This window comes from Peromyscus leucopus, chromosome 2 (genome assembly GCF_004664715.2).
Source record: "Peromyscus leucopus breed LL Stock chromosome 2, UCI_PerLeu_2.1, whole genome shotgun sequence".
Lineage (NCBI taxonomy): Eukaryota > Metazoa > Chordata > Mammalia > Rodentia > Cricetidae > Peromyscus > Peromyscus leucopus.
This window is the reverse complement of record NC_051064.1, coordinates 64,678,231-64,966,588: the sequence shown is the minus strand read 5'-3', so window position 1 is coordinate 64,966,588 and position 288,358 is coordinate 64,678,231. Positions and strand designations below refer to the sequence as shown.

At 43.9% G+C, this 288,358-nt stretch overlaps 6 protein-coding genes across 14 annotated transcripts; 2 read left to right on the top strand and 4 right to left on the bottom strand.

The window, feature by feature from the left end:
- Positions 1 to 54,091: 54,091 nt before the first annotated feature.
- On the bottom strand, positions 54,092 to 55,540 carry Actl7b (actin like 7B). The gene is given in 2 exon segments (XM_028882977.2): positions 54,092 to 54,339; positions 54,342 to 55,540. Coding segments are annotated over 2 exon segments (1,251 nt in total). The 5' UTR covers positions 55,438 to 55,540; the 3' UTR covers positions 54,092 to 54,184.
- Positions 55,541 to 60,463: 4,923 nt separating this feature from the next.
- Actl7a (actin like 7A) lies at positions 60,464 to 61,999 on the top strand. Its single transcript, XM_028882978.2, has one exon. It carries the CDS (start codon positions 60,546 to 60,548, stop codon positions 61,866 to 61,868), a length of 1,323 nt encoding a protein of 440 aa, XP_028738811.1. The 5' UTR covers positions 60,464 to 60,545; the 3' UTR covers positions 61,869 to 61,999.
- A 6,548-nt stretch (positions 62,000 to 68,547) lies between these two features.
- Elp1 (elongator acetyltransferase complex subunit 1) lies at positions 68,548 to 131,997 on the bottom strand. 5 transcript variants are annotated; one of them, XM_037202639.1, is made up of 37 exons: positions 131,909 to 131,997; positions 128,996 to 129,155; positions 127,328 to 127,480; positions 123,053 to 123,134; positions 121,945 to 122,025; positions 119,697 to 119,782; positions 115,854 to 115,950; positions 115,505 to 115,595; positions 114,442 to 114,565; positions 113,459 to 113,552; positions 110,973 to 111,203; positions 109,709 to 109,879; positions 108,784 to 108,883; positions 104,959 to 105,141; positions 102,536 to 102,642; positions 101,678 to 101,781; positions 99,922 to 99,975; positions 99,726 to 99,831; positions 98,571 to 98,686; positions 97,562 to 97,635; positions 97,215 to 97,293; positions 97,047 to 97,126; positions 95,854 to 95,991; positions 95,664 to 95,749; positions 95,019 to 95,167; positions 93,591 to 93,714; positions 91,843 to 91,940; positions 89,799 to 90,000; positions 87,767 to 87,828; positions 80,495 to 80,557; positions 79,902 to 79,962; positions 77,745 to 77,858; positions 76,911 to 77,007; positions 76,023 to 76,150; positions 75,048 to 75,202; positions 72,923 to 73,037; positions 68,548 to 69,352 (listed from the first exon to the last, which is right to left on the bottom strand). In XM_037202639.1, exons 2-37 carry the CDS (start codon positions 129,143 to 129,145, stop codon positions 69,285 to 69,287), a joined length of 4,023 nt encoding a protein of 1,340 aa, XP_037058534.1. In that variant the 5' UTR covers positions 129,146 to 129,155; positions 131,909 to 131,997; the 3' UTR covers positions 68,548 to 69,284. The 5 variants fall into 5 exon arrangements, with proteins under 5 accessions (XP_037058534.1, XP_028738817.1, XP_028738814.1 ...); XM_028882984.1 differs by having other exon boundaries at positions 128,996 to 129,158; positions 131,909 to 131,996; XM_028882981.2 differs by having other exon boundaries at positions 128,996 to 129,158; positions 131,808 to 131,973.
- Positions 131,998 to 132,111: 114 nt separating this feature from the next.
- Abitram (actin binding transcription modulator) lies at positions 132,112 to 138,198 on the top strand. The gene is made up of 6 exons (XM_028882985.2): positions 132,112 to 132,360; positions 133,449 to 133,500; positions 133,997 to 134,126; positions 136,302 to 136,378; positions 136,478 to 136,547; positions 136,630 to 138,198. Exons 1-6 carry the CDS (start codon positions 132,246 to 132,248, stop codon positions 136,762 to 136,764), a joined length of 579 nt encoding a protein of 192 aa, XP_028738818.1. The 5' UTR covers positions 132,112 to 132,245; the 3' UTR covers positions 136,765 to 138,198.
- Positions 138,199 to 141,171: 2,973 nt separating this feature from the next.
- Ctnnal1 (catenin alpha like 1) lies at positions 141,172 to 194,482 on the bottom strand. 2 transcript variants are annotated; one of them, XM_028882986.2, is made up of 19 exons: positions 194,241 to 194,481; positions 179,225 to 179,414; positions 173,366 to 173,553; positions 170,273 to 170,392; positions 167,904 to 167,993; positions 166,475 to 166,645; positions 163,312 to 163,512; positions 162,199 to 162,285; positions 158,434 to 158,592; positions 156,445 to 156,537; positions 155,460 to 155,610; positions 151,403 to 151,440; positions 147,949 to 147,999; positions 147,699 to 147,853; positions 146,725 to 146,773; positions 144,695 to 144,751; positions 143,515 to 143,628; positions 142,836 to 142,919; positions 141,172 to 142,712 (listed from the first exon to the last, which is right to left on the bottom strand). In XM_028882986.2, exons 1-19 carry the CDS (start codon positions 194,376 to 194,378, stop codon positions 142,653 to 142,655), a joined length of 2,196 nt encoding a protein of 731 aa, XP_028738819.1. In that variant the 5' UTR covers positions 194,379 to 194,481; the 3' UTR covers positions 141,172 to 142,652. The 2 variants fall into 2 exon arrangements, with proteins under 2 accessions (XP_028738819.1, XP_037058533.1); XM_037202638.1 differs by lacking the exons at positions 141,172 to 142,712; positions 142,836 to 142,919 and adding an exon at positions 142,929 to 143,015 and having other exon boundaries at positions 194,241 to 194,482.
- Positions 194,483 to 196,315: 1,833 nt separating this feature from the next.
- Positions 196,316 to 278,504, bottom strand: Tmem245 (transmembrane protein 245). 4 transcript variants are annotated; one of them, XM_028882987.2, is made up of 19 exons: positions 277,907 to 278,504; positions 266,928 to 267,045; positions 265,340 to 265,441; positions 255,148 to 255,264; positions 252,219 to 252,455; positions 250,277 to 250,446; positions 249,229 to 249,252; positions 244,223 to 244,327; positions 241,121 to 241,203; positions 237,370 to 237,460; positions 231,177 to 231,275; positions 229,330 to 229,461; positions 228,076 to 228,111; positions 222,414 to 222,536; positions 222,132 to 222,277; positions 212,830 to 212,930; positions 210,700 to 210,874; positions 207,403 to 207,597; positions 196,316 to 201,136 (listed from the first exon to the last, which is right to left on the bottom strand). In XM_028882987.2, the coding sequence occupies exons 1-19, from the start codon at positions 278,471 to 278,473 to the stop codon at positions 201,091 to 201,093; spliced, it is 2,667 nt and encodes an 888-aa protein (XP_028738820.1). In that variant the 5' UTR covers positions 278,474 to 278,504; the 3' UTR covers positions 196,316 to 201,090. The 4 variants fall into 4 exon arrangements, with proteins under 4 accessions (XP_028738820.1, XP_028738821.1, XP_028738822.1 ...); XM_028882988.2 differs by lacking the exon at positions 249,229 to 249,252; XM_028882989.2 differs by lacking the exon at positions 228,076 to 228,111 and having other exon boundaries at positions 277,907 to 278,503.
- Positions 278,505 to 288,358: the final 9,854 nt, after the last annotated feature.

The following is a 288,358-nucleotide window of genomic DNA, read 5'->3' as shown; positions in this document are numbered from 1 at the left end:
CCAAAGCCAGGCAGGTCATGCCTTAGAGAGCCTAAACTCTTCTCTCTTGCCTAAGGTTAAGTCTACCAGTCTACAGAGTTCTGAGGGCTTAATACTTCTCCAGAAGATTCTTCCATGCCATCAAAGAAGGTTCCCTGGGCACATAGCCGAGTCAGCTGTGACTATCCCTGAATGGTAAGGTCACAGTCTCTAACTGCTGAATACCCAAGCAGAGCTAGGGGAAGAGGAATAAAGGATCTCTTACACTGACTGTGGACCTGGGGCAGCAGCTAAGAGCACTTACTGCTCTTGCAAAGGGCAGGAGTTCAGCTCCCAGCAGTCTCCGGTAGCTCATGACTACCTGCAACTCCAGTTCCAGGAGGTCTGGTGCCCTCTTCTGGCCTCTTTGGAGTTTGCACACACATAGAGCACATATAGGCAAACAAAACACTCATAAGTATCTAAAAGTACAGTGCAACTGAGGAAGACCCTGAAGTCTATCTCTGGCTCCATATGCACATGGACACATGAGCACATACTGGAACGAGGGGAGATAGGGAAAGGGAGGGAGACAGTATGTGTGTGGTTTACAAAAGAGCTGAAATCTGAAGAATGGCAAGAAAGTATTATTATGTTATAATGTAGTGTCAATAACATTACACCAGTGCAACTACACTTCATAACCCACGATTATTATGGTCCCCAAATCTGCCTCAAGCTACACTGTTTTTGGCATAACTCTTTTTAAGGCTTCTTCAAGTTAGGGAGGGATAATTTTGAAACCCATCTTTAAAGTGTAAACAATTTAACTGGAGACTGAAGCTTCCACATCCATTAACTGTTTTAGTTAGAGTTGCTATTGCTGAGATGATCTGGCTTACACTCCCACATCATAGTCCATCATCAAAGGAAGTCAGGACAGGAACTCAAACAGGTCAGGAACCTGGAGGCAGGAGCTGATGCAGAGGCCATGGAGGGGTGCTGCTTACTGGCTTGCTCTTCATGGCTTGCTCAGCCTGCTTTCTTATAGAACCCAGGACCACCAGCCTAGGGATGGCACCACCACAGTATGCTGGGCCCCTTTATATCAGCCACTAATTAAGAAAATTCCCATTCATGCTTGCCTACAGCCCTATCTTATGGAGGCATTTTCTCAGTTGAGGCTTCCTCTTCTTCAATGACTCTAGCTTGTGTCAAGTTGACATAAAACTAGCCAGCACAATTAGCCATAAATCTTTCCCAAGGTGGAAAAAAAAAATCACGACAGCATTTCATTTTCTCTGAGCAGGAACAACACGGAACAGCCACTACTCTGTATGACACCTTTACCCTTCTGTCGGTGGCAAAGTTTCACCCACGGGCATGCGATTTTTCTAAAGGAAACTTGAGAACATTATTTTCAGATGATCTTATTTTGGACAAACCCCTTCATCCAAAAATACAGTGGAAGATTTTTTTTTTTCCTTTGAACCTGGAAATGACTTTTTTTTTTCTTTCAGTTTCAAGAGTTTCAGACCTCATGGTTTATGTTTCATTCCATGTTCAGAGTGTTTGGAGGGTCTGGAGAGGTCACAGCTTGGAAAATTATACTTCAGCTCCTAAAATGAAGCAATGATTACCAACATCTGAGCTTCCAGGCTGCTGCGGCTGCAAGGACATTTCCATATGAGGGAGGGGGAAGGGACAGTCTTGCTGGGCCGTGGGTGGAGAGGGCTGAATCCGGAGAGAGAGGCAGATCTTTTTCATCCTCGAGGCTCTTTGTGCCAGCTTCCCTCCCCCACACCCCTGGTTTGCTGGCCTGACCTTTAAGGCCAAATCATATAGACAGACTCCAAGTTCACTCGGGGACATGTACAAGAAAAGACAACAAAACTCACATTCTTCTCCCCAGAATCTTTTCCCACACTCTGGGCTGTGGCCTGACACATAGTAGGCACCAAATGAAGTTGATTCAATGATATAAAGAAATGGGGGGAGAAGAGGGAGAGAAGATAGAGGGAGGGAGAGAAGACAGGAAAGAAGAGGAAAAAAGGAGGGTGAAAAGAAAGATTCTGAAGTAATTTTTGTGAGTTAGTTTTGTTGGAGGGATAGATGGTGACAGGGTCTTGCTATATAGCCCAGGCTGGCCTCAATTCACTATGCAGTCCAGGTTGGCCCTGAGATCATCTGAGTGATCTGAATTTTGAATAAATTCTCATATACACACTCTCTGTCTTCTAATTAATAAAAATTGAAATAATAAAAAATTTTAAATAATTATAATAAACTACTACATGGCAGGCACTGTACTGAGCTGCATTAGACATTAACTCAAACCTCACAACCACAGCAAGAGGCAAAAAGCATTAACAACCCTGTCTTCCAGGTGTGGGATCAGGTGAGAGGGTCAACATCTCGCACACCGTGCCCGGTCAGGTGGGGCCAGACTGTAAATGCCAGTCTCTCTGACGACAGCTGACTCTCTTCTCACCTCTTCCCTATTCCAGTCATCCTTTGTTCTCTGCTTGTCATTTGACGTAACGGTGGTAACGGGTGCAGAGCCTGGACGCACAGGTGCAAGCCTAAGCCAAAGTCAATTGCACGTCCCGAAGCTGGCTGACTGCCCACAGGTTCGTGGACTGAACTATACCCAGGCTACCCCTAATGCTCAAAGGGAGGAGGCGCCGGTAGGTAGAAGAGTCTATGCTTCGAGTGTCAATACAGGAAAGAATGTCCAAGGGACAGACCCAGTGTGGCCCCAGTGACAGGGACAGTGGGCTGTGAGGAATTGCGCCACCAAGGCAAAGATTTCACCCCGTGCACTACTGTAAGCCACTGAGGGGTTGGGGGCACATGAGCAACATGGAGCCACCCGTAGTTTTCAGCGGATACCCACCTGTTGCATAGAGATGAGCTGGAGCCCAGAGAAAAGTCCCTGGCTGGCTGTCACTCAACCACGCTCTGGCCCTACTCAGTGCCAAGGATGTGGATCCCGTGAGTGTGACAGAGCCTTTCTCAGCTTAACGAGCTCGATTCAGGAGCTAGAGTTCCCAGCAATCAGCAGTCACCAGAGCTGCCCTGAACTAGTGGCTTCCAGGATCAGGTCTCGCACCAAAGGATAAGGAAGCGTGGATAAGGAGCAGGCAGAGTAAATGTACGTTTGTTAGGGGGCTATAAGAAGACTCCCAGGGGTGGGGGGGCTCCAGGAAGGCTGCTGTTGTGTTGCTCTGCCCAGTGGCCTCTTCGGATCTTAGGGCAGGAACTGGATGGAGACTGAGATTAGTGATCTGGGGCCCATCACAGACAGAACCAGTGAAGAGTCCATATGCCCTATGCATGCTCCCTGAGCCCGACCAGAGAGGTGGTCACGTGTTACTTGTCCAGTTAGAAACACGGTAGCATGCCATGGCCCTTTTTTGCTCTAGGGTTTTCGGACGAGTTCACGATCCACCACAGGTCCTCGCCATCCTTTCTGCTGACTCCTGCCTCACCGAGGAGACCAGAATGTTTGGATCTGACGCCCTCTCCTTCTGGAGCTTCCGTGTCTGGAGAGGAAGAAGATAGAGGGCTTGGGGAGGGAGGGTCTCCGCGCTCCAAGAGGAGCCAGGGCTGCTTAGCGGGTTCAGGGGACGCCCCCCTGAGGGGGAAATGCTCCTAACTGAACACAGAGGCTGGACAAGAAACCAGGAAAGCTGGGGAAGGGGCGATTGATAAGCCCTGCCCCCACGCCACCCCCTCACAGAGGTCTGGAAAGACCTGGACTTTTCGTGCACAGTCTCACAGGGCCTGGACTTGTCCTAAAGCCTTTGGTGTCCTGGCTAGTTTTCTGTCCACTTGACACACGTTAGAGACATCTGAGAGGAGGGAGCCTCTACTGAGGACTTGCCTGCGTAAGACTGGGCTGGAGGCAAGTCTGTAGGGCATATTCTTGACTAGTGATTTCATGTGAGAGAGCCAGCACACCGTGGGTCGGTCCACCCTTGGGCTGGTGGTCCTGGGTTCTGTAAGAAAGCAGGCCTAAACAAGCCATGGAGAAAAAGCCAGTAAGCAGCATCCCTCCATGGCCTCTGCTTCAGCTCCTGCCTCCAGGTTCCTGCCTTGATTTCTTTCAATGATAAAACTGTGATATGGGACTCCAAAGTGAAATAAACCCTTTCCTCTCCAAGCTGTTTTTGGTCATGGTGTTTCGTCACAGCAATGGAAACCCTAAGACATTTTGTAAATGGTTCCTTTGATGATGGAGACCTCAACAGGAGTGAGAAATATTCACCGTGGATCCCCAACAGAGAGATCTGAGGTCCAGGGGCCATCTTCCTCCAGTGCTCAGTAGCTTCTACCAAAGACACACATACCACACCTAGCTGAGGATGCCCTCCTTCTCTGAAGAACCTAAGCCAGATGAAGCCAAATATGGTGGCACTCATTGGTGATCCCAGCACTTGGGAGCTAGAGACAGGAGGTTCAAGAGTTCAAGTCGGCATCAGCTATGAGGCCAGCCATTGCTGCATGAAATCCTACCTCAAAACAAAAAAAATAAAGGAAAGGGAATGAAAGGGGAAAAGAGGGAGGGAAAAGAAGGGATGGAGGGATGGAGGGAGGGATGAACGGACGGACAGGATGCTAGAGGATCATCATAATGAAGTTTTGGTGCAAACCAAACTCAGAAAACCCCCCACCCTCATGGCCCCCATCCAGCAAGTCTCCGCAGTCCCTCCACACTTACCTGTGCCCTCTTCTCCTCCACCTCCCTTTCCACACCCTGCTCTTTACTGAACTCAGAGTGCTGGGGCGGCAAGAACATAGTTCTGCCCAGAGATCCACAGCCTGCCTCCTAAAGCCCTGCCTCCCATGCATAGTAACTACTCTTCATTCCCAGTCCCTAGTGTTCACCACTTCCTGCCCCTGTCATAAAGATGGTGGGAATGCGCTTTGCAGATTCCAGACAGCATTGATGTGGAAATCTTCTGCCGTTTCACAAGATATTAATATTTTTCATCTCTGGAAGTTTTGAACAACTATACAATGAACATTTATCATATGCCTCCACCCCTCCTCCCTAGTGCCCCCACTTTTACTTATTTATTTTTGTTATTAATAATTCCTGGAGCCTAATGAGTGCTGTCCTTAAGTGCAGGGGTGTGTGTGTGGCCATCCAGTGAGACATGAGAGACATGAGCCACTTACTGGCAGCCACATCCCCAGAGGGGAGTGACTCCCCCCCCTCCCCCCGCAGCAACCACCAACTGCCCATAGCTCCTCTGATGGGGAGCGTGGCCTCGGGAGCACCTTTCCATGTTAGAACTCTGACTGGCTTGATCTTGAGCAGGTCTTGTACCATGGCCTCTGTGAGTTGATGTGTGAAACAGCTCACCTCCAGAAGTCAGCCCTTCCCAGATCTCCTCCCCATCCGCTGACTCTGGCCTCCTTTCTGCCCCTTCTTCCATGAAGTTCCCTGAGCCTATGACAGTGGGACAACGATATGATTCACCTGTCCCCAGCGGAACACTCAGACGTAGTTACACTTGGCACAAATTTTTTTTTTTTTTTTTTTTTTGGTTTTTTCGAGACAGGGTTTCTCTGTGTAGCTTTGTACCTTTCCTGGAGCTCACTTGGTAGCCCAGGCTGGCCTCGAACTCACAAAGATCCGCCTGGCTCTGCCTCCCGAGTGCTGAGATTAAAGGCGTGTGCCACCACGCCCGGCGGCACAAATATTTTTGTACTTGATTTGAATTCAGTCAAAGCTGCAGAGACACTGGCTGTCCTGGTACACGGTGTTTAAGGACTGTTGTAGAGACTATGGAAGTTTCCAGAAAATCTCTTCTGGAGCTACAGGACATCCCCTTCAGCTAGCCACTGAAGTGTCATGGAAAGTAGGAAGTCCCACATCACTTCAACTTGATTCCCAGGAACTTAAGTGTCTGTCGCTCCTCTAGTGCCAAGGACGCAGCTGTGTCCAGGGAGCCCTGCTTTCCAAAGGGCACTCTACAAAGGAAGATGGGCAGCCCCCACAGAGAGGGAAACAGCCAGACATTGTTTGCCCTCAGCATGGTGGGCAGATCCGGGGATGGCCGCATTGGCAACAGAGGAGGGCAGGTCCTGGGTAGAGGCAAGCAGGACATTCCTTGTGACAGCCGGACTTACAAAGGGGGCATTGTTCACTCCCTGCAGCTACACCTGTCCCCTTAAGGGTGGGGACAGAGGACAACTGAGTCAGGGAGCCCTGCAAGGGACCAGGGAGAAATTTGGGAGTTGGCAACTGGAAAAAGGAACCCTGGAGCCCCTAAGGGGCCCTCCCTCAGCCAGCCAGGCAAAAGCTAAAGATGTAGAAAAAGTCGAGCTCTGCCCTTGACCTCATCCCTCTCCCACTCGGAGGCTTTGATTGTTTCTCTTATTTCAGTCCCCTTTGCTCCATGCTGTGCTTTGGGCTGCTTTTTGTTTTTAAAAAAGTATTTTTTTTCTTTGTAAGCATTTATTTTGTACATTTCCCATTCCCCTTAAGTATCCTTTTGTAACCCAGTATGCCGACCATGCTAACACCATAAAGCTTGATGCTGGTCAGTTCGCATCCACTTCGGTAGCTGGCGAGGCTAATCCTCAAAAAGGAATTGGATGATGTGTAAGGATGATGTAGATGATATATCTGTTCTCTTTCTACTGAGACTAGCTCATCTGAGTATGCAGGACACGCGCACGCATGTTTTTCTGTGTCTCTTATCTTGTCCCCTGCCACACACACACACACACACACACACACACACACACACACACACACACACTCAATCGATTTAAAAGCAATTCTCTTTTCCTCTCCCTTTGCCCTTCTCTTTCTTTCTTCCTCTGCACCTTTTCCCCCCGCATGCCATATCAATATCTCACAGGGGCAGAGCCCAGGCGGCCCCTCCCCAACATCCTACAGCAGCGTGTGCCTGGGAAGCCAGGCCGGCTTCCTCAGCTCCCTCCCTCATCCTACTTCATCCCCTCAGGAAACACCAACCTCCTATCATGGGGAATGAGGCCTGAGTCTGAGGGAAGTGAAGCCTGTGGAGAGAATTGAGGGCAGGAGGGCGGCTCAAGGAAGCCAACCTAGAGCACAGACAGACCTGTGGAAAGCAGCCAAGGCGGGAACAAGTAAAAAGTCAGCTGACCAAAGTTCCGAGGCTAAGCTCTGGGGAGAAAAGATGAACGGATACCCTCAAACTACACAGAATGATGGGAAAGTCCATAAACTGACTGGGGTCAGAGTTCAGTCAGCAAGGAGTCTCCTTTCTTCACCGTGCGCTGCCCTGAGACCACACAGTCTCTTCAAAGCATCAGCCACAGAGCATCACCAGGTTCCCTCGCACTGAAGCCAACCTGACTGACGTGGACATCCGCGGGAATCCTGGAGGAAAGAGTGGCAGCGGTAGCGGGGAGTCAACCCTGGGTATTCATTGCACAGCCCGGAATGTACAAGGATAAGACTGCAGATTCAGAGAGCCGGCTCTGCCAGGGATTCGCTGCTGCAGAATCGTCCTGCTCTTCCAGTCTCAGTTTCCCCAGTTATAACGTGGGAGCTTGGAGCCCTCGGAGGGCCTGGAATAGCAGTAGTCTCTTGGGCAGTGTGAGCTGAAGTCAGCTCTTTGCCAGCTTCTGGGAGTCAATTGTCGAGTTTCCGGGAAGGCCTGGGAGATGGTTCAGCAGGCAAAGGCACTTGTCACCAAGCCTGACAACCTGTGTCCCATCTACACAGAATATAAAAAAGACCTCCCAAAAGATTTTAAGATTTATTTTTAAGGTAAAAAAGCCAATCCCACCGGGTAGTGGTGGCACACGCCTTTAATCCCAGCAGAGCTCTGTGAGTTCGAGGCTAGCCAGGTCTACAGAGCGAGATCCAGGACAGGCACCAAAACTACACAGAGAAACCCTGTCTTTAAAAAAAAAAAAAAAAAAAAAGCCAATCCCAACTCACCATGCGTACTCGGGTCAGTTTTAGCCTCAATATTGTAACCAGCAAGTAACGGACTTGCATCGACAAGGTAGGAGGAGCCCTACAAAGCCATGCCGCCACGCATGTCCACTCACCTCTGGTTGCTAGATCATACAGATGCTTAGAATAACAACAGCCCAGAAGCTGACACTATGGGAACAAGCAAACAAGCAAACTGGATGTTTTTCCTGGGTCGTCAGTTGTTAACCAACACTGTCCTGAGGGGGGGGCAACGGTAGAATGAAACGCTTCCAACAGCCACGGGTAATACAGGCAGGAAGGGTGAGCCAACTGCAGCCCGTGGAGTCTGAGGGAAAGACAGCCTGGACCCCCAGCCCTCTGTGACCAGGGCTTTTTGGTGACCACCATCAGATCTCACATTTGCTTTTCTGTGCCTGAAAAAGATCCTTTTTTTTTTTTTTTCTCTTCTCTCACTTGGAGCATGCTATTTCTGTCTTCACTGCTACCCCAGGCAGGACCAGAGCAACCGAAGTCTGCTCAGAAGCCACCAGGAGCCACGCTGTACAAAGCCAGCATGGCTGAGGGAGGGTGCTGTGTGGGAGGCAGGCCTTTGTGGAACTGTGGCCTCCACTGTGCTGGTGTGAACTTGGGGCTCCTCTTAAAATAGAACAAGGCGCATGCAGGTCTAGACTAGGCAGCAATTTTGGTTTTATGGAAAGCTGATACCCAGCAGGATGTGACCAACCCTGAGAAAGATTGTTTTCAGCAATTTGGACTCAATTAGGTAGGAAAAGTGGCTGCGGAGGAACAAGGACGCAACCAGAAGCTGGAGTGGTCTTAGGGGTCCTTGGAAGGGGGCCCTCCTGCCAATGCCCAGGCTGAAAACCCGGACTGCCTGGTCTTCTGGGGAGCTCGCTGAAAGTCCGCCTTCACTCTCTTCCAAGAGGCCAACTCTATGTCCTGTCTGGTGCCCAGCCCAGGGGAATCACCCTGTGCCTGCAGACTCCCTCTTGGGTTTGAATCTACTTCTGCCCGTTCATCCCCGTCAGGAAAACTCGAGGAGGCCAGAGAGGAGTTCCACTTTCCCCTAATTCCCTAGTTTCCCAATAGCACTAATGCTGGTGGTTGAGGATGAAACGGAGATTAGAGGCAGTTGGGTGGATGAACTCCAGGGGAAATAGGCAGAGAGAAGAGATGAGGCATCTCTACAGCACACTGCAAGGCATGATGGTTACAATTGATACTTACAGAAGTTTGTGCCCGATCATGGGAGAAACTCAACAAAAAAAAAAAAAAAAAAAAACACAATGAGCAGGGCCAGGGAGCTGGCCTCAGTCAGTGAAATGTTTCATGTGGGAGCATGAAGACCTGAGTTCAGTTCTCCAGCACCCAGATAAAAATACTGGCGCAGTAGTGCTCACCTGCAATCCCAGCACTCGAGAAGAGGGGAGGAGGCGGGGACCCCTGGAGCTGAAGGGTGGGCCAGCCTAGCGGAAGGTAAAATGCTTCATAACAAGCATGAGGACCAGAGTTCGGATCCCTAGAATCCATGTAAAAGCCAGGTAGAGGTGGCAGCTGGCCTACAATCCCAGCAGGACCTGGGAGGTGGCGCAAGGCTAGTCCAAACAGCAAGCTCTAGGTTCAGCAACAGACCAGCCTCTCAACACAGATGACAGAGAGTAATGCAAGAAGATGCCTAACATTAACCTCTGGCCTCCCTGCCCACATGCATGTGCACCCACCCACCCACCCACCCCCAACACACACATGTATGCACTTCTGCATACACAAAAAGAAAAAAAAAATCTGACAAGATAGTGGTGGCACATGCCTTAATCCCAGCACTTGAGAGGCAGAGGGAAGTAGATCTCTGTGAGTTCGAGGCCAGCCTGGTCTATGGAGCAAGTTCCAGGACAGCCAGAACTAAACAGAGAAACCCTCTCTCAAACAACAAAGGAAAAAAGGAAATAGGGAAGGAAGGAAGGGAGGGAGGGAGGGAGAAGAAAGAAGGAAAGAAAGACATATACATACATACATACATACATACATACATACATACGCGCACACACACACACACTTTGAGGCCTAAAGAAAAGTTTTTTAAAAATTCACACATTATGACATAAAACATTAACAAATCACCCCAGACTCATGGACCCACAATGTGAATTGGCCTCCTCTCCCAAAGCAGCAGGGCCTTCATTCCAGTCAAAAACGTCCCCCCAAGGACTTTTTGTAAGGTATGACTACAGATTGGCAGGCAGTTGTAAACACTGTTATAAAAGGGACACAGGTGTAGTAAGGCCTTTCTCCAGCACCAAGGCGGGGGCGGGGGGGGGGGGGGGTACGGATACACAGCACCAGAATACAGAAGACCCCTTATCCGGTTACGTACCAAGTTGACATCTTTGTGTGACTCTGTAGAACTGGCACTGACAGCTGCCCACCTGGTTCAGCAGCCTTATGTGTGCTCACTTGTATGTGCACGCATTCAGTCCTGTGCCCTTTAGCAAAGAGGCAGGCTCTATGTCTTCCACGGGCAAGATGTCTGTGTCAGGCAGTTTTCCATTACCGCAACAAATATAAATAAAAATTTAAATAAAATAAACTTCATATAAATAAACTTTAAAAAGGAACAGTTCAGAGACCTTTGGCTCAGGTTTGGAGGTTTCTGTCCACGACTAATTGCCCCATTATTTTAGGCTCACGGCAGTATATAGTACATCATGGCAAGAGCAAGTTATAGGAGGCCTATTCACCTCATAGAGAGAGAAAAACCAAGGTCCCACAACCTTCTTCAATGTCATGACTCTAAAAAGGGATCTAACCCCACCCTCACCCACCCCCACCCCCGCGTCCCTGCCTCCCAACTGCTCCACCACTTCCGAACAGCACCACAGGTCTGGGACCAAGCCTTTAACACAGAGACCTTTGGAAGACATTTCAGATCCACGGTATGACATCACAAAGATCCCTCCTACTAGCATTTCACAGAATCACTCAACAAACGATGGTACATCTAAAACACAAAACCCTGCCCAACAATAAAACACAGTCAACCTCTAAGACAAAGCACAACCTAGATGGACCTCAAGGACATCATGTCGAGTGACAAGGACAAGTTCTATAACATAGTTGAAATGACAAAATTGTGGAGATGGGAAACAGATTAGTGGTTGCCAGGGGCTAGGAAAGGGGAGAGCAGGAGGTGGTTGTGGCTATAAAAAACAAGCAACAGCCATTCTGAGCACAGGAGAGTCATGGGGATACAAGCCAGAGACTTGGGCTCTTAACTGCTTAACTTAGCAAGAAGCATCCTCACCCATCAGCCTCCACCCCTGCCCCACCCACCGCCACCCTCCACAGCTGGCTGTTACTGCTTTAAGGCCAGGGAGAGTGATGATGGCTTAGGTTTAAGGACCCTATTGCTAATGGCCTCCCCAAAGGCAGCCAGACACCCTGTCCTCTGTCCCACAAGCAAGGGGACTCACCCCTCCCAGGCCTCTCTGAACTCTCTTGCGTACTTCCTTGAGGGTCTAAGGGCCACTGGGTCCCCTGAGTGAATCCCCTGTCTCTTCAGTTTAGGGTTTTGTTTTCTTTGGTTTCCGTTTCTTCCCTGTATGTAATTCTATTAAAGTGTTAGGAAATAAATATGCTGTGGTGGACTTTTGAGGAGGCAGCTAGAGCACCTCTGGATTATTTTAAAATTAGAAGTCTCAAGCACACAGTGACTCCTGACATCATTCCGTAACAAAGGAGGATTAAAGGGCCTTGATGATCTCTCACGAACAGGCAACTCCCTGCTGTGCAAATAAGGAGTAAAGGTGCTTTATGACTGCGCACCAGGAAGAAACCTGTGCCTGGAGAGAGGCAAGCCATCCCTCACCTGACAAATGTACCCCGCCTGACCAGCCCCTGAGGTGAACTGTAAGCCAGGCCCTGCGTGGCCGCCAGGGACACAGACTGGGTAGTAAGTCTGTGTGTGGTAAAAATGAAAAGGCTTCTGGGGAGGGGTCACAGAGGGAACAGCCTCGGGAGAAGGAGCTCTCCAGGCAGAGGAGGGGATGGGGAGAGGGATGGAGACTGTGGCATGAGGAAAGGCACAGTTCCTGTGAGGAACTGGAGTAGCCCAGAGTGGCCAGGAACACACATGACAGGAGAAGGGGGTGCTGATGTCAGGGAGGGCCTTGTCAGTCATGGCCAAAGACCTGGCCACCGAGCAACCAGCAAGCATTGGTCATTTTGAAAACAGGGTGTGGACTGGTGTTTTAGGAAGAGCCCCTGGAGTGGCCCTGCATACACACATAAATTACAGGAGCCAGACGTTGCTCAGAGGAGCCGAAGAGGGGCCTGCAGCCTTCTCCGGTCCTGGCTCACAAGGATGCACTAAGGAACAGTCCCTGTGAGGGGCTTCATGGCAAGCCCTGCCTGTGATTAACCAGCCTGCCTCCATCTTAGACTTGAAAGCCATCTTATAGTAAAGACAAACTAGATTCATTCCTGTGTATGACTAAATCTGTTACTCAAGAACTGGGCTATGGGGCTGGAGAGATGGCTCAGCAGCTAAGAGAACTGGCTGCTCTTCCAGAGGTCCTGAGTTCAATTCCCAGCAACCGCATGGTGGCTCACAACCATCTACAGTGGGATCTGATGCCCTCTTCTGGCTTAAAGTCATACATGCAGATAGAGTGCTCATGGACATACAATAAATAAATAAATCTTTAAATTAAAAAAAGAAGAAGGAAAGAACTGGGCTATGCCCCATCTGTAACCTGAACTACAAGTGGTTCTGTACTGCCTGTTCCAGGAAATAGTATCTATGCCTTTGTTTCAAAGGGTTATTATGACCACCTTGTTATGACTACCTTGTTGTGACTACCTTGTTATGACTGCCTTGTTGTGACCCCCTTGAAACCATGTTTGTATTTCAAGAGGTTATTGTGACCAACTTACACTTATGTTCTGCTTCTGTAACCTATTTACCCGCTAAATCCCCCATTTGGGAACCCCTACTCCTAAACTATAAAAACCTTATCTTACCCACATCCAACGCTGATCTCTTAAATCCCACCTTTAGGGAGAGCCTGCCCTTGCACACAAATAAAAAAGTTTGCTTTAATTAACTTGGCCGTGATGAGTTAGGTTGATGCTCTTTCTCCTCGAACCTGTGGGATTAACACCTGCTCTTGTTGGGACACTGACTTGTCCAGCTTTGGGGGATTTTTAAAAATTGAAAGAGCACTGAACACAATGTTGGAAGAAGAGGTAAGGGCTCCCAGTTCAAGGCACTGCCCCACATGATGAAGCACATGCAGGCTGTGGAGATGCCCAGAGAGAGACCCAGCTGAATGTAGGCTGAGAGTCAGGCCTCTGGGGCACACATGATTGTGACAGGAGTACCTGACCAATGACAAATGTCTGCACAAACAGAACAGGTCCTAAGGGAAGATGCTGCCTGTAAGGCTCCAGAAGAGACTGTGGCAAACCCAAGGGAACTGCTATTTCCTCTGTACCTCTGGCCCCAGAGGGCTCATGATGGCAGCCACGACTGCAGGAGAAGACCCACAGCCATGCTCAGACAAGCACAGAGCAGATCAGCAACCTAGCCAAGCCAATCACCTCAGTCTACTTGAGGCTGCTTTACCAAACACTATCCGCTGGGGGTGGTGACTTCTGTAAAATAAACCGTTTCATTGAAGTAGAAACACGTATCAAAAACTGCACACAGTATGTGTACCACTGGATAAATGTTTGCAAATTCTTCAACCAAGATATAAAACACTGTTAACACCCTAGAACAGTGGTTCTCAACCTGGGGGTCAGATGACCCTTTCACGGGGGTCACATATCAGGTATCCAGCATATCAGATATCCAGTATAGCAGATATTTACATTACGATTCATGACAGTAGCAAAATTACAGTTATAAAGTAGCAACAAATGTAATTTTATGGTTGTGAGTCACTACAATATAAGGAACTGTATTAAAGGGTGGCAGCATTAGCAAGGTTGAGACCAGCTGCCCTAGAGCCACCTCCGTGCCCTGAGGAGGTGATGTTTGAGTTGAGACTCGACTGTGAAACTAAAAGCTTCTTAAAAGCCTGCATTTGGAGTGTATCAGCAGAAGACAAAAACAATTGAGGAGGCAAAGGGAAGACCTGGCATGTAGAGGAGAGGAAGGAAGACCAGCTTGTACCAGTCTACTGACTGAACATAGCAAAACTTGAGTTCTGTGTTTGTGACGCAATCACAACCCAGAACATCCAGCCTGGGTCTGGAAGGAAAGCATCACCATGGTTATTAACTGCTAGTCTGGGGCCAAGGAGATGGCGGGGGGGGGGGGGGTGTCAAGTGTCTGCTGTGAAAGCAGGAGACCTGTGTACCCACATAAAAGCTGGGTGTGGCAGCACACATCTATAACCCCAGCAATGAGGGCTGGGAGGCAGGAGGGAGGTGGATCCTTGGGACTTCCTGGCCAACTAGCCCAGCTGAAACAGACTTTGTCTCACAAACTAAGGTGGCAAGCTCTAGACCCACAGCTTGCGAACCAGCTTTGCATGGTAAGTATATTTCTTACCTCTCACCCAAGAAGCTTCTTTCAGCAGCAGACAGACAATTACATAAAAATCACTGTCTTAGCTACTTGTCTATTGCTGTGAAGAGATACTATGACCAAGGCATCTTATAAAAGAAAGCATTTCACTGGGAGCTTGCTTACAGTTCCAGAGGATCAGTCCATGACCATCACGGTGGGGAGCATGGTAGCAGACAGGCGGGCATGGTGCTGGAGCAGTAGCTGAGAGCTTAGATCCTAATCTACAGAGAAACAGAGGAGACTAAGCCTAGTACGGCTTTTGAATCCTCAAAGCCCATCACCAGTGACATACCTCCTCCAACAAGGTCACATCTCCTCATCCTTCCCAAAACTGTTACACTGTCTAGGGACCAAGTATTCAAATATATGAAATGAGAGGGAAGCTTCCTCCATGATACCTCAACAAGATGGCTATCTAAACAGGACCTGAACAAGGACAACTCTACTAAGACATGATAAATGTGGAAGGGAGTCTATCCAGGAGCCCTATACCTAGATTTAAAAAAAAATAGGCAACTAAGAAATGCTGAGATCTTGGGAATTAGTCTCCGCCAGGGTGAGCCTCTTAATAGTTATCCAGTACCAAGTGGCCATCCCTGAAATCATACACACAAGCATCTTAAACAGATTCAGCAGGTTGTATGCAGTGATTTGAATGAAAATGACCCCACAGATTCACATGTTTGAATGCTTGTCCTCAGTTAGTTGAACTATTTGGAATAATTAGGAGGTGAGGTCTTATTAGAAATGTGTCACTGAGGGTGGACTTTGGAGTTTCAAAAGCCCATACCAGGACCAGCCTCTTTGTCTCTCTGTCTCTCTGTCTCTCTCTCTCTCTCTCTCTCTCTCTCTCTCTCTCTCTCTCTCTCTCTCTCTGTAGGTTAGGATGTAGCTCTTAGATACTTCTCCAGCTCCATGTCTGCCCGCATGCCACCATGCTCCAAACCGTGATAATAATGGACTAATCCTCTGAAACTGTAAGCAAATCCCAACTAAATGCTTTCCTTAATAAGAGTTGCCTGCCTTGGTCATGGTGTCTCTTTAAATCAATAGAATAGTAATTAAGACACAAGTGGTGAGACCTGAAATCATATGCACATAAGCAACATTAAACAGACTCAGCAGTTCGTACTTACGCATTTATATATATGTATGCGTGTACATCTATATGTAACAATAACATCTAAAGAAAGAGACCATGAATTTGAGAGGAATAGGGGGGCATCGTGAGAGGGGCTGAAGTGAGGAAAGAGAAGCAGTGGGATGATGTAATCCTATTTAATTATAAAAATTAAAAGATTAAAAATAAACCTGATGGAAAATATAAAGTAGCAAGCAATAACTAAAACCAATCTGCCTCCCACATGTGCACACATACATGCATACACCACACATATACATTAAAAAATAATAACAGTAACTGCTAATCCAGACCCACCCATGAGTAAGCTGGGCCCTTAGGATTCCACAGTAGCACAGAGTAGAATGTGCCTAGCAGGAAAGCCTTAGGAGAGTCTGTTGACCGTGCATTGTCACCACATCAAAGGCAGGGCATACCCATGCCCATTGAAGACACCGCATCATCCACAGAAGCTACTAATCACTCTCATTGAACACACCCAGATTCCTTTCAGTCCATTGCTCTCCCATCACTTGGACAACTCACTAAATAAGAGTGTCTCCTGCTGGTTTGTCCAAATCCCTGGCCTTGGATCTTGATATTGTACCATTAATCATGACCATGTGTTGGAAATCCCAAGTTCTCCGAAAATTTGCATATAGGCCAGCCTAATTCCTAAGAAGCAAGTAAAGAAATAAACTTTCGAAGGCGTGTATCTACCAAAGGACAAGTGGAGCACCAGGAAAAGAATCACATCCAAAAATCTCAGAGGTGATAGCAGAAGGGAGCAGCCTCCAGTTTTCTGCCGGCTTAGTCAAAATGGTATGCTTTAAAATTGTTAGTATGTCCTCATACGAGCAACACTCATTGAGAACTTGACAAACGAGACTTCTGGTGAGGCTTGCCTTTTGCGCTGAGTGTATATGACAGCCCTGACCATGCTCCCCACTCCTTGCCTCCCACTGAGTCTCATTAGCTGTCTCTGTGACATTCTGTCTTCCACTGATGTGTCTATGTGCCAGCTCACATGTCTATTTCTTGTCTCCTCTAGGCTCTAAGGACCAAGAGAAACTTACAGTAAAACCCCACATGACTTATCCATCATGTCCACACTGTACCTGGCCAAGAGAAGTGACCAAAAAATGGACTGGTGGGTGATGTTTTTTTCTCCAGTCCTGTTGTACATCCCTGAGGGCTAGCATGTCTTGGAAGGAAGGATGGATAAGGACACTCCTTCTTTAGTCTATCCTTCCAGGGATTCTCAAGGCCTTGGAGGACTGCTCACATTCTGGAGGGATGGGATGGTAGTCACATACCTTTGCTGTACCAAAGAACTCTATGTCTTAGGTGGGAAACTGGCTGGGTTGGGCTGTCTGCTGTGTGGCCCCCCGAACGTCCACCCATCATGTGTCCTGTGGTGAATAGGATCCATACTGCAGTGGTGGCTGCAAAGTTGATGGGAAAACACATGCAGAAACGATGACAGAGTACTATAAATGCAGTGGAAGATCTTTACACATGGTTACTGTTGTTACAGAATAAGTTGAGCTATGGCTTTACCTTTAGTAGGACTCATTTATTTCTGGTAAGTATTGAGAATAGATAGCGGCAACGAGGATTTCCTCCCTTCTGTGCCTAAGGAAAAGTACAGTTGTGTGGACAAACTTCAAGGAGGCATGAGGGAATGTATCAGGCTTTTTTCTTTGGGGCCACCAACCAGCTCCAAAATCATGGCCCGGATACTTTAGTTTTCAGACATTAGTTTTGAATGCTCAGGCTAGCTTAGGCATGTTTCTGACTAGCTCTTTCACCTTCAATTAACCTGTTTCTCTTTATCTACCTTCTGCCTCGGGGCTTTTGACTTTTACTTTCTTTCTGTTTGTCTTACTTCGTGTCTGCTGCCTGGCGATTCCCTGGCATCTGGCCCCAGGTGTCACCCTTGCTCTCTCCTTCCTCTCCTCTCATTCCTCCTTTCTCTCTTCAAGCCTGGCTTTCTCCTCCTATTTATTCTCTCTGCCTGGCAACCCCACCTATCCTTCTCTGCCTAGCTTTGGCTGTTCATCTCTTTATTAGACCAATCAGGTGCCTTAGGCAGGCAAGATGAAACAGATGTAACACATCTTTACACAGTTAAAGTAATATTCTGCAGCATAAATAAATGTAACACATCCTTGCCTAGTTAAAATAATATTCCACAACAAGGGAACCTCTTAGGGTCCTAACAATGTTTGTGTTTCTTATACTGAATCTTTAGGCCATGGCGGAGGGCAGGGGGGATTTGTAAAAATTCAAGCCATAGGGCTGGAGGGATAGCTCAGCCATTAAAGGCTAGGCTCACAAGCAAAAATTAAGCCATAATATATGTTATGCTTTCCTGAATGTACATTTAACTGCATTTTAAATCTTTAGTTAGGCATGATGGCATATGCCTATAATCCCAGCATCAGAGGAGATGTGGGGCAGGACGGGGGCAAGAGGATGGGTTCAAGTTCAGCCACTTACATCACAACTACCAGGCTAGCCTTAGCTATGTAGCAAGATCCTTTAAAAAAAAAGAGGAAGGAGGGGAAAGAAGGGGAGGAGAGGAGGAAGGAAGCAAGCAAGCAAGCAAGCAAGGATGAAAACAAATTGGTTTTTAAATACGCAGCAAATCAGCCACAGCTCCACAGCCACTAATATAAAATCCTGTGAAAGGGATTCTGTGAGGCATCCTTAATTGTTGATATTTTCAATTTAGACGGTCAAAATTTTCCCCATGGGCTCTCTAGGGCTGACCTGATGGAAGTGACTCGGTGGGTCAGCAAACAGATTTAAAATTCCATTTACACTGCCATTGTGGAAAACCACTTTATCCCTGCTTAGGCAAAAAGTTCCTGATCCAAAGTGTCAAGGTAATTAATTAACCTTGGATCCGGCTGTAATTTATATGATAGAGACACAAACTGGGTGCATAAAAGTTTAACATTTCCATTTATTTGTGGATATTAACTCTCATTCAGAACAAAACTGTGTGTTTTAAAGCTTATACATAATTAGAACTGAACACGATCATATATGTGAGGCTAATCAACTAATGTGCCACATGTCTCCCACACACATAGAATGACCAGCAGTTTGTAATGTTCTCTTGCATTGGTAAAGCATTGCTTTGAAGGCATGAGGGCCTGAGTTTGATCCCTAGAGCTCACACAAAAGTACAGTATAGTCACAAATGCTTGTGATTCCAAAGCTGGGAAATTGGAGTCAAACATGACCCCTGGAGCTCAGAGGACAGCCTAACTGGTAAGCAGCAGGTCACTGAAAGACCCTGCCTTGAAGGAAGCAGATGATGATCCTGAGAAATGACACATGAGGTTATCCTCTGCTCTCCCTGTTCATATACATGCATGCCCATGGCACACATGTACATTCACACCTATATAAACATGCATACATGTACACACACAGTTTTAAAAAGCGATGAATTCATTCTATCCTTTAATGGAATTTTTTCCTCCATTGGTGTCAATTCAATGTCCCCATATTGGGGTCCTGGTTGAAGTTATCTCTGAGCCACCACCTGACCCCACAAACCAGACTCACAAGCAATGCTGCCCTCCAGAGACATTTGAACTTCAAATAACAGTCGTCACAACTAGTATTCACTGGTTCCCAGTAAAATCACAAGAAATTACTCATTTCCTGATGTTTTTAGAGTGTTATTTGTTTACTCATTCTCACCTATTTCCACAGTAGCTCTGCTTTCCTGAAATGTTTCCCAGTGAGCTAAGATCAAATGTGTGCTTTCACATTTCCTGTGGAAAACAACTACAGGAGTGTTTGGAAAGTGCCCAAATTTCTGGTTCCCTGGAGACAAAAGGCTGCTGACAAAATAAATAATAATAACAGCAAATGGTAAAGAAATGTGTTTAAGTGGGAAAGAGTTTTACTCTCAGTTCCTTCACTCCCAGATTCCATGCAGCGCTTCTCCTGATGGCCCCTCATGTCACTCATACCGTCCAGGAAGTGCCAAGGGCAGTCACTGAGTCTTCACCCTCTGCCTGATGTGCTAAGGAGAACGCCATCCCAGAAGACATGAGTTAGTAAATGAAAATCCCAGTACCAGGCATGGGTTACCTTTTCATGAATTATTGGTCATTAGAGGTCCCAGAGACACAAAAGGCAACACAAGCTATTGCATTGATCTTGCCTGGCTACCATAACTAGACAGTATTGCTAACGTCACTGGGACACAGAGAAATCACCCTTGAATTGAGAGAAACTCACTCCCTGCTGCCTAACTCATGTAATGCTGGAAGGTGCTTCATAGGCTGCTAGAGGTGAAAAGACATCAATGGTCTTACCCAGCACTTGACTCTGCATGTTACAATACTGACCTGCCTAAAATCTGTGCCTATTGGTGCAATAGTGGTATGATGGTGTTGAAAGTAACCAACTGCTTTCTGCCTGGATATGAGACCTGCTCCACAGTAAGGATACTGTAAACCTGGTCAAAAGCCCATGGCTGGAGAGATCTTATGCTCTAGGGGGAATCCTGCTATTATTGTTTTGCCAAGTGGTTGACTTAGTTAGGGAGACACCATGACCACAGCAATTCTTATAAAGGAAAACGTCCAGTTGGGGCTGGCTTACAGTTCAGAAGTTTATTCCATTGTCATCATGGCAGGAAGCATGCAGGCAGACATAGTGCTGGAGAAGGAGCTGAGACTTCTACATCCGGATTGGAGACAGCAAGAAGAAGGAATGGCACTGGACCTGGCTTGAGCTTCTTAAACTTCAAAGCCCACCCTCAGTAACACATTTCCTTCAATAAGATCACACCTACTCTGTAGTGGGTAGCTGTTCCAGCTTTGACCTGGAAGTACTACCCGCAATGAGGCTTCGGTAACTGTCACGCCTACAAGGTGGGGCTGAGACAGGACCCTGAAGACCCGAGATCCGGATGTGCTGGCTCTCTTGGTTCCTGGATCCTGGACACTGGAGGTAGACTGAGCCGAGTTCTCCAGAGAACACCGCCAGACTGCGCTACACCTTTCCCAGATCCTGTAACCTATCCCTCTACTTGCAAGTTACCCCACAAAATAAACCTCCCTTTTAACTACGTGGAGTGGCCTTAATACTACAACCAATACTACTCCAACAAGGCCACAGTTCCTAATAGTGCCACTCTTTACGGGCCTATGGGGGCCATAGTCATTCAAACCACTCCAGTGGTCATGCTGTCAAACTGTAGTCTAAATATTTATGTTTATAGCCACAGATCTGTGCTGCTCTCAACTTGGTTCAGAAATAACTTCTTTCTGCAGTGGGCTATAGTAAATACAGAGATTCTTAACTGGGCATAACTCTGAGTGTTCAGTTGTGGATGAGTCATCTATATCAGGCTCTCACCATCCCTGGTTCAAAGAACTTCATACAATAGGGAGATTAAGGAATTTAAGAGTCAGAGAGGGAGGAGACCTGCATAATGCTGAGTTTTGGACATAACATGGCTGTCACACACATCAGCTCACAGCAGCTGCAGTTACCACAAAATCCAGCCAGTTAAAATTCCAGCATGAATGGGGGAGGGGACCATGAGTCTCCACCTCTATTAGAGGAGCTATCAGCAGTCAGTTGCTGTTGATGTAAGGAGAGTTGCTCTCCTTTGGAGACTTGGCTTCTAGAAGGTTGTTCATGACACAGTGGATGGCCACACACCCATGTACCTATGGGCAACACTGGTTGGACTCAAGGAATTATTAATAACAAACAGAAAAGGACGTGACATTAGGAGGAAGATGGTTGGAGGGTGCAACAAGTTGGAGGTAGGGACTAGCAGATGAACAAGATTAGTATATATTGTATAAATAGATGAAACTTTCAAAGAATAAAATTTTTTTTTTATTTTTCTTTCATACAATACATCCCTACCACAGCCTCCCCTCCTTCCACTCCTCTCAGTTCCTCCCCACCTCCCTTTGCCCCCAGATCCACTGCCCTTCCATTTCCTTCAGAAAAGAGCAGACCTCCCAGTAACATCAATCGAACATGGCTTAACAAGTTGTGATAAGAATAGGCCATCGGCGGGCCGTGGTGGTGCACACCTTTAATCCCAGCACTTGGAAGGCAGAGGCAGGTGAATCTCTGTGAGTTCGAGGCCAGCCTGGACTGCAGAGTGAGTTCCAGGAAAGGCACAAAGCTACACAGAGAAACCCTGTCTCGAAAAAACGGAAAAAAAAAAAAAGGAGGCCATTAATCATGCTCATCTGTAATGTCAAAAATATACCCTCAATCACCATCCAAGAGATATTACCATCCAAGAGATAAAAAGAATGTTACAGGTATTAATAGGAACTAGGGATAGGATTGGGAAGCAGGGCAAGAAGGCTCACAGGAACCTCCACCTCAGTTCTTTGTCCTTGACAATTATCCCATACTCTTCATCATCTCGATTTATGGGGCGAACTTGGCCAAGAAAGGGCTCTTTAGAGGAATGAACAAAAATAAACTTTTATTTGTAGCTGTACTTTCTTCTCCCAAATTATAGGAATGTCTTCACAAGAAATATATATATAATATATATGTATGTATGTATGTATGTATGTATGTATGTATGTATGTATGGCCTTCCCTCAGGGCCACCCAGGATGGGATTCAGGAATCTAGCAAGGACCAAGTGGGCTTCCAGTGAGCAGGTCTCGTGACTGTGTACTACAGAGCAACAGCCTAAGACAGCTCCCCATTGCTAGTTCCAGGCTCTTGTGTAGCCACTCCAAAGCATTACGGTGGCTTCCCCGGACAGCAAGCAGATGTTCTATGAACTCTGCTTTCTTTGTCCCACAAAAGGATTTGTGCTGTCAATAGCATGCCAGTGACTTAGTATTTTCTAAGCAGTAAGATAGCCCGCTCTGCTGTTCACAGCACCTGTGAGGCTGCTACTGAAAGTGTTCTCCAGTAAGATGCTTGCCTTGCCCTTCCTCCAAGAATTAAGTGGGCACACAGAAAGGGAAATAAACAGGAGGCACTTTTATTTGCCAGCCGGGAACAATTTAAGCGGGAGAAAGGAAACTTGAGTAGGAAAGAAGGAGGGTGCCAACCAATCCCGAGAAGCCAGTGCTGTTACAGCTGTAAGTCCTCAGCAGGCTTTGGGGTGCCTAGCCAAGAGACTCTCAAGTCTTCACTCTTTTTACAAGAATGCTGGGAGCCTGGCCCCTAGCCTCATCCAGAGAGGACTTTGGCTGGGAGCTGGTCTGATAAAAACTCCTTCTGGGTGTGCATATGCAAATGAGGTACAGAATGAGGACCAATCAGGAGAAAGCTGTCAAACACCGGTGGAGAAAGCAAAAGTCTGCTCAAAGCTGAGTGAGTAACTTCTCAATCTGATCAGTGACTTGGTTCTTCTTCCAGCCTATGCAGTGGGAGGGGAGGCATCTGAGAGTGCTGAGCAGGAGTTTGAACCAGTTTCCGGTTGGGACATTGACATTTGTGCCTGGGCCTGATAAATGGAGCTGTCCTGCTGCCAGCATGGCCAGCTCATTCGTTCTTGGAGCCATTGAATCCCTGATTGTCATTGTAAGCTGTCGCCACCTCCAATGGTACCAAGGGCTTTTAGCATCAGTTTTGTCCTGCATCCCCCTCTTCAGCTGAGATGACAGCTAGGAGACCCTCCTACCCACATCAGAAATCATGGGTGCCTCAGACTAGGACAGCCAAAGACATCGTCTTTGATGTACAGCCCCCAAACCTGCTTTTGATCTACCCTAGCTCCTCGCAGCTGGACAGGCTAAAATCCGTACTGCTATCCTTGCGGCCTTCCCTCCTGGGTCCTCCATTCAAACTACCAGCCCGTCCATCGGCCCTCCTTTCCAGTCTCACCACAGGAGTGTCTCTTCAGGGTTGATACTCAGTCTCAGGATAGGGCTTCCTACTCCATCCTGGCCCCTCAACGTTACTTTCCACACCACACCCCAATGACACTTGTAAGTCGTGGTGTATCTGCTCCAAATCTTTCCGGGTTTCATTTTTCTTTTAATTTAACGTAAGTTTTTTTAATTGATTCTTTGGGAATTTTACATCATGAACCCTAATTCCACGCACCTCCCAATCCCCCCATATTCCATCCCCTCCCCACTGTGGCATCGCCCCAAAAGAAAATTTTTAAAAAAAAACAAGGAAACAAACTAACAAAAACAAAACAAAGACAAACAAAAACCTCTTCGCTCTTCCATCTTTCCCATCTCTCTGACACCTCTTCATTCATCCTGGTGACACTGGGAGCACGGTATGTCACATAGTATATCCTTTTGTCCAATCAGCTTTACTAGCAAATGTGCATTGCAGTGAGTCATTGGTCTGGTACAAGGCCTCTAGTTTCATCACTGGATCCTCACCAAAACTCCTCTTGGATATCCCTCGGCCACCTCAAGTCATGGAGATCCTGTGGATTTCATTCTACAGGACCAGTCCCTTCACAAGCTCCAGCAGGTCCTAGATGGGATATATATTAGGGTAGGCCCACCCAAGGACCAGCTGTGGGCCTGGGTGTTCGCTGAGCTGGTCAGTCCGGGCCTCTAGGGCCGCCCTCATCAGGTGAGGGGAGGAGTCAACTCCCCTATGCCCACACCATCAGGGTCAGTTCTACCTCGCCCTTAGGGAGGGGTGGGGACATCTCTCCCAAGTGCAGGGGGCAGGGAGCAGCTCTCTTGCTTCAGTGTCCAGGGAGGGGCAGAGCCAGCCAAGGACAGGCCAGCTCAACATGACCCTCTGATTTCTTCACGCACAATTCCTATGGCCCCCTGAGGTAACACAGGCTACAGACATCAACACAGACCCCAGCTACAGCAGGACCACAGACCCAGACATGGCCCTCGGCAGCAGCTCAGGTCTGGGCATCCTGGCTCCTGGTGGAAGCACCAGCCACTCAGATCAGAATGGCTCTGGTGGCAGCAAGGTCCCCTGTGGGAAGCCAGCTCCACATTTTCCAGGGTTCCTATAAGGAGGAGAAGGGATAAGAAAATATTAGAAAGATAGTGAAGAGGAGAAAGGCAGAAACACAGGATAGCTTCGGGAGGACCTGGGTCAATACCCAACGGCCCCTTCTGCCTCCTTGAAAGGGATTTTTATAACAATGCCAAGGGGCGGAGCAAAAGGCCTTCCCCTTGCTAGATCAAAGCACACTGTACAGCCAAGTGTAGACCCTTCCAAAGACCTGGTAACCACATCCGTGGTCAAATCATCCCCTTATGCAGCCCTGCTGGGTAAGGCAAGCTCAGATTTATGGACCCTGAGTAATTTGGGCCTCCACAGTCCCCTGACACCAACAAGGCCATAGGTTGTGGCCCCAACCTTGGACTTCCCAGTGACCTTTGGTGGCAAGACTTCAGCAGACTTGAACACAGACTCTGGCAGTAGGACCACAGGCCCAGACATGGTACTAGGCAGCACCTGGGTCTGGATATCACCATTGCTCAGGGTGTCAGTGCAGACCTCGCAGATCAGCAAGGCCAGCATGGCCCTTGGCACTAACATGGCCCCAGATCTCTAGCATCCAAATGGCTTTCAGTGGTAACAGTAGCCTCAGACATCAACACAGACCCTCACTGCAGTAAGATCACTGGACCCAGACATGGACCTCAGCTGCAGCTCTGATCTGAAGGTCTCTATGGTATCAGGTAGAAACACAGGGCACTCAGATCTGTATGGCTCCAGCTGCAGTACAGCCCTTGGGTAGCAACATGGTCCCAGGTGTCTCATCAGACCCCAGCCACCACATTCAGGGCTTCATTTTTAACTGAGATAAAATACCAGCATCCTCAGAATGTTTGATAACTGAGGCCCCATCTCTTTTCAACTTCACTACCTACCCTGCCCCACTCCCTGCTTGCCCTGATTTGGCCCCTCTGGACCCCTTGCTTTCCCTTAGAGATGGTAAGCATTTTCCCAGCTCTTCGCACTTGCTGAAATCCTCTTCCCCGTTTAGGTTTCTGTTCAATTATCACTTTGTCAGAGAAGCCTCCCTTTCGTGCCCAAAATAAACAGCAACTTCAGATCTCAGAAAATAGATAAGTCAGTAAAGGACTTGCAATGCAATTGTGAGGAGCTGAGTTCAGTCTCCCAGAACTCCCATTTAAATAAAAAGCCAGGTGTGGCTGTGGCTGCCTGTAAACTCATCCCTGGGGAGACAGATCACAGATCCCTGGCGCTCACTGGCCAGCCAGTCTAGTCACAGCAGCGAGCTCCAGGTTCAGTGGAGAGTGACTGAAAAAAAGTGTCCAGCATTGATGCTATCTTCCACATGCATGGATACGCACGTATACGTGCATGCATGTTTGTACACACACACACACAGAGACACAGCTCCAATTTCCTCCTCTCCACGGCCCCCTAATTGCTCCAGCTTCCTGCTCCCACAGAAGTTATGCCCATGACACCACTCACCTGGAGGAGCATGTATTTATTAACTTTTTATGTCTGCTTTCCACCACCAGCAGCATGTGGCTCTCTGAGGACTTTGCTTTAACCGCTGTTGTGGGCATTCAGTATTTGGAGCTGAATGGATAATAATTTCTGTTAAAATACTTACAAGGGCTCCTAAGCACCAATCAGGCTACACAAAGGCAAGTCTTCTGAGGCCCCTTACAGAATCTAGAAAACAGATTCTGAAGAGAGAGGCTCTAGCCCCTAGCCTCATCCTGACTCCTTTCAGACCTACCTTCTTCCCTATCTTTGATCGGGGTCATCCTTCCAACCCTTGGAGCCTTTCCAAGAAGACAGATGGGGGTAGAATGATAGCACAACCATTGTCATATATCAAGATTCAAGTCTGATGCACACAGGCACCAGAGCGAGACCCAGGGCTCCCAGGACTTCTGTTGTGACTGTGACCGCCAGACAAGAATGTCTGTCTCTGTTAATTTGACTTAAGCTCATTTAATTACTAACTTGGTGGTTTCTGCTCTCTGCTTAGCTGCCTGTCAAGTATGTGGCACTTGATAATTTAAGGGTTGGAATTTAGTCTATTTTTGCCATTGAAAAATCAGCCTGGAGCCAGAGTTTCCCTTTTATTTGGGAAGGCGAAACAGACGGGACATCAAAGGCAGACATACTGTAATTTCATCTTTTCTGATACATTCAAAGCAGGCCTTTGCACACTGGCTGTTTGATGGCACTGGCAGTCTCTGCTGGGCTGTAAATATGAAGTCTGGTGCATTCGTATGAATAGCTTTTGTCTTTTTATGTCCAGCTTTTGTCTAAAATATCACCCAGCAATGTTTGGTAGCCTTACTCAAAGGCAGCCTGGGGAGTTCCCAGAGAATGTGGGGAGTGGGCATGGGAACCTGGACTCTCCACGGCCTCTGAGATCAATGATTAATGCTTGCCTAGGATGATTTTAGCTGCCCTTACAGACTTTATGACATGCATTCACTCAGACCAGCACTTACACAGTAGCCCACAAATGTATGTGGCACCTCCTAGATATGCATGGTCTCTGTCATCAGGGAGCATTCAGTCTAATTAGAAAACCTAGAGAGAAAGATACCATCTCGGTCCACAAAACCACTGCAAGGAAAGTGTGAAGAAAGTGAGCCAGGGGTCGGGGGACAAGCAAGAGTAGGCTGACCGAAAAGATGGTGGAGAATTGCTAGGACTTTCGGAAGTGGTGGGTATTCAAAACAGAGTATGTTCAAAGGCCTGAGACAGGTTCAAGGGCCAGGAGAATGAAAGCCTGGTCTAGGCTTTGTATGGGAGAGCCTCTGAGAAGAGTGTGAAAACAGGAGACGCGAGGGAAGATGGGAGGGCAAATGGGAGCAGAGTGAGGTTTGACCTGTTAGGTTAAGCCGGTTATTCTGGGAACAGCTGAAGTCACTTGGTGAAAAAAACACAATAGAAATGACTGCGTGAAGGCTGGAATGTGGCTCGGTGCTAGAGAGCCTGGCGGACGGGCAAAAATCTCTGGGTCTGATTTAGTACAAAAGAAAAGAGAAAATGAAATAGCAGTGTTAACTAACAAAACATCAGTTAACTCTATTTCTATATCGTGAGTACTTGCGGCTGAAATCTGTGATATGTAGAGATGGTACATCGCTTGTCAAAGACAGTTTGTCCGAGTGGAGGTGGGAATTTGAAAGTGACCGATGGACTCCAGTGTCCGGCCCTTCACATCACACCGCTTTGCCAGGGATTAGCCGTTATCAAATGAGCTACTGGATAAGGACATAACCTGCAAACTGTAAAGCGTTCTGTAAATGTAGTCACTGATTTGGCCAGGTCTCCTAAACAGAAGATCATTCTTCATTGACCCTTGACAGTAAAACCATGAGCCTTTCTTCCCAGGCACAGAGTCAACAGGAAAAAAAAAAAAAGCTGTGGGAGACAGAAATCACTCTCAGGATGAAAGGAAATGAAGTCTTGGCTTCATGACTCACACAGAGGGACAGAAGGATGTGAAAATCAGAGCAGCCAGCCCTTCTGAAAGTTTAGCCTGTACTGGCACCTGCTGGCGCTCGAGGTGGATATGCCAACTTCCCAACATCCAAGAATTTCCCCCTTTGGAACAAATGCCCTAGGATAGTCGAGTGTGCGGACGGGCTGTTGGATCCGGATCTGGGTTGGGAGTTCTGTATCTGGAAGTCTTCTGTTATCTGAGATGCTGTTATGAGTCTTTGGAATAACCTCTAGCCTAGAAGTCTCTCACAGTAACCGCTTACTGAGACCTTCCTGTTGACATGTGCAGCTCTGAGGGTCTCTTACGGCTTCCTCAGAAGCAGGATCTCACACACTTCTGCAACATCCTCCTTATTTTACAGCTGCAGATAGCTGGAGGTCACTTGATCTGACCAGGATCATGCAACTTGACTGGTTAAGTTACAACCCTAATTAAGGACCAAAACACAGTTTAATTTATAGTCTTTCTTATAGTACCAGGTTGTTTTCAAGTTCAAAGCCTAATTCACCTGTGTGCTACATCTGTGATCCACTCAGTTCTCTTCTCATTGGTTGATTGATGGCTGGTGTACTCTGTGTGTCCTCCAAAATTAATGTTGGAAAACTGGTCTCCAGTAAGGTAGCATTGGAAGGTTAGGTCTTCCAGAGGTGAGAAGGTCAGTAAGAAGGCTTAATGTACTTTTTTAAAGACCAGGTTAATTACCAAAGGAGTCGTTTGTTAAGTGCTAAGCAAGCCTAGCCCCTCACACTGGCTCTCCACCATGATCCCACAGGCTCGTCGGTTCTCCACCATGTTTAACCCAGCACTAGGCCCTCACCAGAAGCGAGATGTTCATGCCATACTCGTTTTACTTTATCGATTTCCCAGTCTCAGAGATTCTGTTAAACAGCAGAAAATGAAGTGCCTTATTTTGGAAAAGATTTATGATGGCTGCCTTTACGCCCCTTTAACAGCTGTGGTGGCACACGCCTCTAATCCCAGCACTCAGGAGGTGGAGGCAGGTAGATGTCTATGAGTTTGTGGCCAGCATGGTCTACACAGCAAGTTCCAAACCAGCCAAGGCTACGTGTAGAGACTGTTTCAAGACAACAACATCCTTTTTCCAGTCCGGGGAAAACCTCTCGCACAAGGCGACCCTGTGCGACCGTGGGTGGGGAGCGTCAGGCTGGAAACATAAAAAACGATACTACCTCTAAGACCTGAAGACCTGTTTCCTCATAAATCATGCCTGAGGATTCTTGAGTGGGGGCTGGGGAGATGGATTAGCAATGAACGTGCCTGCCGCTCTGGCCTGAGAGGACTGGAGTTTGTTTGGTTCCAGCGCCCGAAATGTTACTCACTCCAGGGAACCTGACTCCCTCTTCTGGCCACCATCAGCAATAACATCCCTTTTTAAAAGAAGAATTCTAATTCCACTGACATGTTTTCTAAACTTACAGGCATGGAAACCTCTGACCTAGGTCACATGTCAGTTAATGTTTACTCCTGGGAGACCCTTCACCCTGAACGTATCCAGTCAATGATCTCAGTAACTCACTTTCTAGACCTCCATTGTAAGTTAAGAAACAAAAACTAAATACACTAAGTTGAATCATGGACAATTGCCAATATTTGACTTTTTTGACTTGCAAAGCTTGAAAAGATTCAGCAAAATGTATGCAGTGTTGTCCAGTAAGACGTGCCACCATCATAGCAAAGTAACTGGACAAGTGGCGGGGGGGGGGGGGGGGTGACATCTGCAGGCAGGCATCTGAGCACTTTTAAGTCATTTGAATGATGCTGAATGTTCTGAATCCCAGGTCCTCCCTGATTCCACGCTGGACTTGGGGTGGAGTTCTTCAAGATTTGCCTTTTTTTAAGAGGCATCTCAAACATTTCAATTCAGGGAGACAGTGAACTCAATGGGACCCCTCTAGGCTGGAGCATTTTCGGCTCCCAAGTCCTCAGAAGACAGCTCACATGGCTGCAGTCTCTAGTGTCTGTCTCTAAACAGGCCACTATGAGGACAGCCCGCAAGTGCATGCAGGGACACCACTTCCAATGTCACCTCTGTCACTTTCTGGCTCTAAGAAATCCTCCCAATGCCAACTTTTTGTGTGGATGACCCATCCCTACTCTTGGCTCTTTTTTTTGTTGTTGTTGTTTCCATTTGCTTGTTTTGTTTTCTTGCCTGAAGTTAATGATTATGGAGTGGACCTGGATGGCTTTCTGAACAGCCTCATGCGGGTCGTGTGCCCAGCCCTCATCCTCTACAGGCATGAAGAGGAGGCTCCACTGGGTGGTTGGGAGACTATTTATAAGCATGGCCATCTCGCGCATCTCAGATCCAAGCCAAAGCCTCTATGTTTCCGCAGTGTTTGTTTCGAGGCAGACTGGTAATGTTTACATAGAAATGGGTCTCCTCGGCTATCCTGTAATTTGGATTGTTTGCTTTTCTCATTTGGACTTCTTTGATGCTGCTGAAGAAAGAAGTCCACAGGAATCTGGAGAGAGGAAGAGAGTGGGCTGCAAGGGGGGTGGAGGAGGCAGCCATGGGGTCTACTCCCCTGCCTCTTAGCCCCCACTACAGCTTCCTCAGCTCTACTCCCTAAAAATGCCCTACCCCGTTGCTACTCAGGGTCTCTCCTGCTCTGCTGCTGCATCAGACAGAGAGTCCCAAGATAACTCGTAACAATACAAAGACTCTTTGCTTTTGCATCGGACTTGGTCTCTTGGTGGACTTTGGGGGACTCTGGGTACAACAGAGTCCTACTGTTTGGCCTCCTAGAGCAAGGGTAAAATGTATTAGTGTTTAGGGCTCAAGTTGAGAGAGTGTGTGAGTCTCACCTCCCGAGGTCTTGCTTCTTTGTGAATGGTGACGGTGCATCACCAGCAGGCCTGTAGACACAGTGACTTTCACAATTCCACCAAGTCGCCATTCACTCCACCATGAGGTAGCAAGACACCCTTTACCATCTGTACGATTCAGAACAGACCCTTTATCTCTGATGAAGAAAATGTGTCTTCTTTGTTCCCAAGGTATAAAAATAATAATCCACTCGTGTTCCCCCGGAAGTCCTTGATTCCAAATGTGAGGCCATTACCTTATAAGAGTCTCCAGAAACTTCCAACCCTCTCACATTCCCTCTACCTCACCTGTGCGCTTGGCCATCACCTATGAATTCCACTTTAACTTTCACTCAGGACCTTCTAAGCCTTGCTCTGCCTCTGTTCTTCCCCTGGAGGGAAGTTATAGAAGTTCATCCCACCACCAGGTGTGCACTCTGGGCAGGCACCTGCAAAGGTCTACAATAAGGCATGGCACGGTAGACTATGAAGGAGAGTAAGATATGAATTCCCCTTTAGCAAAACACTGGGAAGTCCACCTAATGGGAACACCATAAAGATGTTCAAAATGATGACGGCAACCTGGATGTATTACCAGGGGTAGACTATAGCTGGAGAGTTTTCTCTCCAGGTCCTGCCAAACCCCAACAGTCCGACAGCCCACTTATAAAATAAACACACAGATGCTTATATTATTTAAACTGTTTGGCCTAATGGCTCAGGCTTCTAGCTAGCTGTTCTTAAATCTTAAATTAATCCATTTCCATAAATCTATACCTTGCCACATGGCTCGTGGCTTACCGGCATCTTCACATGCTGCTTGTCATGGCGGCGGCTGGCAGTGTCTCCCTCCACCTTCCTGTTCTCTCAATCCTCCTCTCTGTTAATCCCACCTATACTTCCTGCCTGGCCACTTGCCAATCAGTGTTTTATTTATTGACCAATCAGAGCAATTTGACATACAGACCATCCCACAGCAGTAGACCAACAAGACACATTGTGGAACAAAAGACACACACTGTAAGATGATACACACCATGCTATCTTCTATGTAAGAAAACAAACTACACATATTTTAAATATCTACTCACACAAATGAACGTAAATACACAACAAAGGTTCCAAGGGATGTTTGCCAAACTAGTCTCATTGTTTACCTAAGGAAGGGGGTGGTTGAGGGGAATTTATGTGAGATGTTTTAATAGTTCTGTGCAAAGAATAATCTTCTATGAATCACATTTTTATTAACTTGAAAAAGACACAGCTCCTACAGAGAGTGCAGAAAAGGCATCCTGTTGTAAGTTGGGTCACAAGATACTTGGAGCATAAGGGTGGATCATCACACCCACCAAGAGAGAAGAGACCCAAAAGTAGAGCCCTAAGCTTAAGGGTCATGACAAGCTTCATGATTTGGAAATGAGACTGTTCATTAGTAGGTAAGATTATTCACAAAGATGTTAAGTCACATCTTATGCTACCAAGAATTTAGGCCAGGGATGGTGATGCATACCTTTAATCCCAGCACTCAGAAGCAGAGACAGATGGACCTCTATGAATTCAAGGCTAGCCTGGTCTACATAGACCAAGTCATCCAGGGTTACATAGTAAGATTCTGTCTCACAACAAACAAACAAAAAAAAAGAATCACTTAAATATCAAAGAAAAGTGAACTTAATACTATAGACATTGAAAATGTTTAGAGAACATGTAAAATAATGTAGAAAGTGCTTGCAATAAGGTATTGTGTTTTTGTAACTATTAAAAATATGTGTGCATATCTTAACATACCATTATAAATGACTTGATTACTAAATATGAACAGCAAAGTCTAAGGGAAAATACATGAAGATGTGAGCAATAAGTATTTTTGCAGTTGGAAATCTATAGTTCCACTCTATCTACTAAGAAGATATCTTTCTCATGATAGTTATTTGCAAGACAATTCTTCTAAAATTGCTATGTAATACTCATCCAAGGGGAAGAAGATATTTAAAAAATAATCCCCTTCCACCTCCAGGGAACATCATCATAATTAGAGTTCCTATCACAGAACCTGCCACACCTGGGACCCTTAATAAGCACTTGACTATGCCAGCATCTGAGTTTCTTTGGAAGTAGCTGAGACTCTGGGCCCTGCAATTCCATCCTGCCTGCTGGAGACCTTGCCTCGGAGCCTGGCTGGGGTTCCACAACTTTCCAAACAGCACTGCATGCTGGGTGTCAAGTGTCTAAACACATGAGCCTATGAGGAACACTTCACATTCAAACAAAAGCAGCTCCTTCACTGCAGTCCTAAATTGAACACTAGACTTTAAAAACAACAACAGCTCTGTCATCCTTTGGTGACAGTAGCAAGGAAGACTCAGACTAGGGCTGGGAAAGGGTGCTGGCCAGGGTTGTGGAAGGCGGGCACAGGAGCTGAGGAGCCAAAGGGCCCTCATCTTTCCCAGGCTTGCCAAGCAGAAGTTCAAAGACTACACTCATGTGTTGCTAGAGTTTTCCTGCCTGGTCCACAGTCAAGACAAATCTCTGTCACCCACCAGTCCCACAGCCACTTAGACCCAACCAAGTAAACACAGAGACTTATATTGCTTACAAACTGTATGGCCATGGCAGGCCTCTTGCTAACTGTTCTTATAGCTTAAATTAATCCATTTCTATAAATCTATACCTTGCCATGTGGCTCGTGGCTTACCAGCATCTTCACATGCTGCTTGTCATGGCGGCGGCTGGCAGTGACTCCCTCTGCCTTCCTGTTCTCTCAGTTCTCCTCTCTGTTAGTCCTGCCTATACTTCCTGCCTGGCCACTGGCCAATCAGTGCTTTATTTATTGACCAATCAGAGCAATTTGACATACAGACCATCCCACAGCACTCATGGTTTCTTTAGCATCTCTGTCTGCACAGACCCAGTTACCAAAGCTGCACTCACAACTCTAATCTGGCTGCAGGCTTCAGCCAGGAACAGAGCAGGAACCTGAGGCACACCCCTTGTCATTTGCCCACATCTTCATGATACCTGTCATCCCTCACCCAGAGGCTTCTTCCCCATCCAGTCCCTTATGAGTCTCTCCTTTGGCAACAAGTCCAGGCTGCATGGCAGCCCCCAGATTGCAAGGAGAGAGAAACAGAAACTACCTCCAGACAGTCCCACACCACTGCAGCTTCTCTTTGGCTAGAGCCTTGGGTAGGAGACTGAGTTATGAGAGCAGAAGAGTCGGTTTGAACTTGAGCAATGAAACCCTGCAATGCAATTGGTCAAGCCTGTTAATGAGAAGAACACAGAGCCAGCTGCAAAGGCTATAGAAAAAAAGATAGTTTTCCAAAAAAAGGCTCTGTAGCTGCCCAGCCTCATGCTGAATTCAGTGTAGGAGATTGCTACCTGAGTCCTGAGAAATCAGTGTTCTGAAATTGTGGCTGAACAGGAATATAGAGACTTCCTGTGTGTGTGTGTGTGTGTGTGGGGGGTGTGTGTTGTGTGTGTGTGTGTCCCTTTTGTAGAGGTGTGCATGTATGTATGCACATATTTTTAGAGACCAGAAGACAGTCTTTGGTGTGTTCTTCAGGAGCTAGCTACCTTGTTTGTTTAAGACAGAGTACCTCACTGGCCTGGAAGCCAGCTGACCAGCAAGCCCCAAGGATCCACCTCTCTCCTTAGCGATGGCTTTTTTATGCATACCACCACACCTGACTTTTTTGTGAGTTTTGAGGTAATCTTCATGCTTGCGAGGCAAGCACCTCACCAATTGAGCCATTTCTCGGGTTCAGGGATGGAGTGGTGCAGGGTGGTTTTTTGTTTGTTTGTTTGTTTGTTTGTTTTCGAGACAGGGTTTCTCCATTTAGCCCTGAGGTTCTGGAACTTGCTTTGTAGATCAGGCTGCCCTCAAACTCAGAGACTCTCTCACCTCTGTGATTAAAGGTGTGTGCCACCACACCTGGCTAGGAAGGCAGGGTGTTTTGTTTTGTTTTCATTGTCACAGTGAAGTACAAGTTTTCTTTCTTACTTTCTTTCTTACTTTCTTTTTTTTCACAAAAGAAAATATAATAAGATGAAGCAAAAACTACCATATTGAAGTTGGACACAGCAACCCAATAGGAGGAAAAGAGTCCCAAGAGCAAGCACATGAGTCAGAGACCCACTCATTCTCACAGTCAGGAGACGCATAAAAATACTTAGCTAATGGCTATAAAATATATACATGGAGGATCTGGCATAGACCCATGTAGGCCGGGTACTTGCTGCTTCAGTCTCTGTGAGCTCATATGCACTTTGCTTAGTTGATTCAGAGGGCTTTTGTCCTCCTGGTGTCCTCTGTCCCCTCTGGTTCTTACAGTCTTTCCACCTCCTCTTACAGGGTTTCTCTGTGTAACATTGTGCCTTTCCTGGAACTCACTCTGTAGCCCAGGCTGGCCTTGAACTCACAGATATCCACCTGCCTCTGCCTCCCGAGTGCTGGGATTAAAGGCGTGTGCCACCACTGCCTGGCAAGAATGCAGGTTTCTAAAGCATCTAAGTAAGAACTAGCTCTTGGCTGCAAGGTCTAACTCACAAAGCCAAAGAGAAGTGGCCTGGGTTTGCACCCCAGACACAGGTGCTGTTAAGGGACCTAACAATCCATGTCTTCATGTGCAGCTTCTAAGAGGTGAGACACCATCTCTGCTTTGCCATAATTCCTAATATTACTACTGGACACACAGCCCCGCTTCACCTCAACCTATCAAAATGACACCATTCCACCTAAATTTCACCAAAACAGCTCCCTTTTCCCAAATCATGTCATAAGCCTCCCTTGCTTGTTGACACACCCACTGTCCCTCTGCTGGGGTAGATGCTCTTACTTTAATGACCAGATAACCTGAGTTTATCAGATTAAGTATTTGTTCCTGGTAGATGGAGGCTAGTTCTGAGGCAGACAAGCATGGAAGACAACAGTCTATCTGGGGACCCTCATCTTTTTTGGGTTATAGACACCTGCTAGAGGCCATGGTGTGGGAGTCCAACTCTGACCTGTTGAAGGGTTCTTGGGGGGAGAAAAGAGGAATGAGGAAGTATTAGATAGAAATATAGATGTAGACAGAGAGAAACACAGAGACACAGGATAACTTTGGGAGGGCCCTTGGTCAATACCCAGTCACCAAAAATCTAATGGGATTTTTATACACTGCCAAGGGGAGAGGCAAAAGACCTCCCCCTTTCAAGATCAAAGCACAACATACAGCCAAGTGTAGACCCTTCAAAACACCTGCTAACCACATCCCTGGTCAAATCATTCTATTGTGCAGCCCTGCTGGGTAAAGCAAGCTCAGATTCTCTGACCTTTGGTAAGGCCTTACTAGGGAGCTTCTGTGGGACCTCACACCCTGGGAGTATATAGCAGATGACAACTAGTATTCAACAGGTTGACCCACCAGCTGAATAACTCTCTGATGGGGAGCGCCACTTAGCAAAGACTGTGGGGTCACTGACTGTAAGTGACTGGTTGTTTCTGTCTATAGTTTTTTTTTTCTCATGTGCCACTACATTTCTCCCTTAAAAACAGCTTAGGGTGTTTTCCCACTGCTTGTGTGTTTATCTTATGTATATATTCCATCACTTGGGCATGCATATAGCTGTGGATGGTCAGAAAGATGATTTCTGTTTAATGTGTATAGTTTTGATGAATAGAAATAAAACTAAGATATTTCTTATTACTCAGACTGACATAAGAAAATGACAACATCCTCAGCTACAAAGTCAGCTTTTTCAAATCCAAAATAGACTAGTTGCCCCAGGAGATGAATTGCACAAGGACAAGCTCCCAGGTGTCTGTTTGTTGAACCAAAGTCAGGCTGACAACATTAAGACATAAACTCCCTGAGGCAATTGATTTTCTTCACATACTCCTAACCTCAAGGTTCAGCCAACTAACTGTTTATTGTTTAAGTCCTGAATTTCAATGTCACTCTGTGTTTGGGAACCCTAACCACTCAGAGCTACGTGCCTGCTTTACTCACCATGCCCAGTCAGTGTGATATTCCAAGCCTGAGGGAAACTGTGATGCCTTATGTGTATTGGAATGACTCTATCTCTTATTGTTTATTCAAGAAATGTTTGTGACCCTTAAAATGTAACTCATATTTGTCCAGAGTTTTTGCTGTGGAAAGAGAGATGTATATGTAGGGCAGAGATGTGTGTGAGGAGGTAGGTAAGTGAGTGAGTGAGTGAGTGAGTGAGTGAGTGAGTGAGTGAGTGAGTGAAGTTAGAAGAGAAATGCAAGTTATGAGTGAAGAAACGTAGCAGGGTAGAGAGAAGTGTGGGTAAAGAGAGATATATGGAGAAAAGAAATGTGGAACTATGTAAAAAGGTGATGTAACTGTGTATAGAGATGTGTGGCTGTGTAGAAGGTAGATATAGCTGGGGAGAGAGAAGTAACTGTGTTAAAGAGAAGTAACTGTATGTAGAGATGTGTAGCTATGCAGGAGAGAGATGTATGTACGTAAAGAGAGATATGCAACTGTATGTAAAGAATGTAGCTGAGAGGAGACAGGGAATTTTCAGAAAGAGATTTTTTTCAAGATGAAGTAAAAAAGAAAGTTACCATCAGAAAGTGTGTGTTTCCTTATTTACCCCTCAGATAGAAAAGCCTAGTCCTCACCATATTTGGGAATTTTTTTTTTTTTGCATACCCTGGAGGTGGTCTTGGAACAGGCTCTCCAAAAGGATGCCAATAGACACCTTCCACTTATAATAATACATGTGGCAGCCTTGTTCCTTTACCTGCATGTACTATACACACATACTCCTCTCCAAACAATCCACCTAACAATTCAGACACCCTCAACCCCACACCGGCAACTAGGCCAGTGGTTCTCAACCTTCCTAATGCTGCAACCCTTTAACACAGTTCCTCATGTTGTGACCCCAACCATAAAATTATTTTGTTATTACTTCATGACTGTAATTTTGCTACTGTTATGAGTCATAATGGAAATATCTGATATGTGATTCCCAAGGGGGTTGTGACCCACAGCTTGAGAACCACTGAAGTAGGTACAAGCATCCCTTAGGAAGCTATTATTTAAAAAACAAAAAACAAAAAAGCAAAGCATAGGGATACTTAGGGCTGGCTAGTAATTTGCCAAAATTTGCCACTTGGACTGGCCTAGGATCTTTGGTGATGTCCTAAAATATCACCCAATTCCTATTGTACTCCCCTGTGATAAATTAAAGGATTCATTTCTATATCCTTTAAGTGGAGTTTTTCATCAGAATGGCCAGTCTGCTCTGTCCCAAGGCCGGCTCCCAAATAACAACATAGAGATTTATTATTAACTATACATGCTGGGTCGGTAGCTTAGACTTGTTTTTAACTAGCTCTTATAACTTAAATTAACCCATTTCTATTTATTTACTTGCTGCCACATGGCTCATGGCTTGCAGCTCAAGGCTCATTACCTCATTTTGTACAGTTCCAGTTTTCTCTGCGTCTGGCTGGTGACTCCTCAGACTCTGCCCTCTTTTTCCCAGCATCCTCCTAGTCTGTCTCTCCTGCCCAATCTCTTCCTGCCCAGGCTATAGGTCAGTCAGCTCTTTATTAACCAATGAGAGTAATACATATTTGCAGTATACAAAGATTGTTCCACAGCAATATCCCAAAGTGTTTTAAAGCGGATGGGAGGGGGCTGGAGAGATGGCTCAGCCATTAAGAACACTGGCTGCTCTTCCAGAGGACCAGAGCTCACACTGCAGCTCACAACTGTCTATAACTCCAGCACCAGGGAATATGACACCCTCTTCTGCTCTCTGCAGATGCTATACTCATGTGGTACACTATGCAGGCAAAACAGCCATACACATAAAAATAACTAATATTAACCAAGCAGATGGAGGCCTGTCAGTGGTGGTCTCAGGGCTCAGATTGGTATTTTTGCTTCCACACAGTCATTGAGGCACCCAGGTTCCTTCCATCCCATTGCCATCACCAAGGACATTATCCTTATCTGCATAGACAACATGAAGCAAATTTACACAGATTCAGAAGGCTGTGATGCTGCTGGGTGATGTATCCAAGGATCACTACTGAGCACGCAGTCCATCATGGGCTGAAATACCATTATAGGATACATAATACATTTCCTCTACTGTCTATTCCTCTCTATCTTACCTTGCCTGTGGGTTTCATAAACTTTTTTTTGGTCTTACTTATAATGTTTTTCTATACATTTGTGTAATTTTCTATTATACAACATAAGCATATCTAACAGACCACAGTGAACAGGTATCCCCCAAGTCTATAGACCTTCTTTAGTTAATAGTAGTTTGGTTTGCCTTTCTTTGATTTGCTATTGTTTTGTGTTTTTTGTTTTATAGGGTATTACTCTGTAGCCCAAACTGGCCTGGTACCTACTATATGGACTAGGCTGGCCTTGAAATTGGAGCAATTCTTGATCTTCCTGGTTCAGCTTCCTCAGTGCCAGGGGTACAGGTATGTACCACTAGACCTGGCCATGATTCACTCTTGAATCTTTTTATCTTTTGTAAAATTTGGGGGATTTCCACCACTATTTCTTTGAGCACACTATTGGTCACACCCTTTCTCTCTTTTTTTCATTGGAATTCTGATGGTAGGAATGTTAGATTCTTGGCACTCATTTTTTTACTTTCTGTTGTACATTTATTTCTATATTGTGGTGTGTGTGTGTGTGTGTGTGTTACACATGGCAAAGTGGGTGGAATAGGTGAGGTCCAAGGACAACTTGCAGGAGTTGGTTCTCTCCTTCCATGTTATTGGTTCTGAGGACTGAACTTGGGTCATCAGGCTTGACATCAAGCACATTTTGTTATTTATTATGAAGAGCTGTTTTCCATGAGAAAAAAGCCATGAGGCACAACAAAACCCACTATAAGAGTTTATTAGGGGAAGGGGGACAGAAGGGAGTACTTAGGCCTATTGAAAAATTGTGCAGGAAGAGGGGGGAAGGGTGTATGTGATCTGCTTTAATGGATTCCCCCACACATGCACATACAGGCTTACATAGCTATGCCATGTACACACATAGATTACGTGATCACACTGCTGCGCACAAATTATGTGACCACGTGGCACACAGATTACATAGTACGTAAGGCCCTGGAATGACTAAGCGTCTTGCCAGCACAAGCTCAGTCATGAGGGAGTGGCTAGGAATTCTATCACCTTTACCTGATGAACCTCCTCCCCACCCTGCCCCCATTCATTCATATTAAAAAAAATATTTTTTCTCTATGTTCCATTTCTATTAGTGAAATTATATTGATCTGTCCTCAATTTCATTGACTGTCTTCTGCCAAGTTTCTGAGCCCATCCAGTGAGCTTTTAAAGTTTGGATGTTATATTTTTCTATCCTATAATTTATATGCTTTTATAATTTTATTATTTGTATTTGTGTATTCATGTTTATTTACACTTGTGTAGAGCTGCTAATGTGTGCATGTGCATGTAGGGGCTAGAAGTTGATCCATCTTATTCTGTAGTTCTCTGCTTATTGTTTGGGACAGGGTCTCTCTAAACTGCCTGGCCAACAAGCACTGAGGACTTCTGCTCTGTCCCTCCCAGCCCTATTGGCCCAGGCTTTCATTGCTACCCCAGTCTTTTCTACGTGTGCTGGGGATCTGAGCTCATCTCCTCAGATGTGCAGCAAACTCTTTACCAACTGGGTCCTCTCCCCATCCCAAGCTTGATTAGCTTGATAGCTTTTTTTGCCAACATTTTCTGGGTTTGCTGATAATTTTCAATAGCTTATTGAATAATCTCATGATGACTGCTTAAAAACCCCTGTTGGGTCATCCATACCTGATTTATCTTGTTGCCTTTTCTCATGCTTATTGCAGTTTTCCTGGTTATGGACAAGCATGAGAAGTTTCAGCCAACTACAAAGGCTGCTAGAGTTGTCCTCAACTACAATGGTAGGTGGCAATATCACATCCTACACAAACGGAAGGTCACTTGAAGAACCCAACTCATTAGAAGATATACTTTGGGGTATGGTTCAAATTCAAAATTTCCAATATTCTCTCTCCTGATATCACATCACTTTCCAATATAAATGCTTGGTAAAACATACAAGTCTTACCCATCAAGAAAGATTTCCCAAGCCTTGGCACTCAATGTTTTTACTGAAGCTCCATTAGGTAGGCATAACTCATCAAATGCCCATATGGTTGACCTCAGCCTTCAAGTCAACTGACACATTAGCCCCAAGTCCCTTCCATAAATAGGAATGTTGATCTTTCTGGCATAGTGAATCATCACCCTAAGACTTTTGGGTGTGGCCAGCCAAACCCTAAGGAAAGGCATTGTTTTGAGGTAAGATATAGGTTACCTTCCACATGATAAGGCAAAGCTCAGACTTGCCTTTGAGCAAGGCCAAATTCCTTTTTTTACAAGATTGAGTTCTGGATGTTTTGATATTGTAAGACTAAGTCTTATTTACGTTCCCCCACACACACTGGACAGCTCCCTATTGAGGTAAAGCTTAATGACCATTTGTGCTGGAAGTTCAGCTCCCCACCCTGCCTCACTGACACTTCCATAGCAACGGTGAGGTGCTGACTCACACACTCTTGTCACCAACCAGCTAGGTGAATTTCATTTCCCTGTGAAAATGGAAGAGATGGCCCAGAAGGCTTCCCCAGAGCACTGGTTCTCAACTGGGCTACACGCAAAATTAACTGGGGACTTCTGATATCACACCAGGGGGACTGTTTCCACTCCAGACATTCTGATTTAATTCAGGGTAAACTTGGGCACTCCCCCAGGTGACTGTAATATGTCGCCAGGTTTGGGGCTCTCAATAGCTATAAGATCTACCAGAAATGTATTGAGCACCTGCTTCAGGCCAAGATCAAGCCTGTACCCATGATGCTTAGATGAACAAGTGAGGTCGCTGTCCTTTCTACAGAGTTTGTACAGGTGACAGAAGCCAAGGCAGACATGTAGTGTAAAGAAAGGGATAGGTGGAGGAAGTTGCTTGCCTGGTGTCCTAGTTAGGGCTGCTATTGCTGCGATGAAACACCATGACCAAAGCAACTGAGAGAGAAAAGGCTAACATTTCCTCGTCGCTGTCCATAATGGAAGGAAGTCAGGACAGGACCTCAAACAGGGCAGGAACCTGGAGGCAGGCACTAATATAGAGATCATGGAGGGATGCTGCTTACTGGCTTGTTCCTCATGGCTTGCTCAGCCTGCTTTCTTATAGAACCCAGGACCACCAGTACAGGGGTGGCTCTGTTTCATCAATCATTAATTAAGAAAATGTTCTACAGGCTTGCCTGCAGTCTGATCTTATGGAGGCATTTTGTAATTGAGGTTCCGTCCTTTCAGACGAATTTAGTTTGTGTCAAGTTGACCTAAAACTATCCAGCACAACTGAGCCCTTGTCACCTTGACACATAAGCACATCACTTTTCTGTCCTGGAACTCGCTTTGCAGACAAGGATGGACTCAGACTCACAGAGATGTACATGTGTCTGTGTCTGGAGTGCTGAGATTAAAGGTGTGTGCTGCCCCCACCCATTTAACACATCACTTTTAATTAGAACCTTCCTTTCTCATTTATCCCCAAGACGGCATGTTAATATTAAAACCACAATACAAAACATAAATCAAAGTCCCACATTGTTTACAAATTCAAACACATTAAAAGTTCAGGGGGCTGGAGAGATGGCTCAGCAGTTAAGAGCACTGACTGCTCTTCCAGAGGACTTGGGTTCAGTTTGCAGCATCCACATGGAAGCTTACAACTGTCTTGTAACTTCAGTTCCAGGGAACCCAAAACCCAATTGCAAAAACACTAATGCACATAAAAATTTTTAAAATAAATTAAAATTAAAAAAGTTCAGTCTCTTTAAAAATCAAAATGTCTTTTAAATGTTCAGAATCTCTCAACTATGAGCTACTACAAAGTCAAAATTAAATACTTTCTTACTTCAAGAGGGAAGAACCAGGGCATAGCCACAATCTGAACAAAGCAAAAACAATCTCTAACTTTGTAATTAACTCAATGTCCAATGCCTGGCATTTACTCAAGATTTTCTGGGCTCCTCCAAAGGGTCTGGGTCACTTCTTCAATTCCACCTTCTGCAGCACACGAAGGCTATCTCCTAAGGTCAGGCCAGCTCCACTCCACCCCACCATTGCTGCTGTCCTTGGTGGTCAGTCCATGGTACTGGCATCTCCAAAATGCTGGAGTCCCTTGCTGCAACTGGGCTACACTTTTACCAATAACCTCTCATAGATGTTGTGGAATTCACTCCACCAATGACCTTGGAATATCTGGACCAGCAGAGGTGTGGTTCTTCTGGATACTGCTTAAAACTGAGGAGGAGGCGTGTGCTCTCACTCTTGAGGTGGTCAGAGACCAGAGAGCTGGTTCCATTCACCCCCAAGCAGAACAGAGAACGATGAGAGCTGTTAACTTTGTTCTGTATCCGTGAGTGTATTTCCCCATTTTATATCTTTTTTTTTTTTTTTTTTTTTTTTTTTTTTTTTTTTTTTTTTTGTGGTTTTTCGAGACAGGGTTTCTCTGTGTAGCTTTGCGCCTTTCCTGGAACTCTCTCTGCAGTTAAAAATCCCAAAGACAATACAAGCTGGCCTCAAACTCACAGAGATCCGCCTGGCTCTGCCTCCTGAGTACTGGGATTAAAGGCGTGCGCCACCGCCGCCCAGCCCCCATCTTATATCTTAATAAATCTATTGACATCCTTAAAAAGACTCTTCTAGTCTCACTTAACAGGTGGCACCCAATGTGGGGCAGTGTGCCCCTCACAGCTACACACAGCTCTATTAACCTCCGCCAGCTAGTCCATACTGGCATGGCCTCTGCCCCGGGCCTCTGCAGCTGCTGGCACACTTCCCACACCAGCAATCAACCACCAGTCACCGTTTCGCACGACTCTCCCCACCTGCAGCAGGTTTGCTCAGACTTGCCCCAGAGGTTCACACATTCAGTGCATTGACCTGCGGGTCCTGCTCATAAAAAAAAAAAAAAAAAAAATAGATACGTAGTTTTAAAATAATAAAATTAGTCCTTAAAAGAGAATAAAGAAACATAAAAAAGTTATGTAAAGATGGAAAATACAGAGAGTCTGGATACTGTATATTATTGTATTGTCTTTGGGATTTTTAACTGCAGAGAGACATTTGAGTATAGGGCCTGCTAAGCTAAACCAACATATATATCTTTAAGTTACCTTGACTTCAAAATTTGGGTCTAAGGATATGTTGCTTTGGAAAAGAAGTTCTGCTTTTCTTTCCACAGAAGATGAGAAGCTGTGGATTCCTTCCAGGTTAATATGGTTCCATCAAGAAAGACCCCTTGAGAGGTCTCCAGCGGGAGCAATCGTCCAGATGATCCAACATCTAGAACTACTTCAAGGCAGCTGGCTAAGATGATCCAGCCTCACAGACTACTACAGTCAGGACATGACCATAATCCCAAATTTTCTCAGGGTCCCTCAAAGATTACCAACACCTCCACTCAGCAGGAAGTAGCCTAGAAAACCATACCCACATTCCCAAAAAATAGATTATGGTTGTTTGTCTTTGTTTAGGGGATTTGATTACAAAATGTTATTGGTCATAATCTCTTTCTAGAAGAAGAAAGGGGGATATGATGTAGAAATGATAGAAAAAAGGGTATATTATTGAATCTACTTCAATCCAAAAAAAACTATTAATCTTACATATTTTACATTAGTATGGATTTTGGTTTATTGATACAAATTTAATTTTATTATACTGTATGTATATTTCTAGTCTTTTTTAGGGTATTATGTTTATGCATCTCATTTAAAAATGTAATATATAATTTAAAAACACAACTTAATAGTCATCTTAATAGTCAAACTTATAGTCATGTTATGTTCTCTAGGTATAGGAGGTATTCAGATAGATAAGTAATCTTCAAACACTTCAAAGACCTACAGAATATGGCATTTAAAGAGTTCTAAAAAACTTAGACTTTGTATGACTATGGGACATGTCTGCTCCTAGCAGCACCAATCTACTTCAGAGAAGATGATGGGCATAGAAGAAACTCCATGTAGGGTTTACTTTCTTTGTGGCAAAGGTTAGCCACTGGGCATAAAAAGTGTCCTTGCCTTGACTGCCTGACAATAGGTATATAAACTTGAAATGCAGGACTCATAGCAAAGTGACCACTGAACTTTGCCAGAACAAAGTGAGATGGTCCTTTAGGTTCTTTGCAGAAGAAACTGCCAGTCATTCTGCAGGATACAGATGAAAAGCAACTGCTGAACCTTGCCAAGACAAGGTAGGACAATCTTTCAAACTTTCCTGCTTCTGAAAATGGTCTGTCAGATTCTAGGCCTGTAACCAAAAGTGGATGCCCCAATATTGCAGAGAAACATTGCGTGACTGTCCAGGCAGCCAGTTGTCTCTGTCATTTCTTGCATATTTTGGAAGTTACTTGTTTGTACTTCCTACTCACTCAGGTAATTATTTTCCTTCTCAGGTCTTTAATGGGGTTGAAGACTAGATACTTACAGTTACAGTCCTCTCCTATCTTAGCTAAGAGCATATCAGGTACAAGATTTAGATTCTTCAGGATAGGATAGCTATTGAAATAATCTCTGTAACTTGTCAATTACCTTTGCCCTGGACATTTAGTTTATGTTTTCTGTTTGATGTTGTTGTTGTTGGTTGTAGTCCTATTTTTGTTTGTTATTACCTTTTCTTTCTTCTAGACAATACTTGATAATTGTTCTTATTTTATATATAATTTTGTATTAGGTTTAGAACCTTCTTACTTAGACAAAAAGGAGGAAGTATTGTTGGAATTTGCTCCACCAATGACCTTGGGGTATTTAGCCCGATAGAGGTGTGGTTTTTCTGGGTGACTGCTTAAAACTGAGGAAGGGGTGCACGCTCTCATTCTCTTGAGGTGATTGGAGACTGGACAGCTAGTTCCATTCACCCCTGGGCAGAATGCAGGATGATGATGGCTGTTTACTTTGTTCTGTATCTGTGAGTGTATTTCTCCTCATTTTATATTTTAATAAATCCATTGATACCCTTTACCAGACTCTTGTGGACTTACTTAACACATAGGCTCTCTTCATAGTACCAACCTCAACTCTGCATGACCCCTTTAATCCTGCACCTTCATCAATGGCTTCTCTTGGCCTCTCCCAGTGCCAACCTTCAGCTACAGCTCCATCAAGCATCCCAGCAAATCAAAGGTTTCACTTTAGTGGTTCTTATACCTTGTTAATTGCAGCTGATTAGCCCCAGCTAACCAGAACCACAGAATCTTGATTTAAAATAACAAATGGCCCCCAATAGAGTCTTTAAACTTCCCTCTGAAACTTCACAAGCCAGGCCTCCACCATCTGCATTTTTCTCAACATCTTTTCTTCAAGACCCCACAGAACAGCTCACTAAGCTTTGAACACTCAATGGCTTTTCTCCCCAAAGATCCAAAGCCCTTCCACAAACATTTCCCAAACATGGTCCTGTCTGTCACAGCAATACCCCACTATCCTAATACCAATTTCTGTCCTACTTAAGGCTACTATTTGCTGAGGACAATTTTAAGAGCCATGCCATATTGCTTGCCTGAGTTAAGTTTCTGTTGTCCAGTATTGAGCCACTAACCAGAAACTTGTGACATGCCTGGACAAGTCCTGAGTTATTAGAAAATAACTTAACATTTCCTTATCTTTCTGCTACAGTGACCATTAGTAACAATGTTTTGTGGTTAGGTTGCTTGGTTGGGTTGCTTGGCAATTCAACAGTCCCCTGATCTTTTCCCAAAGAAAGTTTCCTGGTCTGCTTACTAGAAAACCCACCTGAGAAAAATAAAATTTTGCAGCTTGATCAGAATACTGTCTTGCTGTCAATTCTTTGTGTCTCTTGTCCCTTTCATTCACCATTCCCTCTTCTAGGGTCTCTGCTGAAGATCCCGCTGGCCAGGACAACTGGCACCCAGTGTGGGGCTCTGGGACATGGAGGAGTGGTGAACATTGTCACACACCAAGGCAGGCCTGCCTAAGAGTTGGACCACCGTGGAAGACGGCTCCACGAGCGAAGGTCCAGTCAGTGATCGCCAAGGAAACGCCCAGCCATGAGACAGATCCAGAGGAATTGCAAAACATGACACAAGGTAAGTTTACCATGGGACAACAATTTAATAAACAGGATTTGTTTATTTCAGGACTGAAACAGTCTCTCAAGACACAAGGAATTAGGGTTAAAAAGAAAGACTTAAAAAAATTTCTTGACTATATTGAACTATATCTGTCCTTGGTTTCCTTAAGAAGGAACCATAGATGAAAAGCACTGGAGACAAGTTGGTGACTGTTTAAATGATTTTTACCAGACCTTTGGTCCTGAAAAGGTCCCCGTTCAAACCTTTTCCTACTGGAATTTAATTAATGATGTCTTAAAAACTTATAATCATCTCACTGATGTTCAAAAATTAATTAAGGAGGGAGAAAAAGCCCTAAAAGTGTCCTCCTGTCCACCTTCTGTCTGTCATTCTGTCAGTATTAATATTCCTGAATCCTCCACGTCTAGTCTTCTGGCAACAAATAACCATCAGAGAAGAAAAAAGAGGAAATCCCCTACTCTGGGTCCACCTACCCACCTCTCCCTCAAAGGTGCTGGCCACTTATCCATCTTTAATGGCCAAGCTAATTATTAAGGGCAGAGAAACAAGTCGCCAATACTTTGGAAAAGATCCTGACTCCATAGTCATCCCCTATATGCGAGAACAATTAGATTGGCTGCTTCAAACAAATGATGAATGGCCCATTGCCTGCTCCTCCTTCCTTGGTACTATCGGTAACCATTATCCTAGTGATCCCTTGTTACAGTTTGCCAGAATTCATCTCTTTGTTTTCCCCAAATTAACTACCTCACAACCTATAAGGGAGGCTCCCCTGATATTACAGATGGCTTTGGAATTGCCGCCTATGTTGTGGGTGGAAAGGCTACCTCCTGCCTCTCCCCATATTCCTCAGGACAGCTTGTTGAACTGTCATTCAAGTTTTTCAACTATTTCATTCTCAGCCCTTTAATTTATTATGTTGCCCATTTTTTTTTTTTTTTTTTTTTTTTTTTTTTTTTTTTTTTTTTTTTTTTTTTTTTTTTTTTTTTTTTTTTTTTTTTTTTTTTTTTTTTTTTTTTTTTTTTTTTTTTTTTTTTTTTTTTTTTTTTTTTTTTTTTTTTTTTTTTTTTTTTATTTTTGCCTATTCTTTACTTATTGTGAAAACTGTTCCCTTTATTAAACCCTCTACCAATGCAGCTCCACTTTTTCTTCAACTGCGCTCCTTGATTATGGCTACACATTGCCCCTTTTTTATTGGCATTCTTTTTTTTTTTTTTTTTTTTTTTTTTATTGGCCATCTTCGGGCCCATTTAAAATTGCCTGGTCCTCTACCTGGAGGAAATGCCTTGGCTGATGTCACCACACAATTAGTTTTTCCTGTTCTTGCAGTTTTTTTTTATCTTTATCCTTTCTCAGGCTGCCCAAGCACACTCTCCTCACCATTTAAATGTTCATTCCCTTCGTTTGTTGTTTAAGCTTACCCAAGAACAGGCCTGAGAAATTGTTAAAAATTGCATTGACTGTGCTGTCTCCCTCCCGGTTCAACATCTGGGAGTTAACCCCCGGGGCTTGGTTCCCAATGAAATTTGGCAAATGGATGTTACTCATTTAATTGAATTTGGCAAACTTAAATACATACATGTTACAGTTGATACCTTTAGTGGTTTTATATTTGCCTCTCTCCAGGCCGGAGAGGCCTCCAAAAATGTTATTTCCCATATTTTACAATGCTTTTCCATCGTAGGAAAGCCTAAAGTTATAAAAACTGATAATGTCCCAGGATATACTGGAAGAAATTTTCAATCTTTTTGCCAACAACTTTAGATTAAGCATGTCACTAGCATTCCTTACAACCCCCAAGGCCAGGGCATCGTTGAACGTGCTCATCAGACTCTAAAATCCATGCTTCATAAATTAAAGAAGGGAAGCCTGTATGATAGGCGAGGCAATCCCTGAAATCTTTTACATCATGCACTTTTTGTCCTTAATTTCCTTACCTTGGACAAGAATGAAAGGTCTGCAGAGGATCACTTTTGGCATCCACAAACTCAAAGCCACCAAGCATTGGTCATGTGGCGAGACCCTTTAACTGCCCAGTGGAAAGGGCCCGACCTAGTCCTCCTGATCTGGGGTCGAGGGTCAGCATGCATTTATGACCAAACAGGGAGGTCCTCGTTGGCTCCCCTAGAGATTAGTTAAACAAGTCAACTCTAACCAATCATGCAGTGAAAAGGATAGCCCCTGAGGTCGTTTTCTCTTTCCTTCTCCTTGTTTACAGATGCTGATGAAGAAAAAACTGGGAGAATTTCCCTGGATATTCTGGATCTTGCTGCTGCCTGTACTTTCTTATCAGGACCAGAGACCAGTCAACACATCCCCATTTGCATGGTGCTTTTATTTGACTGAAAATTATACTAATTATGCTAAAACACAGACCTTTGGCCACCTATTGGCTACCACTGACTGCCCCTTGCAAGGATGTCAGAGTCCCATTTTACTCAACTTTACTGATTTCCATAATTCCCCCAGCAAGGTGGCTCCTGCTATCTGGTTTTTGTATGATCAGACTATCCACAATTGCAAAACTTATTTGAAAGAGAAAAGCGTAGGATGCCCCTGTTCTTAATACAAAATTCATGATGCCATTCCTCCTGCTAAGGGACAGGTAATTGGGAGAGAATGGAACGGCCCTAAATTTTATAAAACATCTACAGGATATTCCCTAGTGGTTTGGGACCCGTGGGACTCATGATGGACTAGTCCAGTAGAAAGAGCCATGTATACGGACCAAACTGCCATATGGCCTAGCTCCAGATTTTACATTTGGTGCTCTTATGTATAAGTACAATCTACGGTCCATCATAATATCCTTATACAAGAAAAAAATTTAATGACACACAACTATCATCCCCCTCCTCTCCATTTTCTTGGCTTTCCCTCCTCCGAGAAGTCCTTATGTTTGCCAATGTTACTGGCATTGGAAATCTCTCATCATGCTTCCTATGTGCAGCCTTGGGACGTCCTCCCCTGATAGCAGTATCCCTGCCTCACATCCTTAATTGCACCACCACTGATAATTCCCATGGCTTCCACCCCATCCCTGAAGTACCCTTGTTTCTTGACCCAGGCCGCTCCAAGTTTGATTTTTGCTTTTCCAGTGTTTCCCTTCCCTTTTGCAAGCAGACCGTATTACCCAATCATCCTCTCCACCACCACCACCCCCCCCCCCCGATTTTTCTCTTGGTGCAATGGCACTCTATCAAAAAATTTGACCATCCCTATCCCACAGGACATGCTCTGCCTACCCATCACTCTGGTCCCACAACTTATGCTCAGGACCCCTACGGAGTTCTTGGGATGGGACACCCCCCAACCCAAGCAAAAAAGAGTTGTCTTCTTGCCCCTTGTGGCCAGAATTTCCCTTGCCACCTCGCTGGTCTCTGCAGGCTTGGCGGAAGGAGTTCTGGGTCATTCCCTCATAACAACAGCTCACCTATCCAAGCAACTTCAGGTAGCAATTGAGGCTTCTGCAGCATCCTTGTCCTCCCTTCAGAGGCAGTTAACCTCTCTTGCATAGATTGCCCTACAAAACCGACGGGCCTTGGACCTGCTGACAGCAGAAAAGGGTGGGACATGCCTTTTTCTGAGGGAAGAATGTTGTTATTATATTAATGAGTCTGGAATGGTAAAACCCAGATAATAAGCTACATAAACTTAGCCTAGAGCTAGATAAGCAGCAATTCTCTGCTGCAGCAGATGACTGGTGGAGATCATCCATGTTCTCCCTTTTAATGCCTCTTGCAGGACCATTAGTCAGCCTTTTGTTATTTGTAACTTTGGGTCCCTTTATAATTGGCATGCTAATTCATCAAAAAACAAATAGACTCCCTGGCATCAAAACCTATACAGATTCATTACCATTGGCTCGAAATGCTGGATTGAGGATGTGATCCCTAAGATATTTCTCAGTCCTCTTCTCCTTTAGGAGCAGCATAAAGTCTGAACCTATGCTTATTGGCATCAGCTGGTATGGATACTGCTGAGTTCAAGGCCAAGCACTGCAGGAGAAGGCTGATTTAATAGCCCTTGGTTTGGATTCCCTGAGAGACAAACCTGACTTGCACAGAGGTTGGTATCTAGAGGCACCAAAATGCCTAAGCCCTCTCCTCCCCAAAATGTACCCTTTTTTCTCAAGCCCACAGTGGCTCTAGGAGGAGTCAGTTCAGTGTCTCCCCCAGCTGGTTAAGGTCCACCACCGTTCAGGTGGGCACACTCCCTCATAAAATAAAATAGAGGAGATGCCAAGGACAATTTTAAGAGCCATGCCATATTGCTTGCCTGAGTTAAGTTTCTGTTGTCCAGTATTGAGCCACTAACCAGAAACTTTTGACATGCCTGGACAAGTCCCGAGTTATTAGAAAATAACTTAACATTTCCTTATTTCTGCTACAGTGACCACTAGTAACAATGTTTTGTGGTTAGGTTGCTTGGTTGGGTTGCTTGGCAACTCAACAGTCCCCTGATCTTTTCCCAAAGAAAGTTTCCTGGTCTGCTTACTAGAAAACCCACCTGAGAAAAATAAAATTTTGCAGCTTGATCAGAATACTGTCTTGCTGTCAATTCTTTGTGTCTCTTGTCCCTTTCATTCGCCATTTCCCCTTCTAGGGTCTCTGCTAAAGATCCCGCTGGCCGGGACAACTATTGCTGTGATGAAACACCATGATCAAAACAACTTGAGGTGAAAAGGGTTTATTTGGCCTACACTTTATCATTGTTCATCAGTGAAGGAAGTCAGGACAGGAACTCACACAGGGCAGGAACCTGGAGGCAGGAGCTGATGCAGAGGCCATGGAGGAGTGCTGCTTACTGGCTTGTTCCTCCTAGCTTATTCAGCCTGCTTTCTTATTGAACTCAGGACCACCAGCCCAGGAGTGGCACCACCTGTAGTAAGCTGGGCCCTCCTACCTCAAACATTGATAAAGAAAATGCAGGCCTGCCTACAGCCTGATCTTATGGGGGGGGGGGGTTAATTGAAGCCCTCTTAGGTGACTTTAGCTTGTGTCAAGTTGACATAAAACTAGCCAGCACATCTGGGCATATCCAGAAGCACAGTCCAGGAGAACAAACAGATGAGTGGTGCCCAGGGAGAAGTAGAGCTTGAATATAGAAAAAGCTGTCCTGGCTGCAGGGAGTGGTCACCGCACTATTGGCTTGTCCCTCTAATGTCAAGCAATTAATTTTCTAGTTTGCTTGAAATATGCACAGGATGTACCATGCACTTTTCTGAGCAATTTAATAGTGTCCATTAGAATTGATCAGAGGATTTTTCAAATATGGGTTCCTTGTTTCTTCCCCAGACCTGGACCAGAGAGCAGGTCCATTCAGGTTTGGGTTCTGTTGTGGGTTTTTTTTGTAATTACCTCCACAGATGATGATCTACTCATACCCATCTCACCCTTTAAATAAGCTGGGGGAGGCTGATGGGCTCTGTTGGTGTAAATTTTCCCGCCATGGCCAGTGAAGTTACTCCTCAATACTTAACTATCAACTCTTATGAGCCGTTAAAAACAATCCCAGCATACAAACCACAGGCCACATCTCTACCTTCGCTTCCTATTGATCAGACAGAAAAATGTAATAGTCAGCCATAAAACTCTTTTTTAATAAAGATTTCAATAATTATGTATATGTGAGCATGTGTGCACAAAGGCAGGTGCCCGCCAGAAGTACTGAATTGCCTTGGAGCTCTAGTTACAGGAACCCAACTTGGGGCCTCTGAAAGAACGGCATATGATGTTAATCACTGAGCCACCTCTCCAGCCTACAAACAAAAAAACTCTTAATGACAAGCGTTGAAGTCAGGTTGATTTCTTAAAACACCTTGTACAAGCTGAGTGTGGTGTCACATCTTCAATCACAGTTCTTGGGAGGCAGAGGCAGGTGGATCTCTGTGAGTTCAAGGCCAGCCTGGTCTAGTTCCAGGCCATCCAGGGCTACATAAACTGTTTACATAAACTAAAACTAAAACCCAACCAACTAACCAAGTAAAACAAACAAAGAAACAAAAATCTTACACAAATAACACTTGGCACACCCGGGTTTGGTGAGGAGCGAGCAGGCAGCCTGGACAGGCAGTAAAGGTATCTTGCCATGCCCAAGTGGCAGGACTTCACCACTTTGTATCATTCTGATACTTGTTCAAGTCTCTGGAAGCCTCAGGTAAGACAAGAATCTCCTTTGCTAAAACATTGACCTTAATTTCAAAGCCTAAAACCCATTACTAAGAAATTTCAACCCATTTTTCTCTCATTATGTGAAAGCCATTTATATACTTTAAAAGAGAGGGACTGGTAATTTGCCCAAAGGTAGAAAGTCAAGGGGGCACTTTGGACACAATCGGAGACTCCTGCTTTGTAGGCAGGTGAATGTTAGACAAGCCTCGGCATCTTCGGGCCTCCCTGTCGCCATCTGTCTCACAATAGGGAGTCGCCTCTCTGGGTTTCGGGAAAACTCAAACGAGGGGAGGCACAATTGCTGCTCTCCAGACACTCTAAGCCTAACCCCGGGACAGGTCAGAAGTGAACATACGAGACGGTGATATCAGATGGAGGTTCACAGGTCTCTGCACCTCTGTGCTAGGATGTTTCAGACATTCTCTAAAACTTTGAACAAAATTCTCACATAGTCGTGCTTTTGTGAGGGGGGCAGTGGGGTACTGCTTTTAATATTTCACTAAGAGGCCCCTCCAATCTTGGCCCCTCCATGCACCTCTGCTGCAGAGGAGACTATTATAAAGGGCAGCTGGAGGACGGACACACAACTGGAACTGGCACCGGCAAGTGGAATGCATGGGCTCAGAGACCTAAAGGATCTGGGATTAGTTCACGCTGGTTTGACTCAGGCACCAGCCATTTTAACGAGACTCTCTCTGTTCCGGGATGGGCCACCTTCCAGCTACCTTCCTTTCTGGAAAGAAACGTTGCCACAGCAGCTGTAAGACAGCTTGGCATCCATCTTACCTCCCAGGAGACGGTACGTCTCACTTCGGAGGCACATACGCTCAGTCTAAGGAGAAGGCAGTTATCTCTAATCTCAACTTGTCACCACCTGCTATCCGGTTCGACCAAGAACTCCAGACCAGACATGATTGTTATAGGTTAAACTTTTATGTGAAATTCTGTAAAGGTATAGAGCAGCCCCCCGGGGGGCCTCTGCTTCCAGCTCTTGCCTGTGGGGCCGCCCCTTAGCACTTGCTGTAGATGGCTGCGCAGCCCCGCTCCTCAAACTCCTCCTTGCTGACCCAAAGCTGCTGGAAGGCCTGCAACGAGGCCAGGATGGAGCCGCCGGTCCACACCGACGTCTTCCTCTCGGGAGCAGCGGCCACCGTGGGGCTCTCCCCGGGCAGAGGAGACTCAGCTCCCTCTGGAAGCGCTCGGGGAAGCCATCCAGCATGGTGCAGCCACCGCACAGCAGCACGTTAGCGGCCATCTCCTCCTTGAAGCCAGTGTCCTGGCAGCGGCCCAGGCAGTCAGCCGTGAGCTCCGGGAGGCCCGGCTGGGTGTAGCCCACCAGAGAGGGCTTGAAGAGCATCTCGGAGCAGCGGAAGCGCTCCTGGCCGATGGTGATGACCTTGCCGTCCGGGAGCTCGTAGTCTACATGCAGCTCCTCAAGGCCCAGGCTCATCTCCTCCTCTGGCTGCAGCGCGGCATAGCAGCACTTCTTCTTGATGTGTTCTATGATGTGCAGGTGATCATCCGAGAACTTGTGACCTGCCTCATTGAGCAGCTGCATGAGATAATTGGTGAGGTCGCAGCCGGCATAGTCTACACGGCTGGGCAGGCCCGGCAGCAGGTCCCCCTCGGAGATGGGCACCACATGTGACACGCCGTGCCCGCTCTCCACCACCAGCCCGGAGGTCTTGCCATATGAGTAGATGGACAGTAACGCCTGGGAGGTCACGTGCATGGCGGGGATGCCAAAGGTCTCGAACATGAGCTCCGCGTACTTTTCTCGGTTGCTGCTGGGGCTGAGCGGAGGGTCGGACACCAGCACCGCGTGCTCTTCCGGGAGGATCTTCATGGCGGTGTGGAAGATGTACTCCCAGATGTTCTGGATGCAATCCCAGTCCACCACAACGCCGTGCTTCAGTGGGTTAACCAGCTTCAGAGATGCCTCCATGTTGAGCAACTCATGGCCCACGTAAGTCTCCTTGAAGGTGTCTCCAGCGTCTGCTGCCAGCTCCGCGCTGCGCTTGCCCACAGTAGAGGAGATGAAGTAGGTGGGCCTTGGCTCTCCAGCGTAGCCACACTTGCAGTACTGGGAACCCAAGTCAATGACCAGCGCCTTGATCTTGCGTATTTTCTTGGGCTTCATCTTCAGTTGAGTGGAACCTGTGTCCCGGATGCCAGCCTCAGGGACTGGCAGTGTTCCTGCCTCTCCAGGGTCGCCCTGGGCTGTGCCCATGGGCTTAGGGCTAGGGCTGTTCTTTGTCGCCATCTGCCTCCCTTCCTCGCCTTCTTACATCCACACCCTAGAGCTCCTGGGGAGAAAATGAGAGCCCACCAGCAGTGCCTTGGCAACCACTCAGGGTTGTGATGTCACCAGGAATGGCCCATTTAGATGGGGGGAGTTTGCTCTTTTCACCCTCCACACACCTTCCTAACTGGTTTGCTCCAGGACAGAGCTAATGACCAGGAGCTCTAGAACCCGCCACACTGGACTTTGGTGCTCTCTGCTCCCTCTCACATGTCCATGTCTGGCCATTTAGTGACGATTTTTTCATTCCTTTCCTCCTCTGCTCCTTGGCATTGATACTTTGTGCCCATACAGAAAGCCGGGCACAGTACTGGGTGCTTCCCATGTTATTTTGTGGAATCTTGGGGACTGGGCAGAGCTGCATAGAGGTTCAGAATTCAAGAGCAAACGGTTTTTAAGAGTGGTAATAAATACTTCAACCGAAGTTCACCTAACACCAATTAACAAGGTCTCCTAAAGACCTCTGCACTAAGTGTGATGGGTATGGATCAGTATGTCCAGCTGAAGAGATAATGGCCAAGCAGCCTCATACATGCATGTTAGGTGTCAAGGTGTGTATGCAGCACATGTTGGGGAGGAAGGCTGTCTACTCCTACTGGATATCCTTGGGAAAGCTGTGTACCTGTGCCTTAATGTTCACACTGGTGGGACTCAGTTGGGTCATATTTCAATGCACACTCTATGACCCTAATGAAAGAGTGCAAATCTATGTTCAAAACTAATTCTTCATAAGGTTATCTACTCATTACCTTAGTCCCCAAAATGAGGCAGAAGAGCTTGCCAGCCATCACAGCAGCAGTAAATCCTAGTAAAAACTAACCCGGATCGATGGTGTCTATTTGCTCAGATTTCGCTAGTACTTCCTAGTCCTGCTCACCTAGAACGGAAGTCCTTGCAATGGCCCATGGCCTGATGAGACTTGTCTGTAGCTGGAGTTTTCTCCAGTCCTGCCCAGCCCCATGGACCCCGCAACTGCTTATAAAATTATCACTCAGATTATTTTATAATAATATTATTTTAGCTTATATTAATTAAACTGCTCAGCCCTTAGCTCAGGCCTACCACTGACTAGCTCTTACACTTAAACTCAGCCCATTTCTGTTAACCTACATGTCCCACGTGTTCTGTGGCTTTACCTGTTGCCTTTACAAGCTGCTCCCTGGGCGGCAGGCTGGTGTCTACTCCTCTGCCTTCCTGTTCCCACAATTCTCTTCTCTGCTTGTCCCGCCTATACTTCCTGCCTGGCTACTGGCCAATCAGTGTTTTATTTATACAGAGCCATATCCACAGCACTTGTCTGTTCTCCACTACCAGCCTTGCTTCTCCCACCCACCCCATCGACATTTCCAGGCTCTTCCCCTGGTCACACAGGCCTTTGTGCAGCTTCTCTCAGTTGAGGTCAGCAATCTTCTATAAGGGGACAGTCACACTTATTTCCATGGAGCTTTAGGGCCAGTCTTCGTGATGCTGATTGCACTCTGTTTTTTATGGCCATGGGCAATTCATCAGTGAATGGGTATGGTTGCTTTAGTAAACGTATATACTACCACAGGCCACAGGCTGGACTTGGCTGCATCTAACTCCCCAGTCATGTGACTTAGCCCTCTGCACCTATTGCATCCCTAACACTCATGTCCCCCGGTCACCTCCTTCAGCTCTTTACACAACTGCTATCAGCTCAGGGAGTCTTGACTGTGCTGTGGATATTGCTCTGTGTGCTGTGAATGTGTTGCTCTGATTTGCCTGATAAAGTGCTGATTGGCCAGTAGCCAGGCAGGAAGTATAGTTTGGCGGGATAAGCAGAGAAGAGAATTCTGGGAAGAGGAAGGCTGAGTCAGGAGTCGTGAGCCAGATGTAGAGGAAGCAAGATGTAAAAGTACTGGTAAGCCACAAGCCACATTGCAACATATAGATGAATAGGAATGGGTTAATTTAAGATATAAAAACTAGATAAGGAGCAGATAGATAGATAGCAAGGAGCCTGAGCCATTGGGCCAGTTTTAATTAATATAAGTTTCTGAGTGATTATTTTAGAAGTGGCTGTGGGGTCCTTGATGCCGGGCAAGCACAGGAAAACCTCCAGCTACAAATGGTGTCCAGCAGCTCAAGTTTCTACCTGAAACCTGAAAATACTTAATAATCAATTATAAACAGAGCCAAAAACAGGTTCCTGCTTCATGTCTCATGCATGTGGTGAGACCCTGCAACATGATAGCTTGAGCTACAGTATGGCGTGTTCATGGCATGTGGGCTTGACCTACGGCATGGCTGCAGATTCCCGCCCAGTTACACAGAGGTTTCTGCAAGTCGCACATTACACTGTGTGGTGGATTTAGCCTTCACTAATATAAACAAACAAACAAACAAAAAAAAAGAAGAGGAGGTTTCTGCGCTACACACTGCTTTGATAGAGGCACAGACCCACTGCCTCCCAGAGTCTGGTGGTAAACGTAGTTCTGCCATGTTGGGAAACTGAGGTGGGTGGAGCATGCTGCAGTTCAAAGCAACAGATTCACAATAAGGAAGATTCAGATGGAACAAGACTTTAAATGGTTTACATTATGTGTAAAAATATATGTAGGCTTGAAAGAGAGAAGAAAATGAATATAGACAGTTATATAAATAGTTTTAAAAATAAAGTCTTTAAAGAGACAGTAAAGGTAATATAAAAAATAAGCCACGTAAAGATGGATATTACACAGAGAATCTGGATTGTGTTATCTTTGATATTTTTAACTGTAGAAAGACATTTGATTGCAAAAGCTGCTCAGTTAAACCAATATGTATATTTTAAAGGTATTTTGACTTCAAAATTTGGATCTAAGGATATGTTGCTTTGGAAAGGAGGCTCTGTTTCTGTTTCCACAGGAAACAAGAGGCTATGGATTTGTTCCAAGTTAAGATACATCAGGTTTGACCAGCCAAGACCCCCTGAAAGGTCTCCAACGACACCATGGCCTAGATCATCCAACATCCAGAATGGTTTCAAGGCAACTGGCTCAGACAATGCAGCCTCACAGACTGTTACAGTCAGGACTTGACCATAATTCTTAATTTTCTCAGGATTTCTATTAGATTGTTAGTGACCTCATCCAGCAGGAAGTAGTATAAGAAGCTATGCTCAAATTCCCAAAATATTGTTTATTAATGTTTATTTTTATTTAAAGCAGGTTGATTATAAATGCAATCTCTTTATAAGAAAAAAAGGGGGATAGTATAGATATGATAGGATGAAAGGGTAGATTAATGAACCTACTTTTAAAGAGCAACAACTTGTTTAGAAATTGCTATGGATTTTAGTTTATTGATACAAGCTTAAACTTAATTTTGTTATACTGTATATATATTTCTACTCTTGTTTGAGGTATTATGTTTATGTAACTCATTTAGATTGTAATGGATAATTAAAAATACAGATTAATAATTAGTCTTCTAGGATAATCAAACTTATAGTCATGTTAAGTTTTCTAGGTATATAATTCAATTAGGTAGGTAATCTTCACCAAAGACCTACAGAATATGGCATTTAAAATGTTTTAAAAATTTGGACTTTCTGGACAGTGAGACATGTCTGCTCCTGGCAGCACCAATTTACTTCAGTGAGGAGGATGGGCATCAAAGACACTCTATATGGAGTTTATCTTTTTATTGGCCAAAATAGTCATTTGGGCAAGAAACTGTTCTTGCTTGGACTGCTTGACAAAATGATATCAACTGGACTTGCAGAACCCATAGGAAGGTGACTACTGAACTTTGCTTGATGAAATGGTCCTTCGGGTTCCTGCTTCGCAGAGGAAACTGCCAGACATTCTACAGGACACAAAGAAAAGTGACTGAGAGACTCTAGGCCTGTGGGCTGAAGACAGATGCCCCGACTTTACAGAGGAACTTTGGATGACTGTCCAGGTTGCCAGCTGTCTGTCTACTCTTGCAAAATTCCCAAAAGTTGCTTGCATCCTTCTCCCATTTCTCAGGTAATATTATATCCTTCTAAGGTCTTTGATGTAGTTGAAGATTAGATAGTTATGATTTCCTTAGTTATGATAAAAGACAAATTAGATATGAAACCTTAGACCCACAAATATAGGATAGGATATCTTTCTTAATTTTGCCAAACACAAATAGACTAAATATTATATAGACTAGATATTGTAACTATAATTGTTGCTTGATAATTGTTTTGTTACATGTAATTTTACTATGTTAAAGTTAAAACCTTCCTTTTTGAAAAAAAAGAAAAGGGGAAGTGCTGTGGATATTGCTCTGTATACTGGGAATGTGTAGCTCTAATTCGGTCGATAAATAAAATGCTGATTGGCCAATAGCCAGGCAGGAAGTATAGTATAGGTGGGATAAGCAGAGAAGAGAATTCTGGGAAAAGGAAGGCTGGGTCAGGAGTCACCAGCCAGACACAGAGGAATCAAGATGTAAAAGTACCAGTAAGCCACAAGCCACGTGGCAACTTATAGATGAATAGAAATGGGTTAATTTACGATATAAGAACTAGATAGCAAGAAGCCTGAGCCATTAGGCCAAACAGTCTTAATTAATATGAGCTTCTGAGTGATTATTTTGTAAGTAGGCTGCAGAATTATGGGGGCATGGCGGACCCGGAGAAACTTTCCAGCTACATGTCTGAGCCACATCAGCACGGCCACCCTCTCCTCTGATTTTTCTCTAAACATTTTTCTAAATTTTATTTTTTGTTCAACAAACATCTTGTGTCTTTCCCCCAGCACACACCAACTAGAATGTAGACAAGAAAGGGCAGGACTCTGTTGCTACTTCTTCACTGTGGTATTCCTAGATTCCTTGCGTGTCATAGGCATTCAACAAACATTAACTGAATGAATAAATCAAGCTTAACTACAAAACTGGGTGGGGGGGCGGTCAAAGATAATAAATATCTCTAGTGTACCCTAACAAGGTCTCCAGTATCTAGAAAGTCTTTGGTCATTGGATTATGTCACAATCAGTGATGTCACTGTTGGGCAGATTCTCAAGCTGTTCTCTGATTTACGCCTTTCAGGCCTTGTAGCCAGCAGGATCCAGAGCTTTCTGAGGGCAGTATGTCTCTGGAGAGCATGTGGGCTCCACAGGCAGCAGACATAGGGGATGGGCCTGCCAAGAAAGCCGGCAACCAGGCCTCCATGCAGACACAGCTCCTCCAGACTGCCTCCCTAAAGGATGGCCCAGCAAAGAGGGCAGTATGGGTTCGTCGGGACAGTGCCGAGACAGAAGCCTCCGCTAAGTCAAATGGGTCGAAGGACAGGCCCAAGTTAGGGGTGACCAAAGCAGTGGTTGTGGACCTTGGCACTGGCTTCTGTAAATGTGGCTTTGCTGGCCTGCCAAAGCCCACTCATAAGATCTCAACAACAGTGGGCAAGCCCTACATGGAGACAGCCAAGACTGGGGATAATCGCAAAGAGACCTTTGTGGGGCACGAGCTCCTTAACCCAGAAATACATCTCAAGCTGGTCAACCCCCTGCGTCATGGTATCATTGTGGACTGGGACACAGTACAGGACATCTGGGAATACCTCTTCCGACAGGAGATGAAGATCGCCCCAGAGGAGCATGCAGTCCTGGTTTCAGACCCACCCCTGAGCCCTCACACGAACAGAGAGAAGTATGCTGAGATGCTCTTTGAGACCTTCAACACACCTGCAATGCACATCGCCTACCAATCCCGCCTGTCCATGTACTCATACGGTCGCACCTCCGGCCTGGTGGTGGAGGTTGGCCATGGTGTGTCCTATGTGGTTCCCATCTATGAGGGTTATCCTTTGCCTAGCATCACGGGGAGGCTAGACTATGCAGGATCTGACATGACGGCCTACCTGATGAGCTTGATGAACAGCTCTGGAAAATACTTCACTGAGGACCATATCAGTATTGTGGAGAACATCAAGACAAAATGCTGCTTCGTGGCCCTAGATCCCATTGAGGAGAAGAAAATCCCTCCCAGTGAACATGAGATCCATTATACTCTGCCTGATGGGAAAGACATCCGTCTGGGCCAGGAGAGGTTCCTCTGCTCAGAGATGTTCTTCAAGCCATCTCTGATCAAGTCCATGCAGCTGGGCCTCCACACCCAGACAGTGTCCTGCCTTAACAAGTGTGACATCGCACTCAAACGAGACCTCATGGGGAACATCCTGCTCTGTGGGGGAAGCACTATGCTCAAGGGTTTCCCTAACCGCCTGCAGAAGGAACTGAGCAGCATGTGTCCCAATGACCTGCCACAGGTGAACGTTCTGCCGGAGAGAGACACTGCAGTGTGGACTGGTGGCTCTATCCTGGCCTCGCTCCAGGGTTTCCAACCACTGTGGGTTCACCGCTTTGAGTACGAGGAACATGGGCCTTTCTTCCTCTACAGAAGGTGCTTCTGAACTGATGCAGCATGGCCACTGTGGTGACAGTGTGTCAGCTTTACTACATGAGGGAACACCTTCTATACATGGTGCTGAGCTGGCATGTTCATTCCTGTAGCATTAAAACCCCCTGGTGTCCCCTTCCTGGACAGCGTGTCTGTTTCCTGACATAGTGAGAGCCACACAGATGGATCATCACCTTAAATGATGCAGAAGCCTGGGAGCGGAGGGGGAGATGAGGACCAGACATGCGCTATGCTGACGTTTCAGGTTCTCTTGGCAGAAACTTGCGCTAACATTGTTCTGGCCCTTGTGAGATTCCCACTGTAGGAACTACTCTGTCGTTAAAACGTGTTTAAGGAAACATGTGATAAAAACAAGTTAAGAGTAAATGATGTTAAAGGATACAAAGGGAGCTGGGCAGTGGTGGCCCACGCCTTTAATCCCAGCACTCGGGAGGCAGAGGCAGGTGGATCTCTCTGAGTTCAAGGACAGCCTGGTCTACAGAGAGGAGAGAGTTACAGGACAGGCTCCAAAACTACACAGGGAAACCCTATCTCAATATATATACATATATATGTATATATGTATATATATATATATATATACATACACACACACACACACACACACACACACACACACACAAGGGGATCCCGATCCACAATTCCCTACAGAATACTGAATAAATTTAGTCTCCCACAAAGCAGCACTGTATTTCACATCTGACAGCAAACTCAGAAGGCTTAGAATATGCTGGTGAAGATAATCTACCCTGTTTTAACCTATTTTACTCCCGTTATGTCCCAAATCTGGTTCATAGTAAGCCACCAGGATGACTGGCTGTAACATGCCCCCAGACCTTGGCACAACCGATGGACACCATGATGTACTGAAGTACCATTCAGTCCTTGAACCCAGCACACAGGCAGCAGCTCCTGACAAAACCAAAACAGAGAACTAATCCATCGGAGTCTATCCTTCTGCCAGGGTCCCTCAATGTACTAACCTTGCTTTTCCGGCTTCTGTAGTTCCCTTCTGGCGAACTGTTCTTGCTGGGCTGTGTCAACACAGGATGTGGTTTTTGTGCTCAAAAACTCACCCTGAGAGAGGTTCAGTGCTACACTCGGGTCCCGAACACCCAGCATAGTTGTCAGCTAATAAAGACTTTCTGGCTTGACTCCATGTCCAAGTGGTCTTCTCTGGTGGATGCCTCACAATTCTGGGGACCCCAGCGAGATCCCCAGAGACCAGACCTCGACACACTGGGGGTCTCAGAGCCCCTTGGAGCAGGGAGGAGCTCTAGGGGATATTCAACCTGAGACATTCCAGGGTCCCAGGACACTCTCTGATTAACCATTGCCTAATGCCTTGGAGGGAACAAAATTCAGTCACCTGATCTGTCACCTCCAGAGTAAGTCTGGTTAGGGTGCCTTCTGTTTAGGACATAAAGGACAGGAAGGCTGCAGATGCAAACCCAGTATCTGGAATCCATGGGAGACATCACTGGACTCCCCTTGTCCATTCAGGTGTAGCTACCCCAATCAGTTTCTCTATATTGACCAGTGGCTTTCTCTCACAGCTGATGGAAAGCAGATACATGCTTCAGGATCTGGTCCCCAGAAGTGCTCCCAATAGCTACAACTGTGACTTCCAGCTCTTAAGCAAGAGGCTTTAAGTCTTACTGGGGTTCTTAGTCACATGTGTACCCTTGAGCATCTAGAAAACAGGCATCTTTACCATGCAGAGGCTCAAGAGCCACTCACCCAACTCCAGGTCTCCCTAGATGTCTTCACATAGAGAGCCTCACACGTCAGAGCCTGGACCCAGACTGGTGGGTCAGCGTATCTGACACCAGAAAGCTGAAGCAGGGAGGAAGAGACAGAGCAGTGGAAAGACATCTGAGGTCCCTTGGCAAGGTGACTAAGCCTGGCCCTGGAGAGTCAGAGATCAGACAAGAGTTGGGTACACCATACATCTTACCTCAGTTTCTTCTTAGACTATTCTACTGGCAAGAACCCATGAGCACTCACAAGGGACAAGTCAGGTTGATTAGATCCCCATCTCTCAATGCCTTAACTCAGTGTTGGTAAAGCCTATAAACCCTCAGAGTAAGTGTTCTAAAATTCATTAAAGGTTTTTTTTTTTTTTTCCAACCATAAATCACTTCTATCTCTGGACAGGGGTTGATGAGCCTGAGTCAATGAGCCCCAAAAGGGTGAAGGGTCTTGATGAGGGAGGGATGGGAAATATCTTCTGAAGGGAGTCTCCAGGAAGCTCCAGGCCTAAACACAAAATGTCAATGTAAAGCTAATACAACAGCATTCCTTCTCAAAGCACTTTCAATTCTCTCAGTGGATCCACCTGTCACTGTAGAAAAGACAGGCTTCACACATAGAAACACGTAACAGTTTAGTACTTTTGATGTCATCTAAGTTTAACAGTTAACTGGAGGTAACACAACAAGTTTGTTACTACAGGGATGGAAATATGTACTACTATTGTGGTGGTTTGAAAGAAAATGGCCCCCAAAGGGAGTGGTACTATCAGGAGGTGTGGCTTTGTTAGAGTGGGTATGGCCTTGTTGGAGGAAGTGTGTCACTCTGGGGGCGGGCTTTGAGGTTTCCTATGCTCAAGATACCGCCCAGTGTGTCAGTCGACTTCCTGTTGCCTGAGTCAGCTCCAGCACCATGTCTGCTTGCATGCCACCATTCTCCCGGCCATGATGATAATGGACTGAACCTCTGACACTGTAAGCGACCCGCCCCTCAATTAAATGTGTTCATTTATAAGCTACCGTGGTCATGTCTTTTAAGACAACTATCTAGTGAGTAGAGGCAGGGAAATTGAAAATACCCTGCCTAAATGCCATCTCAGGCAAAGAATGTCACTCAAAATGCCTATAGATAGCTCAGGAAAGTGAAGTTCCTTTGTCCAAGGACACTAAAGTTTGTGGATTCAGAACCTAAACCCTCGTCTTTATACCAAGATGTCTGTTGACATTTTTGAGTAAAAAGAGTAAAGGTGGCCTAGGGCCCAGGAAAGGGCTTGCGCACAGAGAACACATGGCTCAGGCGTCAGGAGCACCATTCAGTGTCACCAAACACACCAAGGCAGCCTTAGCTGTGTACAGGCTCTCAACCTGTGGGTCATGACCCCTTTGTATCAGGTATGTACACTTCATAACAGTAGCAAAACTACAGTCATGAAGTAGCAACAAAGTGATTTTATGGCTGGGGGTCACCACAACATGAGAAACTGTATTCAAGGGTCGTAGCGTTAGGAAAGTGGAGAACCACCACTCTACCTTGAGCATTTAGTTAGCTATATGTGGAGATTTCACTCCTCATCCGCAGGTGCGAGAGCTGAAGACTCCCGTGGGCTTACGCAGTATGGACTAGCCAAACAGGAGTAGTGGTTTCAGTGAGCATGGTCCTCACAGGCTCTTATGTTCGAATGCTTGGTCCCCAGTAAGTGGAACTGTCTGAGAAGAGTTAGGAGCATGGCCTTGTGGGAGATGTATCTCTGGGAGTCAGCCTTAAGGTTCCGAAAGTGCATGCCAGGCCCAGTGATGTAAAGCTCCCAGCTACTTTTTTAGCACCATGCCTGCTTGCCTACACCCATGCCCCCCACCATAACAGTGATGGACAATCTTCTGAATGTAAGGAAGCTCCCAATTAAATGCTTCTTCTGTAAGAGCTACCTTGGTCATGGAATCTTTTCACTGCACTAGAACAGTAAGACAAGGAGGGGGAAAAAATCTGACTTTGCTTTCCAACTTGCAGTCACCTTAAATTACTAAGAACTGCCAGGTTTTTGCTTTCTGTTTCTAAATGCCCTTCAACTAGGCTAAGTAGTGCACGCTAGTTCCAGAATTCAAGGGCTGAGAGGTTGGAGGCCTGCAGCCAGTTCAAGACCAGCTTGACCACACAGTGAGTGAGTTTCACATGCTCTTCAGGTATAACGTAATGGTGACAAGTTTTTCAAAAGTGTGTGTGTGTGTGTGTGTGTGTGTGTGTGTGTGTGTGTGGTGTGTGTGTGTGTACATAAAAATACAAAAATCATTTTAAATGTGTAGAAAAGTGCTAAGTTATATAAGTTATACTCATAAAGACATAAAAACATTAAGACTGGGAGTGATAGCTCACTTGATTTGCACGTACAGGGCACTTAGGGGTTCAAGACCCAGCACCACAAATTAAGAAGGAAAATCCCGGGCTGGAGAGATGGCTCAGAGGTTAAGAGCACTGACTGCTCTTCCAGGGGTCCTGAGTTCAATTCCCAGCAACCACATGGTGGCTCACAACCACCTGTAATGTGATCTGGCGCCTATTCTGTATACATAATAAATAAATAAAATCTTTTTTTTTTTTTAAAAAAAAAAAGAAGGAAAATCCCTGAACACCTCCAAATACTGGCTTCCATCCCAGATTTCAGAGTGTGAATGTGAAGTCTAATGATGTAGGAAGACGGCTCTGCAAGTTACCTGTTGATGGCTGCAGTACTGAACAAAGCTCCAGGACAACACAGGCCAGAGAACAACTCTTACTCAACACGAGCCAGAGAGATCACGAGTTTTTAAATATTGTGGTGAGAATCTGCATTGAGCTAGAGCCTAGGGGAACCATGTGTTTTCTGACAGCTTTCCCCAAAGTTACCTCTCATTTCTCTTGTCCCACACCTTATAGGTCCCTCCGTGTCTCAGCCTTCAATACAGAGGACCTGCTAGGCCTACTTAATCTCAAAAATCAGCAAAATTTACTCCTGCACAGATAAGAGTGGCCATAAATGGTACAAATTAGTTCCTGTTGCTGTAGTATTGTGTTTTTTGTTTGAGACAGGGTCTCTCTAAATAACTGTGGCTGTCTGTCCTGTAACTCATTATGTAGACCAGGCTGGCCTTGAACTCAAAGATCCCAGTGCCCCAGCCACCTGAGTGCTGGGATTAATTTAAAGGCATGCACTACCACACTTAGATGTTGTAACATTAAAGAAACTGAGCATCTGTGAAAATTTACACCATTGTCAGCAGGCACATTTACCCCCATTTCTAGTCTGTTAGCATGGATTCTTCACTGTTATCCAAAGCAAGAGCATTCCAATACAATAAATGTCATATAACGGATCCCTGACAAAGAGTCATTACAAAGTACTCACAGCCTTTTGAAACTGGCATCTAATTGTAGTAAACCCATTATGGGGTGAATCAAAAAGTAGATCTCTCCAAAGCACAGTACATTGTCTTCTTTTTCTATTCAGTGAAACATTAAAATATATATAGAAAAGTTGATTTATATAGCCAATACTCAGGTAAGTCTTTCTAAAATTACAATTTTGGGTAATCTATATACTGAGGGCCAAAAGCCGCATTTTCTGTTAGTTTACACTATATAGTAATGAAAGCCTGGTTCTGGCATTAAAAGCATAAGAGAGATTTTTAACTGTACTCCAGGATCGGTTATGAAATTCTTGTTGGGGAGGGATATTATTTTCCTAGGTGGTATACCCACGAAAAAATCCCGTGTTCCAGTAACTAGCTTTCCACAACTGCTCCTACAAGCAACCTGGAGTGAACTGAGAGGGGCTTCTAGGGAAGAAAAAAGATTTCAGCAGAAGAGATAGGGGATGAGAACAACTAAAATTCATTATGTTCATGTAGGAAACTGTCAGAGAATTTTCAAAAAGACTCTTATTAAAATAAATTGACCTATTTCTAGACTTGACGAAAAAGAGAAACTAATCTCATTCTTCCAAAAGCCTTTGGAAACAGAATGAAGCAGGTCAGTTAAACACCACACAGAAAGTGAACGAGTCTGCCTGGACAGACAAATAGGACTCAGGAAAGGAGGCAGTGTCTGGAGAACAAAGTAACCCCAACCCTGCTACCATACTACACCTGCTGTCTACCCCTTACTGAAGTGCAGGGCACTGTCAGCAAATTCCAGTCCATCCCAACCTACCGTTGATGATTCTCTAGCAGAATATACACAGGCAATAAAACAGTCTCTTCAACAGTGCAGTTAGGGGAGTGTCTCAGTTAGGGTTCTAGTGCTGTGAAGAGACTAGGGCCACAGCTACTCTTCTAAAGGAAAGCATTTCACTGGGACTGACTTACAGTTCAGAGGTTTAGTTCACTGTCATCATGGTGGGAAACACGATCATGACAGGAAGCACGGTGGCGTGCAGGCAGACATGGTGCTGGGAGGTAGCTGAGAGAGAGTTCTACGTCCAGATCTTCAGACCGTGAGACACTGGGCCTGGCTTATGCATCTGAAACCTCAAAGGCTGTCCCCATTGACACACTCCCTCCAACAAAACCACACCCACAACAAGGCCATACCTCCTAATGGTGCCTCCCCCTAAAACTATGGGGTCCATTTTCATTCAAACCACCACAAGGAGGTTTAGCCCAATTAAAGCTGGTAGCACATAACCTGGCTGAATGACACATTTAATTAAGAAAAGAATTTTTTTTTAAGATTTATTTATTTTGTATGTATGAGTGTTTTGCCTGCATGTAGCTTTGTGTACTACATGCTTGCCTGGTGCCCACTGAGGTCAGAAGAGGGCATTAGATCCCCTGGAAGTGGAATAAGAGAGGGTGGTGAGCTGCCATGTGGGTGCTGGGAATCAAACCCAGGTCCTCTGCAAGAGCAGTAATTGCTCTTCACTGCTGAGTCAACGTTCCAGACCCAAACACATTGAACTTTTTATTCTGCTTGGAGTTGGGTGAAAAGATGCCAGCCGTGCATGCAATCACATCGACTAAATGTTAGCAGCACTAACAGCCTGTTTTCATACAATACACTATGCTAGCAATACAAAACAACTTAGAAACATGATTCCACTTGTCTTCATTTTTTTTTTTTTTTTTTTTTTTGAGGTAGAATGAAATATCATTCCCTATAAACAACAGGAACTGAGGATCAAATCAATGAGAGTTGTCCAAGGTTGCAAGAGAAACCAAGCCTGGATGTAAGTTCACGATTTTTTGCTTTAGTAACTACGTTCTCAAATAGCACTAAATACATGAACAGCAAGTTGGGTTGTTCTGAGATAAGGTCCTGCTGTAGCCCACACTGGTCTCAAACTTGCACCAATCCTTTCTGCCTCAGCTTCCTGAGTTGCTGGGATTGCAGGCATGCCCCACCATGCCCAACTAAAAATAGCAATTAAAAAAAAAAAAAAAAAGACTGTAATATGTCGGCTAAAACAAAGGTCTGATAGTACTTCAGATGCACACTCAAATAAGACCCAGACTGCCGAGTGCGAGTGCTAGCTAAAGGCTGGTGCGCACAGCAGCTGCAGGCAGTTCAAAGACAGTCCATCCTCTATCCAGTTCTCACAGCCAGGCCTCTGAGGAGCGACAGCCAGAAGCACAACGAGGAGGGAGTGGGCAAATGGTCTTCCCAGTGGTCCTTCCTAACAGGCCAGTCATTCCAGCAGGCTCAGCTTCCACAGGCCTTTCTGGTCAATCTTTGGTGGCACGCAAACCCCAGCATCTGAAAGCAAGAATGGAAGAGAAGTGATAATGGGCCTGCTACCTTCCTAACTCTACAGGGTCAAAGCAAGCACAGCCTGGAAGCCCTGCCCAGAGAAGAGGGCGGGCATCAGGCTTCAGGCATGTCCATTAGGAGATTCAGTATTTGAACAGGGACGGGTAGTAGTCTTTTTTGTTTGTTAATTTTTAGATGTGTTTTATATTATATGTGAATGTTTTATCTGCATGTATGTACCTACACCATATGCACACAGTGCCCATGGAGGCCAAAGTGGGCACTGAATCCTAGGGAACTGTTTTGGATGGTTTGTAAGGCACTATAGGTGAACCAACCCTGGTCCTTTGCAAGAATGAATGCTCTTAACCACCGAGCCATCTCTCCAACCATGCAGTGTACATGTTTAAAAAATTGTCAAATTGTACACCTAAGATCTACATTTTACTATGTGTAAAGATTTCCTATATTTTCAGAATAAAATAAAACATGCCAGTATGTAACAGCAAGTCAAGTGAATGACAAAGTATAATAGAATTCTATGAACAGAAGAGTCAGCAAACTCTAACTTTTTAAAAGTAAAGTAGGATGTAGTTTCAGGTAGGGATTCTGTCATTATAACCTAAAACTTTGGTATTTCTTCATTTAGACTTTAGGAGTCTCTTATCTGACAAGGAATCATATATAGGAAGCATAGACATGAAAAAGGTATATATAAAGAGCCAGGTGGTAGTGGTGTACGCCTTTAATCCCAGCATTTGGGAGGCAGAGGCACGTAGATCTCTGTGAATTCGAGGTCAGCCTGTTCTGCAGAGCTAGTTCTAGGACAGCCAAGGCTACACAAAGAAACCCTGTCTTAAAAAACCAATATATATATATATGTATGTTTCTCTCATTTACTAATAATTAAATTTCTAGCAGTATATCTGCATATGTACTATTAAAATGATTTTAAAATATTTAGCAACATAACAAAAATCTTCAAGAGAATTTTTAAACCATGATTTTGTACTTTATACAAACACATGCTTATACAAACATAAATTAACTACAAATTGCCTGATCACAGGCCTGTGTCACTATTTGAGTATCAAATTTTAATTTTCTTCAATATACTTTGCAATCCAGATTTTCCTACTGACCATACAGTTTCTAATTACCCCTTACCTCGTCATTTCCCAGAAATATACCCCCCCACCAAGCCAAACTACATACACAAAGCCCACCATGAGTTGTGGTTATAAAAGACTATCAGTACCAAAACAGGGTTAAACAAGGTCCATAATTTCACAGTGGTTAACGCTTGAATGAGATTTTATCTTAAAAAAAAAAAAAAGTTATAAAAGAATCTACTGTCTTTTAAAAACAGGACATAATTAAACTATATTTGATTCTGGAGTTAACCAAGAATAAGTATAAAATGTCAAACTTTGGGCAGGAGAGTGACAACCTGGCCGACTGACAGCAAAAGAGGACGTGTTTTACATTTTCATGTTTGACTTTCATGAGGCAAGAAGAATCATTTTAATAAATACTTTGATGACTCTTCAGCGAGACTTTACCATCAGATCCCCTTGGGAAGCACTCAAAACCCTAATATCCAGCCTCAAGTCTGGAGCTTTCCCAGCACCACTACAAGCTATGTCATGAAATCCTCCACTTCTGCAAGACCTGCAATCAATCAATCAATCAGTGCCGCTGTATGACCTGTATGACTGTGTCCTACAGAGAATGACCTGCAGGCGTTGCCAATGCCTGCTGTAATGTGAATATATTCGCACCACTGTTAGCTGGGCAAGGGCAACGGGCTATTTTTTTTTTTTTGCTGGCTACTTTTGAATTACAACTTTCCCCCTTTCTACCTGTCAGGATTTGAATGTAAAGCCACCAGACCTACACATAACCTATGTATTTAAACAATTGATCCCAAGCTAGTGGCCGTGCTTTGGGAGGTTGTAGGACCTTTTGGACATGGGGCACAGCTGGCAGACACAGGAGCTGAGCTGAAGTGGGGTTTATGAGCTGCTATGCTTCTGCCTGGATTGAACCTGACCTTTCTGGTTCCTGGTTGGTGTCATGCTACAATCAGCTGCCACACAACCCTGCCACCATAGCAGCAAGCTGCTCCTACCAACATGCTGTCCCTGACATGATGGGGTAATTTTGTCACAGTGACAAGAAATGTAATTAAATACCACCCAAGCTTGGAGCCATAGGACACTGATGTTATAAACTCCGATGAGGAGCCCTCACATGTTACAGACTTTACAGAGAAAAGCAGAAGTATCCTCTGATGCTGGTCAGCCATTAGAAAAACCCAGGGCAAGGGGTGACTGGAGCTGTCCCAAAGGTCATCACCAGGCCAGCAGCAAGAGTTGGCGTAGGGAATAGAACAGCAAAACGGCCTTAGGTCTAAGACGAAGTCTCTCTTCACAGGACAAGTCTTCGTGTGGAAGTGTTGGCAAAGGTGGCCTGCCAAATCCCAGGCAGAAAGGAACAAGGACTGTAGTTCCCAGCAGATGAAACAAGATGACACCCAAGGTGCTGGGAACATGCAGGCCTACTCCAAATGTCATCCAAATGCCATCACAGCACAGCTTTTCTAGGAAAACCATTCCAGACCACTGCCTGTCACACCAGAGCAAGGAACAGCAGTTTTCAAAGGCAGTTAGCGTAGAACTTACCAACGGCTTCCCAGAGCCCAGGGAGGCTGGGATGGTGGGGCATCCACCGGAAGTGCACATACTTAGGTGCCGAGTACATGCCAGTGAATTTCAAGATGAAGCTTTGATGTTTGAACCTTTTAGGAATATGTCATGTAACTGAGAACCATCTCTCACAGCCAACAAAGTGTTTTAGGTTGAACTAAGCAGGAAATGTACAGAAATGATAATATTTAGATGTGCCTTCAAGTTCTAACATCAGTTGCAAGGTGATACAATATCCATCTCCTAAAAAGGTTCTGAAGATGGGAAGGGTAACTGCAATAGCCGAAATCCCAACTCAGAAGTCTCCCATGCGTATAGGTGTGCGCTTTTAGGCTCATGCTGCAATTGTGACATGCATATGTGCATGGATGGATACATGGGCCTGCAACTGTCACTGCATTTTTTTTTTTAAAGCAAAGTTATAGTTGGTTGAGAAAAGGTTTTAATTCAGATTGAAATACAAGCATTATGAGAGGGGGGAGAGATGTTAGAGACAGAATGGGCACAGATTTCTCAAGAGTTAATTTAAAAATACATAAGTAAATAAAATTTCATGTTGTGCCGGGAGTGGTGGTGCACACCTTTAATCCCAGCACTCGGGAGACAGGGATCTATGAGTTCAAGGCCAGCTTGATCTGTAGAGTGAGTTTCACGCTAGCCAGAATTACACAGTGAGACCCTGTCTCCAAACATACAAACAAACCAATACAAGTCATGTTGTAGCCTCCCCTCCAAGCCAGCACCACTCGAAGTATTAGCGCCACTTAAATGTGGCCTCAGAATTGAAAGGGATCCCTTACACAGCTGACCGCCCCAGTCACCCAGCCCTGTGCAGCACTGAGGCCATGTGGAGAGAGAAGTCACTTACCGAGAACAGGGACAGAAGGCTGTTGTTGTTGTTGCTGTTGTTGTGGCTGCTGCTGCAGCTGCAGCTGCTGGTAAGAGGCAGTGATGCTATTCACAGTGGAACTCGGGCCTAGGACCTAAGAGGAACACAGGTTAGGTGAGCAGAGGTTGTGCTTCAGATGGAGGCTGACCTACTGTCTCCACCAGGAGCAACTGAGGCTGCTGTCTTCTCAGCCATGGTACCGACGGGACAGCTTTCCCTTCCTGTGTGGCTGCAACACGCCAGCTTCTTTACACTCATCTCAGACCTCTAAGTCTCCTGACTCCAGAAACACGTAACAGAGGAGGAGGGGCTCTCAACAATACCTGCCTGGCCTTTTCCAAAGGAGCAGACCATAACCTACGGGGAGGGGAAAATCAAAGTCGATGGGACACACAAAGGATCCATTCTACTCAAAGAACTCTAAGAAGTAGTAATTTTTATATTAAAAGAAATACAGAGATGTGTCATAACACAGGTGGATTTCACTGGGGTCCATGCTGCAGCGAGCCTCTGGCAGAGACCAGCCCTCTGCTTTGCTCTCATTTAGCTTTGCCTGTGTCCCTGCCGAACACTGTCAGCAGTAACACCGTGAGCTCAAGAGCACTTAGTGACTCACGACACCTCGAACACGGCCCATTTCCATACCAACAAACAAAGCAAATATGCATATTTTCCCTACAAGAGTCACACAGTTGGTACCTCAGAAAGTAATGTGATCTGAACAAAAGTGGAGAGGCATTCTAAATCACTGACTTCAAAACACTGCAGTTTTGAAGATAACTGTATTTCTAGGCAACACCCATTATAGTAAATTCAAACATTTGTGGCATCCAGATTTTTAGCTGCTGTTTTGTGTGTTTTTTTTTTTTTTTTTTTTTTTGGTTTTTCGAGACAGGGTTTCTCTGTATAGCTTTGCGCCTTTCCTGGAACTCACTCTGTAGCCCAGGCTGGCCTCGAACTCACAGAGATCCCTGTGCCTCTGCCTCCCGAGTGCTGGGATTGAAGACGTGCGCCACCACCGCCCAGCTCTTGCTGTGGTTTGTAAAGTGCTCTTTACAAATATCCACCCTCTAATCAAACCTTCCAAACATTCAGGTAAAACACCCAGGGAAGTATCCTCAGTAACCTAGGAAATCAAAACCTAGAATCCAGCACATTTCTAGCCAGTGGAATGATCGCAACCTCCTGTCGCTAAGCACCAAACCCACCCTTGTACCCAGCCAGTGAGGCCAGGGCTGGGACATGATGCACACGCCTCTTCACCGGCTCCTTCCCTGTTATGCTCCACCAACAAGGGGGACTAGAGGGAGAGTGCAAAGCTGGAAAGGAGAGCAACATGTTTGTCTTGAAGGGCCATTCATTCCAGTTTCCATTCATCCTGAACACTTAAACTAGCCTCATCAGGACCACCACCCTCAATGCTCACTAACCAGCAGCCTCTCCAGAGGATGCAGACCATGGGCTTCTGACCTGTCACCATCCCCACGCTCTTTCCTTTCTTCCCTCTGCAGGGGCAGAAGCTACTTCTCTAGTCATTCTCCGTTTCTCTCTCAATCTCCTGTACTCCTCTTTTGCCTTTTCAGCCCTTCAATGCTTATTTAATCAACCAGGTATTAAACTCTCCGCGGGAAATGAACAGGTGTGGATTTTGTTTTCTTTAATGAACTCTGAGTGACAACCAGCCTTTCTAAATCCTAATCAAAACTCCACAGTAGATTTGAGGGCTCAAGTAGCCAGCAGAGGCCTAAAGACCAGATAAATGACAATACATGGGAATGCTTCATGGGACACAGAGCTCACCCCACCCCACCCCACCCCCCGCCTCCATGACTGCAGCCTAGGAAGGGAGCCATCGACTCTAATCCTAGCTTCCCTCCCTACTCCACTGTCACCGAAGATTTCCCATCATCCCTACGAGAGCTGCTCTATCTGAAAAGGAAAATAACAACCTACTTCATCTTAGCACGAAACAGGCAGACTGCTGAGGTGAGCACAAAGCTAAGGCCATTTGATCTGACACTGGCAGAGCAAGTCTTCTTTGCCTCCTGACTCTGGGGATGCCAGGAGAAGGGTGAGACTGCACGTGGTGCCCGAGGAAACTTACAGAGGTGACTGCACTCTCTTGGCCGGCCGGAGTCCAGATTTCTGGAGCTGCCTTCTCCAGCAGCTTCAGAGTGCTCTCAAAGGCTTTCTGCAATTCCTTTCCTTGCTCTTCAAACCCAAAGAGAAAGAGCACCCTTAAAAGAGTGTGCACTTCATCTGGAGAGAAGAAATACGGAAGCGGTGAGTTGTAGCCCCAGCTCCAGCTGGAATCATACAGTAACTTCTTTCCCAGGTGACAGTGTCTAGTGCCACCCTACAGATGCATTCTTCCACCCTCTTCTTCCCAAAAGCTAAGTACATAAGAAGGAAAGAGACACTGACTGAATGAGCAGAAAGCTGTGCTGAGCAGTCCCTGTTCCAGGCCTAAGTACTACTAACCTGCTCCCAGGAAGGCTTCTCTTTTAGGGGCTGGGAAGGGCTGACTTAGAAATGTGTATGGACATGAGCCTCCCACTGACTGGTTATTTCTTCCCTCTAACTCAGTGGTTCTCAACCTTCCTAATGCTGCAACCCTTTAATATAATTCCTCATGTTGTGGTGACCCTCAACCCTAAGATTCTTTTCATCACTACTTCCGAACTGTAATTTTGCTGCTGTTATGTAATGTAAACATCAGATATGCAGGATGTCTGACATGCAACCCTGGGAAAGGGTTGTCTGACGCCCCCAAAGGGGTCCTGGCCCACAGCTTATAGAATCACTGCTCTACCTCGAACACAGCATCACTGTTGCTTGTTGGTGTGTAAACATTTTATTTGTGAGATCAGAAGGCAACTTTCAGGGAGGCGGCCTTTCCTTCTATGATGTGGGTCCCAGGGATGGATATCAGATTGTCAGGCTAGGTGACAGGAATTTGTATCCTCTGAGCCATCTCAGCAGCCCCATGCTGCACCTTAACTACGTACACAGCATGCCGGTCTGTGCTACTGCTTGCTACTTTCTGTGGTCAAGAATCATGGTGAGCACTGAGATATACCTTTCAACTTCTCAATGCTCTGGACCACTTCCTTCAGAGCCTCCAAAAGCGCCAGGTCCTCTAGAGGACCCCCTTCTTTGAGGCTGTGCTTCTTCCGCTCTGCCTTGCGCCGGTTTTTAGATGACCTCCTGTCAGAAATGAGAGATGTTGAAAAAAATGTTCCTCCTGTACCTGCTGGCCAATACCTTCTAAGAAACAGCATTCCTGTCTGGGAGACATTAGTAAAGAGGTGTTATAGCCACATGTAACTAGTGGAGTCTAGGGAGAGGCAAATGAGGAAAGCTAAAGAACTCTGTTTCTCCCTTCAGTTTGGATTAAAATGCAGGGTAAGATCAGGGGTGATGGCATACGCCTTTAGTTCCAGCACTCAGGAGGTAAATAAAGGCAAGTGGATCTCTATGCATGAGAGGCCAGCCTGGTCCACACAGCAAGTACCAGGCCAGCCAGGGCTACATGGTGAGACCCTGTCTTAAAAAATAAAGGGCAAGGTAAAATAAGGTTCACCTGATAGCACATTGGAACAGTGAAGAGAAGAAAAAAAACAAGCCGGGCCGTGTTGGCGCACGCCTTTAATCCCAGCACTCGGGAGGCAGAGGCAGGCGGATCTCTGTGAGTTCGAGGCCAGCCTGGTCTACAGAGCGAGATCCAGGACAGGCACCAAAACTACACAGAGAAACCCTGTCTCAGAAAAAAAAAGGAGGAGGAGAAAACAATGTGAATTCTACTATAAGAAGCGAACTTTCCAAGGAGGGGCTGGAAGTCCTTGCATAGTGTACACTGGCCCTGAGGGACACTCTCTCAGCCCCCCTGCACTGTCCACCCTTGTAGAAAGCCAGTCTAGTATTCTGTCTCTGCACAGTCCGCACGCCGACTAGATCTCATACATACGCAGATACCCGGGAGGTACTGTGGGATGGTCTGCTACTCATCTCGCTGCCACTCTCCGAGAAGAGATCTGACTCTGGAGCATGGGCCACCTGGTGACCTAGAAAAGACAAACCAGATGCAGACACAAATGATCATACACTCAATCAGCACATCCTGAAGAATGGTGGACAGTACAGAGTGGATCTCAAACCGAGTAAGGCAGCACTAGATACACCAGTTATTCTCACGACAAACCTATGCTTTCCCACATTTCCTCTTTTCCTTTCTAGGTGGGAGATGGGGAGGAATTAGGAAACTCATTTTGGGAACACTAAGACATCACTGCTCTGGTTGGACGGGTCAAGGTGGGACTACTTGGTAGAAATTTTCTGATTTCTGCCTGGCTCTGGCCCTAAGCACTTCTCCAACACAGACCTTCTGCAATGTGGACTTTCAGGCAGCTAGGCCACAGCAAGAAAACAACAGGAGTAGCCTGTCCCTACTCAGCAACTCGTGTGGAGGTTTAACCCCCGACGGGACATGATGAAAGCAAGGCTCCGTGACATTCAGTCCTGCGTCCTGCTTCTTGTGGTCTGTGCAGCGAGACTGGCGTCGTTCTCTTTCTTACACGTGTACCTCTTGTCAGCCTGCTTTTCTGAAACAATGCCTTCCCTAAATGTTAGACATACGTTGGCACCAAAACATTGGTGCCATACCCTTCTACCTCCCAAACCATGAGCCCAAACAATCCCTTTCTCTTTATAAACTGACGCAGGCCAGCAGCACAGACAAGGTGCATGGCGCCCATCTCCCACACACCACCACGGTCTCTACGGGCTTCTCAGAGGCACTCACCCATATGCACCCGCGGTGCTTGTTTCTTGAGTTCTCGAACCACCAGCAAACGTTTTTTATGGCGAATGAATGTGTCTGTCTGCGAGTTCAGGAAGGCCATGTGATTTTTATGGGCTGAGGATGCAGAATGAAAAATACCTTGAGCATGATTGTTAAGCAAAGAGATAAAACTTGAGTGAAGGGGGTGTGATGAAGGCGGCTTAAAAGTCAACAGCAACAAAAAATGTATCCAGGTCTACCAACCAAGATTTTTTCATTCCATTAATGAGTTGGAGATATCAGATCTCAGAGTTCATCAATACTGTTGGGAACACGAGGGTCCTTGCACCCACAGACCCTCCAGAGAAACCAGAAATGTTAAGCACTCAGGATTGTCTTTGCAATGGACAAGATATAAAACCTGTTCTTCCATCCAGAAAGTTGGGAACTGGAGGTGATGAATAGCCCGGAGATCTGTGTTATCTGTTAGGTTAGGCTGTATCAAGCTTTCACAACCAGGACCAGAGGTGGCTAGTAACTAATCTAAATGACCTTTACATCACTTGTATAGCCAGGGGCTCCTCAAGCTCCCTCAACCAGGACTAGAGGTGGCTAATAGCCCAAAAGACTCCTACACTAGCTGTATGACCAAGACCAGGCCAGAGCCTGCCTTAGGTCCTGAAGCTAATACAAGTAGCCCATCTCCAGAACCCATCTTCTTGGAAGAAATGGCATGTACCCCGAGGAGAACTTTGATGTAATTATGCTCCTATGGGCACTAGGGATTGTATACCAGGAAATTTTCCCCCAAATTATATTGTGTTTAAACACGGGCAATAGAGCGCCTGGCATCAGGCTCCCTGAAATCAATCTGAACCAAGTTTTCAGTCTCACCTCTTCGAGGATCGCTGTCTGCCTTGACACCTGCAGAGACCCCCTTACAATACCACCCCAGAATACTCTCAACCACGAAATTGACAAAATCATGATTTCCAAAAAGAAAAAAGCAAACAAAGGGAGTATGCAGGAAGGTGCTAACGAAGGCAGGATGGAGGGAACCTAACCCATGGAAATGGCTATGGGTGTGGAATAAGGGCTTCTAATGGCCTCTGAAATTACTGTCCCCTGGAAAAAGCACTAGCAGAATAAAAGGAAATACAAATAAATTAAACTCTCTAAGGGCATAGAAGCCAGGCTCCTGCAGAAGAATTATCAGCATCCCCAGTTGCTGTTAATGGTGAGAACTGCCTGGATGATGGCGCAGGGTCGGGGAGGCTGCTTTCTATAGTCAGTCTAGATGACTACAGCAAACAGTGCAAAAGTACCCACAGCTCTAATCAGAACAGTCACGGGGAAACAGACAGGGTGAGAATGTGAGTGCACACAAACGTCACTCACCAGGCAGCCCTGCTTAAAACTGCAGCAAAGCCAACAGGAACTCCCTAAGACTTGGAGGTGGAATTGATGCTCTTCCCCACTTTGCTCTTAAGGGGCCCCAGAGAACTGAACATTCTGCAGCTGTTAGTTAGTTCTTCTGTTTTCTAGAGCCATGCACTTTATTTGCAAAAAGTGTTATCTTAAAAACTTTCAAGCCTACATGAGAGCCTGTCCTAGGCAAAAGAACACACCATTCTCCATCTATGTTTATCCATAAATAACATTTTACTCTATTTTGTCTGTCCTGTTTCTCTATAAATGCGTATGATTGTGTCCACACACACATCCTGCAACTTGTGTAGAATGTGAAATTAAATTGCAGGTGGGCACTTATCTTAACAATAAATAATAACACAGGAATAAAATACAGGGATGTCACCACTGATAAACTACTACTACATAATACAGTGCATATCCAAGTTCATCAACTATCACAAGCACAAAGATTCCCCACAACTTACCACTACCAACATGTGACCCACCTCAATGCCAGCAGCCTTCAGGTAGAGGCAGGCTACTGAGGCCAAAGTTTGCTCTAGCAAGGGACACTAAGATTATCACAGCTTTCAATACTCAAATCTCTTCAACGTCATCATTTAACAGCTTAACATATTCTTAAAAACTAGGATGGAGTCAGCAGAACATATTAAAATGTAGTAATATAAAGAGCCCTGTCCTATCCATCTCTTTTCCCTTTCCTCTTAATTCTAAAAGAGAACACCACCCAGATGTAATCCTCACCTTCTAAAACGGAAGGCTTTATGCTGGTTTCTATAATATCCAATCTGCTGTACTTGTATACCTAAGACGAAAATAAATGCAGTATTTTAAGGCAAGAATACTTCTACCCAATAGAGAGTTAAGACAGAGACCATTGCCAGAGGGGACAGGACATTTTCCTGAGAAGCAGGCTTCCTAAGGGTGGCCAAGGAAATTCAACTCATTTTAACAAGAAACAGCAGTATGCTGCATATGAAGGCCCAATTCCAAACATTATTATTATTATTATTATTATTATTATTATTATTATTAGAGACAGGGTTTCTCTGTGTAGCCCTGGTTGTCCTGGAACTCACTCTTTAGACCAGGCTGGCATCGAACTCAGAGATCCACCTTCCTGTCTTGCAAGTACTGGGATTAAAGGTATGCGCCACTGACACCCAGCTAAGGCCAGGTTTTTAAATGGCTTTTTAGATGCCGATTATCCTCAGGACTGGAAGCTGAGCCCTTTCTACTTAATGTCACTTACTCAGAAGACAAGGGGTTCCAACTGAGCCCCAGCTGCCCTCTCCCTCAGCACCCAGCATAGCAAAGTGTTTCAGAACTTCTCTTACCAGTCTCAGAGCTTCTTCCCAGGCAGCTCCCTCCAGCAGCTGGAGCACAGCCTCTTCATAATCCTGACAAGGGAAGAGTGAGGAAGAACACAGGGGAACGCAGCAGCCTCAGAAGCCACCACACAGAGCCCCTCCACCTTCCCAGGCAACCTCAGCCCGCACAGCTCCAGTTCTCATCCTCTTTCCTGTCCAAATACCTACTGGATATTAACCTCCAAAAATACTGGCATAAAAGACAAAGGGGGGTGAATCTTCTGAATGGTCACAAAACACAAGGCAAGCAAGTTTTCTTTATATCCTTGAACATCAAAGTCATAAGACAAGCCTGTCAAAAATGGCTCTTTCCCCAGATTACTGCCAGGCTTAACTGAAAACAAGACTACACCCTGAAATATGGTGAACTAAACAGTAATTTCCTAGTTGGCTTGTTTCTTGTTGAATTACAGTTCTTCACATATTCTAAGACATTAAACCATTATCAAATAAATACTTTGAAAATATTTTCTTCCACTCTCTAAGTTGTCTTTGTACATTCTTGATAATTCTTCATTTATATGGAATCCCATTTATAGGTTTCGGTTTTAGTTGCTGGTCTTTTGGTGTCAGATCTAAGAATACACTGCCAAGGTCTTGACATGGCTACCCCTCTCTTCCCCAAAGCATTTTATGGTTTCAACTCTTGAGATTAGGTTGTTGATACAGTTTGAGTGCCTTCGAGATTTTTTTTTTTTAATTCTTATTTTCAAGACATAGTGTCTCTGTGTAGCCCTGGCTGTCCTGGAACTCACTCTGCAGATCAGGCTGTCCTTGAACTCAAAAGCTCCACCTGCCTCTGCTTCCCAGGTGCTGGGATTAAAGGCCTGTGCCACCACTGCCTAGCAGCTTCAAGATTCTTACAGCTCGAAAAATACCAAATAAAAATTCACATTTTTAGCTTCTCTTGAAAGAGAAGAAACAGTAAACATATTTTTGTGTCATTTAAAAATGTCCTAGTTACAATATCTGTAAAGTTAGAATGTTCTTAAGGAGAAAGGGGAGCAATGGGAAATGCCCTCATCAGGATCCTTGCTCTAGTTTGTGACTGGTATTTACTGTAAATCCCAGAGCAAGCATCAGAACACTTAATAACCAACAGTGGAGACAAGACGGATTCATGAGAAGTGCTGAGCATGGACGGGAGCCAGAGCTCAATGAACAAAACCTCAACCTAAGCATGAAACTGCACAGAGATGAATCAAAGCAATGGAAAAACATGCCCCAATTGTAAAAAAGCTGGAAGGGCTGTATTCCCAACACACAAAGTCAACTTCAGAATCAAGTACTTAAGGAATTTTAACAGAAATAAGAAGGAATAGTATCTGTCATGATCATAAGCAGGCATCTACCTCCATCAGAGCTTGACAATGCAGGAAGCAAACACTTGCAGAATGAAAGAACAGGCAAAAACACTGGAAATTTAAAGACGTTTTCCTCCCAGCAACTCAGAGTATTTAGAGAATCAATAAGGACATAAAAAGCCAGAACAGCACAGTCAACTGACCTATCCCAATGTAACTAAGAGAACATCATACCATGAACACACACAACTTTTAAAAGAGACCATATTTTGGACTATCAAATGCTTATTTTTTAAAGCATCTAATCAAAACAGAAAATAGAAATCAGTAAGAGATGGCTCAAAAAATATCTGTGAGTTAAATAACACACTTTGGAACACACACAGGTCAATGAAGAAATCACAAGGAAAATTAGAAAACAGAGGCTCAACACACAACAAGTTGCACAAAGTAACTAAAACAATGATACTATTAATATTTGCTTAGGCTAGAAAGGAAGGGGGCGGGAGAGATGGCTCGGTTGTTAAGGGTGCTTCTCTGCAATCATAAGGACAGGCAAGTGGTGCCTTCCCACAAACACACAGACTACAGGTCAGAGTGGGTAGAGATGGGAGGAGCACCATGCTGGCTTCCAACCTAGCTAAGATGTGAATTCCAGGTTCAGGTATAGGTCCTGCCTCAAAGGAATAGCCAGAGTGACTGAGGACACCCAATGCTCTTTTCTGGCCTTGACAAGTACCCAAGCATACACACATGTGCATAACCTCACACAAAAACATACATGCAAAATAAATAAATAAATAAACAAAAAACTAGAAAGGGAAAGTAAGTCTGAAAACACCAGTGATTTTAAGCCCCAAGTTAAGCACTATCAGATTTTTTGCCCACGGATGGTGAAGCAAGTGCCACAGTCCATGGCATATTACAGCAGATGGCAATTAACAATTCAGATGCTAACCCGCCAGATGAATAACTCTGATGGAGGAACCTCGGCAAGCAAGGCTTATGGGGCCACAGACTCTGAACACTGGTTGCTTCTGTCTGTAATTTCACATGTGCAAAACCAGCTGTGGAAGCTCCCCATTACCATGCACTTTTATGTAATGTGTACATGTAATCTCATGATTACAACTCAAGCTTATGGGCATTTATTCTGTGGACGGCCAAAGTCAGCACGCAGCTTAACAGTTTAAAATCTCTCCTGGTAAGGGAAGGAAAATAGATGGTTTACAGTGTATGTAAAAATGTACATAGGTTTAGAAGAGAGAGGAAAAGGAGTACATGCAGTTATATAAAGAAAAAGATAGTTTTAAAAAAGTTTTCAAAGAGATAGTAAAATATAAAAGTTAAGCCACATAAGGATAAAAATTACACAAAGAATCTGGATACTACATATTATTATACTGTCTCTGAGATTTTTAACTGCAGAGAGACATTTGATTGTAGGGGCTACTCAGTTAAACCAATATGTATTATTTTAAAGGTATATTGAATTTAAAATTGGTGTCTAAAGACACGCTGCTTTGGAAAAGAGGTTCTACTTTTGTTTCCACAGAAGAACCTGTGGACTGATCAACCGAGACCCCTGGAAAGGTTGACACAGCCTGACAGATTACTACAGCCAAGATATAACTATAAATCTTGATTTTCTCAGGATCTGCATAAGATTGCCAGTGCCCCCAACCAGCAGGAAGTAGTATAAAAAGCTATGCCCAAATTCCCAAAATATTGTTTATAAATGTTTATTTTTATTTAAAGGGGGTTGATTATAAATGTAATAATCTTTCTAAAGAAGAAAATGGGATAATATAGATACAATAGATTTAAAGGATAGATTATTGAATCTACTTCTAAAGAGCAACAACTTGTTTAAAATGTTTTACATTGCTGTGGATTTTAGTTTATTAATACAAATTTAAAGTTAATTTTATTATACTGTATATATATTTATGTTTAAGATATTATATTTATGCAACTCATTTAAAATTATAATGTATAATTAAGAAATACAGGGGCTGGAGATATGGCTCAGAGGTTAAGAGCACTGACTGCTCTTCCAGAGGTCCTGAGTTAAATTCCTGGCACCCACATGGTGGCTCACAGCCATCTATAATAAGATCTGGTGCCTTCTGGTGTACAAGGATACATGCAGGCAGAATGCTGTATACATAATAAATAAATAAATCTAAAAAAAAACAAGAAATACAGATTAATAATTAGTCATCTATGATAATCAAACTTTTAGTCATGTTAGTTAAGCTTTTTAGGTATACAAAATATATTTCAATTAGATAGGTAATCTTCAAACACTTCAAAGACCTACAGAATATGGCGTTTAAAATGTTTCAAGAACTTAGACTTTTCTGGACAGTGGGACATGTCTGCTCCTGGCAGCACCAATTATTTCAAAGATGATGACGAGCACTGAAGAAACTCATTGTGGAGTTTGCTTTCTTTGTGGCAAAAGTTAGCCACTGGGCAAAAACATGTCCTTATATCTACTGCTTGACAAGATGTTATTATATAGACTGGACATGCAGGACCCATGGTAAAGTGACCGCTAAACTTTCCTTAAACAGGGCAAGATGGTCCTTCAGGTTCCTGCTTCACAGAAGAAACTGCCAGACATTCTACAGGACACAGGGAGAAGCAACTAATAAACTTTGCCAATATGTAAGACAATCTTTCAAATTTCCTGCTTCACTAAAAAGTCTGCCAGACACTCTAGGCCTGTAGGCTGAAGATAGATGCCCCAATGTTACAGAGGAACTTTGGATGACTGTCCAGGCAGCCAGATGTCTCTGTCATTTCTAGAATTATGGGGAGCTGCTTGCAATGCACCTCTTGTTTGCTCAGGTAACATTATATCCTTCTGGGGTCTTTGATGGAGTTGAAGACTAGATAGTTATAATTCATTTCCCTTAGTCATGATAAAAGATAAATTAAATCTTTAGACTCACAAATACAGGATGATAGAATAGTTTCTTTAATTTTGCCAAATTCCTGCTTCATAACTGTTCTATTATATGTAATTTTACTATGTTAAAGTTAAAACCTCCCTTTTTGATTAGACAGAAAAGGGAAAGTGCTGTGGGATGTCTTTCTGTATGCTGTGAATATGTGTTGCTCTGATTGGCTGATAAAGCTGTTTTGACCTATGGCAAGAAAGCTTATAGCCAGGTGGGAAATCCAATCAGAGATAAAGAGAGAATTAGGGCGAAGTCAGGGAGATGCCAGACCACCGCCCAAGGAGCAACAAGATGCCCGCAGACCTGTAATACTATGGCCATGCAGCAACAGATCGATTAATAGAAATGGGTTGCATTAAGTTATAGGAGCTAGCCAGCAAGAAGCTTGACCCACAGGCCATACAGTTTGTAATATAAGCGTCTGTGTATTTACTCGGGACACAGGTGGGAGAGATTCATCCTGACCTTAGGGCCGGGCAGGACCACAGAAACTTCTGGCTACAATCCACCTTGTTGCTACCCCAACATTTCATTCCCTCACTGCTATCAGAACCTAGCCCTTGGGCTTCCAGCATGAACTGAAGACCAGCGCCTCTTCAGGAAGCCTCCAGACCCTCAGTGCTCCCTGACTCGTGGACTGAGCGGCTAGTGGTTCTCAGCCTCTCCAGGATGAAGACCACTATTGTTAACTACCCAGATGGTCCTGAGGAAGGTCACCTAGTGTCCCTTCCTTTTAATATATATTCATTCTATTTGTTCTGTCTCTCTAAGGAATCTTAATACAACCAGTGGCAATTGTAAAACTCTCACAAACCAGGTGTGGTGGCTTACACTTGTAATTCTAGCACTTTGGAGTTAGAGGCAGAAGAATCAGGAGATCAAGAACAGCATAGCCTATGCTGAGACCCTGTTTCAAAAAGATAAAACAGTATAATCATAAAAATAATAATAATGCCACCTTCCTCATAAGCCTGCAACCTTAGTTTGTTCCCTGGGACCCATGGTAAAAAGAGAGAAGTACCCCCTGAAAGCTGTCCTCGGCCAAATAAGTACAAGTGCACATGTATCTGTGTTTGCATGCACACACACAAAAACAAACAAAACAAGAAAAGCTTTCACTTACAAAAGGCCAAAACTGTGCACAGCAGCAATACTTGGTGTCTACTGTGTGCCTCTGTCCTAACAACCTGTGGTCAAGGTCAGTACAGCTTCAGTACTTGGAATTCTACCACAACCTCACATAGCCACATACAATCTGCTGCAACTCAGGAAACCTCCAAGCTGCCTTGGTTAAAAAGAACTGTGTGGTGATTATTTGGTTTGTGATCTAACAAAAAAAGCTTGCCTGAAGATCAAAGTGCAGAACTAAGCCACTAGTTAGTCACAGAGGCTACGCAATGGTGGCAGACATCTTTAATCCCAGCACTCAGGAAGCAGAGGCAGTTGAATCTCTTTTGAGTTCAAGGCCACCCTGGGCTACACAAGATTGATCCAGTCTAAAAGAGAAACAGAGCCATGCAGTGGTGGCACACACCCTTGACTCCAACCCTTTAATTTCAGCATTAGGGAGGTGGAGAAGGGAAGTGATATGGCTGGTGAAAAGAGGAATATAAAGTGGGAGGAGAGAGAAGCTCAGCTCCCATTCAGTCTGAGGTTTCGGGATTTGGTAGAGGTAAGAAATCTTTCTAGTGGCTGGCTGGTCTGCTCTGATCTTTCAGCATTTACCCCGATATCCGGCTCTGGGTTCTTACTATTAAGACCAATTAGGATTCATGCTATTGTTTTTAAGAGAAGAATAAAGTACAAAAGAGTGGCCGCTGCTTAGTGGCCTGTTGTGGAATATTATTTTAAGATGTGTTACATTCGTTTATGCTGTATGCAACTAAGCAAATGTTCCACAGCATAAACGATGCAAAGTTGTGTTGCATTCTTTTATGTTGCATTTGTTTAATTCTGTGAAGCTGTGTTACTCTGCCTGCCTGAAACACCTGATTGGTTTCATAAAGAGCTGAACGGTCAATAGCTAGGCAGGAGGGATAGATGGGGCTGGCAGGCAGAGAGAATAAACAGAAGGATAAAAAGAGAGAAAAGAGATCAAGGAATGAGAAAAGGAGGAAAGAAAGACTCCAGGGCCAGCCACACAGCCAGAAACGGAATAAGAAAAAAAGAAAAATAGAAAAAGGTAAAAGCCCAGAGACAAAAAGATAGACAGGATAATTTAAAGTTAAGAAAAGCTGGCAAGAAACAAGCCAAGCTAAGGCTGGGCATGTATAAAAAAAGAATAAAGCTCTGTGTGTGATTTATTTAGGAGCTGGGCCCCCCAAAAGAGTCAAAGAGTAAAAAACAACCAACATCAGTGGCCTATCTTCTAATGGCCCTTGCTCACTGCTTCTGCTGTGGCAAAGTTAACACAGGAAGCTGAATGTGCTTTCCAGAGTCAGGTCACTAGCACACACTGTAGCAGAGCTCTCTAGTACCCTATCCACAGTCTATAATTATAAGCTAAGAATGTGTTATCAGAAGTGCATAGGATCCCAAGTACTTGGGGCTTTTCTTTTGAGATTTTAGAATATTTGCACACACACAATGCATTATCTTGGGAGACAGAAAGAAAGTCTAAGTAAGACAATCATGTGTATTCCTTACACATGACCCATATCCAAAACAATCTTGCAATTTGAATACACCCTGTCACATGTGGACAGGAACAGGATTTTAGCTCTGTGGCATTCCTATCAGTTTTCAAACCTGCAGATTTTGAGGCTTTTCAGGTTTGGATATAGGATGAGCAGTCTACTTATGAGACACACTGGACTAAGATTTTTCAAGTCAAATCAGCAAATGGAAGACCTTTAAAACCAATACCACCTCAAGATCTAACCACTACCACGGTTCCTTCAGTTTCACCATTAGTAGGTACAGGCAAGTCCTTTCTTGTTAATGTGGGGTGACAGGGAAGAGCTCACCTGGGCATACTGCTCCAGGACTATGGCCGCCTCATTGTGTTTCCTCTGCTCAATCAGCCTTCCTGCAAAGACAGCAACAAGCACTTGACAGCAAATGGAAACTGGCTTCCACTTCTGTCCCTATGATGCACCCGACTACAAGCTTCTGAGTTTCTCTGAGGACAGCAGGTGTACTACACAACATGAAGCACACACACACACACCCCACCACACCCCATCCAGTTTCACTGTGTATCCTAGGTGGCCATCCTGAAGCCGAAATCACCCTCTGTGACCTCGTGGGATGACAGAGGTACGCTACCATGCCTAGTAAAGGACTCTAAATTAATCACAGGATTTGAAAAATCACATTTAGCCAAAATTAGCTTTAAAAAAAAAAAAAAAAAATGCTTCCAAAGGCATGCATCTGGGCAACTAACTTGATATCTCTCACTAACATATTTCTTCCTCTGGTAAGAAAGAACTGTGATTCTCTGGGGGGTCCTAGATGGAGGGAGCTGGTACTATTGGCAGTCATGCAGTCCTTCCTTAGCTCCTACGATCACTCTAGCTGGAAACACCAGATTACAATAGGCACACAGAACCCCAGTGTTAGTAAGAGGCTGGGGAGGTTCATCTGTTCCATCCTATCCCCACTCCAGGACAATTACTAATGACAAAAGGCCACATAACTACCTCTACTAGTGAAGTGGTTACATTTTTTCCCCACCTTTGTTGGCTTATGTAAATTGCCTAAATTAAATGTGTATACAAAGTAACTGTACTGTATACGGTGGTGTGAATAAGAATGCCCCCCATAGGCTAGTATATTTGAATGCTTAGGGACTGGCACTATTAGGAGGTGTGGCCTTGTTGGAGGAAGTGCGCCCCCGGGAGTAGGCTTTGGGGTTTCAAAAGCCCAAGGCAGTCCAAATATTCTTTCTCTGCCTGCTGCCTGCAGATACAGATGTAGAACTCTCAGCTACCATCTCTACCCGCATGCTGCCATGCTCCCTGCCATGAGGATAATGGACTAAACCTCCGAAACTGTATGTAAGCCCCAGTTAAAAGCTTTCCTTTACAAGAGCTGCTGTGGTCATGGTGTCCCTTCACAGTAATAGAACAGTGACTAAGACACTGTACAATGACTTTTAAAGAGCCTACCTCATGACCTCTGCACCTTCTGCCAATGAACATCGCAATAACTATGCATATTCTACCGATAAGACAGGATGAATGGGAAGCTAAACTATAAGAAGGGGACACACACACACACACACACACACACACACACACACACACAGACCCTATAAGTTTGGAGGTTTGTTTCAGAACTGCTCTTGAGATTATTGACAATGTAGACAAGACTTTGTTAAAGAATGCTCTGGTTTGAATTATCTCTCGTCCCTAAAACTCATGTTGGAGAACAGAAAGGAGAAAAAGAAACACCAGCATGTCTTAATCTTAAGCACTAGGGAAATCAGAAGCCTATTGCTTTTCACAGGGTTCTTAACCTCTGTTCTACTCTCAGAAGTCAGAATACTAGCCTCAACTCCAGCCACTCAGCTGCCTCTACTTTGTTTCTGCATCTGGTCTTGTCCACACCAGTCCTGGCAACTATAATGGTTTACAACCATATATTGGCCACACCACAACAGCTCCATCCAAAACTTCATCTTTATCTTCTTGAAAGGCCAAGTAAGCCACACTGTTAGGTGTGACCACAATGTCTAAGTGTCAGTGAGTGATATGGACTAATTAACAGTGTAACTTGAGGCCGTTTGCAGGCACAATTTCCTGTCTTAAGAGACTGCAAAGCAACATAACAGATCTACCAGTACCCAGGTCAGAGAAATAAATTGCTTTTTTTAATATGCCAACACATTTGGAGGTGTTTGTGGGACTGTTGGTCTATTTAAAAGAACGTTCTAAGTAAGTCTGACCAGAATGAGCCTGTCTCAAGGAAGGTTGCCCTAAACTTATTTACAGAATTACCAAACAAAGCAATAAACGCAAACCTTTTGAAGAGTGAACACAGAATGGCCCTGCTCACCTGCCAGAGTTCTGGCAAAGCCAGCGATCTCGTCTTCGGTCGGGTGAAGCTGGGAAGCCATACAGAGAGCTTGCTGCCAGTTGCCACAAGCCAAAAACGCCGAGAGTGCCTTCTGGTGGGCCCCACATCGGGCGAACACAAGGCCCGCTGCCTCATACAGCTGCTCTTCCATCAGGTGCTCTCCATATGTAACACTGACCGCCTGCAACAAGACAGGGGGATCTGCTGAGGAAATGTGATCGTACTTCTTTACAGTTCCAATGGAGCGGCTTCCTTTTTCTACTCAAGACCTTACTAAAGATGCAAGATTTATTCACTCAACATACACTGAGTACCTACATATGCATGATTCTAGATGTTGAGAATAACAGTGACACACACAGACACATAAAATAAACAAACAACTAAATAGCAAAAGAAAAACAACAGCAGTCCATTTAAGCCTTTGTGCTACATAGAATGGACTTAACACAGCGTGGCCTATAATAAGTGGTAGAGGAAGATAAAATGCCCAAGAATGATGGGTATGCCGCCACCTTTGAAGGCTACAAGGAAATGAAGCTATGTGAAGAGTCAGACGAGAACAGGTAAGGCAAAGGGGCTATGTGGCAAGAATGAGCAAGGTAGATTTGGAAGTAAAGAGGTCAGTGTTGCTGGAGCTGGGAAAGATGAGAAAACAAGGACTGCCAGGCAGCCATATGCTAAACCCTGCACTGCTGTGGCTAGGGGTGAAGCAGAGACACAGGAATACGACACACAGTCCGTTCCCTTCTACAGGCCACAGCCCGCCCGGCAGAGACAGAGGACTACATCGTCAGTTTATTTGACCCCTAGTCTAAGGATGGTTTTCAAGGGCGACTCGAAAGTCTATGGACAGGTGGACTCAGGAAAGAACACAACAGAAGGCTGGCAGGTCATCAGACACCACATCTCGGGCACGAGCTACCGGTAACTGAACATACGAATGCCAGAAAGTGGTGCTAAAGAGGTTGGCATGTGAGGCTAGAGAGCTATCTCGGAGGTCAGGAGCACTTGCTGCTCTTGCAGAGAACCCAGGTTCAGTTCCCAACACCCATTATCAGGCAGCTGGCAACTGCCTGTAACTCCACTTTCAGGGGAGCCAACACTCTCTTCCGGCCTCTGTGGGCACCTGTATGAACCTGGTGCATATACAGAGGAGCACACACATACATAAGAATAATGATAATGACAGCAGTAATAGTAATAAACAGCTAGCAGGAGCTCTATCACAGAGACACGTGTGACGGCCAATCTTGGTTGTCAAAACACCTGGGAAGAGGGAACCTCAGCTGAGGAACTGCCTCCATCAGAGTGCCGGTGGCTATGTCTGTGGGGGCGTTTTCTCGATTTCTAACCGATGTAGAAGGAACCCGCTCACTATGAGCAGAGCCGTTGCTGGACACGTCAGCATGGGCTGTGTAAGTCGGAGGCTGAACAAGAGCCACTGAGCACACCAGCAAGCAGCATTCCTCCGAGGTTTCTGCCAGGGTCCTCCCTTTCTTCCCCGGGCTGCTTCTGGCCAGGGTTTGACCAGAGCATAGAAAGTAAATGCGAAGAGCATGCATGCACTCTGCAGACAGATGGACATGGTGATGACAGCAGCAGGGCCGAGGACAACAGTGAGGAATGGATGGCCCCTGGTGGTCACAAAGCCTGCCCTCAGCACCCCAGGCATGCCACTCTGCAGCTCTGACACTTCTGCAAGTTGTGGCCCCATCTGTAAACTGGGCACAACCCCCTATCAGGGGATAAGGATGACCACGTAACACATTTAACTTAGAAGCAAAGTACCTGGTACATTAGAAAACCTAAAGAGATGTTTATCTAAACAAACAAAGATCCCAAACTCCTGAAATACTGTTGCCCTTGCTAACTTTTCCTCACAAGTTCTAGAGGAGACTGACTGGATGTAGGACAAACCTTGAAGCCAAGGACAGTGTTTGGACTCAATGTGTCCTCACTTTCCAACTAATTCCCAAAGTAAAATCAGAGGACCTCATTTCACATTTCACCCACTACATACCTGGTACTGCAGTGATTCTGGGTGATATAACTTCAGAGCTTCCTTATACAAGTTTTTATCTTTTATCAAATTTAAGCATTCTGTGAAATGCTCAGGTCCTGTAAAAGTAAGATTTACACAAACACAGGTATAACACTTTGGAAGTATAATGGCTTTCACTTACGCCTATTTCCTAAGCAACATTTTGTATGTGTGCTCATGTGTGAGCATGCATGCAGAGGCCAGAGGACAACCTGAGGTCTTGTTCCTCATGTCCTCAGCTGACAGTCCTCAGAAGGCACTGTCCACCTTGTTTTTTGAGACAGGGTCTCTCGTTGTCCAGAGCTTGTCAGGTAAGCTAGGCTGGTTGGCCAATGAGACCCTGGGATCCTCCTGCTCACCTTCCTAGAGCTGAGATTACAAGCACACGCTATTAAACCAAGCTTTCTCATGAGGGTTTTATGGAATGAACTCGGGTCCTCCTGCTTACAAGGCAAGCTCTGTACTGCCTGAGGTATCGCTCTAGCCTCCTCCCAACCATGAGTCTTTACAGTCTCTACAGCTTCATCTAAAGAACAGCTTCAAATGTGAACTGCTGGTGAGCATCACTCTGAATTCTGAGGGAAAAGAAGTTCTACTTGGATAGGGTTACTCTAGGAACACTTGCTACACTCTGTTGCTCAATATTTTCTCACGCTCCTCCACAGGAACACCTGGGAGCTGATTAAATGCTCCCTTCAGGCCTCACTCCCATCCAGCTGAATCAGAATCTGTGGCTGGTATGGTGTTTCCCAAAATATTGTGCACCCTAATAAACTTATCTGGGGTCAGAGACAGAACTGCTACTAGATACAAAGGCTAGAAAATGGTGGCACTCACACCTTTAATCCTAGCACTCCAGAGGTAGAAATCCCTCTGGATCTCTGTGAGTTCAAGGCCACATTGGAAACAGCCAGGCATGGTGACTCATGCCTTTAATCCCAGAAAGCCAGCCTTTAATCCCAGGGAGTGATGGTAGAAGGCAGAAAGATATATAAGGCGTGAGGACCAGGAACAAGAAGCATTTGGCCTGGCTAAGCATTCAGGCTTTTGAGCAGCAATTCAGCTGAGACCCATTCTGGATGAGGACTCAGAGGCCTCCAGTCTGAGGAAACAAGACCAGCTGAGGATCTGGTGAGGTGAGGTAGCTGTGGCTTGTTCTGGTTCTCTGATCTTCCAGCATTCACCTCAATACCTGGCTCAGGTTTGATTTTATTAATAAGAACTTTTAAGATTCCTGCTACAAGAATCTCCATGGAAGTAGGAGATGAACGTACACTTAACAAGCATCACAGGTGTCCTCAGTGACAAGTCACAACTGTTCCAGCACAGGACAGGGGCAGTAAGGAGGAGCCCACAAGGTGCTGCTGTGGTCCTGCAAACCATCACTATAGGCAAGCAGGGTCTGTTTCCATTCCATATTGACAAACACTATGAAATGGGATTATCCAGTAGTTCTGACTGAAGCACTGAAGTAAATTTAGGAAGTGCTCAATCCTACCCCAGAAAGAACCTGTTCTCAGCAAGGGTACCCCCAGCTCATTAAGAGAGATCTGCTTTACCCTCAACCTTTCAGGGCACAAGAGTAAAAATAAGGTGAACAGGCAACAATCAGGTTTTCCGGAGTGGAAACTGAAACCCATCTGTCTAGGATAACCTTGTATCTTATAACTTGCCTAGTTCCAAAGAAGCCTTGAAGCAGTAATAAACACTACCCCCCCCCTACTTACCACAATTGCTGAGGTGCCCAATGGCCTTTTCGTATCGTTTCAAGTACTTGTCTATGGTGAACCGCTGGTAATTAGTTTCCATTTTCTTAAGTGCATTAAGAAATGGAAGATATTCCTTAGGATCCTAGAAAAAAGTTACCTGTGATAGTTATGTAAGACAATGAACATAGGAGAACATAATTCTAAATGTGTATTACAATACATATCAATTATATATAATACATCAAATCAAATCAAATTCTGGGGAAAATGCTTTCATATTTGAGAGTTATTAGTTAAAATTTGGAATAGTAATCATGAACCTCAACTCCTTCATGGCTGATATGGAAACAAGCCTGTAATCTGGAAGACAGTCAACAATGACCCGAAGTCCCTCCTAAAGGGCCAGGCCTGGCTCTCGAGGCCTCCTGTGACACAGCATACGTGGGAGTTATGAAGAGCCCACATCACAGCAAAGGGACAGTGTACTGAGCTGGATGCAAACCTATGAGGGCCTGCGACGTCCTGCTCTGCACCATGCCTAGTACGCGGGTTTTTCAGCTTCCTGGCTAGGGGCACAGGCTAGCGCAAGCAGAAGGACGCTGAGTCAGATTCCCCAGGACCCACCCACATAGAAAGCCTGTTATTCTGGCACTAGGGAAGTGGACACAGAGGCCTAATGGCCAGTCAGCCAACCTACTGTACTTAGTGAGTTCCAGGTCAAGAGAGATCCTGTCTCAAAAAGAAAAGTGTATGCACACAGAAACATACAGAGAATGGGGCTTAGGAGCACTAGCTGCAGTGTTGTGGAATATTAGTGTAAGATGTGTTACACTCGTTTATGCTGTGGAATATGTTTAATGATGCAAAGATGTGCTACATTCTTTTATGTTGCATTTGCTTAACTCTGTAAAGCTGTGTTTCTTTGCCTGTCTAAAACACCTGATTGGTCAAATAAAGAGCTGAATGGCCAATAGTAGGCAGGAGAGAGAAACAGGCAGGACTGACTTACAGAGAGAATGAATAAGAGGAGAAATCTAGGGAAGAGAGCAAGGAGCGAGAAAAGGAGAAGAGGACACCAGGTGCCAGCCACACAGCCAGCAACAGAGTAAGAAGGAAAGAAAGACATACAGAATAAAGAAAGGCAAAAAGCCCAGAGGCAAAACGTAATGAAAGAGAAACTGGATAATTTAAGTTAGAAAAGCTGGCCAGAAACAAGTCAGGCTAAGGCCAGACATTCATAAGTAAGAGTAAGTCTCTATGTATTTATTTGGGAGCTCGGTGGCAGGCCCTCAAAGAATAAAAAAACCCAACTACACTGTGGAGACCCAAATCTGTATCCACTCATAGCATTAGAAAAAGCATTGCTCTCTAAAGAGTAGGGTCCTACACTAGTATGATTATATAAATAAGTTTCACAATGGTGTAAAAAGTATGAACTCCACATACCTTTTGTGACTTCTCAGCTACCATGAGGACTAAATCAAAGTCATAGGTCCCAAGAGAATGGTCATATAGTTCATTGACATCTACCCAGAGTAGTAGGTACTTCAAGGCCTCCTCTGTACTCACAGACTCAGCAACAGAGGGATCATTTCCTGTTGGTGGTTAAGAAAACACAGGCTGGAGGTGGAGCTCAGTCAGTCAAGTGACATCCAGCACACATGAAGCCCTAGGCTTGAACCCATGCCATATAAAACCAAGTGTGCTCCTGTCATCTCAGTACACAGGAAGTACAGGAAGGAGGATCAGAAACTCAAGGTCATCTGTAGCTACCTGGTTTGAGTTTGAGGCCAGAATGAGCTAGCTACATGAGACCTTGCATATATATGAAAGAAAGAACGGAACAGTCATTTGGGAGAAACTACCGGCCCAGCAACCAAGTACTAAGATTTTCTGACAGACTGGGAGACAAGATGAACATATGCTTTCGACTCATTCATAAATGCTTTACACCCAAAATCATGACATTTGAAAATGGTGACCAAAAAGCCGTATGTTAATTCTGTGGCGTGCAATGACAGAGCAATGGTCACCGGCAGAACAAGGACTGCCAAGGCCAAGTCAAACAAGTGTCTGTGTGCAGGTCTCTACCTTGAAGTTCGTGTACCTTCTGCAGCACAATTTCCAGTTCCGGGGGAGTTTTCTTCACATGAGATGTGAGTATCGACAGGCAGTACCTGAGGTAGTAAGTGAGACATCAGAATGACAGGAAGAATAAACCAGACAAAGCCATCCCCACATCCTGTTATTCCAAAGATGCCAACAATAAAATAGTACCCACTTGTGAGGATTGATGCTCTCCATGGCTACTCTCATAGCATCACAAATAAGGTCAACTTTCTTCCTATCAGGATCCCTGGATGTCTGGACACCCTTGGAAACCGGTGGAGGGTACATAGTCTTTGTGACATCTTCTTCCCTAAGAACCAAAGGTATGAATAGGTCACTTACCAAACAGTCTGGTGATCCAACTACTAACATATATCAGGCAGGCTTATGAGACAATAAAGAAAAAGGACCTGGAAAGTTATTCAAGTAGTGAGTAATCAAACATATCCACAAAAGTCTTACTCAATAATGTTCATAATTTTGCTCACATTAACCTAAAGCAGGGTACAACCAAGGTGTCCAGGTAACCAGAGAATGAAGAAAGGGTAGTATAATTTACACATCAGTATACTATTAAGCAATTAAAAATGAATGAACTAGTGATGCATGCAAAAACATGGCTGAGCTCAACTCTGAAAGTGAAAACAGCTGTATTCACACCATAGTAAATACTTTCTGGCTACATTATGCAGTTAAACAGAAAAGGCTGACCTGTGCTGAAACATTGAACAGTAACTGCCCAAGAGCTGGGGCACAAGGACTAATGGAGAATAGATGTGTTGGATTAAATGATATGTAAGCATGTGCTGAAACTCACTGGATGGAATACTAGACATTCTGCAGCAGTTAACTACCCCACACTAAGAGTATAAAATGCGACCCAAGGTGAAGTAAATGGAGTGCTGTCTTCAACTTCCTTTGCCATCCATCTAAACCAAGAAGAGTGTGGGTGGGTCATGGATAGCAATAAAGGCATACAGAGCAGGACAGCAGGACTACAGAAACTGGGTGGGATCACTAGACGTTTCCAACAGTCAACGTCTTCCTAGCTTAGAAAGTTTTATTAAGGAGTTGGTGGGAAAAATCATCACAGAGAAAGGATCATATTTGAAGCCAATCTCATGAGAAGAATAGTTTTACAGCAAACCTAAGAAACAAGCCAAATAATAATTCAGGACGAGAGCTTTAAAATCAGTTTTAAAACTGCTGTTGCTAAAGGTCTAGAGCAAAAACCCTACTGAGCCCTCACTGTTACAATGACTTATTATAGGAAAGAGACTTTTGTTCTTCAGCTACATGGGTTTGATTTCTTTATCAAGAGACAATACTTAGAACATGATACTCATGTGTTATCAAAATACTTACTTTAGTTCTGTGAAAAACAAGTTAATATGATTTACAGAATCTATCTGCTTTACGAAGGTTTCCACATTTTCAAGAAATACCTATCAAAAACAAAATGTACAAGCACTTTAGTTCAGATCGTCTTCACTCAAGAATAAAGTTAAAGGACAAGTCAGATGCACACACTACCTTAGGGTTATGATCATAAATCAGATTGAGGTTAATTCTCAGTTTTCTCATGCACTCAAATGCTTCCTTAAACTTAAGTCTGCAAAGACAGAGAAAATAGATAAAAAGCTATTTCATGAGAAAAACTAGTTCCCTGGCCTAGTGTATTTTCATTACAACACAGACCAGCTACAACATGATTACAGCCCATATAATAAACAAGTTCTCCTGGTTTTTAGTCTGAAATTACAGAAGGAAAAAATAACAGGTGGCACATTATTGTCCTTTCCAAATGTATAGTTTAGTTACCACAGGAGCTTGGACTGTATGTCCTTACGTGCACACAGGTACAGTCACACACAGCTTACTTGTCCAGCCACTTCCGAATCTGAGCCAAGACCAAGGCCCGATGATGAACAACTTCCAAGTTTCCCCTTGGCATCTCAAAAGAAATCAAAACATCTCTAGTCAATTGGAAACCATTGAAGCAGCAGAATGCAGTTCTATTTAACTCGCCCTGAACCACCACAATGCTATAATAAATATAAATATAATGTAAAATTAATAGAATCCAGTTTGTGCTCAATGTTTACCTTGATTTTCAAGCAAGTTTCTGTAGTGGGTAGCCATTCCAGCTTGGATCTGGAAGTTCCAACCCCCATTGAGACTCTGGCAACTGTCACGCCTACAAGGCGGGGCCAGGGGAGGAGCCTGGAGACCCGAGAGCTGGATGGGCCAGAGCTCTCTGTGCCAGGACGCTAAATGGTGGAGGTTGACTGAGCAGAGCTCCAGAGAACACAGCTGGACTGCGATACACCTTTCCCAGACCCTGCAACCTACCTATCACTTAATTTGTGAGTTACGCCATTAAATAAATATCCTTTTAACTACGTGGAGTGGCCAAAATAATTTCACCTCCTCTCTTCCACTGGAGGCCTACACGCCACTGATTGTGCCGCCTCCATGTCTCTAGTGATCCCTGAGAAGTTCCAGCACATTTTGCGAGTACTCAACACCAACATCGATGGGCGGCGGAAAATAGCCTTTGCTATCACTGCCATTAAGGGTGTGGGGCAGAGATACGCTCATGTGGTATTGAAGAAAGCAGACATTGACCTCACCAAGAGGGCTGGAGAACTCACAGAGGATGAGTTGGAACTTCCAGATCCAAGCTGGAATGGCTACCCACTACAAGTTTCTCTTTAAACTTCATTGGTCAGAGCTTGTATCAATCGACACTCCTTCGCATAAAACCAACAGATAGCCAAGAAAAAAGGGTTTTAACCTGCTGAAGAGTGCCATAGTCTAAAATGCAGCTTGTCAGTACTCTGTGGTGGTGACTGGACCATAACAGGACGTCTGAAGAATCGAGCTTACCTGTAGTATAAGCTTTGTGTCCTGGGGAACAACTGTGACAATCCGTGAACCCCTCTCCACTTTCCGTAGAATTTCTCTATTGTCCTCATTATTACCACACAGACCAGCCTGTAACACTAAAAGTACCACTGCCTGAGACTTGAGAACGACCAAAGCAAGCCACATTCCATTCACTGCCACTGAAGCTGCCCAGCATCTGAAACTCAGTTCATGTCCAGTTCTTTGTTCTCCCACTCAGCCTCAAGATCTCTGGCCCTTCCTGTAACCTCACTTCTGGGAAGGGCCCTCTCTTTATAGAGCCCTCACACACATTCACATACACAGTTTCTTAAGCAATTCAAAAATACGGGGATTGGAGCAGCTTTTCTATTTCTTAGCATTACCTTCACATTATGGTATACTAGTGGCAGAAAGAGTTCCTGTTTCCAAGTCAGCAACCAAGAAAACAAACTGGCCTTTTGGAATAAGGACACACTGGGGAGAGGGGAAGGTAATGTAATAAAACTCAGTACTAATCCCCTACAAATCTCAAGGTGATGTCCAGAAGTACAATGGTAGCTGAACAATGAGAAAGAATCATTAAGAAGAGTTAGAGCATATAGCCAGTAGGGGATCAGTGTGGGAACTTAAAGTATTAGATGAGCTGGATAATAAAATTTCATGAAGAATTTTTTAGAATGTGTTACTTAAGTTAGGATTTATTTGTGGAGTCTCTAGTAACTGAAACAGAATGATTTAGCGAAGATACTATGTTGAGGAGGTTAGAGAAGTAGCCTGGGGTGAAGAGTATGCACTGCTATTTCAGAGGACCCAAGTTCAGATCCTAATGCCCACACTGGGTAACTCACAATTGACTGTAATTCCAACTTTAGAGCATTCAATGCCCCTGGCTTCCATGGATACCTGTACCCACACACACATACCCATACATAGGTGCGGGTATTCATGTTCGCACATACACCGACACAATGTAAAAAAAAAAAAAAAAAAAAAAAAAAAAAAAAAAACCTTAAAACAATACTGTATCAAAGAAGCTAATAAGTGAGCCTAGGACTCTGTGGTAAACAGCCAAAGTAGATAAAGAATTTAAAAGTCATCAAGACTTCAAGACACTGGAAAAAGGGAATACCTCCATTTTGTAAAGTAAAAGCTTACTTTTAAGTGAAGCATCCTTCAGGAAAAAACACTGGCAGGTATGGGAATGGGTTGTCAGCAGTAAAAACTCATCACGCACTGCAAATGATGTGATATTTGATGCAACCTGCAACAGACAAAACAGGTCCAAGGGGAGTTAGATATTGTACTTGGAAACAACACTGTGATAAGGATCTACCAAACCAAGCCTAGATACCTCAGTGCTATTGATGAAAAAGCGACACCTGTCAGTCAGACCAAGGACACACTCCTGTAAAGAAATGAAACTCAAATTACAAGCAACTCTACTCACAAGCACCTAAACCTATGGTCAGTTCTAGCGCTCTGTGATTCCCTACGCCTCTGTAATCAGGACTGAATGTAGACAGCTAAGCCGGGCTAGTGCCATGCACAGTGGATACACCACCATCCAATCAAACAAGCCACTCTATCTACTGCGCTCATTTTGAATCTGTCTCATCCTCTTCTTTGACGACTCCTCCAAAAGTCTATGTTGATCTCCCATCCTATTTCCATTCCTCTCCATCCTACTCCTCTGGGCAGCCAGAACCACATACCAAACATGAAGGAGAACACATCTCTCTGATGATTAAAAAATACCAGTAGTTTCATCCTTTTCAGAGAGGGTAAGAGGGTTCACTTTTAATTATTTATCAGATTAAAAAGAAAAAGTAGTGCTTATTTCTCTTCACTCCCAACATTTCTGTTCATCTAGGCCAAGTGAAGAGTCTTGCTGAACAGTGATTTATACTCCTGGCAGGGACACAGTCCTGGCCTCTGCCCTGTGCCACCTCAAGTGGGAAGGACAGCATCATACCTCAAGCAGAAGACCTGAGCCAGGATGTACAAGGAGGCTGTGGCCTACAGCATCTGCCTTGAACTGTCATGTACTGTGCCCATCTTTCTAAACTCAAGGGTTTTCAAAAACCTTCTCCTGGGACCACTCTCCCTTTCTAGGAACAGCTTTCTCCTCTGTGTCTCAGCACACTCACCACAGCAGTCTCAGAGACTTTCTTGAACTATCATCATTATAACTATTATCCTCTAGTTATCCCCAAACACCACTGTTTGCTACCATCATACACTGTTCCTTGCCTTCACTCTCCTGTCAAAAGGAATGATTCTATTTATATCAAAAGAAGGTGTGGTAGTTTAAATGACTATGGCATGCATAGGCTCATATATCTGAATATTTGGTTCCCAGTTGGTGGAAGTGTTTGGAAAGGATTAGGAGGTGTGGCCTTAATGGAGGAGTTATGCCATTGGGGGCAGGCTTTGAGGTTTCCAAAACCTAGGCAATGTCCAGTTAGAGCGCTCACTCATGCTCTCTTGCTTGTATTTTCATATTCTCTCCCTCTCTCTCTCTCTGCCTTGTGGTTGTCTCAACATGTAAACTCTTAGCTACTGTTCGGCACCATGCAGGCCTACCTACTGATATACCCCCACCATGATGATCATGGATTCTGCTACCCTCTGGAATATCAAGCTTCCAAATTAAATGCTTTCTTTTGTAAGTTCCCATGGTTATGGTGTCTTACCACAGCAATTGAAAAGTAACTAGACAGAAGTTGTTTTGTTTTATAACTACTAAATCCTACAACTCATCAAATACAAATATTCTAATATTTATGAATGACAATCTGTTGAATATTATTCTTCAGAATGTATACTTTCATCATAAGGTACTTAATAAAGCTTTGAGTACTCTGTGAGATATGAAATTGGCTAATTACACATATTATCTCCCTAAATTCTCTCCTGAATGCTGAAAGCCTGACTTTCCCCTTTCCTATATGAAGAAGGTGGAGGTCAAGAGAGAAAGATAATTTCCTGTCACTGCCCTGGGATTCAGCGGCAACGTAGGTCCAGCTACACAACCCATGCTTTTCCCCCCGATGCCCTTGGCACTAACTATTTATTCTTCACAGTCAATTGTCCTGTGCGGTGTTTACCTGCCCCCCAATCACGGCCACTTCCATCTGTGTGCATGGATGAGCAAATCGAACACGAAGTCCTTCAGGGCTCTTCCATGGTTCCACAGCCAGAGACGGTGATTCTGTTGTAAGATTAGCAAATTTAGTTTACAAATAGCTCATCAGCTCTTTCTTGTGAGGCGTTGAAAGAACAAAATAAACAACATCCCCATCTCACCCCCCAAAAAGGAAACAAACAAAACACAGTATGCAATTTGGATTTCTCTCCATTCATCAGGATATTCCAAACAGGAGCAGACTAGGCCCGCCAACACTGCTCTCCAGCATGGCATCCTGGGGCAGCAGGCTTAGCCGTTGGGTGGAGGCGTAACTCAGCAATACAGTGCTTGCCTAGTGTGCAGGAAGCCCTAGGCTGGAATCTCAGCATGGCAAACAAGCAAAAGTCAACTAACAACCAAGTAAAGTAAGTCAGATTCATAAAGACGAGCACCACACATTCTGTCTTATACACAGACACTAGACTTTAATCTCTATAATGTATGGAGTGTGGGTATAGGTCATGATACCACGAAGGAGATCAAGATGGGAAGAAGAGTCCTGGAAGGTTGGAAGAAAAAGGAGGGTAACAGAGTACAACTGACATAAAAGCAGGAGGGAGGGAGGAGACCACCAGGAGGAGTGGGGAAGGAGGACCAACAAAAACAATGCATGGAAATGCCATAATGAAAACTATTACTTTGTATGCTAAAAAGAATAACTAAAGACTGGGAATAAACGATCTCCAATAATCAAGTAGCACTGACAAGATACTCACAAGTACATAGTCTCAAGAATTATTTATTTCTATGTCTGCTTTCCTAAAATTCTGATACTCACCCCAAAGGCATCTGAGCACCTGGCCATCAGCCAGCTGTACCATTAATGACTTGGTCTTGGAACTGCAATATAAACCAATGACGACCCCATCCACTAACACAGATGAACTAAAGCAAAAAGCAAGCAAACAAACAAAACAATAGGAGGTAAGTATAAAAGAGGCAATCTTTCTTAAAAATGGAGACATTTCACTGATTTTGCCATAGTGAAAACTAACAATGACCCTTGGGGATACACTGCCCGAGTCAATATAATACATAAACTCTTTACACAGAGTGCAAGAGTCACAGATATAGACAGACAGACTGACACACTTCTCAAGAGCCAGTAAGCTGGCTGTCTACCCTAGAGGAACAGCATTCCCACTCAGGTAGTAGCTCATTATAATGTACTGCAGTTTATTGATTTCCTTATGTATTCTTTTTTGGTATGTTTGTTGGTTTGTTTGATTTGAGACAGGGTCTCATTATGTAGCTCTGGCTGTCCTGGAACTCACTATGTAGACCAGGCTAGCCTCGAACTTACAGAGATCCTCCTGCCTCTGCCTCCGGAGTGCTGGGATTAAAGGCATGCACCACTACACTCAGCTTCCTTATGTATTCTAACATTTAAACTACATCACCTGGGCCTGGTGAGAACAGCCTGTAATCTCCCAGCTACTTAGGGAGCTTAGGAAGGAGAACTGCAAGTTCCAGAGATGCCTGGGCCATTTATTGAAATCCTGTCTCAAATTTAAAAAAGTAAAAAGAACACTGAGGAGGGCTGTAAAGATGGCAAAGAGATTTAGAGTACTGGTTACTCTTCCACAAGACCCAAGTTCAGTTCCTAGTACCCTCATGGTTGCTCACAATGACCTGTAACTCAGTTCCAGGAGATCTGATGCCCTCTCTGGCATCCATGGGCACTGCACGTGCATGGTGCACATACATTCCAAACACCCATAAACATAAACACAAACATAAAGAAAAAAGAAGGCTGAGGATATATGCTCCCTAGCATATTCAGGGCCTACATTCAACCTTCAATACCACTAAATACATAAATAAATAAATGACGAAGAAAAATACAATTTCTTAAAGGAGAAGGAACCTATAAAAACAAAGCCATTGCTAGGATTCTATTCAAGGACCTACCTTATTTTTAACTAATCTTAAAAAAAAAAAAAAGAGGGAAGAGAAGTAAACTCTAAAAACAGGTTCATTTCTCCACCACCGACCTCGAATTTTGTGAGGGACAAACTACCTTCCAGAGATTGTGAGAAGATGGAGCTAGACAATGGGACTGGGTCCTGCTTGAGCAGACAACTCAGTTGATTCTTTACACCTCAGAGGCCAGTCCTCAGGTGGAAAGTGCTGACAGCACATGTCAAAGAGTGTGTACACAGAGGAAAAGTGAACTCCTGCGGGCACAACACACGAAGAGCATGCTTACAGTGTGCAGCCACCGTGAACGCAGGCTACCGACAGTGCTTAACTGACCGAGTGGCATTCCATCTCTCAAAGACATTAGTATTTTATATAAACAAAAAGCAGTCTTTTGAGAAACAAAAATTAAAACAACAGAATCATAAGTGACTTTCTTACTTAGATCCCTAATATTGAAGAAGTTAGAAACTACAGAAATGTAGACATTTCTACTCCAAACTGTGGTGTTTATCAGAAAGCAGGGTTCTGCCGAATTCAGGGCAGCATGTATCTCCTGCAGAACACAGTCAACATGGAGATCTTCACTGCAGGCTTCTTCAAGACAGCATGAAGCTTGGTGAGTTACCATCAGAATGTGATCTAATAGGCAGGCCTTTAGTTACAAATCAATGTGAAGGGTAACATGAGCACAAGACTAAGCAGCCAGTCTTCCACTGGGAACCTGAAGTATTGTGGGAGCTGGCCAGACATTTTCTCAACTATCCCCCAGAGCTTGAATGACAGAAGATTCTGCAGTTGTCAACACTGTTCTATGACACAGATGAAGTCATGAATCAAACAAGCTCAGGCCCAGGGCATAGGAACTGACAAAGAAAGAGGCTTCTAGTGTAAACAAAGCCACACACAGAAGAGGAGGGCCAAGTTTGCTATTACTACTTAAAAATAAACGTAGTTATGTATGTTTCTTTACTACATTGGCCCATGAGAACCGACCACTGTAATTACCTGTTAAAATCAATTGTAGACTCTGATGATTACTTTATGAATAACTGGACGAATACGTGGATACTGATTAAAATACTTAACAAATGTTTTGCGCTTCTGATATGCTCCTTTTTACTACTTCTTGACACAGTTTGGACCCACTGTTTTGACATGACACAAACTACACCCCGGCCTCTTGCTCAAACTACACTCCTCAGCCTTGCCCACATCCATACACAGTGTGTAACTTCACTGCCAACGTTACAGACTGACTACAGGGATGGACCATCATACCTGACATCCAGCTGTCCTCGCTCGTCCTCCACCTCCGAAGGGGCCACAGTCATACGGTGAATGACAGACTGCAAGCTGCAGGGGCTGAAGCTTACGGCCAGGAAAATGTCTTCTTCAATCCAGGTGAGAAAGCTCAGTCGCAGTGGACTTACCTCCTCATCCTCAATGTTCTCAAACTGAATTCTGTTTCAAATATTCAAGAATATCCATGATAAGAATAAAGCTTTAACTCACTGAACTTTAAAACCTTTCCTTATAAAGGAAAAATACAGCCAACTCCTTATTCCTTAGAGAAACAGACCCTGAGCCACAGCTCTGAATAAACCATCTATACCAACTGCCACTCTTAATTCCCTAAGACTCGAGGAACCACGGAAGAGGAGCCTGAAGAAAGGAGCCGGAGGCTGGAGTGCTGTTGTCTTCTGGACACGACGTGGCCATTGCAATCGTGGATTCAAGCAGCAGTGGGCCTGCCAGTCACACCTGCAGCAGAGGGGACGGGCGATCCCTAGGCCCCACCCTCCTATGGAGCCAGTGGCCGCTGACAGTGGCTGGGGCAGCAGAGTTGCTCTTCTTTGAGGATGTAGCACCAGGTAGGAAGCCCATGGTCCAGGGAATGCCTCTGTACTCATGCACACATGGGCATCACTAGCTGGACTTAGTAGTTATACAAAAGAAGACATAAAGGTAGGAGGATTACATCTGGGGAGGGAACGACGAGGCAAGAGTTGGAGGGAATCCAACTGATAGATAGGATTTGATAAGATATGATCATATTTCATTGGATACATGCAGGAAAGCCTCAAGAATAAACAAAAAAGCCCTATGCTAACACCAAATACCAGAGCCCTCCAAAATAATGTTTGTCTGACTTAAGAATGTAGGATTTGCTGGGTGGTGGTGGCACACGCCTTTAATCCCAGCACTCGGGAGGCAGAGCCAGGTGGATCTTTGTGAGTTCGAGGCCAGCCTGGTCTACAGAGCGAGATGCAGGACAGGCACCAAAACTACACAGAGAAACCCTGTCTCAAAAAACCAAAAGAAAAGGAATATAGGATTTATTTTAAGTACACTTTCTCATATCCTTAGATCTCTATATTTGAAGAGTATCATTTTGAAATTGGCTATGTAAGAAAATTCCCCACCCTTGTGCCTAAGCTACTGAATCACAGGGCCCTCCCAAGTCCACAATGACCGGCATATAAACCGTATACCAGCAGGCATCTGCCTCACAAGACAGGACCCTTCCCGAAGCTCCTCACATCCAAACAACTAATAAACGGGCACAGCTTCCTTGCTTCTAACCCTCTCCTGATCTGGGCATTGTTTTGTCACCTCTCAAAGGAGAACTCCTGTCCTCTGGGTCCAGTGGAGGTCAGCAGTAGAGACTTAAGAAGCAGGCCTGTAGCACCATCTGCCTGTTCAGCCAGCTCCCCCTCAACTCTGTCTCCACTGCACACGGCTAGCCCAGAGTCCTTGCCACACACGCCTTCCCGGGTCTGGTTTTCACCAGCCTCCTCCCAATTCGTTCCCAATCCAAATCAGTTCTTCCCTAAGGATCAAAATGAAGACTCACCTCTCCTATTTTCTCTGAATGACTGACTGACCTTCCTCTTGATTTTTTTTTTAATGGGGGGGGGGAGCGGGTTTCGAGACAGGGTTTCTCTGTGTAGCTTTGGTGCCTGTCCTGGAACTCACTCTGTAGACCAGGCTGGCCTTGAACTCACAGAGATCTGCCTGGCTCTGCCTCCCTGAGTGCTGGGATTAAAGGCGTGCGTCACCACTGCCAGGCTCTTTCTCTTGATTTTTTATATATTCTAACCCAGGCTGTGTAAATGATGGGTCATAGCATCACATGGGGTCATATTACTGCACATGAGGACTGGAAGAAAGAAAGAAAGAAAGAAAGAAAGAAAGAAAGAAAGAGAAGGAAGGAAGGAAGGAAGGAAGGAAGGAAGGAAGGAAGGAAGGAAGGAAGGAAGGATAGATAAATGGTAAAATTACATGTATGACAAGGAACTGAAGCTGTACTCTTTTATGTGTCTATCTGTCCTGTGTGTTCACGTACAGGCTAGAGGACAACTTCAGGTGTCATCCTCAAGAATACCATTCGCCTCCTTTAAAACAGAGTTTCTCACTAGCTGTGAGCTCACCAATTAGGACAGACCACTTGGCCAGCGAGCTCAAGGATTCCCGTCTTCCCACCTCCCCAGAACTAGGATTACATGCACACACCACCAAACCTGGCATTTTTATGTAGTTTCTGGGGATCAAACTCAGGTCCTCAAGCTTGCCAGCCAAATACTTTGCTGGCTGAGCTATCTCCCCACTCCCAAGGAATTGTTTGAAAATAAGTTTATGATTATCAGTAAATGTTTGATTTGTACACTATTTTATCTATCTATATATCCACGATCACATAAAACTTACTTAGTAAAAAAGGGTTGTGAACTGAAGAAGTTAAGGAGCCCTGTTCTAAACTGCCTCACTCTGAATCTGAATTATATCTCTGTGTAGTGATTTCAAATTATATGTTAAAATTTGGATCTGGAGCTGGGCAGTGGTGGCACATGCCTTTGATCCCAGCACTTGGGAGGCAGAGGCAGGCAAATGTCTGTGAATTCAAGGCAGCCTGGTCTACAGAGTGAGATCCCGAACAGCCAGAGATGTTACACAGAGAAACCCTGTCTCCAAAAACAAACAAAAATGGATCTGGACTACTCCCCAGAAGGCCCCTGTGTTAGGCTTGGACTCTAACCTCTGTAACAGAGAAAGAACAGAATAAGGAAATGAGGCTAGAAGTTTTAGATCACTAAAAGAATGCCCTCACCTCAGAGAGGTGTGACTCTAGTTCTCTACCCACAGCGACCATGAGGTGAGTGGGTCTCTTCCATCACATGCTACAATCATGAAGCCTGTGCCAAAGCCATGAGGCCGACAGGTTGTTAAAACCCCAAGCCCTGGGAGTCAGACTAAACCTTTCCTTCTTAAGCCGCTAGATGTCTGGCATTTACTGCGGTAACTGGAGAGCTGCCTAACAGAGTGTACAATGATGGAATATGAGCCCTTTAAAAGCTTATCAGCATTCCATACACAGGCAACAAAGCATACACTTCCTTGAAAACTAGGTATGTATTAAATATACGACTCATACCTAAAATCCCTTCCTACTTTCTCTCACTTGTACTTGTTTCTATTAATTCTGTACTGGGTGTCCCTGATAATTAAGAACAGGAACACTCCAAACTGAACAGAATTAAGCCCTGGCTTCTGCAGTCAGCAGGTCCACGATCTTGGGTAACTCTGTTCTCTTATTTCTTGGTGCTCTGTAGCCAGTACTTAGGATCTGGCTTCCATGCCCTTCTGAAAATGCCTCCAGTGGGCCGGAGTTAGTTAATTACTCCCACTCATTTGTACTGCTGTTTCAAAGGGAAAGTGTGCTCTGATTTCAACCTGAGAGTCTAAAATGACAACACCCAAAAAGAAATCCTGTAATCTGGAATAAGACCAGGATAGAAGCTGAATTGGGTCATCCACATACTAGCACCGTGTATATGGCCATTTATGTGAGGGAATGCAACTGTGCCTTGGTGTCTGTCCCTCCATCTTCCTGTGGGAGTCTCCCTAGAGAACAAAGCAGTTGTAGGAAGAAGAGTTTCCTTGCCACCGGAATATATGGCACACAGTAAAACTAAGTGACTGGCTTCCCTCACCAGGCTCAGCCGGTGTACCTACTTCATCTTCCCCAGGATACAGGCTGGATGAATTCAGGACAGAATGATACCTAATTCCACTCCCAGAAATGCAAAATATTTAGGAACCCACATGTATCTCTTTTCCAGATGAGGTGTTCTAAGGGGAACTTTAAATCCATTTCCACCCACAGCTCCCAGTTTCACAGTGGGATCCATGTTTGGCTGATCACCTAGAAAACAAAAATGCACACATCATTGTAGGCTATTTCTCTGAAGACCAAGAATGTAGGGTCTTACAACTAGTGGGTTCTAGAAGACAAATGAAGCAATCTAAGAAATAATGACATTTCAATCTCCTTCTTGAATCACCACATATCTTTCAGGCTCAATCAAAACCTGCTTTCCATCAATACCATTTCAGCTGCAGTTCTCACCAGTAAAGACAACTCTTTAGCAGGGCCAGGGGAGGGGCTACCTTTAATTTTGCCAAATACAAACAGACTAGATATTATAGACTAGATAGTGTAACTGTAATTCTTGCTTGATAATTGTTTTGTTATCTGTAATTTTACTATGTGAAAGTTAAAACCTTCCTTTTTTTTTAAAAAAAAAAAAAGGGGAAGTGCTGTGGATATTGCTCTGTATAAATACAATGCTGATTGGCCAGTAGCCAGGCAGGAAGTATAGGCAGGACAAGGAGAGAGGAGAATTCTGGGAAGTGGAAAGCTGAGGCTGAGAGATGCTGCCAGCCGTGCCATGAAAAGCGAGATGTAAGGTACCGGTAAGCCACGAGCCATGTGGCAACTTACAGACTAATAGACATGGGTTAATTTAAGATATAAGAACTAAATAACAAGAAGCCTGCTGCCGCCATACAGTTTGTAAGCAATGTAAGTCTCTGTGTGTTTACTTGGTTGGGTCTAAGCGGCGGAACTGGTGGGTGAGAGAGATTTGTCCTGACCGTGGGCCAGGCAGGACTGGAGAAAACTCCAGCTACACTTCTGTTCTGGAGCAGGGACTGCACTGAGCTCCTTGGTCAGGGTGTTTCCACTTACCACACTTGTAGACAGAAATCTGGTTACTGTCATCGAGGACAGCAAGGTCATTGCTCTTTCCGAGTTGAGCACAGAAGACGACTTGGTTCACTGGATGTGGGATCTGCAGCCGGTAGGTACACATGGGAGGTGGGATCACAGTCTGCTGGAAGACTGTTACCAACACTCTGTCTGCACAGTGAAAAGGAGGATGAGCCATGTGGATGTTCAGTGTGTAAAAGCAGACAGGAAGCCTCACTGAAAACCTAACTGATAACTGTGTTAGGCAGCATGCTGTAGCTCTTCACAATAACTTCTGGTGTTTTCTCATTAATAAACTTAGAAACAGTATGGGTACGTAGAGCTCTGTCTGCACCTGGCAAGTGTGGCCTGCAGACCTACATTACCCTTGAAAAATTAAGGTGCTAGGAATCGGGGCAAAACAAGCTCAACGTTCCAGCTTTAAACCTGGGTCTGTAAGGAAGAGAGACTAAACTAGAGTAATCTATACCTCTAAAACCTTAAGGGCTACAATTGGGAGGCTGAGGCAGGAGGGAGGGCTGCCATGGGTTCCAGGCGCCTGCTCTACACAGGGAGTACCAGGGATATATACCAAGACTCCTGCTAAAAAAGACCCCACCCCCAAATTTCTATGTATAAATTAGTAATAAGGCATGACTAAGTTCTCTGTACAGAACATGATTCTAGAAACCAGTATTAAAAGCACTACCCAGAACATTTAGTGCCAAGTATGTCTATCTGCTATCAACAAATTGTCTATGGCTATTTCAGTCTGCAATCCAGCTCTCCACCACTGATGCCTACATGTAATTAAAAACACCAATTTTCCTCACAGGAGATAAATGTCTAGGATTTGACTGAGAATCCTAGAGAAAGAGGTAGTTTACTGTGCTTAAAATAAAAAACAAAGCCAAACATAGTGGAATGCATAGCCAATACAAGGCTAACAGACCCCACTGCCCCACCCACATGGCTTCACTCTTCTCTGCAAAAGGAGAAAATCGTTAGTCTTCAACTTCAAAAGCCAGACAAGTCAATGTATAAGGCTATAAATAATAAATATGGTTCAACAGGGAAGTGGGATGGGTGGAACTTGGGTTTTCAGGAGAGTACATGTTCTATTTAATGACTCTCCTGGCCATCAGACATCAGACTAACTAAACAACCAAAAGGACGATTTCCCCACTGTTCTGGTTAGACCAGCACATCTGCAGGCCCTGGGTCAGGACCCGCATGTTCATGAGCACATTTCCCAGAAGCTTACTTCCATCAATAACAGCCACATTTGCCATGTCACTGGTACTATTTCCGGAGCTCCGTTCAGTGGTCCAGTGCCAGTCACAGCATAGATAACGCCAGCCCTGACAGAGAATATGCAGCCGGCACGGCATCACCGGGTCCCATAGCAGAGACACAATCTGGTTCTTCCCACTGGTGCTGAAGGGCAGGCTTTGCTTGAGATACCAGTGATAGTTCCCCATGGTCCAAAGCTGAACTGTGTGGAGAAAAGGAAAGGAAGGCCATCAGAAACCAGGGAACCAAGAGGCGACAGGGGTAGCTTTGTATTTTTCCAAGAATTCTTCCTGTTTGGTCTCTCCAAAATAATTATATAATAATCAATGTCAAAAGATAGCTAAGACAGTATTTCAGGACATTTTCCCCATGCAAAGATGAGCAAGATAACCAGACTAAACGTACAGCTATGCATCACACTGTGGGGATATTGTCTGAGAAATGTGAAGTCCATAGGTATCACCAAGTGCAAGCATAGCAAAGTATCCTCACACAGAATAAAACAGCTACAATGCCCTGGGGATGCAGCCCAGTGAGACCAGGGCCTAACGTGGTCTGCTGTAGACAAAGTCCTTATGCGGCACACGGTTGTGCCAAGGTACTCTAGGCAGGTTCTGGACCAGCATCACTATGGGTTTACAATGCCTGTTTTCTCACAGTGCTGTGTATGCAGTTATGTCCCAGGCTATCTAGTATCAACCAATATTCAGCTGACTGAAGATTAATATGCACTTAATCATCCTAATATGTATTACAATGACCAATTATGTCCAAGCTGGTCTTTATCAATAGAAAACACATATAAATTAAGATTTTAATTACATGAAAGAATTTATTTGAACTTTGCCACTAATTCTTAACTTAGTGATCACAGAAAATGATGCTTAGCTCTCTAATCACACCATTACAGTGTGTCTAAGTGGCCATGGGCTAGCAGGCTGAACCACAGGTTTATGTAACGGAGGGAAGATACTATGAGGACTCCTGTACTCTTGTTAGCCTGTGTCTGTCAGTGTCCTTGCTTTACATCTGGGAATCACTGGTCTTTGAGTGGCTGCATAGGCAAACAACTTGGAAGTCTGGGTCTGTTTGGTTTTGAAATTGTTATAAGGCCCTGATTAAATCCTGAACATCACCAAAAATAAATAGTTAATGTCAACATATATTCTCTCTCCCAAAACAATGAGTCCAATTCTGAGATGAAGGCTTAGCCAGGGTTAAGAACTCCTAAAATGAATGAATAAATGAATGAACAAACTACTCAATTACATTTCAGATTAAAAGTCCTGCTGATTAATGAGTTTGAAAGAAACTTAGAAAATAGACAAATAGACAAGCTAAAAGATTTATGAACACGTTCACTTCACTGCTGTTGATGATGAGATATAAATGTCTAATAGCAAAGAGTTAATTAACTGGCACAGAAGAAAATGACACAGTAATCTAAAATGATATTGATGTGTACATGGAATGGAACCTTGCTTGTGATACAGTGTCAAAGCAAGTCATAAAACAGCATGTATCGGTGGGGAGGGGTATGGAGGGAAGAAAAAGAAGGGAGAAACACTATAATTAAAATACAATTTCAAAATAAAACAGAAAAAGTCAGCATGTATCAGCCAGGCATGGTGGCATACACCTTTAATCCCAGCAGAAGCAGACAGGCAGATCTCTGTGAATTAGAGACCAGCCAGGTCCACATAATAAGATCTGCTTAAAGACAAAAAAAAAAAAAAAAAAAAAAAGGAAGGAAGGAAGACACCATTTACTTTAAGCAGGGTTGGGCTTGGCTCAGTGACAGAGGGCTTGCCTAGGTAGTCTAAGCCCCAGGGTTAAGTTACCCAGCACTGGGGGGAAAAGAAAGTAAAAAAGACAACAGACTTAATCCTAAGTCTATACTTAAATATATATACCCGGACATCTTAAAAGCTACTCTCATGTGCAACCTAAATCCACTCACTCCTACAGCATTTCATTTTCTGCCCTGATGACTATGGTTATAGTTTGTCTTTGCTCTGCTAACATGTGGTGCCCTGGTCCAGCAATAATCTAGATGCTGCTCTGAGAGACTTTAAATAAAGTGATTACCCCCACGTGTAAGAAGCCTTAGAAACAAACCAGGATTCCCAGGAGAGAAGGAATTCTGTCTCAATACTGCAACACAAAATTGCCTGAACTTACAGCCTGCCACAGAAATTCAACCCTCCCCTCCCCTACACACACAAGCCAATTCCTTAGACCAGAGCCAGCCACACCCCTCCTCTGTCTGTAACTACTGGTTCTGCTTCTCTAGAGAACACTGAATAATTCATGATTGACCCCTCTCCATCAGCATCTACCCACTTCAGGCTACCCTGAGTTCACCAAAGGCTGAAGGAGGAAGGAGGAAGGAAACCCCACAATCTTCTACTTTGATAGAACATATGAACATGAACCAAAGTTCAACAGCTATCATACCATAGCTTTTCAGAGTACAACTGTCCTCCATTGGAAGCTCTTCTAGCCACACAGCAAGCACAGAGGAATCTGCATTCCATAGCAAGTCATTTACCTGGTAAGGACAAAAGACACCCCAACTTTCAGTTATTTGTCAACTTTAAACTCTTTACAATAGCTGAATTCCTTACACACATAAGCCAAATAACTCTACAATACTAGAGCTGACCTCCAGCTCTGTTACTGACCTAGAGTTGTTAAACTGATTTGTGAAACTGTTTTTATAAAAAAAAAACTTAAAATATGCATTATGCTTAAAAATCCAAATACAAATGTACCAAAAAGCAATGTAACATTTCTAGAAAAATCAAGAAATTTGACAATTAGACATAGTAATACCTTATATTAAATCCATTATTATATTAGTCATACATACTCTATTAATAATTAATACTAATTATGCTATAATATAGAAAAAAATATAGTTCAAAAAGAAAACCTCTCTTAAAAATTTACACAAGAAATATTATCCTACATAACTTTTTAAAAGTTTACATAGTTAAAGATTTCATGTATCTCCACCCAAGACTTTAATGGTACATAGCTGTTTAATGTTTAAATATCAATCACTGGGAAAATTAGTCATCAAAATAAATAGTAAGCACTAGTGTTTCTACTTTTCTTTTTTCAAGACAGGATTTCTCTGTGTAGCTTTGGAGCCTGTCCTGGCACTCACTCACTTTGTAGACCAGGCTGGCCTCGAACTCACAGAGATCCTCCTGCCTCTGCCTCCCGAGTGCTGGGATTAAAGGTGTGCGCCACCACCCAGCGGTTCCTACTTTCTTTCTGTGGTTTTTCTTAGCAGAGAAGAAATGCATTTCTGTTCTAAAGTCAAAAGCCATGTTTTCTACGTCGTAGCCTCAATTCATGACCTCTATCAAATACAAACTTCTGCAGCTGAGGAGAGTGCACTCAACTGGATGACACAGAGTTCAGACACCTACTTTTACTTCATCTTTGAGGAAAGGAAGTTTAAACTGTCCATGAAGAAGTCCATTTTTCTCAAGAAACACAACATCTTGATGGTTGGGCTTGTCTTGAGAAGATGCAATCAAACTGCCTGAGGGTCTAAAGCAAAGTCAAAGGTAAAGCAGTCAAAAGTTCACCCAGCAGACTAAATGCAGGGGAGATTGACACAAAAGGTTCTTAGTTTTTCTCAGCAGGACAAAAAAAACCCAAAAAAAAACTAAAACCCCCTTTTCCAGTAAGGTAGGTAGGTGGGTGTGCAGGTGGGTAGGTGTGGTGTGGGGTGTGTGTGTGTGTGTGTGTGTGTGTGTGTGTGTGTGATTCCAAGGAAGTTTTAAGCTCACCATTTGTGTACTGGCAAGCAGTTCAGCCCAGCATGCCATTTGTGTACTGGCAAGCAGTTCAGCCCAGCAAGTAAGAGGAAAAAGCTACCTGGTCCCAAGGCACCATGTGCACACAGTCTTTCTGATTCAAACTGCAAATGAATGATTTTTTTTTTTTTTTTAAAGTACATGTTCTACACCATTTCAGGCATAATCTCCTAAGTAAGCCTTTTCTTTTTCAGTCACATGACTTCCTGCTCAGGCAGGGACAGTAGCATTTCTCTCTTGAAATCATCTTAGTCCACTTGCCTCATTCCCACTTCTCTTCAATGTTTTAACTCAAATGCTTAAGTAAAACCCAGTCCCACTCTGTCCTGGTAGGAAACAAGATGTCTGCGGCCTAGGAGGCCGCCTGGATTTGCATAGGAGATGCTGCTCAAAGGTGGCACCAATTCCACTCTACTGCATGCAGCCAAAATGGCAGCAGGTGAGTTGTGATCTGCACCAAGGAAGCCAAGGGAAGGTGGACACTCAAGCTTAGCCTGCAGCTTTCTCAGCAGGCAGACCATCTGCTGTGGGAATGGGTCCAGAGGAAAGCAGCATTTTACCCGGGTCTCACAAAAGCCCCCCAGTCCCAGGGAGCCTCACACACCAGGACTAGACACATCTAGAAGGGATGAGAAAGGAGGAAGAGCCCTGGGCTCCTTCTCACACTCACTTCCAAGCCAGGGAGGGCCCCAGTCCTGGCACAGGCTCACTGGTTGACTGCAAAGCAAACTCCCGGTTCCACACTCTGATCTTCCGAGACCCTGCAAGGGAGGTGAGTAAACAAACACACACTCAAAACATAACGCTCATGCACACCTTTCCTACACGTTCAAATCTGTACACAGTGGGTGCAGCCAGACCAGACGCCCTCAATGCACTCTTCTAATTCCTAAGCCACTAACATTGAAGGCAGCATCTCTTCCCTACTCTGTGGAATTAATACTCTACTCAAAGCAAAAGGAAGACAACTTTTCTACATTTTAATTAGGTAAAATTTTAAGTGTAATTTAGCTCCATACCTGTTTGTGGGCAAACAACACTCACAGCAAAAAACTGCCCATCCCCACGCCAGCTAATTCGTGGTCTGTGGTCATCCCAGGGCAGGGCAGACTCATGCTAAAGAGAGAAACACCAGTGTTACTGGGGAACCAATGCTCCCAAGTCAATCAACCCTTGGCCACCAAACAGTCAACTTTTATACAATGTTGAAGCTCTCTAGAAAATGGCCTCAGAGACTCTCCAGGAACCCTTCTAGAAGGGCTCTTAGTCTTGGAAATCAAGAAAAACTTAAAAACAAAATAAACATAGCCTTCCTTCTTTGGGCATGAGATGTGCTACAAAGACAGGCATTAACTACAGTCAGCAAAGGAAGCGGTTATGAAACACAAGGAATTTGTGTTCTGTTGACATGGTTTTATTTCATGTGTAAACTTCCTGACAGGACAGAGTAAGGACACGGGGCAGAGAAGAACCCTCAGCAGGACACGGATAAAGCAACCCTGCCCTCTGCAGTATGGGCTGGAGAGAGGTCCCCACTGCCTCTTGCATCCCTAGCCAAAGCCATGAAGCAGCCAAGGCTCTGGGTGAGAGAACGGTGAACACCAGGGCATACCTCACATCCCAGTGGTTGCTCCATTTCAAAATGCTGCTAGCTCTGCTCGGCCACAGACGAGATCTGGCTAGACTATACCACATCTTACTACGATGCTGTCCTTTGGTAGAGAATACAAACTTCCCCTAGGCTGTTGTCTAACAGTTTCCTCCAAGACGAAGCACTCCTTATTGCAGGAAGCTCCTTCAGCAGAAAATGTTAAAACTCAAAATAGCTTCAGGAAGTTCCTGAAACTGACTAGACTCACTAGGCCCCTCCCTCCCAGCAATAAAAGCTGAAAGTCTCTCTCAGACAAGCCAAGCTACAAAGACGACTCTGAGACCAGACCAGCTTGCTGGGGAAAGGAGAAGCAGCTGAACTGCCTGGAGGAGGTCCAGACTAGTCACCTGGAGTGGACACTCCCCCAGCTGTTGAGTCACCTGCAGGCTACCCAGCATGCTCCAGGTTTCCCAGCTTTTGTGAAGGTCAGCCATGTTAGGGTGGACCTTGGTAATACAGCTGTCTTTGAGTCATTTCTGCTCCTGTAAATAACCCCTTACCCCTAGTCCTGTATGTAAACCAATACAATTCATTGGTTCAGGGCTGGAGACATGGCTCAGTGGTTAAGAGCATTGGCTGCTCTTCCAGAGGACCCAGGTTCAATTCCCAACACCCACATGACTGCTCACAACTGTTTGTAAATGTAGCTCTATGTGATCTGACACCCTCACATAAATATACATGCAGGCAAAAGCACCAATGCACATCAAATAATCATTAAAACATAATTTTAAAATTCACTGGTTCCCCCAGTTGAACTTTGGTGGTATCCCTACTTCAGTCTGTTGTGGGATCCTTATCTAGGGTGAGTAGACACGTGTTGTGCCTCCCTAGGAAGTTTTGTCATACAACAGGTTGAGGACTGAAATGTATAACACAGACTGCACCTGTATGTAATCAAAGATGGGGCTGAAGAAATGGCTTGGGAGATTAGTGGGTAGCTGTTCCAGCTTTGACCTGGAAGTGCTACCCCTAGTGAGGCTTCTGGTAACTGCCATGCCTACCTATGATGAGCCCCTGAGGTGGAACAGAGATGGGAGCCCTTAATACCCAAGACTCAGATGTGATAGCTCTCTTGGTTCCTGGTTATCCTGGATGCTGGATGGCAGACTGAGCAGAGTTCTCCAGAGAACCCAGCTGGACTGCACCTCACCTCTCCTGGATCTTGTAACCAACCCCTTTACTGGCTGTAAGTTACCTCCAAAATAAACCTCCTTTTTAACTACATGGAGCTGCCTTGTTAATCTCCACAATATGAGGGTTAAGAGTATGTACTAGACTTCCAGGGCACCTCGGTTTGGTTCCCAACACCCTTGTTGCATGGCTCACAACCACCTCTAAGTTTGGCTCCTAAGGATCCAATATCTCTGGCTTCCACAGGCTCCTGTACTCACATACACATATAGACAATAAAAACAAAAATCAGGACCGAGAAATGCAAAGAGCAAGCAGGATGTTCAGCTATCCTAGAGGAATAGCGCCTAAGAACTACAGGAGATTACGCTGCCTCCTGTTCAGCCCAAACCCTGGCAGTCTGCAGTTCTTCCTCACACTCATATCTGATCCCTACCCTACAGCTGTTCCTTCTAAAGGTTTCCAGAGCCGACACTCCGCATCACCTACTCTGAAAAGAGCTTCCCACACCACTCCTGACGCCCTCAGTCTACAGAACATAAGAGACAGAGTGCAACAAGGAACAGGAACCAGAATCTGCTGCTGTGGAAATCCCCAGCAGTTCCCTATGTCACACGCAGTAAAGACAAAAGTGGCACCACTGGGCGCCAAGTATGCCCACCCTCCCACCCTCCATTTCTCCGACTCTCCTCTTCCATCCTTCCTCCAAGTCTTCTTAGCGTCCTTAGCAGTGGTGGTTCCCTCTGCCTAGAACACTCCTGCATAGTGACAAGCTCATGCCCCCACTTCTCCAGGTCCATAACCAAACACACCTTCTCGGCACGGATAACCCCAGCTTTCCCACTTGCTGCGATCCAGTACTCCTTATTCTGCTCCATTTCCCCTCACAGTAGTCTTTACTCCCTGAATGTCATATATTATTGTCTTCGTTAGGGTCACTATTGCTGTGATGAAACGCCATGACCAAAACAAAGCAGCTTGGGGGAAAAAGGGTTTATTTGGCTTTCAGCATCAAAGGAAGTCAGGGCAGGAACTCAAACAGGGCAGGAACCTGGAGGCAGAAGCTGATGCAGAGGCTATGGAGGGATGCTGCTTACTGGCTTGCTCAGCCTTTTTACATAACTGAAAACCACCAGCCCAGGGATGGCACCACCTACAATGGGCTGGAGCCTCCCCCATCAATCACTAGTCAAGAAAATGCTTGTCTACAACCCAATCTTATTAAGGCATTTTCTCAGTTGAGGCTCCCTCCTCTCAGATGACTTTAGCTTGTGTCAAGTTGACATAAAAATGTCCAGGACAATTACCATCAGCTTAGTATCTGTGTTCTCCCAGAGTGCACATGCCAATGCAGGTAGCAGTTTTATTTCCTATCATGCATTCAATGCCTCCCACTAAGTGCAGCATATGTAAATCCTTAGTAAACATGTTTTAATTAGAGATGGAACTCATTAAAGAAAGCTAGAAAACATGACGTGACTTCACTGAGTTCAGCAAAGTGCCAGCAGGAAATGCTCTAAAGGTCAAGGCAGTACAACCTAATACCAAACCATCCCCATAAGTATAGCTTCTGAGTGAGCAATGGGTTTTTTATTTGTTTTCTTTTCTTTTTTTTTTTTTTAAGATTTATTTATTTATTATACATACAGTGTTCTGTCTGCATGTGTCCTTGCAGGCATGAAGAGGGCACCAGATCTCATTACTGGTGGCTGTGAGCCACCATGTGGTTGCTGGGAATTGAACTCAGGACCCCTGGAAGAGCAGTCAGTGCTTTTAACCACTGAGCCATCTCTCCAGCCCCAAAATTAAATTTGTTTTCTGAAAGCTGTAAATTTTAAGTCAAGACAAGGTCTTTAAGAAAAAAAATTAATGAGCAGAAGTTATAGTATCTACTGGACAGTAGGTAAGATTGGATACAGTACATTAGAAACAAAGAGAACAGTATGTCTTTAGGCTAACTCACTTCCTGAAGGTACTATCAGCTAGCACTTTATTAAACAGAAGAGATACTGGCATTACCAGCCTCTTAACTGGCTCTGCAGTGCCCCAGTGGATGGGAGCACTGAACAAACCTTACCATTTGCACCGGGAAGGCTGCTTGCCTGCCTTCTGAGCCGTGGAACTGCGTCTCCTTGGTGCCCCATCCAATGGTGACAAACTTGCCTAGAGGAGCGTTCAAGAACAAGAAGACAGCAAAAACAGATGAAATGAAATCAAACAGTTCCACTCATTCTTCATGAAGGTGGTCACTGACAACTCAGTCAGCTGAGGATCGGTCATTAGGTTAAAAACCGACCTTCCCAGGGATATACAGCAATGATTGGAAGAAGCGAAAAAGCCCTTATCTTGGAAAGTGTGACACAAGTCAGAAGTCTCCCAAATGATTAGTTAGAATGAACAGGGAAAATTTATAACATACGTCCATGAATCACAACACAAATATCTCAAGACAATAGCTAGGAATGAAATTCTGATTTTTAGCTTTAAACCAACAAACTAAGCTTTGTGTTGATGGTGGAAGGGGGGTTATAGGTCATCAAATGTCATTCCTCCAGTGGACTCACCTGAGACTGGAAATTGCAGAGTTCCACCAAGACCCTAGACTCTTCTAGCACTATCTGTATCTGATCCCTAAACAAGGTCACAGACTGGAGGGATTATCTATACACCACTGATTTGCATTCAGAGCACTGCATGTATGTACTCCACATAGTAAGCCTTCACAGCCATGAAACACATCCATGAAAGACTTCACCATCTACCACCTACTACCAGCAGGTCGCCATTTTCCTTCTCGGTTACTGGCATGGCATCCTTATTCTCATCCCACAAACTTCTGGGTGGAGTCACAGTAAACTCTTTTCTTCTGCTATCCAAAGCCTATGCTGGTATTTCTCATGTTAGATACGGATAAAAGGAAAACCACAAATGTGTATTACAGAAGTTTCTGAGTTAATTGTAAAAAAATGTACTGATATGCTTAATGAGCACCAGATTTTTTCTGAATCCATTCCCTCTTCTAGGCCCACACTCACCTACAGGAACCTACAACCTTATCACCCTGTCTCCAATCTTAACACACACACACACACACACACACACACACACACACACACACACACACACACACGTCACTAAGAGCAGCCTTACAAGAAACAAACAAACAAACAAACAAACAAACAAAATGACCATGGCATATGAACCCTGCCCAAACTATTTAATCCTGCACTCCTGTCCTAGAACCTTATCATACTGCCTTATGCCCAGGTCCCTGAATAAGCCATGATGCCTAGATGGAACAACTGCCTTGGCCTAGTCCCCTACTCTTAACCCTTGTCTATCAATTATCAATCACAAGATAACTGGGACTCAGCTCAAGTCAGCATCTAGAAACCTTCAATTTCCAGTGACGCCTTCTCTTCTCTTGTGGTTACTCTAATGTTTACACATCAAATCACTACTGAATCTGTGCCATATGCCCTATGGAAAAAGTGAAGGACTTAATAGTGTTTCTAGCCTCCACAGAATTCCTCAGTTTGTTTCTGAAGATTTAGACAGAAGGCACCTCTAATATTTTGTTTTGTTTTGGTTTTTGACGACAGGGTTTCTCTGTGTAGTCCTGGCTGTCCTGGAACATGCTCTGTAGATCATGCTGGCTGGGAACTCACAGAGATCCACCTGCCTCCGTCTCCTGACTGCTAAGATTAAAGGTGTGCATTACCACCACCCAACTCTAAAGGTATTCTTTGAAGGGATGAAAATAGCAGTGTCCAAATGCTATCCTGGAGATGGCGAAGTGAGAGGTATGAAATTCCACCTTAGTAACAGTTCATATACCATCCTTCACAGTCCCTCTTCAATCAGGTCAGCTGCCCAGGGACTTCAGGTGCCAGAGCTCCTTACAGTCCTAAGTTCCTCCTCCCTCTACCCCAGCAATGCACTCACAGCCTCAGTGGCCAAATGACCTTGGCCAAATCTTAGGAAGAGGAAAATCTGACCGCTGCAGGAAAAACGAAGATTCTGATCTAGCTGGCAGGAAGAACACACTACCAAAACACTTTCTTGCAGTCTACTAAACTGTACTCCAAATACGCTCTCCTTATTCTAGCTTCAACAATTCTTTTCCTATAATTCTAGTCCAAGTAGAATCCAGGAAACCGTGAGCACATAATACTAAGAAAGTCACCTCTCAGATCTGAAGACACATTACAGGTATGTCTGTTAGGAACTGGGACAGACTGAAGATCTTTGACAAGTATTGTGTATAAGAGAATGAGTAAAACTCTGGAACTTCAGGTCACAGAATGTTTCAGAGCAATGCTTACCTTCACCAAAATCATCCTGGTGGATCTGCTGCTCTGTGATTACTTCAAAGTCTTTTGTCATCATAATCAGGGTCTGCTGACCTTGGGGAAACAAATCAAGAACTTTTTTGTTCATGGAACAAATCAGTCATTCCAAGTGTCTAGAGCATTGGAAGATACACAGAAGATGCAGAAGACAAAGTGATATTTCGAACACCACTGTCTCAATAAGAGGAGGTACAGTTAGAACAGAGTAGAGAGAATGCATACATACAAAATGCTTTGAAACACAAGCTCTGATAGGCCAGCCACCCCGTGCTTATTCTTAGCTACTGACTGTATAAAACCCACATAAGAGTCCTCAGAGCCCTCTTCTACAACTTTAAAACTCCCTAGTTTTCCAAGACACTTCTGCAGACATAAACTGAACTCATCTGGAAGAAAGAATCTCAAGGGAAAGGAACACCAGGCACACAAAAGAGCTGTGAAGAAGCTGTTTACTAGACAGGCCAGACGGCTCAACTTGCCACAGGCCTGACAAGCCGAGCTTGATCCCTGAGCCGCCATGGTAAACTGAATCCTGCAGGTTGTCTTGTGACCTCCACCTCCACACCGTGGCTTGTGCACCCACACCCACTGCCTTGGGCTTACTGTAGAGGTCCCTGATTAGTAAAATGAATCTAAGAGGCTCATGCAGAGTCTAGTGAAGTTCTGTGAATGTATCCCAAAGATCGAAACAGGCCCACGAAAAAGGGGGGAAATCTGTGGGAGTTAAGGGCTTAAAAGAGGTTAAAACTCAGCTGCACCATGCATACAAAATCAATCAATGTGAAGGAAAAGCAAACCTGCTCATAGCAACCCTTGCTTTTAGAGTGGGTTAAACACTGTGACACTGATTGCTCCAACTGTGACCTCAGCGGATTCCTCAGCTCTCACACCTGTTCCTCGCCCCCAGGACGACAACGCTCCCCAAACAACCGGTGTGCCAGCCGAGGGATGAGACTTAAGAACACAGTAACTTGACAGTAGAATCTGCTATCCCTGTTCCACGAAGTTTCTGAACTAAAGCGTCTGTATGACGTTAGAAGCAAGTTTTACAGTGTCAGGCAGGCACCCGTGAAAAGCTTACCTGTGGCAAAAAGCACCAGTTCTTGATCGGGACTCCAGCTCATAAGAGAGATACCATTGGCCACACTCCCAACACATTCCAGCTGCATCAGAGAATATCGTAAAGGGATATTTAGAACACATTGTCTCAATAAAGATTTACTATGGACTCAACCACAACAACCAAAATGTAAGAACCCGAAGGTGGAAAGATCCACCAGATGTGCATTCAGGAGCAGTTGTTGAGATACTAGACACAGAATTAAACATAGTGAGTAGAAGGGACACGATCTCATGAATGAGGTCAAACAATGACTCTACAAAAGGCTGCTACTACCAAGGTCCTTGGGAAATAAAGTGAATCTGAGAGCAAGCAGAGGCTTGGGAAGTCTAAGAGAACTCTGTGAAGGTCTCAAAGCACAACAGTACGACCAGGAGAGAGAACCATCAGGGGAGCCAGTGTAGAGGCCAGCCACAAGGCTCAAAAAGAGGTTAAAACTCAACTACAACTAGAGCCTAAAGACACAAACACAGGCGTGAAGGTCAAAGGTGAAAGGGACTTTGGGAAAAACAACCGATCTCATCAGTAAGTAGGGAACATAGACTCTGACTTGTGACAGTGAGAAACCACAAAGAAGAGGGATCTCAATGGAGATGAACAAACAGACTAGGACTGGCTCAGGAACCATAAACCTCTCAAACACCTGGAAGGAAAGCTCCAACTTTTAAATGGGAGAAATACCAGTTGCTGTATCCATGACTGATTTTGACATGTCTCACCATGAATGAAGAGTCGAGTTTCCTAACGAATTCCAGGAAATGGTTAGGCGTGAAGGTGTGCAGACTACGAGGGTCCCAACTCTACCTGATAACTGTGATGCTGACGTAGCTCCTTAAGCTCTCTAAGCTGCAAGTACTTCTGAGCATGAGAAACAACAAGCTAGCTAAGTGAAGAGTAAATAAAAATTGGCATTAGCTGGGTGTGGTGGCGCACGCCTTTAATCCCAGCACTCAGGAGACAGAGGCAGGCAGATCTCTGTGAGTTCGAGTCCAGCCTGGGCTACAAAGCAAGGCCCAGGACAAACAGAGCCATTACACAGAGAAACCCTGTCTCGAAAAAACAAAATTAGTTAATTAATAAATTGCACTAAAGAACCTCAAAAAGGGCTTTTTGGCATAATAAAAGCAATTAGTAATTGCAAGCTGTAACTATTATCTCACTGTTAGTAAGACTGTAACTCCTACGACACAACAGTGCTTAAGAGATCACAACTGCCGAGGAGCTGTGGTGCCACATGCCTTCAATTCCAGCACCAGAGGCAGACTGCTTGGAGTTCAAGGCCGGGCCGGTCTACAGAGTGAGTTCTAGCACAGGCAGAGCTACACAGTGAAACCCTGCCTTAAAAAAAAAAAAAAAAAAAAAAGGGCGGTGGGCACACGCCTTAATCCAGCACGGAGCAGAGGCAGGCGGATCTCTGTGAGTCGAGCAGCCTGGTACAAAGCGAGTTCCAGGAAAGGCGCAAAGCTACACAGAGAAACCCTGTCTCGAAAAAAAAAAAAAAAAAAAAAAACTAACCAAACCAAACCAACCAAACAAATAAAAAACAAAAAGGAGAGAGAGAGAGATCAAATTAACGGGGTAATCTTTGTTATTGTTCCTGTTCTTGAAATAATGGCAATTCACCTGCCTCAGTTTTCTAAGTGCTGGGACTGCAGGCATGAAACACCATCCCCAACTCCCAAGAAATATTTAAAGGAGATGAGGAAATTATATTAAGAAGGGAAGAATAGAAGCTCAGTGGGTATTAAGTGCTTACTGTACAAGCCTGCCAACCTGAATTCAAGCCCCAGAACCTGCCTGGACAGAAAGAGCTGACTCCCACACACTTATCTTCGACCCTCCACATGTAGCACGGCACTGCTATTCACACACTCACATTACACACATTAATAAATTAATTTTTTTTTAAGAGAAGGGGCTGGAAAGACAGCTCAGAGGTTAAGAGAATACTGGCTGCTTTTCCAGAGGACCTGGATTCGATTCCCAGCATCCATATAGCAGCTCATAATCATCTGTAACTCCAGTTCCAAGAGATCTGTTCTACAGACACCAGACATGCATGTGGTGCAGACACATGCAGGGAAAACATATATAAATTAAAAAAAAAAAAAAGATACTGAGAGCTGCTTGGTAGCAAAAGACCATGGAAGTATACAGCAGGTGCCATCTAGTGTTCAGAAGGTCAACCTATCAGAACTAAGGGTTCTGTTAGAGGAAACTATCATGCAAGGTGCTATGGAATTACTGCCTTTTGAAGAACTGGCTGTCTCTTGTTATAAACTTCTTGTGCAATAACAGCTGTGATTCTCCCCATTTACGGTGCATCTCCATGTTATGTGTATATGTAATCTCACGATCGCATCTCAATCTTAGAGGCACAACTTCCCCTATACTTTTGAGGTAATTGGATAACTTTCCCCAACTGTGTTTATTCATCTGGCCAGGGCCATTCTCCAGACAAAAAAGTATTTCAGAAAAGATTTTTTCCAAGGACAAAACTGCACATAGATAAACATTAGCTCATCTCACTTACAGGTAAGAGAATATATAACCACTAACAATTAAATCCTCAACTCTTTACCTTCATCCCGGGTTATTTACACAAGACCCTAATTTAAGAGACTTACTGCTCACATTTCTGGGATGATGTTTTAGCCACCTGCTAGTTACTAAGTTAGGCAGTTACTTCCCACTACCAAAGGAGAACGCCCACAAGGCCAGGGGGCAATAGGCGGCAACCTTCATTTTTTTGTTCAAATTAAGATATAATCCTCCCGCTTTTATCTCAGCCAGATGCTATTCCTAGATTTCCTCTTTAGTAATTACTCAGAGCAAACGTGCTTTTACTAACCAAATGCTACATGCTATAACTTAGGTAGGTTGCTTAGCAACTGAGCATACTGTCCCCTGCCCTACCAGAAAGGGGGGGGGCGCGCTAAGGAAAAAAAAAAAGTTTCATTTTACTAGTGACTTATTGACATTTACAGCCCGCTAACATTTTACCTAACTACTTCTAAATTATAGTTTGAGCACACAAGTTCCTTTTTAGAGTTACCTAATTATTTTGGCCTTTAATTGATCCTACCAGAGAACTCCCCTTTAGTCACTCCCCTTTTGGGTTGTAATTGGAAGATGACAATTATTGCTTTATGTGTGGGTCCTTATCGCCTCTCTCTGCGACCCTGAAAACTTCAAGCCTCGCATTACTGCTTGTGTGTGTATACCGGCTCCCCCCGGCTCTGGAGGAACTTCAAGCCTCGCATTACTGCTTGTGTGTATACCGGCTCCCCCCAGCTCTGGAGGAACTGATTTGGAGGAACAAGGCTGAGCATGAAGACAGAGAGAACCAGGGAGAGAAGAGAGAACAGCAAGAGGGGCTGAGAGGAGCTAAGTGTGAGAACAGAAAAGAAGCTGTGCAGATAAATTCGACTAAGAAGAATAAAGTGAACGGACTAAAGAGCTCGGTGTGCTTAGATTCATTGAACATCCCTGAGATGAGAATCCTAGCCACCTGTAGTTTCTGTTCTGGACCCTGGAGAAATCTCCTCAGGGCAGGTACCTGTGGAGAATTAGAAAAAAAGATAAGAAAGGCAGGCCAGCACTTAAGAGGCAGAGGAAGGCAGATCTTTGTGAGTTTGAGGCCAGTCGGGAAACACAGTAAGACCCTGTCACAAAGAAAAAGAAAGAAAAAAGGGGGTGAGAGAAAAGAAGTAAAAAAAGAAGGAATGAAATTCAGAAAATCAGCCTTATTCTAGATAAAAGCAATAGGCTGCAGCCTATCTCCCCTCAAGTCTTAGACTCTGGTTCCAGTATATTACTATATAATATAATTATGTATTATATTATATAGTAATATATTACATATACAGATTGCAGTAAATTGTAGTGCTTGAATCAAGGGGCTCTAAATTATCCAGTCCGAATTCATAACAGAAAACATGAGTCAATTAAAGAAGCCAGACTTCCTCAACGGAGAAATCCAGGTAAGAGTTAGCACACCACAAGAATCGTAAGTTTTTATTCAACGTTTAAGTTCTAATTTGAAATATCCCAATTGTCCTGTCTGATTAATAGATGCAGCAGACTAAATTAAATTTGTTTTTTAACTCCTGAAATACAGGTAAGGCCATTTAATTTCCGGTGCTCAATACCGTGGCTATAGATTAGAAGACCTCAACACAAAGCAAGTAGCTCAGCTCAGGCTACCTGACACTTCCGCTCACTGTCCGAACCCACCTGGTGTGTGCTGAGATTGCAGAGCAGGACTTCCCCGGAGGCGGTGGCCACACACACGGACTCCTGGTCCAGCAAGCCCTGAATCCCCACAATGCAGTCGCTTCCATCCTCTGGAAGCGGGCCTTCTGCCACCAGAAGAACTTCCGTCTTCACCTTTCACAGAAGAGCCATGGCAGCAAATTAGTGCTTACCGTCAAGAGCCCGCGGGTTTCCAGAAGTACGTTTCTAAGAACTCTTTACATATGAGATGATGTATTTATCACACCGTTTATGTGCACGAGCGTTTTGCTGAATGTACATGAGTGCGCCGTGTGTACAGCTGGCGCCCTCGGAGGCCAATAGAGCGTGGGATTCCCTGGAACTGGAGTTACAGACGGTTGTAAGCTGCCAGGTGGGTGCTGGGAACCAAACTGGGGTCCTCTTTAAGAGTAGCCAGAGCCGGGCGGTGGTGGCGCACGCCTTTAATCCCAGCACAGAGGCAGAGCCAGGCGGATCTCTGAGTTCGAGGCCAGCCTGGTCTACAAAGTGAGTTCCACAAAAGGCTCCAAAGCTACACAGAGAAACCCTGTCTCAAAAAATCAAAAAAAAAAAAAAAAAGAGAGAGAGAGAGTAGCCAGTACTCTTGACTGCTGAACCATTTCTCCAGTCCCTAATGATTCCTTTATAACATAAAAGCTTTCCAAGTATTTTCCCTAGATTAAAACTCACTTTCATTTCAGAAAAAAATACAATTCTATTATTTTTTTTTTTTTTTTTTTTTTTTTTTTTTTGGTTTTTCGAGACAGGGTTTCTCTGTGTAGCTTTGTGCCTTTCCTGGAACTCACTTGGTAGCCCAGGCTGGCCTCGAACTCAGAGATCTGCCTGCCTCTGCCTCCCAAGTGCTGGGATTAAAGGCGTGTGCCACCACCACCCGGCACAATCCTATTATCTTTAACAAGAATAGCTAATGTAACCGTTTTTTTGCAAAACAAATGCAAAAACAAGTATGGTCTGTTTAAAAATATCCAATAAAAAATAAAGCTAAGGACTATATGTTCTTTATTCACATTTGTTTTTCAATGGGGAGCTCAAATCCAGGGCCTCAACCATTGGGCTACAAGCCCAGCCTCCTAATGCAGTTTCCTTAGAGTTCTACAATGTGGGCAAAGACAATAAATCACACCTAAATAAAACACGAGTAGCAACAAATAATCAAAGGAACATATCGGAATCAACTTACAATTTCCAGAAATATTCATGGTCAATTCTAGCACTAAGGACTGGGATTTTAGTCAGTTTGGCTTAGAAGTCTAAACATGCTTTAAAAACTCTACAAGTCTGGGGTGGGGAGTTTCAAATGACATAAAAGCTCCATGGACAATATTCATGTACATTCCTAACTGATGACTATTATACTGCAAATTCACAGTAGGCAGGGTAAAATATGAGTAGGCATCCACATAAAATAGAAGGTCAAAGCTTTGCCAACTTACCTTACAAAATTAGCAGAGTTAAGAGTTGGCTACTACTAAGTTCTACCTAGTAAACCATCTACGAACAGCAAAGAGGATGACCATGTAGGAATCTGTAAATTACTCTGGATATAGAGGGGCTAGCAGGGAGAAGGAGGTTTGGAAGAAAACAAGCCCAGGGCCAGGCCGGGAGCTGGCATCGTCATCAGGGACTTACTTCTCTTTTCCAGGGATCTACTTCAATCAGTCCACGTTCTGAGCCAATGAGCACTGTCCCCCGTTCAGTTCGGAGAGTGAAACAAGAAGGTTTCCCTGGTGCTTGAATGTCCCTAAATTCCAGTGTCTGGAGCAACTTCAGATTTCTCATGATGAAGCAACTTCTGAGGAAAAACAAACCCCCCTTGATGAAACATGAAAGAGAGAGGACTACCTTAACAATGATAAATGGTCACTCATATCAAGCATGATTCAGGGAGTAGAGACGGGGTCATTAGTATAACAGGAGTCCTATTTATCTGAACACACCAGCATATACACAATCACTCTCTTACTTCCTAAAGGTTCCAGCTTTACACAGGGCTAGAGTGGAGATGAAATTACACATTAAGGCTGGAAACATAATCAAATGATAACACAGCACAGGCTATTACTGCTGACATGATCCAGTCACCATATTCCACATCCCTCTCCATGAACTTGGATTCTAGTCATCAAAATTTGTGCTGCTCTGCATCCATAGAATCCAGGATACAAATGACAGAGAGTAATAGCAAATTAAGAGAACTCACTTCTCCCCATTATCCATCTGTAACTATGACTACCATCCCAGCAATGGGCCTTTACCTTTACAGGGACCCTGGGTACCAATCTCTGGTACTGCCAAAGCCAGCTTCATCATGCCGCCCCTGAGGCAGGAGCATTAATCAAGCATGCTACATCTCCAGACACAGAAATCCAGCCCCAGGCCTCATCCTGAGTTTCTGAGTATCGATCTAAAGTCTGGTTACTAGTGTTACAGGAACTTTCTACAAATGTGAGGTCCTGATGATGCCAACCTCTGGCAAGTGTCAATCCCTACCCACAGGGGTTGCTTCCTCCAGCATGCCTTCTAAATTACTTCAGCGTTCCCTTCATTTTTTCTTCTCCAATAGCTGTTTAATTCTTTACAATAAATCCTGCTGAAATACTGTGTGGCCTCTGCTTTTCTGACTGGACCCCAACTGATAAACACAGTAAAACAATTTGAGTTTTTAAAAAGCACTGAGTTCAGGTGTTGTATGATATTTTGTTTGTGTTCTGACAAAGCTTGCCTGGAGATCAGAGGGCAGAGCTAGCCACTAGTTAATCATAGAGGCCAAGCCATGGTGGTACACACCTTTAACGCCAGCACTTGGGAGAAGGACTGGAGTTCAAGGCCACCCTGGGCCATACAAAATTGAACCAGTCTGAAAGAGAAGCAGAGCTAGGCTGTGGTGGCTCACAACTTTGATCCTAGCACTTGGGAGGCTCGGCTCATGCCTTTAATCCCAGCACAATCAGGAGGTGGAGAAAGGATCTCAACAGCCCATTCAGTCTGAGGATTTGTAGAGACAGCCCACCCCCACGCCTAATTCGGTCTGAGATTTCGTAGAGGTAAGAAGTCTCTAGTGGCTGCTGCTCTGCTTCTCTGATCTTCCAGCTTTCATCCAGATATCTGACTCTGGGTTTTTATTATTAAGACTAATTAGGATTGCGTTATATTCAGGTTTGGAAAGATGGCTCAAAGATTAGTACTAGCTGCTTTTCCAGAGGACCTGAGTTCAATTCCCAGTACCTACACAGTAACTAACACTCATCCGTAACTCCAGTTCCAGGGGAATCCCATGCCCTCTTCTGGCCTCCAGGGGCACTTCGTGCACATGGTACAAGGCAAGCCCATTAATCTCCCTAATGCCCCAATCCTTTTAAATGCCCCATCAAAACTAACTTCTCTGAATCGACATACCCATAAACCCCACTCCTTTGACTTCTCAAAGGAACACAGTCCCGTACTTTCCTCAGTGCTTTCAAAGTTAGGAAAAGAGTATCTTCCAAACACTTCTAGGATCATAACCTGTTAATATCCTTCCTCTGGCACCTCCAACTCCAACTCCCCTGGCTCCATGAATTCACCTTTTCCCCATCCACATATGTGCTACAGGTCCTATCATACAACTCTGATCATGTCCTAATATTCTGACCATTGTTCCATTTTCTCCCCCTTGCTCTTCTTCTATCCACCTTCAGGCTAATCATTCTCAACAGGACACACACTAGAAGGATAAGAGGAAGATTATATATACCTAGTTGCAACTGAACAAGTCCAAACTGAGCATTAAATTCATTATCTCCTAATGTTATCATAAGCTGGCCCTTACAAGCACATGAAATGCAACCTGAAAAAAAGAGAACCTGCTACTCTTTAACCAAATAACTGCCTCACCCTGGTTTGTCACCTTGTCACCTGTTTCCACAAGCTAAAACTGTCTGCCTCTTTCTCATTCACTTTCACACTGAGGTATCCACTGACTGTCTTCGCGGCTCTCAATATACAAACGAATCCTTTACACAATACCTACGATCCGTTATGTGACTTACATCAAAATTTGCCAAATGTTAGGCCCTGAAGACAAAAGACCACACAATCACTGCCACCACAGAAATCACGGCTTAGGCACGCCAGCTAAGGAAGCACGGGATACACTACTCCACAGAATAGTGGCCGATGACAAAGGGGACCCGCAGCACGGCACTGAAGCCTCCATTACCTATCACCTTCCACGGCGAGCTAACCAATTCCTGACAGAGGTTTAATCTACACGCTGCAAGGAATCCCGCAGCTGGAGGACCGGACCCTCATCCCCGGCAGCTGTGCCCTGCAGCGGCCCACGATGGCCTCGGGAAATAAGTGTGCACAAGGCGCGTGGATCTCCCCATGCACTAGGATAGCCCCTGGACGAGCAGGACCAGGCCGCGCGCAGCGGCTCGGACTGGCTCCGGCGATCGCTCACCCGAGACGCCCTCCCGAGACTGCGCCCTCGCCTCCGAGCCCTCACGACGCACCAGGTCTGGGAGGGAACCGCCACCGCACACGGGAGAAAAAGACACGCACCACAAAGGGGCGAAACCCACGAACAAGCAGGACCAGCGAGGCGGCGCAGACGCGGCGTCACCAGCCAGGCGCGCTGGCTTGACGTCACCACGTGGGTGTGGCCGAGCGCGCCTCTTCTGGAGCTCGCGGCGGTGCAGACCCTGTCCGGCCGTGCTGTCTGTAGTTCCTCGGCCCTCTGGCTCCCGGTTGTGTGTGTCCCACTGTTGGGCGTGGGTCCCAGAGCACGGAGGACTGGTGGGGCGGGGACTGGGACGGGGGGGGGGTGAGATTGGCGAGCTGCGCGCGTGCGCACGAGCTACCACGCGGGAACTCCATCCGTCTGGCCTGGACCCTCAGAATGGAAGAGATCGGATGCCCGGAGGCAGGGCTGGCGGGGCCAGAGGTAGCCACGGCTACTGAACCCGCGGTGCCCTCCCTGGTGGATCGATACTTCACTCGCTGGTATAAAGCCGGTAAGTGCCGAGTGATGGTGAGCTCTGCCCTACCGCACAGGCGGGATGCCGCGGGGACTCCTTGCTGCGCGACGGGAGCCACCCGTGCCCTTCCCTGAGCTTCCTAGTGCCAGGAATACAGGTTTGCACTGTTGGAGACCTGAGGTAGGCGCATCTGACGTGGGAAGCGCAGTGCAACGTGTGGGTTGCTTGCAGGAAAGGACGTAAACTAAACTAAGGAACCCCGCGTTGTTCTGTCTGTCTGGGCTTAGAGTGCCTAGTGATTGTGTGCCTGTGGGGATCAATCCTAGCCCGAGGCGGGAAGAAACCATACTCTGGAGAGAGCATTAAGTTTAGGAAGCAGTATCTAGTGTTTGTTAAGAAACCGCTCGTATTGTCCACTTCGAAGTTTCGAAGTAGGCTTCCCAGGTGTTCTGTTTTGTGTGCCCAGGAAATATCGATGCCACCTTTGGGAATTCTCTTACCACTACTAGGCTTTTTAATTCAGGGAAACTGGTGGATGCACACACGAACAGATATGGGCCAAATTTAAGACAAGCAACCTTCCTCAGGACTGAATTATCCAAAAATGTGATTTTTATTCGTAACTCTAAGACAGCCCTTGGGGCTGGAGAGATGACTCAGCGGTTAAGAGCATTGACTGTTCTTCCGGAGGACCTGGGTTCAGTTCCCAGCACCCACATGACAGCTTCCAACTGCTTGTAACTCCAGTCCAGGGGAAATCCGATACCCTCACATAGACATATATGCAGGTAAAACACCAATGCACATAAAATAAAAATAAATCATTTTTAAGAAAAGGCGGCCCCACAAAACAACACCATAATGAAAACAATGTGGTGCGTATAATAGTGTTTCTCTAATAGAAATAATGGGTATACTCACCCATTTTAAAGTGACAAGATGGAGGCGTTAATAACCGTACCTGCCTTAACATTGAATAAATGATTCTATCTGGATTAGGCCACTTAAACACTTCATGGCCTTTTATTCTGACCACTGTTGTCAGCGTGAACTATCCACAAACCAAAGAAGGTAGTCCCATGGTAATAGTAAATACCAATTCAAGAACTCATTTATTCCTCCAGATGTTAAAGGAAAACCCTGTGAGGACCACTGTATACTACAGCACTCCAACCGGTAAGCAAATCAGGGATTGTAAATTATCAACACCTTTCTCTGGTAGTTGGCCTGATGTAGTCTTGAGGTGGATATGAGCATTCATAAAATTGTCTTCTACTGTGTTGAGATGGTATTATAGGAGTGTGGTGGCAGGTAGAAGTCTTGTTCAGTTGTTTACTGCTTAGCCAACCACTGAAGTACCAGAACATGGGAAATGGGTCACTGTGGAGGCATAAGCCATGGCCTGTGTACACAGTCATGCCTTGTTTCTCTGGTACCCTAGGATTACCTAAAGACTTGTGGTACTGTTTCCTTTCCTGGGAAGGAAATTCAGTCTTATTTTCTCCTCTTCCATTATTACACTCCCCATGCTACACTTAGGCTCCATTCGCAGCCAAGAGAGAGGAAGACTGGACAGAAGGGCGTCTGGCTGGTCACTGCTCTGTAGAATACTGACACGGGAGGAGGTGTCCAGCCACCCGATAACACAGGACTGACTGTTTTCTCCTTGTAGAATATGTGTCATCACACTGGCAGGATCCCATCCCGTTCTTCAGAGTGGCAAAACTATTCAGAGTGTTTCTTATCAGATCAGTACCAACTGCAGCAGGCTTCAGAACAAAGTCTCTGGGAAATTTAAGCGGGTATGTTCCTGGAATTCTGTGATTTTTCTTTCTTCCTACTGAAATGTTATATCTATATTCATGTGATAATGGATCCAGTTAGCCGTGAGCAGACTTTCTGGCAGTTCAGTGTGATTATTTTCAGTAAAACCAACACCTACCCCCACTCAGAAAACAGGTATATCAGGAGGTAGGTATACTGTCTACCATAGGAGATTCTGTGCTCGCATTCTTATCCCCAAAGACTTGAGATGGAAGATGGGCCTTTACCTGGTGTCCCAGCTCTTGGGTAGCTGAGGTAGCACAATTGGAAGGAAGTCTGAGGCTCTATAGGACTGTACAGTATGTACCAGACTAGATAAGGCTACATACCAAAACTCTGGAAAGTCAAAAAGAATCGCAGCTCCAAACTGCCTGTGTTCACTCTAGAAGAAGTTTGTAAAAAAGAGGGCCGTGCATGAAACACTCACTTGCCTGCTTATAGGTATTTGTCAAACAACCCCTGCTTCACCCACCTCCCCGAGTGTCTGAAACAATGACCACACATGCTGTCAGGCAGGGTATTAAATATGGCACTAATACTTAAAAGGCACGTATTTCAGTTAGTTTTCTGGGGTTTATTTAAACATATTGTTTTTATTTTTATGTGGATGTATGTATGACGTGTGCAGGAGCCTGCAGAGTTGAGGGGAGCTTGGCAGATCCCCTAGACCTGAAGGTACAGGTACTTGTGAGCCACCATGTGGTGCTGGGAATTGAACCTGGGTCCTCTTCAAGGGCAGTAAATAGTCTAACTTTTGAGTTACCTCCCAGCCCACTAGTTTTAACTCTTAGTTAGAAATGAACTGCTTCTTCAAAAAGTCTTAGACGTTGACCCTGTAAAGAAGTTCCTTTACCTATTAATTTCTAATATAAAAGATAGGGATCTTGGCCGGGCGGTGGTGGCGCACGCCTTTAATCCCAGCACTCTGGAGGCAGAGGCAGGTGGATCTCTGTGAGTTCGAGGCCAGCCTGGGCTACCAAGTGAGTTCCAGGAAAGGCGCAAAGCTACACAGAGAAACCCTGTCTCAAAAAACCAAAAAAAAAAAAAAAAAGATAGGGATCTTTTGGATATCTTTAGTTTTTTGTTTTTGTTTTGAGACTGGGTCTCACCCTGTAACCCTAACTAACCTGGAATTCAATACACACACACACACACACACACACACACACACACACACATATACTAGGCTGGCCTCAAACCAGAGATTCATTTAACTCTGTCTTCTGAGCACAAAGATCAAAGGTATATACCACCACACTGCTGTGGGATGTTCTGTATGTCCTGTGGGAGCCCGTTTTTGGGTTCCTTGTGGCTTTACCCAGCAGGTCCGCATAGAGGATGATTAGGACCATGGGCCTGAGTGCAGGTGTCTGAGATGGTCTGCACTTGGCTGTGCTGGGGGATGGTCTGTATGTCAAGTTGCTCTGATTGGTCAATAAATAAAACACTGATTGGCCCGTGGCTAGGCAGGAAGTATAGGCGGGACTAACAGAGAGGAGAAATAAGAGAACAGGAAGGCAGAAGGAGACTGCCTGGAACCGCTGCCAGGACAAGGAAGATGTAAAGTACCAGTAAGCCACAAACCACGTGGCAATGTATAGATTTATGGAAATGGATTAATTTAAGCTATAAGCACAGTTAGCAAAAAGCCTGCCACGGCAATAGAGTTTGTGAGCAATATAAGTCTCTGTGTTTACTTGGTTGGGTCTGAGCGGCTGTGGGACTGGCGGGTAACAAAGATTTGTCCTGACTCTGGGCAAGGCAGGAAAACTCAAGCTACACCACACCCCACAGAAGACAGGGTTCTTAATGAAACTAACTATGTAGGACATCGCTGCCATATCATATTGAATTGTATATTGCTTGCAGTGGATTATCCTATAGGTTGAAATCTTTATACCTGTCCGTATATAGATTTCTCATTTGTAAATGAAAAAATACATTATTAGACTATAACTAAACTACTCATTAAAAGATGGTACCTAGGACATAGTAGGTTGTTATGTTGAAGTACATGAGTAGTTTTATGTACTTATATCATTTTCCTGTAAGACACCAGAGTTCCAAGACTAGAATCCTGTTTTAATAGTGAAGGGTATATCAGTGGAAATGGGAATTCACAATTAATTTGCATCTTTCCTCTCGTTACCCAGGGGGCACAGTTTCTAACAGAGCTCGCCCCTCTGTGTAAGATATACTGCTCCGATGGAGAAGAATACACCATATCTAGGTAAGCAGTGTTCTAGCCACCGGAACCCAAATGCCTGTGTTCACGATAGTAAAAATTACTGACAACATTTTCTGTCCCAAAATTCTTTTTCAAAAATAGCTGCGTTAGAGGTCGACTGATGGAAGTGAACGAGAATATTCTTCACCAGCCATCTCTTCTTCAAGAGAAGGTAAAGGAGAGGTAGGGGAAGCAAGCCCTGTGCCCATGCCCCCGAGACCATCTCACAGTCCCACGGGCTGCTGTCTCCCCAGCCGTCCACCGAAGGCTACATCGCAGTTGTGCTCCCCAAATTCGAGGAAAGTAAAAGCGTAACGGAAGGGCTGCTGACCCAGCAGCAGTATGAGGAGGTCGTGGGGAAGCGGAACAACGCCACAGCCACTTCCTGAGCCTCAGACGGAGGGACAGCATCGGCGTCTCGCCCTGCCCGGCCCCACCCCTCGGTGCTCCGAAGAAAGCCAGCCTATGGGAAGCATCGCTCACACGGCCCCAGGAGAAGCGTCCTCCTTCACCTCACCTAAGCCCCCTCCTTTGTCTGGATGTCACAAGCCTGGGCTCCCCGTTTGTAGTCAAGCTCTCCGATCTGCCCTACCTAGGTACCGTTGGGTTGGGACGTGCAGTTGTGGGTGTTCGTCCTGCACATATGTGTACGTCAGAAAACAACTTCAGATGCTTTTTTACTTGGTGTTAGACAGTCTCGTTGGCTTGGAACTTTGCCAGACAGCTCATGAACTTCCAGGGAGATGCCCATCACCTCTGCCTCCCATCTTGCAAGGCCAGTATTACAAGTGCACACACCATAGCCAACTCTTATATGAGCCAGAAAATCCAAACTCAGGTCTTCATGTGTTCAAGGTTCATGTACTCTTCAGTTGCTATGATAAAATACCATAACCAAAAGCAACTTCCACAGGAGTTTATATGGGTTTGTAGTTCCACAGGACTAGATGTCCATCCTAGCGAGAAGGCATGGTAGCAAGAGCAGGAAGCTGAGATCACATTTCCACCATACACAAAATGCAGAGAGTAAGCCGGAAGTAGGGTGAGGTTATTAACTGCCCCTGGTGATGTAATCCCCCAGCAAGACTTCTTTTCCTAAAAGTTCCACCGACTGGGGACCAGCTGTTCAAATACATAAGTCTGTGGGGGTTATCTTTTATCATTCCCCCACATTCTTCCCATGATGCCTTTACACCCATAGCCATGTAATACAAAACGCAGTTAATGCAATAATCAAAAGTTCCCATAGTTGTTACTGTTCTGAAGTCCAAAGTCTCTTCTAAGACTCGGTGAAGTCTCTTGTGTCCCACTGTAAATCAAGAGACCAGTTACACACTTCCAACACACAATGGCACAGAATACACATTCCCATTCCAAAAGGAAGGACGGTGGGCATAGTGAGGAGATACCGAACAAAGGAAGACAAAAGCCAGCGCGAGACACCAAACCCTGCGGCAGCATGCCCAGTCTCTTAGGTTTGGTTCAGAGGGATTAGTCGGCTGCCTCCAGCATTGCGGCCTACAACACAGGTATTTGTCTGCAGTGTTCTGCTCTGTGCAGCTCTCCTGGCACGTGTCTCACAGCTGTGGGATTTCCAGTGTCTTGGGGCCTGCACTCTAACCCAGGTTTCACAGTCACAGCTTCACTCAGTGGCCTCCCTCTCATGGCCTTCTTGCAGAAACTCCATCTCTACCACATGTTGCCTGCCCTCTGACTTTCTGAAGCCAAGAAGGAAGAATCCAGCTTCCTTTAATTCTTTTTGTTTTTTTGAGACAGGGTTTCTCTGTGTAGCTTTGGAGCCTGTCCTGGATCTTGCTCTGTAGACCAGGCTGGCCTCGAACCCACAGAGATCCACCTGGCTCTGCCTCCCGAGTTCGAGGACTACAGGCATGCGCCACCGCTGCCCGGCTCCTTTAATTCTTTTATGCCTCCATGCTCGTACCTTGTGGAAAATACTTCAGAATTAGACTACCAGCTTTCATCTCCTCTGATCACATCCATAGCAGCTCTTGTAGTTTGTTGCTTTCTAGGAGCACACAGCCAGGATTTTAGGCGGTCTTTCACAGATTGGAAGTTTATCTGGGTGGAATCTTGCCTTGGCCAGCTGTCCTATTGTTCCAGTGTAGAGCAGACTTTATTTTAAATTTTATATGGATTTTTTTTTTTTTGGTATGAGTGCTCTATCTGGATGTATGCCTGAATGTCAGAAGAGGGCATCAGATCCCATTATAGATGGTTGTCAGCCACCATGTGGCTGCTGGAATTGAACTCAGGACCTTTGAAAGAGCAGCCCATGCTCTTAACCACCAAGCCAGCCCTAGAGCAGACTTTTAAATAGCACTAATCTCTAGTAATGACAGCCTTTTCCAGCACGTGACTTCCTTGTGCTCTTTTCCTCAAGCTGCACATTTGTATTTCGGCCAGACGTTTTCACTGGTCAAAGTTACGCTATCTTAAAATACCTAATGCCAGAGATAGTCCATTACTTTTTCCTGGAACTCTCTTTGGAGACCAGGCTGGCCTAGTCCATTACTTTTTAATTCAGCGTCATGTCAGTTCTCAGGACTTGGGTAGAAAGTAGCCAGATTCTTTGTCAAAGGGGCACATAATGGCCTCTAGAGACATTGTTTCTAGGAGCCCAGCTTGTATTGTCTCTGTTACCTGCTGCACTACAGGCCTCTAGGCTCAAATCAGGAAGTCTTGTTTCACAATGCTGTCAGCATTCAACCACTTTTCTGGCCCAAAGTTCCAGTCTTCTAAGTTCTTCCAAAAAAACGTGGTCACATTTTTTCACAGCAGCAGCCTCACTTCTTGGTCCAAAGGTCTATATTAATTACCTATCTGTTGCTTTGATAAAACACCGGGACCAAAGCAACTTTTTGGCTTGTAGTTCCAGGGGGCTATCTGTCCAGGAGAAGCTGAGATCAGACCCGCACACCCTGGAGGCACACAGGGAAGTGGGGGTGGATGGAGGCTATAAACTCAGAGCCTGCCGGGCGCCCCCCCCCCATCATGCTTCCTCCAGCGAGTCTCCGCATCCCCCCAGCAGTGCCACCAGCTAGGGACCAATTGTTCCGAATACATGAGACCATGGGGGACATTTCTCATTCAGTCCACAACAGGAGGCAAGCACTTTCCTGACTGAACCATTCTCTCAGCCCACTCTGTTCCTCTCATTTCTCTAACAAATAGCAAAGAAGGAATATTTTTCTGATTAAAAAAATACAAGCTCTTGAGAAACATTTTGAAGAGTTTTGCATTCCTGTTACCTGGGAATAAATAGTGCCTGCTTGAATGCTATGTAGGGCACACTTACTGCTTCTGCCTCAACTTTTGTTTGTTTTTTTTTAAGATTTTTTAATGTGTTTTCTTGCATGTTTGCATGTGCATTGCATTCATGCAATGCCTGTAGATGCCAAAAGAAGACACCAGACTCCTTGGAATTGGAATTCCAGATGGTTGTGAGCCACCATGTGGGTGCTGGGAAGTAAACCCAGGACCTCTAGAAGAGCAGCCAGTACTATTAACCTCTAAGCCATCTCTCCAGCCCCTTGCCTTAATTATTTTTTCAACAATTTAATACTTTGAAAAAACAAAATTATTGTCCATCCTTCACAAATCTGCTTCAAAGTGCAATGGGAAAGCCCAGCCTCGTCCCCTCTGCTGTGGCTTTTTCCCTCTAGGTTGCTGGAGGGGCAGGAATGTGGAGTCTGCCTTCTACTGTACATGGAAAAGCTTTGAAAATGTACAAGGGCTCTTCTAGCAAATGGAAGAACTGCGCCACCTTGCTGAGCTGGCTCCTACAAGCGCATGGCGGTGACTCCATCTACACATTTTACTGACAGCCGCTTTGTCGTAATGAAGGTGTTCGAGTCTCACCCAGAGGCACAGATGTCTTAGAGCAGAGCAAGGTTTCTACATTGTCTACGTTAGAAAAAAACAGCTGTGAAGTTGTGGGTTTAGATTAGACGTTTACACTGAATTTAAAACAAAAAGACCTTAAATCATGAAATGACTGTCATTTTCCTGTTTTTAATGAAATGATTTTAAGCGTAACCAAAAAAGTTTATTGAGAAGAAAGAAGTAGCTCCCTGTAACTAGGAGGGGTTAAAACTGAATTTCCTTGAAATAAAATGGTTTTACACAGATGAAAACCTGACTTGGAAGTTCTGTCCTCTCGTGCTGTTGACGTCATGTTACCCTGTTGCTTCAACCCCCTGGGCACCTCTAATTCTATTTTCAGGTGTGTAAAGGTATTTGTAATTTCCCTACAAATATTTGTATGGAAAAAAATTTTTTTAAAGATTTATTTATTATGTATATAGCATTCTGCCTGCATGTGTCCCTGCAGGCCAGAAGAGGGCACCAGATCTCATTGCAGGTGGTTGGGAGCCGCCATGTGGTTGCTGTGAATTGAACTCAGGACCTCTGGATAGCACTCAGTGCTCTGAACTGCTGAGCCCCTAGAAAATTTTTTTTAATATATTTAATTCATAAGACAAACCTTTTATAACCTGAGTGTCAGCATGACTATCCCTTAGTTACACCATCAGACTTGACAAAGACTGTGAGTTACTATCTACAGGGACCACAATGGGATGTAAATTAAACACACAGCAATAGATCCTGACTTCGAGTGGCAGGAGGATTCTAAGAGACTCGTGCTGTGAGAGTCTGTGTCTGTTTCACGGGATGTATCTTTCTTCACTAGTTTTATTACAAGTTAAAAGGATGTTTTGTTTCACAGACGAAAAACCATGCCAGAAGTACTTGAAAATACAGACATAAAACAGTACAGGTTGCAAGGGCACCTTTAATGTTATTACTGACCAGTATGCCCCACCCCAATTTGGTTAATGGATCAAAATTAAACTAGTTGGTACAAATTCAGTTACTGAACATAATTTTTATTGAAGTGTACATTATCACATGTTTAATACTAGTTAACAATCCCTATTTTGTTAACAAAGATAATGTCATTGTTACCACATACCCGATGATCCTATCATCGGTTTTATTGAGGGATCTGCTTTATTACTAAAATATTTACACTGAGAATCCAGTGAAGTTAGCATCCTTCTTCTCAGTTTAAAGAGAAATCACAGAATTTTCACTCGTATGAGTTGGTAACAATTCTGAGACTATTTCACAGGAGATGGTTGCATTCATTTCCTCTTAACAGCAGTCTGCAGCAGCATTCCACTGCTTTTGAAAAACTGGTTGTGTTAACATCTCTGATGGGAGCTAAAGAGATGAGAGTTCTGTGCATCTTCCTCCCTCAGCCCTTGTTCTGATACTCGGGAATACAGCAGATCAGCTGAACGATCTCCTAGGCGATCTTGTCCTTGCTTTACAACATAGCTTATAAGGCAAACAGGTTACCAGCAGAGTCAATTCCCCAGCCCAAGAAAAAGTTTAAACCCGAGAGTTAAAGCGTCTAAAAATGAGCATTCCAATGCCAAATACATAAAACACAGTGCACAGGTATCTGGAATTTAAACAGCCTCTTGGTTCTAATTTTCTGTCTTCTGCCCCAGCCATTCCATCAATACTGAAAAGGATAGTTCAAAACTGTGTTTTTAAACCAGTAAAAAATACTTAGGATTCCATCTACTATCCAGGACTACATGGTCAGCTATACATACTACAGCTAGAATAAAAAGCCATTTCCTCTTCTGGTTGCTCCACGGTTCTTTGGAGTGACTTCTGTTGTCTTCCTTTCTGAAGCAGGGAAGGGACAGATGTGGCCTAATGACCTTACCCGGTGAGATGCTTGTTAGAAGCAACAGTGCTAGCAGCGATGTGACCAGGCATCTGAGGGACCCTTAGCCTGCTTCAACAAGAACTGAAAAAGAGTCCACAGGTCTAAGAAAACCTCTGCATTCAACCAGGTCACTATATAGTTTCTGCTGAAATTAGTGTTGTAGATAATCAGCTTAAATAAAACAGTTAAGGATGCCAAAGGGGCGTATGCATTCACGATTGCGTCTTTGGGATTCAGCTGTCATTAAGACAGCTGGACATTTGGTGTGTGCTGAAGAACACCCTGAACACAATGTCTACTTTAAAATCACACTGCCATTAGAATCTTAGCAACTGCCACGGCAGTGACTCTCGTTAAGCTTTCTAATCTGAAGATCAGAAGAAAGAAAGATTTCAGCATTCTCTTTAAAAAAAAAAAAAAAAACCGATGAATTTCTGAAAATACAAAGGGTCATTTGCTTTTTAGAAAGGTCAGCTGTGCCACGTGATACTCAAGAGATGAACTGCAGGCTGCTCAAGTCTTCCCATCCATGGTATCTTTATTCGCCGTGGACACCCACTGGTTATTTTCCACCTGGAGGAAAGCGGTGAGACAATTAGCTTGTGCTGTTCTCTGAAAACAAACTTCGAAGTGACTGGTGCACACACTGTCATTTTCCATTGAGAAACAAAGTTGAATACAGAAAAACCAGCTCACCTTCTTCAGTAGCTTATAGCACAGTGACAGGAGCTGGACCACGAGAGCCATCATGGACCTTATCTTTGTAATACACTTGTCAACCTATGGTGACAAAGCATGTGTGTCATCCTAAAAGCAGTACTTCAAAAACATCATCTACTTGGTTTTACAGTGGTGAAGTTTCTCCATCATGGAAATCTAAGAAATCATCAAAGGTATAGATCAGGATACCCGAGGTGACTTGAGGCTCCAGAACATGGGGAGCACTGACTGCCTGGTCTCATGCCTGTTTCATGGAACCCCAGGAAGGAGGGTGGAACAGCAACTCTTCTCCTTCAGGCTATGCATGAGCTTCTAAAACACTCCACACTACAGTGCACCCCCTACTTGGCAATTCTTTACATTCCACCCAAGCTCCTCAGATATATTTCAGGAGCCTCAACTCCAAGGCACTTATGCCATAGAGAGGTAAGGACAAGAGAAGCATGCGGAGGTTCCTGCTCCATGCTAGGGACTAGGCTGCAGCCTCCAGTCTAATTTTGGTGACCTGCTGCTCTCTGGGATCAGTTAGAGAGCAGCTGCTTTCAGACAAGCATGAAACACTTGCTGTGCACGTTAGTACGAAGGGCTGGAGCTACTGATAAAGAGACGTGAAATATTCTCAAGTGTTCCCCAAATAACCCACCCTCTGCTTTACCTTTAGGAACACTTTGTTCTGCAAAGATGTCTTAGTTATTGTCTGAAGCTGGTGGCATAGAGGAATTAGCTTGTTTATTTCCAGGAGAAGCATAAGTTTGTCATCATCTTTCAGCTGAAATGTAATTTAGGAAGTTATTGCAACCCCAACAAAACTCCATCTTGTATACTTTTTATTTTTCCCCTTTTAGACAGCATCTCACATGGAGCCCTGGCTGACCTGGTACTCATGATGTAGACCAGGCTGGCCCTAAACACATCAACACCACCCCTGTCTTGGTCTCCTGAGTGTTACACCACACCTAGCCTGTATCTCTTTTCTTTCCTTAGTGCTTGATTTTTTTTTAATATAAAAATAAGAAATAACTCAAATCTCATAGGATGTCACTAACAAAATCATGAAACAGTGTTTGTTTGTTAATAATGTACAGTTTCCACAAATCATGAATATTTGTTATTCTTTGTCTTTTGTGGTGCTGCAGACAGAACCCAGGACTTTGTGCATACTAGAGAAGGTCTTCCAATGGGTTAGATCCATCCCCATAGGAATATTTGTAACTGTGGTGATATAGTGTCCCTCAATATATTGTGCATTCTAATAAACTTATCTGGGGTCAGAGGACAGAACAGCCACTAGATAGACATAGAGGCCAGAAAATGGTAGCACACATGTCTTTAATCCTATCACTTGGGAGGCAGAGATCCATCCGGATCTGAGTTCAAAGCCACACTGGAAACAGCCAGGCATGGTGACTCACGCCTTTAATCCCAGGAAGTAATGGCAGAAAGCAGAAAGGTATATAAGGCGTGAAAACCAGGAACTAGAGCTGGTTAAGCTTTTAGGCTTTTGAGCAGCAGTTCAGCTGAGATCCATTCGAATGAGGACACATAGGCTTCCAGTTTGAGGAAACAGGATCAGCTGAGAAGTTGGCCAGGTGAGGTTAGCTGTGGCCTGTTCTGTCTCTCTGATTTTCCAGCATTCACCCCAATACCTGGTGCCAGGTTTGTTTTTATTAGTAAGACCTTTTAAGATTTATGCTACATATAACCACACAAAAATGTACACAGTGTAACAAAAACAGGATAACAAGCAAATGTTCTCTGAATTTGCACCTCGCCTATCTCATGTGTTAGTAATATGCTTCCAGTGTGGCTATGTGAAGACAGACAGACATGATTACCTGTTTCGAAAATGACTGTACATTTGAAGTAAGCTTTAATCCCTCTGCAGCAAAAACCTGGTAGAGAAGGAAAACAGTGCTAATCAAGATCATTGTCTTCTGGATGGTTGGTAAACAAATTCTCAATTATTTCACATAGTTGAAAAATAACCCAGACATTAAGAATCAGCCCTGGAGCTCCTAACATTTTTCATTATACCACAGGAAGCGCTGGAATCAGAAACTGTCCCAGACCTAAGACAAAATCCAAAGAGAGGCACCTCTGTCCCTATTGACATCCATTATTCTGCAGAGCCACACAGGCCTGGGACCCACAGCCACACAAATTCTCTGTTCCTTTTGAAGGGATCCCCGGCTCAGTTCCTAAGATCTCCAATTACAGAGGGGAATCATTTTTCTTCAGGGTGTAGCCACTTGCCCATGATTCAGTAAATAACCTCACACCTGGACACATGCAAGCAACCCCAATTAAACAGTGGGGTATTAAAAAAAAAAAAGACATGAAAGTAGGAAGGGCATGACCTGGGAAGAAGAAAAATTGAGTTCCGGGGAGGGGGATAAGAGAAAGGAATGCAGGGGGGAGAGTAAGGTCAAGATCATTATATACATGTATAAAATTGTCAAAAAAATAAGTAAGACATTCTTTTTTGTGAATCCTCAAGTATAAGAGTCACGAGTCATCCCGGAGAATGAGGACAAGTTAGAATTCTGCTACTTCCACCCAACCATGACCAAATTTACTTCCAGACACATTCCACACCGGCTGAGAGGACCAATCCAGACTGTTACATTTTGTTGTAATTTTCAGATTTTGTCTGTTCACCTTGCATTTTACATTGAAGAGAACAGAACTATGGAGAGGAGTGAAGATCCGGGCCAGACAAGTTCGAGGACCAGTCAGGACACATTAAAATGCAGAAGACTTATTTCCCTTTACAACTCCACCTCGGGCTGCAGCCAGGGCTCAGCGGGCAAGAGCGCTTGCTGCTCTCTCAGAGGACCCAAATTCAGTTCCCGCACCAAACAACCACAGCCACCTGTAATTTCAGCTCCAGGGAATCTGTCACCCTCTTCTGGCTCCTGGGGACACCTGCACAGTGGCATTCACACACATTCATGCACACACACAAATAATAACAACCATAATAAATCTTTTTAAAATGCTACCATAGCAGTAAGGGATGAAGACAGGTGTACCTGGGAACAGTAGTAAGGCAAATATCAGAATGATTTAGGGAGAAAAATGGTCCTGCTAGTAAGCTAGATAAAGAGTATGGAAGAAGAAAGGGTGGATTTTGACCTTCTAGTCCCCAACTTCCTACCTTGCCATTGCTGGCTAACAGATTTCAAGGAGCAGTAGCCCTTTGCATTTGTCCCTAGCCCTGAAAGGGGAAGCAGCAGGCTTTCTCTTAGGTCGGGTGGCACTGAATGATTCCTTCCCCACATCCCTCCTCATTCCACATTCTCACAGTTCTCACGGATGCTCTGCTGTGTCTGATTGAATGTCACACTTGTAAAAACACATTAAAGCCAGGAACTCCCCAAACTGTCCAACCTGACACTAGCCTTTGCATCCAACAAGATGCTTGATTTCCACCTTAAAACCTGCTCTTCTCCTTGGTGTTCCCCACCTCAGTCAATGTCACTACCATCTACTGCGCTGGGTAGGTCACAACCCTTTTAGACGACAGTTATATCATACCACTGCTTCCCAGCCATGAGTGCCTCACCAGCACCACACTTGCAAAGGGACATTTAGGCTCTGCAGAGACACCATGCCAGCCACTTCACTGTGGCTCCGCACTTCGTCTGCATGGCCGCCTGACTCTTTCAGGTCCATCTCGTACCCTGGCCATTGCACGAGTCCTGCCTCGGAAATCCTCTTAGCCCACATCCCCTTCCAACTCTCTCCCTTCAGTAACGCGCCTACCCAAAGGCGCCTCAGAGAAGTCTTTCCAACCACCCCTCACCTTCCTCTTTTTATCTTGCATGATCTTATCACTCTGAGTACTTGTGAAAATAAAACATACCTCTAGGAAGTGAATTAAGTCCTGTGATGTTTTCAGTGGTCCCTCTCCTCTAAAACAGAAGGAGTTATAAGAAGATAAATATTACCTGGACATTGGTTTACGTAACATTTATGTCTTAGAGCATTCTGTATGTTATCAGAACTCAAATTTTTAAAGAATAACATGAACACACTGATAATGTTGTGACTTTATTCTTAAAACAACTTTAACTGTTACTTCCTAAGTTAAAATTATATATGTTAATTTTCAATGCAAAGAAAGCTGAAACTGGCCAGTTAATAGAGCTCTTTGTCCTTTTCATTTTGCTTCATGAGTAAATATATAAGATCTGATAATTCATCTCAACCAAAACACATTTCTTATGCAATCAAAAGAGCAGACCCAAAGTCAGGAAGTCCTCAATTCTAATTTCAGCCCTGGCAGGAACTCAGCGGCAGCTTCAATGAAGCATATAGAAAATTCCAGTTCTAAATGTAGAAAGTAATCATAATACAATTTGTGTGGACAGTTTTATTCAGGAGTTTAAAAGCTACCAAGAATTAAGAACTCTGAAAAAATGAGAGGTAAATTCCAACAGAATGCATAAGAGGGGGGTGGTCTAGACACAAATCAGAGGATGTACACTCCAGTAGCTACAACTGCACTTTTATATTACAGATACATCCCTAAGTGAACAAGGCATTCTGCATTCATGTACTACAGGAATACTGTTTTCCTGAACCTTAGTATTTCTGTCCCCAAACCATATATCCCAGCCCACAGAGCTTCAGCTAGCCTCTCTCCCTCCATGGAGTTGTCTTTTCTCAGCTTTTCAAAGATTTATTTCTTCAGGGTTCATGCCTATAATCCCAGTACTCAGGAGCCTGAGACAGAAGATTACTGCAAGTTCCAGGCCAGCCTGGGCTGCAGTGAGACCCTGTCTCAGAACTTCTGAATAAGCAACTATGAAGACAAATCAAACGTGACTGCATTACCTAGTAAACAAATACAGGGAGTAGGCCATCCTGGACATGTTCCTGCCGTGTCGAACAATCTCGGTCTCCTGATCCCCCCACTTCTCAAGTTCACGGTCGGCATCGGAGGTGAGCAAGGCAAGCGTCAGTCCCAGCTTTGCTGTCTTGGCCTGCTCCTACAAACACAGTCCATCACAGTCTGTCCTTGGAAGGCAGATATCACAACTCTGTCGGCATTGATGTAAGACTGCTACACAACCAAGGAGCTTACCTCTGAATCAGGTTTGTCAGGCTTTAAGGATTTCAGGTTTGCGTTATTCTTCTGTGACAATAAAAAGATTAGAAAATCTTAGCATGTAATTGTGAGGAAAGATAGCAGTAATAGAAAACATATGAACTTGTGACGGATCCTAACTTTACCAGACCCAGCAGGTAGTTAAATTGCAGTTAACTATACTTGTAAATATTCTACTAGGTGGTTTCTGCTCAGAGCAAGTCATCAGTTTGGAATTCAGGGCCAGGGGCACAAAGGTGAGGGTCAGGTCCGGTAGTCTGTTTTCTGTATTTCAAGGTGCCCTCCTCTTTGCACGAGGTCTTTAGGGGCCTCGAGACGACACCTCACATATTCTCAGAATCCACTGATAATGTCCCCAAAGCTCCCTGGCTTCTCTGCTATAATAAGAGTACTGTAACATTTGAGTGATTCTGGTGAACTGTCTATTAAAATGAATCACTAAAGGTTTGGTAAGCACTTTCCTACTGATTCGGACTCTATAACCTAATACCTTCCACTCTCTGAATTCCAACACCCTAGTTTCAAAGCCACCACAGTTGCTAAGCCTGAAGCCCAGGATGTGACTTTACACTTTGATTTAGGATGTCACGTGAACCAGTGCTCAGTGGTCTCCTATTTCAGAAAGAGCACGTTTGTTTTCACATCACTATTGAGAACTCAGTGCATTTCCTCTAGAAGGGGAGAAACCTATCACAGTTAGGTCACCAGGCTAGTTCACAGGTGCATACCAGTTAACATCAAGAACAGAGAACCACAATACGCCCTACCACTAACTATAACAATCTGTCTTTGGACTGTATATTCAAAAGTTCCTTGCAGATGACAGCCCACGGTGAGAATTTCTCCTTCTCTCAGACATGTTAGGAGCTCCCATACTTAGAGCAAGAGTTCCAGGACAGGATAGGCCAGGAGAGTCAAAGTGGCCAATAGCTGGAGAAAGCCATTGGTCCAGTGAAAACACATATCCAAATTACACACACACAACACACACACACACACATACACACACACACACTTACCATGTATTTACATATACATGTAAAATGTGAATTACAAATAAACATTCATGTGCCTGTCTAGCTTTAAAAAAAGATCAAAACTTAATTTTTAAAAACTTTATGTGTATAGCTGTTCTGCTTGCACGAACGTCTGTGCACCATGTACACACCAGGTGCCATTGGAGGCCAGGAGAAGGCACAGATCCAATGGAGCCAGAGTTATAGCGGTAGTATATAACACTAGCCACTGTGCTTAACCACTAAGCCATCTCCCGAGCGCTCATCACCACACTTTTCAAGTACATATACAGGTACCCCTCAATTTAATAATGGGATACATACTGGCATAGAGAAACTGTGCTGCCCTACACACACATGCACACACACAAGCACAAGCCTGTGCTCATGAGAACTAAACTGACTCCTCCTGGGTGTCACTTGGTCTTTAGTTTCTTCTTTGGCCTAGTAGACCACAAAGCAATATGTGAAGAAAACTCAGCAGCCTCTCGATGCTTTTAGGTTTTATTTAGACTTTACTCCTTGTCTTTTGCATATAAACTAGCTGTGTTACATGATTTTTATTTTTAAAAATTTAATTACAAAAGTTTTTAATGAATGTTAAGGGTAAACAAACCATCTTTAAAATGTGGCCATGGGACTAGCATCATAGCTCAGTGGGCAAAAGCCCTTGCTTGCTGCCTGGCCTGACAACCTGTCTGTCCCCAGGACCCACATATCAGGAGCAGAGAACAACTCCTTCACACTGTCTCTGGCCCGCACAAACCTACCATGGCACATGCTCACACTACCCCCACCCCTGCCCAGAAAAATAAATATATGTATAAAGAATGAACAAATAAAAATGTGATCAAGCCTGCCACCTAGTGGACACTATTGGGAAATGCTATTACCATCCCCAGACATCACCTATCTTGTTACTGACCATACTGTCTTCTGAAACCATGTGCTCATCAGCACTGTTACTATTAATAATAGTTAACAAATTCTCTCTCCTCTCTTTATTTTCTTTTTATACAAGATTAAATATGCACTATCTAATATAGCAGCTGTTAGCCACAGTAAGGCCAGTCTGAATTACGATGTGTTATATGTGTAAAATAACCCCAGATTTTGAAGATTTAAGATGACAAAGAGGCTAAAAAGTTTTCCACAGTTCCATGTTGAGTAGTAAAATGATAATGTTTGGGACATACTGGGAATAAACTATCATATGAAATGCACTTCACAAATTTTTCTTTACATAGCTACCTAAATTTTTAATTAGGTATGTGTCTGAAAGACCATCCTGTCTTTTTCATTGATGTAATGATTCACCCAATTTATTTTGTGGTTATCAATTTGGGGTCAGACAGGTCTAGACAACAGAACTACACAGCAAACAGGACGTTTCAACCCCTCACCGTGTGGCTCATCATTAGCACTTTTTCCACCCAGTGCCCCATGGGACACCTGGCCAACAGGAACTGATCAAGGAGCATTTGATGACCAATCCATTTGGTTGTGGTGGCCTGCTCTATACGTGAGACACCAGAGTCCCCCTTTCTTTGTGACTGGGGACATGGTTTTAACTTCATGCTGGGTGGAGTCTTAAGTCTTTCACTTTCTCGTCTGCCACCACGGTTTCTTCTCTCTCGGGATCTACTTCTGCAGTCTGGTTTTACTTGTTTGTGGCTCCCCCAATTCTGAAGTTTGGCTATCAGGGCATTTGACTGCTTTAAAAGACTAGTCCTCATGATAACTGATATTTTTCCAAAGTCTCTGTTTTCTAAATATCCTGCATCATATTCACAATTATAAATGCCATAATGTTATTTACAAATGAATCATTGAGTTCACCAAAATGTTACATAGATAACATGATGTTAAAATGCTAATTCCTAAAATGGATCTTAGGACCACTGTACAGCTAATTTATTACTCTTTATTTTCTTTCTCATGGCATGTTTTTGCCTATGTAGAAAGCATAAAAACATTTTTTTTTTGAGACAAAGTCTCAACTATGTAGCCCAGGAATTCAGTATTTTGACCAGACTGTCCTCTAACTCACAGACACCTGCCTGCCTCTGCCTCCCAAATTCTGGGAATAAAGGCATACGCTACCAAGTCCAGCAATGAATGTCTTTATATACAGAAAATGATTCAACATTACTTTGCAAACTAAACCAAAGATATGAAAAGAAAGCCACTTTCCACTTTCCACTTTCCACAGTTCTCTCAACTACCAAAGCCGAACACAAATATTAAGAGTACAGGCCACACGTAGTCTGCCAGCCAGAGTAGTAACTGAATAGTGGACACTGACTCTCCTAACTTTCCCCACTGCTGAAGGAAGGGAGTAGCAAAAAGCAAAAAAAAAGCACAATTTAAATTCTGAAAACGGCCTTTGAAGCGTGCAGGGGTCCTGTACTTACCATGGGCTTTGGAAGCGAAAGATGGTCGTACTTCTCTCCTACAAATAACATACATCATTTAAGAACTTTTTCTACTGATGCAATTTTATTATTCACGTTTGGCTTTTAAAATCGCAAACAAATATGACACATTGGTTGTGATAATCTACACTGTTGATTATATGTCATTCAGACATGACAGCCTGACTTGGCTGGCAAGCATGAAGACGGTCAGCTCCTGCATCTCCAAGGCACCTCCAACGCCAGAGCTCGTCCCAAGCAAAGGAAAAGGAAAAGCAGAATGTGTCATTGGGATTGACTTCCATTTCCTGGTAGCCTCGCTCAGAGTGATCCTTCCCCCAGCCTGGTGCTCCCAAAACCAGAATCCTCCCATCAGGACCAGTATCTGTGCTTTTTCCCTCCTCCACATACCAAATCACATCATCTCCAACTATGCTCACTCAGGGACAGGACAACCCCGTGAACAAGACAGGAGAATGAAATAAAGCACACAGGTCGGGGGCTGTGAAATGACGCACAGCATGAAGTGGATAACAGGAAAGGAGGGCAATCTACAATGTCCATTCCACGCCTGCCCTGTCTGCCATTTTTCTGGCTTGCAGATCAGTTTACAATACATGATTTGTTCTTGGTTTTGTTTGTGTGTTTGTTTGTTTGTTTGGGACAGGGTTTCTCTGTGTAGTCCTGGCTGTCCTGGAACTCACTCTGTAGACCAGACTGGCCTCGAACTCAGAGATCTGCCTACCTCTGCCTCCCAAGTGCTGGGATTGAAGGTATGGGCCACAATACTCAGCTTTGATTTCTTTTTTAAAGCTAGTTTGTGATAGCTTAGGTAGGAATTTAAGATAAGATTTGTGAAAGAATAAATTTAAAAAACAATCCAAATAGCATAAAGAATCAAGATTAGAAACCCACATTCACCCATGTTGCTACTTTTCAAATACACTTAGCATTAACATTTTATTTTATTCATTACTATAGTTTATTTATTTATTTTAGGTTTTTTGAGACAGGGTTTTCCTGGGTAACAGTTTTGGCTATCCTGGAACTTGCTTTGTAGACAAGGCTGTCCTCAAACTCACAGAGATCCACTAGCCTCTGCCTCCTGCTGAATTAAAGGCAGGCATCACCGTGCCCAGCTTAGCATTAACGTTTTAGTGGGGGGTAGGGGGAGCCAGTTCTTTGAGTGTCCTGGTTGGGTGTTTTTGGTAATTTTACACGTTACTTTTGGCTACAGTATTTATCACATCAATACAAACCCTAAGACTTTTAGAAACCATCTTTACTTAATAGAATATTTTAGTTGTAAGAATAAAATAAATGAGTATAAATTTTTTAAAAGATTTGAAAAGCAATCACTGAGGTTTTTGGTTGTTGGTTTTGCTTTATTGTTCTTCCTTGTGGTGCTGGGGATTAAACCCAAAGCCTTTTGAAAACAAACCCCAACTATACAACTAACCTGAAGCTAGGCCGGTAACGGCTTCTTTTTCCCCTTGTTTTAAACATGTATCTACTTGTGTGAGTGTACATGCAGAAGTCAGAGGACAACCTGTGGGGATCAGTTCCCTCCTTCTGCTTGGTCATCAGGCTTGGTGGCAAGTACCTTAATCTGCTAAGTTGTGTCGGCAGCCCAGTCTGGCTAACAGACTTCTTTTCAAGGAAAAACGAGGTATGTTCAGCTATATATAATGCTGACTTTAGATTGAAATGATAATGTGTGTGTGTGTGTGTGTGTGTGTGTGTGTGTGATTTTTCAAGACAGGGTTTCTCTTTAGCCCTGACTGTCCTAAACTTGCTCTGTAGCCCAGGCAGGCCTCGAACTCACAGAGATTAACCTGTCTCTGCTTCTCAAGTGCTGGGATTAAAGGTGTGTACCCCCACTGCCCAGCCAAAATTTCTACACTTCCTAGTTCTTTTGTTGTTGTTGTTGTTTTGGTTTTTTGTTTTGTTTTGAAACAGGGTTTCTCTTTGTAGCCCTGGCTATTCTGGAACTCAATCTGTAGATCAGGCTGGCCTAGAATTCGAGAGATCTGCCTGCCTCTGACTCCCCAGTGCTGGGATTAAAGGCCTGTGCCACCACAGACAGGCTAACTTTATTTTTTTTTTTTTTAAGACAAAGTCTCATGTAGCTCAGCTGACCTCCAACTCACTATGTAGCCAAGGATGACCTTGAACTTCTGACTGTCCTGCCTCCATCTCCCGAGCACAGGGATTTACAAGCAGATGCCCTCACATCCAGTGTATGCAAAGCTTGGGGATTGAACCCATGGCTCTGTGCATCCTAGGCGAACAGTCTACAAGTAAGCTACATCTCCAGTCCATGAAATGATAACATTTTGGGTAGAATGTGTTAACTAAAACACTAGTATTAAAACAAATTTCACCTTTAAATTTTTTTCCTGTGCTCACCAGGGCCGGTTTATTACCAGGCAACTTGATTCCTGTTTCCTTTGGCTGAGGCCGATCTACAGGATGAATTGCTATTAAGGGCCATTTAGTGGAACTTGAAAAACAATGATCACTTGGGTAAGTTCTTTAGAACATCAGAATTGCAGGGGAATCTTAAATTGTTTTCTGGCCTTGGATTTGGGAGGAAGGAGCCGCTTTCCTGCCTCGCCTCCAGCCTCTGACATGCAATGGTGGACTGCGAGAAGACTGACAGCAGATGGTCCTCAGGTCTCCTGGAATGTCAACATTTACAGCACTGGAATCGAGTCTGACTCTTCAGTCTTGAGACACCATAAAGAGGGTACAGTGGTTACTCAGGCACAGCGGGCTTGCGAAGTAACCTGTGTCATCTAACCTCGTGGTCCTCCATTGTTGCCACAGCCCTGAAATGCTGGCATTTGCCTTCCCAGAGAGTTGACAGAAGCACCATCTCCACGGCTCTTGTGTCTCTCACACAACAGAGCTGAAGCAGACTACAGTGTCGAGAGAACTAAGCACACTGGAAGGAGCTTTGGCCCAAGTTAGTTTGCCGCCATCACCATCCATCCACCTTAGAGTACTCGCCACCTGGTCAACCCCAGTGATCTCTTAGTTCTTATTTATTTGCTAATCCAATGTAAAAGGAAAAGAAACCACAGTGACTATGCCATCCAAAACCAAGTACAGAATTCTCCCACTTAGTCGCAGCCTGTCCACGGTGGATGGTGGGAGAGGACAAGAAGGCCACGTGTGTGAACACTTCAGCACCCGTCAGCAATGTAAAGGAATATGTATTTACTTTATGTGTGGGAGTGTTTGGGCTTCGTGTAGTCTGTGTACACCTATGCCAGAAGAGTGTGGGACCCCCTGGACTGGAAATAGAGATGGTTGTGAGCCACCATGTGGGCGCTGGGAACTGAACCAGAGTTCAGTGCTAGGGAGAAGAGCAGCCAGTGCTCTGGACTGCTGAGCCATCTTTCCAGCCCCACGCACCAGCAATTTTTGGTTTGTTTTGTTTTGTTTTTCCAGACAGGGTTTCTCTGTGTAGCCCTGGTTGTCTTGGAACTCACTCTGTAGACCAGGCTGGCCTCAAATTCAGAGCAGTGCAGTGCAGTGCAGTGCTGTGCCGCTTTACATGGTGTACAAATACCACTGAACTTACCCACCAGGGGCAATGTCCCAAGTTTATGTAGTCATCAGGGAGAGAGATGCCACCCAAGCAAAAGGAAGGCATTTCGAAAGTTAAATAATACATTCATTTCATTATGAATTCAGTAGAATTAAATCACAGAGTTTCTGTATTGTACAGAGCTTTTGTACTAAAACTAAAGAAAAAATGTAAAAGAAACAAAAATCTGGCTTGATTTCAGTAGGAAAACTAGAATGCCAATTTAGATATCTACTACACTGTAGTCTAATAAATTGTATTGATTAGATACTAAATAAGAACAAAACAATACTCTTGTCATTTCTATGGGAGACATCTTATTATAAAAATAACCCAGCTGGACAATATAAGAAGATAATTTTGTATCCAGGGCTTAACATTACAAACAAAACACGAGTACAGTTATATTAAATAGTCCACAAGTAAGAGCTCAACCACTTCAGCAAGTGGACAGTTTCTCACCTCGTCTTCCTCCAAACACGTCACTGATCTCTCTGAGCAGCGCTGCCACGTCACTAATCTGAGACTCCCAAGCCTCACAAAACACGTCCAGGTTTTCCTTAGCGATTTTGCTAGACGGATGCAGCGTCAACGTCTCTGCAGCAGAAATGATCTAAAGGGACACCGGAAACATGGGTGTGAGCTTTTAAGTCTCAGCCCTCAGAATCAGACTGGACTTGATTAAGCCTTTACTGCTGACTTTTGACATGGCTGATTCTGGTTATCAGTCATTAATATCACTAATGTGTGTGTCATCTGCCTAACTCGAGATAGTTATTCTGCATCCAACAGAATCTTGTTCTAAAACTAACACTGAGGCAAACACTGGAGAAGAAATCTAGGCTCAAGAAGGGGGGAGGAACGAGAAAAAGAGAAGAGGACGCCAGCTGCCAGCCACCCAACCAGCCAACCCAGCCAGCAACTGAGTGAGAAGGAAAGAATAATATATAGAATAAAGAGAGGTTAAAAAAAAAAAAAAAAAAAAAAAAACAGAGATAAAACGTAGGTAAAGAGAAACGGGATAATTTAAGTTAGAAAAGCTGGCTAGAAACAAGCCAAGCTAAGACCAGGCATTCATAAGTAAGAATAAGTCTCCATGTATTTATTTGAAAGTGGGGTGGCAGGCCCCCAAAGAATAAAAAACAAAAACACAATAGATATCTATCTTTGTAGGCAGGCGTATTATAGTGACCTGCATTGCAAACAGCTTCATTTAAAATAGATATAATTTAGCATTTCAGTTAAATGAGGCAATTTCCAGTTTGGCGGAAAACAGATGGGCCAGTGGAAGAGCAGTATGTTCCAATGCATTACAGACAAAAACCCGGGTACCCTCTTCCTCTCAGAGACGTGGCTCACTGAAGTAGACCCTTCTGCTTGCCTCCTCACCGTCTGTTACATAGTCAAATAACACACCCATAGAAAGAATAGCCTGCCATGTCCGTACCTGTTGCCCAGTCACCTGAAATGTCTCTTCTGCATGCATGCAGGTTATTTCAAGGGGTTCCGTGCCAGACACATGCCGCAACAACCGACACATCTGCAAGAGAGCATGTCCGCAGTTCACCTTCCACAACCTCCCACCCTTCTGATAAGGAAATGAAGTTTACGAACCTAAGAATGAATTCGTACATGACTGAAGGCCAAAGTAGGAACAGACATGGGCGGAGCGTACTGCTTCTGCTTCCTATCTGACTGAGGGAAGGTGGTCACCAGACGTTAGAACCACAGGGATCCTTTAAAAGGTCCAGCAGAGGGCATGCATTTGCTGCATCTGGCTCCAGAGTCCTGCTGCTCAATTGTCAATTATCACAAGCTACCCTTCTCTCGGGGCTGATCTCATCAGGGTCAACTAGATGCACACACCTTTCTTCTTTGAGAGAGCAATGGATTAGGCAGACTGGGTATAAAGAAGCAGAAAGTCTCCTTTAGAGAAAATTAATGAGCATCATGAGGCTTAAAAAGGAAAAATTTAAATTTTTACTCTTTAAAAGTTTGTTATAGGTTTCCTAAAGTTAGTTTCTCTACAGCCATAACATTTGGTTAATACATAGAGCAGAATCAGACTTATTAAATAAAGGAATTATATATAGCCACTTTGAGAATGTTCCTTAGGTTTCCAGATTGCTATATAGACAAGTAAAAGAGAGAGAGCCAGGCTCAGTGACAGCATCACCTTTGAGGATTGTTGAGCAAGGTACAGGCCCTCTGAATAGGTGAGACAGTTGATTGGCTTGATCAGTTTGGGAGGCAACTAGGCAGTGGGACCAAGTCCTGTGCTCATTGCATGAGTTGGCTGTTTGAAACCTGGAGCTTATGCAGGGACACTTGGCTCAGTCTGGGAGGAAGGAACTGGACCTGCCTGGACTGAGTCTACCAGGTTGATCTCAATCCTTGGGGGAGGCTTTGCCCTGGAGGAGGTGGGAATGGGGGGTTTGCTAGGGGTAAGGGGAGGGAGTGGGAGGGGGGAGAACAGGGGAACCCATGGCTGATATGTAGAACTGAATGGTATTGTAAAATAAAATAAAAGGAAAAAAAATGTAAAGACTATTTGTATGTATTGGCAGACAGATCTCACACATACATTCATGATTAAATGTTTTTCTTCTTTTCTTTTCCTTTTTTCTTTTTTTGTAAACTAGCAGATACATGGTAACATTTTCCATGGCAGTAGAATTAGAATATCCATTAAGATGAACTGGAATTATCCAGCAGTGGCAGGTGACACTCAACCAGAGTTAGAGTAGAGTACCAGAGGTTCAGGGAAGGGACAATGTGTCTTTCTTCTGTCTTCCCTTACCTACTTCCTCCCTTCTCAAACCTGCTTCCTGCCTCAGGAGGCTAACTTGGGTTATCCATAGCAGTGATTGGCCAATGGGAAGGAAAGAAATGGACTTCCCTTCCATGTTTATTGGGTCATCTTGGGCCAACTATGTGCCTAGCCCACAAATCTATTCCCTGTGAGGGAGTTCTCAGACGGACTTCAGGTTCTGCCTCCGTTAACTTGGGCTGGCTCCTCATTGCTGGCTACACTTCCTGCACTCTTGTTTAAGCTGCCCACGACTGTCTTGAGATCCTGAGCCCAGCTCTCTTAGTAAACACTTGTCACAGCATCCTAACTTCATCTCTTTCTTGCTGAGAATTCACCATATTCCAACAGAAACCGTGTTACTCCACTGCATTACCCCAGAGACTCATCTGAGAGAACAGAGAAAAGATTTACAATGTATTTTGGGGTTCTAACATATTTTATTGTTTTATTTTAAAGGTCAAACTATTGTAAAAACAGGATAGATATGTGATATTTTTCAGATTCCGAAGAGAAGAGAGAATGCTCAGATAAGTCAGCCAAAACCCGTATCTGTTAATATTCTCCCCTCATTTTGCTATTGTATTGTGAACTGCAACTTGTTTAACAAGCAAATTTGCTACTCACCTCAACAAGCTGTTCTTTCTGCTCAGAGAGTTTACAGGCATATTCAGCCAACGCTTCCAAATTTCCTTCTACTCCAGTAAGTTTTAATGCTTTTAAAACCACATGATCAGCGTGGAATTTTAACAGGTCGGCTGCCAGCTGCATCGCTGTATGATGAAGCTGAAGAGGAGGGTGGAAGGCAATCAGGGCAGGAAAATGAACAAAAATGTTTATGACCAAGCCCCTGAGGAGAGCTTTAATAACTACAGAAGAGAAACCCAAAGCGTTCCACCTATCTGTTGAAAGTGAAGCATCCCCTGTGGGCACAGGAGCCCCAGAGCACTGGGAAGCATCTTAGTCCTCACATAGCAGGGTGATGTCAGTTCACACAAGTCATTGGTGCCAGCAGCACTGCTGTGTGAAGAAGATGCCCTGGCCACTCAGCGAAGAGACCTAGGGCCCTTCTTCATTCTAAGCAGCTAGGTCTCTCTCACATAGCTTCTCTGCCATTGACATGCTTTGGCTATCAACAAAGATGGTGAGAAAAGGAACAGTATTAAGAGTTTACTGTTCAAGGGCTGGAGAGATAGCTCAGTGGTTAAAAGCACTTCTGATCCTCCAGAGGATCTGGGTTCGATTCCCAGCAGTCACAGGGAAGCACACAACCATCTGTCAATCCAGTCCTGGGGATCTGACACCCTCTTCTGGCCTTTTCAAGCACCATGCACACACTGGTGCCTAGATATACATGAAGGCAAAACACTCACCGACACAAAATTAATGTTTTTTCCATGTTAAAAAAAAGCTTAGTGTTCAGACTACTAAAGGAAGATCTGATAGTGACCTATGATTAGGAAGCAGTTTTTTAGGGGGGCTAGTAGTACAGTTCAATCAAGGCCTGGATTTAATTCCCAGTATTGAATAAAGAAAAGAAGAAACACTTGGGGTTAGCAGCCCAGTGGCAGAGCACCTCCCTGATGTGTACAAAGCCCTCAGTCCGATTTCTAGCACTTAAGAATACTATTTAAGGGCTGGAGAGATGGCTCAGCGGTTAAGAACACTGCTTGTTCTTCCAAAGGTCCTGAGTTCAATTCCCAGCAACCACATGGTGTCTCACAACCATCTGTAATGAGATCTGGTGCCCTCTTCTGGCTTGCAAGGATATGTGCAGACAGAACACTGTATACATAATAAATAAATAAATCTTAAAAAAAAAAAAAAAAAGAATACTATTTAAGTACATTTCTGAAAAAGCATCACTGTGAGAGCTAGGCAATTAGGTACTGGATAAAACCTGACTAGATACTTTCATGACAGAAGCTTGTAGAGATTGGACACCTGACAAGCAGGACCCAGCGGCTGCCCTCAGGAGGGAACCTTCTGTGTGTGGTTGTTCTCCAAGAACTCTGGGTTCCGGCAGAAACGACACAGAAAGGACAACACGGGCCTCAAGTGGTGGTGGACACAGGTGGGCCTCATTTTCACTCTCACTCACACTAGGTCTCTTCAGACAGCTTAACTCTAAAATCCCGTGTGTGTGTGTGTGTGTGTGTGTGTGTGTGTGTGTGTGTGTGTGTGTGTGTGTGTAAACTGTATGGCAGGAGGGTTGGGATTTGCCCAAAAAAGTAAGTTTTAATAGAAACATTATTTTAAGAAAAATCTGACTTTGAGTTAAGCCTGTTAGAAAGAAGCACTTTCTTTTTTCATGGAAGGAACTGGATGTCAGTTCAAATGACGGGACTTTGTATAGAATAAACAGTGGAGCTGTCTGCATTTATCAACTATCAGAATAATCACAGCCAGAGAGACAGTCAAATGTCCTTTCCTGTAGAAATGAAATGCCACCAAAGACTTTCAAAGGACCTTGTTTAACCCGCAGGGCCTCAGAGACTATCTAGCCCTATGCCCCTGTGCAACCATCCACAGTGCCTGAGTGACTTGCGAAGGTCTTCTAGCTCTTAGAAACATCCCGAGGACAACTCACTCACAACAGAAGAGGAAGAAATCAGGACAAATACTCTGTCCCTGCCTGCAATGTCCAAGAGCAGTTTCCCGGAGTCGGGTCTCTTAATCTGACCTTACAAGAACTCAGGGTTGATGTGGCAAGGAGGCAGACCGTGGGAAGGGATCCTATTGTAGAAGGCTCTCAGGCTGCACTCATAGTTCAGTGTTTCAGCATTTAATTTAATCTTAATATGATGAAATCAAACAGTTGGGGAACTCACATCCTTTAACAGGAAGCTTAAAGGAAGTCTCAATAGAGCGGTCTCTGGTTAAGATGTGAAAAAGGTCACCTGTATACAGGGCAGAAACAAATGCCCAGAACCCATTTCATTCTCCACAGACTTGGACCAGCTTCAAAAGCACAAAAGAATGAACAAAGAAGAGATAAGGGTGGAGAGGTTTCTGTAAGGAGGGTCTGAAGGGAACAATTTGACATGGAGTTGCAGTATTGTGCTGTAGGAACATAGAACTTCTGAAAAACCTCAAAAAGCATTCATAAGAGAGAATGTCAGTGTACTGTAGCTACAGTATGAAGTCATAGTGTGATGGCATCTGTCACTGGGCTATAGCTCAGTGGTTGAGCGCTTCCCTAACATGAACAAAGCTCAATTCCCAGATCTGCATAAACCAACAACAAAACCTGGTTTTAAATTACTACACATAAGAGCACAGGTCACAGCAAACCTTCCATCCTCAGCCTCCCATCTTCTCTATTGCACCACAGCCTGGCAAAAACCAGGACCCACAGCGACAGCACAGGAACGCCAAAGGAAGTGATCGTGTGGTCCATGAAGGTTCCAGCAGGGGTTGGGGTACTATGGAATTGTGGGGAAGTCCTACAGCCATGAAAAATGCTGACACTAGAAGAAATGTTCTGATTCTTTCCTGAAAACAAACCAGAGCTTGACCCTCTCACAAAGGGCCAGACAGCAAATATTTAGGCTTTGCAGACACAGAGGCAGCTGTGACACAGAGAGAGAACAGCTGTGTGTCACAGAGAGCGAACAGTTGATACAATACACACACATGTGCAAAGTGCGTTCACGGACAGTGGGCACAAAACCAGATGGCTGAGTGGCAGCATGATTAAACCCGGCTAAAAAGTGACCATAGGACTTGAAATTCCAAGTGCCCAAGTCAGTCATGGATGAACACATTTTCCTTCTGGAACAAGGAAATCTCCTCAACTCAAGGACGTTGGAAGAAAACCAACTTTAACTTCAATGAGGCATAATTACACACAGAATGCTCCCAGTTTAAAGGCACAGTTTGAGGAGTTTTGTTGATACTTCAGTGACTAGAACAACTCCACCACACTCAATATTTCAAGTATCTCCATGGCTCCAAAGTGATCACCTTTGCCCTTTTGCAGTAAATACCTCAAAATCTCTGATCCCAAGAAGCCACTGGCCTGACTCTTCCTCACCAAGGACTTTTCTAAATGGAAGCACACGCTTGCGCGGTCTTCTGTGCCCACCTCTTGCACTCAGTGTGCAGTCCGCTTTGTGAGTCATCTTACTGCTGGGAAGTATTTGGTAGAGCAATCATCAATTCGCCTATCAGTAACCCTTGTTGCTGGACATCCAGGTGGTTCCCAGCTATTGTGAAAAGGGCTGCTACACCTATTCATGCGTGAGCTTTGAGAATGACAGTGTTAATAAGTGTGACTTCACACTAATGACCAGAGGGAAAAGTCAAGCACCGTGTGGCCACAGGAACGCACTAATGTACACGGGCTTCCCATGTGTCCTACAGCATGAGGCTAGGTGTCAGACTCCTCACCTCTTTCCTCAGCTCATTGAGCCCGTGGCTGACCTTCAGGACAGTGAGTTCCAGCTCCTCGGCAGCACTCTTGGTCTTCCTGCTTTGCTGAAATGTTGAGAAGTAGGCACGTAGGTCACTTTACCTTCTTAATCTCTTACCAATTCAGTTTTCACTATAAATTATAGTACATTTTAATACCACTGGACTATATATAATAAAAGTACTCTTGTTTGTTTTTGTGGTGCTATGGATAAAACTCTAGAGGCCAAGTGCTCTACCACTGAGGTATACTCCCAGACTGGTTGAAGCATTTCTTTAATTTACCTGTTTAAGGTTACAGCAGAAAATAGAATTTGAGTTATTCCATTGCCTTTTCCACACCAACTATAAACAGGTGAATTTTCAGAACCAAAGTTTCTTAATAAATTTGTGTCTAAAACTAATGTCTTTTATTCCCCTCCACCCCTGCTCCTGCTTCACTGCTATGAGACTTGGGACAAACTTCCTGTGTTGTCACACTTCTGTAGTTTCACCCACCCTGCTCGAACAGCCTCCCGTGGTGAAAGCATGCACTCAGGCCTCTTTAGTGGCTGCCAGCTGCCTTAGTTCAGGAGTCTGTATGAGAGTGACAGACTCTTTTACCTACAGCTAGATCTGCTCTGATCTTCATTGCCTCCCGACCCCAATAAGCATTCTAAAATATTGTCTGTACATCAGCTGTCCTGGGCGTACTGCACATCTGAATGGCACCAGCAGCAGACTCATGTTTCAAGGACCTCTAATAGATTTATTCCTCTGCTCTCCACACTAAAGAAGCATTAAGAGGAGGAATTTTCCAGAAATGAATATGGCAAAAGAGTGGGGAAAACAGGGAAACTATAGATGATGATGATGGCACCAAATCCAGCCTGGCCAAGAGGAGAATCAGCAGCCTGAACATGGCAGATGGCAGGTGCTGTAAGCCACACGGAAGCACAGTTTAGCCCACTGGGATGGAGAAAGGGGATAAGGCATGCTTGTCCTGTACCAACCAAATTCATAGCCCTGTTGGTTGTGGTACCTTCCACACCTCTCTAAACATTAAGTGAAAAGCTATTGCCCAAGATTTACTCTAATGAACACAGTGCTTACAGCTTGCATCCACACGGAAACGAACTGTTGCAGTTCTGTTCTCGCCTGAGTAGACAGCTCCAAGATGCGTTCCCTGTGCTCATGGCTGGTGTAGGCAGAATCGGTGAAGTCCTCCACACGCTCCAAGATGACCTCCAATGCAGCAGAAAGGTTCTCCTTGGACTCAAAGTAAAGATTCTCCCGAAGAGCTTCAATATTCAACTGAGGGCAAAAGGCATGGAAAATCCATCTAAGTATCTCCAAAATGGGCTACAAGTTCTAACAGTGTCCTGGAGATGCACTAGAAAGTCCTTTTCAAGGCTTAGGAGTATTGCAGCCTCCATCCAATCGTCACGATATTCTCCAGTTGCCTGGAAGGCCACTTTGTTCAAGAGTCATCAACAGCTGTTAATGCAATGACATTGCCACAACATCAGAGAATACTAAGGCAGAAAAGGCACCAATGTGTGGAATTGGTAGAAATAACAAACCAGCCTCCAGGTGAAGCCTCTGCAGCTAGAAAAATGCTTAGGCAAAGTTCCAAGGAAGTTTGCACTCAAGTGCGGTGAGCTGAACCGCAGGAGGTAGAGCACAGTGCTGAGGGTGATGGGGCTGGAAAGGGCATCAGGCTTGCCTCTGCTCACCCAGAACCTCTCCCAATCTCCTAACAGATTTTGCATTTTGTTTTATGTCCCTAATAGCACACACTAGCACAAACATCCTCTACCAGAAGGACCATATCACCTTTCTGAACTGTAAACCTGATAATGCCACATGACCTTTCAGTCGCTCCTCCCCGGCTACAGAATCAAGGGCTAATGTCTGGCATAAAGGTCTCCAGAGTCTTCTCTGCACTCACTACCCTGGCAGCCTATCCTTCTTCTGGAGACTCTAAGGGTTCTCTCACTCCACCTACTCTGGTGCGTAGAGTTCTTCCAGTGTGTAACGGACTCATGGGAAATCCTTCTCTCTTGACTTACACCACTGCAACCTTAGCCTCTAGCCCATGAACTCTTTTAAGACACAACCTGGACTCAGAGACAAAAGGCAGTAATGATCACGACTGTGGTCACAATTAGTGAATGCACTGACAGGCACACCCATGTAGACCTTGCACTTTAAATTCCCGCCACAGTTATCTCAAAATAATCCTTACACAGGCTCCATTTTAGCACGACCTGTGAAACACCAGCTGGGGAAAGTCAAGAGGCCAGAGGGGAAGCGAGTGCTGCCCTTCTCTGGGCCTGAGTTGTGTCTGATCATCACTCCAGCCTGGGGAACTTTCTTTTTAGTTAAGTAGTAACATGAATGGAGGTTGTTGAATGACTTAGCAAGAAAGATGCATGTTCCCAAGACTGATGACCTGAGTCCAGTCGTCAGGACTTGCAAGTTGGAAGGAGAGAATGGATGCCTACAAGTTGTCATCAGACACACGCCCTGCACACACACACACACACACACACACACACACACACACACACAGAATAAATAAATGTAATAAAAATGTTAAAATAACATGGATAATAAGCAAGGAACAGACAATAATGACTTGAGAATTTAAATAACTGAAACCTAAAAGTTAATCATGTGCAACTCACATTATTTATGTTATTGATCTTTATTTTCATTTTAGGCTGTGTGTGTGTGTGTGTGTGTGTGTGTGTGTGTGTGTGTATGCGTTTAAAAAGCAACTTAATAGAGTTACATTGGTCCTTTGAAAGCTATTAAGCTCTGTTTACATAATATATGGCCACTTACAATACCAAATAAAAAGTATTAAATTTCTCTCTACAGATTATATTTTCCATCCAAAAGAGACCAGTGTCAAGTCAGGCATAGTGTTCCATGCCTGTAATCCCAGCACTCATAGGGCTGAGGCAGGAGGATAGCATTCTGAGATCAGCCTGAGCTACACGGCTGGGTCCCATTCTGGGAGCACCTTCTTACGCAACGGTCAGCAGAGAGAACAGTTCCCCACTGCTTTTTCACTCCCTGCTCTGACCTGGATCTTCACACAAGGTCGCGGTGCAGTGAGACAGAAAGAACACCATGCCTGACTCAGCTCTGCTCACACTAGGTGTGCCACCCTTAGCATATCAGGTGACTTTTCGGGGCCTCCCTCCGTTTTCTCATCTGGTAAATGATGCTGCATCAGACAACACTATAGGGCCCTCTTGAGGAGAAGTCAGACCACCTGGAGTCAGATCTCAGCTCTGGTACTGAGGCAGGAAGTCCTTCTCAGCTCTGTCTCTCCGACTCCCTAACAGCATCAGGAAGAGAATGGCAACAGTACTTGTGAGGGTCCCAGGCGTCCACACATTTAAAGCACTCGGACTGAGCTGGCACAGAGGACTCCGAATGTTAGTAGGATTTCTTTTAGAGCTGTTGCTACTGTTACAGTCTCCATGTGTGGATCCTATCACACAAGGAAGAGCAAGGATCCCAGCAGAGATTGTATGCTGCTTGTGATCATCTGCAGAAGGCTCTACATGAAGGAGTCTGTCTTTAATAGCAGTTCAACAGGGCTGCTGCTATAAACAAGGGCCTGTATTGTCTGTCAACATAACCCTGAGCCCATATTACTCACTGTCAGGTTTCCACAGAATGGTATTACATTAAAGAAATATATTTGATTTTTTTTTAAATGTGTATGAGTGATTTGCCTGTATGTACATATGTACACCAAGTGCATGCCTGATGCCAGGGAGGCCAGATTAGGGCATCAGATCCCCTGGAATGGAGTTACAGGTAGCTGTGAGCTGCCATGTAAGTGCTAGCAAATGAATTGGTCCTCTGCAAAAGCAGTCCATGCTCTCAACCATTGAGCCAGCTCTCCAGCCCCTGAGATATATTGCTTTCTGTGAAGAACCACTTTATTTTTTAAAATTATGTGTATGGTGTTTGTGTGTGTGGAGGGATGCACATGAGTATGGGCACCCAGGGAGGTTAAAAGAGTGTGTCAGAGTCCCTGGAGCTAGTCTCATGCAGTTGTGAGGCACCCAGGATGGGTTCTGGGAACCTAACTTTGGTGATCTTCAAAAACAGCAGGCACTCTCAACCCCTGAGCCATCTCTAGACCCCAGAAGAAGCACTCCAAATCATTACACAAAACATGATCACTATGCACAATGATGCTCTCCTAAATGACAAAGGGAACAGAGCCAAAGCTGCTCTTCATCCTTACCTTCAACTCTTTAATCCCAGTGAAAATGCTGATAGATGAGCTGTCAGTCCCTCCGCTCTGCTTGCACTCAGTCACGATCTCGATGACCTTATCCAGGGCCACTCTCATCCGGTCAAACACTCCTTCTTTGTTTTTATGGGCTGAGTCACAGCTGGGATGCCTGAGACATGTCTTCCCAACAGTTGAGGTTTTTATTTTAATAATAACTCGTATCGTAACACATTAAAATCTTACAGAGAACATGCCATGCTAATAAAAATGGTTCTTTACCCAAATCTCCTGGCTCCCCGGCTCCCCCAGCTGCCTCTCCTCACTAGTGTGGAAGCAGGATGAGTAAAAAGCGACAGCAAGGTTAAGTGAACGACCAGAGAGAAAAGCTGCATCTTCAAACATCAACAGTACATTCGTCTTGACTTCAATGATGGAAAACCCGGCATCGTTATCATGATTAAAAGTGTCTGTTAAGAGCTGCCTCACACATGCAAGAACAAGAAAGGAATGGAGAAAACTGAACAAGGTGATAGATGACTGTGGCTGCATCGTTCCCTTTTAAAACGTGATGCAAATAAAGATCTACTCCAGGTTTTAGATTGAACAGAACATCTGCCTCTGTTTTTGTGCTTTTGCTGATCCCAGGGCATCAGTAAATACTCCAGAGGAAAAGGCAGTTCTCTACAAACTCCTATGGAGACATTTACCAGCTCGTCCCTGAACTGTACCACCTGGGGCTTAGGAACACACACTCCTGTGCCATCATTTTATAAAAGTGGAAATAGAGCCGGGCGGTGGTGGCATACCCCTTTAATCCCAGCACTCGGGAGGCAGAGCGATCTCTGTGAGTTCGAGGCCAGCCTGGGCTACCAAGTGAACTCCAGGAAAGGCGCAAAGCTACGCAGAGAAACCCTGTCTCAAAAAAAAAAAAAAAAAAAAAAAAAAGTGGAAATAGAAAGGAGAGGCTGTAAATTCATGGAAGAAACCAAGGAGGCTTCATTCCACATACTCCTCTAGTTGTGCTTAACCAATCCTGACTTGCTCAGCTTTTACTAGATCGTGTGGCCTGGCAAATTCTGCAGTGCATTACGGGGCCTGGCAGCCTCTGTTCGCAGTACTTGATCCCCTCTCTTCTGCTTAACTGCTGAGTCAAAGCGGCTGAGATTCAGGAGCTGGGGAAGGAAGGTTAGCATTCACTATACTAGAGACAGATTTGACTTGGTTCTAAGGTACTGTTTTCATCACTTCAAAAATGCCAAGTAGGGAGGGCTGGAGGGAGGCTGAGTGGTGGAGTACATGCTCAGCAGGCACAAGGCACTCTTATGCAGTCCTTTGCATAAGAAAAGAATAAATGAAATAAAACGTGAAGCTCACACAGTTGATGCATTTGCTCAGGTTGTTCTCATCGTTGACTCAGATGAGTAACACAGGCGCTTACCTTTGAAGCTGTGAGGAGCATCATTGTGCCCTTTTCAAGCACGGCCCTCGCCACTGCCATTCTGGCCTTTTTCTTTTCATCTTTCAAATCCTAAAGATGAAATCAAATCACTGGGTAGTCTAAGACATATCAGCAACCTGATCTTTTGAAAAACCATTCACTCTACAACAATGTCCAAAAGGCCAGTCACACTGCTCAGTACAGAAAAGAGAGGAGCCAGAGAAGTTGGTTTCCCTCTCTGAGGTCATGTACTGCAGTCCACATGTCTGTGTTACCATCTGCCTCCTCCCACACCCTCTGAAACAGAAGTTCCATAGGGCAGGGACTTTGGCTTCCTTACTGCTAGGTCCCCAATACCTAGAGTACTCCAATTTCCAGTAAGTTATGAGAATCTGCTGAGTCTGAAGAGGCTAGATGATGGCTATTTTCAGCACATTCTGACCAAATTAAGAAAGAAAGCGCTCTAACTCTGGAAACAAATACTAAGAAAGTGAGCCAGGCACAGCCCTTACCAAACCCCAGTGGGGGAAATACCTACTACTCTCTATCTGATGAGTCAAATTTAACAGGTATTCCTGCCAGGTGAGGTGGCGCACGCCTTAAATCCCAGCACTGGGGAAGCAGAGGCAGGAGGATCTCTATGAATTTGAAGATAGCCTGGTCTATACAGTGAGTTCCAGGCCAGCTAGGGCTATCCTTCAGTCAAATGCACAAGTTTAAGAGTTGATCACAGTCTTATTGGACCTGGGAGAAATATTCTCTACCAATATTCTACAGACCAATTTTATTTTCTTTTTTGTTTCTGAGGCAGGGTCTTGCCATGTAGCACAGGCTATCCTGGAAGTTACCAGGCAGGCCTAGGTTGGCCTCAAAGTAATGGTGATCCTGTTGCCTTAGAATCCCAAGTGCTGGGATTACAGGAGCAAGCCACCATCTTGGCTCCAGACCGAATTCCTAACTACAAATCAGAATAACAGTGGAGGTTCCCCATTGTGCGGCCAACGGGAAACACAGCCAAAAGAGCTACACAGGCTTTGGAATCTGAGTCACAGTGGCCCAAGTGATCAAAAAATGTTAGATGATGATCTGTCATAAAAATACTTAGGCTAATAATCTTTATAGGGGAAGAGTATGGGGAGGGCAGAGGGAAAGGTTGATGAGAGAAAAAGAGAAAGAAAAGAAACCAAAGTATGAAAGGACAATGCTGGCAGAAGAGAAAATGAGACAAGGTGTTACTCAGGTGGCTTTTCAAAATTTGTATTTCATTTAATTGTTGATTCTGTGTTTAAGTGCACATATGTGGGTATGTCTGTGTGGCTGTGTATCTGTGTGTGCTCACATGCATGCATGGGCATGCACATGTCATAGCATTCCTGTGGAGGTCAGAGGACAACTTACAGGAGTTGTAATCTCCTTCCACCATGTGGATCCTGGGGACTGAACTCAGGCCAGTGCCTTTATTCACCCAGCCAGCTTGCCAGTCACCTAAACATTCAGTTTTTTTCAGAGACAAATACTGCTCCTCAGCCTGCCATTTTCCAGGCCAATGTCTGTCTCCCAACTGTAGCTGCAACATGGAAAAGCTCATGTCCAAAACTGAAGGAGTGGCCTGAGCAAGGATGTCCAGATCTCAGTACCACAGGTCAGGCCTGCTGACATGATGGATTCATGAGCAAACAAACATCCCAACCAGAGAGAGTCTATTCTGACATGCTGTGGTTTGACATCCTCAAACTTAGAAATATTGGTCTGAATTGGGGAGCAGGTCTCAAAGAAAAGACCATGAGCTGCAGTGGAAGAATGACAGGCTTTAGGAGTAGAGGTAACCAAATTCCATCCACTAGCAGAGGGACCTTAGACAAATCCATCTCGGGTTTGGTTCCCTGATGTACAAAACACTAATATCAATACTCAATTTGTAGGGTTGCTTTGAATATTAAATGCAATCATGTATATTACATACCTAACATAGTATAGCCAGTGCAAATAGAACAATAGCATGTGTTCTTAGTATTAATCTAGTATAGTAAATAAACAAATATATAGAAAATATTCTAAAACTACACATACTAGTTCAACTTGTCTGCCTGAGCCCTGGTAGAAGAGCCAAATGGAACACCTCATGAAAGGGAAAGTTGGCCTTCCACACAGCCAGACTGTTCCTAGTGCAGGCATTATTAATTGCCATATATGTACAAAAAGACACATTAATCTACTACATACCCTGGATTACTTATAAAGGTTTTTAAGACCAATATCATAAATTTAGTGAGTAAAGAAGTCAACTCAGTAATTAAAAAGATCTTATTTCCACCCAAAGTAAAAGGTACGCATTTATCTGAAGAATTTTCAGTGTGGTAAGGACATACATTTTGTCTGTCTCCCGTCAGATGCGCAAACTCCACCATTTCATTTCCAAACTGACTGAATATCTGGACAAACTCCTGAAAGCTGTTTACTTTCTCTAGTCTCTCCATGGTTGCAAGAACCTGCAAAACAGAAAATACAGTATTGTTGGGCAATTAAAAAGACACAGACTGAGACTTCCAGAGCTGAGCAGAGTGAAGGGAAAGAAGAAAAGCTCTAAATTCTATGGGAAAGCTGAGAAAAAAGAAAACACACACACACACACAACACACACACACACACACACACACACACACACCCCTCTAAGACATAAAAGCTGGTTCAACAGTTAGAACCACTTAGGGAATTTGACTTGGTTTTAGGATAAGGAGATGTGAGTTTACTTATAAATTCAAAGGAAGAAAAAAATTCTTGACTAAATAGTGCTTAGGGAGTTAAAAGCATCTGCAAGAAAAAGATGGGTGAAAAGCAAAGGGCAGCCTCAGCACAGAACCAGCTGAACCTCTGGGCTTAGGGGCTGCGCGGGGCAAGGGATTCTGAAAAGGAAAAGCACACTGTCCGGGGTGAGCCTGCATTTCTAGGGGTCTTCCTAGGCAGGTCCCTGACCTTCCCTATTGGATTAACCCTTAAAGAGGAGACAAGGGCGTGTCTCTACCTAGAGGTAGATTCTGTTCTTTGAAGGGTCTCTCAATGTGACTTAGGCTAGTCTGAGACTCACTATGTAGTCCCATAGTCTGGTCCTGAACTCATGGTGATCCTCCTGCCTCAGCCTCTCAAGAGCTGAGATTATAGGCATGAGAGCCACCCCCAGCTCAATCTTATCTTTTAATAATAGTAACTCTTAAGGGAGCTCTGTGCAGGCTGTGTTAATCACCTCTGAAGGCAACTCCTACAGTGACTTATTGGCCTTTGAATAGATGCTACCTTGGGAAGACTCCACCAACTCTCACATGAATACACTGGGGCCCAGGGCCCCCAGCACAGGGCCATGGAGGCTCCTTCAAAGCATGTCTGAGCATAGCAGTAACAGCAGTTCTGCCCATTCTTTGCTTCTTCACACTTGGCTTCACGAATGAGATCTTCCTTTGTGTATTTGGGGGGTTTTGTTTGTTTGTTTGTTTTGTTTTTTGACACACAGTCCCTAGCCTAGTCTGACCTCAAACTCCCTATGGAACTGAGGATGATCTTGAACTTTTTTCATTTGAAGTATTTATTGGTATAAGTATGTATACATTCATGTGTGTGAATAGATGTGTGTACAGATACACATGTGTACACTGATGTGAAGGACAGAGCTGGACGTTGGGTGTGTTCACTAATCCCTCTATTTACTGAGGCAGGGTCCTAAACCTGGAGCTCACCTATTTGGCTAGTCAGGGGCTGAAGAGATGAGGCAAGCTAAATAAACCTCCCATCTTTATAAAGAACCTAGCCGTAGGCATTTTGTTACAGCAGCAGACAGTTGACAATGATAGCATAAGAACTAAGAAGGCAGTGAGGAGAGAAAAAACACACAGAAACTATCCAGGTCATTGAACTAGGACTAGAGGAACCCCAGTTTTGAAAGAAAATGGAGGGAGGTAATCCACAGAGTCAGGAGTAGGATGGGGGGTTAGGAGTTCTCAGCTGAAAAACTGTTTTGATCAGTCAGGCACTGCTGTGCAGGCGAGATCAACTGCCAAGAAACTTTGGGCAGTGAAGAGGGAACAGAAGAACATGCACAGTACAACCAGCCGAAAATGCTGCTTCCTTGACATAAGAAAAACAGTAGACAAATGTGAAACATATTTTCTGATAGTTTTTTTGTAAAATAACTGCTGAATTTTGGCCAGAGCAAGATAGGTTAGAAAAACACAGATATCCTGTGCTTGCTCATTTTCACTGAGGCTATGGAGAGCATTTGGCCTGCTAACCTGCCCAGGCAGCTCAGGAAACATAAGCAGTTCCACAGATAAGGAAGCCGGCTCACTGAGCAAGGCCTCCACCTCGAAAAGACAGGAAACTCTTCCTTTTGTCTGTCGCTTTCTCCGACTTCTTTTTCTCTTTAAACTTACACTTTTTGGTTTGCTCAACATTCCTGAGGGGTGGAGGGGGTCAACAGGGCCATCCTCAGATCCTACTGAGAGGATGCATCTCCTCCCTAGAACATTTCTGGGGGTGGTGAGGGGGTCAACAGAGCCACCCTCAGATCCTACTGAGAGGATGCATCTCCTCCCTAGAACATTCCTGGAGGGGTGAGGGGATCAACAGGACCACCCTTAGATCCTACTGAGAGAATGCATCTCCTCCCTAGAACATTCCTGGAGGGGTGAGGGGATCAACAGGACCACCCTTAGATCCTACTGAGAGAATGCATCTCCTCCCTAGAACATTCCTGGGGGAGTCTACGGGGGGGCACCCTCAGATCCTACTGAGAGGATGCATCTCCTCTCTAGAACATTCCTGGGGGATGAGGGGTCAACGGGGCCACCCTTAGATCCTACTGAGAGAATGCATCTCCTCCCTAGAACATTCCTGGGGGGGTCTACGGGGGGGCACCCTCAGATCCTACTGAGAGAATGCATCTCCTCCCTAGAACATTCCTGGGGGGGGTCTACGGGGGGGGGCTACCCTCAGACCCTACTGAGAGGATGCACCTCCTCCCTGGCTGATTTGGTTGCTGTCCACCTCACCTAGGGGAGCATCAACAGAAAGCAATGCTGCTTAGTTCTCAGTGATCGGGGCCACTGTCCGAGGGAGGGCAAGAGTTTATCCATTCTTTACACTTGCAAGTCTTTAGAAATATTTAAGGGCTCTACCTATGGGAGCTTTGTAGCTGTGGATAATTATAGTTTCAGATAATTTCTTTTTAGACGGGGTCTCACGTAGCCCAGGCTGGTCTCAAACTTCTATGTAGCTGAGGCTGGTCTTGACCTCCTGATCATCCTGCCTGCATTTCCCAAGTGCTGTGATTACAGGTGTAGGAACACCCTATTTTAAACTCTGCGCAATGGGTGCTATAAATAATGAACTAACACGCATAGCCAACGATCTGGGTGTCACCTCCACAGGATTCTGAGCCACCCTGAGACACAAGCACAGACATGAGTGAATACCTTGTTTCTGGACGTCACTATCTGCTTGATGACGACGCGGTCCGCCAGCAGCAACACCTTTGTCACCGAGGACAGCAGCAGCCTGGCGGCCTGCACAACTCCTGTTTTGTCTGTCAGAATTGTGCTCTGGCCATCCGAGTCCAGATGATTCCATCTGGCCACATCCGTGAGTGCTGCAATTGTTTCTCCTAACAAGAAAGAGGAATGTTCTGTTGGGAATAAAACACTCGAACAAAAAGCTAGACTTTTATCTCATCGTGACTACAGCATGCATGGGAACTTCAGGCACAAGAAACAGCCCTGCCTTAGAGGGCTCCTGGGATGCTTTCTAGCAGAAAAACCACACACACACACACACACACACACACACACACACACACACACACACGCCAAAAAAAAAAAAAAAGTATACTCTTCAGAACCATGACAAACTTTAACCTGGTCAGAAAAACACAATTTGTCTTTCTAGTAGTTTGGCCAACCACACAATCTAAAAGTTGCCTCTGTGCAAGACAGAAGAAAATTCCCAGGAGTTAAGAACCAGAAACCTAAATCCAGAGCAGTGAGCAGGACACAGGTGCCCAGGCCTAGGTGAGGCCCCAGAGGGGGGTGAGGAAGGAGGGGCACTGTGGATCACCACCACTGTCTGGATTTGGAGGGACATCGAAGGACAGGAGAGAGACAAGGCTTTGGGGCTAACATCTTGAAAAAGGGGAGGTGGCGCTGGAAGAATGAATTATAGATACCTAAGGAATCTGCCTGTTGACCTGCCTGGAGACAGGGTAGGGAAAGTAAACCAAGTAAGACCCTTACCCTTGAGAGTCCACACCCTGGCTGACCTTTGGGTTTGTCAATGGCAACTGATATTGTTTTTCTTTAGTTCAGTTTTGTTTTGTTTTACGGCAGGGTCCTCACCACTACATAGCCAAGTTTCATGGCTGGCCTGAAACTTGCTATGTGGACCAGACTGGCCTCAAACTCACAGCCTCCCTGTGCTAGGACTAAAGGTGTACACCACCATGCCCAGCTTAATTCTTTTAAAGATTCTTGTATTGATTTTTGATGTGTAAGGATATTTTGCTTGTGTATGCATGTGTATGCCCCATCAGAGGAGGTGTTGGAAGAAGTGTGTCTGTCACTCTAGGTGTCTTTGAGAGTTGAAAGACTTCCGTCATTACTGCTTCACTCCCTCTGGTTCCTGCCTCAGGTCAAGACGCAAGCCCTTGTTCCCTGATCCTGCCTCACACCTTCACTCCACCACCACGGACTAGATCCAGTCCTCCACTCTTTCTTCTCTCAGTTAGGTTTCTAGAGACACCATGACCATGGCAACTCTTATAAAGAAAACATTTCATTGGGTGGTAGCTTACAGTTTCTGAGCTTCAAACATTATCATTATGATGGGGAGCATGGCAGCACGCAGGCAGACGTGCTGGAGCTGGGAGTGCTACATCTTGCAGGCAACAGGAAGTCAACTGAGTATCTGGACAGTATCCTGGGCATAGGAAATTTCAAAGCCCGCCCCCACAGTGACACACTTCCTCCAACAAGGCCTTACCCACTTCAACAAAGCCACACCTCCTAATAGTGCCACTCCCTATGAGATTATGAGGGCCAACTACATTCAACTACCACACCTTGGTCATGGTGTTTTATCACAGCAGCAGAAAAGTAATTAATACAATGTGATTCTCTAAAACTCCTTACTGTTACAGTTAACAAGATTTTAAAAATAATTTTGTTTAAGATAAATTTTGAAGTCCTAAAAATATGTATGTCTAATGACTGACTTTCTCACAAAAGGTTGTTGGTTTTACTATATACATAAAATAATGTCTTGGCCGGTAACATAAAAAAACTTAAGTAAAAAATATTAAAATCTCTACGGCCAAACCACAGGATACAAAGCAGTTAATACTTAGAACAGCCAGTGGCTAGGAAAACATAGACCAGACTGGAAAAGACAGACTTAGAGCAGGGCGGCTGTCAGTGCAGGGGAGAGGACTTCACAGAGGCAGCCACAGGACATAAAAAAGAAAGTGATTTAGGAGACAGGGAGGAAAGAAAATATAAACCTAGGAGCTGACCAATGATAAGAAGGAGAGAAAGAAAAAACCATTTCAAAATTATAAACCAAATCGTTTAAAGACAGTCGAAGACTCGGGAAGAAATGACAAATTTAGCTGTAGGCAGCAGAAATTCAAAATGATACAGGTACACACAAAACACAGGTCACTAAATATGGACAGCTAACTGATGCTTTACCAAGAAATCAAAGTTTATGGTAGCCAGCCTCCAAAGAGCTCTACCTGCTGGTGCCCATATCCACCAAGTGTCCTCTCCCACACTGTCCTCAGATGGTGGGCAGAAGAGGAGGTACGCCACTTCTGAAATTGAGCAATCAAATCCTCTCAGGCCAAGCCAGTGAGATGGCTGTGGGCAAGAGCACTTGCCATGCAAGCCCAATGCCCTGACTTTAATTTCTAGAACCATGATAAAGAAAACTGACTCCTAAGAGTTGTCTCTAACAACTCTCAGGCCACACATACACACACACACACACACACACACACACACACACACACACACACACAATGAATTTTTAAAAACTGAGACCATCATCTTGTTTTCTCTCTCTCTGAAGGAAACCAAGTACCAGGTTACAGGCAGCCTTACTACAAAGAGATCCACATGGTGACCAATAGTCAACCAGGAAGTGAAGCCTGCCAGTGCCATTGGGAGTGTGCAAAACACATCTCCAGCACAGTGAGGCCTGCAGATAACTAAGGCTGGACAGACACCTCCACCCAGCATCCTAAGATGTGCTGACCCAGGATGGCCCGGGAAAGCCACGTCCGACTCCAGTCTGAGACTCTGCTGCATGGAGGGTAACTTGCGCACAGCAATGGACACTGCTGTGTCACTAAGTTTTTATGGCAAAATCTGCAGAGGACAAATGTGCTAGGAACTAACCCTTATTGTGCCGGAAGGAGCAGAGGAAACGGCTGAGGTCCTGGTCTAGCAGCAATAGCTGGAAGAAAAGATGTTTTCTTTGTTCCCCTGGAAAATGTCCATTTTTCCTATCACTCTTGGCCACCAAAGGCACCGCAGAAGAGCCTGCGCAGATGGCATTGTTTAACCACTCCTTTTTCTGACTAAACCCTGGGCATTCAACAAATTAGTAAGTGGGAGGTAACCCCCGGTCCCCTGCAGAACAGGGTCAAGTGTCTCCTTCCCAGCATAGCTCTTCCAAGTGTAGACCGCAAAGAATTCCCAGAAAAGGCACAAAGTTTACAGTTTCATGGTTGTCACTTCTAATTTATTATAAGCAGTGAACTAATATAGTCCCTTAGAGTGAAAACTCTAAGACACTCTAACAAAAATATTTACTGAGCTGCCATATAAAACATAAATCTTGACAGGTAGTCAAGTAAAAAGTAAAAACAACAGAGGAACTCACACAAGAGAAAGAATAAAATGTAATAACTATGACATGAAAATTTGTTGAACACTCATTTGCACCAAATGCATACACACACATCATGTAATGCCTCTACAAATATGAATAGCCCCATTTTCCCCTGAGAACACTGAGGCTTGCCCAGTGTCTCTTCGCCTAGTTGGAGGAGGTGGGACTACAATGTAAGCCATTAACCCGGAAGCTCTAGGTTTTGATCACTGCTTCATATTCTTGCCCTCAAGTGTAGGGCACACACTGCCCAGGAGAAAATGGCCACTGAGGGCTGACTGAGGCAGCAAGCCTTCAGGAGTGCCATCTTCACCTTCAATCGTCTGGAGGATGGGGGTTCCTTATTATGTAACTTCAGGAGGCTCACAGTTAGGGGAAGGGTTTCTCACAGGATCAAGAGGCATGTCTGTCGGCTTAGAGGAGATGGTGTGTGAGGCCCAGACCACCAGAGGGGCTTGCCTGGTCCTGGGCTGGGGCTGCCAGCTCACACTGAGGCCAGGTGACAAAGCCGAGGAAGCACAGGACCTCACGCTGCTCCTTCCCTGTATCCCTGCCCTGCTTGCTTATCAGGAACAACTGGAGAACGAAGCCCTTCTGCTTTCTCCACATTGTCCACTGTACTCGGTAACATGCTGTGTTAGTGCCCACGGAATAACGTGGTGCCAGGAAAATAGGACTCTCCTCTTACAAACTGGTTTGTTTCCTCTCAGCAAACAATGAGGATTATATAACCCTCTGTTTCTCACATTTTTGTCTTGCTTTCCAGGAAGCACAAAGATAAATTGCATGCTTAATTAAATATTCATCTTTGCCAAAGATTCTGGTATGTTTTTTCCTCTTATCTTAATAGATTCATTTACCATCTCTTTTATTATAAACCAATTCAAATCCTTTTTTATAATGGGAAAAATATAAACTACAAATAGGGTAAGGCCTTTTCCTCTGCTTCTCACATAAAGCTGTTTCCTAAGCCAACAAATGTCTAGAAGCCAGAGTCAAGCCCGAGTCCCCCATTCCTCTAGTGAACACCCTCAGTCTATCTATTCAGCAACATCACCAAGTGTGCTTGGCACTCTTCCTGCTCTCTGTAACTCTACCACACTGTGTTAGCTGTTTCTGCTGAAACACAGCCTACCTGCAGTCTTTTTTTTTTTTTTTTTTTTTTTTTTTCCTGGAGCTGAGGACCGAACCCAGGGCCTTGCGCTTGCTAGGCAAGCGCTCTACCACTGAGCTAAATCCCCAGCCCGTACCTGCATTCCTAAGCCTCTTTGTCAACCTCTCTTCTGTGTATCGCCCACCTCAGTTGTAACCAGTGAATGAATCCTGTGTTTCAGACTTAGGACTGGAGTCAAGAGAGGCCCAACATCCCTGAAAGCCAACTCAGATCACTAATGTTCTAGGATATCTCAACTTAAAGCAAAACTAAAGTATTCTGTCAAGGACGTAGCTTGGTGATAGCTTGATGAGCTAGGAACAGCCCAGGTTTCAATCCTCAGCACTGCAAAAAATGAACAAATTCTTAAGTTTTTCTGGGTGTAGCGGCACACACCTATAATCCTAGCACTTAGGATCCAGAAGCAAGAGGCTCACTTCAAGGTAAAAGCCAACCTGGTTTATACAGTGAGTTCCAGAACAACCAGCTACATAGTGAGACTACCTCTAAATAAATAAATAAATAAATAAATCTCCTATAATATCCAGAACAATGAAATTGGTATAAATAACCTTTAAAATAAGTATTCACAGCTGGGCATGGTGATACACTCCAGCACCGGGGATACTGGAGCAGGAGGACTCCCAGAATGTTTGAGGATAGCCTGGGCTATGTAGTAAGACCTGCCTCAAGAAGGAAACAAGAGCTGGGTGTGTATGGTAGTTTGAATGTAACTGATCCCCAAAATTTCATAGGGGGTGCCACTATCAGGAGGTGTGGCTTTGTTGGAGTGGGCATGGCCTTGTTGGAGGAAGTGCGTCACTGTGGGGGCGGGCTTTAAGGTTGCCTATGCTCAGGCTACTGCACAAATACTCAGTTGACTTCCTGTTGCCTGCAGGATGTATCACTCTCATCTATTCCTCCAGCACTACATCTGCCTGCATGCTGCCATGCTTCCCGCCATGATGATAATGGACTGAACCTCTGAAATTGTAAGCAAGCCACCCCAACTAAATATTTCCTTTATAAGAGTAGCCATGGTAGCACATGGCTTTAATCCCAGTGCTTAGGAGCAGAGGAAGAGACAGGTGGATCTCTATGAGTTCAAAGCCAGCCTGGCCTACATAGAAAGTTCCAGGCCAGCAAGGGTTACATGGTAAAACCTTGTCTCCTAAAACAAAACAAAACAACAACAACAACAAATAAACAAATAAAAGGTAGATAAACATTCACATACCTGCTTGCTTAGCTTCAATGCAGGCAATATTAATTTCTTCTTTCAAATCCCAGTTTTCATTGGCTATAGCTTCCCCTACTTTAACAAATCTTCCAACTGCCAAGTTGACAGCTTGTCCCACACGCTGTATTGCTTGCAGAGTTTTATCAGACTTTTTGGTATTATCTTTATGGTTAATAAGTGTGGTAATCTAAAAATAAAAAAAAGCAACTTTTAAAACTTTTATCCCAATACTCAAAAAAAATATATATCACAAAGGTCAAGAAAATTAAACCCAGCTTAATTTTAATCAAACTAACCCAAGAGACTAAATCAATAGCTTTAGATATCGCAACCCAGGGGCCAGCCAGCAAAGCATCTTGCATCATTTCTCAGGACAATGCTTCTACTAACTGTGATTATGAGTTCACCTGAGGGCGGTTATCTGGAACATACAGTTCCAGATGCTCTCCAGACAGTCCAACAAATCTTAGAGACGTAGGAACAGGAGGGGCAAATCACAGGTTCAGCACTCACAGACATTTCCTCGGCTCCACCCAGCTGCTCTGAGTAAAGGCATCACCTCCCATTGCATTCCAGCTCACAAAGTTAAGTGGGGTACACAAGATGACTTTCTCACTGGAGGTATAGCTCAGCGGCACATGGGAGGTTCAATCCCCATCACTATAAAATGATCCTTTAGCCACACATGTTTACTGAACTCACTAGCAGCTCTAGAATGACCAGGGTAATCTACTCTTTTAACCCAGTTTTGTTGTATCGGCAGCCCCACGGTACATGAATACCAAGAGTTTTATCATTTGGTTTTTAAGCACTGAAATATAGTATAAAAGGTGGCATGTACAGATCATTAAGACAAACGAAAATCTTTAAAGTATCTTAGAAAAACAACACATGTACAACACTCACATTCAAAATACTTATTTAAAAATGTTAGATGAAAAACAGATACCAACTAGAGAATGTATACTGAGTTTCACTTTGAAATAATTTATATGGAATGATAACAAAGACCCAAACAAAATACTGGAGAGATGGCTCAGTAGTTAAGAGCACTGTCTGCTCTTCCAGAGGAGCTTGATTAAATTCCCAGCACCTAAATGGCAGCTCACAACTGTCTGTAACTCCAGTTCCCAGAGGATCCAACGCCTTCTAGACTCTGTAGGTACCAGATATACAAATAGTGCTCAAACGTACATGTAAGAAATATCCACACACATAAAATAAAACTTAAATTTTAAAAATGACTCAAAACAGAATATAAGAGGAAAGCATTCTGTGCCAAGCATTTTCTAAGTTAAGGTATTAAGAGCTTAGAATGAACAGAAATGTCTAAATTTGAATCTTGGGGTAGCCATCACACTTAGAGATGAGCTAAGTGATGCAGAGAAATGTACTGAATGCCACTAAATTTCTTTTATTTTTGTGTATGTGTTCACGTGTTCATATGTGCACACATGTGTGAGCATGTGTGTTGAGGCCAGGGTCGATTTGGGGTATCTTCCTCAATGGCTCTCCACCTTATTTTTAAGACAAGGTCTTTCAGTGAACCCAGAGTATTCTTCCACTGGCCCGGCTGGCCAGTGAGCTCTAAGGATCCTACTGTCTCCATCCTCTTCCAGGCACTGAGGTTCTGGGTGTGTGCCACTACATCCAGTTTTTCAGTGGGAGCTGGGATCCAAACCCAGGCCCTTATACTGGTGGTGCACACTCTACAGCACCAAGGTATCTCTCCGGAGCCCTGCCACTAAATATTGTCAACGACAACCTTGTTCTCCAACACACGTTTCACATCTATTAGATGCCTGGTTCTCAGGGTGTGTGGTGGTCTGAATGAGAGCGCCCCCATAGGCTCACATATTTGCATGCTTAGCCCCAGTTGGTGAGCTGTTTGGGAGGATAAGAAGGTGTGGCCTTATTGGGGGAGGTAGGTCTCTGGGGGGTGGGCTTTGAGACTTCAAAAGTCCGTTAGAGGCCCAGTGTCTCTCTCTTTCTGCTGCTGCCTGTGGATCAGGATGTAAAGCTCTCAGCTCCTGCTGCAGAGCCAGGCCAGTCTGCTTCCTGCCGCGATGATCATGGACTAACGTTCTGCACTGTAAGCAAGCCCCAATTAAACGTTTTCCATGATAAGAGTTACGTTGGTCATGGTCTCTTCACAGCATCAACAGTCACTAAGACAGGACGCACGAGTGATTGCGACATACAGTCCCACCTCCAATGTTTGCAGTATAGGAGAATAACAGTTCAATCACACAAAATATGTTTCCTAGGTGAAGTAAAATTCTAAGCAATGAAAAAACAGCAATGAATGATAAAGAAAAGGTCTGGGCTACATTCAAATGTAGAAACACAGTAACCCTATAAATAGAAAAATAACTATAATGTATGTGCTATACAAAATGTATGATATGATACTGTACCCATGAAGCCACCTGAGATTGACTGCTCTTTCTTCTCTGAGGAAGTGGTACTTCAGCCTAAGATCAAACTGTGAGTGGCAGGCTGGCAGCACCAGGGATGATGTATTTCAAAGAACAGAACCTAAGGGGTGAGAGGCTTTGGGGACAAGCCTGTCCTGTCGAGGAATGAAGTAAGGCCAGAAGTGGTTAAAACAGTGAGCAAAGGGACAAGCGTCAACCAGTGCCCCGTGATGGATGGCCAGGAGCTGGCCATGTAAGGCTGGGAACTGGAGCAAAGAATTCATGTTTGCAGCTGGGCGTGGTGGCGCATGTCTGCAATTCCAGAGAAGTTAAGGCAGAAGGATTGTGAGCTGTAGGCCATTTTTGAGCTACAGAATGAGATCCTGCTTCAAAAAAGTTTTGTTCTGTGCATTACTGGGAGCCACAGAAAGGTTTTTATATGGGAATGTAGTATAATCTCTGTGGTGATTTTGAAACATTCATAAACTCCTTCAGACTTTTCCTTCAAGGAAGAAGGAACTGTTTCTCTCCCAAGTATAAACTCACTTCTGATAAACAGATAGCAATGAACGTCATGGTGCATTTCTGGGCAGGTTTCAGGATATTGTGATGTCCTCTTTGTCTCTGTCTTTCCTTGTCTCTGTCTATCTCTGTCTGTGTGTGTTTGTGTGTGAATCTGTCTCTCCCTCCCTCTCTTTCTTCTTTTTCTTTTCTTTCTTCTTCTGCTGCTTCTCCTTTTACTTCCCCCTCCTCTCCTCTCTCTCTCTCTCTCTCTCTCTCTCTCTCTCTCTCTCTCTCTCTCTCTCTCTCTCTCACACACACACACACACACACACATCAATCACAGGAACAGGAAGTTCACTGCCCCATCACAGCTGCCCCACACGGAGCCACTGAGGAGCCCTTGAGGTGGGGAATCGCTACCACAGCCAACAGCTGTAGCAGAACAGAGGCTTTTTGCCAGTCAGATGAGTGAACACAGTGGCAGACTCCCAGGCCGGTTTAAGCCTCTGAACTGCCAGAGGCCCAGCTAAATATCTTTATTTCAGTTTTGTGATGGCACTTGGTCCAGAACCATCAGGTAAATTACTACAGAATTCTTAACTCACAGAAACTAACACAAATATTTGTTGGTTTGAGGTGCTAAGTTTGGGGTGATTCGCTAGGTATGTAAGATGTCCCCCACAGGCTCATGTGCTTGAACACCTCATCCCTATCTGGTAGCACTTTAGGAGAAGGAATTTTGCTCAGGAAAGTATGTCACTGGGAGTAGGTACTGAAGTTTGTCTATCTATTTGAAGCAGGTTTCACTATGGACCCCTGGCTGGCCTGGAACTTGCAGAGCTCTGCCTAGGATCAGAGACGTGCACCACCACACCAGGCTGGCATTGCGATGTTATGCTCTGGTCCCACTTCCTGTTCTCTTTACTTGGGGACTGCCCTCACTCCTGCACATGCGAAGTTCAGGGTCTTGCATCTTACATCATCAGTGCCTTAAAAGCCAGACGCAGACCCTACCCTCTCTCTCTGCTCTCTCTCTGTTCCCTCTCTGCTCCCTGCTCTCTGCTCTGCTTCCGCCATCTTTCTTTCTCCCCAGGCCTGGCTCCTCCCTCCCGTCGCCTCCTTCTTTCTAATAAAGCTCCTTGTAACTCTGGTAGTTGTGGCCGTGGCCGTGGCCTGCAACCAGCGCTGCCACCGGCGCTGTTTATTATAACCATCAGGGACTGCCACTGCAAGGTGACATCATTCCCCTGCTGCCACTCCTTCCTTGACATGTGGGCTTCCTGGAACTGTAAGCTTGCTTTAATCAGGGTGTTTAAGCACAGCAATAGAAAACTAGTGAAGGCATTGTTCATTTGTTGTTGTTGTTGTTTTGGGGGGGACAGGGTTTCTCTGTGTAGCCCTGGCTGTCCTGGAACTCACTCTATAGACCAGGCTGGCCTCAAACTCAGAGATCTGCCTGCCTCTGCCTCCTGAGTGCTGGGGTTAAAGGCGTGCGCCACCACTACCCAGTTTGAAGACGTTTTTCTTCATCAATAGATAGGTAATACAGATTTTGGTACCCAGATCTGAAGAGATGCTGTAACAAAACCCAAACTTTGAGAGGAACTTTGAAAGTGGGCTGTGTGAGTGACTTTAGAGGATGAGTCAAAAGCCCCAGGAATGCTTAGACACTGCACAGAAGCGGGTGACTTTAGGGGGGCTCTCGTAGTCAGTTTGGACCCCAAAACAAATACTTTCAGCTGGTCCTATACAAACTCACTACTTACAGTTCTACAAAGCCCAGGTTCAGGTCTCCAGAACACTCTGTGTCTGGTGAGGGGCAGGTCCTCACGGATAGTGCTCCTGGCTCTTCACTTGGTAGACCATGCAAACAAGTTCCTTGGGCTCCACCCTAAAGCATTAGTCTCATTCACGACTTAATGGCCTCCCAAAGGATTAAGTTCCAATATAAGGATTTTAAGAGGAAACCAACATTCAGACCACAACAAAAGTGTAGGCAAAAGCTTATTAAGCCGGGCGGTGGTGGCGCACGCCTTTAATCCCAGCACTTGAGAGGCAGAGCCAGGCAGATCTCTGTGAGTTCGAGGGCAGCCTGGTCTACAGAGTGAGATCCAGGACAGGCACCAAAAACTACATAGAGACAAACCCTGTCTGGGGGGGGGGGAAGCTTATTTAAAAAAAGAGGGAGGGGGAGCAGGAAAGGGACTAAGGTGATGTCTCAATAGGTAAAGTGTGTGAGGACCTGAGTTTGGATCCTCAGAAGCCACGCAAAGCCAGGTGTAGTAATAAGGACGCCTGCACTCCCCAAACTGCTATGGGAGATGGGAAATAGAGACACAGAATTCCTTGAAGATCATGGGTCAGGTAGCCTGCCCACATAAAGGCAAACAATAAGAGACCCTATCTCCAAGATGAAAGGTGAAAACAGGTATCCAAGATTATCCTTTGTCTTCCACACGCACACTGTGGTACATGCATGTACACACTTATACACATACACACACATTGAATCACATACACACCTTCCCCCGACACACACATAGTTTTTGGGATTTGGGGTTTTTTTTAAGGTTAAAAACAAAACAAAAAACCTCAGTAGAAACTAGAACAAAAGGATCTTTATTAGGTAATGACAGAAAATCATCCTTAACAACAGGGAAAATAGAAAATATCCCTCAAGAATTAGGTGGTCTAGCTAAGGTGATTTGAAGGAGTTTGAAGGGGCTAATGGTTGCAGTAAAATATAAGAGAGCAGAGAGAAGTTAAGTAAAACAGTTAAACAAGATCAAGCCAGAACTTGCTGCTTCTGAAAATTCTTCGCCAGATGGCACACCACGATAAAACTACAAATGGCTTAGAGGCAAAAGCGACATCTAAAGCCCAGTCAAGAATGTCAAGTCTAAAGATGGCGCTAAGGGGGAGGCTGTAAAATCAGCCTCGGAGCTGAGGCCTTGTCCTCAGCTGTCCCGAAGGAGTCAAAGGCAGGGAAGAGCTGACCTCCGCACAACTCCGTGGGGATGGCTTTGGGCTAACGCACTGAGCGCAGCAGCATGACTCAAAGGACAACAAACAAAATTAATTACACTGGCAGAAACACCACCCGCTTGGACTTAAAAACAAAGAGGATCAATAGGAAATGAAGGATTTCCTTCTCCCAAGCTCCCACAGGCTGAGAAGACTAGCTACAAACACTGTCCTTTGTGAACAGGGTGACTGAGAAGGGGATGCGGGACTTGAGTTTAGTTAAGGAACTGCCAACCTGGGTCCAGGTGCACTTTAGGAAGCTGTAAACCAGTGGTTCTTTCTCTCCTTGGGTTTTTTTAGCATAAGCTTCCAGGTCAAAGCTGGAATGGCTACCCACTACATACAAATACCCTGTGCTTCCTATTTTTCCTATAGCTAGAGAGAGAATATGTCTATCTTTAAAAAACTCATCTGGACCAGATTCCCAGGTCAAGCTTTCTGGGGAGGTTGTCTACAGGGGGGAGAAGGTAAACAATTTACCACAGAGGTTAGAGAACTGAGTTCTTTGCTATTGCTGCCTACAAGAGGCAAAGTCTCCACCTCCTTCCTTGAGGGCAAGCTAATTTAGTCGCTTCTAGCAGAATAAAATAGGATGGAGCTTGAGAGGTAGAGTGCTGGCCTAGCATGCACCAAGCCCTGGGTTCAATTCCCAGCACCACACAACAGCGCTGTGATGAACAGGCCTGTAATCCCAGCACTCCAGACTTGGAGGCAGGGGGATATCTTCTACCTAAGCCAATAGAGACAGTGTGCTACTCTAGAGGGTAAAGCATGAAGTCACTGCAGTTCTATCTCCTGCTCTCTACCGTATTGACTCTAGGGGAAGCCAAGTGAGAGGGGAAGGCGCTTGACCAGCTCCATGGGAAGAAGGCTCCCTTGATGAAGAACTAAGGCTTCTTGCCAACAGCTAGCAAGAGCCACAGAGCCACCCAAGGAAGCTACTCTCAGAACCTGACTTACTGTAATCCATTAAGTTTGGGGGTATTTTGTTAGGCGAAAGTAAACATAATTTCAAATGTGTGTTTTGAAGTAAATTCTCACAGTCACAGAAAAGGATAAAAAGCTAACTGCTTTGGTTTTTTATTCATTTATGTATTTTTGGTGGTGAATAAGTGAATAAAATATATTTGATAGTAAATGTATACACTCCACACCTTCAGAATGGCTATTCTAACAGTATAGAGAAGTTCATCAAGATATATAGAGTTTAGGTATGGTTAATTTTGCTTTTTGGGTTTTTTTTGGCAAGATTTTTGTTTTGTTTTGTTTTGTTTTTTGTCTCACTATGTAACCCTGGCTGGCCTCAGAAATCTGCCAGCATCTCTCTCTCAAATACTAGGATTAAAGGTGTGTGTCACCGTGCCTTTTTAATACATCTAAAAAACAAGTAAGCCCCACCAGTCCAGAGATGTCCAATCATTCTTGCTCATTTCTTGATTTCAGAGGGACAGATCTTTTCTTCAGCATAAATGTTACCTAGGAGCCCATTAGGTAGTTGCATCCGAGAAGAATCACTAGAGTAAATTGTGAGAACGGGCTATGGTGCTGCCAATGGTAAGTAGGTAAATAGGAAAAACACCAGTGTGGTCCCGAGCTTGGACTAATGCAGGTCTGTGAGGAGTCCAGGACTGTCTAAAAGGAGGGGGTATGAGTACAAACTCCATCCGTACCACTTTAGTCCTCCATACCTGGCCGACACTGGGATACTCTCAGAACCACACATAGAACAGAGACCTTGACCACTATTTCAAGCTCTCACATAAGATATTAAAAGCATGAAAACAAAGAAAGTGGCTACTTAGAGTGGTTGTGCGGCCTCATTCATAAAGTGAAATCCTAACACCACTTATTAGAAAGTGAGCCATGAATTATAAAGGCCATGAATTTGGAGCGCCTATGAACAGGATTCCCTTATAAAGGAGAAAGCAAAGGGCCCCTGCCCTTTGTATCTCCCATCAGGACAGGGAAAAGACATCAGTCTAGTCAAGGAAGCAGGTAGTCTCACCAAACACTGAATATTGACCACCTTGTTAGACCACCCAGTTGCCACAATGTGCCAAAATAAATGCCTGTTGTTAGAGATGTGTGTGGTTCTATTGTTCATTTGTGGGACTGAGGTTTGAACAGTGCATCCCACATGCTGGGCTTTAGCTTAGTATTGCTATTACAGCAGCCCAGAGGAAAACATTCTGCTCATTAAATTCTGTATTTACATAATGCTTAAATTTTCCAATTATAAAGAACAGATCCTACAATTGGGCTAAAGCACCAACTATTGTTCAGTTCCCAAACGAGCGTTTTGCTTTCACTCCAAACATCCTCCCTAGTGCATTCTTAGGTGTGGCTGTCTTCCTCTTACTGGAAGCATTCTGGAAAATGCTTATTCCAAATACAGTCATTGAAAATTGATATTTAGAGGAGCTAAATCAATCATAAAATCTTTACCCAAGCATCTACTTAATCCTAACACTTTCAAACTTTAAGGAGACAGCTTCAGGGCTGGAGAGATGGATGGCGAAATGGTTAAGAGCACTTGCTGCTCTCCCGGGGCAGCTGAGTTCAGTTCTCAGCACCTATGTCAGGCAGTTCACAGCCATCCATAAGTCCAGCTCTAAAGAATCCTAACCTCTAGCCTCCGTGGACACTTCCACTTACTCACATGAGCATACCCACAAGCAGACACACACACCTACACAGAATTAAAAATAATAAAAATGAACTGTAAAAATAAGAGAAAGCACATGTATTGATTATTCCCAAAACAAGAAAGGGGGTAAATGCAGAAAAACTTCAAATAATAATTTGTAATCCTATAATCCTGTGAAGGTTTTTTTTGTTGAATTATTCCAATCCTGTTTTATATGTACTTAATATACTTTTTAAAAATTGAGATTGCATTGTAATATCCTTATGCAAAATTTAAGATAGTCTTACCTATCTTAGATTTATTAAGCACAAGAGTGAGTACTAGTGTCTATGTTTTGCATACATTCATTTAGTGCTTACATTTCTAGCTTCTATTAGGTATCTACCTATTATTACCTTCATTATACAGATAAAAAGCCTAAAGTTGGAAGAGATTAAGAATATGCCCATGGGCCGGGCGGTGGTGGCGCACGCCTTTAATCCCAGCACTCGGGAGGCAGAGCCAGGCGGATCTCTGTGAGTTCGAGGCCAGCCTGGGCTACCAAGTAGTCCAGGAAAGGCGCAAAGCTACACAGAGAAACCCTGTCTCGAAAAACCAAAAAAAAAAAAAAAAAAAAAAAAAAAAGAATATGCCCATGGTCACAGAGCCAAAAAGTTGCCTATACTCTTAATCACCATGCCTCTCTTACCTCCTCAGATCGAGGGGGAAACAGTGAGAGAGCTTCCAAAGTTGTAATATGCCAGATACAAAAGCTAGCTATTATTCTTGAAAACTAGGAAGAACAGTAAGAGTGACCACTTAGAGTTGCCCTGACAGACATATCTACAGGATGTTCTAGAAAATGCCTGAATGAGCCAGAAGGCAAAGAAGGCATTCTGTGGGGGAAGGATGCTGATGTGATCCAGTGAAAACTCCGGTAGGGAAGGAAACATGAACAGGGCTTACTTGAGACCATCTGCCTAAGCTTCATGAAGGACAAACAAGCGCATCCGCGCACTTAAGAACACGGACTCCAACCACACTGCCTGGGTTGGAGTCCCAGCCAGGATGCAGCTAGTTATCAGCCTTTCTGTGATGACCCTCATCTGTAAGAACTGGGACGATAACATGCTCAGGCTACCCTGTGAAGTAAAGGAGTACATGTAAGCCAGCGTACTTAGAATAATGTCATTTACATAAAGAAAAAAAAGGAAGAATAGTGTCAGTTCTGTTCTGTCCTCGTGGTTTGGGGTGTTCTAAATTTTTAGAACTGACGTTAATACTTGATTGACAGGGGCTTTCTTTACCTGCTTAGTGGGGAGACAAGAAAGCAAGTAAAATGGGAGCCGGGAGGAAAGCAAATATAAAGTCCAGTTCTCTAGGACCTGAAGAATAATTTAAATCCTACTTGGATTTAGCTCCTCAGTAAGTCCTCAGAATTCAGAATGGGAGCTGGCTAATTTGCTGCACAAAGCATGGAAGTGAACACACCATTCAAGGTCAGATTCTTCCCAAGAAGGCAGAGGCGGGCACTTTCACTGGCTTCCAGCCTCATTTTATCATCTGAGTTTTCCTTTATCTTTGCTCTCAAAAACACACTCATATCCACTGCCTCAATCAGCAAGGAAGAGAAAGTCACTTATCTACTCTCTTCTTCCACAAACCGTACTGAGACAAAGACTCGGAAACACTCCCAAGGCGAAGAAAGATGGAGAGAACCAAGTGAAGCTACCTTAGACAGGAAAAGGGTCCGCTGACAGGATGTCTGGAGGGAAGGCCGAGGGCAGAAGAGTGACATTCGGCACCAGGGTGGAGGCATCCTCCCTCCCTCCCTTGGATAAAACTCCAGAGGAGTGGCAATGGTGACAGGAAGAATGAAGTGACATAAAAGGGGTGGAAGTAACGCTACAGAAAACATGCCAGGTTCTCAGCCTGGAGCTTTAAAAAGGTTTAGATTATAAAACGTGCGACATCAAAATCCATTGTGGTGGTACCCACCTACACTCCTAACACTGTGGTGGTACCCACCTACACTCCTAACACTGTGTGTACCACTACACTCCTAACACTGTGGTGGTACTACCTACACTCCTAACACTTGGGAGGTAGAGACAGGAGGAGGGTGGTGAGTTTGAGTCCAGCCTGGGCTATACAGATACCCTGTTTGAAAACACTAAGAGTTGGGGTGTAGCTCAGTGGTATAGTGTTTACCTAGCTCTCATAAGACCTTGGGTTTGACCCACAACAGAATCACAGCTGTGGCTCGGTCATTTTACTCATAGACTCTCACTAGCTGAGCCCTGCACAGTTTATTTAAACATCCTATTAAAAGAGATCTGGTAGTTTTTAGTTTGGGACCTTGCAAAGGAAAATGTTGTCCATACTTGTATTCTACTTCTCTACTACACAGGGTTTCTCTGCAAGTACTCTGCAAGAGCTGAACTGCTAGGGCATTGGTAGTATCAACCTTTTTCTTTACACGGGGTCTCATGTCACTCAGAATGGCCTATAATTTAATAATTCTCCTGCCTCAGTCTCATGCGTATGGGGATTACAGCCGTGGACCATTATGCCCATCCTCTAACTTCAGTTTTTCTTTTTCTGAGATAGGGTCTCCCTGTGTAGCCATGGTGGCATGAAACTTGCAATGTAGACTAGGCTGGCCTCCAAGTCTCAGTGATCCGCCTGCCTCCAATTCCCAAATACTGGCACTAAAAGCGTACACCACCACATCTGGACCCTGTAGAGTAAGTCTACACATCTTGCTTTAATCTGGCTATTCTTGGTTCTTTGGTTCTTTGGTCTTTCATATAAATTTTAAAAATTACTTTAGTCAAATCTTATTCCAAAATCTGTTGGAATTCTCATTGGAACTGCATTAAATTTACAAATCAATAGGAAAAGCCAAGAGCTGTGTCTTTAGAATTCTATTGATCTAGGCATGAATGCAGTACTTTTCTCTCAGTCACTCCGATCCACTCTGGCTTTCAATAAAATTTTCTCCATAGTCTGATATCCTCTTTGCTACATATACATGCATATCTTTCTAGTAACTTTGTATATTACAGTCTTACTATAATTAGTATTTTTTTCTGTTTATTAATGTAGAGAAATGCAACTGACTTTAGTACTTCATATTCTATGAACTTGCTAACTATCTCTAATTTGAGATTCTATATTTATAATTATAACACAATGGGACTTCTCATTTTTCTTTTACTATCTCTGTACCTTTTGTTTCTTCTCCTTGTCTTATAGAAGGGCTGGAATTTCTGGCATAGTTTGAATAGGATCTATGATAGCAGACACCAGTTCTTGTCTCTACAAGAACTTATAAAGAAATGCATCTTTAAATTTGACTCTTGCTATAATGTTTCCTGTAGATACCCTTATCAGCTAACAAAGGCTTTTCCAGCAACGTGTTTACTGTGTGCTCATGCGTCTGCATGCCTGTGTGTGTGTGTGTGTGTGTGTGTGTGTGTGTGTGTGTGTGTATCTATGCAAGTACTGATGCCTGTGCATGCGTGTGGGGAGGCCAGAGATCAACATCAGATGTCTTCCTCAACGGCTCTCCACATTGTTCTTTAAGAGAATCTCTCAATGAACCTAAAGTTCATGGACGAGCTTCTCAGCATGCAACTCCACACCCCTGCCAGCTTAGACCTGGATGCTGGGGATCCAAATTCAGGTCCTCATGCCTGCACAGCAGGTGCTTTACCCATAGGCCATGTCCCCAACCCTTCAGCAGCATTTCCCCCCAGTGCTGAGGACTGAACCCGGGACCTCTTGCCTGTTAGACAAGCATTCTTTCCATTGATCTACATCCCCAGCAAGGAAAGCATCTCCTACTACAAGTTTACAAAATCATTTTGTCATAATTAGAAGCTGGATGGGAAGCAAAGGTTCTTTCTATATCTATTGCTGTAAAAATACTTCATTTCTAGTCTGTGAAGACAGAATACATATTTTTCTGATGCTGACAAAAACCTTGTTTTCCTAGAATAAAACCAAGAAGTCAAGACTTTCACTGGGAGAGTCAGCAGTGAAGTAATACAAAAATAAAAGCCGTTAACTTTCTGTTGCACGGTGCTAATCTTGTTTACCTCAAACCCTGTCTCCTTCACAATGCCATCCCTGATTCAAGCATCTGCGCTCTCAGAGCATTTATTATTGATGATGTGTATTTGATACTTGGCATGTGCTTGCTATTCTATACATGCCCTACCTCCCAGCTAAAATATATGCCCTTTAAAGAGCAGCAAACTATTAAGTATGTAATAAATCCTTGGTTAAAGTACTTAAAATATCCTTAAAGAGAGGCTAAGTCTCCGGCCAGTTTTAATATCTTAAACTCACTGAAACTTTAAAATCAGTTTAAATTATCTTTATGTACTTCCCTGACTTGTTAATCAAACATTGTAACCATGCTTTATGCATCGCTTGATACTAAGGGGAACTTAACTATGTTGAGGACAGCCTCAACCTATCAGTTTAGATAGCCCTAAGCCTATCAGTTGTAGAAGTGTGACAGAAATACAACTGTAGTGTGCAGAACCTCAGCTATGAGCCTGAATAAGCCTTCAAACCAAGTGGGGAGGGGTGTTTTCCCTTCTAGTTACTTTTTAGCATGTTTCCTCTTCTACTCTCCATATTCCAGAATAAAAAATAAAAAATAAAAATAAAGCTCTGTAGCACTGGCAAGTTTTTAGCAATGATCCTATACAAAGTTACTGTTTTCCCAGATTGCAGCTCTCTGGCTAGTTTTTCTACTGTGGAACTTTTTCTTTGTAACCACTCTGCGCTGACCTCACCACCTCCTCTAATCTCTAGAAGGGACACAGGAGCAGCTAAATCTGACTACTGGAGCCAAGCTGCCTGGATTCAAACCCCAGTTTGTTATTGAAGAATTGAAACCTCTAATAACAGGTTAATTGGTCTAACCTTCAATTTCTTCATCTGCCTCATGAGACTATGCATGAATCTCACCTCATGGGTGGGCAAGAAGTAAATGAGTTAGTGCCGGCAAAGTGCTTAGAACACAGCCTACAGCTAGTATTAAGTGGATGGATAAAACACTATCAATTTCAAGTCTCTCTCTCCTCTCTCTCCCCTGTGAAAATGCTTCGGCACTTCTCACCACTTACGGATTGTGGTTGTTCTGTGGATGGGTGTGTGTGTGGGGGGGGTACTCCGGGGTGGAAGGAGGTGTGGACACTGGAAAGAAATGACAGCACTCTTTCCATTGATCCATACATCCACTACTCAGGAAGAGGAAAAGCCACGGGGAGTGCCAGGGCTAGTCACCACTGTTCCACTAATCACAGGATGCAGGGAGGAAAAGAGGGACATTTACTTAATTAGTATTACAAGAACCTAGGGGGACACATATAACTACAATTTTCAAATATTTTCGGGACAGGGCTGGAACAGAGGCAACATTTTAACGTCTATGGAATAGTGACAACTCCCCTTCACTAAAATCGTTTATGAAAGGCATTGGTGACCGGGTGTTGAGGTTGTTGTAAGAAAAGATTTTTTAATTTAGAGTCAGATAATTTAAGATTCTTCTACCTCTAAAATCTTGGTAATCCTGGCATGAGTCACCAAGATGTTACAGCTTAGTATGAGTCACACACATCGCCAACGCGCTGCCAAAGACAAAATTCTTCCCTTGGTGTTTGGCATAGTACCACAGCTGTAGGTGAGGAATTCTAGCCCTCGGGTTATGTATACCTCAGCTCCGAGAAACAAAACTTTTTTTTTTTTTTTAATTAAGCACATCACTTAGCTGATTCTAGACTTCTTTTATAACCCACAAATACAATAATGCACTAATCCCAACTGAGACCTGGCAAAAGCGTGTGCATCGGGATTAAGCCTCAAGCATTACTTCCCATCAGTCTGCAGAGTCCAGGTAGACAGAGGTGGGCAGGCAAGTGGCAGGGAGGGACAGGACAGGTGGCCAGAGTGGGTGGGAGTTGGGCGAGCCCACACACGGCCCAGGGAACGGGACAAAGGCCTTGGAGAACATGCCGGAGTGGGAGGCAAACTGGAGTGCCCCAGCCTGAGTCCAACGCCCGGGTCTGGCCTGGGATGCGGACAGCGGCGGCGGCGGACTGCGCAGCTGCAGCCGCCGCGGCTCTAGAAGCCAGGGGACCCCGCAGGGATCCCACCGTCCCGCCGCTGGGCCTCCCTGGGCAGAAGCCGCAGCGCCAAGCGAGTCAGGCCACCTAGGCCGGACAACGCACCTGCTGGGTTCGGGCGCCTCACCGCGCGCCCAGGAGTGGCCGCCCCGCCCCGGGCCCCCACGCCAGTCCCGCCGCGCCGTCGCCGCGCTCACGGAATGCGGGACAGCGCCGCCTCCCGCCCCGCCGTGCCGGGCCAGGGAAAAGCGGCAGCCGCCATCGCGGGCCGCGCACACGGGGACCCGGGGCCGCAGTACCTGAGAAACCAGGGGCAGCAGCGTCTGCTCCACCGAGCGCGTTCTGATCTCCAGTCCCGAGTCGAAGGCGAAGCCAGACGCGTTGCAGGAGTGGACAGCTCCCGCACCGCCGCCGCCAGAGACCGGAGAAGCGGCCATAGCCCTCCGCCGGTCGTACAGCCCGCTGGCCGCACCAGTGCGGGCCCGCCAACCAGCCCGCCGGTCGCCTGCCGCCTCGCGGCACCGAGGCCCCACCCCTAGCCCTGTGCCACCGCCTCGGCCCCGCCTCCATGCGACCCCGGGCCCGGTAGCCCCGCCCCCAGGCGGGCACCACCGCCTCGGCCCCGCCCCCGTGACCCACCCCAGCCTAGCTAGTTCCGCCCCAGCCACGCCCCCTCTTAGCCCTTCCCACCTGTCCCCATAGTCTGGAGCGCAGCAGTGGGGGCTCATCAGCTCCGCCCCTAGGGCGGCACGCCCCCTCTAACCCCACCCCAATTCATGGAAGCCCCACCCACCCGCTATTGCCCCACCCCTCGAGCTCCTTCTCTGCAGGCCCGCCCCCTGGGCCGCACCAGCGTCTCTTTCCTCTGTGTTGTTCCACAGCATATTTTACCTAAAGCAGGAGAAACAAGACACCTGAGGGCCTCCCTATGTTCACGTAGCCTCTTACCAGAAGACAACTGTTCCCAGCAAAGCTTCCCACCAAATCCATATGCCTGTATTCTCATAAATATTTCTACACGCTTTGATGGGGTTGAAAAGGGTAGGAAACGGAGTAGGGATTTAGCTCAGTGGTAGAGCGTTTGCCTAGTGCAAGGCCCTGGGTTCCATCCTCAGCTCTGGAGAAAAAAAAAAAAAGAGAATTGTAGGAAACCTCTGTCCTGAGATGGCAATTCTAATTATCTTTCCATGGCTTCCCGGGAAGGTCCGCCCCATTTCCCCTTCACTCCTATTTTCTGATTACATATCTCTTACAAGGAGTTGAAACATTTGATATAATACATTCACATGTTATCTTGATACTCAGCAAGAAGGTAGTGGATCTTGCAGGCAGTATCTTTAGAATTCACCTTCAAGAGAATTAAAAACAAAAGTGTGCACTGATAAATACTGTATCTTTTAAAAGTGTCTTCTTAGAATTATTTTTAATATTAGCCAAGAAATAGCAGCGTGTTAACTGCTCCTTGAATGAAAAGATTGTGTCTATTTCTGACTGAAGTCACTTAAGGCTATGCATCCATTCTCTCAGCCCAACCATGAGCTCACAGAATCCCTGTGATGAGGGAGTGCCAACACTCCTTTTCCTCTGGTTTCCAGGAATAAAGCCAAGGAAGGCTTTTAGAAGCCTGCACCTTAGGAAGGATTCTAAACTTAAGCAACTGACTGAGAAGCATAAGAAAGTATTTTTGAAGGACCATAGCTACTAATGCGCATCTATGGGGCAAAAGGAATCCGAGACTGGCTTTCTCCATCAAGTTAGACTGAAGGGGCTCAACTTGCAGTGTTTGAAGGCAAAGTTGCAGGGCTTCATCTGCCAAAGCAGCACAGGCATCCGGTAATGGAGACAGCAAAACTTAGGCTGTTCTTCTTCCAAAAGAAGAGCTCCTGAATTCAACTCGTCTTCCAATTCTTTTCTTTCTTTTAAACTGTGTTTGTATGTCAGAATGTGCATGTGAGTGCAGTACTTAGAGGGCAGAGGCATTGGATCCCCTGGAGCTGGAGCTACAGGTGGTTACCAGCTGCCCAATAAGAGTGTGAGGAACCCAACTCGGGTCCTCTGGAGGAGCAGTATCTATCTACCCTTAACTCCTCAGCCCCCTCTCCAGGTCCCTGTCTTCCCATTTTTACCTTCACCACCATCCTCACACTTAGCTGCCTCTCTCCAATGCACTGAGGACTTCTGCCTCAGCTATGGACCCTGTGGCCTCTTTAAGGTGCAAACATCTACTCCCAGACAGTTGCCCTCATCTAAGATGACCAAATTTCATAAAAATACCGGCACCAGTATCTATACTGGCGCCAAAGGTAGGATATGCAGGCAGAGTCTGGATAAAGATCAGATTTCTCAAAAAATAAGAGGCTAAGTTTATCACCCGTTTCATCCAACATTTGTGACTTTATTTCAAAATATAAATATTTTACATTTTACAAAGATGTTACATCAGTAAGTTGTGAAAGCAAATTAAAGCTAAGAAACAGCATCTGTGTAATAAAGGATATTTATTGTTGCATTTGAATGCTATTTTTCCTGTCAAACCATTTCTCTCCTTCGCCTGAGAATGCAGAGGTGATACATTTTCAGAGTTAAATAATTACAATGATATGTTCCATCTTGGTTTCACAATCAAACAGTATTTGAAGTACAAACCAAGTACCTGAACAAGTAGCAAGGACTGCAAGGACAAAGAAGGGTTTTCTCTAGGACAGCTACCGTAAGAGTTACACTTCTGGGTCACTCCAATACAAGAGAACTTGTACTTCACAATAAGCAAAACCATGGTTAGATCTGTTTCCATACCTTCATCATATACATAAAGCTAGAAGGAAAGACCAGTATCAAGAACTTTGGACTTGGAGTCAGAGATTCTGCAACCAAATTCTGGCTCCATCCTTTTGTGATCTAAACAGAGGAGAGAGGAGAGCAGGAGAAGGGAGAAGAGAAGGAGTCAACAACAACAAACTTCTCCAGTGCCTCGTCTGTACAATGACTGTAACACTATAGCTCACAGGGTTGAACCCAAAGGTGCCTGAAAATATAAAGTGCCATACAAAAGCCTGCTAAGATGCAGTATCAACGCCACCAGTGTATTTGCACATTAAGTGATTCTTGGATAACTTGGATACTGATCTTGTGTGCCACAGGTGGGAAAGGACGTCCTCCTTGTAAGCACAACTCTGGGCAGCAATGTGCCTACTTTCTGGTGTCTCACCAGACTGCTGGGACTTGTTGCCATCCCTCGGTACCACAATAACACATGCACTGCCAGTATTTTCACTAGCAATTGTCTTCTACAAGACCTGTAAACTTGATCAGAAGCTCAAAAGAACCCAGGGTCTTTTGAGATGCTCAGAGAGAGGTTGGGGGTAGAGGGGTAGGGGACAACATACTGTGAAACACTCTGTCCCTCCTAAGTTCACAATGTGTCATGGCATAATAAACACTCCGACATCTCAGGAAAGGAAATACCTTAGCATTCCTCAATTTTAATTGACCATAGAATCTCCCCACCCCAGCAGTTTTTCTCTTACAACTCCATTAATTCTGCAAACAACTGCTATTATAGAACTTTCTCTTCTTTTTTGACAAACGTGGTTGAGCTATGAGGAAAAGGGAAGAGAAGCAGAAGGCGGGCTGAGAGGGAGAGGATCTGTACTCCACTCTGACGTCTGTTGTTAACTGGCTCTGTTACATAAGCTATTTTACCCATAAATTTGTTTCCTTCTCTAAAACAACCATATCATCTCATTACAACAGCCCATTCAAGCACCAAACTTCTGTGGCAGGTAAGAATCTTCATCTGCAATTCTCTCATGTATTTTTAAGTTATCAAGAAAGCTGCTTAATGGCTTCAGATAGGTGTTTTTCCCAGACCTTAGAGAGTTAACGAAATGAACACATTTGATGGCAAGATTAGCAAATACAAAAAGCTGATAGTAAATAAATAAATAATAGTTGTTCTTTGCAGGAACAAGAATTTGGAAGGTATGTGGCAATATACAACTTTCACTGTGAAATGGGCACTCAAAGTCCCATTGTGATACTCTTGGAAAGGCTGTGGGAGACCCTCAGAAGATATTGACTGGAAGGTCAGGACTGAAGTACAGGAAGTCCTGAGGGTATTTTCCCATCAACTGGGTTAAAACCTCTTGACAGTCACCTAAATGAATGTATTCTAGTTTAAGCCCAGTTGGCCTTGAATTCTCAGCATTGCTTGCCACACTTCTGAAGCAGGTACCTAACCCCAGTGGGAAATGGAGGAATGCAGAAGTCCTGAGAAAGCATGGTGAGTTCTTCTGAAGGCCAAGGTTAGCCAGAAGACTGCCCTGCACTGCTTTACTGCCTGCACACTGGTACAAGCAGCTGTCATGCCTAAAGTCAGAGTTTGGATACAGGGTCTCAACATAACACATCTTGGGCACCTTTCCACAGTCAAGAGTCAACACAGAGTTCATCTCAGAGTCCAAAGGAAAGCAGCCAGTTCTTGAAGAAGAAGGATTAGGAGACTCGCAGTTTTAATAATATCTAACACTGGTGGCCAAAGAGGCCATGGATCATGTCTAAATATAAAAGTGTGGGATTCAGGCAGGACGTACATAACATGGAGTTTATGCTTCCAGCCCCGCACCCATTCTCTCTTATCAAAAGTAGGAGCAGATGGGTGCACACAGCTTTTCAGTTCCCCTTGTACCCATTCAGTTTGAAACTGTCAGGGAAGGAAACTTGAAACTAACCCTTTATGTTCTTTTACATTCCAAGATGCTAAGGCAGATCTCTATCCCCAGTTTCACGGAAGCTACTTTTGCTGCACAGATGCATTCTATACACACACTCCTCTGTCTCTGACTCTGTCTCTGTCTCCCCCGACCTCCAGGGGAACTTCTTCCGGGTCAAATTCCCATGCTAATTCTTCAGGGTAAGTTAGAGACTTAAGCTAAAGACTCCTTGTCATGCTATCTGCTCCCTATCTGTCCTAGGAAAATTCTGTAAAACCTCCTCCCTGTGCCTGACACATGCCAGGGTACTTTTCTAGTTCTAACCTACCCAACAGGTGGCGTTCCTGTATACACTGTAGCAATGGAGTGGTTCTGGTTTCCTGACCAGGACTGTGTGCCTCTGTGGGGACCTCTGCTCCTAAAATTCCAGGACAGGCTTAAGCCACTGCCACTATTTTAGGGAGTTCAGTTTCCCTCAAACAACTTCACATTCAGATTAAGAACTATCCTACCAACAGCTATGAATTAGCTCAAACTTAGGTTTTTGCAATTTTGCTTTTACATGGCTAAAAGCACATTGGAGCAACATAATTTGTATATGCACACAAACCACTGTATATATTTGCCTCTTAGGAGTACTGCTAATTATAGCTATAAACTTATCAGATTATAGTAAACAAACACAAACTGGGTTTCTCTCTTCAGCCATTTTAATACAAGAAGTTTAGATTTAGTATGATACATGATCTGGCTGGTGCAGTGCTTAAGGTGAGAGAGGCTGCCTCAGGAGTCATCTCCCGGAGCACCCTGTTCAGTCCCTGGCATGGTGCCTAGAGTTTACTAACACTCAAGAAATGTGTTAATGAGCAAATGAGCAACTGATTAAAGAACAAAGAAGTGATTTAGTGGTCAAATCTAACAGGCAATGGAATAACAGGCCATAAATGTTGAAGGATTCATGATACAATCAGGAGGCCTGCATGTGCTATACTATACACAGCCAAGCCAAGCAGTATGTGGGGTTTATCACAAACTTAGTGAGATGTTTTAGGGAAAATTAATTTTAGTCTTAAATGCTTTCAAAAACAAAAACAACAACAACAACAAAAAAACAACACAAATTTCTTCTGCTCTACATTCCCTTGGGGCACAGACAGGGTTAGTGACTGATCAGCTGGGAAGGACACAGCACTAGGAGCTGGCTCTTCTGGCCATGTCATGAAACAGGACAAACTTTCTGTCACTTGTAAGGAATGAATGACAACACCTGGGTCACAGGACTGGGAAACTGCTGAAGTCCTAAGAAATGTGTTGCGACAGAGTCGGCAGATGTGAAGTCAGAAGACAGGAGACCAAGTCTTACAACACTTGGTACCTACCGGCTCTGCACTGGCCCTGTCCTGAAGCTTAGCACCCCCACCAGGGTGGCAGTGTGGAGAATACAGAGCCGCCGCCACCGCGAGAGCTGACGGGAATGCTTGTGAAGGACTATGCACAAGGATGGAAATGTAAAGCACTGTGCTGGCATCTGAGATCTGCAGAAAGTCACAGCCCAACTCAGCAAGCGCTCGGCTAGAGTCACATGTGCAAGGCACTGTGCTAGGGGCAGAAACAAAAACAAAGTCTGCTGCTAAGTAACTTACTGGTAGAGTTCCCAGTATGGAACTGGGGGACACACAACAAACACAGGACCACTACACCTGAGAGAGAGTCTTTTCTTGTAAAACAGTTAAAAGAAGAAGCTGACACATGGATTCTATCACATAGTTACTATTCATAGCAGCTCAACAGGATCTTCATCCAATGTGGTCAGGAAAGTTGTAGAAATTTGGCAACCTTGAAAGGAGGGGTGAAGGGGAGGAAGGGAGAAAGAGCTCTCCTCGGACTGCTTCTCCTCTGGTCACAGCACACTAACACCCCCTTCACCCCTAAGACTCCTTTCTTCTCCAAGAAGGGGATGATGTTATTCTAAAAGGGTATCAGACTCATTTTCCTGCTTACTAAGCCTACTCCAAGTGAAAGCCTCATCACTGAAAAGGGGCTACGAACTCCTAAGGCAGGAGGAAAACTACACTGAATATACTTTCAATAGCAGGTATTTTGGAACCCTTACGGTAACTTAATAAATACACATTGCAGTAGACAATCAGTGAGGGCAATTTCAAGCCTTGGTACCAGTGCATGAACTGCAACTGTTCAAGCCATCTTAGTGTGAGCTGTGAGCTAACACAGTGTTCAACTCAAGCTGGGTTTAAAACGCAAAGCAGCCTAGAGCGAGTACTCCTCACTTGGTGTTCTGCATGTAAGGCTGGGAGGCTTCTGCTTCTTTTCTGGGTGCCCCTGCCTGCCAGACACAGTTGACAGGACAGAGGCCACAAGTGGGAGAATTCGCTGTCAAGGTGGAACTCCCCAGAGAAGTCACTGCAGTGAAGCCATGTCAATCTCCTGAAGATTTCAGATCTTCAGAGATGTCACGGAAAGTCCTAAAAAAAAAAAAAAAAAAAAAAAAAAAAAAAAAAAGACAGAATGATTGCATTTGCTTTGGGAAGGGGCAGGGATAGTAAAACCACAAGGAGAATGTTAGAAGAAAGGAGGGAGGGGCAAGCCCCGAACCAGCTACCATACAGCATTACCTTATTTCATTACCTTTAAGAGGGTAGAAGAGATTACAGTCACTATTTTTAGTACTTTTACAAGATTGTTTCAAAATCTACTAGCTAGCCCTTATTCATAACAAACAAAAACCCAGTTTTGGGCTGAATCCATTATCTTGGCTTACAAGATGTTCAGAGAAGTATTGTGAAACTTTGGGCAGTGCCTTGGCTCTCAGAACTTCTAACTTGCTGGAAAATGGATACGATGATATTAAAGAGATTAAGTCTTGCAGATCGGAATAAATGCTGAGTAGCTAGACTCCTGTTAGGAAGTAGGAACCGGGGAGCAGCACAGAAGCCACGCCCCGCAGGGCGGAGTTCCAGGCAGAGGTGGGCGGGCATTTTCATCACCTGCCTTGTACTATGGCTGTCCTACATGAGACAGGCTAAGTGAGCACTGCCAAGTGCCAGCTGGTGTCTTGACTGGAGAGAAAGGTCTGCGGCACAAAGGCTTCTACCTCAGGACAGTGGTGGCTAAACACCCCTTGATATGACTGACTGGCCTGAGTCATAATGTCACCCGGCAAAGCTGAGGTGCTTACAGACAGCCAAACAGGCAGGTAGAGCTTATTAATAAACATGAGCTCCAGTATCCACCTTAGAAAGCCACAAGTCAAAGCTAGCAAAGCATTCTGATAGGGAGAGACTGGATTTGGGCATTTGTTTAACACACTAGACCTGGAATGACCCTCTGGACTTCTTTTAAACAAGTAAAAAATAATTTGTCTTCTTTATGTTGTTTTGAGTTCAGCTGGTGATGGGTGATGGGATTTATTACTAGCATTGTTACTATTATTGAGGCAAATTTACCTGAAGTGAAATATATATGGATGGTCTATTAGCACCCACCTAGAGAGAAATCATACTACTTCTCCTTAACAGAATCACTAGGTAGGAATACAAAAGACATTTGACCCTAAAACACTAGCATTTTTCAAAATCAAAAAATTTGACTGATGTATGTAGATGCCTCATGTGCATGTCTGATACCCAGAAGAGAGCATCCAATTCCCTAGCACTAGGGTTCCAGATGGTTGTGGGTAACTATATGGACCTAAAGCTGGGTTCTCTGCAAGAGCAACAATTAGTCTTTACTAAGCCATCTCTCCAGGCCCTCAAGAGCAATTTCCAATTTACATTTAGTCTGTGACCATATAAACACAGCATGTTATATCACTGTTCCTCTTTAGATTATTCTCCTCAAAGTCCAGCAAAGTGAATTTTGTTTTTATAGCAAATCAGCCATCAGATACCACAAAGTGCTCCATGTTTTCATTAGAAACAGAACCAAAAGACCTCACAGTGTTAAGTGCACTAAGTCCAGGCAGCAGTGTGAACAAAGCAAGGACAGCACAGGCTTTTCCCTAACAGGTTAAAAAGCAAATCTAACTTCAAAAGCAATCCCACAATCCTGCAACCTCCTCCCAGACGCCTTTAGTGTTAACCATTTTCAGTCCACACAAACACACAGGATAGATAAAGGAGGAATAGGCTGAAGTACAATGCACAAAGTCCTTCAAGGTCAAGGGGAAGAGAGGCAAATGTTACACAAGAGCTACTGTACTCACGATGCTCAGTTGTCTGGAGGCTTCAAAGACAGTGACCTAAGCCCCCTGGACCTCAGAACATGAGGACTAGGTAAGTCTCCTCTTTCAAAGGCACAGGTATGAGGGAGAAACACAACTCCTGGCTATGGAGCCCAGGGCTTGGAAAGAGTTTTCATGTTATATGACCAAATCCCCCATGAATACAAAAACACCTGGTGACAGATCTGAACACTGAAACAAAAGTTTCCTTAAATACTTCTGTTATCATCTTTTGAAAAAAAGTAAACAAAAGATTTGCACCCATCTATGTATTGATCATCTCTCAGCAGTGACACTATTCCCATTTCTGAGCACTGTATTTGGCAGATCCCCAGCCTCTATCCAGAGTTCTAACAAGCATGTGTGTATGTGTACATGGGGTAGGGTGGGCACTCCCCACCTCTGCCAGAACCATGGCTGCAAACAACTCTTTATGTAAATATTTCTTTGGGTGTTGTCCAAGTTTGTGTCTTTGAATTTGAAGAAAGGCAAAGTCAGCTAAAAACTTTCTCCAACAAACAAACTCAGGTAGAGCTTTTGAAAAGCCCTGAAAATGTTTTCACAACTAATGATCTATAACATTTCTCAAAATCCTATCGATTAATTTATCCTTTGGCATCTTTAAAAGTTTTAGAGAAATCTGTACGTTTAAATGAAACATAACTGTTCATTTCTCTCATTTATGAATGAAAAGTCTGACAAAAATGTATAAAAAAAGATTAACACTGTGGTTGACTGGGGTTACCCTGGTGACTTACTATTCAATGCTGCCTCCTGGCACAGAAAAGGAGAACTTTCCCAGGAAAGAAAACAAAACTGAAACAAGCTTAGAAAACAGTTCCCAAACAGTGACTAGAAACAGGACGAAGGGGACAGACGACAGACAGACAGACAGGAGGCTCTGGTAGCTACAGCAGACCCAAGAGACAAGCCAGCTCAGATGCTGGTGGCTCCAGGGTAAAGGGGACAGGTACTGAGTGAGGACACACAGGGAAAATGCAGTAGTTGATTTGCTCTGGGTGACAGAGAATATAGGAAAAACAAAGACAAAGACAACGTTAGTACAAACAGGTCAGCTTGCAAGCTTGGAACAATGTGACCATAGGCAACTTAACATCTCTACACTTCTTCATCTAAGCATCATGGGAACACTAATAGGTTCAGAACAGAACACCTGCAGAGCCAGGCCTGATGCACGCATGCCTTTAATCCCACAACTCAGGAGATGGAAACGGGTGGATCTCAGTGAGTTCCAGGCCAGCTGGGGCTACATAGAGAGACCCTGTCTCAAAAGACACACAAAGTTTTGATCATGGGATTCAGCACACAGTAAGTCTCAATAAATGTTATAAGTGTCATGTGTATTACTACTTAAACAGCCCTTTAAAACTGCCCACTAAAAGAATGGTGCATCCAACACAGAATGCCAGTACAAGCACCTATTAATAGCTAGGGGTAGGTGGGGTGAATCCAACAGGTAACCACTGGCACTTGGTCACCCTGAAAAGCAGAAATTCCAAGCAGTAGTAGAAGGAGCCTCAAACAACCTAAATTCACTCAGCAAAATCCCCTAAGGTTCGGAAGTAGGTACCATGAGCTAGCCATGAGAATGGTGTGTGGAGCTAAGCAATGACTCGCCACTCATCTGCTAAGAAAGCCTAAGACACCACCTCCCCTCCAGCATCCCCACTCACTTCCGCCACACCAAGCAGCAGTCCCTTCTTCCCCTCTCCTTGGCAGAAATTAATTTCTTTTCTCTGGAGAAGGGAGAGTTTTGGACTAGGAACGGCAGGCAGATCTGCAAGTGGGGCTATGTACTAGCACAGGGTACTGAGCTACAGCATCTCTGCATCTTCAACCCATAGCCCCTTCCCTGCTCCTGGCTGCAGCTGGGCTTGCTACCTCCAACCAGCAGAACTGAAGATCTGGGAGGAGTCAATCACCCCACAAAAGGGACCAAAACTCACAGCCATCAAGGGCTGCACAGGTCAGTGAACTTGTCAGATAAGTCACACACATAACAACTAACCTACAGCTTCAGTGGCTCACTCTTAACATGAGCCAAAACTCAGAAACCTTCACAGTCTGATACCTTTTGTGCAGAGAAAAGTCAAAGCCTTTGTTTTTCACAATAAGCACAACAAAACTGTTCACAAACATGAATGACTGAAGGAAATAAATAATGGTGGCTATCTATTAGTCCTCACATCATCTTTCCCAGCAACCCCTGCTTAACGATACAACTTCCTACTTCCAGGAGAAGAGAAAGCAGTCTCTTTTCTCTATACACTGGTTTCTTTTGTTTCATCTTAAAGTAACTCTTGTTTTATATATTAAAAATCATTAGACACCCCACCCCACCCCCCCCAAAAAATAACAGCAAAACAGATAACAAGATCTGTGGTTCCCTCCCCAGTGCTCCGAAGAAGCTATCTATCCTCCACTCTGCAGGTTCCCGAGCACCTGCTACTGAAGCAAAAAGCAAAGTGATGTGGTAGTATAGTGCACACCATAACTCAGGAACCTGAGTGGTTCCACTCGGGTGGAACGTGAATTCAGCTGGCCTGAGCTCCACAGTGTGACTGCCTCAAGAAAAGAAGAGGGGGGGGGAGGGGAGCCCCCGGGGAGCTGGGGGGGGGGGAAAGATCTAGTCCAAGTGTTGTCAGACCCAGTTGATGAGGTCTTCGTCAGTCACCTAAGGAAACTGACTTTTCTTAGCCATCATTAAAGGGTGCATTTCGAGGCAGAGGCAAGTGGATCTCTGAATTCCAGGCCAGCCAGGGCTACACAGTGACATAAGGAGATCCTGTCTCAAAATAAAATTATTAGCTCCAATGGGCTCCTGAGCAGCTGACTCCAACTCAGAAGCCACTGTGTTCACTTCAAAAGATATGCTATTTAAACAAGATGAGTAGCCCATGCTTGAAAGGATTTTACAGAGAAACACAAAGGTGTAAGTGGACTGTCAGATGGAGTACTCAAACATTAGAATACACAATGACATGGAAACCGGTGCTTTCCCCCTCAAGACAAGCTGGACAACACACTGAGGTATCTAGAAGTTTAAAAAATGTCATCCTGAAACTGTTGCTAGGCTGTATAGCCGCATACTTTACATAGAAAAGTGTTAGGATCCTGCCCTCACTCCTCCAGGTCTGGTGTCTTACATCATCAGCAGCTGTCATCAGCAGCTGGGTGACTTGGACCTCCACCCTCTCTCTCTGCTCTCTCCCCCACCAGGCCTTCCTCCCCGCCCCATGACTTTTCTGCCATAATCAGCGTCACCAACCAGCGCCATTTTAACTATCAGAAAGTCCATGTTGTAAGGTTGTCACTGTGTGATTCTGGGACAGTGGTCACTGTGTTGCCCAAACTGCTGTCAGAGTACTCAAACTGATCATCTGCCTGCCTCTCTCTCCTAAATGTTGGGGTTATAGGTATGAGCCAACACCCTTGGCTTACTTCGCAAGTTTCTAACATTAAACCTGATACACAGTAGACATTCCACTTCTAGGGATATAAGCTAGTGAAATACAATTCACAACCACCAGGATGTACACACCAGATAACTAACAGAATCTTGTCCTTTTTTTTTTTTTTTTTTTTTGGTTTTTCGAGACAGGGTTTCTCTGTGTAGCTTTGTGCCTTTCCTGGATCTCACTCTGTAGACCAGGCTGGCCTCAAACTCACAAAGATCCTCCTGCCTCTGCCTCCCAAGTGCTAGGATTAAAGGCGTGCGCCACCACTGCCCTGCATCTTTTTTTTTTTTTTTTTAATAATTTATTTAACTTTACTTATGTGCATTGGTATGAAGGTGTCAGGTCCCCTGGAACTGGAGTTACAGACAGTTGTGAGCTGCCATGTGGTTGCTGGAAATTGAACTCAGGACCTCTGGAAGAGCAGCCAGTGCTCTTAACCTCTGAGCCATCTCTCCAGCCCCAGAATCTTGTCTTTTAACAGCCATAAAATGACAACTATTTGATGCCTTTCAATACTACACTAAAAAATGAGAAAAACAAAACAAAACAAAACATACTGACTGTATGTCAGAAAACATGAAAAAGAATGAGTATCACAGGTAAAAACACTGACCAAACAAGGCATGCCTCAGAAGTACACAGTACACTTTAGACCACATTCAAAACTATTCTGGCCAGGTGACTGTGGTGCACACCTTTAATCCTAGCATGTGGGAGGCAGAGCCAGGCGGATCTCTGTGAGTTCGATGCCAGCCTGGTCTACAAAGTGAGATCCAAGACAAGCACCAAAACTACACAGAGAAACCCTGTCTGGGGGGGGGAGGATATTCTGAAGTGACTACAGTCTGAATATCAATACGCAGAATATCTGATGCTGAGAATGTTCTGGAAACCTTAAGGACTAATGGAAATGTTGCAAGGATAATGAGTGCTCAGAGACTTTTACTCCGCCAAGTCTAGATACAGCTAATCACTGAAAACAAGAGCAGTCTATGACTACACATGGTTACCATAATGCTGCTGAACTCACCGCTGAGTCTGAGCAGGCCAAGGTGTCTGGTTTGGTGTGGGCACTGAATTCGTGGGACTCACTAGCATGGCACTGTAGATATTGGAAGCAACCACAAGGATGCAGAGAAGTATGGGCCCGATGATTGCTCCTTCCAGGCCCAGGTAGTACGCTCCACCTGCCACGGCTAAGCCCGTCAGGTAAGGATGACCTCCTCTGAAACAAAGAGGACACCAGTTCATGTGACTTCTAATGAGCAGCAGCTGAGGAGTAAACCCCAGGTACTTTCTAACCCAATGTCGGTTCTCTCGGATTTCAGGCTTTACTCCACCACCAGCTTCTTTAGAGTACGTCAATGCAAAATCAGAACGGTATAATAACATTGAGAAACAAGAGTTTTCTTGCAAATGCACCCATAAGTGACATATGCTTCTTCTTACAGGACTAGCTGGTATCAGTAGTTTGTAACGTTCCACACAGCTTCCTGAAGATTACTGCTGGCTGAAGACCGGTCACCTAAGATGCCTGCTAGGTTTACTGCCTTTAAGGGTAACAGTGAGTACAATTTAGCATGCATTCAGTTAACTATGGCTTCTTTAATAAAACAATAATTATAGTTGTAAAAAATAGTAACGTCAATATTCCTATTCTTAGTTTAGACCTTTGGCAGCCTTCGAAAATACGGTTAGCACAGGTGTAATAAAAGGCCACATAAGGAAGGCATCTGTCAACAAAGGCCAAGACTTTTATTTCACAGGAGTCATAACTGTCCCGCAGCTTATCACGGCATCTTATCACGGCATCGCTGGCATGATGGGATGGAGGGAGACAGATACAGCAGCACAGCATAGATAAGCCCTGACCACTGACGTCAGAAGGATGAAGAAATGGCCATGATCTGTTTGTTTCCAGTTTTTAAATAACACAAATGAGTGGAACATTTTAATGAGGGTAAATAATTACATACGCAGGAAGGATGTTTGATAATATATCACAGTTTACAAACAGATACCGTGGTAAGTCAGCCTTCAGGAAACAAATACATGATGTTCATAATTTAGCTCTCTTCCTTCTTCCAAAAATAGATTTATAGCAATGGCCCACATATGTCACATAGACTTTCCCTAAACAATATGTTTGAAGAAAATTAAACAAAAATTTAATTAAAAATACAATTTAGGGCTGGAGAGATGGCTCAGCAGTTAAGAGCACTGACTGCTTTCCCAGAGGACCCAGGTTAAATTTCCAGCACCCACGTGGCAGCTCACAACTGCCTGTAACTCCTAGATCTGATACCCTCACACAGATCTTGCAGGCAAAACATCAATGAACATAAAATAAACAAATCAACATAAAATAAATATATATGAAATTTACACCAAACTTTTCATTTCCTAATAACACTGATCAAATAAAGTATTTATCAAAAAAATCACACATAAATCTTAAATTATAACCCTTAATATAAAAAATGTATAGCAAAGCTTAAATATATAAAGCACAAGTGTAAATCATATCCTGTTTAAACCCATTAAAACCACACAGTACTGGTTCTGTGGTTGGCTGTTTGAGGCAGAGTCTCACCCTGCTGCCCTTACTGGCCTGCAGCTTACAATGTAAAACAAATGGCTTTGAACTTTTGGTGACTTTTCTGCCTATGCCTCTCAAGTGCTGACATTACAATTGTGCACCACTAAGCCAGGCTTTTTGTTTGTTTGTTTTTCTGTTTCAAAATTTTGACTTCTGTGTATGTGTGTATGTGTTTGTTGTATGGCTGTATACCAGAAGAAGATCTTGGATTTCCTAGAGCTGCAGGTACAGATAGTTGTGAGCTGCCAAGTGTAGGTGTTTGGAACCACGCTCAGGTCCTTTGGAAGAAGAATACACATCTTAACCTCGGAGACAATTCTCCAGCTCCAGGCTCTGCTTTTGACGCTGAGACGGGATCTTAGTGTGTAGCTCCAGTGGGCCTCCAACTGGACGCTGATTCCTGACCGCTGGGATCACAGACCCCGGTGATACTTCCGGTAATTTCACTTTTCCTTCTCAAGCTGTAGGCATAGAAATTCCCCTCTAGGATGGAGAGGAAGTTGCCTGTTTCATTTCACTCTGGTTCAATGGGGTTTCTGCATGGTTCCAAATTATTTTCTAACTTTAATTTATGTATGAGGAAATAAGTCACCATACAACTTAAATTCAGGAAACAAAATAGCTGAAGACAGCTGTTTCTAGAAGCTGAGGCCCTGTCCAGTTGGCCTTTAGATTTTGTTTTTCCTTTTTTGAGATAGTGTCACTATTTAGTCCTGGATGGCCTCGAACTGGCTATGTAATCCAGGCTCACTTTGAACTCAGAGATCATCCACCAGCCTCTGCAGTCAGAGCTCGGACTAAAGGCGAGGATCACCATGCCTGGTATGGTTTTAAATCCTCCTCCTCGTCTCCCACTCCACAGGCAATCAACCCCACTGTATCTTTTATTTATTGACAGTCCACCGAATGAGGACAGATGTGAGCCCCAACTGGAATTACAGAACTTAGGAAGCTGAGACAGGAGGACTGTGAATTGGGAGGTCTAGCTAAGCTATACAGTGAGAGCCTTCCTCAAAACAATAAACGTCATAATAATGAAGATAATAGATGCATTAACTGTCCATAATAAATGGGTTTCATAGGCCATATTCTGAATTTTAAGTCACAGATGGAAATCCATTTGGTTGGGACTGAGATTCTAATGAACAATGTGAATCTGGACACATGTGACAACCTGCTTGAGGACTGGATGCAATCTCTATACAGGTATCAAAACCTAGAAATATAGATCTTTATCATGTCATCAAATTTTGACTAGCTTTAACTTGAAGTTGTGTTCATCATGAACCATACATAGCAGATACTCTATGAATGAAGAGCACAGTCATTAGAGCATGCTGAGATTCACCTTATGCTGGACACACATATTTGTAGACACACAATTGCATAATCATTTTCTCCAAAGGCAAAACAGCACTGAAATAACTAACTCTACTGTATTTAAATATTTTAGGTATGCCTGGTAATATTTCTTTCCTAGGCCAAATGCCACAAAAATCAAAACAGAATTATGCATAATTTTATCTTAACTTGGGCTTAATAAATACTTACATATTAATTACATAATAACAATCATACCCCTATCATAGCAATATTATTCTACATCCAAATTTCACTGTCAGAGGGATCACAGAAGGCTACCCAACAGAAAAATTGTGCCACCAGTCCTTCCCCATCTCTTCCCAAAATCAAACCCCCTATGACTTAGCAAGAACTTGAACCACTTACCCTGAAATGTCAGAGTAGATTGCAGTGTCTACGAAGTATGTCGGCAAGAGATGAAAGACCAGGAGCAAGATGGCCTTACATCCTAAGCCTTGTGTCAGCCACAGGTCTAGAACTGCAGGTACTGCTGCCCAGTATGTCCCCAGAAATGGCACTGCTCCAAGGATTGCTGCCAAAGCTAACACACGAGTAAGGGAAAAGCACATCAAAGTCACTGGCAAAACAGTAACAAAGCAGCAGAACCCAAGCTCTTCCTCTCCCTCCCAAAAAGAGAGCCACTGCAGCTGGAGGCCCAAGTTTGGTTTCCAGTACCCACATGGCATTCACAGTCACTGTAACTCCAGATCAGGGGATCTGACATGCTCTTCTGGTCTCTGCAGGCACTGAACACATGTGGTACATACACAGCCACACACATAAAATTAAAAAAATAAAATAAAATCATCTTTAAAAACCACCCAAACAACCAGGCAGTGGTGGCTCATGTCTTTGATGCCAGCACTTGGGAGGGAGAGGCAGGTGGATCTCTGTGAGTTTAAGGCCAGCCTGATCTACAAAGTGAGTTTTAGGACAGCCAGGGTACACAGAGAAACCCTGTCTTGAAAACACACACACACATACACACACACACACACACACACACACACACACACACATCACTCAAACAAGTAAATGAATACAAGCTTCAGTTATATAGGACTGGTAGAGCCTGTTTAACTGAACTTCCTAGTTAAATAACAGTTCACTATTTTTTTGTTGTTGTTGTTGTGAGGGAGGCAAGGTTAAGATGGTTTCTCTGTGTAGTCCTGGCTATCTTGGAGCTCACTCTGTAGCCCAGGCTGGCCTCAAACTCCAAGATACGCCTGCCTCTGCCTCCTGAGTACTGGGATTAAAGGTGTGCTGCACCACCACCACCACCACCACCACCACCACCACCACCACCACCACCCAGCTAACAGTTCCTTATCTAAAAAGTTGTTATAAATTATTCTAATGTGTCTAGCTTATGTTCTTTTTTTGTCTAAATGATTTAATTTTTTTCTGTGCATTGTTATTGTGTCTGTGTGAGGATGTCACATCCCCTGAAACTGGACTTATAGACAGCTGTGAACTGCTATGTGGGTGCTGGGAATTGAACCCAGGTCCTCCGGAAGAGCAGTCAATGCTCTTAAACCCAGAGTCATCTCTCCAGCCCTAGTTTATGTTATTCTTAAGTGTTAAATCTTACTGTCCTATGGCTAAAATCCAGTTCTATAAATATAGCTGTAGGACACTTAGCAAAAAGTCCTGACCCTCAAGTCAATCCAAATCTCAAGTTGAATTTTTATTCTTTACTTTGATACTAAAAAAAAAGTAACTAGATATAACAAAGTCCTGTAAGAGGACTTTACTTCAAGCTCGCCCTGTCCAAAGCAGTCCAAGCACTCTCCTCTCTTTGGCTCCCTTCAGACTAAGAGCTACACAGATGTGGATTCTTGTTCTGGTTCAACCATTAACCATTTGGGTGACCTTGAATAATTGGTTTTCATCTATTTGTTACCTTTCCTGCCTGCCTCAAGATGACCACACAATAGCTTCGTGTGGTCTCGGTGCATGACACTCAGAGGGTGGGTTCCTAGACAGCTAAACGGGAGACGGAAGTAGAAGAGTGACAGCAGAGCTGAATGTGGAAGGCAGGAAGGAGAGTTAAGGAAACATGACAAAAACAGAAGGAAAAAGCGGAAGGGGTTCTGAATTCACCAACAAAAGAGAAAGAACAAGCTTGTCATTTGTCTGTGTGGTGCCTGTCGAATGAAGTGCTGCTCTGAGAACAGATCACAACAGGCACAGAAACATGCATCCTGCCCCTGGGATGTTATCCCTCAAGGGACAAAGTGATGAGATAACAACCTGCTCACTGCCTGCCAATTAGTTCAATTAATTTGTTGAGTGCCATCTATGTGCCCAATGCTGTGCAAAGTGCGAGGACATCTACTCTTTCAACACTTGCACAGGACTTTCTGTGCAAGGGGTATTGTTCTGGATACAGGGCTACAGCAAAATACAAGTGCACTGCAGACAGGCTGATCTAGACCAGACCTGTAGCCACCAGACTGCGTATCTTAACTCTGAAGTTCTGTACACGGTTGTTACCTGACGGTATGAAGACAATATTGATGCCAAACACGGTGTGAGTCAGCCAGGTGTACAAGCCATAGAAGCCAGCCATTTTGAGGGAAGCATCGAATACCCCTCTAGAAGACCCAAAGAGAAAAGAAAAGGTAAACAACCCCAGCATCATGTGATGGTCCAGAAAAATCATCACCTCTGGGTTTCTGGTCACTTTATTCCGTATCTGGCAACAGCTCATCTCTGAGAATGCTATTTACTTTATCACACTGGAACTTGTATGTAAAGCTGCTCTTTACATATCTCTCTGATGAGAAGATATGCAAACAACAATGCTAAAATAGTTTATTCACTGAAATAACTCACCAACTTTATACTCCTGGCGGGGAGGGGTCATATTCAGGGCCCGTGCATGCTACACAGCACTCAACTGAGCTACAAACCCAGGCCCCAACTTTCCACTTGTTTGGTTTTTTTTTTGGTTTTTTTTTTTTTTTTTTTTTTTTTTTGGTTTTTGAGACAGGGTTTCTCTGTGTAGCCCTGGTTGTCCTGGAACTTACTCTGTAGACGAGGCTGGCCTCAAACTCAAGAGGTCTGCTTGCCTGTTTCCTGAGTGGATTAAAGGCCACCTGGTCAACTTTCCACTTCTGAAGCAAGTATTTCCTGGGTAACAATTATATTTCATAAGTATAAATAGCATGTGTCTAAAGACAGAATTAAATTCTAAGAAACCCAAGCTGCATCCAGTCCACATTTAGAAAGAACAAGTGAGGCTGGGAATACAGCTCAGTGGTAGAACACTATTGTACCACACTCCAGGTCCTGGGTTCAAGGCCCAGCACAGAAGGGAAAGAGGAGTAAGATGAAGAGGAGGAGCGCAATGAGGAGAGTGAGCAGGGAGGTAACAGAAGGGGAAAGGGAAGGCCAGAGAGGAGTGATGAATAATCTACTTACACTCTGACAAGTTTTCTTTCAACATTTCATACATTTGTTTATGCAACCATGACTACAAAGTAACTTCTGGTATCAAATGCAAGTCATCTGGGGAGATGCACGATTATTAACTCCAGAGTGAAAGTAGGCATGTAACGTGCAGTTAAATCATCGGATCGTACATGAGGGTGCTTAATTTCTGCTTCTCCATGGGGAGAATAAGGCAGCCCTGGGTGGAAAAGGCAGTAACCTCAAGTAACCTTAGGTACTGTAGAACCATAAAGGCCAGGGCTCTGTAGGGGCGGACATTCCCAAGAAGGTGAAGCTGTCCCTGAAAAAGAGGATGGCAGCAAAGGTGTCGCTGTACACAGTTCTTCAGAAAGCAAAGGAAACACTCCCAGGAGGCAGGCTCCCAGACCAAAGGCTAGATCTGTAGTCTGGTAACTGTCATCTACTGGGACTCTGAGACATGGTGTTAAAGAATAGTTCCCCATCTGAGAAATCACTGCCACCTTTACCAATGGCATCACTCAAGAATGTGTCATGTGACTCTCACAACAAAGACCCAGATTTAAATATATCAAAAGACAAAAGTGGGGAGACACCCCATAGGAACTGAAGAGTCCCAAGAGAAAAAGAAAGAATAGGGAAAGGACAGTGATGTCACTGAAGCATGGGTAAGGAGAGAATAAAGACAGGGAGAATGTCTGGCCTGGAAATGTAAATCAAGAGTGATGGAAACAACTGAGAGGAGGCTGAAATCAGAGACAAGGCTTAGGAGGCATGAGCTGCAGCAGTCTAATCACAGGAGGGGAAAGGTCAGCCTCAAGGGGCAAGCATGGAGAGGAAGAGGAAACAGGCTATATTCTCAGTAGACCTACAGACAAGGATACATCAGCCAAAGAAGGGATGGAATCATTTGTGCGGTAGGAGAAAGTCACCAGAGTGGGAAAGGCTGTGGGTGTGGTCTTACCTTACAAGTTTTCACTGTAAAATTAAGTTGGCATCAAGGATGCAGTAAAGTATCTCAATTGAGGCCCTAACACCGGCTCACCCCAAAATAGACCACTTGTGGGACCAGCACAGCCTCTTTCTTTCCACCTTGAACCAGGGTCGTATGAAACAGTCTTTACAGCAACTTTTAGCTAATCTGTAGACCCTAAGTACCCACACTACACACTGTTCACACTTACCATGCATATTCTGCAACGCACTGGGGACAAGATAACCTCCTGCCTGGGCTGCATTGCTCATGACCTGGCACATATGCATTAACAAACAGCAGAGCAGTACACTCTACAAACTTACCAGGAGAGAGAAAGTTTTAATGCCCTCAAGTCTCCCTTATATGGTAATATTTTATTTGTGCTGAAATGTGATTTTATTTGTATGTTAATAAATAAAGTTGCCTGGAGGTCAGAGCTAATAGCAAGCCATTTAGCAGAAGTTTGGCAGTGGTAACACACGCCCTTAATCCGATCACATGACAGGCAGAGTCTGTGTGTTCAAGGACATAGCCAGCTTGGTGACACACGCCTTTAATCCCAGTACCAACCACAGAGACCTGGAGGTCTGTATAGACAGGCAGTGATGAAGAAGTCATGTGGTTGGGTTTAGAACTGAGAAGGCAGAACAGAAAGTCAATAAAAAATACAGATCCACAGGAAGTAGGTCTTTTTCTCAGGGGAAGGACGGCAGCAGCTGGTAAGCTAAAGGCTATTCGCTAGTGCTCTGACCTCTTGGCCTTTTAACTCTTTATTTGGCACTGTGTTTCTTATTTAATAAGACTGTTTAGAATGACATCTACACGCTTACATCATTCAGAAAGACCACAGTCCTGCTCCTGTCTTCATTTTAGGACTTCTGCCCTCCCAAGCTAGGAAATGTATTTTTCTTTAAATACTGAGTTCATGATAATTTGGTATACTATCAACAGGAAGCGAATACAACTTTATTATTTAAACTGTAAAGTAAAGGTTATATGAACAAGAGAACCTGTAATGCTCATCTCCCAGATTCAGAAGCTGAAAGGTGGAGGTATAGCTCAGAGGTAGAACACTCACCTAGCACATGAGGCCCTGGGTTCAATCACCAACATTTAAAAATAATCATAATGCATTTATAATTAAACCACTACAGTACCCACCAAGGACCAGATATCACAGTCCAAAAAACAAAATGTGAAGTACAGTCTAGAGCTGCACATGGACATCTATTATATGATAAAGCACATTTCATAAACACAGGGAATGTAGCTGAATAGCAGAACCTGTGAAGAACATGTGTAAGGTGCGTATGCGTGTGTACACTCAAAGACTGATAGTAATTTGCTTCCTAGTCAAAGAAAAGTTTGTCTGGCACTAATGAACTACACACAATCGTGCACAATACAGTTAAATGAGCCAGCAGAATACAGTTTCATCATTGTAAGAACAAAGTTTATAATGAAAAGTCACTTCATTCTATTGCTGGTGCCAATTAATCCACATCTTTTTTGGATAGCCAAATGCAATGCACACATTCCTACCTTCTTATCAAGAAAAAAAAAAAATGGTATGATACACGTCATCTAATCTTTCAAAGATCACCAGACTCAGACTTGTGGCATTTCTTAACCAAAACTGTGTAACATCTGTGCTCTCTGATGTCAAGGTGCCAACAGGCATTCCCTTCTAAACTACTCACCATGACCAAACACCTGTAAAGGTTGAAACAAAGTCTGCATCATGGTCACCGCCCCAATAATCAGGTGCTACCCAGTGTCCCTTCAGACTTCAGACTTCTCTTAGGGAAAGAGTTGTTGCTTGTGCTCAGCCTTCTGGAACCATTTTATCTCTGATGGAAATTATGGAATTAATGGGAATTAGTTCTTTAACTGTGTCTCTAGGCTTTCCTAGCACTCAACAATTGACAAGAATCAAATTCAGAAAATGTTGGAAGTTCTCCCCTCCCCTCACAGTTCACCTACCAATGGAAGAAGAAACTGACATTAGCCATTGAGGTGTCTTAGTTCTAACAAGACCACTTCCCTCCCTCAGACTTTCAGTCATTACAGACTTATCTGACAGACGGTCCCCGGTCCCACCCACGCAGACATCACAGCTCAGGCTCCTCAAAGACAGGACACAGTACTCCAGTGCAGCTGTGCTCCATGTCCACAAACCTGGCTGTGGAACAAAAGGTGTGCACAGCCAGCCTTCCTTCCCTCTCTGCACCTTTGTTTTCCCTAATAATCCGAAGAATATTTGTACTGAGAGACACTAAAGGTGTGGGTTCCACGCCTCATTCACACACATGTCTCAGCTGTGAGCCCTCTCCCATTCCTGACCAACAGGAACTCGTCATTTTTCTAAACTAAGAAGAAACAGACAAGACAACTCTGATCAGTCAACCTGCTTTCGATGAAATGAAATCTGAAGCAAGTTGTAGAATAAGAAGGGCAAACCACTGCTCAGAAGTGCTATGTACTTGGAGTATACAATGACACACGCCACAGACAAGAAAGCACACATCTAAGAAAACAAACAGAAAATCCAGTCCAAAATCACACCCCACCTACTCTGCATTTCTGTACATTACTTCCACCTTCCTCTCAAGATCAAACAGAAAGAGCACCAAACTATCCTTTCCCCAGGAAACATCTACCTATGGGTACTCCACCTAGGCTACCATCCATCACGGGTCCTCTATCCCCAATATAATACAATGTGCCTCAAACAGAGAGTTAGCTAGTGGAGGGACCAAGAGCAGCAAGAAACAGCATGTAACACTGACTGGGTATGGCGCCAGCTCCCTTGATCATGGGTGGACCAACGTTTCTTCCAATTCAAATACTGCAAAGCAGAAATTTTAGATTTAACAAATTTAAGGTGTGAGTCAACCCTGAATGTAGTCAGTCTATCAGACCCATTTTTCTCAACTTGGATGAGCAACAATGTATTTCTAACAAAATATTTTAATTAGAATATAAACAATTATATTGAAGAGGCAATGCTATTGCACAATTAATAAACTATAGGATAAACATATACTGTAGAGGTAAGAGGGAAATCCAAAGCTCCCTTTCTTGCTTTATTGCAGTATCTACTTTAGTCAGGAAGCAGATGCCCAGATCTCCTAGTCCACCTGTACACCTAACCTCTGACATCACAGCCCCTCTCCCCCTGTCCTGCTTCGTCTGCCTCAGAGACCAGCTCCACATCAATGCACAGAAATCCAGCAACAACAGATCTCTAGTGTGAGAGTCAAGGTCACGGCTGTGCACTTGGACCCAGATGCTGCCGAGCAGTCCTGGGAAGCAGAGCTTGCACAAGAACAGCTGAGAGTCACAGACAGAAGCAAGCGTTCAACTCTGGACACCATCTGAAGACTCTGGCAGTAGTGACATACATTCCTTCAGAACTTTTATATCACTAATACTTACTAATATACATTTTGTAGCCTTACTGATTAGGAATGATTCATGCTTAAAAATTTAAAGGTTTTTAACTACGTAAATAATAGTAGATATTTATGCCAAAAACTTTTATTTTAAGCTCAATAAAACAAATATAGCAAGTATTACAATGAAAAACCACATACAAGACAAAGATTTTTAAGGATATTTTCCTTTGAAATTAATAAACATTCAAGTATATTACACTAACTTTAATCACTCAGTTAAGAGGCATTATTTATTCCAGATAATTTAATTTCCTCAAATATGCATAATAAATTCTGTCTCTTTATTTCAATGCTACAACATCTCAAACAAATAAATATCCCACCCTCTATTTTTTTTTTTTTTTAAGATTTTCTTTGGTCATGCTATGTAGCTCAAACTAATCTTAAACTCACTATGTAGCTCAATCCTCCTGCCTCAGCCTCCCAAATGGTAGGATTACAGCCATGTGTCACCACATCCAGCTGAAAAACTTTAAAAAAAAAACAAAAACCATTAGCCAGAGGGTAGTGGCATATGCCTTTAATCCCAGCACTGTGAGTTTGAGGCCAGCCTGGTCTACAGAGTGAGTTCCAGAACAGCCAGGGCTGCACAGAGAAACCCTGTCCTAAAAAATAAATAAATAAAATAAAAATGTTAGCCGGGTGGTGGTGGCGCACGCCTTTAATCCCAGCACTCGGGAGGCAGAGCCAGGTGGATCTCTGTGAGTTCGAGGCCAGCCTGGGCTACCAAGTGAGTCCCAGGAAAGGCGCAAAGCTACACAGAGAAACCCTGTCTCGAAAAAACCAAAAAAAAAAAAAATGTATATATATACACATATATGTATAATATATACACACACACATAAACATTTACACATATATAAATTTTATACTCATTGTCGCACATTCTATTCTAAATGAGTATTATTTACACCTTTAAATCTATAGGAATTTCATTCAACCAACAATTCATTCAAATTTGAAACTGGAAACATCAATTTACTTAAAGAACAACACTGACTTCTTAAAAATAATACTTTCAATTTTTCAGAATTGGAGGGAAGAGGTAGAAGATGTCCATTCTCTGAATCAAATCTTACACAATGTATATTCTCACATTTAATTCATCACCAGGAGTTCCACCCTCCAGCACGAAAAAGCTGTAATCCCAGCAAGCAAGAGCTATACCCGTGTGCATGCACTCACGTGAAAATATCACACACACTAAATTGCATTGAGGCCGTGACAACATGCAACTTAGTAATGTGCAATATCTCCACCAGAGCAAGCAGAATGGGAGCATCGGGGAGAAGGGTGTGATGTGGACATTCGGGGGACAGCATGCTGCCAAAGGGAGGAGAATGGCTGGGGATCCAGGATGCATGCCACTAACTCACAGATCCTGAGATGCAATGGAAACTCAATGACGAATGTACTCAATTGGGAAGAACGTGGATTTAGAATTAAAATGATAAGGTTCAAAATGTCAAGGCCACAATGAGCACAAATGAACCACACAGCTGAGGGCAAGGCTCCAGGGACACACTTCCACCTGATCATGCAATGAAGCCCCCAGCTCACTCCACTTGTAACTCATTAAAGGATCATATAATTAACTTAATGATTTTTCACTTGACCGTACACTGATGAGCAATCACTATTTATAAAATCGGTGTCACTAAACATTTACAGAATAAACTGCAACCTTCATCTACAAAGAATCATATTCCTGCTTGAACAATCCTTCAGAATGAAAATTCTTACTCAGGCTCTTAGACATGGCTCACTGCCGGCCACCTTCCCTCCTGAAGACGGCTGAGAGGATCCCAAGCAGAGCCTGAACATGTTGAGCCAGTTACAAGCTTGTGAAGAAACAGCACACAGGGCTGGAGCCTGCAAAAGCCCATCTTAGTCACAGCTGAAAAATGCTGTCTGAGATTTCAGCCCGCCTACTTACAAGCTTCCAGACCCAACAGGACTACAGTGCTGATACTAAACTCCCCTTACTCCCCCATATTAAATGATGAAAACTGGCATGGTACTCAGGAAACAGAGAGAGAGAGAGGAGGATATCAAGTTCAAAGCCAGCCTGGGTGACAAAGCAAGATCCAGTAGGGAGAGTGAAGAAGTATCCTGCATAAAATTAAGCAACTCAATATCAGTCAGAAAGCTGCTCGTTCGAGAAAGCAGCCTAAGAACGTTCCCAAACTGTAATCTGAGGAAGGCTGTTTCTGTGAGAACAAGAGTGCCTATGGAGGCTCCTGTGGGAGGCTGGAGCGCTGCTGGTCTTTAAAAGGTCTTCCTGGGCAGTGCACCTGTCTTCCCACACAGCTCAGCCTCAGTCATCCTGACAGAAGGACTGGTGCCAGCCCAAATCTGAAAAGGCTATTTCAGTGGCTTTACGCTACTAGGAAGAGCGCAGGGTCTGTTTTGTTTTCTTTTGTTTTTTCCTTTGGAGAGAAGAGTATTTGCAAATGACTTTTCTAAAGTGGGTAAACAAAAGCTAGCCTATTGTTGGAATTTTCATCATTTTACTCCTCCAGTAAGGATGCCAGGTCACACCAACTTGGAAGATGCTAAAGCTGTCTGTCTAAGGACAGTCACTTTGGAAGCTGCAGTATTAGATGATGCACTCCCAACATTGAATCTTCATATGATGGCTCTGCACGGACATTCAAAGGCACCAGACAGGTGATAAGAACAATTTTTCAAAATGCCAAATGACATGTGGCTGTGTGGCGCAACAGACAGTGCACTGGACTTCTAGTGATGAAAAAAAAAATGCCAAATGACACCCAATTTGATCAAAGAGGGAAATTACTGATAAAGACCTTCTCCAAGCTTTGCAACTAGGAATAAGAAGAAAAGCCGGCAGCATTTCCAGACATGATACACTTTCGAAGTACACATACTTTTCTGGACAATAACTGAGGGTCTCCAAAGACCAAAGCAAGTGTCTCCCTAGCTGTAACATGAATACAGTGGAAAGGTAGCCAAGGAGAACTCAGAAAGGATTGGCAGGTCAGTTCAAAGTATCTGTGAATGACTATTTCTAAACAATGGCACCTTTTGGAAGTATGTAGAAACAGAAATACCCAAGATTCCACTATGTAAGTGAGTTTAAGAGCACTTAGCTAACAACATGGTATCACTGGGCATCTATGAAATAAACTGCATTTTTCATAATTGTTTGCATACGCCTTAGTAGAAAGAAGGGTCTGATGGGCGTCACAACTATTTAAGTAGTTAGGTAGCCACAAAAATAAGTAATAGTGTCCTCTTACTAGGCAATGAGACACAGGGCAAGGAAGGAGCTAAAGAGGCCTAGGCTGCAAATGGCAAAACCCTACTAGAAATACAGGAAAAGAAAAGGACCAAGGAGCCTAAGGGATGTAAAAGTGAAAGAATCTCAGTTAGAAACAGCCTGTAATACAAGGACTCTAGAGGCATGCTTCATAGAAGTTTTTGGCCAGATGCAATGCAGAGACTTGGAGATAACTAAACACTGCATTTCTAATAATCATCTTATCCCTGCAGAGGGCACCGCTTGGAACAAAGAGAGAGAAGACACAGGGTCATCTATCCCTAGCCTAGATCCAAGCTAGAACTCCTGAGAATAGAAAAGGGTCCGAAGGAGGTGAAGACTGTGTGATGAAAGGGGGGGGAGGGTTCTGAGCAAGGGACATGATGATGGAAAGCAGCCTCAGGGCCTGTTGATGAAAAGCCCATCTGCAGACAGACATCATATCTTTGTAAATCCCAGGCAGCAGAGTAGAGTGGCAAACTCCTGAACTTTTCCTCAAAACATGCGCACTGCTCTAGGACCCTCTTCAAGTGGGATAAGGGTCTTAAAAACACCAACATCCTTCACTAGTTTAACACCGAATATGTGCATGAAATACAAGGAAGGTAACTGGGATGTCATGGAAAGCTTACAAAAGGAATGAGAACAGCATAAGCCTTGTCCCTACCTGATAGCTTCTTCCACAGACTGGCCAATAATATTAGAAGAAGGACCTGGCTGAGACAGTGGTGTCAGGCTTATCACCCACTTCACTGGCTTGTAGTACTCATCACTGGAACTTAACAGATAAAACAGTGTGGTCAGGAAAATTATCTGCAAAACAAAGGACAGTATCTCCTAAAAGATCACATTTGGGAACCTACAGAAGAAACACATGCACAAATACAGAGCCCAGAAAAATGCTGCAATGCATAAAGAAATACAGTGTGTGATATCTAGGTGTACATACCAGGGAAAGCACGAAGTTGAGAAGGGCAGTGCCACTGTAGAAGAGGATGGTCAGCAGTGTGGTAACCGTGGTAAACAGCAGGCTCACGTTCCGGCTCATAACAATCCACAGGGACTCCAAGATCTGATGGAGAGGGACAGCTGGGTTCAGAACTAATCCTCATGAAGGAAGTAGCTACAGCCATCTAGTGTGCTTTTAGTGCACTGTCTTATTAGCCATGATGGAAAAGGTAAAAAACTGATGCTTACCTTAAAGGTAGAAAACAACCAGAACATCTCTGCTCAATAGTAAAGAAATTGGCTAAATAGTTACAGTGAATCCACTCCAAATAACACTTAAAATAGTAAGGCAACTTTCAGAGACATTTTACTATGTTTTATATTCTATTATGCTGGCTTTTGTTTGGTTTGGTTTGGTTTTCCAAGATAGGGTTTCTCTGTGTAACAGCCCTGGCTGTCCTAGAATTTGCTTTGTACACCAGACTGGCCTCAAACTCACAGAAATTCACCTGCCTCTGCCTCCTGAGTCTGGGATTAAAGGTGTGTACCACCATGCCCAACTTCTCTTATGCTGTTTTTAAAACACAGAATTTTTACATATTCTACAATTTTTAACTGTAAAAGACAGAACAAATATGTATGTCTACTGAAAAATATGCAAGCACACATTCTATGACTCCATTTATTTTAGAGGATTATAAGTGCAGGTCACTCATCAGATTAGCTGTCTATCCTCTAGCTTTACCATCTCCAATTCAAATTCAACTATAAATATAATGTATTATTCCAATGACTTGAAGTCACAATGGAAAAGATGAACAGACAGGATCAATGAATGACAGAGGCTTTCCTGGGACAGACTGAGACTAATCAATTCATCTATTACCTACCAACTCATGAGAGCCAGTTATCAAAATGGTTTTGCATATATTAGATGTAAAATATGACTAAATAAAGATGTCAATGTCTCATCATGCCTCCATGTTTTCATTTCTTGTCCCTTCATCAACTAAAACCCCTTATATAATGTCTGTTCTATTCTTCCTCCTAATAAAAACATGGAAGCAAAATGATAAAGAGGACATGTTCTGTTGTAATTGTTAGATGCTCCTGTGAACAGTGCTGTAAGGGAAGCAATATGGAAGGCTTTATCTCAGCGTTACAGACATATGAACTCAATCACAGAGGTCTGCTGCAGCTGGGGCAGTAACCCTGACATCTGCATTTCACTCTGGTGCCTTTCTAACACGGCAGATCTGGTCCTGTCACATGCTCGAGTTATGGCATGCAGTCTATGCAAGGCCTGTCCATTCCTTTCCCACCTCAAATATATCATTTATAAAGGACATTCTGTTGCTCTCAGAATGTCTTGTAAGCCTCAGCTCAGTCTTCATAAGAGAATTCAACAGGCAGGCTTCATTTACAAAAACTCCTTACAAAAAAATCTTGAAAATACTTCATTATGCCTACAAAAATATGCATGATTAACTGTTTGACCTTGTGGGATAAAGAATGAATGAACAAAGCCACTGATTCTAAGAGACAAATGCCTGTATTTGTAATTTGGCAAGCATCCTTTCAGGGGCCTCAGTTACTCTGGAATTTTTAATCAGAAAAAATTTACATAGTTTCTGAGTCACAGAATAGAAAACACCCTCCTGCAATTCTTAAGAAATTAATCGAATACAGCAATTGTAGACTGGAAGTCTCCAACAACAATCCAGTAACCTTTTTGACTTGAAAGGAAATCAACTAGAGACAACAGAGAAGACAGTTCTGGAATGTTAACTCAATCATCAAAGTAGAATTTTAGTTTAATCACCAGTCTTGCAAAGGAGGTTATCATTAAAGGCAGGATCAGTAAGAAAGCCCAAAAAATTCAGAAAAGTGCAACAGACTCATAGAGGCAAAAATGCAACCCAACTCAAAAATGGCAAACATGAGCCAGGACTGGCATTAATCTAATCAACAGTGGCAACATAACCAAAAAGATGCCTAGAACCAAGGCCCTGGCCATGGAGTATAAGCCCAGAAGAGACTGACAAGCAGTTAAGCAACCTGGTCAGAGAAGGCAGTTAGAATGAACAAGGAGCCTCAGCATCCTCCTGCTTTGCTGCCTCCCTCCTCAAGTCTACTGCCATCCAATCACCCTTGGCCTCTCATTTGGCTTCTCGGGTACTTCTAGCTCACCTGCTATGGAACCCAAGAAGCATAAAGAGGCAGCTCCAAGAAGCAGGAAAATAGAATACTGCAGTGATGCAGCGGTCAAAATAAGAGAGTATCTGTGGTGGTTTGAAAGAAAATGGCCCCCATAGGGAATAGCACTATTAGGAGGCGTGGCTTTAAAGTAGGTGTGGCCTTGTTGGAAAAAGTGTGTCAGTGTGGGTTCTCCTTTGCTCAAGCTATGCTCAGTGTGATACACAGTTCACTTCCTGTTGTCTATGGATCACGATGTAGAACTCCCGGCTATCTCTCTAGCACCATATCTGCCTGCAGGAAAACATGTCCTGCCATGATGATGTCAACCTCTGACACTGTACGCCAGACCCAATTAAATGTTTCCTTTATGAGAGTTGTTGTGGCCACGGTGTCTCTTCACAGCAATAGAAACTCTAACTAATACCATCTCTCTCTTGCAAAGATGGCATTATCTCCCTGTCAGTCTAGGAGCCCAGAGACACACACGTTACATGAGCTTCACTGACCTTCTCTGGTTCATCTGCCTGCTCCAGCCTTATAGGAAGGGAACTACACCTGGAGATTCAATATACCATTTCAGCTCTGCCACTGTTCTTTTAGGGCACAAAAATAATAAAGGCAAGCTGTAATATAGCTCTTTTCACTAGTTTAGTTGACAAGCTAACACAAGGCTATATTCTAAAGTAGTGATAAAGAACTTCAAATCAAAAAAAAAAAAAAAAAAAAACAATTAAGACAGGGGTTGAGGATTTAGCTCAGTGGTAGAGCACTTGCCTAGCAAGCGCAAGGCCCTGGGTTCGGTCCTCAGCTCCAGGGGAAAAAAAGAAACAAACAAACAAACAAACAAACAAACAAAAGAACTTCAAAGCTGGTCTGGGGACATGGAGAAATGGCTCAGCGATTAAGACCACACTGGCTGCAAGCAGGGCAGTGGTGGTACACACCTTCAATCCCAGCACTCAGGAGGCAGAAGCAGGCAGATCTCTACGAGTTCTAGGTCAGCCTGGTCTACAAGCAATTTCCAGGACAGCCAAAGCTGTTACACAGAGAAATCCTGTCTAGGAAAACAACAACAAAAAAGAGCACTGTTTGTTCTTAAAGAGGATCCAAGTTTGGTTCCCAGCACCCACATGGTAGCTTACAGCCATCTGTAACTCCAGTTCCAAAGGATCTGATGCCCTCTCCTGATTTCCACAGTACTGCAAACATACATGCAGGGAAAACACTCATAACACATACAATAAAAATAAATTAATCTTTAAAACTTCATTCATTCAGAAAGACTGAAAAGGGTAAAATATACCCAAATACCAAATAAGGGTGAAAACAATGACCTAGGAGGAATCTGAATGTAGGGAATCTCCATGTGTTCTGAAATACCCTAGGGGGAGCTGAGGAACTTGCCAAAAGATCCAAAAAGAAAACAAAAACTGGGTGTGTAGAGCAAATCTTTGATCCTAGCACTTGGGAACCATAGGTGGGCCTATCTCTTTGAACATGAAGCCAGCCAGGGCTACAAAGGAGACCATGCCTCAAAAAACAAGTAAAGCAAAGGACAAAAAAAGACAGAAAAGTATGAAAAGAGATCCACAGCTTTCCTGGGGACAAAACATGTTCTGGAAGATCACACTATGCTATACAAGAAAAGAAAAACTGAATATAAATGTGAACTGCTTTACTATCGCTGAGTCTGTTAATAAAACAAGAGCCATTTCATCAGTTCCCCAGGAACTTGAGAGTAAATTAGAAAATATTGATAAAACATCTAGCATGATACTTGTCATAAACCAGGAGATGGCTCAGTGGATAAAGTGCATAACCCAGTCTGGGTCCCCGCAACCTAATAAAAAGTGACAGAAGAGATGGACTCTGCGGAAACGCTCAGCTCAGAGGAAAGGCACAGCTGTGAGTAAGTGGGGACATCAGTCTAGAAAAGACACACAACAGCCTCGCTCCCGGCAGACACTTCTTCAAAAGTGCAGTGACACTTTAAGGTACGACACTGAGAGCTTTCGCTGAATACAATCTGAACTCCCCCTTTAAAAAAAAAAAAAAAATCATGGTTTTAGAAATTTGAATAGGTGGTGTTAAGTTCTTTTGTTCTCAAGAGAGAGGTGGTGATCTCTTAAGAAGGTGATTTATAATACTGTTCAATAAACTCTCAGTATTTTGAAGGTACACAGATATGAACAAATAAATATCCTGAATAAACAATGTATATTACCAAAGCATACAAGGGTAAAAGAAACATCTTTAATCAACATTGGCCAATGGCTTCTTAGAAACCAGAATATAAAAAGCTTACTAACAGCTTCACACCTCACCCTCCACAGGTCTTGTGAAAACAGCACCTGCTGAGTTCTGGATAGTAACAAAGACCACCCACAACTACAAGCTGGAAAAGCTTCCTTTTCTCACCTATCTGGATAAGCTCTTGAGTGGGGTGCTCAGCTCCTGGTCTCACTGGTGAGCTTCCTTCTGCCCTACTGTGTGAGAAAGGAAGTTCATCCCATGCACTGGTCAAAATTAACAAATCCCAATAGACTGAATATAGAGCGAAGATGAAATTCAGACATCAAATTGGTCTGTGCAAATTAAGAGGGCTTAATTAACTCTCCTCCAGACAGTTTTCTACAGAGATAACTCCCCAGTATTTTTTCCATCTTAGAAAACAGTATTGTGTGTTTGTGCACATACATGTGTGTAATGCATGTGCTTGTGTACGCAAGAGAACGGAGGCCAGAGGCTGACATCAGGTGTCCTTCTTACTCTCTACTCCACCGTTTGGAGACGGGGTCTCTTATTGCACCAGCAGTGCATGTTTCCGCAGACAGGCTGTGAGCCCCAGGATCTGCCAGTCTTGGCATCCCGCTCCACGCCCCCAGCACTGAGGTTAAAGGAGTGTGCCTCCACCCCCGACTTTACATGGGTACTGAAGATTGGATTTCAGGTCCTCATGCTGGTGCAGCATGTTTCCAACTAAGCTGTTTCCTCAGCCCCAGAAAATAGCATTTTAACACACTAAAGTATGTTTTTCATGATATAATAAAAAATTATTGAATGAATACAAAAATATGCACTTTGAAGTCCAGTACTAAAACCTTTGAGAACCACTGGGCTAGTAAAAGCAGAGGGAAGGGCTTATCAAAAACAGAACAGTTGGGTATACTGTCAAGTGCCTGTAATTTGAAGAACTTGGAGACTAAGGCAGGAGGTTTGCTTGAAGCCATGAGTTCAGGGTCAGCCTGGGAACAAAAGTCCCCACTCCGTAATTAAGTAAGTTATTAATTAAACTATAAACAAGAAAGGCATCATTTTTGAGATTTCAGTCCAGATTGTGAAGCACCTCAGGTGAGTGAGAGGAAAGGAAGCGGGTGAGTACAGGGAGGTGGCCGAGGGAGCCGTGAGAAACCATGAGAAGTGTCAGAAAGCACTGTAGGCTTGGGAGAGAGTCACATCTTTACCTTCATCTTCCATATTTGGAAGCCAAAAGATAATATCTAAAATGGCAAAACAAAAGAGCAACATAAACATCACTTTAGCAACCCAGAGGAAAACAGCAGAGAAGACTGCCTGCAGCAGACAGCTCTTCCTGAGCCCAGTGTGCGGAGGAGACACTGGCGGCCCTGCTTTCAGCTGTGCGCACGGATTGCTTCACTCGGCTTCAGTTCCTTAACACCTAGGACCGCATTGTAATTCAGTGAACATCACACATACATTCACAAGAAAAGGCTTCTCTGTGAGAAGTCCCATGCTAAGACACTTGACAAAAACAGCTCTGGGGAATGAAGGGAGGTCATTAACGCCGCCCAGCGGTGGTGGGAGGGTACAAGGCGGATGGAGTACAAGGCGGATGGAGTACAAGGTGGATGGAGTACAAGGTGGATGGAGTACAAGGCGGATGGAGCACGGCAGGAGCTGGGAAGCCACAGTGGAAGCCTTTACAGTCTGTGGTGGTCTGAAAAGGAACCAGAGGCTCATGTGCCTGAATACTCAGCTCAGAGTGAGTGCCACTATTAGGAGGTGTGGCTTTGGTGGAGGAGGTATGGCCTTGTTGAAAGAAGTGCATCACTGTGGAAGTGAGCTCTGGGGTCCTATATGCTCCAGTTATGCCCAGTGTGACACAGTCTTCATTCTCTGCTTGTGAATCAAAATGTAGAACTCCCAACTCCTTCTCCAGCACCATGTCTGCCTGCACACTACTATGCTTCCCACCGTGATGATAATGGACTAAACTTCTGAACTGTAAGCCAGCCCCAATTAAATGTTTTCATTTATAAGAATTACTGTGGTCATGATGCCTCTTCACAGCAATAGAAATCCTAAGACATAGTAAGTCCCTCTAATGGAACTGGACCCTATTTCCAGTTGTCAATGGTTTTATCAACCAGAAAAAGAAAAAAAAAAAAAAAAAACCAGGTCTATCTCTAAATGGTCCAGCTGAGGACATTCTGGTGACCTTGAGGGATGAGGACACCCATCTAAGACCCCCAGCCCACAGGCTTGCTCATGTGCATCAGGATTCAGTTTTTCTCAGGTGTTCTCACCACACCTGAGGACTGCAGCTTCCAGACAGCTTTCTAGTTTAAAGTTCTCAGAGCCTGCACATTTCACAGTATCCAAAACAGAGTAGCTGAAGAGACTGACGTAAGAAAAGCTAGAATTACAACTTCTGTTTTTATTCCACGTTCAGTGCAACAATAACTACTATGTCTTACCGAAAGAAACGTTTCAATGTTCTCATGAACGAAGGAGGCAATATCTTGCCAGTCCAGAATATCTCCCAGCCAGCTGTTCTGACGACTCACATGCATCTTGTGCCCTTTGTGCCTTCCAGAGTGTGTCACGTTCTATGGAACAAAGTCAGTGACATGTGAAATAGCCACCTTAATGCATCCAAAAGATAAATGTCTTTTTTGTTTTACACCTGCTTATACATACTTCAGTAAGTACTCACTTATGAAAATCCTTACAAATTTAGATATCAAGTAAAGGCTCCACATAAAGACTGGGAGTCTAGTACTTCTGTATTTACATTCTAGGTACTGGGTCTAGCATGATACACCTGCTTCCCTCCTAGTTTTGAACTCACAATACTTGTCCGTGTGCACCGCACCCAAAGAGTTCACATACATCTTCATTTCCCTCAGCTCCTCCACCTTTCCTTGGTTTCCTACCTTTGCCTCCTTCTCCTTTCTCAACCATCTACACAAGGTAAGAGCGGAGAGAGAGGAGACCATTTCAAAGAACCAAACACATGGTGCGGGGTGTCAACTTTGTCTGTCTGTCTGAAAGAAATCTACATGGGCACGAAACACTGAGTTTGAAAGGGAAATGAAGAAACAAAATGAGGTTAACTTCAGAAGCAAGCTCCACCTTGGAGTGTGGCATGCTTTCTCAGTCTGCGATACTGTGAGGGTAGGGAAGAGAACACGTCACTTTCCCATGTACAGACCGGCACTCCAGAATCCAGCCCTCCAACAAGAATGGGGCTCAAACAGGGTGAGGGCAAGAAAAGCTACCTGGTAGGAAGCTCCAGAGTAAACACCGGAAACTAGCAAAACTGTCCTACTTGCTTAGCTCTCAGAGAGAATCAGAGAAAATACTTTCATACACCACTATTAGCTTTAGCTCTCAAATCTTTACCACCAAAGGCAGTCTCATTCCCTCAACTCATCTCAGGGCAAGACTACACACTGGGACACATGTCACTAAGCAAGAAACTGGAACTCAGCCACCCTCCTCTTGCATGCTCTTCCTGGGAAAAAACAGGAGTTCTGCCCCACTGTTCATAGAACACGGCCCTCACAGCCCACTAACCCTAGTATACACAGCACTAGCTCAGCAGACCCACTGCTTTCCAAATCACTGTTATGCTCAGTGGTAGCTGCACTTGTTCTTCCATAGACTACGTAGATATAAGCAATACACAACGCTGACTGGAAACAAAAAAGTCTCTGAACATTTCTGTCTCCTCAAAGAGACAGGTTTTCAATGTCTAGAATTTACCTGCCCTAACAGGAGCCACTAGTCACACGTGGCTACCAAAGACTCAAAACGTGGCTTGCACTAAATGAGCTGTGCTGCTGGTGAAAAATGCATACCATAGAGTTCAAAGACTTAGTTGTTTTAGGCATAGAAAATATCAAATTTGTTTTTATTAGGTATATACTGATATGGGAGTGGGAACACTGAATTAAATAAAATATATTAAAATTAATCTATGAGTATCACATATGTGGCTTGCAGAATCGTGAGTATAGCTCACTGGCAGATCTTGTGCTTACGTGAGACCTGGGTTCAATCTCCATCACCATAAATAAATACATAAATGTGGCTTGCATTACATCTGCACTGTACCAGGCTGCTGCAGAGGAAGAGGTGCTATGATGTGCACAAAGAATGGAACACTGATCCCCAGAGAGACTAACAGAGACTAACTAACCACCAATGGAAGCTGACAAAGGCTTGAGTTCTTGCTCCTGGAAAGTTAAGTAATCAAGTAGTCTACGAAGCAAAACTGTGTTCTCATTTACTATGGAAACTCTTAGCTACAAGAACTCACCTTTACAAACCAAGAGTGATAGAGTCTGTCCCACAGCTCCAGAACTTGCTTCTCAATCACAGCTGTATTGTTCACTTTATCTCCTAGAATTTTGTGAAGCTAAGAAGAAAATACAAGTATAATCTGATTAATAATTTACATGACAATTTGGTATGATTAATACATGCTGAGTCTTTATTTGTCCCAAATCAAATTAAAATCTTTAAGTACTTAAAAATCTCTAGTCACAGTATGTTATTTTCTTAAAAGATGCTTCCATGTTCCAGTAAATTCCCCATTTTCTTCCTCATCCTCTCACTTCTCTTCCTAGGTCTCAGGGCACACGAGAACAATGTAAATGAAAACATAGTTAATGACCTATGTGACCTCTCCCACAGAGGAAAGCCCTTTCCTGGCAAGCCTAGTGCTCATCTACTACATTCAAGTCTTGCATTACTCCTCTCTAGTACAAGGGTTACCATAAGACTCTCAAGTAGAACTGAGGACCTGACACGCGAACACGACTCTTTCCGAGCCGGCTGAGACAGGCCAGGACTGGCAGGACCGGCTTCTGGGAACCCAACATGGGGCAGCACAACTTTCACTCGTATATCTCATCCTATTTCCTTGTTAGAGCCAGTTTTAAAGATCTGAGGAAACATGTCAGCGGGAGATCACTTGCCTAGCACGTGCAGGACACTTGGTTCAATCCCTAGCACAGGCAAAAAAAAAAAAAAATTTAAGACAATTTTATTTTTGTCTTATGTGTGTGGGCAGGCACAAGGACATACATGCACATGAGTGTAGAAACCAAAGGTGAACACCTGGCGTCTCCGTCAGTCACTCTCCACTTTTCTTTCTTAGGGAGTTTCACTAAACCTGGAGCTCACCAGATTAAACCAGACTGGCTTGTCAGTAAGGCCCAGAGAGCCTCCTGCCTCTACCTCCCAGCACTGGGATTACAAGAGCTCACTGCCACACATGTGCACACTGGCTTTTTCTTCTTTTCTTTTCTTTTTTTTTTTTTTTTTTTGAGACAAGGTCTCTCTTATTTGTAGTCTAGAGGTCCACCTGCTTCTGCCTCCAGAGCACAGGGATTAGATGCGGGTCAGGATTTCTTTACGTGGGTGCTGGAGAGCAAACTCAGGTCCCCACATTCGCACTGCAAACACCTGACAAACTGAACCATCTCCCCAGCCCAAAAACACAATTTTAAAAGACAAGAATTAGTTTGTAGTTTTATTTTCTTAAAACAACTTCATTTTTCCCATTTCCTCAGCAACTTCCTCTCCATTTACAGAGATAAAATTTAAAATCTGTGTATGTTTTGAATCTTAAGCATCTAATCTTTAGTGTTTGTAAACTTCCTAAATTCAATGGCTCTTATTCATTTATTAAACGCACTGCTACTTAATCACCACTCACAGATGGATATACACATAGTCCCAATTTTTAAGGCAGTCACCGTCTTTACATAGAGTTTATTCTTCACATCACCAATTGCAAAATAAATGAACAGGACTCAAGGAAAATAATGGTGCTGACTGTGCACTGCCCAACAACTTTCTAAGGGGTTGTATAAGTAATACTTTTGAGCACTATATGGAAATCAATTTTCCCAAGGCATTATGAATTAACTGAAAACCTTAAAGATAATTTAGCAAGCATTAAATGGGAACCAATTATCTGTTCTTTGTTCCTTTAATGAGAGAGCTGATTCTCCAAAGTGGCTTATTATATGCACTTAGGCACTCAGTTGCCCACCTAATGTCAGTCTTATAAATACTTGAACCAGTTATCATCCATATCTGGTGCAGATATCTAACCTTTTATTAAAATGACTTACTCATTTTAATGAGTAAAATCAGACACAAATTACTCATAATAAATATAAAAGCCACCTATCTCTGAAAAGCATTTTGTAATTTTAAGTGGTTTTTACCTACATTGTGTGATCTTTGCAAGCACCCAAGAGTAAAGAGAAAATGACTTTGTAGGTCTGGGGTACAGCTCAATGACAGAACACCTTCATGATTTCCTAGGCTCAGACCAGCAACTAAAAAGAAAGGTACTTCTGTCAGTCTAGGAAGAGAAGACTGTTTTATAAAGTATCTAAGAAGTTCAAGGTCATAGCTAGGTGTGCAGAGCCAGTACTGAAATTGCCTAATACAGGACATGGAAATGTAATCCAATAAGCCCAGTCTTAGGGAGGCTGAGACAGGAGGACTGTAAGTTTCAAGCCAGACTGCTCTATACAATGAAACTGTCTCACAAAATGAAAAGCTCTCTCAAGTGTAGCCTGTGTGACCAATACACACAAAGAACACCTCACAGAGGATGCTGAGCACAAACATACATGTTCCCTTTAGTTACTTCTGTCTCTTAGGACATGACGGTCAGATACTCACAGGCCTCCTCCTAATTCTCCATGACAACTTCTGAGAACCCCCTGACCAGAAAAGGCCTAAAGTGGTCAGTCGGTCTCTGGGAGACATTGTCCACAGAGTGGCCTCAGTGCAATGAAGCACTACTTTATGCTGCCATCTTGCTTGGAACCCTAACTTCCAGTATAACAATGAATGATTCTAAAACACCATGAGTAAAAAATAATATTGCATAATTGCACACCATGTTGTACAACCCTCTAGAAACCCATGGTGCTGTCAACCCAGCAGAACATCACCAAGAGACCTAGAACACTGCCCTACTATGTTACAAAACACTCTGGGAGACACAGGAAGACTAGAGTCTAATGTCCTTAGCACTATCAGCAGACTCACTAAAGCCCGAGTATCCTTTAGAGTCCTCTTTGGCTCACTGGGTCACTCTCTGTTGCAGCCACTCTTCACACTGGCCCTCCTCACCCTTCAACCATGTGCTACCACTCAAGAGCCTGTGAACGGAATCTACTCACAGTCGATGCGTCTTTCTCCAGACCTTCACCAACTGCTTGCTCATTGGTGTCTTAACAGAAATGCTGCTGCCTCACAGAATTCTCTGGACATTTAACTAAAGCATCGCCTTTTACCACACACTCGTTTGAGTACTTTAAAAAAAAAAAAAAAAAAAAAAAAACTGCTTTGTTTTTTGAGACAGGGTTTCTCTGTGTAGCCCTGGCTGTCTTGAACTTCCTCTCCAACCAGGCTAGCTTCAAGCTAAGAGATGTGCCTGCCTTTGCTGGGATTAAAGGTGTGCACCACCACCATGCCAGGCTAAGCACCTATAATTTGTGTTTGTTTATATGCTTACTACTCATCTCCTCTACCAGTGTTAAGACTCTAGGAGGCTGTTAACTCTGGCTCTCTGCTCCCCACCCACTGGCCTGAACTGGGTCCAGACCGGTACTTCCTTCTCTTAGGGTCAAGGCAGAAGGACAGAGGAAACAGCGCTGATTCTTCTGCTGTCCAGGTAGAGCTTCTCCAGCTGGAAATTTGGGAAGGGATACACCAAACAGGAAGGATAGCTCACGCAAGGATGGTGACGGCAGCCAACGGAAGACCCACAGGGAACACAGACTAGGACACAGGAGACAAGCCTGACAAGACAGGCTGGAGAAGCTGGAACCTTCAGTTGCCTCTGCTTTTACCTAAATAAAAAATTACCCTTCTCTCTTTCTGGGCATGGCAGCTTTCCTAGCTTCAACCTTTCTAGACTAGCTCTTGAACCCCACTTCTTATGATTCTTAGCTGTTCAAGGGTAAGGCTTATTAAAGTTACACCTGTAGTTCAATGGTATTTTTAACAACTGCATTGAGGCATGATTCACACCTTACAAATCACTCATCTTAGTTGACAAGTCAATGGTTTATGTACATTTATAGTTACTTAGCCTGTACAGTTAATTTTTACCACCCATTAAGTAATCACTCCCATTCCCCTCAGATTCACCTGTTTCTGGGACCCACTACTCTATTTTCTGTTTACAGATTTGCCACTGAAGACATTTCATGTTAGTGGAATCATATGCATGTATTTTATGGCTGATCCTTTATTTATTATTATTACTATCATGTATGTTGAGAGGGATGCCATGCACACATGTGGACATTGGAGGACAACCCTATGGAACTGGTTTTCTTCTCCCACCGTGTGGGTTCTGGGACTCAAACTCTGGTCATCAGGCTTGCACAGCAAGTGTATTACCCACTGAGCACCTCACCAGTCAGTGCCTGGTATCTTTTCCTTAGCATTATATTTTCATGTTAATACATGTTGTAACATTTATCAGTATTTCATTTCTTCATCAAACTTACCACCTTAAAGGCAAGGGCTGAAACTCAAAAGCTGTTCTGTCTCTGTCACTCTCTGTGTCTGTCTGTGTCTATCTGTTTCTCTCTCTCTCTCTCTCTCTCTCTCTCTCTCTCTCTCTCTCTCTCTCTCTCACACACACACACACACACACACACACACACCTCATACAAGCATGCACAGATACTCATACAATAACATATCACACATACATGGAATAAATTTATCATATTAAGTTGATTATCTACCAGTTGCTGGACATTTGATGGCTATTATATACTATTCCTCTGTCTTCTAAGTCAGGACCACAAATATTTCATAACTTCTGATATCAATGTCCTCAAGTGCCTTCACTTTTAGACTCTTGAACAAGAGGTTAGATAGCTATTTCTTTTCTGTAAGTAGTCTGAAATTTAGTTTTTAATCTAAGATGTAATTTACCCAAAATTTCTTTTATCTTCTTACCTAAAAGGCAAGAATGTCAGAATAAAAACTTCTCCCAAATATATAAATCAGAATAAAATGCTATATTTTTAGCAAAATAACACATGTATAAAAAGCTGCAAGCTCTTTCCAAGAGCTGACTCTTTCTCCTATGACAGTTCTGAGATCTATATATACATATCTATCTTGCTTGTTCATCAATTTTTTTCAGTATTATCATGTGCTAACTAATCATACTGTCTTGGGCAGATACAACAGAACCAACTGACAAACTTTCAACTTTCAATAATTCCATCTTAGATTAGCAGATAGGAATGCATGTATATAGAGCATATTTTTCATAACTGGAATCTACTGTTTTGAATTTTATTATTTTTTAAGATTTATTTTTATTTTATGAGTGTGTTTGCTTACATGTATATATGTGCATCAAGGACATGCCTGGTGCTTGCAGAGATCAGAAGAGGATGCCAAATCTTCCAGAACTGGACTTACAGAAGGTTGTAAGCCAGCATCTAAGTGCTGGGAACCTAACTTGGGTCTGCATGAGCAGCAAGTGCTCTTAACCACTTTCAAGCCATCTCTCCAACACTCTATTTTTGAATTTTAAACAAGAAATTAATTGCTCATGCAATCTGAGGGGTATAAATTCCAGTGCCTTCAATCTTGTCAATCCTTGTATGATCCTAACTACTTTGGTATATTAGGCTGAAATTAACTGTATTCTCTGGGCAATAGTAGGAGAGGGGCATACCCTAAATCCATACTGAGAAAGCTATTCCTTAAGTCCAACAACTGTGTCTTTTCCTCTACCAATCTTTCCCTTCACCAGGCTCTGTGCCTTTACTCAAGTTCATCTCAAGCACAAGCACACTCATGCCTCCGTATCTCCACTCCACAAATAGCTTTCTTAAATACACTCTTCCTTGACCAGCCATTCCTGCTGGGTTTATCTCAAGTACCACCTGAAAGCACTTACTCTAGTTCCGGCCAGACACACACTGACAGAAAGCTACATCAGAAAGAAACAGGGATTTAGAGTCAGTCACCATTGTGGAGCAAATACACCAGGTGGCCATTGGGATCTGCTGGGCCTGCCCAGCCTGTTTTCTCATCTGGAAGGCAAGTAAACTAGTTCAAAGTACTACAGGAAGCTTAGAACGTTAAATGAAACTGCAAACTGCCCAGCCCAGTGAGCAGCAGACACAGGATTCAACATGTTCGCATGACTTCTTTTTCCTCCACAAAGCCACCTTTGGCCGTCCCATCCTAAATCAGATCTATAATCTTGAAAGAAAGTAAACAGTCAACTTCTCAAGACTGCTCAGGCCACGAGCACTCTTCAGTGTGATATCCTGAGAATCTGATTCCACTTTATGGTACATGTCCACCTGTGGATGTAAATGTATCTCCCAAATGGAAATTGTTCCGAACAGCATCTTTACACATCCTCTATCAAAGGAAGAAGTTGCTCCTATAAAAATCCTGCACACAGAAAGGCACGAGAAATGTTCACTCCTTACCTTGTGGGTTATCCACTCCCGTCCATACTGATACACATTGTTAGCTGCAGAATTGAGGGCTCTTTGGACCACCTGAGCCTCAGGAAGCCAACTGATAGAAAAGACAGAAAGAGTATATTCTTCTAACAGTGCTTTGAACTAAAGCTATCAATAACAAATTATTGATCAATCATTAACATAGAGAACATCTGATGCCCAGGCCTGATGATCCTGATCCTAACTCTCAGGATCTCCCTTCCATCTCTCCACAGGATCTAGATCTACTTTCCCACCCCACACACACACTCCCAAACCCCACCAGCCTCCTTTTCATTCTGTTCTGTCTACATATATTCTAGGTCACCTGCTGCAGTGGTTTGAAAGAAAATGGCCAACAAAGGGAATGGCACTATTAGGAGGTATAGCCTTGTTGGAGGAAGTGTGTCACTGTGGGAGAGGGCTTTGGGGTCTCTTTTGCTCAAGCTTCCCTCAGTGTGACAGTCAGTTGACTTCCTGTTGCCTGCAAGACAAGATGCAGCAGTCTCAGCTCCAGCACCACATCTGCCTACACGCCGTCATGCTCCCTGTCGTGATGATAATGAACTGAATCTCTGAAGCTATAAGCAAAGCACCCCAATTAAATGTTTTCTTTATAAGAGTTGCCATCGTCACCGGGCGGTGGTGGCGCACACCTTTAATCCCAGCATTCGGGAGGCAGAGACAGGCAGATCTCTGTGAGTTCGAGGCCAGCCTGGGCTACCAAGTGAGTTCCAGGAAAGGCGCAAAGCTACACAAGAGAAACCCTGTCTTGAAAAAAAAAAAGAGTTGCCATGGTCATAGTGTCTTTTCACAGTAACAGAAAACCCTAACTAAGACAGAGGTTGGTCCAAGGGACTGGGGTACTGCTGTGATAAGGCCTGACCATGTGTGTATTTGGAGAAATTTGGACTTTGGTACTTTGAGTTATGAAAGCAGGGGAATGCTTTAAGCACTGCTTAATGGGCCATAGTAGTAGGAGCACAGAAGACAGAGGTACTAAGAGTTATTTGAACTGTCAGGGGCTCACTCAAGAAGTTTCAGAGGAAAAGAATTTTAGGATGTTTCCTAGAGACCGTTCTGATAATTTTGTGAAGGTGGCTGCCTCTCACCCTTGTCCCAAGAGTCTGCTGGGGCTAAAGTGAAGTGTTTTCGGGTTAAATGGATCCATTGGCAGAAGAAATCTCAAAACAGCCTAGTATAGACTCTGTCGTGCAGATATTAGTGGTAATGCTAATGAAGGTTTATAATGAAAAGGAGCAAGATGAGCAGGGTAAATTACAAAATGAAAATTATGAGAAGAACACCAGGAATTGGAATAGAACTAAATTCTAGTTCAAGGAGATAAATGGATTAAGAAATAGAATAAAGGGAGTGGTGACCTCAGGGCAAGATCCCACCCTATCTAAATTTCCAACACAGAAAAGGAACTAAAGGGAAGTTTAGAGCTGGGTGTGGTGGGGAACACCTTTAATCTCTGATTTGAGGCCAGCCTGGTCTATATAGCAAGTTCAAGGACAGCCAAGCTTAGGCAGTGAAGGCAAACAGAAAGCTGGTGATGTAATTAAACAAGGGGGCCATGATCCAGCCCCAGCAAGCAGCAGAACTTGGCAGCTTTGGCCATGTGGTTCTGGATTTAGAGTTAAGAATAAAAGAAAGGAGTTACGGGAATAAAGCTACTGAGGCCAGGCATGTGTCAGGAGTGTCCCTGAATGGAGATCTAGTAGAGAGGCCATTAAGTGAAGCTGTGAAATTGAAGCCTTGGATAAGAACCCAAGATGTTAGAGATGCCAGAGTTGTGGGATACCTGCTGAGGAGAGCTGCTATCAGGGAGTAGAACCAGCCCAAGAGAAAGATGTTGCAGTCAACAGAGCTGAATGGAGTTGGAAATCTGAAGAGAATTTTGACATCAGGCATGGAGCTGCAGTGTGTGGAGTTTACCCAGCTGGTTTTTGGTCTTGCTTTTATCCAGTATTTCCTCACTATGCTCCTTTCCCTGCATTTTGGAATGGTAATGTATATCCGGTGTCATTATACGTTGGAAACATGTAATCTGCTTTTTAATTTTGATTTTTATAAAAAGATTACAGTTAAGACATTGACATGTGTCTCCGAAGAGACTCTGGACTTTGAAACAAGTTTGAGGCTATTATATATTATGGGGCCTTTTGGGTTTTTTTTTTTTTTTTTTTTTTTTTTTTTGCATTATGATGTGGCTATAAGCCTTTGGGGCCAGGGAGTGGAATATGGTAGATTGAAAGAAAATGTCTGGGATGGAGAGATGGCTTAGCAGTTAAGAACACTGGCTGTTCTTCCAGAGGTCCTGAGTTCAATTCCCAGCAACTATATGGTGGCTCACAATCATCCATGATGAGATCTGGTGCCCTCCTCTGGCCTACAGAACACTGTATACATAATAAATAAATCTTACAAAAATAAATAAAAAAAAGAAAAAAAGAAAAGAAAATGTCCAACAAAGGAAGTGCCGTTACTAGGAGATGTGGCATTGCTGAGGAAGTGTGTCACTGTGGGGGTGGACTTTGGGGCATCTCTTTTGTTCAAGCTACCCTCAGAGTAACAGTTAACTTCCCATTGCCTGTAGGATCTAGCACTTTCAGCTCCAGCACCACATCTGCCCACATGCCACCTTGCTCCCTGTCATGATAATATTGGGCTAAACCTCTGAAACTGTAAGGAAGACACCCCAATTAAATGTTTTCTTTATAAAGCAGCACTCAACCTGCTTGGGAGCCTGTTAGAGATGGAAATGCTTGAGCCCAATCCCAGACCTACTGAAAGAGAAATGTGTACCCTAAGAAGCCCTGCAGGAGTCTATCTGAGACCCACAGGTCTAAGGAAGTGCAGAACTAGGAAGAATCCAGAAATAAGAGGGTGAACGAATTATTTTCCATCTTTAGCCACTGATCTTTTGATATGGCGTCTCTCCAGCCATGCTAAGAACTGCAGTCTTTAGGTTTCACTTGTTTTGCAGGAAGAGGCCTCTCTATGCCCTTACAGCTAAGCAGGCTGCACAATACACCTTAACCAAGAAGCCTTTTCATATATCTAATGCCTTCCAAAGGTATTTCCATAAAATATACAAAATACTACCATGAGTATTTTGTATATTCTCCAGACTGTCCATCCATGTTACATACTAGAGAGTGAGTGACATTCACAAATTTAATAGTTCTGGCTTCAGTTATCCATGATTCACACTGAAAGGCCAAACCAAAAATACCTGTGTTTATTTTCCTGAGGTCCAAGCTGACACATGGAAGAGTCAGAACACTATTACAGCCAACAGCCTCAATTCCTAGCAGCTTCATGGATGTGTACATATAAGGTGATCATACCAAGAAGCTGATTGCTGTCAATAGCCACAAAAGTCAAGATGTCTAGAAAAATGTTCTTTTATAAGGAGAAAAAAAAATAATGGAAAATGTCAATTAATTAAAAGGTAGACCCAGGCATAGGGACATGTGTCTGCATTCTCGTTATTTGGGAGTATGAGGCAAGAGTATCTGAGTGCTAGGTCAGTCTGACCTTCAGAGTAATATCAGAAACTGCCCCTAATCTCAGGCATTTACTCCTTACATTATTCTAGATAATCAAAGCTTTGGCAAACCGTATCTCTTCTCTTCCAATGTAGCTGCATCAGTGAACACTGTTCCAGGCACACAGATGCTGAAACTAGGTCACCCAAGTGTATCCTTTTTCAAAATAGTATTCTTACTTTGCCCACTCGGGGTGATTTGCTAGAGTTTCATTAATCAGACTACTTGTGACTTCAATCATGTGTACACTTTCTTGATGTACCTGTAACATAGGTAAAAAGAGAGAAAAAAAAAACAGTAAGTAATATACCTAATATAAAATGTCTTTTTCTACTCTTATGAGATTAAATAATTATATATCTTGGTTTTTATTAATTTAGAAGTGGGCACTTACAAGTTGTTATAGTAATGTCTATGATATACACTAAAAGAAATACCTTCCATGCCTTCAAGAAGCTTAACAATCTGCCTTAAAAAAAATACTTAACTCATTGACATAAACATCTAGTTCACACGTACATACATAAGTACAGACTACATGTATGCTCATGCACCTTCATATGCATAAGAAAACTGTGAGCTAATACAGTGACTGTGCAGGGTGAGACACACAGGCAAATAAACCACCAGCATGCTTCTGTGTAGTTCTGCTTGCAGAAAAGCCACTGGGAACTGAAACTGAATTTGCCTTTTTGTGGTGGTTTGAGTAAGAATGGCCCCATAGACTCATATGTTTGAATACTCAGTCATCAAGGAGTGGCACTAGTTGGAAAGGATTGGAAGGGTTAGGGGTGTGGCCTTGTTAGAGGAAGTGTGTCACTGGGGGTGGGCTTTAAAGTCTCAAAAACCCAAACCAGACTTGGGCTCTCTTCCTGCTACCTGTGGATCAGGCTGTAGCTCTAAGCTACTGCTCCAGCACTATGTCTGCCTGCACGCTGCCATGCTCCCTATCATCATGATAATGGACTAAGTCTAAAACTGTAATCAAGCTCCCAACTAAATGCTTTCCTTTGTAAGAGTTGCCTTTACCATGTTGTATCTTCTCAGCAATAGAACAATGACTAAGACATGTAGTGGATAGCTGTGATAAAGCGAGAAATTCACGGAGTCCACTTAAAGGGCAAAGGAATTTATTAGGGGAGAACAACTCACTGTACAAAACAGAATTGTCACAGGTTCTGGAATGGCTACCAAAGTCAGTCTTGCATCCAAGCCCACAAGGGAGAGAAGTGAGAGTCTACTGTGTCTCTGGTCTTAAGGGTAGCCCTGAGCCACGCCCCAGGGGCAAGTACTTCAAGGTCATAGGTAGATACAGCAGTTACCTGCTACGTCTCTAGGGGCGGTGCTTCGAAGTCATAGACAGAACAGCTATCCACTACATCTTCCCCTTTTGTCTAAATAAGAAAGTTCCTGCATTTTCTGTTTTCTCGGGTATTATTATGTTCCTTCTCAGGTCTTTGATGGGGTTGAAGACTAGATAGTTACAGTTATGGTCCTGTCGTATCTTAGCTAAGAACGTTGGGAGTAATCTCTGTAACATGCCATTTACCTATGTTCTGGACATCTCTGGATTTCAGTATGTGTCTCTTGTTTGATGTTGTTCTTGCTGGTTGTAACTATTTTTGTTTAGGTTATTTTACCTTTTCCCTCTCCTGGACAATACTTGGTAAGCGTTCCTATTATATATAGTTAATTATATTAGGTTAGAACACAGAGAAAAGTATGTAACTTTTCCATGTGCCTATGTGTTTTCCCATTCCCTCCTGTGGAACCAAGGTAGAATCTCCACAGTCCTTTCTCTTCAGGCGAAAGTCATTTTTTGGTCTGTGTCTGTTTTAAAGATAAGGTCTCACTATGTAGCTCTGGCTGGATGATAGGTGTGCCCTATCACATTATCTTAACTTTCCTTACGGTACACATCTGCCACCAATGAATCCTCTCAGTTTTAACTTATCTGGAAATGGTTTTCTTCTGCCTTTACTTTTTTGAAGGGGAAGAGAATCAGGTGGGAACTGAAGCCGGAGTCTTGAGCACACTGGCCAAGTGCTAGGCAACACAGCCATACTTGCAGCTCCTTAACCTTTATTTTGAAAGAACAGTTTCATTAAAGAAAAATGTCTTGGTTGTCAGACTTCTTGTTCTATGGTTGAACTCCATTGCTTTGTCTTGGTAGGACTTCTCAGTAAGAAAACTTTTACCAACTGTTTGGTAAAAGTTTTGAAGTACTTGCTCCTGGGAGGTAGCTGGGGGCTATTGGTAAGCACAATGCAGTACTTCAGCAAATTGCTGCCCTGGATTATCTACTGGTGATGGTTACTAATGAATCTTTACAGGACTGTTAGATACCCATGATTTCAGGTATGTGTCACAATCTTTTGAAAACAGACCACCAAAACCTGGAAGTGGAGTCAAGTAGAGTTCAGAGAAATAAAGATAAAAATGCACTGAAAGAGTGTACAAAACTACCCTCAGCAAGCACACCACTGTGAAGAGAGAATGTGGCCGTGCTTTGGGGAGTGCCCTTCTCCATGACATTGAACTAGAAACAAGACTTAAGGTGGAAGAATCTGAAAAGCCAAAAAAAAAAAAAAAAAAAGAAAAGAGCCTATGTGAGCTGCCATGTGTTCTAGTGAGATCTCTCTCTTCTGAAGGAAGTTTAGTGGTCACAATCTTCTGAGGGTCTCCTATGGGTCTGACTTAAGGACAACAATAGCCACATATGCCATGGCCAGAGGACAGCATGTCACAACAGACAGCAAAAGTCCAGGCAACAAGGAAAACCACAGGCACACGGAACTGCACCAGACTTAAGTACTCCATGGGAAGACCAGGGGCAAGAGGGAAGGGGCTAATGCAGAGATTCTGAAGGTAGGCGCACCAGCGCACCTGCACATGGAGGTTCTCAGAAGCCCGCGGCAGGGGTTGGAGGCCAGCATCTGCACTGCCAGCAGAAGGCCTCCGGACCCCAGGAGATGAGGAAGGGGGAGCACTGTGCTACTAGCTTAGGAGTCATGAGGCCAGCTTGGGGGATGGAGGAGGATTATTTTTGGGATTTCTTTTAACTTCATTTTCTCCTGAAGACTTGATGACAAAATAAAATGTGTGCAAAAGCGATTTAAAGAGAAAACATACTAGGCAGACTCACAGCAAAACTATTAAACGGGTAGAGGTACTTCTGATAAGCCAAATAACATTTTCCATTTGCTCCTGCTAGCTTCAGCATATGCAACTCTAGCAACAAGGCCTTTGTTATAACAAGATAACCAGTGGTTGTACTTTACCTTTGCAGTCAGGAGAAGGGCTAAAAGAAGGGTTCCTATTACTAGCAAGAATATGATGAAAATGCTAATAATTTTATCTAACATCTTCTCCAACCAGATGATCATCTGCACGGAAATGAGAAAGGATGATTACTTATCTTCAAAGTATCAGTTAATCAACACTTGCATGTACTCAAATATCACAAATACAGGATATTCAGCATTGCAAAGCAAACGATAGCATATTGATTAAAGCAGTAAAAGCTATAAGCAAATTAACTTAGAAAATTAACTAACAATATTAATTGCTGCTGTTATGTGGAGAGTTCATTATTGTCATAGCTATGAGAAGGCGGTCAGGCAGAACATTATCCACATGTACCCCTGAATTCTCCCTATGCTACATCCACATTTCCATCTCTAATTCACGAGACATAGTAAATACATTCTAAACTAAATGGTGACAATCCATCAGTTGAACTTAAATCTCATGAAGCTGTATTATCACTTAGAAAGCACAGACAGCTTTAGAGAATGTGTGTGCTCCTTGTAATGGTCATCTCTAAATCATACAAAAAAAAAAAAATAGGAGCAAAGACAGATAGCAATTAACTCCAAATGCATTTGACTTTCCTCGCATTAGGGTGATTAAGACAGTAATGGATGCATGCAATGTTAGGGCAATAATAAATAGCGAATTCAGAGTAACGGCTCCCAGGTACTATGTTTTGGGAGGTGGATGCAGTTCTGAGATGAATGGCGGATGAATAGTTTTGGGGGTTTTTAATTTGTTTTGTTTTTTTAAATGAATGTGTTATGAAGGCTTTAATTGTTTTAAAAAGTTAAATATACATGTTTATTTACTTTACAGGTGTCAGGGCATGAGTATGGAGATCAGAGGACAATCTGAAGAGTAGGTTCTCTCCTTCCATCACGCGGCTTTCACAGACTGAACTCAGGTGCTACACTTGGCATAAAAGCCATTATTGCCAGCACCAGGACTTTTAGATTTTATATATTTCACAATAAAATACTTTTTTAAAAAAAAATACTTTTTAAAGTCCTGCTATCCACTAGAAGTTTCTATTCTATTGAAAATATAAACTTTATGATACAATTCTAACTCAATGAAGTACATTAACCTTTAATATAGCAGCTGTTCTTTAACCAATAACTAAAATTATGCTCTCCTTAAGATGTTATTTGATACTCTATCTTTGCTAGAACTTTTCTCATCGTTTACAATCCCATAATCCTACAATTTAGACAGTTTTTGTTTTCAGAACATGCAACAATGATAGACTTCTACACTTCCTGCATGCAAAGCCACCATTGAACATTCAAAAGTAGACGTAATTAGATCAATATTGCTAATGTGCCATATCGCACCCTTCAACCCAAGTGTGGGCTGTAATACTGTTGAGTTTTTCCTAATTTAAATTGAAACTTCAATCTCTACACAGTGAGTTAAATAACTAAAGGCAACATTTTTCTTTTTAAAAAACATCTCAACTTTTACAACATTTATTTCTTCAAAAGTTGAACTCATGTTTTCCACGAAGGACACTGACCTTCATTTGTGCCACAGTGAACTCAGACACAAAACGTTAATCTAATGTTGACACTCAGAGCTTCAAACAGAAGAGTTAAGCTTCAATGCATGCTACCAAAGCATCAGAGACAATGCAGAAATTAAAGGGGGGGGGGCAGGTATCTAAGATATGGAAGGTCAGGTGTCTTACTCTGAAGGTAAGTTCTCAAATCAAGGGACTGAGAAGCTTTGCCATCAGGACTCTAGTTCCTGAGGCAGCTCCCCAAATGAAGGGCTGCCTCACTCCTCCCTCTACAGCTCCAAAACCCAGGAAACCAGGAGTACAGATTTACAGCACACACACAAAGTAGTTCAGTACAGCCAGATTTGTTTCCATGAATAAGGGTTTCTGAAAGTAATGTAGGAAGCATCCTTAAAAGCCTATTTTTAAATAGAAATAAGCACCGAACCCTAACCTCCTATCAGGTACTATTAACATACAAACACGGGTTTCCACAAATACGCCCACCAGAATCAAAGAATCAAACTTCATAATTTTAGGCTAGAGTAGAATCTTCCCAACTCCAATTCTGTCAGAAATTCAGTACAAAGTACTTGCTTAAGACTTGAGAGACTCTTGTTCTTTCCAACCTGCCACATATTGAAGGGTGCTTTGCAGAAGACCCTGTTCAGTCCCCAGCACCCACATGGCAGCTCAATGTCTTTAACTCCAGTTCCAGTGGATCTGATAATCTCTTTTGGCTTCCAGGGGCACCAAGCATACATGTACACAGTGCACATATAGACATATACACATACGTAATGCAGACAAAACACTCATACACATTTCAAACAAACAATCAGGACAGTAAATCTGGATAGAGGAAAAGCAGCAACTGCTGAGTGCATGAGTGAACAAGAGAGCAAAGAGCAACACGGACAGAGGACGCGGGGGTCTCTATAGAAATGCCAGGTGCTGTCTTTCCAAGGAGGCTGACCTTCCACACGCTCACAGCGAGCATCGCCAACCAAACTGTCACCATCACTGCTGGGCTGTGCAACACACACGGTATCTAAGAATTGCTCCAATCTTTCTAGGCAATGACCAATTAATAACCTTTAAGGTTTTGTTCTTAAAAGAAGAGGAACTGTTTTAAAATGGCATGCTAAGTATTTCAAATATGAGAAGGGGATGCACTTTTAAAACTTAATTACACTAAGCTCTACTCTAAAACTTCTAAGACAACTGGCTTTGTTTATCAAGCTATGAAGAACATATCATAAGCTGAGGCGGTGGTCATGCACGCCTTTAATCCCAGCACTCGGGAGGTAGAGGCAGGTGGATCTCTGTGAATTCGAGGTCAGCCTGGTCTATAGATCAAGTTTCAAGACTGCCAGGACTATTATCCAGGGAAATCCTGTCTCAAAATCAACAAAAAAGTATCATATATCCTAATGCATTTCTCTAGAGCACGCACAGAAATGCAGGTGACTGCATCTCAACTACACACCAATGCTTTGAACACGCTACACAAAATGAAAGACAGCAGTTACTTGCTCCCTCAGGAATCTTTTAAAACTGACTCTGCTTTTCAGCTATACATTAGGCTCATAAATTGGGTTTCCAAACTCATTTAGTCCACTGAGGGTTTCCAATCTCATTTAGTCCACTGAGGGTAGATCAAATTAAACTTAATGAAATTTAATTCTTCTTTCTAACTTATCTTGAGGACAATTCATTTCAATAGACACCAACTGGGGAAACATACATAATCACTTTACTTTGATTAAAGTTAACAAAATGTGTGTTATAATCTCTTTGTATATATTCTATCTAGCTATCTAGATAAAGATAGATAGACAGACAGACAGGCGGACAATCAGACAGACAGGGATTATACTCACATCCTGATACTAGGTTTACAGGAATGAGGGAATAACAACCATGTAGATGTAGGATGAAGTAGACAATATATTTTGCACATTGCTTACTTGCAATCCAGTTTTAAAACCTTAGATGTTGTCATTTCTTCATTTCAATGGGGGGGGGAGGATTCTAATCTCCACATTTAAAAGTTCAGATATCTGGGTCTAGTAGTGCATGATAGTTTGCCATGTTCCAGGCCTGAATTTGACCCCTCAGCACCACAAAAACAAACACTGAATAATTAACAAATATGAATAAGTAAATAAAAACTGAAAATCAAAATGTGACTTTGATCTACTTCCCCATCTTTAAGGTTTTTTACAATATTTTTACTGAACCTAGTCTTGCCTCTGTTTAAACAGAACGCACATACATGACACCACCTCTTGCAAATGCTGCCATATCTTGACTAAATGTCGAAGGCACAGCATTCCTCATATATGTAGTTTGGCCTTAGGAATTGATATGAAATGTGCCTATCACAATGCCATATCAATTATGGAAAGCAGTTCCCACAGACAGACCTTATGACTCATGAAACACAGAATTCGATGTTATAGGTCATGACTATAGGTTGATTAAATAAAAGAAAGAAAGAAAAAAAGAAGGAAAGATAGTCTGTTTCTGGGATACTGGAGTCATAGTTAATTTTTGGCACCTTGACACAAGCTAGTCATTTGAGAAGAAGGAACCTCAATTGAGAAAATGTCCCCACCAGACTGGTTTGTGGGCATGCCTATGGAGCATTTTCTTGATTAGTGATTGATGTAGGAGGGCCCAGCCCACTGTGGGTGGTGCTACCCCTGGGCAGGTAGTCTTAAGTTGCATAAAAAAGTAGGCTGAGCAAGCTAGGAGGAGCAAGCCAATAAGCAGTATTCCTCCATGATGGACTATCACTGAGACATGTAAGCTGAAATAAACTCTTTCCTCCCCAAGTTGTGTTTTACCACAACAATAGAAGCCCACACTAAGACAATTTAGTTTTTATTTAAAAAAAAAAAAAAAAAAAATTCAACGGGTGTTTTACAGATCTGTCAGTTTTTAAAAATTACTGTGTCATTTATAGAAAAAATAGCAACAAAGAGATTCTTCCTCTACCATAACTATAACTTAATTTGTTTCACAAACCAAAAGAACCTACAGCTAGCTGGGCTTGCTGGTAGATGCCCCCAATGCTAGCACTCGGGAGTCTGAGGCAGGAGTTTAGAAGCCAGCCTAGACTATAGAGCAAGACCTTGACTCAAAGAAGAAAAGAGAGAAAGACCAGAGTCACCCCATTAAAGAGAAAAGACAAGGAAATAAATTCTATGGACAGAAAGGCTATGAGACATAACTTCTCAATACTTGAACAAAGGGGGCCATTCATATCCTAAGAGCTTTGTGGAGGTTTTAGTAAATGACTCTATGGCAGAATTCATATTTCACGACCTTCCATAGCTTATAGTTAGAATTTTAAAAACAAATCTTAGTTTGACACATGGACTGAAACACAGAATGAGAAAGGAGATGTTGAGGGGCTGGGCAGGGTATGCAATTCAGTAGTGAAAACCACACCCACATGTTTATTACCTTCTTATTTAGCCAGTGCCAGAGCTGGAGGACAGGGAGGTGAGAGAGAAGATAAGAACAGTGGGATATCGTTAGAGAATGCAACAACAGTGTGGAGAGAGAGTCTCTGAGAGCAGGGAGGAAGGGGTCAGGAAAGGAGAGGAAGAAACGGTGCATTACAGAGCTTTAACACAGTGCCGCTTCACAACCAGGATGGCTGCAATGCCAACCCCAAGCCTTACTGTAACACCTGACAGCCATAGCCTCCTCCCAGGGACAGAGCCTCTGCACAGCCAGTCCTTCTACCTAATCAACGCCTGCTGTGCTCAGTTTGCTCTGCTGACTTCCCCAAACTGCCCTTTCTACCACCTGGGCCACAGAGGGAGGGCATTTTCACTGAGTGCTCCCACTGTGTCACAGAGATACTTCTATACAAACTGTAGTCCTGGCTAGCACTGAATACATCAGACACATAGGAGCTTGCTATTAACTCAGCACACACAAGCACATTATGAGGTAAGTGCTATTATACCCATTTCATTGATAATGAAACCAAGGCACAGAAGTTAAGCCATCTGTCCAAGGTGACAGGGCTAGTAAATAACCAAATTGGGAGACAAAGGCAGAGTGTGAATTTAGATTCCATGTCCTTTAACCAGCTTAACGAGGTCTCAGAAATGACCACCTCTCGACAGTAAGTCGAGCATCTGTCTTGGGGTCCAGGACTGGTTAAGTTCCCCTGTAAGTCAACACAGTATCTGACAAACAAGAATCACTCCAAAAAGATTCCCACTCTGAGCCACCATCTCACCTAATCTTAAACAAGTCACTTCAGCTCTCTGGATTTCATTCTGGTCCTCATTAAGAGAAGAAGTCAACCTAGGTGCTCTCTCCTTACAGCTGTGTTTCATTTAAGTCCGCCCTATCCTCATATGAACATAACTGTAAGCCTTAAATTTTCATGGAGAATTAGATATGAAGTACATCATTAACTAACACATGTTATGAAATGGATCGTTTCAAGCTATGGAACACATAAAATCCCTGGAAGCAGTCAGTCATACAATACCTTGCTATCAACTTTTAGTAAGAACTTTCCAAGCCCGATAATTGGCCATGGTGCTAACGCCTCCTGCCGCTCCTTCAGGAAGCATTCGATAACCTGCCACCACACGCGGCAGCGTTTCTCCAGGAAGCCCACCACTCCAAAGTGAATCACGAGCTTTTTGATTATCCACACTACAGAGAAGATACAAACACAAAGGACACAGATTTCTAGGCAGAACATGAAAAGGTTCCTCAGTTTCCATCCCAAGCAGTAAAGCCAGTACTAAAACAAGATTGTGTAGGAAAGGAATGAGGAGGACCACAGGTATTTTAAACAGAAGGAACTGGCCAGGTGTCTTAGTTAGGGTTTCTATTGCTGTGAAGAGACATGATGACCATGGCAACTCTATATAAAGGAAACATTAACTGGGGCTGGCTTACAGTTTCAGAGGTTTAGTGCATTACCGCCATGGTGAGAAGCATGGTGGCGTGCAGGCAGGTATGGTGCTGGAGATGAAGCTTAGAGTTCCACATCTGGATCCACAGGCCACAGGAAGAGGTTGAGACTCATGAGAACTGGCATGAGCTTCTGAGACCTCAAAGCCCACCCCCAGTGACACACTTCCTTCAACAATGCCACACCTCCAAATAGTGCCACTCCCTATGGGCCAAGCATTCAAACACAGGAATCTATGGGGACCATTCCTATTCAAACCACCACACCAGGCATACTTTCAAGTAAGCCCCACTAGCTAAATATCATCCTCTTTTTGGAGCTAAATCCCAGGATGAGTCAGGACTCACTGTCTAGCCTACAAACATCATGAACTACAATGGCCTTCATAGCTTCCCTCTATCTAAGGAAAACTGATTTCCTTGGCTATTACAGCTGCTCTTCCCCAGGGGCTTTGTACCACTGCAGGCAGTATTTTCAACTGTGCTCCTGTTTGCTCACATGCTGCTGCTCTGTGCACCTGAAGAGAGGCCTCTCTGTTCTGCAGAGAAACCAACTGTTAAAACCAACTAGGAAGAGGCCAGTAAGGGTGGGCCTAGGTAATTGATTCTTTCCACTACAATGTCTCTAACTCCTGGGACCAATATTCTTAAACCCAACCTTGTAATTTGCAGGGTCAGTGTGGTGGTTTGAATGAGAATGGATCCCATAAGCACATATATTTGAATGCTTGGTCCCCAGTCAGTGGAACTGTTTGGGAAGGATTAAGAGGTGTGGCCTCATTGGAGGAAGTAGAAACTAGCAGTAAACTTTAAGGTTTCAGAAGCCCAAGCCATTCCCAGAGGGAGTACTGTATGTTCATGTGTACATGCCTGCTTGCCTGCCTGTCTCTACCTCTGTCTCTCTCTGCCTCGTGGCTGTTCTCTCAACATGTAAGCTCTAGCTACTGCTCCACCTCCATGTCTGCCTGCCTGTTGCCCTGCTCCTCACCATGAAGGCCATGGACTCAAGCCCTCTGGAACAATGATGAGCCTCTAAATAATGCTTATAAGTTCTTTATAAGTTGCCTTGGTCATGGTGTTTTGTCACAGCAATAGAAAAGTAAAACAGTCAGTATGACATAACAGTTCAAAAATTCCTTCATTAGGTTGTTTTGGTTTTGAAACAGGGTCTCTCTATGTATCCCTGGCTGTCCCAGAATTCTCTATGGCTCTTGCAGAGGACATGGGTACACGTGGCTCACAAATGTCTGAAACTCAAGTTCCAAAGTTCCAGAGGATCCAATAAATACCCTTTTTATGTGGAGCAGGCCTCTAAAGACACACACATGCAGGCAAACACTCATACACATAAAATAAAAATAAATATTTTTCTCATGAACTAATACAAACATACAACTATTTTAAGTAAGATGGTAATAAGATTATATCAAATATTAAAATCCCACTGCAAGAAAAGGAGAAGGAAGTCTGTGGCAACAAGATAAAACCATACTTAACCAAACAACAACCTGCAACAGGCACTGGCAGCAGCTGCACGATCCACAGATTCAGCCAGAGCTGGACAGCAATGATGGCCCACACGAGAGACACGAAGTAAATGTCGCTAGTTTTCTTCTTCCTGAGAAACGTCCCCATCTCAGGCCTCTGTCTGCCCAAAGTAGGTGAAGGAGAAGAGGGCGAGGAACGGGAAGAGGATGAAGAGGAAGCAGACACTGCTGGGGGCGGCTCTCCCCTGTCCGCGGGCTCTAAAAACACGAAGACATAAAGTCACACACTGTCTTAGTCCACATGAGAAAAGAACAATATAAAATGCACTGCACTGGCATGTGTAGCAGGACTGCATGAGGTCAAGAGACAGCAGATTTGCACTGAAACGAACTTGTGGAAACTACCATCAGCAGAGTTTTGATCTAGGGAAATCAGGTTTACCTTTTACCCTATATGAGCTAAGCATTTTTTGAGATTCATTTTTATTGTATTTGTATGGATGTTTTGCCTGCTTGTGTCTGTGCTCATTGGTCAAGGCTAAAAGTGAAGCTGATGATAGCATGCTTTTGTTTGACTTTGCTCTGCCTGTTTGATCTGGAAACTCCAGGTCAGTGGGAATGATAAATGCCAGAACAGTAACTCTACAACCTAAGTATCATCCCTCTCTGCTTCGGAAACATGGTTTCATGTTCCAGAACAGTATGTGTTTCTACTACTCTGAATGCTTTCTCCTAAATTATGCCTTCCTTAACACAAGTACTGTAAACGGAGTTTCTCTGTCCTGCCCCTCTCCCAGCCACTTTTAAATAATCACTCCAAGGCTTATATATATTAATTATAAATGCTCTACTGGTAGCTCAGGCTTATTACTAACTAGATCTTACACTTACATTAACCCATAATTCTTATCTATGTTTAGTCATCAAAGTGAATGCTCAACTTTGCCAAAACAAGGTAGGATGGTCCTTCAGGTTCCTGCTTCACAGAACAAACTGCCAGACATTCAGCAGGACACAGAGGAAAGCAACTGAAGAATTTTGCCAATATAGGAGGGACAGTCCTTCAAATTTCCTGTTTCACTAAAAAAATCTGCCAGATACTCTAGGTCTATAGGCTGAAGATGGATGCCCCAAAATTACAGAAGAACTTTGGTAACTATCCAAGCAGCCAGATGTCTCTGCCATTTTTAGAGTTTTAGTTGCTTGCAATGCACTTCTTGTTTACTCAGGTAATATTATCTCCTTCTGGGGTCTTTGATGGAGTTGGAGACTAGACAGTTATAATTATAGCTTTTCTTAGTTATGATAAAAGGTAAATGAGATATGAAACTTTAGACTCACAAAGACAGGATAGATGATAGAGTATTTTCTTTAATTTTGCTAAATACAAATAACTGGATATTGTAACGGATTCTTACTTGATAACTGTTTTGGTTGTGTACTATTTTACTACGTTAAAGTTAAAACCTTCTTTTTTGATTAGACAGAAAGGGGGAAATGCTGTGGAATCCTGTACACTGTGAATATGTGCTGTTCCCATTGGTTGATAATAAAGCTGTTTGGCCAATGATGAGGCAGAATACGGTAAAGACAGAGATGAAGAAGGGTGGAGTTAAGGAACCTCCAGCCAGCTGCCCAGAAAGCAAGATCTGTAGAAAATGAGGTAACAAGCCATGAACCACGTGGCAAAGCATAGATTAAAAAATATGGGTTAATTTAAATGCAAGAGCTAGCTAGTAATAAGCCTGAGTCATCAGCCAAACATTTATAATTAATATAAGCCTCAGAGTGATTATTTAAAAGTGGCTGTGTAATGGGACGGGACAGAGAAACTCCATTTACAATGTACTAAGTCAGTACTTCAAGAAGAGCTTCCTATATGGGAGGATTGAAGAATGGTTGAACTGGCAAAGTGCTTGGCACATAAGCACAAGTACCTGAGTTTGGATCCCCAACACCCATGTAAAAGGGGCTACAGTGTGTGTCTGAAATCCCAGCGCTGGAAAAGTAGGGACAGGGAGATCTCTGGAGCTTGCTGGCAAGCAAACCAAGTCAAATTGGTAAGCTCCAGGTGGAAGTAAGCTCCATGGAAGACTCTATTTCAGAAATTAAACAGAGAGGGACTAAAGAAAATACTGGCACCAAACTCTGGCCTCTACATACACATGCATACACTATATGCCCATAACACACACACACTAACCATACACACTTAAAAAAAGGGGGTGTTTACTGTAATATTCTCCACCTCTACTAGGCACTAATGAGCATCTTAGTACAAACTGGGACAGACTACATACTTCTGAACTCTGTGAAAGTATGATATGTGATGGCTCCAAACCTGGTATGAATCTACCAGCTGGATCTCACAGAAGCCAGGCCCTACAGAGCAACCAGAGGGGCTGCTTTGGGAACACAGTAAATATATACAGCATAAGGCATTTAAATTGTACTTTCACTTTGAGACAAGAAAAAGAATGCTGGGGAATAATAAAAATGAATGCATAAACTGTGGAAAAGAAAAACATTCCACTGTAGACAGGGAGTTGGGAAGGAAAGAAAACACATAAAAATAGTAAAAAAAATAAAACTATAGAACTGACTGCTAAAAAAAGGAACACAAAATAAAAAAACAAGATAAGGAGAGCATAGAGTCGGGGTGGAACTATGGATGGTAAATGGGACACTAAGGGAAGAAAAACAGTGCAATTGCAAGACATAGGAAAGGCACAGGAAGGAGCCAGGATAGGAGACCCACAAAGGTAAACCATCAGAAGCATGAGAAAATAAGCACATGAAGATTGCGGTGTAAAAACAAGAATCAGAATAAAACAGTGGAGGACCAGCAACCATGAGGTCCATTTTACGCTGCCAGCCTCCTTCTTCACTCTATTTCCTACTTCTGTCTCATTTTCTAGAATGTTCTGAGCGCCTTCATGACGTCAGTCACCTGCAGGGTGAGTGGAGGGCTGGTCTTCACCGCTTGATTCATACCCTGTGATGGAGATGGCCAAGTTTGCGAGAGTAGAAGCTGCCATGGAGATCACTTGTCCAGGTAATTCTGCCCCTGTAAGGGGTGGGGTGGAAAGGAGGAAACACACATTTTTTAAATCCTTTGAACAAATAAAAAAAAGCAGGAACTAACTCCTACCAATTTAAACCAAAACTATTTTCATTAGCAACAAACCAAAATAGTGATTTCTCAGCCACTGTGGGTCTTTACCAAAAAGGAACACTTCAAAATTGCCAGTTGCAATTCCCTAGACATTCTGTCTTCTTCATTTGAGAACCCAATGATGGTAAGTATGCCAGATACTTTGCCTAAACAAATAAATTCAAAATGCTGGGCTTTTATTTTTTTAACTTTACCAGATGATTTTAATGCACACTTCTTCAGAAAAACATTGCACACCGGGTCTGAGAGCGTCCTGGTTAAACTGTCTTATACTATTTTGTATTATTAGGTTCTAATACAGCATGAGACAGTCCACACTTACTGTTCACAGTAATGATGTAACATAAATGAATATGTAAATACATGGATAGATATTATGCAAAAACACAGATCTATGAAGTAGAAACTCAACATAGGTAAAATCCACCTTGGGAAATCTAAAAGAACATCGGTGTTTGGTCCCATGCAAAATTCCTTCTGGATAATACCAAAGTGTATCATTTACACTGGATTCAAATCAGTCATCTAACTGGCAAGGGAGGTATATCTTTGATGGTCAGTCTCTTGACAGGCTATGCAGACAGGGCAGACTAGCTCATACAGCACCAGGTTCTAGTATACTTTCTTACACACTTGAGACTATTTCTTAAGACTCCCTCAGCAGCCAGTGTCATGTGCAAAGCAATTCCATCAAGTAAATACACCTATGCACAATCTGGGTGACATAATGATACACTGTAATTTGGAAGCCACACAGCTCCCACAATAAGCAGGCCTGTGATTTTTCTGCAGCAACTTAGTGAAAGTTCCAGAGTTTCTTAAGTCTGATTTCTAAGTTAATGGCAAGCAGCAGCAGCCATGACATTCTGTCCAAAACACTGTTGAACACCTCCCCTGACTACATCTATGCCAGAGTCATGAGCAGGTGTTTGGTTTCGTAAAAATACATAAGCACAATTTCCTGATCCTAATGAGTACCCCCAACTCACACCAGCTGCAGTGGATTCTACAACTTAAGGACACTGGCCATTCAGATCACCAATCATACCACTCACACAGATAGGACTTTCCTTTTGGAAAGCCTGACAATGGAGAAGTCTGTCAATCAAGGAAATAAAACACAACTCTTCAGTAAGTCAAAGAATTTTTAGCTCCAATTAACCCTATACACCCAACAAATTGAAGACTGGCCACCTGCCTGAGAGAAGAGGCCAGAGCCGCAAGTGGCTCTTTGGTCAATGAGCCACTGAAGTGCAGAGCCACCCAGCTTAATCATGTCCTATCCCATCCCCCAACAAATGCCCCTGTGACCTGAAAGAAGTTTATTTTAAGGCACTCAGAGAGGAATTCTCACTCACAGTCTGGGAAGAAGAGGTAAGTTGCATGTCTGTGCTGGGACTTTGGTCCCCTGGCCTTCAACAGTAGTCTATACAACACACGTGTCTGTATACAAAGGCAAACATCAACTGAGGGAGGAAGGCAGTACCTTTCTGTCTGACATGTACTCTGTTTACTAATACATGTGTAGGGATAAAGACAAAACCCAATTCCCAGAGTCTAGTGAAGAGACATACCTACCTGCATTAAAGAACCATGTAAAAACTGTAAGTGACAAATTATGACTGCTATACATGGTGCAGGTATTTTATTAGCTCTTAAGACAAGAAACCTGAAATAATCTGGCAAATCAGGGAGAGGTTCTCTCTTAATTTTTTTTTTTTAATTGTGTATGGGGGCTTTCCCTACAATGCATGTCTGTATACCACATGTGTGCAACGCCCACACAGGCCCAAAGAGGGTGGCAGATCACCCAGAACTGGAGTTACAGATGCTTGTGAGCCACCATGTAGGTGCTGGGAATTAAACTTAAGTCCTCTGTAAGAGCAGCAAACGCTCTTAGCCTCTAAGCCACCTCTCCAACCCTTCAAGGGAAGGGTTCTCTTTAAAAATGAAAGTATAATTAATTGATATTGTAAGAGAGGAAAGGGAACTAACCAAACAAATGCCAAGAATAAGCCAGAGTAGAAGGAACCTAGCAGTAAGGTTATAAAAAGAAGCTGAATACAAAATACAAATACAAAAGAACATCAGAGGACTGAGAACACAGACAGCTAGTGGGACACCATGACTGAATAAACAGCTACAACCAGTCCACCAAATGACACGAGGCACAGAGATTACACTGAGAGCTTTACTCTTTATCCAAAGAAGACCAGAAAAGCACTGTAAACAGGGCAGTAATCTCCACCTGGTGAATACAGTACAATATATATGGAGCTCTAAGAAGTGACCCCTGTGGGCTTTTTGCTCAGTTTCTCATGACAGCAACATCTTCAAAACTGTAGTGTAATATTCCAGTCCAGACAGCAGCAGGGACATGAGTCATACAACAGTGTCCTCAGTACCAGCATCCTTCCCCTGCCCTTTCAGAATCCACGCAGCTGCCTCCTACCCTTATGTAAGTGACCAGTTCTGAGATGTACTAAGATCACTCTGGCTTTTCTGGAGGATAGATGAAAGGAAACCTAGATGTGGTCTTCAGTGGGTAGAAGTGGCTGGATGTGGAGGAACTCACCCAGTGACAAACGGACAGATCACAACCAAAGGAAATCCAACACAATCCAACAGGAAACTATAAGAGGCCAGGGTGAGGATTTTGGAGAGTGGTGTGTTTTAGTAAGACTTACAAATAGAAGTTTCACAAACTGACTACAGCAGAGCTATCTCAGGATACCCCAAATGAAATCAGTTTGGGGACGCCTAATAACCTTGGACAGTAAAGCAGGAAAATAAAAAGGTGGGTGGGATAATTTCCAGGTAAAAAGCAAAATAAGCCAGGACTCTCTCCTCTGAAGTAAGCAACTGTCAGTGGTCCTGAACAAATAGATTTCTGCATAATCAATTTAATAAGAGGAGGTTCACTTGAGACACCCTAAAAAACAGCTTCCATGGTGACTTTTAAATATACTCATCTAAGAGGAGCCTGGGCTATATGCTAACACAGGCAGCAAGACCCTGAACTCACAGCCAACGTGATGCTAAAACTATCAGTTAAGAACTAATGTCAAATAGTGTAGAACATTTCAGGAGTACAAAGGATGAAAACCTAAGCTAGGCAGTGGAATGCACGCCTTTAATCCCAGTACTCCAGCACTTGGGAGGCAGAGGCAGGCGGAAGCCAGCCTGGTCTACAGAGTGAGTGTCAGAACAGCCATGGTTACACAGAGAAATCCTGTCTTGAAAGAAAGGGGAAGAAGGGGAAGAAGGGGAAGAAGGGGAAGAAGGGAAGAAGGGGAAGGGGGAAGAAGAGGAAGAAGGGGAAGGGAAAGGGAAAGGGGAAGGGGAAGAAGGGGGGAAGGGGAAGAAGGGGGGAAGGGAAAGGGAAAGGGGAAGGGGAAGAAGGGGGAAGGGGAAGAAGGGGGGAAGGGGAAAAAGGAGAAGGGGAAGAAGGGGAAGAAGGAGAAGGGGAAGAAGGGGAAGAAGGAGAAGGGGAAGAAGGGGGAAAGGGGAAGGGGAAGAAGGAGAAGGGGAGGAAGGGGAGGGAAGGGGAGGAAGGGGAGGGAAGGGGAAGAAGGGGAAGGGGAAGAAGGGGAGGGGAAGGGGAGGGGAGGGGAAAGGGAAGGGAGGGGAAAAGGGAAGGGAAGGGAAAAGGGAAGGGAAAAGGGAAGGGAAAAGGGAAAAGGGAAAAGGGAAAAGGGAAAAGGGAAAGGGGAAAGGGGAAAGGGGAAAAGGGAAAAGGGAAAAGGGAAAAGGGAAAAGGGAAGGGAAGAGAGACACAGACAGACAGACACACAGAGAGAAAAGAATGGAAACCTAATCCATGCTGGGAGCTAAGGAGAGTTTCCAAAGGAGTGCTCTCTCAAGAATACTAGATCATGCTATTCTCTAACTCACTTAAACAACAGCAGCCACGTAAAGGAACCGAACAAGTCTATCTTGAGGAAGGAGAGATTGGAGATTAAATAGTAATAGTAACTACACTTTCCAAGACAAAAGGTAAAGAAAGCCACAAAGAAAAGCAGTGTCCTCTTTGAAGGGCTTCAAGGAGGCCAGAGCACAGGTCTATGAGAGGAGCGGACAGGTAACAGGAAGCTGGAGATCAGAGTGGAAGGCCACAGAGTTTCTGTATGTGGAGGAAAGATAATTTGAGGGCTGAGGAGGCAGGTGAGAAAGCAGGAGCACCTGGGCTTGAACCCCAGATCTTACTATGTAGCAGTGGTGGGAGAATCCCTGCCAACAAGCCCAGTCTCCTCACTGGCAAAATGAGCTCCACATGGATTCCTATTTTGTATGTGACCGAGTGGAAAGATATAAAAGGCTCTGGACGCTCCCTGGTATACAAGAGGTATTGAGCATACCTTAGCTGTTATCAACAATGAAGTACTGTTGTTGACAGCAAAACTGTAAGCATAAACCACTAGAGTCTCTAGTTATCTAGAACATCTCCGCAGCTTCCATCCCTTTACACACTAGTACAGCTATGCCCTAAGTCATATTCTCCCTACAGACACATTTATATCATCTTTCAGAGTTAAGTAACATGCTGCACACCATAGACACTTACAGATCTGAGAACTAAAACCAGCAAAACTAAAGGTAAAGACTATTCAATTCACTAGTGTCAGTAAAATACACAGAAAATATTCAATGAAAACTGTGCAGTAACATTCTGGGTCACGCATGAGTGATTAGAGAGCATCACACTTCAGACGTATCAAAGGAGTACCACGCAGAGAAAACCAACAAAAGGTACTTGGAAATTATGGACCCGAGACCTGTTAACTTCTCTTATCAGAGAGATACACATTTTAGTGTGCTCCATCTATGTGCTGTTTCTGTACTTCAAAACCCCAAGGTCCGGACAGATGAACGCCAGGAATAAGATTCTAGGTAAGGTCATGGTACTAGATTTAAAACCCAGCTAAAAATAGGCACATCAACAAGGGTACATAACCTTGGGCTCAAGGACTGGGGTGGGGGTGGGGAAGTGTACTCAAGGTTTCAAGTATCAGTCTACCAAGGGTCAGGGTCGGTATGGGGAGAGCTACACAAGTCTAAAGAAGGCCAGTGACAAGACAGAAACTCAGAGTCTGAAACAAAGGAACCAAACACGACACCGGATTAAAATCTGTTGATACAACGAAGTCCACGAAGAGCAGATTAATTTCTCGATGTTGATAAGAAAACACAAAGTGATACAAGTCTAAATAAGGAGCTGCTTCTTGGTGTGCTCTGTTCTCCCAGAACAGCAGCAGTGAGAAACCAAACATGCCTGCTGCTGGCACAAGGTACTGCCTACATGGACGCCTGCTAGCCTGTAGTGACCTGTACGAAGGCTTCCGTTTCCCCAACTAACATGGAATACACCTCCCTCTCAGCAGCGAGGGCACAGGACCCTAGATATGAGCAACAAACAGGTTCCTCTAAGCCTACAAGCTGACAGAACTAAACTGGAGATTAGGGGATGAGGAGTGAGAAGCTGACTTGGTTCCTCTCCTCTTTTCTGTCTGGGCTTCTTCACTGATCAAGCGTGTTCATTCATAGCATGTGCTCTCTCAAGCACCTGAAGCAACTACCAGTGCTTCCCTGTGAAAACTATTTCTAACAGTCAACTAGCAGATCAGTGGCGAGGTGTTCCGCACTACTGCTCTAGGCCAAGCATTTGACATTAGAGACACAGCTGAAGCCTGTTTTCTCTACTTTTTAAAAGATTTATTTTTACTATTTTTCGTTCATTTTATTTTTATTTTACGTTCATGGGTATCATGCCTGAATGTATGTCTTTGCACCACATGCATACAGTGCCCACAGAGGCCAGAAGAGGTGTCAGATCCCCTGGAACTAGAATTACAGATGGTTGTGAGCTGCCATGTGGGTGCTGAGAATAGAACTCAGGTCCTCTGGAAGAAGAACCAGTGCTCTAACTGCACAGACATCTCTCCAGCCCTTTATTTTTATTCTTTCAATTGTGTGTGTGTGTGTGTGTGTGTGTGTGTGTGTGTATGCATGTGAATGCAGATTCCCACAGAGGCCAGAAAAAACTGGGTCCCATGGAACCAGAGTTATAGGCAGTTGTGAGCCACCTAATGGGGATGCTGGGAACTGAACTCCCAAACTCTGAAAAAGCAGTACATGCTCTTAACCACTGAACCACCTTCCAGTCCTAGCTTTTTCTTACTTTAAAGTTTTCCCACACACACTCAAAACCTGGTACGAGTTCTTATTTTCAGAGTACTCTAAGTGCTGTTAACTGGGTGACTAAAATTTATACCTGGGTAGGGGAGCAGGGCCTGGAATCCTTTAGTGGAGACCTGTACTACTCATATAGAAGAAGCCCTCTGCACCACAGGGGAACAATTGTTGACCTCCTATATATACCAATCTGTGGGTATTCAAGTCCCTTATAAAATGACACTATTTGCACATAACCTATGCACATCCTCACATACACTTTACATCTTCCCTAGATTATGCAGAATACCTAAAGTACAAATGCCACATAACTGTGGTAATATTGCCTTGTAATGTGAAAATGTCAAGAAAAAAGTCTTTACATATTCAATAGAAATGTCATTTTTTCCAAAATATTTTTGATTTTCAGATGGTTGAATCCACAGACAAGAAACCTGTAGAAACATAAGGCTGACTGGACTTAACCCTGTATCAGAGTAGCCCAAAGGGAAGCCAACCCAGAAGAGGGAGAAGGGTACCCAGGCCACAAGAGGAGACTGAAAGACAGTAAAACAGAAAATAAAATCTTCCTGATTTTCTACTGTCAGAGAGATTTGTAACTATGGTTTTTTTGTAACTATGTAGTGATTTTAAAGCCACCTTGGTCTATGTAGTAAGTTCCAGACAGCCAGGACTACACAGTGAAATCTCATCTCAAACAAGAAAAAGAAATCTACAGTCATCAGATATACTCACCAAATATAATAGAAACAATCTAAAAAAAATTTCGTAAAACATACGATCACCATACAGGAGTGCCACACACTGCTCTGCCTACAGTAAATGCTGAAAATAATAATGTGTTCACTGACACAGAAAGACATCCTTGGTATGAATATGCCTAATACATGTGTGACAAAAGGGAATGGTCACGGTGACCCCAGAATTTCTGTATGTTTTTAAAAGCTGATGCCAAGTGTGGTGGCATATTGGAGGACCAGCCTGAGCTATATATCAAGACCCTGTGTTCCAAAAAGAAAAAAATCTAAGGCAGCACAGAAACCACCAGCTAAACCATGGCTCAGGGGTCAAAAGCACTGAGGCAAGAGTCGGGCTCCAGCACCCATGTCAGACAGCCCATAACTGCCTGAACTCCAGCTCCAGGGAATGTGACATGCCCTTCCAGCCTCCACGGCAACTGCACACCTGTGGCATATATATTCTCTGTCTCTCTGTCTCTCTCTCATACACACACACACACACACACACACACACACCCCTCTTTAAAAAAGAAAGACAGCATTAGTTAGCAAGTGCTAAAGAAGCCTTAGCTAAACTGATGCCAAGAAACAAGTCCAGGAGAGATGAAGGTACAGTATCAGTATAACACAAAACAGGTTATACTTCTAAGTGTATACTAAGAATGAATCATACGAAATCAAACTCAGAAAACACTGCATACCAAGAAGATGTAAAACTTAAACACTAAAAACTACACAACATTATGGCTAAAAGAAATTAAAGAATAAATACATGGAGATGCATCCCACACTCACCAACTGGAGGTTGATTACTGGGGCGTGCGTGCGTGCGTGCGTGCGTGCGTGCGTGCGTGCGTGCATGCGCGTGCGAGTGTAAAAGAGAGAGAGAGAAATGCAATGTTCCTCAAATTACTGATGAATTCAACATCTTATCAAAATCCCACCAGACTATTACATGAATATAGAAAAAAAAAAAACAATCCTAAAACTCACATGGCAATGAAGGGAACGGAAACCACTAAATGAAACAGTCTGGAAAAAGAGAAAGCTAGAGGATTCACACTCCTGCTTCATCCAAACAATGACATAAGGACAAACACCAACGCCAAAGGAGAACAAAAGTATGGTCATAAACCCACACATCCATGTTCAACTGCTTCTTCACAAGGGTACCAAGACCACTCAAGGGAAGAAAAAAACTTCAGCATCTTGTGCTGGGAGAAACTAGGTATCAAACATGCAAGAGAGAGGATGGACTCTTCATGCTACATCCAAAAAGCAACTGAAAACTGATCAATGACTTAAATGTGAGAGACAAAAATATAGAATTCTGAAAGGAAAACAAGATGTAAATACTTATGGCCTTGGATACAGCCAGAATTTGCTAGATATGACAACAGCACAAGACAAAAATACAAAGATTGGGCTTTAAAAATAAAAAGTGTCTGGAGAGATGGCTCTGCTATTAAGAACATGTACCGCTTTCTAGGATCCAAGTTCAGTTCCCTGCACCTACTTCAGGGTACTCATAACCACTTGTAACTCCAGCTCTGGGGGATCTGATGCCCTCTTCTGGCCTCTCTGAGTGCTGCACTCACATGTACAAACCCACACACAAGTACATATATCTAAAAATAGAAAATTTTTAAATTAAGTTTTAAAAAATTAAATTAAAATAAAAGGAAGCTACCAAAAGAATCAGACAACCCATAGAATAAAATATTTACAGAGTATGTATCTGCTCAGTATCCAAGATATTTAAAGAATTCAGTAATTCAGCAACAAAAGACAACTTAATTTTTAAAAGGACCAAGAGTATAAACAGACATCTCCCCAAAGAGATGAACAAATGGCCAGCAGATGCATGCAAAGATGCTCACACCACCAGTCATTAGAACACCCAAAGCAAAGCCACAGTAAGAAGCACTTCACACCCTCTGGACTGCTGCTATCCAGAGCACTCAGGAAACATTATCAAGGGTCTAAGAATGTAAACTGCTGAGCTGCCCTGGAAGTAGTCTTGTAGTTCCTGAAACAAACATAGATTACCATCACCCAGGAATCCTGCTCTCAGGTGAATACCCTAAATTCAAATGGCATGCATACATTGGAGCATTATATGATACATCATAATATATCCTTTTTATGTAGCAATTTAAACATAGTTGAGTCTCAAAATTTATAAATGAACAAACAGCTTCTTGTACATAATACTTCATAGAAGCACTATTCACAATACCCAAAAGATGAAAATAACCCAAATATTTGTGAAAGAATGTGTTCTATCTGTATGCTGGAATCCATGTACAGGTTTTTCTTTCAGAGTGATAAAAAATATTGTAAAACTAGATAGAAATGATGGGTACACAGTACTGGGGTGTACTAAATGCCATTTTATAATAGTTGATGACTATTTATTTATATTAACTATAACAATAAAAAGATACAAAAATAGTAACATGATTTGTTAAAAACAAAAAGAAAAAAACCTAAAACAGTTTAGATAATTTGATTTTCTGTTTAGAGACCACTTCAGGTTTTTAAATATATTCAAAGAGATTTTGCCTAGGCTCCTTTTTTTTTTTTTTTTTTTTTTTTTTTTTTGTAAGTTATCATGCTGGTTAGTTTTATGTCAACTTGACATAAAGTAGAATCATTTGGGAAGACAGAACCTTGAAAATGTTCCCCCATCAGACTGGCCTGTGGTGCATTTTCCTGACTGACGATTGGTGTGGAAGGGCCCAGCTCTCTGTGGGTGGTGCCATTCCTGTGCAGGTGGTCCTCGGTGCTATATGAGAAAGCAGGCTGAGAAGCCGTGGAGAGCAAGTCAGTCCACTATGGTCTCTGTATCAGTTCCTGCCTGGAGTTCCTATCCTGACTTCTCTGTGATGGAGTGTGACCTTTGACCTGAGAGCTATAAGATGAAATAAACCCGTTCCTCCTCAAGATGCTTTTGGTCATGGTGTTTATCATAGCAATAGAGACAGTTATCTCTCAAAATACTAAGAATATATTCATAATAGACTATTTCTTACCAGCAGACTCCTTCCCATTCTGTTTTTCATAAAGGGTACCCACAGACATCAGGAAAACAATAACCAGGAATACTGGAATTCTCCATGAGCCAGCCAGTGATGCTGAAAATTATTAAGAATTAACATTTTTAGTTAACAGAGCAATTAGATATACATGCTAATTAAGAAATTGTTTCACATGGGAGAATGTTTTTAAAAGACCCTTGCAGGTAAACTCTAATTCAAGGACAGTTTCATTCTTGCTCTCAAAGGATCAAGGCATGTGCCAACCTACTCTTAAGAGGTCAATCCCCGTCCATTATAGGTACCCCCCCCCCCCCACCCCCACCCCACACACCCCTCACAGGTTTCAGGTCACCCCAAACTCAAGTTCAACATACACAGCACCTAATACTAGGACAATCAGTCAGGCATTGATCCTGAAGTCAGGAAGCCAGCCTAATTTTCTGAAAATGGCACTAGGTTTGAACTCAGTCTCAAAAAAGGGCCCAACAAAGCCAAAGGCTGTAGCCAAAGCTCCCACAGCAGACAGTTAAGTCCCCAAGCAGCTGCCTTCCCTGAGTTCACATGAGGCTCCCTCCTCTGCCTTCTGTAAACTCAAGTTTTGAGTCACTTGAGGGGACCCTGCAGATAAACCTCATGGTTCCAACTCCACAAGTCTACAGAGTACTGCTCTCTTAAAATCAGACCCTGAGCAGACGGTTTTCAATCAACTAGGCTTAGCTGTTGCTTTCTTGGGCGGAAGGGGCAAATTTACAAAAAAGGTTAATTCTAAAAGCTACTTGAGGCTATCTGCTGCTCCAGGTTGCTCCATTATTTTGTTTTTAAATTACAACTTATTATTCCCATCAACTCAGACTCAGAAACATGTCTTGCCCAATCATGTGAGTCATGCTGAAAAGCTATTCAAGAGCAGCAGCAGCCGCAACAGCACTACCAGCTCCCCAGCTAACAGTGAGCTGCTTCACAGAGCAGGAAACTCATGACTGAGCAGCCCTGCCATGGAACATCTCTGCAGAGCAGTGAGCTGTCTTTCTGACGCTTCCTGAAGTTCTGGCATCTCTCCTCATGACCCCAGATCTACTTATGCCACTCTTTCATGGGATGGACAGTCCTTCAGCTCTTAGGAAGCAGTTTTCCTACTTCATGCACTCTTCTTGCCCAACCTCCTCCCCAATTCCTGACATAGGCTCTTCCTCTTAGCCAGAATAAAAATCTTCTCCAGTCCTTCAACAAGACCCAAGCGCCTCTTATCACCCTTGGGTGCTTATCTATCGCCTCCCCAAGAGAGCCGCAAACAAAATGAGCGAGAGGGTCACCACAGCTGCAGTGTGAGGCGCACTTATCTTCAAGGACTTACTAAAAGAATGTGTAAGGAACTTAGAGATCAACATTTGGAAGCAGAGCATCTTCACTGAAGATTAGTGAAAGCTCAAAGCTCAACATTTTCTACAGATTATGTTGAAGAATTTTAAATGTAACACAGAACACTAAGAACTCACTTTCATTGGTCAACCTCTACTGACCTTAACCTTCAGTTATTGGGAGGTTGTTCTACAAAGAAGAAGAAGAAGAAAAAAGGACCCACCTATATGAAAAAGCAGTATCATCCAGACAGGAATCGAAACTGCTCTCAGGTAGCGTTCAGTGTTGGCATTCCACTTGAATGAAACCATCAGCACATAGCCAACTACCAATGTCCAGATCTTAAATAAACAAAACAGACACAATTGTAAAAGACAAACAGCAACGTGCATGTATTCCACAACATCTGCAGCATCTGTATAATGTAAGCACTCTGGACACAGTACAAACAGGCACTATGGTGGCGGGCCTTGGTCTTCCCCTCTATCTAGACATGTTTAAATAGGCATTTGAAACTCAGGCAGTGATACTTAAATAATTAATACAGTACATTGTTTTAAGAGTACCAAAGTTCAAAATTCATTTAACTTTTTTTATAAAAGATAAAATAGTTAATATATAAGTAGCAGATTTAAATTAAAGCTGTTCTTATGGAATTCCTACAAGTTTATGTTGATTAATGTCTGGATGGGGGAGGGCTAAAAAGTAACAGGTAAAAAGATTCCATATTTTAGCTTGTAAAATGTTAGTATGAGGGTCATTGTTTGTGACACTAAAAGAACTAGCTGAAGTATGAGCCCGCTGACAGTCCAAGTGACAGATGCTGAGACCCTAACCTGGAGCTATACACTCCAGTTAAAAAGGCATCTGAAAAACTATTACGAGAAGAAATAGCACAAGTTGAAAACAGAACTAGGCAGGGTCCCCTCCCCCATGCCCCTCCCCTACAGCTAAATGACCATGGCTAAATTAGCATCACAAAGCTGCCAATGTCCCTAAATACATATAACTCTTTTCAAAAGAACACTTAAAAAGAACAATCTGAGAAGGACATGAGTTTGTGAATGTAAAATTCAAGTAGGCTTGAACTTGGGGCGGGGGTTAAAAGAAAAATGAAAGAGGGCTTAATGATCCAATTCAGAGCACAAAGGGGAAAAAAATTATATATATATATTAAAAAGGATTACCACAAAAAACAGGGGAAGGGCCAGACCCTCTGTGTTATTTTGGTATCATCTATCAATAAAAGTAATCCAGTTTTTGAAACATGCAGCCTTGGACTTGAGAATTTAGATCCAGAACTAATCCTTACAAAGTAATAACAAATTCTGAAAAAGCTTTTGATATAAAGAAACTCCTCAGAATTGATGAGGGAAAGTGATGACGTAAAAGGCTGATGGAGTAATGATCAACTATGGGTGACTGACAAATACAGGGTGGAGCGGCTGTAGGCCTAGTGTGTATACACATGTGCGTGTGAGGGTCAGGTATCTCCCTTTACAGCAGGTCTCCCAGTGACGGCGCACAGGCTGGACAGTCAGCGTCTGCTCTCCTGACTGTCTCCTTACTCCAGCCTGAGCGCTGAAGTGAACAGTAATGCTCCGCCACGCCCTTCTTTAGACTGGGCATCCCGACTCAGGTCCTCCTGCTTGCACACTTTTCCAACGGAGTCTTTCTCCAGACTTACATGAGCACTGTGTTCAAAGATCACACAGCTTTCATTTCCTAATATGGTATTAAGTTTTTTAAAAAAAGAGACAGAAAAACTCATATACAATAATCTACAACATGATAGGGAAAAGAGAACTGTGTTTTCCTTTTCTTCTTGTTTTCTCCGGACACAGGGTCTCACATAGCCTAGAACTTGCTATGAAGTGGAGGATGACCTTGAACTCCTGATCCTCCTGCCTCTATCTGCCAAATGCTGAAATTTAGGGGAGAGGGAAGGTTATGTGCTGGGATTTGAAATGAGGGCCTCACACATTCTAGATGAGTATTCCACCAGGGAAATGACTTGCCTACAGTCTGAAGTTGAATTAGAATTTTGACACCAAAGTCTATTTTCTTTTAATATTTACTTTGAGTCTCTCTCTCTCTCTCTCTCTCTCTCTCTCTCTCTCTCTCTGTCTCTGTGTGTCTCTGTGTGTGTGTGTGTGTGTGTGTGTGTGTGTGTTACAGGTTTTGTGGACCACATGTGTGCAGGAGCCCTTGGAGGTCAGAAGAGGGTTTCAGATCCCCTGCAGCTGGAGTTACAGGTGATTGTGAGCTAAGTCCTGGGAACTGCAACTGGGTCCTCTGGAAGAACAGGAAGTATTCCCAACTGCTGAGTCATCTCTCTAGCCCAAAGTCAGCTTGCATGGGGTTTTTGTTTTTTGTTTTTTTTTTCCAAGTTTTATTTTGTGTGTATGGGTATTTGGCCTCTATTTGTTTCTGTGTGCCATGTGCATGCATGCCTGGTGCCCTCAGTGGCCAGAAGAGGATGTTGGATCCCCTGGGACCGGAGTTACAGACAGCTGTGAGCTGCCATGGGGGTAGTCAAACTCAAGTCCTCTGGAGGTACAGCCAATCTCTGAACTGCTGAGTCCAGCCCTAGAAGTCTGCTTTCGTAACCATAGGGTAAAGTGGTGCTAGAAAATGAAAAGCAGAGTCTGCTCAATTTTCATAAGGAGAGAGTGATCCTTAGGAAAGGGATGAACTTCAGCACTACTGCACACAATGGTGATTAGTCCCCAGACAAGTTACTCACTCAACAGAAAGGCCAGAACCCAGCTTCTAAGCCTATGGGCTGTGATCCATAAATGAATGTCAGGATTATGAAAAATCTGTCAACAGCACAGGTTCTGAACATGCAACCATGAAAACAATCCAAAACTGATGCATACAAGTCTGGGGTGTTTCCTGCAGTGAAGTCACGTGATTTCACTAAGCCCTGGTTCTAACCCAAGTGCACACTTGCACTCACTGCTCCTACACAAAGTGTTTTTTAATTATGGAAAAAGAACAACTTTGTAAGTATTTTCTTGGCATCACTCCACAGCACATAGGTACCAGACTATTCTATCCGTGGAGTGCGCTGTTAGAATTGTTGATTTTTGAAACTGCTGTTTGAGTTGCTGACCAATTTCTTTAAATAAATAAATAAATTCAGGTGATTTTTGGCTTGAGTCCATGACAGACTTTCCAGCAGTTTTTGAAACGGCCCTAAAAAACAGCCTTGACATTTGCACTGTGTACTAATGCAAAGTGACACTCTCAGCACTGGTTATAAAATCGAACTCTTAAAAATACTGAAAATGTGGCGGGCCGTGGTGGTGCACACCTTTAATCCAGCACTCGGGAGGCAGAGCCAGGCGGATCTCTGTGAGTTTGAGGCCAGCCTGGTCTACAGAAGCGAGATCCAGGATAGGCACCAAAATTACACAGAGAAACCCTGTCTCAAAAATAAATAAATTAAATAAATAAATTAAAAAAAAAATACTGAAAATGCTGTGCCTGCAGGTTAAATATGTGGCCAAGATTTAAATCTCTATGTAAAAAATAAAATAAGCACATTCATCTCATTAGTATGAAAATTTGCTTTTATCTTTAATAAATGATTAAGGTTATCTATACACCAAAGAATCATCTTAAGATATGTTTATGGGGCTAGAGAGATGGCTCAGTGGTTAAGAGAACTGGCTGCTCTTCCAGAGGACCTGAGTTTAATTCCAGTACCCACATGGTGACTCACAACCATCTGTAACTCCAGTTCTAGGGGATCTGATACCCTCTTCTGCCTCCACAGGTACTAATCACATGTGGTGCACAGACATACATGCAGGCAAAACATCCATACATATAAAATGAAAATAAATTTTAAAAATTTAAATAAACTTAAGATTTTCTAAATGTTTGATTATAAACCTATTTTATATAACTACAGAGCTAAGGTCACATAAAATTTTCTCAGGCAAAAAGGGGTCATGAGTGAAAAGTTGACAAAGCTCTGGGAAAGTGTTAATCAGACCCACAGTTTACACAAACTTGGGAAGAGCAGGAACAATGTGCTAACTCAAGGCAGATTACATTAATGAAGAGAAATGCAGAGCTGTGCTTTCACATCCAAATCCCAATGTACCAAACAGGGACTGAGGAGAGAGCACCTAAATTCAATAGTCAACATATAAATGTCTGCTTATAAAAGTGAAACTTGGCACCAACAAACTATATGAGCAATGAAATTCAGGCTAAGAAAGTGAAGGAAAATTATAATATGATATAGACATAGCGAGATGGGTGAACTCTCTGGCTTACGAAGTAGAGGATATCAACATCTGATAGCTATTCTCAGATAGTGGGTGTCTTAGTAAAGGTTTCTATGCTGCAATCAAACACCATGACTAAAAGCAGCTTGGGAATGAAAGGGTTTATTTAGTTACACTTCCACATCACAGCTCATCATTGAAAGAAGTTGGGGCAGGATCTCAAGGCAGGAATCTGGAGGCAGTAACTGAAGCCCTGGTGGCAATACCCACAGTAGGCTGGGCCCTCCCATATCACCAATAAATGTCTACACACTTTGTCTATAGGCAATCTGATGGAAGCATTTCCTCAGTTCAGGTTAATCTTCCCAGATATCTCTAGCTTGTCAAGTTGATTAACAACAAGTCAGGATAGTGGGGGACAATCATCTGGGAAGAGGCACGCTTCACTGTCTGCAGTGCTGATGCAGAAATAATTGCAACATATTTCAGTCCGATATGAGAATAAATCTTTCCAGCAACCAATAGCTGTCTAAAAACAGAGTAAGCACCTATCTCTAATGATGTTTGAACATGAGGAGTTAGAAAAGGCTGCCCTCAGCAAGCAGAACTACAAAGGGTATGCATCTCCAGATTATGTCTATCTGAGAAGTTATCTGTACTTACACGGAATCTGTGTCACTAAGAAAAAAAGAAAAGAAAAAGAAACACCAGATTTCTTAAGAGAACTTCTGATCTAAAGAAAAGCATGTTATTTTTATCCAGCAAATATGAAGCTCACAGATTACCTTGCTTCTGGCTAAAACAGCTCCCCAATTCCACTTCCAGCACTGTTCTACAGAAACACTAGTGTGCAGATAAATACAAAATATTCAGGTGTCGTTTGCAATACTGCTCCAAATATGGAAACACATTCAGAATTGAAAAAGTGTGATTACTATATTCAGGAGCATGGTGTAAATTTATGCATGTGAAGTATAATGGTGGAAATACACTCAGCAACAATTAAAAAAATGAAAATAACCATCTTTGGGCAGCTGGATCCCAGGATAGTGCTTCTTTATGCTTGACGTCTTTGCTGAATTTTCTAAGGATATTTAATATCTCCTTAAGTAGAAAAAGAAATGGTTTTTCCTTTAAAATATGCTTCCTTGGGTCTTATAAAGTTTTACAAACATTTTCAAGTATTTCTTCAGAGAGATTCACAAAAATACTGTTAGTTCAAAAGGCAGAGCACACACTTGAGTTTTGGGATAATATAATTACCAATGGTTAAAACCATTTATTACCTCTGAAATTGTTGGAATACACACAAATCTATCATAAACATAGGCATCCTGGACAAAAGTATTTATGCCACAGCAGGATTAAAAAGAAAGAACTGTAGCTTCAAGCAGTACCAGCAAAGGGTCCACAAGAGGAGGCCAGGTAACAGCCCAGTGAGAGCAGTGATGCACAGCATCCCATGTTTTAATATACATTATCATGACATAAGATCTGGATGATAGAAAAAGGTTTCTACAGTATAGTGTAGTATGTATCCATGAAACAAGACAAAAACATATTTGGTATGTTCACCCCTGTTCAGAGACAAATTTAGAAAGCTAAGTCAGTTAACAACAGCATCTGTGTGGGGGAGTGACGGCAGAAAGAGGACAATTGACTCTGACCATATAAATCTCCATGCTGCTTAACTGTTCTTTATATAACAAGCCTGTTCTCCTTGATAAACTTTTCACATCCCAAAGCACTCTTTAAAATAACTTATTGAACACATTTCATGCAAGTCTGTTTTGATTGGAGAGAAGGGGTTGTTTTATGGCCTGGGGATTAACCCCAGGGCTCACACATGGGCAAGCAGAGACTCAATCACTGGGCTGCATTTCCAGCCTTCAGGTTCTAGTACCAGATCCCTTTAGAGTGTTGTTCTGTTTGATATAGGATCTCACTGTGTAGCTCATGCACATCTCAAATTCACAATCCTCCTGTCTGGGCTCCCCAAACACTAGGATTACAGAGCCACCATGCCTGGCAACAGTGTTTTATTCCCTAGCCCAGAAGTCAACTTCAAATCCATTTAGCCTTACGACCGAACCCATTTATGTAGGATTTTTCTCCCAGGCATAAATCACTGAACCACAGTTGACCCGAGGGCATACTTACCACATTTATCCTCTTAAATATTCTATGTCCTTTCCAAAATACACAATCCAATCATCTTCTAGCACCCGTGTGCTAGACATTATATAAGACTGCATCAAATTTAGCAGCATTTACTTAGCTCTCCAAGGAAGGCAATCACGTTTTCCTTTCACGAGACACAATTAACCACCCATGGCACACTTTTCCGTTAAATAACACAGTAAGTGCTCAGTGGGTTCAAGTGCATGTGTGCATGCAGGCCCACCTGCCCACGTGAGAACAAAGGCTGGGTCTAGGATGTCTGCCCCAATCATTTCTCCAATTTTTCTTTCTTCTTCTTCCCCCTTTTGTTTTTCTGAGACAGGTCTTTCACAGAACCTGGAGCAAGCCACCAGGCTCCATCAGTCTCCATCTCCTGCCCATGCACCACCCACAGCTGGCTTCTATTTGCAGTCTGAGGGTCACACTCAGGTTCTCAAGCACTTTCCCCACCGAGCCATCTTCCTGGCCCCCTTTCCTAAGTCTCTCAGACAGAAGGCAGCAGACTTCCCCTAAAATCGCTGCTGGAGCAGCCACTGCTTCAAGTACTTCCTTCTCCTGCAAGCTTTCTCCTACTTTGAAACTGTTCTCTTTGTCATATGGTCCGTGGAGTCAGGAGTTCTTATAGGCAAATCTTTAATTGTGAAAGAACTTCCTCTAAACTACTGCCAGGTAAGCAGCAACAGGCCTCACAAGGGCTTCCAAGTGGAATGGTGTAGACCTGCAAGGCTGGCCAGGGTGCATTTCCTAGGGTCTCTTGTGACCCTAAACCAAGACCTCAAGGAGACTGAGGCATCACCCGAGCCAACCCTTCATTTTGCACAGCTATGAAGGGTTAAGTGGCCCAGAGTAAGGCGCTGGTCACAGGTCACAAAGCAAGTTACTGCTACAGCCAAGTTTATACCTCAAGGTCTTCTAATCCTTCAGCCCTCACTGTTTCCAACGTTACTTCTTTATAAAAATGAGGCAGGCCAGGGAAAAATCAAACCTACCGTTGCTGCGCAAACTGGAGATGGCCTTCCCCCTCCCCCAACAAGTCTGAACAAAGGGGAAGAGGGGATCAAAACATTCTCAGCAGCGAAGAGGTGAAGCAGGGACACTATTAGACTTATCCTGCACAGCCCCACAGCACCCGAAGAGTTTCAGTGAGCACGGAGCATCAGATGAATCTTCTTCTTAAGCCTTCTGAAATGACTAAGTCAGTATTCTAACACACTTGAAACTGTTGAAAAAGGTCTGCTGGCAGCATGAAGGAGTATCGTTCACTTGTAACCAGGACACAGAGTTGGAGAGAACCAGGGTAAAGAGAAGAGCTTAAGTAATCCAGAGTGGGACAGAGAAGAAGAAACCATTGAGGGTAAACGGTAACAAAAGAAAATGAACAGAGGTAGAAAGAGAAAGGAAAACCCCACAGGACCTGAAACACTGCACAGACAGCAGGGTAAACAGACAACATGGGTTTCTAAAGAAGCAGAGTCCAGGGGAATAGCTGGGACTAGACCAATTTTGATATTCTTTAGATTTTTTTCCTTTTAACTGAAGTCAGTTTAGCTTTCTCAATTAAAGATTCAAACACGTGCTTGGAGAGTTTCTTCGCCCTTACTGAAGGGCACCAGGGAGTTCTGATGACAGCCGATCTTTGCCTGTCAGCAACAGGTTGAGAGTATGAACGGATCACTCTCTCGTTTTTTTCAGATATGAAATCTCTTCCTCCTACTGGACGGGACTGCCCTAACAAGGCAACTGTAGCAGTGTTAGAAGCCAGTCCAGGGCCTAATACAAAGGTGGATCTTGACGGTATGAATCATCAGGTCACTGAATGTGTGTCAGCTCACACGGTACTTCTCTCAGCCTCCCTCACGCAGGCTTACATCTACAAGTTGTCTAAAAGCATGACAGCTGCTGTTTTGGATCAGGCAGCCCTGCCTGGGCACACAACCCACACACTGTGGTCTATGACAGAAAACGTACAGTAGGCCCCTGCCCAGGGCACAGGGTAAGCCTCAACCGGTGCTGTCAGGTGAAGGCTAACACGCCTCGCTTCACGCCACTTCCTGCCCCTATCTGATACAGCTTTGGCAAAACTCAGCTGACTCTTGTTTTTCTCCAATTGTGATCAACTGGGAAGCACTCAGCTTTAGAGTACCACACTCTTCTAATTCAATCATAAAGTTCTTTTATAATGGGCTTGTTGTGGTTTTTGTTGTTGTTGTTTTTCTTTGTTTTGTTTGTTTGTTTGTTTTGGTTTGGTTTGGTTTTGGTTTTTTTGTTTTTCAAGACAAGGTTTCTCTGTGTAGTTTTGGTACCTGTCCTGGAGCTCGCTCTGTAGACCAGGCTGGCCTCGAACTCACAGAGATCCGCCTGCCTCTGCCTCCCGAGTCCCTGGGATTAAAGGCATGCGCCACCACCGCTCGGCATGCTTGTTGTGTTTTTTTATCTCCCTTCTCATCTACCTTTCTCTCATCACTGTGACCAGCTGAGTTAGGAGCCTTTCAGTAGCATTTATTAAAGGGCTGTGCGTGTAGACCAGTAGTAAACCATGTTATTGGAACATATAAGAAGAGCCTGAGTCCAACTCTCAGAACCCCTAAAAAGCAAAAAGCCTGGATCTGATTTTCTGACTGCCAACCCCCAAATTCAACACATGTAAGTACAAACATGAAGGGTATCCTCAGTAAGAGGATCCTCTACGGTACATACACTGAGTTTCACACACATCTTCCCAAGAGCTCAGTTCCTCAAGTCCAGTCTCTGAGGGACATGCAGAAATGCCCCGCCTCCTCTCCTCCTTGCCAATTTACACCTGAGCATCACCTCTTACTCCAGGTGAAAACAAACACTATTCATATAAGGTAGGCCTTTCCTTTCTCATTTCCTAGAATTCAATGGATGACATCTGTCAACAGTTGAAATATTACAAAATCTGTAATCGTGTCTGAATTTCTTGAGGACTTTTCTTATAGGTACATAATGGTCTTTTATATGAGGAATTTAATCCATATAGCTGACTTATTTTTAACAAAGGGGCACTAATTTTAGCGTCTTTTTTTAAAAGCTTTCTCCCCACCCCCCCACCCCCGCCCCCAGAAAGGGTTTCTGTGTGTAGCCCTGGCTGTCCTGGAACTCACTCTGTAGCCCAGGCTGCCCTCAAACTCACAGAGATCTACCTGCCTCTGCCTCCTGAGTGCTGGGATTAAAGGCGTGCGCCACCACACCAGGCTTTTTCAAGCTATTCCTAAAGATTGATTTTCATTACTTTTATGTTTGTGTACACAAGAAACAGCCGTGTGTATGCAGGTACTTACAGAAATCAGAAGAAGATACTGGGATCCTTGGAGTTAAAGAGTTACAAGAGGTTGTCAATGACCAAATGGCTGCTGGGAAGGAATTTAGGTCATGCGAAAGAGCAACAAGTGGTCAACCTCTGCGTCATCTCTCCAAGCCCTGAATTTAACTGAAGAGTGAACCATGGGGCTAGAGGTATAGATCAGTATCTGAGTCTTGCCTAGAGCTCAATAACACTTGGGTTTGGTCCCCAGCACAACTTGTAAGAAGTGTACCACAAATTTGTCCACTGCATACCTATCTTTAAGGCAGTCACACTGTCTGATCCTTGTGGCCCATAACTGTGAGAATGTACACCCACTTCTGCGTATGTCTGTTCCAATGGGAATTGCTAATTTATGAGTCTGAAGGTATAACTCTGTAGCACACATGAAGCCCTGGGTTCAACCCCCAGCACCAAAAAAAAAAAAAAATGTGCTCATATACAATTATATGCACCCTGAAGACAGGGTACCTAACCCTGTGTTCAATCAACTTTACACTTGAACCAAGGTGAACTGGTGGTCCTGGGATCAATTAGCATTCTACCAACACCCTTTGGCAAGTTGAAATCTGCTTAATAAAGGCAACTACATATTTGTAACTTAATAATGTCAGGGCATATTAACTTTATTTCATTAACAAATGAAGTGAATAAAAGTGAAATTGTATGAGGTGTGTACACACAGGGCCTCATGCACTCTAGGATCTTCTCTATCCCTGCAATACATTCTTAAGCCCTGTTGTAGTTTATCGATCCACATTCTTAACATTCTTAACCATTAAATAACCACTTCATTTTAACATTGCCCAATAAATATGTGGACAAACTGGCCTGTGATGTAGTCTGAGTCAGGAAATGTGTCTCTAAGAGTATCCTTGAAATTTCTTTCAATTCGGAAGTTCCTCAATTCCCTAAGCATGCCACTTGGGCGATTCAACCATGACCTACCTTTCTTTACCGGTCCACTGCTAACCTAGACCAGAAGGGATGTGCAAAGGCCCACACATAATAAATGCAGTAGTCACAGAAAAGCACCCAGAGTCACACACGAACTATATATAGTGAAAGAACTGAACTCTGGGAATCACCGGCATGAAACGAAACCTTTAGTTTGAGAGCTTGAGAAATTCGAGTTAACCAGTCCTAATTAACCCCTAGCCTGGTAAGAAGTCAGTACAAAGGCGAGTTGGACTCGAAATCTGACACTCTGATGTGCCTGCCAGATGTGCAAAATGGGTCAGCACGTCTCAGCCAAGGGCCCTTTTCCCTACAAGAGAGGGCCGGTTTCAAATCACACCCGCTTCTCTAGAAGGAAGCGCGCCAAGTTCCCCGGGCGTGGGAAGGAGGGCGGTCACCCGCGCTCACTGGAGCACGGGTGAGGACCTTTGGCCTCCTGGTCGCGGGCGTCCCGGGTCCCGCCAACCCTCCCCCCGCCCCCCGGCACGCACTCACCCACAGGCTGCTGAAGTAGTCGAGGCCGCGGCAGATGAGCGCGCCCGCGTGCGCCAGCAGCACCTGTACGCCCAGGTAGCTGCCCAGGCAGTAGAGACCGTAGAGCAGAGGGCCACCCGCGCCCAGCAGCAGCAGCAGGCGACGGCGGCGCAGCGCCTGCTCGCCCAGGGCCTCGACGCCGTAGTCGGCGAAGCAGAGCGGCAGCAGCAGCGCGGCCAGCACGATGGGCGTGTGCGCGCGGTGCAGGCGCCGCAGCCACAGGCGGCCCAGGCGCGTGAGCGAGCTCTTGAACGGGTGCAGGAAGGTGCCGCACAGCACGGCCCAGAGCAGCGGCCGCAGGAAGGCCTCGAGGATGAAGTACACAAGCACCGCCGCCCCGCAGCACAGGCACACGAACAGCACCGCGCCCGTGTTGTAGAAAGCCTGTTTGATGGGCTTATCGAAGCGCAGCGCCAGCGCCGCGGTTCGCGGGGTCTCGCCCGGCCCGGCTGCGCGCGGGGCCCGAGGCTCCGGCCGGGGAGAGCCCCGCGGGCTGGGCGCTTCGGAAGGGCCGCCGCGGTCGGCCATCGCGCCTCCGCCTGGACCGAGGGGCGGGGCTGCGAGCTGGCGGAGGAGCGCGGGCGGAGGCGGGCCGTGTCGCGAGGGCTTGTGGGTTTTGTAGTACCCAGACTGCGGGCAGAGCACGCGCTAGAACCCAGGGAAACTACAACTCCCAAGAGGCTAAGCACAAAAGCCTCCGCCCTCTGGCCCAATGGTCCCTATGGACCAGGTAACAAGTTTTGAAGGGGTCCAAGGAAACGAAGTAGAAGACACACAGTACAAACTCCCCTTCTTTGATTGATGTCAATTTTTTCCGGAGGCAGGATTCCAAAAGAGACGCTCTCAGAGATAGAAAACAAGCTGTGCTTTATGCTTGGGAAGTACTTCTAAACACTGATGTACAGACTTAGTTTTCGTGATTTACTTAGTAAATACTTATTTTAAGATTTATTTATTTATTATGTACATAGTGTTCTGCCTGCATGCAAGACAGAAGAGGGCACCAGATCCCATTATAGATGGTTGTGAGTTACCGTGTGGTTGTTGGGAATTAAACTCAGGACCTCTGGAAGAGCAACCAGTGTGTGCTCTTAACCTCTAAGCCATCTCTCCAGCCCGTAAATACTTACTTTTAATCGTGTGTGTATGCAACGTGTGTGGGTGGTCAAAGAAGCCAGAAGCGTCGGATCCCCACAGCTAGAGTTACAGGTGGTTGTGAGCAACTTGACTTGGGTGCTGGGGATAGAACTCTGGTCCTCTGGAAGAGTAATACAGGCTTTTAAACACTTTGAAGTGCTCTCTCTCGTGTGTATGACAGGATTTTAAGTAGCTATTGCCATGTGACCGTCTCTAGGATGTTGGCTCCTATCAACTCATTGTATCCTTAGAACATCCCTCCAGAGTTGTTACTAGTTTTGTTTTGCAAACAGGAAAACAGGGGAGACAGAAAAATTCAGTACAGCTTCATACCGCCACCAAGTGGGTGAGGCGGGGTTCACACTATGGACCCGTATTGTGTAGCGCTTATGTTCCATGCTAACTGATCTAAGGAATCCTTTGGCTTCTATGTAAAGCTCCTTGGAGAACGATAATGTGCAGCCACTATTAGCCATTTGTTCCTAATACAGAGTAGGAGCCTCGGTAAGGGAGCAATCTAAACGCCTCAGAGTATGTCTATCAGTGTTTAACTGCCACCGTTTGCTCCCTACCAAAATGTTCCCTCTGGCGAGGGGTAATGCAAATCATAGTTCTTACTACGGAGTTGTTGTGAGGGGAAAAAAGAGAGAGCAAGCCCTGGGTAGTCCAGGGTGCTTCTGCCCTGAGGAAAACATTTTGGAATCCAAGCCTGCTTCCCATAAAATACTCGAAACAGCCTTTTTGTTTGAGAAAGAGACAGAAAGAGGAGACATAAAGGGAGAGAGGGATAAAAGGAGAGCCAAGAAAGAGGGAAAGCTGGTCTCTACTCCTTAGTTGAATACTCAGTATGGGAGGATTCCACCATGAGTTATCTTCTCTTGCCTGTTTTCAACCAATTTTCATATTAATTTCAGAATGAAATTTCTGTTTCTCTTTCTGTTCTAATGTAGATAAGGTAGTTTTCACATGAAGAAACGTTGCTAACTAGGTCCTGGGGGTAAAAGGATTCGGTAAGTGAAGAAAAAGAAAAAGCAATGCCTTTCTCCTTTCCATCTTGCTTATGAGGTTTGGGGCTGCTGGTTCTCAGTGTCTGGGTCTTGGGGTTTGACCCAGCAAATGTGTGCTTCAGTTATGCTGACATTTTACAGAGCTACTTAGCTGCTTGGTTCAGGCCGTCTGCGATCACCTCTGCCCATTTTAGTCCTATTTACTGTCAGCGTGCATATTCACTGACTTGAGCTGCTCTTTCCATAACAGCATCAAAAAAAAATTGGGAGTGGGGGGTTGCTTCCCATTTGTTCAGAGCCCAAGTCAACCATCCATGCCACCCTGCTGCTCAAAACTCACAGAATCTATTGCCCATTAATCATAAAATAACCAGTGCCTCTGTCACTCCATTCTCCCAAATATCTAACCCCTGCAGAGCCAAAGCAGACCTGGGTCCCATTCAGAGTAAAGAAAGAAGCCTTTCTGCACAGCTTAGATAATCTATGTCTGTTTTCCCTCAAGCCCTGAACCAGTCACTTGGACCCAGTGGTGAAGCCTCCTCTGTGAGCGGCTCCCTTGGGTCTTGCTTCCCATCTTCTAACAAAAGGGGCTCAAAACACATCCAAATGACTCCTCAAACCTGCAACGCCCTCCAATTACAAAAACTAAGTTCCCATGAAAAATAAGTCATGGAACAAACTCTTCACCAATGAAGGCAAGGCCTGTGAGTGTTGCCCGAATTGTGTCGGGGCCCCAGTTCAGCAAGTGGAAGAGGTTCTGTCACGGTACCATACTCTGTTCCCAAGTCTCAATGGAAAACAAACTTGCCGAGCCTTTCAAAATGGTTCTAATGGCCAAACAGAACTGACAGGCATCAGTCAGAATTTCTGGTGAAGGAGAGAACTCTAACAGAAAAGAAACAGAGGCAGTGTAAACTGAGAAGTATTTGTATGGCCTCCGATACACTGGGGTTTTCTTCACCTCCCCAAGTCGATAGTTGATGTATCTGTCTCCCTACAGAGCTCCTAGAGAGCAGAGACTAAGCCTGCTTCAGTTCTGTGTGTCTAGGACTTGACACAGCGAAGGATATTCATAATCAGAATGGGAGCTCAGTGTGTACTGAGCAAGAGAATGAATGAATGGTATCCTTTCCCAACAGCCTGTCTGTGCTTACTGCGCGATATTGAAACCTTAGTGCAGTGGTTCTCAACCTTCCTAATACTGCAACCCTTTAATACAGTTCTTCATGCTGTGGTGACCTCAACCATAAAATTATTTTCATCGCTACTTCATAATTGTAATTTTGCTATGGTTAAGAATCGCGATGTAAGTGTCTGATACACAGGATATCTGATATGGGTTGCAACCTACAGGTTGAGAATTACTGAGTATTCATTATGTTGCATACCAAGTTTAACTACTGAGATGTAGAACTCTAAAGTTCTGGGGGCAGGGAGACACAGCAAGAAAAGGCCATGCCTGTGTTGAAGATGTGTGTGCAAGGTTAAAAACTCAACTAGGACTTGGTGATTGCCAAGATTTTGAACCACAAATTCAGGGCTGTTTTTAGCCCTCCCTTAACAGGCACTCATTACCCACTCCTGTCTAACCTAACATCCTTTTGACCATCAGATAAACCTTGAAAAATGTATTTTTGTGGCCCTCTAGCTTTCACCCACCCAAAAGCTAAGAATGTCACCAGAGAGTATCTAAATACATAGCTGAATTTTCCCTTCTTTGATATAACTTACCTACTTGCCCTATTAATGTATTTGGTTAATGCTTTAATTTTGACTTTCTCTATCCTTTAACTAATAAAATCTCTTGTAACCACTTCCATGCTAGAATATGTCTCTTGAGACAACCGGAATACATGTTCCTAGGCCATAGTCACTCACATTTTGCTTAAGAAAAAATTATGTCTTATTCCTTTTGAGAGGAATGCTGTGTTTTGGGTTGATGGGACCTAAGAACTAAATTTGAAAAAGGGACCCAAGTCCACTCCAATCTCAAGCTCATGGAGCATCAGTTCTAGGGTATCTCTTCTAAAATGCTATGCTTCTTAGTTTCTCTTTGGTAGCATCACCTGACAAAGCCCTCAGGGAAGACCAGTCTCCTCAGCACCCACACCTGCCCTTTCAGTTATAGGAAACAAGGTATTTTCTTATTGTGATATCTGTTGTAGTTACTCGTTTTGGCCCAGGACATGGTGAGACCCTGATAGTGGCTCTCAAAATGATTCCTTGTTAAGAGTCATCTCTTGAACAATCTGTGTCCCAGACACTCATCTTTTATGAATACAACAACCTCCAAGGTCTACCACTAGCAGGGAGAGGCTTTACCCAAGCACTGTGTCTCTACAAACACGATATTTTCCAAGTGTTTCTACAAACGAGTGTGCTAAGCACTTGGGTTGCACAACACTATCCTCTGAGCAGAACAACCACCATCTTCTCAAAACAACTTGCTTTTGTACAAAGTCCATAGGATATTTTGAATGTTGTGTGTTCATATCTACATCCATGCTCAGCACAGGAGAGACAAGCAAACACATAACACCACCCTCCCCGTCCCCTCCACCCCCCACGGGTCCCAAACAAACAAACAAACAAACAAAAGATAGTTTAGTTTAGCACTAAAGAAGGGTGAGTCTGGGCAATTTGGAATGCACCCACCGTCTTCTGTTTTCAGTCTTATTCAGAGTCACAGAGTGGAAGGCTAGGTATTTATGCCACCAGATGGCCTCAACCTTTGTGTGTTGTAGAGACACAGCCAAAGAAGAGATGGCCCAGTATTCCAAATCCTGATCCCTAACTCCCAATAGTCAACCATTTGAGAAAATGTCAGTTATTCCTCTGAAGCCCATGAGCCACCAGGTAAGGGCATTTATGACTACTCCCTTCTGACAGGTAACTCTGACATCCAGTCCATAATTTTTTACCGCTGACTTCAGCTGTTAATACCCCCACTTCCTGCTTGTCTGGATACTGTCTTACCACACGGCTCAGCTAGCCTCAAACTCAAGATCCTTCTGCTTCAGCCTCCTCAGTGCTGAGATTAGAGGTGTTATCTCACCCAGCTAAACCGAACTGTTCATTTACAGATGAAGTCCTGATGCTTTGAGTCCTACGTGTTGCACAGCTGGTTGTACACCTGGCACTATGATGATGTCACCTCAGCCTCCAGCAGGTCTCTCAACCTACTTTTCATTCCATGTACTCTGATCTATCACACTGCAGGCAGTATGATCTTCTTAAGACAAAATTGACCACCTCTTTCCAAGCCTCTTTATCCTGTGTAAGGGCATCTGAGCACTTCACTACAACTTGCAAGGTCTTGTGTGATCAGGTACAGGCTCACTCTACCTCATCTCTCTACTCCCCACTTTACCCTTAATCTTTCAGTTTTAGGGAGAAATGAAGAGCGGTCCTCCAGAGACACCCTGACCCCAATACCTCCAACCTGTGCAATGTGTGGCCCACTGTGGCAAAAAGCACTTTGCAATTATAACTAAGCTAAGGTTCTTGAGACAAAGAGATCATTTCTAGATTATGGTAGAGGAGCTAAATATAATCACAAGTATGTCTACCAAAGGAAGAAAGGGAATTAAACGACATGAAAGGAGATGGTATACCATATACCATATAGCCAGAGCTCAGACTGTCATTGGAATGACAGATTAGGGAATGCTGGCAGCTATCAACAGCTAGAAACCAAAACATGAATCTTCTTCTGTGAAGCCTCCAGAAGAAACATGCCCTGCCAACATCTTGATTCCACTGAAATCTCTGGCCACCAGAACAACGAGACAATACATTTGTGTTGTTTTAAGTGACCAACCTTGTGGAGATCTGTTGCAGACACAATAGCTTTGTCAGAGGCAGCTGGGGCCAGCATGCATCCTGCTGTTAGGGTTCTGTACATGCGCAGCTCGGGGCCTGGCGTCTTGCATCTTACATCATCAGCGAACACGGCGTGGTCATGCAATCCCCACCTTAAAAAGCCAGAGGCGGACCCCCATCCCCTTTTTCTGTTTCCTTTCTGCTCTCTGCTCTGCTCCCCGCTTTCCTCCCACGCCAGGCCTGGCTCCTCCCTCCTATCCCCTCTTCTTTCTAATAAAGCTCTTTATAACTCTGGTAGTCGTGGCCGTAGCCGGTGACTTTTCCGCCACCAACCAGCGCTGTATACCCATCACTTTCTCCTTGCATTGCCCTCCCCTTTCTTGGGGATGCCTCTGTCTACTCTGCCTATTTTGGTCCATCTCTTTGTCTTTGTCAGTTTGGGCTGCTATTCCAAATTACTTTAGATGGCTCAAATAGTTGTAGAAGCTAGGAGGTCTGAGACCAAGGAACCAGCATGATCAAGTTCTGGCAAGGGTTCTCTTGTCACTAATCTCATCTTGACACTAATCCCATCACAATGGCTTCCCCAGCACCACCACCTAGTCACACACACACACACACACACACACACACACACACACACACACACACACACACACGCTGAATCCCCAAGGGCTTCCACAGTGGAAATTATGGCTTCAGCATAGAAATACTAAAGGAACACATTCATTGCACAGCTTATATCTTAACTCAAACTCAGTATCCTTGCCTGCATTCCTGGTTGCCCTCAGGCTAGAGGAGGACCCTAGCTCTAGGTTTCAGCTACACATGAGCTTCTCCTTACCAATGGAGCCACTGTATCTTCTCAAACCAGTCCCAGTAGAATCAGCAGCTCAGCTACTGCAATCTCTCTCCTTCCTCCTGACTCAGTAGACGCTACAGCTAACTCTACCTAGTCATTCTTTTAAAACCACGTTTAATTACTTAGCGTGTGTGCGCACAGAGGTCACAGGACAACTCATGGGAGTTCTTGCCTTCTACCATGCAGACCTCTGGGGATTAAACTCGGGTCATCAGGCTTGGCATCAAGTGCACGTACCCACTGAGCCATCTCAACAACCCCTCTACTTATTCTTAAGTGATACTATGTGGTTTAGTCACCATCACCAGTAAGGACTTTAATTGAAATTCTTAAAGCCGAATATATGCAACGGAGTAGCTGATACACTTGGAATGAGATTATAGATCACCACTTACTGCCTGATAAGATACCAAAGTGGAGCCTCCACAAGCTGATTTTTGCATATTGCTTCTCTACAAGGACTTTGAGGTAACTAGAGCAGCACAGTTTTCCTGTTTGTCAGACAAGACAGGTTGCCATCTTTCCCAAGGTCTATAATGATTCAAGGAGAATGGAGAAACATTTTACACTTACTAACACACAAAGAAAAGAAATGGAAAATCAAAAAGTGCACCAGAGCAAAGCAATAAGGAATTATAAACTAGTTTTAATTACATCAACAGGAAGAATTCAAATTATGTTGAGAGTTTATGTTTTTAAAGCTTAATCCTGGTTAATATATTCTGAGTATAACTTAATCCTCTAAAGATAAAAGTATGTGTGGTGGCCAATGAATGGGATAATCATTTAGGTAGCAGTTAGGAGTATTACCACAATTACTTTACATAAATAGAAACCCATATCTTTATTAGTAATGTGTCACACATCTTAGAGTAAAAATCCACATAGGACAGGCTTATAAATATACATTTATATATAATCTCAAAATCAATCACAATTGAACATTAGGTACACAACTTTTTATAAAACAAATATAACCCATCAATGTCTATTTAAAGGCATAGTTTTAACAAAATAGTATTTTGTAGACAGTCTCAGAAAAACTGTATTAGTACTTCTGGTGTCAGATTGTTCCAGCATGTCAATGCGTCAGTGGGAATAAGGCATGTGGAGAAGCTGCGTTCACTCTTCCAGGGTGCAGGGGTCAGGGCATTCTAGGCAATGAAGCAGGAAAGAGGCTAGTGACCTGGGTGAATGCCACACCCACTGAGCATTCAGCAACCTTAGAGAATGATTACATTCCAGAAGAATCAGACTGAGTGGTTACTCACCTAACAGCAAATATTTGGGAGAAAACTGAAAATATTACTCAATCATTGGTGTATTCTTAAATGGAACACACCCCCAAGTCTAGGAGATTTACATACAAATTTCCATTGCCAGGCATATTTAGGCTCATATTTCCTTAACTACTATTTTCATGAAAAGGAAATTATATGCAAGTCATCTGTTAAATAAAAACACAAGGAAATCCAACTTGAAAGTACACAAATTGCTCATTAAATAATAGAATAGAGTAAGAAAACCAATGCAATCTAAAACATGTTTAGGCTGCCATGTAACATGCCAGTTACTTAACTAATATGAGTCTTGGCTTCTTAATGGTATAGAAAAGCTAAATTAAACAACAATTCATATACATTTTTAACAATTCATATAATGTTGAATGGAGGAGGCAAGGCTTAATAATAAAGATCTAGGAATCCTTCCTACAAACTAAATTACTACAAATTCAAGGGTAAGTATGCCTGTAACACACACAATGTTTTATCTCTGGGTTTTAAAGTATACAAGAGGTCAGAAAAAAGAACCAGTCCTGACAATAACCTTTAATGCTCATGGTGTGTGTGTGTGTGTGTGTGTGTGTGTGTGTGTGTGTGTTTATGTATGAATACACCCCCATCTGTCACATATGTACAAAGTGTATATACATATAAACACACTGAAGATAATCAACCTGTTCACTAAATATGCAGTTCTGTTTAGAGATTAAGGATGCACAATAATCAATTACAGTCACCTCAGCATGTGGCCTAGTATGCTGGCTCACACATTGTTTCACTATATGAGAAAGATGTATAAAGCATTCTCATGCCTTTATGATACTTTTTTAAAATTTCTACAAAGAAATAAATTACTCTAAAGCATAGAAATGTTCACCAAAAGAGCAGCTCAACAGTGAAACATGTTCATAACTGCCAGACCTCAGGCAAAACAAAGCTGTAACTTACCTAGCCTGGTTCTTTACTGTTACCTCTTTTGTGCCAACTCCAGGAAACACATTAGAACATAAATGTGTAAGGATGTCACTATGATATTCAGTTATAACAGCAAACCAACTATAAATCATGTTTAAACAAAGTACTCACTAACTTTGACAACTAGCTAATAGTAAGTTACTGGCGATATGATTTACAATGGCCTGGATAGATAGTATGCCCATGACTAAAGCCACTGTGGGAAAACCAGAGTCCAGGAGCTGAGCCCAGCCTACTTCCTATTTTTTGTTCAGCCTGCAAACTAAGAATGAATTTTTCATTTCCAAAAGCTTTTAAAAACTCAGTATAACATTTTGGCATCTGCAAAGTATATGAAGTTCAAATTTCAGTTGTTTTATTAATGTGCAGCCCTGCTTGTTCACTTATGAACTGTCTGTGGCAGAGCAGAGCACAAATACAGAGTTCAAAATGTTCACAACCTGGCCCTTTACAAGGAAAATTTAAGAAATCCCAGGATAGAGCTAAGAATGGCATTCAACTTCAGTGCTAACATCACTTAGGACAAAATCCTGAATACAAACAGTAAACTTGGATTGCAAAAAATAGTATGAATATACTGGAATGGAAATCCATCCCTCAGTTGTCAAACTTTCTGATTTCTTTAAGGATAAAAACCAACCCAGGATAACTGAATGAAGCTTCTGGATTTTGTCGGAATACATGTTTGACCATAGTGGGACAAAAAAGCATGTGGAGTTCCATGTTGTAAGACAGACCATGGTTTTAAGAAAATCATGTTTGAAAGCTAAGACAAACACACTCTTCCACTCATGTCCAATTGACACATTAGTATGAAAAACATTAATAGTACTGAAAATGAGCTGGGGGTGTAGCTGGGTGATAGAACACACTGCTAATGTGTACAAGGCCTTGGGTACGACCATCATTACTGTGAAGAAAGAAGAAAGAGAGAGAGAGAGAGAGAGAGAGAGAGAGAGAGAGAGAGAGAGAGAGAGAGAGAGAGGAGGGAGGGAGTCAGGGAGGGAGGGGAGGGGAGGGAAGTGGAGGAGAACATAAGGGAAGGGAAAGGAAAAGCAAGGAAAAGAAAAAAAGAAAAAAGTACTAAAATGACTGGCAAAAATAATTAAAAGGTTTTAAGCAGAAAATAAAATGATACAAAACAAATATGTTCGGTTCCTCAAATACAGCTGTAAGAAGTCCTCATATTCACTGTAAAGCACTAGGGGGCAGGTGAAGGCACCTCACTGATTTGAGCATGAGTAGCAGGCTCGATTTAATGCAAGGTTTAAAGACTTTGCATGAAGTGCAGCAAGTCCTATGGGCTCCTGCAGCCCCTGCTGCCTCT

Coding starts and splice junctions, on each gene's coding strand:
- Actl7a (XM_028882978.2), top strand. CDS start 60,546: ATGTCTCTGGAGAGCATGTGGGCTCCACAGGCAGCAGACATAGGGGAT.
- Tmem245 (XM_028882987.2), bottom strand. CDS start 278,473: ATGGCCGACCGCGGCGGCCCTTCCGAAGCGCCCAGCCCGCGGGGCTCT. Junction 255,265..265,339: donor GAATGGGAAGGAGTCTGCTG/GTAAGAAATAGT, acceptor CACCCCTTACAG/GGGCAGAATTACCTGGACAA. Junction 229,462..231,176: donor ATCACTCTTGGTTTGTAAAG/GTGAGTTCTTGT, acceptor TTTGTTCCATAG/AACGTGACACACTCTGGAAG.
- Abitram (XM_028882985.2), top strand. CDS start 132,246: ATGGAAGAGATCGGATGCCCGGAGGCAGGGCTGGCGGGGCCAGAGGTA. Junction 133,501..133,996: donor ATACTACAGCACTCCAACCG/GTAAGCAAATCA, acceptor TTCTCCTTGTAG/AATATGTGTCATCACACTGG. Junction 136,379..136,477: donor GAAGAATACACCATATCTAG/GTAAGCAGTGTT, acceptor TTTCAAAAATAG/CTGCGTTAGAGGTCGACTGA.
- Ctnnal1 (XM_028882986.2), bottom strand. CDS start 194,378: ATGGCCGCTTCTCCGGTCTCTGGCGGCGGCGGTGCGGGAGCTGTCCAC. Junction 167,994..170,272: donor TGACGGGAGACAGACAAAAT/GTATGTCCTTAC, acceptor TTTCATCTTTAG/GATTTGAAAGATGAAAAGAA. Junction 142,920..143,514: donor AGAACAAAGTGTTCCTAAAG/GTAAAGCAGAGG, acceptor TTGTCACCATAG/GTTGACAAGTGTATTACAAA.
- Elp1 (XM_037202639.1), bottom strand. CDS start 129,145: ATGAGAAATCTGAAGTTGCTCCAGACACTGGAATTTAGGGACATTCAA. Junction 90,001..91,842: donor CAGAATCACTGCAGTACCAG/GTATGTAGTGGG, acceptor GTCTTGTTGCAG/GCGGTCAGTGTTACATATGG. Junction 87,829..89,798: donor CTTTGCCAGAACTCTGGCAG/GTGAGCAGGGCC, acceptor CTGTCTTTGCAG/GAAGGCTGATTGAGCAGAGG.